We start from the raw sequence: 251,870 nt of genomic DNA, 5'->3' as shown, positions 1-251,870 counted from the left end.
GAGATAAAAGCAGGGAGGGGTGTTCGCTGGTAGACATCCCCTTTGAAGTAGAAGCTATTGCTATCGTCTGCCTGAAGCTGGCTCACGCTGCTATCTGCACTGCTAGATGCATGCCTCACTGGAAATACACAGAGTTCTATTAGCAGATACAGCTCAAGACGGACAGCTCCAGAAGTAACCTACTTCTCCTTCAAGGTCAGCACAAGGCCATAGAGACACCGTCTTGCTCAACCCACTGAACCAATGGGTGGACATTAGCTCCCAGGTAAACAAACCCTGACCCAAGGATGGGGCACTACAGAGTATTAGCAGGGTCATGTTACGACTTTCATAGGCTTAAGGCACTTGTGTCTTCATGGGCCTTTACTCTAAATATATATTTTAAATTTACATTCTACTCCACATTATATTCATATTTATTTTCCTCCAAAATAGTTTAATAAAAGGTGATACTCCATTTTTACCCGGTGGCTTCATTATTCCTGGAGTATTGGTCCCTTACTTGGAGAAAAGTGCATTAGGGAGAAGGCTTGAGGCTTTTTGTCAGGGACTAATGACACTGTAACAGTTAAGACTGAGAGTCTGCCGTCTTTCCTACCCTCTCTTGCCTCTGCCCATTTTCCAGATGGAGGAAGGCCTAGGGAAGCGTGTACATTTGCTCCATGTGTCGAGGCAAGAGGGGAAATGTCAGAATCGGGGCAGCACCAGGGCAAACCAGGCAATTCACCGAGTGTGTCTCCCAGGCTCGAGGCGTGACTGGGGGGCAGGGCAAGGCGAGAGAAGCAGGTTTTGCAGCTAAGATTTTCTGTGCAAATCCTCCTCACCTGTATATCTGAACAACAGAACCCAGTCCAGGCAGCTAAGGCCCATTTCACGTGACTTTGCATCCTTATCAAGCAGGTTCGATCTTTGAGAAAATAAACATTGACCCAGCTTCAAGTATGTCAGCCCTCCTGCTATTTATTTTTAGTTCTTTGGATGTGTGCAGATCATCAGCAACACAATAAAGAAAATGCAGATGCTTTCCATAATTACCTAGCTAATAAATCATGGTCGAAAGGCTGCTGGGGACAGTATGTTCTGATGATCTTTGCTGGGGAGGTAGCTGTCTCTGCAGAATACGTAAGGTGGGTCAGATGTGGGGGGTAGGTTAGGTACTCCTGGCCCGTCCATCCTGAGACAAGGCTTCAGTCAAAGAATGGGCTTACTCAGAGTGAGGTGTGTGTGTGTGTGTGTGTGTGTGTGTGTGGTGTGTGTGGTGTATGGGATATGTGTGGTATGTGTATAGTGTGTGGTACATATGAGATCTGTCTGAAAAAAGTCAAACTATTGTTAATATAACGAGAATGGTTTGAGCAACATCCATGTAACCTGGCAGCCAAGGAGAGTGGACTGGAATGCGCATGTGTGGACAATGACGACTTCACTGTACTAGTCAGTGGGGGCAGTAGACACCTTTGAGTTGAGCGTGTGTACTGTGTGGATGCTGCATTCAAAATGACTGAGCAAGTAGAGCAATGAATCTGCGTCAGATTTTGTGTTAAGCTGGAACATTCCCCTGCAGACACTATTCAGATGAGGCAGAAGGCTGCGGCTGTGGGCAACCGGTGACTGGCAGCTTCATCCCAACAGTGAGGCCACCCATGGATCACGTCTCATGCAGAATTTTGGGGGTGAAACATCAAATCACCCAGGTGAATCAGCCCCCTACAGCCCAGATTTGGTGCCCTGTGGCTTCTGGATTTTCCCAAAACTAAAATCACTTTTGAAAGGGAAGAGATTTCAGACTAATGAAATTCAGGAAAATACGATGGGATAACTAATGTGATTGGGAGAACTGTGTGAGGTCCCAAGGTGCCTACTTTGAAGGGGACTGAGGTGTCATTGTCCTTTGTACAATGTTTCTTGTGTCTTTTTCAGTAAAAGTCTCTATTTTTCACATTACATGGTGGGATAACTTCTGGACAGACCTCGTATGTGGTGTGTATTTGTGTGTGGTATGTGTGTGGCATGTGTGTTTGTGTAGGGGGATTACGTGTGTGTGTTTGAGGGTTTGGAGAATGAGAAAGAGACCGGGAAAGTCTAGTGATGGATTTAGAACCAGAGAGGGGAGACTCTGGTCGTGACAGGATCTATTCCAGGGGTTTAATGGGCAGCCAGTGTTTTTTTCCCCTGCCAAAAATCTATTTCTTCTTTTTCAGGTTGAAATACTTCTTGAATTTTTCTTTTTTTTAAGCCGGTTTGAGTTGGGTTTCAATCCCTGGCAAGTATGAGAGCCGTAAATAGGCCACAGACGAGTCCAGTGGAAAGAGCGTGGGACCGAGTGTCAGGAGACCTAGATTCCAGCTCTGGCTCTGGCGCAACCCAGCCTCCTGACCTCGGGCAAGTCACTCCTCCTGCTGGACTCAGTTTCCTCGTTTGTGAAAAGACCAGTGGGTTTGGGATTTTGGATTTCATGGGACCAGTTTAAGTCCTCATGAAGAACCACATCATTAACAACTATCTCCAACATTTTATAAAAGACAGTATGTTTTAACACCAAAAGTGTCAAGGACAAAATTGAGAATAGAACAAATTTAGATTTAAAAAAAATCCACCAGCTTATTTGTAATTTTCCCCCACATCGCCCTAGGCAGGAGAAAACAGCATCACAGACTGGTACTGCTCTGGTGCCCAAGTTCAGTGGCTATGGAACTTCACGCACTCCCGGGTCCATCTTCCAGCTCTGATGTGGTGGGATTCATCTTTCAGCTGTGCGCTCTTCCCAAAACTGTCCGTCTGTGCGTTGCCAGTAGCCCAGCCCTTGCCATCCTTTCTTCCTTCTGTAGCGGAGAGCAGGGAGCGTCCACCATAGGAAAGAGACGTTTCCCCTTGAAGGACAGATCCTGGTGAAAACCTCCTGCCCCCACGATGGCTACTGCACTTACTCAGATCGAACACAAGCCCATGCCTGACATTATTCTAAACACTTTACACGTTTAACGTTTAAAAAGCCAACTCAAGTTTCACACCAACCCCATGAGAAAGTCACAATTATTATTCACAGTTTACAGGAAAGGACACTGAGGCATGAAGACAAAATAGTGAAGTCACCAAATAGCACTCAGTTGACCTTGGACTTCTCCTCACTCTGCAGAGGTCAGGCCAAAATATATGTGTGTGTTTAAGGCTTGGAGCATGCAGGTCAAGGCTCATTGTCCTTGATCCTATAATTCCCACCTATTTTGGGAACTGGTGCTTGTCCGCTGTCCCCTGTGGAGGGCCTCCTTAAATGTCCAACAACCACCTAAAAGCATTAGTCACGGTCTCTCTTGACAGTCTGGGTGTGAGGCACTTGACCTCCGTAATCTGGTTTTCTCCTTACGTGACTCCCACAGGGAAGGTATCATTTCTCTTTCTCGGGTGGCATAACTGCAGCTGAGAGAGGTGACCTGCCCAAGGTCACACAGCCAGCTGGGCTTTGAACTGAGGGCTTTCTGACTCTAACGCCCCTATGTTCAACCACATAAAAAAAGGAGGGCTTGCTTTCCATTTTGCAGTCAGAAATAAGAGGGTCTCGGGGAAGAGCAGTAACAGGCCTGGACCAGGCAGGAGCAGAACACAGTCTCAGGCCCAGATCTCTGTGCTTCCTGGGTTCCTGCCCCATCCCAGGAGCACCCTACCTTCTGGATGCTGCCCCAGGAGAGGACACTGCAAAAGGCATTTTGAGAAAAGGAGGGAGGCTCAAGGGAGATGAGGGATGGGACGAGGTACCTTGGGGCAGAGCATCCTGTCCTGGGAGCTGCTGCCCAGATGGCTCACAGTGGCCTGGGTGAGACACTGGGCGGGGGCAGCTCATTGCAGGGCTGGGAAGCAGGGTGCTAGACTGGGAGCAGAAGACCCCGGATGCAGACGGGCTCCTTGCTGTTATCTCTCAGCCCTGACTCTTAACTCACTGTGCTCAACTTAGTTTCCCTAGCCGACGAAAAGGGAGAGTCTGGGAAGGAATGTGAGATCATGATTTCCTTGACTTTGGAGTCAGGACAAACCTGAAAACCTTGTCGTGTTCCCACCACCAGTCTCCCCACTGCAGTAAATGGCACCACCCGTGACCAGGCTGCTCAGGCTGGAGGTCAGAGATTCAGCCTCATTTCCTCTCTTTTGCTTGCTGCAGCCTATCAGCTGGTCCTCTAGGGCCAGCCTCCCAAATACATCTCCAATCCATGGCCTCTCTCCCGTGTCCCCTCTCACCTAGACACTGCAGAGGCTCCGGATCGCTCACCTGTCCCCCAGTCCTGTCCCGAAAGCCTGTTCCCACACCTACAGCCGCAGTGATGCCAGAACACTTACATCAGATCATGCCACTTGCTTAAAACCCTTCGACGACTTCCCACTGTACTCAGGCAACAGTCAGAATCCCTGAACTTGGCCTGACCGGCTTGGCCCCTGCCCATCCCTCCAATCACCTCAGGCCACAGGTCTTGCCCTCACTCACTGCACCCCATCCCCAGTGAGCTGGCAGTTCCTAGAACACCAGCTCTTTTTCTCCATAGGTGCTTCTGCACCTGCCGGTCCCTCAGCATAAAGCCCTGTCAACAGGTTCCGGCCACCCAGGCTAAGCTCCCAGAGGCCTTCCCTGACCACCTGATTTGAGGCAGAATTCCACTCACTTTCTATCCCAGCACTTGTTCATTTCCTTCCGATCACCCTTTACAATACAATTGTGTCATTTCATGACTTTTTTGCTTCCTTGTTTTGTTTGCGCCTCCCCCACTGGACTGAAATTGCCATGAGGGCAGGGCCTTGTCTGTCTGCCCGTCACTGTGGCTTCCCAGCATAGGCTGGGGCGTAGGACAGGCACTGCAGAAGGGCCATCCCACAAGTCACCACAGGACCCCAAGGGTCTACCCGGTGTCTCTTTTTGCCCTTCCAGCGTCTGCTCCTCTGCTCTCTGCCTCCAGAGGGCAGGTCACTGCATGGGAGGCTGGGAAAGCGTTGCGTCTGCTCTCTGGGCTGGTTCTGACCCTACGGGAAGGACTTGCAAAAGAGCCAAAGGTGGCGGTGGGATTATGGGGTGCGGGTGGAGGCCAGGAACACAGTAACAACTCCAAAGTGCCCCCCTGGTGTTCTGAGGGAACTCTTTCCTCTCCTCATGGAAAAGGGGCCCCTCTGCTGGGCCATGCAGGGCTCCCGAAAGCTGGCTACCACACAGAGGAAGCGGCTGTGAGACAACCAGGAAGGGGTGCGACCTGGCATTTCAGGGCCAGGAACAGATGTGCCAGTTTGAGAGAAGGCGTTTGTACTCTCCCTCAGGGCTGCAGAGCCACAAGACTGATGTCTTGGGCCTGTCGTTGGGCAAGGCCTGGCTGCCCCACTCCCCCCAGCTACCCTGTGGTGCAGAGTGGGCTGCCCTCCGGCACAGGCGCCTACTAGCCTGGCACCTTGGGCATTTGCCCAGCCTTCTTGGGGGAGGTTGACCAACCCTGACTAGACCATAGTGTCTTGTGACATCCACAGGTCCTGGCAAGGAGCCCCAAGGCTCTGGGCAACAGTGGGTCTGTAGGTTCCGGAACAGGGGTTTCTGTGGGAAGCAAGGCCAGGGAGGCACTTCCACGCCTCAGGGATCAGCCCGCAGGGCAGTGAGCCCTCTAGGACTCAGAGTCGCATTTGCAAACCACCCCATCAGACCTGTCTCCCTTCCTCACCCTGAAAAAAAGTACCCCACAGTGTCCAGCATGCTGCCTGCTGAACTCTCCCTCCACCGCCAATTTGGTGCAAAAATGTAAGGTCGGTGAAATGCCCGGATGAAAGGACATCTTCCCACACAGTGGCTCCAGCACCAGACATGGCCAAGGCCACAGTGGGGTGATGCTTAATGGGGTGCCAGGCCTAGAATCAAATCCAAGGCAAAAAGGCTCTATTGTCACCTGGGGACTGGGGGTCCAAGGGAGGGAAAGGGCAGGGGGTGACATCCAGGCAAGTGTGGCTTGAGGCAGGAATGCTGGACTCCCTTTGTGACATTCCTCCACAAGTGACATTTCTGGGGGTTTGACAAATAAACGAAAGCCCGTAGGACCACGATGGATTTTTAAAACCATCTACAGAATGAAATAGAACGTGTTGAACACCCGAGGACTTTGGCTACTGTCTCCCGTGGTGGCCTCTGGCCGTGGGCTCCAGTGTTCTCTCCACAGCCATCACTCTCCCTCCTCATTCCCACGCACGCCCAGGGTCTGTTGCTTGAAACGCAGTCTAGTCCTCCAGATGCTGCCACAGTCTGCAGTTGGCTTCCAGTTCAGTGGCTCTCAACCTCCAGCAGGAGGGAGCGTTTTCGGGCCGGCTTGGTGGGATGAGTATTCCCAGGCCCCCTCAGAGGCTCTGACCTGCCAGGTCTGACGTGTGGCCTAGGAGTCTGCATTTCTACAAGCTTCCTGGGTGATTCCTAAGAAACCCCCTTCCTTGAGAAACTTACTATTAAAGACTTACTATTAAAGACCTTATTTACTTATTCTTAGAGAGAGGGAAAGGGAGGATGAAAGAGAGGGAGGGAAACATCAACATGGGGGGAAACACCAATCGGTGCCTCCCACACATGCCCCAACAGAGGCTGGGCCTGCACCCCAGGCACGTGCCCCTGATAGGGAATCGAATCAGCGACCCCCTCACCCAATAGGATGACGCCCACCCTACTGAGCTACACCAGCCAGGACCGATTTTTCATTTTTTAAATAATACTGTAATAAAGACTTCTTAAAAATCATTTTTTTACATTATTTTCTTTACACATCTCCTTAAAAGTAGGATCACAGAATCAAAGGGTAGAAATTGCTTTGCAGCTCTCGCCAACTTCGTCTCCAGGGAATCTGAATAATTGAACATTAACTTTTAGCATTAAATTGATTTTTATAACAACATAAAAGTTGCTCAAATCGTAAATTCAAGATTTTCAGCAGGGCCGCTCGTTTTTCTATGTAAAGCTTTGGATGTAAAGTGTCCGCTCATTTTCTGTGGCCGCTTCTCAGAACAGGAGCGGGATACCGGCTTTTTATAGTCACATCAATTTCTTAGTTATTTTGGATAAAAAGCTTTATTTGCCACATGTACTTCTCCCTCCGCTATGGCTTTCATTTCTGTATTTGCTTTATTACCTTCTGTGGCACAAAAGGCTTTTAGAAACACATTTAGCTCCATCCACCCTGTCCTGGGTATCTGCTTCGTCAACAGACAAAATGTTTTCTCCTCCTCGCCGTCGAAACACACTGGCTTTTCCATTTCCTACTTTGGCTTTTTACGACCCATTTGAAATGTATTGTGGTGCACGGTGTGAAAAATATGGATGTAGGCTAATTTGGATCCCGGCGGATGTCCTGCTGTTTGGATGACGCTCACGAAATAGGGGCTCTCTCTGCGCTTCGTGCCGACGCTACCCATCTTACATCAGGTCCTTCAGCGAGCTGAGTCTGTTTCTACAGATCCATTCTGTTCCCCTGGCCGATTTCTCTTGTCTTCACCTCAAAATATAGCAATGGGTGTCTAGTTATTCCAAGTTCCTCCCAAACACTTTTTGGCATTTTGCCCACTCCATACTCCAAATGAGTTTTGCTGTTTATTTTTTAAACCCACGAAGCATCTCATTGTGTCTTTAACTTATGTTCCCTTGCAATGGTAACTCTGTTTAGATTTCACGATCAGAATCACGGGGTAGCTCTTCACTCATCCACGGTTTCCTTTACTCTCCCCACTTAAAAATTTTCTTTGAAAAAGTACCATTTATTCCAATTTAAATTAATCCCCCACTAGTTACTTGGTTGGGGGGTAGTCATTCTTAGGAATAAACCAGACTTTTTCCTTCCCTCAGGCCCGTTCTTACTCTCATGCTCACTAAAACACACGCATTTTGACCCAAAGCCACGTAGGTAGCGTGACACGCTCCCTGTCCCCAGGCCCGGCATGTGTTGCTCCTTGGCCTCGGCCAGCAGCGTCTGGGAACAACTCGGCAGAGACCTTTGTTCGCCTCGCTCCCTTCTCCTTTCCTTCCCTGTAAGGTGGGCAGTGCTGCTCCAGCACCACCCTTCTGGGTTAGGACACGGCTGGTTAAGGAGGGTGCGGAGTTTTCTAGAAGTGTCACCCCTGTTTATTAAACAAGACAGGACGCTATCATGTTCCTGAACAAGTATCCCCTCAAAACTCATGGCCACAGAGAACCTCAAGGGGTGACCCTAGTCAGAAACAGGGTCTTTGGAGATGTGACTAGTGAAAATGGGGTCCTACCTGGGTGAGAGCAGGCCCTGGACCCAACGACTGGCATCTTTACAAAAGAGAAAAAAGGGACGTGGGAGGCACGCACACACAGACACACAAGGGGTGGGTGGGGGGAAGAACGCCAAGGAGACAGGGAAGGCAGAGATGAATGTGAGGCTCCGACAGACCCCCAAACGCCCGGGATTGCCAGCCACCACCAGAACCCGGGAGCAGGGCCTGGAACAGACTTCCCCTTGGAGCCTCCAGAAGGAACCACACTTGCCAATGCCTTGATTTCCAACTCGGGCCTGCAGAACTGTGCGAGAGTAAGTGTCTGTTGATTTAAGCCACCCAGTCTGTGGTATTGTGTTTGGCAGCCCTCGGAGGCTCGCCCATGCAGGATCCCCGGTCTCGCTCGAAGGCTCCCCAGCACCGACTTTTAATTGTAAGGTTACCTTAAATACAGAGGAGAAGTACCCTTGTAAACAGGCCCCCAAGGGGAGAATGAACAGTCCCCTCTGGAATGTAAATAATCAAGAAATGATGAGAGTTTTCCTAGTTCCTGACCAACCACAAGTCTGTCTTTGCAGCAGGAGAACTATTTATAGCGTGCTCCGAGCTCTGAGAACCCAGGGCTCACTTGCGGAGGGAGGCAGCGGGGCGTAACTCGCAGGGCCTGGAAGCTGGGCTCCAGCCACCGGGGTCTCAATCTTGGCTCTGCCGTTTCCTGGAAGCGTCACCGAGGGCAGGTCACATCCTCACTTGGAGTTGGACTCCCCGTCTGTAAAAGGAGGCGATCAAGATCTCACCCCTAACATATTTTAGGGAGTTGTTGCTGGGATCCAATGAGATCATTTATGGGGAAGCATCGTTTGACTGTGGAGCCCTGGGCAGATGTGACCGTCAGCAGTGGTTGCCTGTGGGGCAGGAGGGGCAGGAGTCCCAGGGTGAAGGTGTGGGAGGGACACTTGTTTCTCACCGTGTATCTCTCCTTGTTCCATGTATTTGTTGGAAGTCGTGTGTTAGAGAACCATGTCTATGTGCAGTGAAGGGGAGACAGTAGATAATAAGCCTGCGTGCCCAACTCCGATGTCACCCAAACAGGACATCTGGAGTTGTGAGTGCCGAGGGTCCTCGAGTGGGAACCCGGGTCTCCCCGGGGTTTCCAGCATGGGGGCCTCTGGGACACCACCCAGCTCTCACCTCCTGAGCCAATTTCCCCCTTCCTTCTGTTAACCCAGAGTTTGGAAACTAGAACTGGGGGTCCGGGCCTGCCATGGATTTCACACCGTCTGATTTATCCTTCTGAAGCTAGAGAGAACAGGGACCCTCTTCCCTAGTGGCTGGCCCACTTGCAGCACTGTATGTAAAGACCAGGCGTGTCCGGGAAGACACTTTCCCAGAGCGCTCTGAGGCAAATCCCAGAGGCAAATCCCAAGGCAAAGCCAGAAGTGCCGGCTTTGATCAGAATCTCCACAGGCTCAGAAAGGGAAGCTGAGCTTTAAGGTCCTCGGAATAAGGCTCTTTGACCCACTCCCGCCAGGGGATGGGCAGGCTCTCCAGGGTCCAGAGGTCTCATGGGGTCTTTCCCCTTGATTCTATGTCCTGGGGCCACATCTGACACTTGCACCAGTCCCCTCACTGCCAAGACCCCACCTCCCCCCGTGTCACCATCAGCCTCTGGAGTTCTCTCCCCTTGGGGCCATCTACACCAGCTGGTCAACATGACCCCCTGCTCGGGTTGCCTCTGCCATCAGAGAAAGGCCCTGCTTCCTCCCCCATTGGGCTGGGGGGCTTACAGCAGTCCCTTGAGCCCCCAGTGGGAAGGCCCTTCCAGCTCTGCCAACGAGCCCTCTGCTGCGGAGCACACAGACGTTCCCGCCGGGCCCTGGGCACAGGGCCAGCGCAGGCTCCCACCAGAACCACAGCCGCTGTGGCTTTGTGTCTGAGCCGGAGCCACCAGGCCAGGACCCTTGCCCACCCCCAGCCCCTTCCCCTCCCGCTGCCCTCACATTATTCCCCGTAACCTCCCTTTCCCCAGCCCCGAGTGTACACTGACGCAAGCCAACTGTACCCAGGACTCAGGCTCCGTCCCCTGGGTCAGGTGGGGAGCTTCGTCGAGCACAAGCCGGAACGTGTGATCGCGGCCTGTCTCCGAGTGCCGTCGTGTCTGAGCCTTGGCTGCCGAGCTCGCTCTGCTCGGCGGGAGTTTAACAAGGACCCGTGATTCCTGTTACACTGTGATGGTTCAGGGCAGCAGCTGTGGAGTCAGAGAGGAGCCTGGGTTCAACCCCAGCTCCACAGACCCCAGGCCACGCCATCTTGAGCACATTACTCAATCTCCTGGAATCTCAGGGTTTTGTTTTGTTTTTTTTTGTTTTTTTTCATTCGTAAAATGAAGACAGAACCCAGCTGGGTTCCAGGGCTGTCTCAGGGAATGAATGAGATGATGCATATAAGAGGCTTAGTGTTGCTACCTGGCAGGTGTAATCGTAAGTGGCTGATAAATGTGAGGGAGCGCAGATGTTGCTGTAGTTAATAATGGAACGATCTAGTTTCTAGTCATGGCTCCAGCCCAGCTGAGCTTTGTGACCTTGAGTAAGTTATTTTCCCTCTGCAGGTTTTTCTTTTTTGATATAAAATGAGACGACGGGCCTTGAGCCATGATATTCCTTCAGACTTTACGATCCTGCAATCCCTTTTACCCTAATGGGGTAATTCCTGCCATTAGTGCCATCAGGCAGGGCGGCTACCTCTAGGGTGAGAAAAAAGAGGCTGCCAAAGTCCCCCTGGCTTCTCCAAACCCAAGGCTCTCTTGTCTGCAGAGCAGGGCAGTGGCGGGAGGGGCTGGGGGGAAGGGGCTGCAGGGAGCTTGTCTGTAGGAGGAGCCGAGTACACAACTAATACTAGAGGAAGGAATGCTGGGCCCGCAGGCCTACCTGGAAAAACAGAGATTCTGAGATTAGAAGGAAGGGGTCGTGCTAAGTAGGTCAAGAGTCTGCCTCCACTGAGTCCTAATGAGAAAGGAGGTTGTGAGGAGAGGCCAAGAATAGTCTCCCAAGCTCTCTGAAGAGGCAGCATGGGCACTGGGTAAAGCCTGGCTGCAGAGCCTCACACCTTGGGTTCGAATCTTGGCTCTTCCGTGTACCAGCTGCGTGACATTGGTCAAAGTATTGAACCTCTCTGGTTTTCTCAAATTTCTCATTTGGGAAACAGGGTAATAACAGCAGTTTCTCCTGCTGGTTGTTGTGAGGACTAAATGTATCTAAGTGCTCCGGAAAGTGCCAGGCGTATAAGTGTTATGTAAGTGCTGGCTGTGAAATGAATATTATAATAACCAAAGGGAACAAGACACTGCTTAGGGCTTTGTGTAGGGGAAAGCCAAGGTCCCCTCAGCAGTGCAGTAGGCACAGCCACAGGCATCTCCATGCCGACTGTGGAGTTCTGGGGTGTGGGTGGAGCTCTTGCATGACAGCTCTGGGAGGTCTCAGAAATGTGTGCAGGGGACTTTTGGATGGGTCCCCAACGATGGCAGCATAGGGCAGGAAAGTATGGTGTCTTCCTGTTACTATAAGCCCTCAATGCAGGGGCCTGAGGAAACTCAGGTTACACCACTATTATTAGTGATCAAATCCCTGGGATGGGCTAAATAGTGAATTTTCATCTGCCATTAGATCCTCGGTGCAAATGAGTTTCTCAGCTTAGCCAGTATTTGAGTAGAACCCAAGGGAATAAGAACTAAAATTGGATGAGGCAGGTCAGCGCTGGCCAGCTCTGTGGGACAGCAGGAGGGTGGAGCCCTGGGTGGCAGGCGGGAAGCTCTGTTTTGGGCGTAGTGAGCAGATTCCAGAGAGGAAGGAAGGAAGCACCCGACCAAGGCGGCCTGCTTCAGCTTTGCCTCGGGGCCACTGGGTCTGCCATTGGCAGAATATCTGTGGGCCACAGCCCCCCAGGTCTGTCTCCTCTCCTCCTGTCCTTGGTGGACCATGGACCTTACCAGGCCAGGGACCCTGTGGGCCATGTGGGACTTGGCTGCCCCCTAGTGGCCACCGTGCAAAAGTTCTTCCCTTAAAATCGGTGGAGACCAGATTTTATGATAGTATTTGGATAGTGCTTTACAGTCAGTTTTAAAACACTGTTGTAAATACTAGCTTTTTTTGTTTGAGGATGCTTACCACCTTGAGCATGTCTCCCCCCACTCTCCCCAGACACTTCTGACACCCCATCTTTCAGATTCTAATTGGCATATCTGATTTCTCCCAATGGGTGGAGGAAGGGGTCCCTTCAGGAGCCTGGAGAAGCCTGTGAAGGACTGGATGAGTTCTCACTCCAGCCAGAGGACCGGAAAGGGCACTGCAGAATGTGACAACTCCCCATGCCCAGCTTGCCCACACTCTATCTTCTCAGGGTGGTCCTGGCACCCTGGACACGCCTCAGGCCCAGGACTGCTCTGAGGTGTCTTTGCTTTGGAGCTCAAGCCCCAGGCATCTTCAGACTTTCCATTCCTTTTGCAACCAGACAGCACCCATACTATCCCCCCGAACCTGCACAAAATCTGCCCTTTCTCTGCTGCTGCTGAAGGTAGTCACACTTGACTGTGTGAGAGGCTGACCCTGCAGATAATGAAACCTCTAGCAGGGCGAGTCACAGAGGTTCCCGTGCTTCCCAAGGCCCCACAGCCATGGTGCCTGGCCCTGGCTTTCTAACTAACTCCTTTGCTGAGGTCACTGGAAACCCTCTTGCCTCCTCGGGAGCTCGGCAGAGATGCTATCAGCCTTAACAATGTCTTCCCTTGCATAGAGAATGTCCTAGAGCCTGTTGCTCTGATTGTCTTTCCATAGAAAGAGGTAATCTGAGAGTCATACTGAATATTTCAAATGTTTGGAGTTGGGTGTGTTTTGGGTTTTGGCGTGTCATTCTGAGAAACCACTTGGAGATGTTTTGTTGGGGGCAGTGTAAGCCAGTCACTAAGATGATTTCATTCCCAGAATTTAACTTTGTTTCCCCAGGCAAGACAAAGCAGCTGAGCCAGCTGGGATGGAGTCCTTCCTTTTGGGGTGGGACAGGAGAAGAGTTAAGGCAGTGAGAAGGGAGGAGGCAAGGCAGGGGAGCCGGGCTAGGACCATAAGGGAACCAGCTTCCAAGCACAGGGTGGGATCCCAGCAGAGGGCACGTCCTTCCTGACCGACGGCACCTCGAGAGCCAGCCCTGGCAGCTTTATCCCTCCCCCCAACCCACGGACGCCTCCTAAGGCAGGTCAGGGCCCAAGACTAGGGGGAATGCCGGATGCTGAGAATGGACAGGAGAGGGGAAACGGGGGTGGGTGGGGGACTGGTTCCACTTCCTTCTCTCCTTAACCACCCCTGGTTTTTTAGCTTCTCCCCCTCTACTTTAAAAAAAAAATGTCTGGTGTTGAGTATTCAGTTCCTTTGGACTATAAGATGTGAGAACAGGAGGTAGATTTAAAATCCTTTTGTTCCTCCAACTACATTGCAGGAGCTATCAGAAGTATCCACCCAAGGGCTCACTCTCACTGGAACGCTTGAGCAGGGTCACAGCCACCCATTTGCCCCTCTTGGGGAGGGAAACACACCACTGAGATGGCAGAGACACGTGGGATCAAAACGGAGCTGAATTGGCACAAACCTCAGCATCTACTCCCTTCTCCTTTTTGCATCTCTCTGCCGACTGTGCCAGTATTCACCACAACTGCCTCCTGTCTTTACTCAGACTCACCACTTCCCCTTTGCTGTGCGACAGCACCCTGATGCCCACTTTCCCAAGTTCCCCAGTCCTGGCGGTGGATGCAGCCCCTCCCCCTTCTGTGGCCCCTCTCACCTTCCTCTCTTGTCCCCCTGAAATTCTGCCCCCTCTGAAAGCACACAGCTGCCTGGCCTGTGCTACGGCCTGCTGAAGGAGATTCCCCAAACTCGGCCTCTGGCATAAAGAAGCTGGTTGGAGAGAGAGCAGATCGAGGCGGTCATAGTTAAAGAAATCACTGTGGAACCATGTCATGAGTACTACCTTAAGGGTCTTACCCAGGTTGCCACTTTATATTTTTAAATCATTCTTGCACACGAATAACCTCCCAATCCCTCTTTGTTTCTTTCTTTCCTGCTTGTGATACTGTTTGGGGAGAATGTAATGTTTGTTGCTGTGGCAACAAATGCATCGAGGATGACAAAGCAGAAAAATGGGGAAAGCCTGGTTTTTAAACGCAGCACCAAGCCATTGACTGTCCTCTGGAACCACCCACCTTCAGGTTTCTTGTTAATGAAATAAAAACATCACCCTAGAGCTTAAGTCACTGTTGGCTGACTTTTTGGTTACTTGCAGCCTAAAGCGTTGTGACTGATTTTCTTCTGTGCATGAGAGAAGGAAGTTAAGGGAGACTCAAAGACGGACAAATCACAGTTCTGGTGCTCAGTCTGGGCGAACCCAAGCTCTTTGTGGGAAGGGGCAGAAACTCCCAGGGTGGATGGAGACACTTCACCTTGATTCACTGAACTTATTCAGCCGATGTTTATGAAGCAGCACAGATGTGCCAGGCCTCATTGTGAGTTGCCGTAGCTAAAATCAAGAAAAACCACACATGGTCCCAGTTCTCATGAAGCTTGGAACCCAGTGAGGGAGTAAGATGTTAGCCAAACAGTAATTCTAACAAGTCAATAAGGAGAAGCTGAGCTAAGCACGTGCAGAAAAGGAACAGCGGCTGTGAGAACAGGTGGCACAATCCAGGCAATAGAAAGCCTGGGGGCCAGAAAGACCCCCTGGGAAAGGGGTCTCCCATCTGGGAGCTGAAGGAGGAAGAGAAGATGTAACCAGGCTGAAGCGAGGGAGGGCTGGGGGTACAGGGAGCAGCACATGCCAAGGCCATGGGGCAGGCGTGAGATTCCTGAGAAGAGTAGACTGCATGTAAATGGGTTGAAAGATTTACCTTCAGTCTCACCTCAGAGTCCGACCCACCAGCTTTCCCTGCCCCGTGCGTCCTTGCTCATCCCACACTGTCCTCCAGGAGCCCTGTGTCTGGGCTTGGACTCAAGTTTGCCCACCCTGGGGTTCCACGCAGATCTGCTCCTCCCTCTACCCCGCCCTTCAAATGACTTTCCAGGATCAAAACCTCCATTTCCTCCCTGTAAACCAAGATATCGTCTCCTGTATTTTCTTCCAAGGGGCAGGGAGAGAGAACCAGCCTGTGGTTGGTGGGATTCATACAGCAAGCAAAGGATTTTAGGTGTGAGGAGGGTTCTGGCATTGCCCCTCCCACAAAGCCATGTCTCCCTCCTGAAGACACCTGTGGGCTCTGCACGGGGGAGCCTGGGGAGCAGGCTGGGCTCTGTGGATGGGCCAGCCACTCCCTTCCTCCCAGTCTCTTTCAACAGCAGTGCCTGGGGCTTTGTGGGAGGGCTGGGGCACTTTCCGGATAAACTGCCTTAAAAGGTCTAAGGAAGGGTAGTGTGTCCCAGTGGGAGGAGCCCGGCTTGGCTCTAGGGGTGGTGCTGGGGGGGGCAAACCCTAGCTTTCTGTGGGAGCTGGCGCTGTCACTTAGCTCTCTGAGCCTCAGTTGCCTCACCTGCATAAAGGGTGTAATATGATCTTCCCTACAGAGTTGTTGTGAGGATTGGAAATAAAAATGTATAAAAGTAGGACAAAGGTGAGGTTTAAAAAATTTTTGTATCTTTATCCAAGGACATTTTTCTTTTTTTTAAGAGAAAGAGGAAGGAAAGGAAGGAGAGAGAGAGAAACAGTGATCGTTTGCTTCCCCTATGTGCCCCGACCAGGGATGGAACCAGCGTCCTGGGTATGTGCCCGGGCAGGGGACTGAACCTCAGCCTTCCAGTGTGTGGGATGACGCTCCTGCCAACTAAGTCATGGCAGCCAGGGCGAAGATGAGGCTTTTAAATTTGAGCTAGGGTGCAAGATCTAGCGTCCGGGAATGAGCAGTCTAGTCCCGGTTTCAAATAGTTTGCCCTACACTTCCGCTTCCACACATCAGGCCCCGGCTTCTGGGTTTCTACCCAGCAAGCATGCTGATCCCTGCAGTGGCTGTAGAAATCCTAACTGAAATGAAACAAAATTTAAATTTCAGCTCCTGACACCAGTCACATTTTAAGTACTCAGTAGTCGTTAGCGGTGTTGGCCGTAGCAGATACAGAATATTTCCGTCAGCAAAGAAAGCTTTATTGGACAACACTGGCTTAGAGAAAAGGGCTGCGCGTAAACAGGAGGTTGGTCTGTTTTCCTTGTCGGCTCACTCCTGGACCAAGACACTGATTGGGAGGAACTTGCTGTTAGAGACCCACCGAGAGGTTGGCGTGTGCGTGTGTGTGTGTGTGTGTGTGTGTGCGTGTGCATGGGTGTGCATGTGTGTATGGGTGGTAGATGGGCCAGGGGGCCAGCCTCCAGGCCTCTAGATGAGCTCATCGACACCACTTGCAGGGCTGGACCAGGGGTAAAATCACAGAAGGAGAGCCCACCCCCAGGGTCCCAAGCCTGCCCCACCTGTGAGACAGCCAGGCCGGGGCTAGCCCACAACCCTGGAATCCCATCCTGACCCTAGGCCCCAGGAGGAAGGGCCTCCTGGTACTGCTCCTGAAGCAGGAGGGGAAGACAGTTCACGTGCAGCTACAAGGTGCAAGAGTGAAGCCCTGACTGCTGCCTTGATTCAGAGCCTAAGACAAGGACTCGGTGGGTAAAACAAAAGCCTCGGCGGGTTTCCTGGGGCATCTGTTCCATGAAGTCACGTAAGAGAGGACTGGGCTGTTCCAGGGCCAGGCCTCCCCCCCCTGAGCTCCTCAGGGTCTCTTACAAATATCGCATTCTCTCAAGTCATTCCTGGTCACGAGGGAAATATAACAGTTCTCCATCAGGACTACTTCCCAGAGACCTTGGCATCATCGGTGACAAGCTTGCTACCCAAGTCCACTTCCAGGAACCAGCAATGTCCTGAGCAGGCTGTGATGACAAGGAGAAGCAGAGCATTTCAGCCCTGGAGGCCCAGGCAACTCCCTGGAGTTGTGCCAACAAGACGCCAGCCCTCCGGAATGCCTCCACCCCCGCATCTGTGCACGCACACACACATGCAGGCATTCGCTCATTCGCTCTGTTTGGAAGCCATTGCAGCGGCCTCTGTGCCGCTCTGCTCCTTGGCACATCTCCTCCGTGGGATGTGATACACGGCCAGTGCTCCTCTGAGGTTAGGAGCCCTGATTTTGGAGTCAGCCCTGTACAACCTGGGCAAGTCACTCCTGTTTCGACTGCAAATGCAAAGAACGATAGAAGCTACTCTTGCAGGGCTACTGGGCTTAATGGGCCCTTGGGGCTACCTGACTGGGCTGACACCCTGAGTCTTGCCCATCTCTCCCTTCCTCGGCCAGCCCTAAGACACCTTGAGGGGTAAGAGGGAGAGAGGGAGGGAAGAGGTGGCCATGATCTGTGCCCTGGTTTGGGGTGGACCGAAATCGGAGGGCTGGATAGCGCTCTATCCCATCTTCGTATCTCTAGCCAGAGTGAGCCCCTATGCCTGGGAAAGTGCACTTGGGGTCAATAGCAAAGCCCTGCCCTTAATATAAGCTGCCCAAGGGTGGCCTCCAGGAAGAGAAGGTACCCTGCCACTGGAGAGTGGCTCACCCTGACTGGTCACAGGAAGTGGAGAATAATGATGCAAATTTTTTAAACCTGCAATTTTTCTGTTACCTGTTTCCTACTCCTACAGAGGTAACTCATTCATCCAGAATGCAGTATCTGGCAACCTCACTCAGGCAAAACAAAGCATGGAATCAGAAGTCAGGTGGAAAAGACAAAGCTGGAGAAGATGAACTAGGTGTCGAGTGATGAAAGCATCAATGCTTTCAGGTGCCATTTATCCTTCTTTTCAGCACCACTGTAAATAGCCTGGGTTGTTTGTCCCAGTCTCATCAGAGTGCAAGCAGTTCAGAGAGCAGCTGCTGGAGAGGGCGCCCTGATGGCAATGAGAAGTGCCAACCGGCAGTGAGGAAAGAGACCGAGGAACTACAAGGGGCAGACCTAGAGCCCACAACACACAGCAGCTGGGGTCTGTCTCAGAGGCCAAGTGTTTGAGGCCTCTGCGGTCCCTGCAGAATTCCACGCTCCTGCCAATGGGCTCGGAACGCACATCTCTGGAGGCCCAACAGGTCTATGATCCTATGTTAGAACCGTGTTCGTACAGGGCCAGTTCTCACCAACTGAGACAGCATCGAACTCTCCACATTCCGCCCCCCCCCCACCCCCGCCCTGGCTCCCCTTTTTTTTCACCATTGGGAAGACAGCCAGGAAGGAAAAGCCCCAGCCTGGATGACTGGAGGCCTGAGTGGGACCCTCAACAAGTCGCCCCGTTCACCCAGCACTTACTCTTTGAGCTCCTGTGATCTTACTATGGGGATTTCCTCCTCTGTAAATGAAGGTTGGTGCGCAAGAGCTTGCAACCTGACCGATCGTGTGTTCGGGGAGAGGCTGCTGGGGCCGGACAGCCGTGATCGCTGCTGTTATTCAGGATTCACCACGCTCAGGGACAGGGTGCTTCCCATGGCTAAACTTCAATCCTCTCAGCAGCCCGACTGCAGCTCTGAGAGTGGCATGGGTCCCCGTGATTGTTTTAATGACTGCAGAAATTCTGAATTTGTTTGAACCAGGAGCCTGCCTTTTCATTTTGTACTGGGCCCTGCAAATTATGCAGCCAGTCCTGATCCAAGGTCTCCCCTTTAGAAGAGCTAAATACTTACTCCTGTGGTCCCTGACCAGTGGCATCTGCATCCTTTAAGAGTTGGTTAGAATGCAGAGTCCCAGGCCCGGCATAGCTGTCCGGAGTCAGACACATCCAGAGCCTGCGATCTCAGTCACTGCGCGTCTGCTCTTTCCTTCCACGTCTGCATTTACTGGAAACGTGTCCTTAATTAAGACCTCAATGCCTGATCTTCACGTGAGAGACTCACCCTGCTCGTGGGAGGTGGGCTTCTAGGTGTTCCAAATCCTAGAACTGTGTGGGCGGGCGCCCCACACAGGTTGTAAAAAGCGCCTGCTAATTCAGACGTTACACCTACGCTGAGTCGGGATTTTGCCGGGACTAGGGTGGGCCGGCAAAGCCCTGCGGCGCAAAATTTAAGGAGGCGCTAAATTTCTGGCACCGACCCTGCACCTGCGCGACTAAGTACGTGTTTCCTTAAACTTTGTGTCCTAGGCGCCTGCTCACCCCACCCTAGTCGGGCCGCGGGTGTTCTTGGGATTTCAGTTAGCCAGGGCTTGGGACCCCCGGGCTTTGCCTGCCTTCGCTGTTGTGCGCTAGGGGCGCTTTGAAGCGCCAGGTTTCGGTCCTGGGAATCTCTGGTCTGGGCAACCCCCAAAAGGGGTGTGATTGCTCAGCATCGGAATTCAATCCTCCCACCGTCTATTACCATTTTTAGCCCCAGGAAGCCCACAGCAACCCTTTACATTTCGCTCGTCTGTAAATTCTGCGTTTGAGATCGCCGGGGTTGGCTGGCTTCCCCCTCCTCTCAACTCCCCAGCAAACTGCTCCATCTAGCAACAGCTAGCTTCTCCCTGGGCGAGCTGAGGGCCTGGGGCCTGGGGATGCTTTTCTGCGGCCTCAGGGTGCAGGTGGAGGCCAGGCTGGGGATTGATTGGCCGCTCACCTGGGCTCAGCTCCATATTCACATCCCCTGGGAAAGACAGGCATCTAGCTGGGGCACCACCTCAGCAAGGGGGCTGATTTTGCCCCTGGCGCCTCAGGTTGTTGGGGTTGAGAGGGCCCTTCCCAGAGGAGGGCTGAGAAGCTCAGGGATTTTCCAGGGCCAAGATTCTCAGAGCCAGCTCAACCTCGAGAGTGTTTCCTTACTTGGTGAGATTTCTAAAACAAGCATTCCCCAACCCACGGAGCGGAATTTCCTGGGGGTGGACATGCCCCCTGCTACTTTTGTAGGCACTAGAAAACAGAGCCTTGCTCCAGGCAGAGGCAGTCCTGCTGGGATGTGCCTTGGCAAGTGGACAGAGGCTTTAGGTGAAGAAAAGTCTTTCCCCTTTGGGGCTGGCAGCCCCGCATGGGGGGCGTGCCGTGGACGGCGGGGCATGGCCTGCCACGTGCGCTCTTTGGGCAGTAGCAACCTGCAACCTGCGTTGTGGGAGCCTCGGCCGTGGGTGGAGCTGGTAAAGGCCCTGCAGGTGATTCTGGTGATCAGCTAGGTGGGAGCCTCGGAGGCCTGGAGAGTGGATGTGACCCGGTGTGTGCCACCATGGCCAGCACGTGGCACCGTGGCCACCACCTCCCTGCTGGGGTTCCTCAGACGTTCCCAGGCCAAGGTTCTGCCCTTTTCTTTTTTTACTCACACAAAATAAGCAAAAAGAGGGCCTAACCTCCAGGAGTAACATTTAGGGAATGGAGTGAAGGAAGAAAGGGGAGGGAAGGTGGAAGAGAAGGAGGGGAGGGCCCTTATCTATATTAAACAGGTCCGGCTCTGCCTGCTTGCACAGCTGAGTCATGCTGTGCATCCTGCCCCACCCCTCCTGGTCAGGAGACAGCTGCCAACCGGCATTTCTCCTTCAGGGCTGGGTCTGAGGGGCAGGCAGGGTTGACGGCACTGGCGGGGAAGCTGGGAGTCTAGGCTGGCCCCCACCAAAGGCCGGCTAAGGATCCTGGAGAGAGTGACAACCCTCTCAAGGTGTTCCAGCTTTTCCAGTGGAACAGGGAGGTGGGTTTCGGGGTGTTAACGAGAGGCCGCTGCACCCCTCCATGTCAGGGAGATGTTCCAAGCCACACAGTAGAGGTAGGATTCGAACCCATGCTTTGATTCCAGAACTCACGCTTTAGAGCAATGCTTTTCAAGAGTGGTTTGTTTGGTACTGCTCTGTGAGAAGATAAGAACAGACACTGAGAGTAAATTTGGGAACCGAAGGCAGCTGGGCCCTGCCATGGCATTCAAGTGCGTGGCTGAGGCCTCGTTTCAGTGAACAGAATGTCCCCCAGTCTGGGGGACATGCACGTCTCTGGGAGGGTGTGCATGGTGGAGGCTTGTTCTAGTTGTGCTCAGGAGGACCACACCACTGCCCCTGGTTAGGATAAATGGAAAAGGCTGGCCTTCACCACAGATGGCGTGAGGAGCACTGCTCCGGGACATGGCGCTGTGTGCTGGGGGGCCTGCCCTGTCGCGGAGACGGACCAGGGTGGCATAGTTGGCTCGCTGCAAGCTGTGGGTTCCGCATCTGCCATTTGACCAACCTCTGATCAAAAATATGTTTTAAAAAAGCCACACTGTTACTGATATATGCCAGTAGTTGGGCCTATGGTGGTGGTGTCCGTATTGAATGTGTACAGGCTTTTTTTTCCTCTCGTCATTGCCCCCTGAACAGTATGGTATTAATAACTATTTACAGAGTACTTACATTGCATCAGGTATTATAAGTAATCCGGAAATGGTTTTAAATATACCGGAGGATGTGCATAGGTTATGTGCAAACACTACTCCATTTTATGTAAGGGTCTTCGGCATCCCAGAGTTTGGTGTCCACGGAGTCCTGGAACCAGTTCCCCGGTGGGTACCGGAACATGACTGTGTTGGTGGTTAATCAGAGCGATGTCTTGCTTGCACTGGTGTGTGAGGCTGGGGGGCAAGTCTGTGCATTACTGCCATGGCCCTTGGTTTATGTTCTGTGCACAGGGCACAATACAAGTCTGCACCAGTGAATGAATGAATGAATTGACAGATGAACGAATGATATGGGTCTGCTTATAACAGGGTGGTGGCCTTGGGCAGAGCCATGAATTAGGAAACATTTCTCTTCCAGCTTTTCCTGCCGCCTCCCCCTTCTTGTCTCTGCTCAGGCTTCTAAGTGCCTTCAAAGTGTCCTCTGGCTGCCCAGGACCCCCACACCCTCCTTTGCCTGGGAGTAGTGTCTTGCCTTGGGCCTCTTACTGCCCTCTTCCACAGCAAGCCCTGGGGCTGTTTTAGGGGGTCCTCCTCCAGCTGGCTGACGCCTGGGAGTCCCCCAGGGCCCCGCGACAGAGATTACACAGAGTGTATACAATTGGGATGGTCTCTACTGATTCTGATAAAATCAACAAAGATTTCCAGAAATGCTACATTTGATGTTGGTATAAACACCTAAGACTGGTCTTATCATACACACCTGGTAAAACATTTCTAGGAAACCTGAGGATGTCATGTGGAACATTTCTGGGAAGCAGCATGGTGATATGTATCAAGAATTTTTAGAGCTTGTGCCCTTTGACATAAAATTATGCTGTAGGTATTTATATGAAATAAACGACAGCATGACAAAATGTTTGTGTGCAGAGTATACAGCAGAACACCATGAAACAGGAAATGCAATCTGAATGGAACTTATTAAGTACATTATGATACAGGCATGATAAAATATTATACAGCCATTAGAGATACATTTTTGTGTTGCTTTTAATGATTTGGTAAGATGCTTATTAGCTGTTATAAATGAAAAAGGCAGGGCACAAAATTTGTTTTCAAATTGAATAAAAACATTTGTGCATGTAAGAATAGTCACCATCTGTCTAGGTCAATGATTTTCAACCTGCGTGCCACAGGACCCTGGTGAGCCACAAGGATTCCCACAACAGGTACTACCTGACTGTTTAGTCAGGGGCACTGACCTCTTTTCCCTTAGACTGTCAAGTAAAAATAATAATGACAACACGACAAAAGCGGCCCAGTGTGAATAAATCAAATTTATACTTATTTTTGTCAGATCAGTAAAAATTATAATATACTATTTGGTGTGCCGCAGAATTTTCATTAATGTAGTTTACATGTGCCATGAAATGAAAAAGGCTGAAAAATGGGATTTGAATGACTTTATCCATTTTGGCATTTTCTAAATTTTCTATAACAAGTGCAAATTATGCTTATGGTTGGAAAATCATTGTGTCAAGTCTTTTCTGACTTTGCAGACAGCTCTTCCCGGCCTGAGCAGTCCCGTTCTCACTGCCATCTGCTCTGTCTCAGGCCACTGGGCCGCCTCCCCCCCCACCCCCCAGTTGCCCGCAGCAAGCTTTCGAGCACTCACACTTTTAGCCTACACATTGGTCCTGGCTTTGCCATTAACTGGCTGCAGGACTGTAGACAAATCATTTATTTTTCTGGGTTTTGGGGGTGCTCATTTATAACATGAAGTGCCTAGATTTGATGATTTAAGGGTTGTATTCTGACTCTGTGGTTCTGATAAACTCTCTGAGTCAAGGTATACATTGTGAAGAAGGCTCCATGATTACTGTAAGTATCTTAAACAGGGGATTCTTGTCTATAGCTAAAGGGGTGGCTCTCTAATGGTGGAATTTAACATCAGACTGAATCACCTATCCCCAAACCCTGGCTTTGTAGCTCTGTACAGTTCACACATTCTAGACGTTATCTAGCCCTTCTGAGAGAGTCAGGGTCCCTTCCACATCAGTCTCTGGCCCGAGAAGGAAAGGAGAGATATCTGCCTGGAAGAGCAAGACAAGTTCCTGGGCCAGGAGCCTCCTTCCCTTCCCTGCTCCCTTCCCCCAGTCTCAGCTGTTCGCTACTTTCCGTCTGCTTCCTCTGTCTCCATCCTCTTCCCTGTGGTTGAGTTGGGCTTATGTCAGTGTGGTTCCCTGGTTGACTGATGGCTCAGCTGCCACCCGGGGAAGAGGGGGTGTGACTCATGCCCTGGGTCCAGTGAGTCAGACTTGCAGTGGTGGGCTGGACCAGGGGCTATCCTAGGATGGGACGCAGGTTCTAAGTACACAGAGGCCTTAGCTCCTTCTGGCAGGGGCAGGAGAGAGAACCAGTCTTTCTCCTGTTCTCCACTTCTGTGAGCTCATTCAGGAACCCTTCTTGCCCAAGAAAATGCCACCTCTGCTGAGCCTCAGAAGGCTGTGTCTGAGTAAGGCCCAAACAACGTCTGTGCCAACAGCCTGTTCCCCTGGCATCTGGGAAGGAGAAGAAGAAGAGACCATAGTCAGAGCCACAGAGGATCGGAATTTCCCATTCCACCTTCTCACGTCCTGGGTTTCAGCCCAGCATGGCTTCAGAGCTCATGCTTTCCTCGGCTCCCTGCTCGAGAACTGAGGAGCGAGTGCCTTTGCACTACCCTGGAGGTAAACACGGGAGACCTTGGGCCAGTTACTCAATTGCTTCAAGTTTTCAGTTTCCTTGGCTAGAAAGAACGGGATAACGAATTCTCCTCCTGGGATTGCTGTGCATTCCATAAAACCTAGCGCCCTCTACAGGCGCGGCTTCTCAAGGTGCTGAGCACGATGTTCATTCTGAAGCCAAGCGGAAGCCCGGCTGCTTTGGGAATCGCTGGGAGACCTGAAAGGCAGTCCGTGCGGAAGGCAGAAGCGGGCCATTTCCAGGGCACGTCCCCCTCCCCCTCCCCAACCCCGGCGCCGTGAGATTTAGGGGTCAGCTTCAGGCTAGTTTTGAAAGGCGCAGCTGGCCTTCCACAGCCTGGGGCACCTTCTTCCAATCTAGAGCCTTCTCTTCCCTTTGAGGCATTTGGGGCCTTTCCTCTTCCTGGTGAATCATCCTAATATCCAGCTTCAGGCGGCAGCACAAATAATGAATAACATGACTGCGTCTTAGGCAGAATCAGTATTACCGAGGTTTCCTTTTGTCTCACGCCCCAGTACGGTCTGTTGTTGATTTAGTTGTCTTTCAAACCTGTGGTATTTTAAGCTCAACATGGGTTTTTGGCATTAATTTTCATTTTAAAAACATTGCGTTAAAGTGTTTGTTATTTACCTAGAGTCCTGAGCTCCGTGGCACCCCATTACATGTTGCCCCTAAGGGTGAACTCTTCCGCTGGAGCCCTTTCTGGGAAGGGTACTTGGAGGGCAGAAGACCCCTGCAGACCGTGCCTGCTCCCCTAAACCCGCGGCCTCGCTGAGGGGGCGTTTCTCTGCCCCCACCAGAGGCCAGGTGCCACCCACCCGCTCTCGCACCCCCTTTCCCACTGAACTTGAGGATGACTAAAATCAGCTATTTTCAACTGGCGTGCCCCCCAAAACTTTTAAAACAGGCACTACCTGATTATTTCATCAGGGGCACTGACCCCTTTTTTTCTCCGATTGTCAAACTAAAAAAAAAAATGAGAACAGCTAAGACAATAGCTGTCCAGTGTGAAAGTGCCCCGTCTGAACCCTAAATGCATAGGTCATGTCCTAGAGTTGCACCCTGTTGGCCACATGGCACAGTAAGGTTGTGTCCGCTTGGCTAATTCTTGGCACCAGAAATCCCCCTATACAAGAACAGGCACCTGATTTTTTTTTTTTTAATAAAATGTCACTTTGGAGCAAAAAGGGTAGGTAATTACTATTATTTGTTTAAATCAATGAAAATTGTGCCTACTTTTTTTGTCAGATTGGCAAAGTATTTATTTTTTGGTGCGCCCCAGAATTTTAGTAATTACTTTATATGTGCCATGAGATGAAAACGGTTGGAAAACCGCCGCTCAAAATCCTTGAAATCCTTCTATTTAATTCCATAACTATTATTCAAGGCAATACCCTAAGCGCCAGGCAGACACCTGGTTGAGGCTGTGGGAGAAGGAAGAAGGGGAGAAGGAAGAGACGGGCAAAGACCGGTGTGGTGAGAGGCACGGAGCTGGACGGGGGCGCCGGGGCGGGGCGCCCTGCCCAGGCGGAGAGAGCAGGGGCGGGAAGGCTCCAGGAGGCAATTCTAGTCGCCAGACTCCGTACTCTGAGGACACCCGAACTCCTTGGGGGCAGGGATGGGGGGACGTCAGAAATCCCAGCCTCATCTTACTTCCTCCCCGGGCCCCCGCCCGGCAGCCTAGGTTCTGGACTCGGGCCAGGGAGGCGGCACCGCGCCGGGTCTGGGGCGCTTCCTGCGCAGCAGCCAGGCGAGTCCTCCAAGGAGAGGAGCGCGCGGAGGAGCGTGTGGCGCTGTGACAGCGCACCTGGACGGCGCGGGTGGCGACATGGAGGACGGTGTGCTCAAGGAAGGCTTCCTCGTCAAGAGGGTGAGGACGCCGGAGCCTGTCCGGACCTTGGCCAGGGCGGCACGTGGCGGGCAGGCACCCGCTCACCTGAGCAGGGTCTGCAGCCCCAGCCGAAAGGCGGATCGGCCGCCGGGGGCTCTGCGGGGCAGGGATCACGGAGGTGGGGAGAGCTGGTGGACGGTGGTTGGAGGTCGGCTTTCTGTAGCAAAGGGGCCAAGGCACACGGGACAGTCCCAATCAGCTAGTGCAGATGGTGTGCGGGTGGTGGCTACAAAGTGGATATCTTCACCACAACAGCTTACTAAAATATGAAGAGTACAGCATTTAAATACGATGGATTAAAACAACGTAAGCGTGCCCTGTAGTTCACTGTGCCTGTCCATGTAATGCTCGCCTGTACGCTTCCCCCATGGGCAAGGAGGAAGCCTATGCTTCTTAAGCACTTACTGTGCACCATCTGTGGACAGCACCTCCTTTAATCCTCCCAACACCCCTGCAGGTGGTCGTGCCTTGTGGCCTCTCCTTTCTGGAAAACATAGCTCAAACAGGCTGCTAGCTGAGGAAGGAGCAGGATCAAACAACTCAGGTTGACCCCAAACATTTTCCTGTCCACCACAGGGTGGGTATTTTTTATTGCCTGGTCACAGATGAGGAAACCGAGGGACAGAAAGATGAAATCGTGGGCCCAGAACCCCAGGGCCAATAACAGCTAGGACTGGAGCCTCCACCCCCAGTGCTGCCCCATCAGCCCACCTGGCCTTTCCCACAGCCAGCAGCAGTGTAGACCAACATGGGCACGCAGGGGCAAGGTGGAGATGAACCAGGAGGAGGTGCAAAAGGAAGTTTGGTGTTTTAAAATTCTTTCAGCATTGATGGTCATGCTCAGCACTTATGCTAGCATGGTAGTGGAGCATAAAACCTGGGGAGGAGCTTTTGGCCCTTCAGTTGGGTGCACGGCTTTGGGAGGAGGCTCTCCCACTGCCTCCTCTGGTGGCCAGATCAGTCCTGAAGTCTCAAGTGGCAGTCCTTAGGTAACGCAGCCACGTTATGTTACACCTTGTTTGATATAGGAGGGAGGGTGTGCTGTTTGTTCAGAGCTGTAAGCAGAGGACTGCTGGGAGGTTAATACCAGATCAAGGGTCAGACTGGATACAAGCAGGTACAAAATTCCACGCCTGCTTCATGCCTCTGTGATTAAAATCATAGGCTGGTCCCGTACAGTTTTAGAGGCAGATGCACCTCAGAGAGACCACCTGTTGGGGAACTTCTGTGATCTCCTACTTTCCTGCAGCTTCTGAAGTTCGAGGGAAGGCATTGAGTTGGGCAGGGGCTTTTGGGGGGCCTTGTTGGTTGTTGGGGTAGTTGGGTCCTGGTAGGGGCCTGTGGATGGCAAACCACTTCAGATGGGCCCTTGTGGGCCCTTGTGGGCTGCCCCTGTTCCCAGGGGTTAATTTATAGGACTCCCCACCATTGCCACCACGCAGAGTCAAGGGACAATGAAAAGCAAGGAAGGATGTGAGCTGTCTTCTGCACAGGCTGCCAGTCCCGGGTCCAGCTTACACAGTCCAGGGTGCAGACAAGTGAGGGAAGTCAATAGGTCTGACCCAAAACTCCCACAATAGGGGCTTGGCCAAAATCCGTGCATAAAGCTCGTTGCAGCCAAACCCAAAGACAGGAGTGTGTAGCCTGACCCTGAGGGAGGCAGAAGCCACACCCTTTCCTGCAAGGTGGGGGATGTGGCTCCATGCCCCTGCACACGTGACCAATCTCAACTTACTCTCTCCCACATATCCCCTTTTCGGGCAGCCCCTGTGTCCACTGGGAAACTGTGGCCTGCGGCCTGTGGGGTCCCATAGATTTAGGAGGATTTCCAGTTTTTTGGGGGGGGCGGTGGGCAGGGCTCAAGCTGGAAGCCCAGCATACAGAAGAGTCATCACCAGTGAGGGTGAAGCAGGGGCAGGCAGGGGCATGAAGGATTTGGCTCCTAATCCTGCCCAGGCAAGAAAGAATTAGAGCTCCAGGCAAAATGCAGGGTGCTCACTGGGCCCAGCTGTAAAGGAGGAAGAGGGGGTAGGAAGCCGGGATCCGCGTGGGGAGGACTGCGTTTCCCTCCAGAAGAGCAGGACGTACTTCTGGCATGGCGGCCCCGCGCACACCTTGAATAGCGCCCTTAGAAAATGACATGGCAGTGACATGGCAACGGTACACATCGTGGCCTGGAAGTTTCCCTAGTGGGACTCCACCTCGAGGAAACCCCATCAAAGGTGTGTGGGCCAAGTGTCATTTAGGTAGTGAAACATTGGAAACTACCCGTATATCCCCCCAAATAGACAAATTATTGTGTAACTTATGGTTATGCTGATGTTTAAAATGTTCTCAGTACTGTAACTTAAGGAATAAAAATGTAAGAGAGAAAACATACAGAAGAGAAAAGCCTGGAAGGAGTTCTGGGGGCTGGAAGTCTGGGGCCAAGGGGTGGGCAGAGCCACGCTCCTCCTGAGGCCCGCAGGGTAGCATGATTCCTGGCTTCTTTTGCTCCTGGTCTTTGCAGGCTGTAAAGAAAAACCACAATTTTTCCTTCGTATGCAGAGAAAACCTAGTTCTTTCCTACTGTGCAAGTATATGTTTATCTTGTGAGTCTTTTTTACTTTTGCACAAAACACTTCACTTCGGACACTTCTGGTCCCTGAACGTGTGGAGATTTTTCCCCCGCACCAGGCAATTCTCTGCTACACCCGCTGGGTGTCCTACAACTGAACTCAGTTCTGACACTGTCTACCCAGAGGTGGTGTCAGATTCCACAGGCTGAGGGCTCGGTCCCACAAGACTGCCATCCCCAACACGCACACACTTCAGCTGCTGGTGTGACCAGACAGCTCTAGATGGGAGGTTCCAATGTCCCATCTGGATGGGGCTCCTTGCGTTTGATTAACCTGCTGGAGTGGCTCACAGAACGCAAGGAAACACTAACTCGTGTGCACCAGTTTGCTGAAGGATCCGATGAAGGACGCAGATGAGCGGCCGGAGGGAGGCGTCTCCAGGGCAGGGTATGCGGGGAGGGGCGTGGAGCTTCCAGGCCCTCCCCGAGCACACCGCTCTCCCAGTGTTCGCCAACCCAGAAGCCCCCCGAACCCCGTACTTTCGGGATTATATGGAGGCTTCATCCCATAGGCACGATGGATCATGAACTTCCTTTTCAGCCCCTCCCCTTTCTCAAGAGAACAGGGGTGCAAGGCTGAAAATTCCAAACTTCTAGTTATGGCCTGGACTTTCCAGAGATCGGCCTCCACGCAGGAGCCCACCCAGAGGTGCCCCGTTGGAACAGAAGACACTGCCATCACTGGGGACAGACCAAAGGTGTCCCGAGCTCTGCGCCAGAAACGGGGGCAGACACCAGTGTGTGTATTTCCTATTATCTCACGCGGGCAGGCAGCCCTCGGTGTTCCCTGGCTTGGAGAGGCATCTCCGCCATCCCTGTCTCCATTGTCACACGACCATCTCCGTGTGTGTCTCTCTGTGCAGATGTTCCTCTTATGAGGACACCAGTCAGATTGGTGTCGTTGGGGCCACCCTAATCCAGTGTGACTTCATCTTACTCTGATTACATCTGCAAAGACCGTGTTTCCAAATAAGGTCACGTTCAATGGCACCAGGTGTTTAGACTTCCATACCTGTTGGGGGACAGAATTCAACTCATAACAAGTAGCGTATCTGCTTCTTTGGGCTCGTAGGGTCTTGGGCAAGACCTTTTTGAGACTCAGTTTCCTCATCATCGCCATTAGGGAGTAGCCTAGGCTTATTCGAAGGGCCCCTCCAGCTGTGACATTCTGTGCCTCTTAAGCCCAGCCCAGAGTTGCCATCCCAGTTCAGGGACTCTCCTTCTTCCCCCTAAAGAAGCGTTAGGGGCTCTAAGACGCAGATGGCGGGGCTGGGTTATGGCCCCAGCCAGGCACTTGCAGACGGGGAGCCTGGAGAGGGAGGCAGCTGCCCAGGCAGAGGACCTCATTCAGCTCGCAGCACTGTGTTTTTGGCCTCTGACCCCCTTTGCCTGGTGACTTTGGACCAGCCCCTCATGCCCCCTGAGCATGGAGCGACTTCTCCGCAGAGCTGGGGCAATGCTGTTCCCTTCCCGTCTTGTGGATTATTATTGCGGCGGCAGCCCACTGAGCTGCCCGCTGCAGCCTGGCCTACTCCATCCAGCCACACTGCTGCAGTGAGGTCAGGCGGTCTTTTTAACAGGAGAGCTACCCTTGGCATCTGTCTGCTTAAAAGCCTTTGAAGACTCCCCTCTGGCCCCAGTGCAAAGATCAAACACCACAACACAGAACCTGAAGCCGCCGACGGGGCCCTTGCCCCTTCACCCATCTCTTCCTCACAGCCTCTGAACTCCACCCGTATAGGGCGGTTTGGAGTTTTCCGGGAGTTGCAGCAGTTTTCTGGCCTCTCTTCCTAACCTGGCCAACTCCTCCCAACCTGCCCGACTCAGCTCCAGCATCCACTCCTCAGGGAGCCTGTGGAACCCTCCCCCCCTCCTCCACTGCCTCGGAATGAGCTCCGTCCTCCATCTGGGCTCCTCGGTGGGTCTGCATCATGCCCTATATTAGTTATTTCTTGTGTAGCAGTTACCCCACAGCTTAATGTCCTAAGACGACAAACATTTAGTATCTCACAGTTTCTAAGGGCCAGGTAACCAGGAACAGCTCAGCTGTAAGATTCTGGCTCAGAGACTCTCATGTGGTTGTAGCCAAAACATGGCCCAGCGTGGCAGTGGCCTGCGGGCTTGACTGGCTGGAGGACCCATTTCCAAACTCACTTTCATGGGCAGTGGCTGGAGGCCGCAGCGCCTCACCTCTCCACTCTCCATAGGGGCTGCTACAATGTGGCAGCTAGCTTTTCCCTGGGGGGTTGGTGGGGGTGGAGAGAGAGAGTGAGAGAGAGAGAGAGAGAGAGAGAGAGAGAGAGGCGCTAAGTTACAGAGACTTTTACAACCTGATCTCAGAAGCGACAAACACTCTGCTGCAGTGTCTTGACCCCTCAGACCAGCCTCTGAACAGTGCGTGAACACCAGACGTTGGGGTGGTGAGGGGGCCCCGCCGATCACCTGTCCTGGAACCGGCACACTGAGTGGGGTGGTCATCTGTCTCCCCACTGTCTTGAGTCAGAATGTTGTTCATCTTTGCCTCCCTGCTGCCAGCACTGTGCGCGGTGCAGTAGAATTTAGTGGCTGATGGTTGAAGGAATAGAGGAATGAATGCTTTCCCCGATCATCTTATCAGGAGTTCTGTTTATTATTTGAGTTTAAATTCATTTCCCATTATAAAAACAATACACACATATTATTTTTAAAAACTAGGAAACTACTCAAGGGTGTAAAATGAGAAGTCAGTTTCCACTTTAACCCCAGAGGCGATGACTACTAACATTTCTGGGCTACCCTTCCAGAAATGTTCTAACATAACCGGTAGGGTTATTTCTAGGTATCAGGTATGAAGCAAGGCACATGAAAGTGCTTTGCTCATGTCAGAGACCAGGGCTGCTCCGATTCCTGGGGACGGCCCAGGGGTCTCTGCCTGTGCGGACTGCAACCCCTCTTCCACAGCCACACAGAAGCGTTATGCATTAGCGGATTTTGCACTGTTTTCCTTTATAAGTCACGATCCTGCAAGTGTCTCGGTGTGCAGCACAGATCCCTGTAAGTGCAATTGTTGGGTCAGAGAATCTGAACAATGTTCTGAGGGTCACCAGCTGCTTTGGGTTTTGCACCTACCCAGCAACTCCTTCCTCGCCAGCCTTTCTCCTCAGGCCCGTCTCCTTGGCTCTCTGCCAGGACTCCTGGCTGCTCATCACGCCTACCACTAGCAAGTTTGGACAGTAGGGGTTTCTTGGAGAAAAACCAAGGTTAAGGAACTCAGGGGTGGCTGGGAAGGCTAGAGAACCCAGCTGGGATGCTCCGCAGCCAGGACACCATAGCCAGACAGAAGTCCCCACCTGCAGGTCTCTGGTGAAAGCCACAGCTGACACTGTTTGCCACTTGTGCCTGATACCCCCGGGGCTGGTGTCAACAGAAGAACCTGTTTTTCCACAACGTCCTTGCCAAAAATTCCTGTTTCCTATGTTTGGTTGCTTCCAAACAGGCCTCCATGCTCCATGCAAGGAACTGGCAGCACCTTAGTTACCTACCTGTGCCCTTTGTGCCAGGGATTCCGGGAAATGTGGCATTTTGTTCAGGGAAGTGCAACATCTCCTTATTGGCTTGTTCTGCTCAATCTGTTAGTTACACTTCTCTCCGTAACATCTCCAGCCTCCTTTCTCCTTTCCCTGTTGATTTAATTTGCTGGGGCTGCTGTAACAAAATACCACAGGCAGAATGGCTTAAACAAAAGAGATTTATTTTCTCACGGTTCTGGAGGCTAGGGTCCAAGATCAAGGAGTCAGCAGGACTGGTTTCTTCCGAGGCCTCTCTCCCCGGCGTGCGCACGGCCCCTTCTCACGGTGTCCTCACATGGTCTGTCCTCTGTGCTCGGGTCTGTCTCCCCGACCTCTCTCTGTGTGTCCAAATCTCCAGCTTGGATAGGGTGTACCTCATGCCTTATTTTAACCTAATCACCTCTTAAAAGGCCTTAAATCTGAATAGAGTCACATTCTGAAGTAGTGGGGGTCAGGGTTGCAACATGTGAATATTGAGGGGGAAGAGATAATTCAGCCATAACACTGTTTTAAGATATAAGATTAGTGGCTCAGTGGATTGAGTGCAGGCCTGCAAACTGAAGGGACACTGGTTCGATTCCCAGTCAGGGCAAGTGCCTGGGTTGTGGGCCAGGTCCCCGTTTGGGGATGTGCAAGAGGCAACCGATCGCTGTATCTCTCATACATGGATATTTCTTTCCCTCTCTTTCTTCCTCCCTTCCCCCTTTCAAAAAATATTTTTTTTAAAAAGACTAAGATTATTTCACCCTTTTCACCCTCTCTCCTTCTCTACCTCACACCAGCACCCACAGCATCAGCTTAGATTGCGTTCCCCTCCCCTCACACCAGCCGCCATCTGGTGCGCCAGCATTTTCCTGCTCACTCTGCTCCGAGGGCCCTCCGCAGCCGGTCCCCGGACAGGCAACGTGGCTGGAGAGCAGCAGAGAACCCCAGCCGCTGAAGAATCGGAGCCAAATCTTTTCTGTTTCTTCAAGCATGTCCGCCCGTGTCCAGGAAAGCTGTCCACTGTCACATTCCACATGGACTGTGTGTACTGGGCGGAGTGAGGGGGGTGAAAATGTAAAAGCCTGCTCGGCTGCCTGAGCATTGTCATGTGACTGACCCGATCACTGTGCAGCGTGGTGCCCCTTAGATGTGGTAGTGACCTCTTGTCAGATATACTTTGTTACGAGCTTGATTTAGTTGCCACAGTGAATTCTGTTTGGGTGCAGGCCAATGCTGACGAGGTCAGCTCCCCAACGGTGCCCACCGAGTGGAATAGCCACGGCACCACCGATGTGGGACCTGCAGGGGCCTTTGAAACGAATACGTGCTGGGTAAGGAAATGAGTGGATCCAGGAAACGGTCTCTGGCTGAGATAAAATGCATCTCTCTGGGTTAGAACCTAGCCCGTATTGGGCTCTGCTCGGGAAATATGCCTAGAAAGTGGCTTCTGTGAGTGTGTTCTAAATCCATTCCTTTCTGATTCCTCAGCAGACATCCCCCCATGCTTTTCTCTGACCTAGGAACAGACTCTCTGCCTTCACCTGACTGTCCCATCCATTGGCTCTGTGGCCCACCTGAGAGCCCCCACACTACCCTGCCTTTCTGGCTTGCTGCGCTGGGCCTGGTGGGACTGGCTGATGGCATCCTCAGCACCGGCGGGCTGTGTGTGGCTTCCACTTTACAAATTGCCCACATCCTTTGACTAGTAATAGTCTTCTAGGAATGTGTCCAAAGGAAAAAAATGAGAGCTGAAGATCAAAATTTTTGTGCAAAGATATTTGTTGCAGAGTTGTTTCTAATACTGAGAAAAAGGAAACAACCTCAGTTACAAACACAGATTGACGAGCAAATAATGCCCCCACTTAGTGGTCATTTAAAAATGTTTTAAAGAAATTTGATGGTATGAGACAATGCTCAGCAAACTCAACAAAACAAAAACTAGAAAATAAAAGTATATGTAATGTGGTCCTGACTTTTAAAAAAAACTGGAAAGTAAATGCTAAAAGGCAAAAAGACTGGAAGGAAATATGGAATGTTAGCAATGGCTTTGTCCTGGACATAGGAGTTTCTCTTCTGTGTACTTTGCAGTGTCTTCCAAGGTTTGTGACCAGAAAAAGGGCCAAGTGGGAATGAGAAGGCCAAGGTCTTCGCTACATACTCCAGGGGAATTATGAACACATCTAGACAAAGACAGTGCTTTCTTCATGAAAGTGAAAAGAAAATATATGATATGGAATTAGAGCCCTTGGCTATTAAAGACATTATTGGGGCAATCGGTACAACTTGAGCTGGGTTTGTGGAATGCCTGAGAACAACATATTGATGCAAATTGCCCGATGTTAATGGTTGTGTTGTGGTTTTATCAGAAACTTCCTTTTTTTATAGGAGATACGCTATAAAATATTCAGAAGTGATGGAGCATCATCATGTTAAAAATTTACTCTTAAATGGTTCTGTAAAAAAAGTTCTTCATCTTCCTTCTGAATTGAAATTATTTCAAAATAAAAAAATACAATTAAACTAATAAAAGATAACGCCACCCCCCTTGCTGGAGAGTCGCTGCCACGGCATAGACTCGCCACGGGGCACCTCTCCCTGAACACAGTGCCGTCCCCTCGGCCGCCTCACCACCGGGCTCTGCTGTCTGTCTGTCCGCAGGGTCACATCGTCCACAACTGGAAGGTGCGATGGTTCGTCCTTCGGCAGAACACGCTGCTGTACTACAAGCTCGAGGGGGGTCGGAAGGTGACCCCTCCCAAGGGCCAGATCCTCCTGGATGGCTGCACCATCACCTGCCCCTGCCTGGAGTACGAAAACCGACCCGTAAGTGAAGGCCCCTGCTTCCCAGCTCCGCCCTGCCCTGGGCCCTTCCACCTCTGGCCCCTTTGGTAAAGGTGGGGTGGTAATGGGAAGAGCTGAGTTATCATTGAAAAACCTAGTTCAAATCCCGGCTCCGCCACATACTGGCTGTGTGACCTTGGGCAAGTAATGAACCTCTCAGGGCCTTAGCTCCTCATCTGTAAAATGGGATGAAAAATAAGCCCTGGCTGTCTCCCGAGACTGTGATGAGGATCTTGAAGGTAACATCCTGTCAAAACACTGCAGGCTAGGAGGCACTACACAAATGTGAGCAATTGCCGCTATCTTGGGGTTCCGTATGACCACTTTTGTCCCCAAGGGGTGCATGTTCCAAAAGTCAGGGGCAGCTTCCACCCTGTCATCGAAAAAGTATCTGCTTCCACCGTCTGCCCAAGGCCCAGTATGTGCCAAGAAGTCTGCTAGGCTTGGAGGAGTCAAGGAAGACAATTGTGAGATTGCTTCCTCCTGAGTTAGTAATCTTACTATGAAAGAAAGCATGTGGTTAACTGAAAAACACTCAGTGTTTCGAACGTTGGTTTAACAGAGATCTGGGCAAAGATCTGAAAGAGGAGAGAGGCAGGCGCTCCAGATGGGGAAGGGCTGGAGCAAAAGTAAGGGGGTGGGGAAGGATGGATTTGGAGATGCCAATGGCCATGGCCGGTGTGGTGGGGGCAAAGTGTTTGCTGAGGGAGCAGAGCAAGATAGTTGGGGCTGGGTGGAGGGACTGGGGAGCCACTGAGGGTTTTGAGTGACAGAAGGGACTGATGAAAACTCTCTGAAGAATAAAATTCAGTTCCCAATAAGACTGCTAGATTTATAAAGGTTGCTGGGTGTCTCTTCCCACAGTTCCTCATTAAGCTGAGGACGAGGACGTCCACAGAATACTTCCTGGAGGCCTGTTCTCGGGAAGACAGAGACGCCTGGGCCTTTGAGATCACAGGGGCTATTCACGCTGGGCAGCCGGGGAAGGTGCAGCAACTCCACATGCAGAGGAACTCCTTCAAGCTGCCCCCTCACATCAGCCTGCAGTGAGTGCCCGGCCCCACCCTCTGCCTGGCTTTGCCATGGTTTCTCCTGTCCGCATGCGTGGTGGGCAGGGGGATCCATTCTTGCTGCCCGGGCCTGGCTGGTGCCACCATTGTGCATCAGTGCGGGCAGGGGGATCCATTCTTGCTGCCCGGGCCTGGCTGGTGCCACCATTGTGCATCAGTGCCTTTCGCTGTCACTGTCCCTCTGTATCGTTTTCTCTGCCTGGAAATGGCCATGCCTACCCGCCCTGCTCCTATATAACCTGTTAGGGCCTCGGCTGCTTCAGCCCATCTCAGTGTGTTGAGAGCCTCCCTCCAGTTTCAGCCAGGGTGCGTAGGGCTGTGTCACAGCTCCCCAGGAATCTCCACTCACCAAGCATGGGGCTTGTTTGCAGCCTGGTGGCAAGAACGATGTGTTCTGGTAGCAGTTGCATTCTTGCCCCGTGGTGTTCCTCATTTATTCATTCATTAACTATCAAGAAATAGTTCTTGCCCTGGCTGGCGTAGCTCAGTGGATTGAGCACAGGCTGCGAACCAAAGCATCACAGGTTCGATTCCCAGTCAGGGCACATGCCTGGGTTGCAGGCCACGGCCCCCAGTAACTGCACATTGATGTTTCTCTCTCTCTCTCTCTTTCTCCTTCCCCTCCCTCTCTAAAAATAAATAAATAAAATCTTTAAAAAAAAGAAATAGTTCTTGAGTGCCTACTGCATGCTATACATGGCACTAGAGTCTCAGGTGATCAAATGGGGCTTTCCAGCCCAAGTACGTAAACAGAAAATGAAAAAGGATCTTCCATTGGTGGCAGGAATCATCCCACGGAACAGAAGGAAAGCAGGTCAGGGGTGGAGGTGATACTACAAAGTGGGGATGTATGAAAGGAGTTCCCATGATGGGTACTGTTACGACAGCCCACTTGCAGGAAACACCCCTAACCTCCCCAGCAGCAGAAGTGTTGTACCATCAAAGAAGCAGTGTGGGTCCATTCCCGGGCTCACCAAAACCTTCCGTGCCAGGCCCTGAAACCTTGACCTGTGTCCCTAGCCATGGTGAGTGCAGCGGGGATCAGCAGCAGATAAACATGGGTTCAAGTGATGGACGACTTCAAGAAGTAGTTGGCGGAGTTTGGCCTCTACACTGTAGATCATGGAGAATCATTGTCCATTCTTTTGTTTTTAAATTAAAAGTCAGAGCTCTTTAGTTTTGGTACAGAAGCAATACAAGTCTAGCAAAGAAATATTCGAACATTTCTATGAGCAAGAAGAAAAGAAATGATCTAAAAATCCTACCTCTCAAATGCTGACCTGTCTTTCTTTGTGATGTGTACCTCACTGTTTGTCACATGCTCACCACCCTTAGCAACGACCCTTGGACCCTTTCTCATGTCTGTCAGTGTGATGAGGGTCCCCTCTCCTTTGCCTCCCTTCCGTGTAGTCGCATCGTGGACAAGATGCATGACAGCAACAGTGGAATCCGGCCAAGCCCCAACATGGAGCAGGGGAGCACCTACAAAAAGACCTTCATAGGTGAGCCTTCCCCCTCAGGGCCCAGGCCGGGCAGTGGAACCCCGGGGCATGGGGATCTGGGACTTAGCTGTGCTTGAGCAGCTTGTGTTGAGGCCGGAGCTGTGAGCGTGGCCACAGCTCTGCGTAGCAGATATGGCCTTTGGGCTGCTCTTGTGTAGAGCCCCACAGCTGCCCAGGAGGTGGAAGTCACTGAGATCCACAGCCAGGCATGCTGGATGAAGCTGGCCTGTATCCTGTCATCTGACTGGCGCTGCCCTTGCCCCGATGATGCAGGCTCCTCCCTGGTGGACTGGCTCATCTCCAACAGCTTTGCAGCCAACCGCCTGGAGGCCGTGACCCTGGCCTCCGTGCTCATGGAGGAGAACTTCCTTAGGCCAGTGGGCGCCCGAAGCACGGGAGCCATTCGCTCTGGGGATCTGGCCGAGCAGTTCCTGGATGACTCCACGGCTCTGTACACGTTCGTAAGTTATGGAACATATTCCTCTTGCCACCAGGGCAGAGGGAAGGAAAGAGACACAGAGTGGAAGCCAGGGGGTCCACAGTCATGGGTGAGAAGCCCCTGGTTGGGGGTGCCCATTCACCCCCAGGTGGAGTGAGTTTCCCTATGGAGGATTTCCTTTTCCCCTGTGGGAGCCCCATGGCCTGCAACTGGGGCATTCTGTGACAGAGTCCTGGCTCTGAACTTCCCACTAGGCCGAGAGCTACAAGGAGAAGACAGGTCCCAAAGAAGAAATGAATCTCAGCACCATGGAGTTAAGTGGCACGGTGATAAAACAAGGCTATCTGGCCAAGCAGGTATGGCTGCCTCCGAGCAGGGATGAGATGGATGTTTCTCAGACTCAGGGGAGGCAGGAGGTCCCCCAAGGCCTGGGGAGGGCTGAGACTGCTGGATGGCACTAACTATCAGCAGAATCAGCTAAAGCAACCGCCTGGAGGCCGTGGCCCTGGCCTCCATGGCTCTGGCCTCTGTGGCCCTCTTGCATGTGACCCCCCCCCCCCCCGCCCCGCACACACACACAGTCCCAGACACCAGGGTATTCAGGGACAAGGTAAAAACAATGTCTGTGTCCCTGCCCAGTTCCCATATTTGTCTGGAAGGGCGCTGTCTCTGGGTTGGCATGTTGCATTTGCTGCTTTCCGCTCCCTGGGGCTTTCTGGGGTCTCTGCCTTCTTTTGTGGGACTCTGCACGCCCCCTGATACACTTTCTGAACAAAAAGTGTTTTCTCCACCTACTTCAGTAGGTTGAAGATGACATTTTACAGGGTAATTTCCATGTTTAAAAACCGACCTTGGCCACTACTCCTGGCCACGGTTGGGAGGGCAGCCCCGTTCAATGGGGGACAGCTTTGTCACAGTCACACCTACAGCCTTCCAACCTGTGCCTGACGAGAAGGCTGTTCTTACATTTGGATTTTAACACCCGACTGATCGTTTCTTGCATTTTCTGATGCAGAATGTTGAAGTGGTCCTTCCTGTGTACGTGTGCACATACCTTCATGCAGCTGTAGGTTCATCTGGGGACTAAGCTGACACTTAAGTTGGTGCTCTTGGGTTCAAGTTTGCTTGTGAGCTCTCAGTGCAGTTGACACCTGGTGCCCCCAACTTCCTTGTCCCTGGGTGATGTCCCGATAATGCTCCCCCGTTCCTTCAGTGCTGAGCCTCTTTGGCTTTGTCAACTCGACTAAATGTGGCAGCATTTTTGCTCAGTGTCACTGAGCAGGGAAGTGCATGACACATCGCTGCAATCCTCGAGTCTCCAGCAGGCTCTTGAAAGTAATCCCATTGGAGCAAACTGGCTCAGAGGTTTGGCATTCGATACAAGGAAGTGGGAGGAAGGGACTCAGAGCTGTCCCCAGTGAGCCCTGCACCCTTTGTCTACCTCAGGGCCACAAGAGGAAGAACTGGAAGGTGCGGCGCTTTGTTCTGAGGAAGGAGCCGGCTTTCCTGCATTACTACGACCCTTCCAAAGTGAGTACTGTGGGCTTACGTGGTACCTGTGTTAGACTTCCAGATACTTCTCTCCCAAGCATGGGAGGCAGCTGGCTCGACTTTCTCTCAGCATCCCTACTGTAGCTTCTGCCACAATATGCCTTTCCTTCCCCAGTCCAGGCTTCTCTTATAAAAAGTATAATCACTCTTTTCTTTCATCATGTCTTTGCCTGCTCAGGGGATCTTTATTGTTTTGTGAGGAAAAGCATCTTTTAGCTTCTTCAAAGCTTGCTGTGTGGCTGGGGAGGGTGAGGTGGGCTGGTAGACTCCAACCTGGTGCTTGCGGGGCCCTTCAGCCCTCTCCCTCCACAGGTTCCATGCATTCTGTCCTCTCAAACTCTTGTCCCCACCCATGTTTTGTAAACTTCCTTTTACTATATAATATTCAAGCCATAATTTACTAATTTCTAACCAACTGAAGAATTGCTATTCTGAGTTTCAGATAATAAGTATTTACTGCATGCTGAGTTGGTCCCATTCCAGTCCAAAGAAAGGAAAAATGGCCTTTTAATTGGCCTGTTCAACCTTGCCGTTGGTAGATGTATGGTTTTCATTCATGTTTTGAAAGAGTGAGGACTGCGCAGTTCCTTCCTCCCTGAGCTTTGGTCGGGAACGGCGGCCCTAAGCCCAGAATATGAAGGAGCCTGAAGGAGGCCCTGGGACCCTTCCTGATGCAGCGAGAGCCAAGGGCCAGGGAGGGATGAGGCATTGTGGCAGCTGGTGGGAAACGAGGAAGCCCACACTCCCTCACTGGTGCTTTTGACTCAACCACGTGATGTCCAGGTTCCGCCTCATCTCTGTTTTAAATGACTCACACTGGCCTCTCTGGCTAGCATGCCTGGGGGTAGTTACAGGCGAGAGTGCACCTCTTCCCTTCTGTCTGTTCACACAGTTCCTAATCAGGCCTCCTTTCCTCTGCAGGAAGAGAACCGGCCAGTGGGCGGGTTTTCTCTTCGTGGTTCACTCGTGTCTGCTCTGGAGGATAACGGCGTTCCCACTGGTAAGATGCAACTTCAGTCCCAGCCTGAAGATCTCAGGGGCCTCCCTCCTGCGCTCTCAATAATACTCTGCTGATGAAGGATTGAGCTATGGGAATTGAGTAGGGCTTTCTCAATGAGACGATGAATGTGTGAGTTTTAAAGCCAGTTGCAGAATTAAAGGGCATGCATTCTTAGTGTTTTAACACTACAGCTATATAATCCTTGCTGTTAATATTCTTTCCCTTCAGTTTCTTTGTTTACTTGCCCATAAGCTTCCACTTAATAAGAATAATATTAGGTTACACAGTGTTTAAGGGTTAGCAACACATTTTAATATCCATTATTACACTAATTTCACAATAGCCAGCTAAGGTAAGACGATAGTATTATTCCCATTTTAATGGATGTGGAAATTGAGGTTCAAAGAAGTTAAAGTCAAATCCCAAGTCTGTGCCTGCTTTTTCCATAAACATAGAATCTTTGATGTGAACGTAATTGTAGATCTAAGGTTAGTGTAGGGTACAGGCCAAGAGAGCTTCCAAGGATGTTCCGATACACCACTGGCAGGCCTTAAGACACAGGTGAGGGAGAGGGAATGGAAGGGAGGAAAAGGGCAAAGCATGCACCTGGTGGGATCCCTTAACCATATACATTGGTATTTAATAAGTACTTCATTTGTTTTCGTCTGTCTCACTTGATTTTCAGCTGGTTGCAGCAGAAAGCAGACATGGATACTCACTCACTGATTGTTTTTTCCTGCCTAGGTGTTAAAGGGAATGTCCAGGGAAATCTCTTCAAAATCATTACTAAAGACGACATACACTATTATATCCAGGCCAGCAGCAAGGCTGAGCGAGCTGAGTGGATTCAAGCTATCAAAAAGCTAACATGACAAGGACCCAAGGGAACAAAACCAGGATTCCTCCCACCTACCAGATGATACAGACAAGGTTTCCTGGAAAATGAGTGTGTTGAGACTTCATTTTGTGCTGTTTTAGAGTGAGACTAGTGAAGAGTTCCTTAGACCACAGTCAGTAATGGTGCTATTTCCTTCCTCACCTTTATGTTAACAGCCTGGAAATGCTAGAACAGCCATTAGGTGCCATCATCTTGACTTGTGCCAGTTATCACAGCCAGCCATTCTTTGGCTGCCAAAGTAGGTTTTCCTGGTAACACTAACCAGCCACATTATAGTACTAAATAAAATGCTAGTCTCATGGTGGCTCTCTCTGAAATGCTATTAGCAATTCTTTTTTTAAAAATATATTTTATTATATTACAATTGTCCCCTTACTACCCCCCCTTCATTCCCCTCCACCCTGCACACCCTCTCCCACCCACATTCCCCGCCTTTAGTTCATGTCCATGTGTCATAAGTTCTTTAGCTTCTACATTTCCCATACTATTCTTGCCTTCCCCCAATTTTCTACCTACCATCTATGCTACTTATTCTCTGTACCTTTTCCCCCCCTCTCCTTCTCCCACTCCCCTGTTGCTGTTAGCAATTCTTAACCCCTTCTTTCAGTTAATAAAAATTGACATTTGTTTCTGGCTATTAGAATTCCCTTACAGAGTTTCACAGTTTTCAAAGTTTTTCATGCTTGAGGATATACGAATTAAGCAAGGTGATTATGAAGACATCTCAAGTGATTTCTGTGATTAAGTTGTGCTTGCTTCATCTCAAAGTAGGGATGGTGGCAAAATTTTGCTGAACATTTAAAGAATATTGTTTTCTTTTGAAAGATAAGCTTGTGTGTTAAACATCACAGAAAAGTCATGGACTCTTGTTGAAGAGATTAGACACATACCCAAAGGAAAAGAAAGGTGAAATTATAGCTTCACTATGGAAAACAGCACTTAGAAAGACACAGAGCAGGAGCTCTCACAAGGACAGAGATGTAAACAGGAGAGTTAAATCAAGGCATGATACCGGAGTTTCAAGTGGACTTTGAGACAGATAGGTACCAAGAGGCTTCACCAGTTGGGAGGTTAATCTGAAGTAGTGAAAAGGCTGTGTCGTACAATACTTTTAAAAACATTTTTATTGCATTCAAGTGTATACAGTAACCTGGCACAAGCTACTGCCAGCATTCTTGCTAAGTACAAGTGCTTGGACTTCCTGTAATGAATGGTATGATGCGTAACTTACATTTAAGGGGAGTAGAGACTTCCGAAGTGTTCTAAGTAAAAATTTGTCCTCTTCCATAGTTTGAACTGTCTTCCCTTAATCTCTTCTAAAATACTTGACCTGAACAATCAAATTCCAAGCTAATGAGGTTTTCACTCATCCTTACATTGTACAAGACTGCCTTTTAAAGCCCTATTTTCTGTTTGGCATTTTACCAAGGTCTAATGTCCCTGGAATTAGTTTATTGCTTTTTGAATATCAACAGGTGTTTACCTGAATTCAACTGCATTTGGTTTGATGGCTTCCGGACCCTAATTTGGCACAACTGCACCACACTGTAGAGGAGATAGCAGAATCCTCACGCACTGAAAAGTAGATGACCATCATCTTGAGGCAAATCAGGGAACAACTCTTGTCAAGGTACTAGCATTTGAATTTTTAAAAATCCTGATCCAACTGAATTCAATGGTTTGATGTAAAAGTATCTAAATTGAGAATGTCTGAGAGGATGGCAGCTGAGTAGTAACTGTACTGCTTAGCATAATGTAGTGTTTTGCATGCCTCTGGGTTCCCACTGTTTGACCATTATCTAAAGTATTGGTTTGTCTTGTTTTGCTATATCAAAAATGGCTTGCTCGTATTTTTTTGTCAGCCATTTTCAATTAATTTCAGTTAATTATGCGTAAGACCCAAACTATTACTAATGTTCAGTTTTGAGTCAATAACCACTTGACCTCTGTCAAAAGCAGAACAGGAAGTAGATGAACTTGTGAATTTTTAATGAAGAGGTTTTTGAAGGAGAGATCCAAGATTTGGATAAACTGGTCAATTGTCTTGGTCAGTCTGTTCAAGTTATTTGAAGATGGGTATGTATCTTGTCCTCACATTTGAAAGTGATATTTTTAGGTTAGTAGCCTTAAGTTTAGTTAATTCTTTCTTTATATCACCGAGGTATTCATCTTTTCTCTGGCAAAGGTCATGAATTTGCAACAGTTATGAAACTGACCAAAAGGCCTGCAAGGGATAAATTCATTCACCACAAAGGCCACTGGTATTTCTCAATGGTTATGGCTTTTGAAGTATAAAAATATTCAGTAAACAAAAATTCAATTCCCCTGTCTATAGCAAACATTTAAGGAGCACCTCTTATATTTTGATGACATCTTAATGCTGTGAGCTTTATGGATGTATTTTCTCACTCCTCAAAAGATCAAGGTGAAACTTATGTGCTAGTTTTGAATACATCCAGACTCTCCTCTAAATACTCCCAGTATGGCATGCTAGTTGTCATGGTTTCCATGTGGAAATGGCTGCATGAAGCCAGCCTTCTGGATCTAAAAAGCTAGTAATAAAGGCTGCTGAATTAGACAAAGGGACAACCTTCACATTTGGCACAAACTATCTCACCAACACTTCTCTTTTCCAGTCCCTTTAATGTTGAGTCTGATATAGGATTGATGAAGGTGGGCATGGTTTAATCTAAGTATTTAAATGGCTATTCTTAATGATTAATAAAATTAGTATATCTAGTTTCTCAGGTATACTAAGAGAGATCTACAAAAACCAAAGTAACTCAAGACAGATACCCTGGCTATAACTTCAGTTATGTGTTATCTGTGGATTTATTTACCTTTAAAACAATTCGTTCTTAAAAGATAAAAATGATGAAAATGTAGAAAAATTGTTGTAATTATGTTCAAACAGATCTCTATTCTGTTATAAAAGAAAACTGAAGTTCTCTAGGTGGTGAATATTTTAATGGAAAAAAGTCAAAAGGTGGGTGATACTCAAAATACCTAAATTAAAGAAGCACCATCTAAAAAGAAAAGAAAAAAAAAAACCTTTACCACTTTGAATTACAAACTCAAGGCAAGCAGCTTAGTATACCAACCAGGACCAGTGTGGTAAATTCTCCCTCACACGTGTCATCAGTCTCAAACAGTGAGAGTCACACAAGTAATACAATCCTTTGCTTGTATTTTAAGGCTTTCCCTGCTAAGAGTCAACTCTCACTGTGGTTAAAATTAAAATTATTTCCTCTAAAACCTCCTAATAAAAACATCTGCTATATAAATTCTTTGAACACTTGTCCTTATATTTCCACATCTAGACTGAAAGGAATAGAATTATGGTCTTAGTAAGCATAATGCTTTTAACTGGTGACAAGAAGAAAGAAGCCTATTAATTAAATATCCCAGAAATTTATTTAATGTTTGCTTAATACATTTATATAGAAAGATTGGGACTATTTGCTTTGGGTGCCCCTGATAAATTACACGGAGGCACTGAACTACAAAGGCGTGTCAATCTGGAGACATCAGAAATGGAAAACCCAATTTTATCATTTCTTAGCTTAAAAATGCTCAATGTGTTGGGAGCTACTGTGTGAAAACAGCTGATATTTTAGGAGGGCATTTCACGTTTTGGTCTGTTAGAACATTTAAATACTTGGAAATAAAAAATATTCAACTTTGAAGTTTTCAATACTGGAAAACTTTTAAGTCTAGGGTTTATAGCCAGGAAGGGCTGTTCTGCGTTCCTTAAACTGGACTGTTTCCCACAACGTTAATCTTCAGCTTTGGCTTCCATTTCTTCTGCGTCATCGTCTCCATCCACTTCTGCATTTTCTCTCTCAAGCCTTTCCAGCTGCCTCGCAAGTTCAGTTTCATCTGTGTCTGTGACCACTTTGGGCTGTGGAAGCAGAGGCATAATTGCAAAGTGAAGTAGTTAAATTGTACACAAAATTCAATTTCAATACTATTATTATTGCCTAGTATTTTAACTCTTAAAGAAACACTTTTCTTTCTAATAACTCTACCGTATCTATTCACTTTTGCGTGTTGACATACTACTAATGAATTTTATTAGATCAACAATGGAAGAAATTTATGAGAATAATACAGAAAAAATATATGAACATTAAAATCAAATATTATTTCCTCTTATTTTTAGAAGCTAAAACTGAAAATATAAGAAAATACTCTGTGGCTATATATATTCTTCAAACCCAAAAGAGGTCCTATAAAAATGCATCTTCTAGGTTTAAAATAATTTACTATTCTTTTCCAGAGAAAGAATTGTTTTATATGTTACATATATATAAAAATATATGTAACATATACATGTGAAAATTAGGTTTTATTCTTGTTGAGATGAGAGAAATACAGGCAACTACTTGTTTCTAATTCTGAGATCAAATTTTAAGTATTTCATATTAAATTCTGACAATAATCAATCACTAATTTTAACTGTCTATTATTTCCTTGGTAAGGGGTAGGGGGCAAGGGATAAATGACACAATAGGACACCCAGCACCACCAGTGACCACAGTTCCCAGTAACCATCCCATGATCGTTCTTATTTACTTATAAGAAGTCCTTTTAGAAACTCTCTAAGTCAATAATTATTTTATGCTTAGCAGAGTTGTAACCCTAAATGTATCCCATTTTTTAAGGTTTTAGAATGTAGATCATTTATATGTTTCAAATTTCTTAAAGACCTCTAAGAACAAGGCAAAAACAAGCTTGGTCTCACCTCCATTTGAACATTGAAGACACCCCTCTTTTCTTCAATCTTTTCTTTAATAACAGCCATGGCTTGATTGAGGACGGAGAGGCCTTCTGTCCTCTCCAGGGTTGTTGTAGTCATCACATACCGAGGAGGAGCTATGAGATTAATCTAAGGGAAAAGATAATTTAATTAGGAGTATACCTATAGAAACACAACTATGAGGATGTTCAAGAATTGTTTTGCTAACCTGCCACCTTCACAAATCCACAAATCACCCCAAAACTTAACTCCCAATTTTATAATCAGCAGTTTGGGGTAGTTTGTTAATGCAGCAAAAGCTACCGACACTATAATCAAATCCACTGAAATACTGAATATGAAGAATTATGACTTCTGGGTGTCTTTGGTAGCTACACTAACTATAGTCATCATCAGCATAATGAATAATGTCTTTAAACAAACAAAAATTCCAATCTGGTTCTAAACTATACTGACAGAAGAAATTCTAAGAGATTCTAAATAATAACCATTCAGTTAATTTTCTTGCTAATGGAAGATTCAGAGCAAACCTCCTAAAAGTTGTGTGTGAATATGAGAGAATATGCTGCCTTTTTTCAAGACTGAGCATTATGGGTAGAAGTCTTTACTGTAAAGGAGCCCTCAGCATTAAGCACCGACTGGATTCTCTATCCACTGTGCAGGAACAGCAGCTACCACGAAAAGCCTATACGTTAATTGTCAACATCCCCTAGAGTATCACCAAGAACCACTTTTTGTAACACTTGTTATGAAACATGATCATTACAAAATCTGATTTGGCTCTGGCAGGGGTTTCCGCAGGGAGGGCGCAAACTGACCACTCACCTTGATGGGCATGGTCTCTGTAGAACAGTTCAAACCTGCTCGCAGGGCTTCTTTCACGGCGTCAATGCCTTCATAACCGTAGCATGCCACTTCAATATCTAGTTATAAAATGCAAGAGCTTACAACCAAAATACTGCAAAAAAATCTTTAAAGGCATAAAAGAAATCCTAGATGTGGCAGATGATATTCAAACACTCATGAAAGCATTTTCATCCTTTCAATTAGAAACCAATCCCAGCTATTAACTTCCCTAATTAAAGCTACCTGAAATTACATTCTCTCACCCACATCAAGTCCCTGAATGATGAAACTCTAAGACAGACACATTTAATAAACACCTTTAATTCTGGCTATGCATGGGTTAAAATCATGATTCCAACTTTTCGGCACCCTCAGTTTCCTATTTGTAAAATGGAAAAAAGGAGTGTTTTAAAAACTGAGTGAAATGGTAATTGCAAATTGTTGAGAACAGTTTGGAAACTGCATACACTTTGACCCAGCAATTCTACTTTTAGGAACGTGCCTCAGAGAACACTGTATAAATGGATAAATATATTTATAGTGCTTTTATGATAATAAAAATATTGGCACAACCTAAATGTCCTTCAAGAGTGCACGGGTTAAAGTTTATCAGTATATAGACTATTACCTAGCCATTAAAAAGAATGGAAAAGATTCCTATGTTCTACACAGAAGGGCAGCCATGATACGCTAAGTGGGAAAAGCTAGTTGGAGGAAATGGTACATAGTATGACCTCATCTTTGTAAAAGCAAAAAGTTATACCTGAATATAAACAGCAGACACTCCTATACAGCATATGAGCATAGGAAAAAAATGTGTAAGAGAATATACTCTAAATTATTAACAGTGGTTAATCCAGGGACATGAGAGTACATTACTGTACTGTTAAAGTACGCACTAAATGAAATAACCACCTCCTTAAAAATAGGGCTAACTTAAGGTTAACCTGTATTAACATATACATTTTATGATGATTCAGCAAAATACTTTTAAGTTCTTAAACTTTTCTTATGAAAAAATATGCCTTTAGAAATACTTACAGATGTTAATACAGTAACATATTCTTCAGTAAGACTCATATTTAACAGGTTTACTGATATATGCAAAATCTTTTAACATCATTTAAAAAACTAACCTGCTCGAATTTTGACAGCCTGTGGGGTCAAACGCCTATTAATATTGTTAATGAGCACTTCCCGTTCGTCTTCGTTCAAATCTAAACTATCCAAAATAGATGGGTCTCTGATTTTAAAAAAAGAAAAAACAGAGGTCAAGGTTACTTTACTGACAACTGAGATACCAAACACAATGCCAGAGAATACTGTGTGAGAACACAGGCTTTAGTGTCAGAATTAGAGTTCAAATTGTAGCTTTGCCATTGGATACCGATGTGTCTTTGGGCCTTTCCAAACCTCAGTTTCCAAATGTGTAAAATGAAGATGAAAACGGGGTATCACACTGAGTTATGGTATTAAATGAGATAATGCAGCAGTTAGTAATATATGACAAGTAGAAAACACCTAAGTAACTGTTATTAAAAGGCAAACTAGAGATCAGGCTAAAGCAAGACTTTCAAAATGTTTCTCAAGACACCTGACATCCCACTATAATTAAGCACTTTAATGTAATTAGCAGTCTCTGCTTCAAAGAGCTTACCATCTAACTTGAAAAGAACAAAAGCATAAAAAAAATTAAAAACTCAAATTGCATCTGTGGCAATTAGGAGAGAAAGGTATTACTTCCAGTGAGTGGGTCATCAAGGGCTTCATGGACAAAGTGGCATTTCACCTGACCTTCCTAATTGCCATAAGACAGGGACCAGGGTGTTAGTTAGTCAATGACATGCTGAACAAATGACAAATGAAAGAAAGGAAAAGACTAAAAGAATAACAGAATTTTAACATGCAAAAGCAGAACTGTTTTAAGAAAGGTATGATGTATTAACAAAGAAATGGCGTGGGCAAGCACCAGACTTATAAGCATAGGTTAAGGAATGAAAAGCAAAATAATTTGAGTCGAGAGAACTTTCATTCAACTAACACTACCTACACAGAAAAGACACATCAACAGACAATAGCAGATGAGAGAAACAGATGTTTCATAGAAGAGATATTAACACTCAATAAATACGAAAAGCTGTTAAGTTCACAATCAACAGAATGTAAATCAAAACAAGATACTACTATACATTCATCAGTTTGACGAGAGAGAAAAAAATCTGAGACATATACCAAATGTTGGTGAGGATGAAGAAAAATAGGGATGCTCATACAATTGCTAGAGGAAATATAAATATAGAAATGACTGGAGAGTATTTTGGCAAAAGTGAGTCAACTTAAAGATGCATATATTTAATCCTGTGATCAAACAATTTTATGCCTATCCCAGGTATAGAGAACTCCTGAATGTGCACACACACAGACACATACAGCAGTGTGCATCACAGCGCTGTTCAAAAAATGGGGGGAGAAGGGGTCAGGTGGGATCACCTAAACACCTCTTAATACTGGAACAGATAAAGCATATTCTTACAATAAAAAATACATAGAAACTAACATGAAGTAGGCATACATCTATCAATTTGGAGAACTTCTATTTAATAATAGGCTTATGAGTACATATTCAAGGTACAGAAACATAAATTGATATAATTTTTAAATATAAAATGATTCTATACGTACTTTCTGAATACCCATTATCTATTACAACCATAAAAACAGAAATTATGATGATACATACTAATTTGAGAATAGTGGTTACCACTGATGAGTGAGGTGAGTGGATTGGGAAGGATAAAACATTATTTCCAACTATCTTAGAAATTTTATTTCTTAATTAAAAGAAAAATATGAAGCATATGTGGCAAAGAATTAGTTATTACTCAACTCTGGACAGCTGCTATGTGACTGATGACATGAGAAGAATGTCAAAGGAAGGGGATAACACATGCCGAGGCTGAGCGGTAGGTGAGGGAGGGAGTGCTGGGGATGGAAGACAGAGGGTCAGCCGGGGCCAGATGATGACAGCAAGCCAAAGAAACCCACTGACTGAGGAGTGATGGACTGAAGTGAGGGAGGACAGAAATATGAAGCAGTGCTTAATGGTTAATAGCATAAACTTTGGATGAAACCAAAATGCCTGGGTTTGAATCCTGGCTCTACTGTTTGCTGTGTCAACTTGGACAAACTACTGACTCTTTGCCTCAATTTCCTCATGTATAAGATAGGGATTAATAGAACTTAGAAGTTGCTGTGAGAATTATATAAATATTAGCTACTATAATTACTACTATTTTCATTGCTCTGATAACATGATGTGAAAAAAGTTACATTGGGGGTAAACCAAAAGGAATTTGGAGAACCGAATGAGTCTGCTTTAACAGTCCCAGGTGCCACCCCCCAGGGCTGAGATGACCATTACCGCCTGGCAGCACAGAGGTTGGGAAAGTGTCCCCTGTGCAGTGTGAGGCTGCTGGTGGAGCGTTAACATTTGGGGAGGAGTGGGAGGTGCAGAAGTAGAGAGAGCTGAAGGAGTTCTCTCTATTAAGGCTATTAGGCTATTAAGAGGACACAGTGCTTGCTCAGGACAAAGTAGAGAGAAGATTGAGAAGTTTGTTCTTTGGTGTAAATGGGAGAAGTCAGAACATACTTCTTTAGTGTTATAGCAAAACTAATTAAGGAAAAGACTGAAGAGCCAAAAGATGGAATGGGAGACAGAGGGAAAGAGGTACCTGAGCAGTAGCTGGGCACAGGTGCCAGGACTGGGTTGAGAGCAGGAAGGGTGTGAACACCCCAGAGTGATGGGAGCACAGGAAGGAGGTAATGACGGCTGAGATAGTGGAAGGAAGTAGGGGAGAACATGCGCAGCACAGTGGCTTCTATTTTCTTTATAAAATAGGTAGTGAGTGTCCCAGGTAAAGGAAGAGTGTGGAGAAGCCCTGAAACAGCCACTCTGAGACTGGGAGGAAGAACTGGCCAGGAGCAGCGAGAATTCAGGGCAGCAGTGAAAGCGAGCTGAGGCCGAGACCATGAATATGCAGGGTACCAACCCTCAAGACTGGTTTTTCCTGGCAGCACCCAGCAGTCTACAAGTGCAGAGAAGGCAGGAACATTGCTCCAAGGCTGATGTAACACAAGGAAAAACAACAAGGCAAAAGCTCATGATACCAGCAAGAAAGCTGTTGAAATGATGGACCATGGTGTAGCTATGCTGAGTAAGAAAAAGAAGGCAGGCAGGAGTGAAAAGAGAGGGAGAAAAAAAAAGTTTGGAATCAGAGTCTGATATAAGAATTATGAAGACACAGAGTAGGACTAACTATAGGGGAGCTGGAAGGAGAGGAGGCTGTGGTGTAAAAATAAATAAATTAATTAGCAAATTAATGTATGAATTACAGGTTTTGGAGACAGAGCAAATCCTGGTGACAGTAGATCCAGGGTGAAGCCATCTGGGAGACTGGTTAAGGTAGCATGGGCTGAAGGGCTGAAGAATCGTGAGGAAAAGAAAACAAGAGGTCATAGTTTTAGATGAGACATCCATATTGGCCATAAAGTCATCTAGGACAATAAAAAAAGTAGGAGAAGGAAATGGACAAGGGAGTAGTATAAGATGAAACTATATAGTTTATGAAACTATGTAACTGATAGAAGAAATTATATAGGCTTGGCTATACAGAACTGGCCCATATGATGAGACTTTTATACTGAAACACTGTAATCTAAATTTGGCAGGGATTTAACACATGGATGTTGTACTAGTACATGTCAGGCTCTCAGTCTGCATGCTAGACCCAACCGGCAGCTGTGATATGAAGGCAGAAGCAGAGCCAACAAGATGTGCTTACGAGACTGCATGCTTAAATGCATCATAGGCACCGTATCCAGGTCTCTTGTACTTGTCATCGAAGACCCAAGCAGTCCTCTGGAACAGGCTTTCCAGCTGCTCATCCTTGGTGTACTCTAACACCTCAGCAACATGACGGAGAATGCTGTAAACCTAGAGACAAAATGAAGGGCTCAACAATCCAAAGGTAAGAGAGCTATTCAACAGCTATTTTTATACTTTACTCAACTGGGTATAACAGTAGAGATAGCACAGAAATAGTCCTAACACCCAGGTTAAGTCTTCACTCTGACACAAATTAACCTCTCTGATTTGTCTCCCTCATTTGGAAAAGAGAGATACTGTATCTCTCCTTTTACTGTCTAGAGCCCTTACACAGATCAAACGTATACAGATGCACCCACAAACGGAAAACATGATACAAATGCTTTATATGAATGTATAAAATTTGTATATTATACAAATCCTGTTAAACAAATGTAAGGTATTATTACTACCACTCCATATAAGAACATGGAACCAAGATTGAGATTTTAGTATTTCTTTTGCTCTGTTATAATTTAACAGTTATCCTTCAATCTCACCCACTGCTGCCAAACTTTTTCTAATCTCCAAAAAATAAAAGGGCTTAAAGGAGAGAAAGTATAAGAAGGAGGTTTTCATGTTAATATTGCACATGAAATTGAGTGAGAAAAGGTACTAACACTGGCTCTTCACTCTATCCTGGTCAAATCTACTGAGAGAGTCATCTTACACCCTGTTGACAAAACAAAATGGAAATTTCCAACAGCAGTGTCTCTCAAACGTGGACTCTCAAATTTGTTGGGACTTGAGATCCTGCATTTCTAATAAGCAATCAGGTGATGCCAATGCTGCTGGTCTACAGACTATACTCTGAGTGGCAAGGCCCCAAGTTTATTAAAAAAAAATTTAGTGACAGCGCTTTTGAATGTGTAAACCACAATGCAGTAATAGTAAACACATCAGTAAAACAAAGGGAAAATCTAGCAATGGTCTGATGGCATTTAGATTTTTATTCTCTCTGTTTCACTAGGGTTAAGCAAGATTAAAAAAAAAAAAACCTCTCCATTTAAACATTGTTTTCTTGGTATTTTAATCTTGAGGACAGAAACACACATGGCAGAAGAGAAAAGACACGAGAGAAGGGCAAACAAATGAGAAACAATGGAAACAGTGCCATCAAGAACCAAGGATCCAGGGCATGAAGGATAATCTAAACAGGACCAGAGAACAATCCAGACAGAAGATGAAAGCAGAAACGGCTGTCCTTGCTTTATTCATGCTTACTGCGGGGAAGTAGAAAATTAAAAGAAGAAAAAACAACTTTAACTAGGGAAAAAAAACCCCAAACAAACCCCAAACTAGTAACAGGCCCCTACCTTGGTTTCCTAGATTTACAAACATTTTACAAACCCTGCTCATTCTTAACGTACAACAGCTGGTTGACTCTGTGACCCTTATCCCAGAAGAGGGACGAAAGTCAACCAACTCCAACATGAGTCAACAAGAGTTGTTGCCATCACGGCATGTAATGACAAGCCAAATCAACTGAAACCACAGATAATTAATTTATTCTTAACATAGCTTAAAAACACTAACATTCAGTACTGCTTTGAGAATGTTAGATCATAGCAATACTTACTCTTTTGAAATTAAGTCTTTAAATCATTTTCTATGTAACACATAACCGGAAATGAAAATATATTTACAGAAATGTAAGTTTTTTAATTTTAATTTTTTGCCAGGAACATGACTTGCACATTAAATACTGGATTAATCTGACTCAAAAATCAACTTACAGCCCTGGCTGGGGTGGCTCAGTGGATTGAGCACCGGGCCTGTGAACCAAAGGGTCACTAGTTCAATTCTCAGTGAGGGCACATGCCTGGGTTGTGGGCCAGGTCCCTAGTTGGGGTCATGAGAGAGGCAATCACACACTGATGTTTCTGTCCTTTCCTCTCTCCCTTCCCCTTTAAAAATAAGTCAATAAAATCTTTAAAAAAAATCAACTTACAGTTTTGGATTTGGTGAATTTATCTTCACATTTGATTGCTTCCTCTGGAGAAACTCTTCTTTTTGACAATCAATGTATCCTGCACGAAAAATTTTTGGGAAAAAAAAAAATCATCTCTGTCCAGATGTCAGCATACCACTGTGGCAAATTTTCACAACCAGCTGTCTGGTTGGTATACCTGTACTTAACTCTCCACTAAACTCCCATCAACAAAATACTATGCAAGATGAGAAATTTTTTTTCAGAAATGTATCTTTATTATCATGTAATTGTATATTCTCTACTCCCTGTATATTTTCTATTACCCTCATTGGAGGGAACTAATAAGTTTTCAATTACTCAAATGAAAGCTGGTCAAAGATTCTGTGTGGCATCCATGTACCATAGGGTCAACTGTATAAACTATGTTTTCTATATTCTTTTTCTTCCCTGTACAATCCATTATTAGTACTTTGATCAGAGAAATTCAAAGTCGACCATATTGGAGAGGTTCTAAAATTCCAGGTTGTCTCTTAGACTGTAGGTTGCAAAGCCTCAGCTTGTCATACTGGATGAGGTATGCCCAGGTGACAGACCTACAGCCCCAGCAGCAAATACACTAAGAGAAGAACCTATTCTTCTAGCCGGGGCCTATGGGTGAGAGACTGGTACAGACAGTGGAAAGAAGAGTTGGATATTTCATCCTCATCAGGAAAACTTAAGTTCCATGATTTGGGCTATGTCACAGGTGTTAGAGTAAAAAGCAGGAACTGAAGCCACTAGCCTTTGTAACTGAGGAGCGTGCACTTGGACATCACTTGTGGGACTTTCAGCAATGAGACAGAGCCCCATGAGGTAGAATGTAACTACAGAAATCTGAAACATGCCAGAAAAAAAAAATAAGGACTGGTTGATATTGTGGGTGATGTGGGCATATTCTCAGCTGGAAGAATCTGGTTTGGCTGCTTTAGTGACAGCTGTTTTTGCTGCTGCTGCTTCTTCAGTTTGACTCACCAACTCCTAACAAGCCTTTACTGCTGACTCTGGTAGGCTGGCTTTCAAATCAAGTTCCTTCTGGAAATTTTTATCTGGAAACATGGTGTAAGAAAGCAGACCCTTCAATTGTTCATGCTGTGTGTGCATGCAAGAGGTGTTTTTGGTGTTTCTTCCACATTGTGGGACCTGCTGGATTCTGTGGCACCAAGCTCATGGTGGAATCATCCATGTGGATAAAGAGGTCTGGCTGGGTATTCTCTGGTGCCACTCCGATCATCAAGGATGCTGTCATCTGGGATGAGCAGATGTGATCAACTTTGTCCTATTGTAGCATGTCAATACTATAATCACACATGTGGACAAAGAGTGTGTCTGGGAAGTCCCAAAGGCTCTTCTGTTCATCTGAGCTACATTGGTGCATTGACACTTGTGCCCTGGCTGACCGGATAAGAAAAGCCCCTTCCCAGGGCTAGTCAATTCTTAGAGAGAGTACAGGGCTCATGTGGAGCAGCTTTTCACATGCAAACTAACCAATCCACCATCTCCTCATCAAAGCCTCAAACACCAAGTCAATAGTCCTCCTGCCCTAAATCAGCCCAGAGCCAAGGTACCAGGACCACCAGGAAACAGCTGTGGTGCCCCAAGGCCTGCCTAATTCAAACTAGCCAACCCTAACCGGTTTACCCCATTGGCCCTGTCCTTGGAAATCTTAATGAAGGCTCTGGTTTTCTCCTTGCTCCTTTTGCCTCTTGACCAAATCTGGTGCTTCCTCAAGTGGTTCTGCATGGCATGGGTATGTCCCCATACACCGGGAAACTTAATAAAACTCTTCTTTCAATGGCATTGGCCTCTCCATGTCATCAGTCACCTCCATAAATTAAAATCCTGCTGGTACAAAATGAATTGAGCAGTAAAATGTATTCTAAAGAATTTAGGAGGGAAAAACAGTCTTTAAAATTTACCTACATATTTTTTAATTTGAGTATCACATCTCTTTGGTCTGAACAACTTCTTTACCATTTTTGATGATGCAGGCCTATTTGATAAAAAAAATCCTCTTAATTTCTATTTACCCGAAAAGGTGTTATTTGATCTTTACTGTTAAATATTTTCTTTAGATACAGAATTCTGGTTTGACAGTTTTTTTTTTTCTTTGAGTGCTTCATGTCTTTCAATGGCGGACCTCCATAATTTCCAATAAGGATACCACAGTAATTTGTACTACTCTTCCTTTGTAAATAATGTGTCATTCTCCTTGGCTATTTTCAATATTTTCTCTTTACATTTTTCAAGTCTGGTGTGCCTAGATGCAATCTTGTTAGTATTTATCCTTGAGGTTTGCTGAGCTTCTCCAATGTATAAATTTACATATTTTCAGCAAATACGGGAAACTGTTGGCCACAATTTCTTCAAATATATTTTCTGCCCTTTCTCTCCTTTTCATCTGGAATAGGGCTTTTGATATTTGACTGCTTTTCTTCTCTCCCTCTGTTCTTCCGATTAATTCTTTTCAAAGTGAACTATCTTCAACTTTCACTGAGCTTCCTGTCATCTTCAATCTGTCAGCCATCCAGTAAATTTTTTTAGATATTACACTTTTGATTTGTAGAATTTATTATTTCTTTTTGGTGAGAGTTTCTAGTTTCTCTACAGAGATTTCATTTTGTTCATTATAAGCATATTTTCTTAATATCCTTGAGCAGTTATAATACCTGCTTTAAAATCCTTACCTGCTAATTCCAAAATAAGGGTCATCTCTGAGTCAGTCACCATTGATTGTCCTTTCTCTTCTGCATGGGTCAAATTTCCAGTTTCTTCAAATGTTTGGCAAATTTAGACTGTATCCTGAACCACTGTGAGTGATATGTGACAGTCTCTGAATTCCTTTATTGTTCCCCTTAAGTATGATACTGATTTCGTTTTAGCAGGCAGTTAATTTGTCTGGATTCAAACTATAAGCTCTGTCTCCCAGATGAAAAGCAAATTAAATCTGTTTAGAATTTTACCCTGTTGGGTTGCCTTGCAGTCCAACCTGTATATTAGTATTTCAGAGGTCAGCCAAAGATTTGAGTAGAATTTATATATGTTAATTCTTTTAGAAGATCTTATTTATTTTTAGAGAGAGGGGAAGGGAGGGAGAAAGAGAGAGAAACATCGATTGGTTGCCTCTCGTATGCACCTGGACCAAGGAACCCAGGCATGTGTCAAGACTGGGAATCAAGTGACGACCTTGATGCCCAACCAAGCAAGCCACAACAGTCAGGACATTATATATAAAGTTAAGGGTTCTCCCTGTGTCTCTCCTTTCTGTGATCTCTATAACTACGTGCCAACTGCTTTGGTTGTCCAGAACTTTCAGAACTTTCACCTCTGGTTCTCAAGTCATTAAGACTGTAGGTTCCACTATAATTTTAGCTGTCCTGCTTGAAGATACCTGTGACATGCATTCAGAGAAAAAGCTGCAATCTTACCTAACACAACTCCTTTCTTGTTTCAGTTTCATCCAGCTTTGATCATTCCCATTGTCTTTAGTTTTTTTTTTTTTTTAATATTTATTCAGGGTTTATAGCTGTTATTTTTAAAGGTTTATCCAGTGGACCTAATTTCCTAGTATCAGAATGGATTCTCTCCATAGGCTCTTCTGTACTTTCCTTTTTTTTCCTTATCTTACTCTGCTCATCCTTCCGCATCAGAATATTCAGATCTCATTCTATATAAAATTGCATTGCGGCCCTAGCTGGCGTAGCTCAGTGGATGGAGTGCGGGCTGCGAACCAAAGTGTTGCAGGTTCGATTCCCAGTCAGGGTACATGCCTGGGTTGCAGGCCATGACCCCAAGCAACTGCACATTGATGTCTCTCTCTCTCTCTCTTTCTCTCCCCCCCTCCCGTCCATCTCTGAAAATAAATAAAATTCTAAAAAAAAAAAAATTGCATTGCATGAATGTATCATGATTTGTTTTACCATGATTTTGATTATTTCCTGCTTTTAATACTATACCAACAGTATTAATATTGTTTAATACTGTACAAACAATGCAGCCATAGAAATTATTTTTACACATAAATATAACATTTTTCTGACTGCAAGTGGAAATTTGATTCCTTCTTGCTATACATAAGGAAGAAATACAAGATAAGACAGCAATCTAGGTTGTTCTGGGGCAGTGATATGAAGACTCACCAAGTTTAAGCAACATAGTAGCCCCCTCTCATCCACAGGGCATACATATGAAGACCCCCAGTGGATGTCTGAAAACTGCAGATAGTATCAAACCCTGTATATACTATTTCCCTCCTATATATACATACCTTTTCATTTAAAAGATGCACTTAATGGCTTCTCTTTGGCATGTCGGAATTGGCAGCATCACTACTTTGTACTTTGGGGCCATTATTAAGTAAAATATGGGTTACCTGAATACAAGCACTGCAATACCTTGACAATCAGTCTGATAACTGAGATGGCTACTAAGTAACTAATGGGCAGGTACTGTACACAGCGTGGATACGCTGGACAAAGGGATGACTCATGCCCTGGGCAGGATGGCTGGAGATTTCACCATGCTACCACTCAGACTGGTGTTTAAGGTAAAACTTATAAATTGTTACTACCAAGGCCTAAAAATATTAAATGGAAAATTCCTCTGGGAATTTAAGTTTTTGACCCATACAAATGAGCCTTGGGATGTACTAATTAAATTACTAACTTAAAGAGATTTTGCTTAGATGGCCAATTGGCATTCTTCTCTAATATGTAAAAATTTATATGTAAACTTGTATGTAAAAATTTATAAAAGGAGGTATTTTGTTTTTTTTTTACTAGAGTAGACAATTTACAAAAATACATTTTATAAAAAAACATTTTAAATCTGAAATTTATACAGGGTGGGGCAAAAGCAGGGAAGTAGCAGTTCGTATGGAAAAAAATGAAATAATACATACTAATGCAAGAATAAAGCCTGTCACATACAACTGTAAACCTACTTTTGCCCCATCCTGTATTTTAGATATTCTTCTCACTTACCTTTTTCTTTGTCCACTCTAATGACAACCACACATTCATTCCTGCCAATTCGGATGAGTTTGTTTATAGAACGAATACGCCTTCTGGACAACTCACTAAGAAGAATCATGCCTTCAATATTGTTGTATTCCAGCAGGCTGACGTAAGCCCCCATTTCAGCAATGGATCTTACATTCACCATCACTACATCTTCCACCTCGGGAAATTGTGTTGATAAAATCTACAACTTAGACCCGGCATTCTGCAATTTAAACAAAAGAACCAAGTAAGTTAAGGTGAAAAATAAAGAAATGTCAGTCAATTTTCCACATTTTGCCATTGGAAGAAGTTGTTAATCTTCTTAACTCTTTAAACTTCTTAAATGATATCAGAAAACAGATGATGTGTAGAAACCAAGCTTTAAGTTTTATTTTGTCCACATTTTTATAAGTCTTGGGTGATTCTCTGCCATCGGTTTCAGGGGAATCATATAAAATAATGACAATCTATAAAGTACTATGAGATCTAAGGATTAATGTACAAACACCTCAAGACTAAAATACTATTTTAATACTACCACTTCATAACAATGGCCCTGACTGGTGTGGCTCCATGAGTTGGGCATCATTGTGCAAAAACGGGTAGTCACGGGTTCGATCCCCAGGTCAGGGCACATTTCTGAGTTGCAGGCCAGGTTCCCAGTCGGGGATGTGCGAGAGGCAACCTATTGATGTTTCTTTCTCAAATCGATGTTCTCTCCCTCTCTTTCTCCCTTCCTTTCCCCCCTCTTTAAAATAAAATCTTAACAACAACAATAACAAATGATGGGAAGCATCACTACTATTATAAACCTATTAGCCAATTCTAAAGTTATTCTTTACCCAAATCAGCTAAGATTGTACGACTGTATATGCTACTACCCACTACATAAAAAAGGGAAGAATCTTATTAAACTCAAACCCAAACCCTAAACAAATAATATGCCCTATAATTTATTATAGCCAAAATTACAACATCACCTGCCAGGACACAACCTAAGTCTATAGTAAATCTATAATCACAAAAGATTAAATTTACTATCATGTAATGTCCTCTCCAATTTTTTTACTTTTAAAACAAACTTTAATTCACAATTTCCTTAATTTCTAGGTTCTACTTTTTCCAGCACTCCCAAATACTCCTCTCTTTTGTTGAATAGCTATACCCGATCTTGGGAATAGCTTTATAGATCTTCACTACCATAAAGTTCAAGTTTCTTTTAATCTCCAAGCATTAAATGCATTTAAAACTATTCCCTTTGATCTACCCAACTTACTTTCAGCACCATTCCTTTTATGACCCACGAGCCTGAAATCATACCATGAGTAGAAATATATTTTTTACATGGAAGCTCTCAAACTAATCATAGTTGATGATCTTCATATTTTTCTGCTAACTTAACCAGTTTACCCTTGTCAAAGTTCAGAAGACAAGCTGAACTTACAGGACCTAAGTGACTATGAAAAATATGTGAAAATCATTAACTTGACTGGGAAATAAACCTGCCATTGCTTGATCTTCCAGACCGAGCATTCACATCCAGCTCATAGAACACGGGAGTTCAGCTGCAGTGCAGTTGCAGAACTGCTCACTGCACCCACATGTATCTTCCCAGTAGCTTCCCATTGGTTGAAATACACCTTTCTACTACCTACAGGATCCTATACCATCTGGCCACTTCCTAGTTCCCTAAGGTACCACTTTCTCCCTAGTCCTCCCCTTTTTATAGATGAAGAAACTGAAGCACAGGTTAAGCAACTTTTTCTGTCATATACTACTAACAAGTGATAGTGTTGGAATTTGAACCTATGAAGTTTGGATCCATAGTCTCTGCTTATTCATCAGGCAATATTTTCTCTCAATATTATCGATAAATATATTATATTAGAAACATTTTAAACAGAGAGCAACATTAATATAAGTATTCAGTACTGAAGCATATACTACAGATTAATGAAAAATTCCAGTACTAAGCTATCCTGTTTAACAACAAAAAAGTAGCACACTGATAATAGCTGGAGAGATATAATTCTCTTGTAGCTTGACAAAACGGATTTAGCAAATAAAGGGGAGTAGACATTCAATGGCCAGAATTACCAAGAAAACAGCTGATCTAGTCATTTCAGTTTTAGGAGGGCTTTTTTTTGGGGGGGGGAACTGTTGTCAACTATCTGTATATAAATTACTAAAATTTCAGAGCTAAAAATGCTTCAAACTGGGTATCAAAACAAAATGTCATAAAACTGTAAAATAGTTTTAATAACATTTTAACATGTGCTAACCACATTTACTTATCAAGTTTCTTCAAATAGTAAAGCTGATAATTTTGGGAAAGCAAGGCTTAATTTCATGGTTAAAGAACGTAGGTAATAATGTGAAAAAATCCTGAAGGGACATATGAATGCTACAGCTTTAGGAGGTTCATGTCTCTCTGCAATATATAAGGAAAATACAGGAATATTGCTGATGGTAAATATATTACTCACAGTAAAAATAGAAAGTAGCATTTCTATTTCACAAAATGCACAAAAAGAGTGCATTTCACAAAGAACCTGCAATACTGGTTCATAGATCCGGAACATATCTCCACATTTATGCTGATAATTACACTAACTTTTAAAAGAATCAGCCAGGAAAATAGAGGCCACAAGTTACATATCTATCAGTCCTTTATTCAGGGGTTCCCAACCCCCAGGTCACAGACTGGTAGGGGTCAGTGGCCTGTTAGAAACCGGGTCCACACCATAGGAGAGGAGTGCCAGGGGAGCCAGCAAAGCTTCATCTGTATTTACAATGGCTCCCCAGGCTCACATTACTGCCTGAGCTCAGCTACCCTACCCCCAATCATGGAAAAATGGTGCCATAAAATTTATATAATTTTCAAAGCACTTTGCCTTATTTTATTTGGCCTTCAAATAAATCCTCAGGTCAGGTAAGTAGCCCAGTGAACTTCAGCAGCAGTTGTTAGATGTACCAGTCCTTACTATCTTACTTACTAGTAAGCAAGCAACTGTGGTTGCTTGGGAAACGTATTTTCCATTGAACTGTAGTTTCTAGTCTGGGCCACGCACCCCCCCAGATTTGTGGAGAGAATCAAATGAGATAAAATACATGTAAAAATGCCCCAGCTGGTGTGGCTCAGTGGATTGTGAGCAAGCCTGTGAACGAAAGGGTCACTGGTTTGACTCCCCATAAGGGCACAAGCCTGGGTTGCAGGCCAGGTCCCCAGTAGGGGGCGTGTGAGAGGCAACCACACATTGGTGTGTCTCTCCCTTCCCCTGTCTAAAATTAAATAAATAAAATCTTTAAAAAAATGTAAAAACATTTTTAAAGTGTAACATACTATACAAATATGACATTTGTATACAAATATAAAAAAGGCAAAAATATTTCCATTTTGTAACTTAATTTGATAATTACTTTTGCAGTATCTACTATGTAATGAGCACTGCCTATAAAACAGTTAAGGGTCTTAACTGAAGAGCTTCAGTTTGGAGTGGGAAACAAAGTAATAAGCAAATAATTGCAGTATAAAGTATTGTGAAAGGACATGGTGGTGCAATCAATTAACAGGGAACCAAGGAACAGAAACATTAAGTGACTTTTTTAAGTACGAATGCTTAATAAGTATTACAACACCAGCTAAAACCAAGTCCATGACATTAAATTCAGAGTGTCTTTAACCCACAGAACCTATGTCACAGCACTACAGTACCATATGTGCTCTTTGTTAAAGAACAATCTTTCAGAATATATTAACTGCACTCCAAACTAATTTCAGATGCCCTGCACTGTCAGTGATTTTGCCTGGTCAACTGGTAGGTAGGATTTCTTTCCTAAATCAGTGCAGGGTCGAGTCACCACAATGGATACAGGAAGTCCCCATTCCTTTTCAAAGGGAAATGTATTATGTGTAGAAACAACTCTCGTGGTAATTTTAACTAGACTCTAATATACGCTCTCTAAATGCGAGTTTTTAATACAGAAGTGCTACAGAAAATAAAGCTTTAAAGTATCTCACTGTAGTTGAAAAAGGAAGCACCAATATCCACCAATATCACCGTGCGTCTGAGAGCTTTTACGCATCAGTCATCCGGCATCAGATGAACTGAGAAGTGGCAGTACAGCTCTGTGAGTAGAAGTAATTCCCAAACTGTTCCAAGACAGAGACTCGCAAGTTTTTTCCTTCAATAACAACTTCAAAAGAGAGGACACAAGACTTCTCTGCTACATGTATTCTACAGGAAACAATGTTTCTTGTTTAATGAAAATTCAGGTACCTTAAGTTTGGGAGATAATAAAAGGGACCTCATGCTGCATACGTACGAATCCTAAAATTCCCTTACCTTATGTTTTAGTTTGACTTAACTGTAAGACCACAGCAAGTGCTTCTGTAATTCTGATCTCATCAGTGCTGAAATACGGCAAACCGACAGGAAGCCTATTAAACTCTTTAACAGCATGTTTTAACTCAAAAGGGTGATTCACTTTACAGAAATGCATATCTCGGACGATGAGGTAGCGAGAGCTTCAATTTTTAAAAATAAACGATCAAATGAATAAACTACTCATGGACCCTTTATAACCCAGCTCTCGCCAACACTGTGACCCATCCTACTAGTCCCTTGAGGTGTCGTCCTCTCCGGTTTCCACTGAGACAGTAAAGGGGCCGAAAGTAAAAAATAAGGCAGAATTCTCCAGCCCGGAAAGAGCAAAGTGCTGAGCGTCCTGGGACGGGGGTGTCACTGTGTTCTCCCGAGACGCCCCACCTCAAAGCATCCTCACTTTTAACTACTACACTGAAGAGGCTGTGGAGTCACTTGGCCCACTTTCCTTCACGAGATTCCTCCGCTCGTACAAAGGCACCGCCGCAACACGGAAAGACCGCCACGGAGGCCGCGGGTGGTGGCGGTGGTATCCAGACACTTCCCGCGCCGGGACGGGAGCGGAGTGAGCCCGGGGCCTACCGCCTCTTGACCACCCATGTACTGGACACGACGAGAGCGAGCTCTTCGAGAAACCGATCTAAAGGACTGTTCACCTGAGGTATCTGTGTGAATCCCGTAGTGGGGTCCCAGACCGCGCTCTTTAATCGAAGAGAGAGTAGTGACCCACTCGCAGCAGCCGTCGATTCTCAGCGTGCGCTTCGCTCAACCCCACCGCGCATGCGGAACTACTCAGCAGCACGCAAGCGCCAACAGAATAGAGGCCCCCTCTTCGTCACTGACCATAGAGTCCAGGTCCTCCGAGAACAAGGAAGAGCGTAGATGACAGGAGGACCTGAAAAGTACGCTTTCTCGGTCTCTTTAGTTTTTGATAAGCAACCGTCAAGGCGCGAGGAAGAGGTAGGACTCTGATTCTTTGTCCCTGAAGAATAAATCCTCTCTTAAGCCTTCGGTAAATCATGAGGTGGCGCTGTGACCAAAAATGACAGGCGGAAGAAGAGAGGGAGTGTACTCTTCTCTCCTTTAGCATCACTCTAGCTGAGTCTTGCGCAGCCGCCTGGAGCTGCAGCGGGAGGGGCTGGGGAGCGAACCGGAAGTGAGGGGCCGTCTCTTGGTGCGCGCGCCTCAACATCCGGGCACCGCCTTTTTCACATCCTCCCCTTCCTCCTCCCTCACCCTCGTATTCCCGGTACCAACAGGAAGCGGAACTGGAGGATGCGTAGCCCAGCGGCCTCTTAGCAACGCGAGATGGGGGTCAGGTGACAGAACCAGCTGGTTCTGGTAAAGGAAGACACTGGCCGGGGCAGTGGCAGCCCGGATTGCCCGGCTGGTAACTCGAGGCGAACAGTCGTCGTCAGAATGTCGAGCAAAGACCGAATTGAAATCTTTCCCTCACGAATGTAAGTAAAAGAATGGGACGAGCAGCCCTCGATGCGTTCAGGAACGTCTGGCGGGATTCTTGGTTCCTCCGTACCCTGGACTAGCAGCGAGGTTCCTGATTTTCTGGGTGGATCTTGAGCTCTCCCCGTCTCTGTTCGTGAGTCCAGGGCCAGGCTCCCTTACGATCCCCTCACACATTCCTGTGAGCGAACCGGACTGGTCGGAGCGATCCCGGTCTATAGGAACAGGCGCCGGGCCTGCTGGCTTCTGTGGGCGTTCGCTTACCTCACTCATTCATCGAGCCATTCATTCCACATTCCCATTGAAGCAGGCACCGGATTTATGTAACTGTGAATCGTCGCCACTCCTGCCCTGACAGGGCTCAGCTTGGCGGAGAGATGGACTGAGAAGGGAAGTTTACTGCGGTGGGAAGCATATAGAAGAGACTTCTACGCCAAACTGGGTGTTGTCGAATCGAAACGCCCTAGCGGGGATGTCCCTTCCGCCTTAGATTCCCCATAGTCATTTTCCAAGATGTCAGGAAATGTCACTCGCGGTGGGAAGATAGCCCTGAGTTCCTGACGCACTCCTCTTGCACTGTCACCATTGCACCTTGTTTAGACCTCTGCTAACATTGCCCATCACATTGTACAGTGGATCGGATTTGTGTGCACGTCTTTCCCGTGGGACTGTGAGCTCCCTCCAGGATGAGAAAGTGTCTCGGTTATCAGTCCGTAGACAGTCCGCAGAAAGTGTTCCTTGAATGAACCCATGGTGTGATCTGCTCGGTTGCGGGCCGCCTTTCTCTTTTTGCCTGACTTCTTTGGCAGGAGAAATAGCATATCGTCCTAGGTGTTCACTAGTCTGTAGGAAAATGTTGAGGTTTTTCTCAAACCTACCTTAACAATGTGTGGAAAGTCAAGATCTTATTTGCTCTCTCCTCCGTTTCCTTGTCCTCTTTTTTTTTTTTTTTTTCCTTCAGTGAGGAGCAGACAATTAGTTTTGGCTCTGACATTCAGATCTTTTTCATTGTGGTCGTATTTCTTTGGAGGTACTCTGTTGTTTTTCTTTACCTTGACTTTTTTCTCTGAGAATCAGGATTCTAAAAAGAGTTATTTTCAAACCCCAAACCTAGATTTCTGCCTCTGTCTGAGTGGCTGCAGCCCTTAGTGAAATGGAGTTACTGGCTTTTTGTTTATTTTTTTACTTTCACCTACTGACTTTCTAATAGCTGTTTGTACTAGATGGGAATCACGTCAGTTGTGGAGAAAGGCAGTGCCTGAGAAATGGATAAGGATCAGGACTATCCTGGGGTAGTGAAAACTGCCAAGTTCCCAGCACTTAATGACTGACTTTGTCCAAATCTCTGCACTGAGAAACGGCCAAAGTCCATTTAGCATGGCTGCTCGAAGCCTCAGGCTGTGTTCTAGGATGACACCAGCTCCCATTAAAATTTGTACGCCCGAGAAAGCTCAGTGCTGCCTGGAGAATTTGCTGTTTGTTCTAGCCAACACCCGACGATGGATCCCTGACCTTTCTTGGGACATTTTTTTTTACTGAAAAGGGCCTACAGTGATGAATCCATCATTTTCCCATTGAGATGTGTATGTCTCCCCTAGAAATTAGAGGTAGCTTTCTCAAGGACCGGAATACCATTTCTTTGAAATGTAATCTTTGGGAAGGATTGGAGGTCAGTGTGAATAGAATCCTAACTTCCATAATTGTCCACTGGCAGACACAGCTGGCCTAATTGCATTTCTCCTGACCAGCTAGCTCTCTCTAATTCATCACTTCCCCGACTCTGCTGGAGTCCCCTCTTCCTTCCCTCCCTCATTCTCCCTTTAAAATGTCCAGTCACCTCTGCACAAATCAGAATGGAGCTCAGCTCTTTCTCCTACTGGCTGTGATTACTGAATAAAATCTGTTTTCAGCTTTAGTTTTAAGACTTAGAGGGAAAAACAGACTTCCGTGGGCTTGGACAAGAAGAATGATAGGTTTGTGAAGGTGGAAATTACTATTTGAGAGCACTCAGCTTGCAGTTTGAGAGGAAAATCAGGTGCAGGAATTAACTGCTTTTCTAAATATTTTCCCAAAGGCCTAGTGTAGGTACTTGTCATGTAGTCAGATGCCTTTGATTCATCTGGAAACAAAGTTGTCATCCTAGCTCAAAGTCAGACACTTTTAAGAAGGGCTGAGCAGCTCTGAAACTTGTAAAAGAACAGTTTTTTTAAGAGCTAGGCTAGAAAATACAGTAGTGACTTCTGTTTTAAACAGCTCCAGCTTACAGTGTTAGCCTGTGAAATGGGGCTGACACCCACTTACATGCCAGAGAGAGAAAAACAAATTTAAGGTGGAATCAAAGGAGGCAAGAAGGATTTGGAATCAACAGAAGTCAGTAAATCCAGATTATAACTACAAGAGCTGTAAGCTCTTGGGCATGTCACTCTTTGAGTGTCAAGAGTAAAAATTTGTCTATTTTACATAGGTGCCATTACCTAAGGAGGAAATGAAAATTAGCAAGGTAAATTCATTTTTATCAACCAGTTTGCCTTTTTACCATGAACTTCCTGGAATCTGCTGTACCAGGATTTGACTTAAATTTGATCCAACTCTTGGAGCCCAAATTCTGGTGGTTAGTGTCAACAGTACAGTATGTTTAAATGTACACATTGGGTGGCTAGCTCCTGCTCAGTCAGGAACCTGAACCAGCTTCACTCGGTTGGACCTTCAGTCAGAGGGAGAGAGAACCGTTCTTTTGATGCAATTTATAACCTGTAGGAGAGGAAAGGTCCCACGTGGTTGGGATATAGTGGGCCTAGGTTTGAGCCTTAGTTTGGGCCTTTGGCAGGTCACTGGAATCAGAAAGCTGGTTCAAATCCTCCTCTGCCTTTTCTTCACTGAGTGGCTGTGGAAAAGGTGTTTCATTTTTCTGAGCCTCATTTTCTTAACTTTCAGGATAATGTCTAAAGTTCTCCCAACTCTAAGGATTGTCTCAGTAACCTTTGCCCTGTGGTAAAAGATTTCAATATAATCTAAACATTTAGCCAAAAGGTCCATTAATAGTCACTATTTTGCAGCTGGTTATAACACTATTCATATGAAATTATATCCCCTTATACCACTTTAAGTATCTAAGTTAGATAACCTGTTGTTAAAGCTTATTACCCACTTTTTTCCATTATTAAATTTTATCTGGCATATGGTGGCAAGAACAGAAATGTCAATTTTTGCTGTTGGTTTCTTGACTTTGGTATCAGTGTTTCTGATGGGAAAAGACTGAAATAGGAGGTAAGGAGGCTTCAGTAACTTGTCACTTCTCAGGAGTCTTTACTTACATATGTCATTTATCAGTTACTCAAAGTCATTTGTTACCTAATTTGTTACATTCATTTGTTACGTAAAGTCATTTACAAATTAATTGGTTGTAGACTCTTGATTGATGATATCAAAACACTTTAATGCCACACTTTTAATAGAAAAAGCAATACATGTTTGTGGAATAAAATGTAAAAGATAGAAAAATATAATAGTAAAAATAAATCAGTGTTTTTCATTCAGTCCCATTTCCCAAAAGAAACTGTTGCCAGTTTCTTTGAATCCTTTCTAGGCTGTTCTCTGTATAAGTATACTTATCCCTCCTTGCTTTGCAGAGCTCGAACAGTTTAATGTAAGGAGCACATGCAGACCTACCTTCATCTTTTTTTTAACGTCTGCATATCATTCCATTGTACAAAGAATCATAATTTATTAAGTATTTAACTTGTTTCCGCCCATTTGCTCTTACAAACAATGCTGGAGCACTCATTCTCAACCTGGGACGTATATTTTTTAAAGATTTTATTTCTTTTTAGAGAGAGGGGAAGGGAGAGAGAAAGAGGGAGAGAAACATCAATGTGTGGTTGCCTCTCTCTCCTACGTCCCCTACTGGGGGCCTGGCTCACAACCCAGCCATGTGCCTTGACTGGGAATCGAACTGGCGACCCTTTGCTTCGCAATAGGGAGCTCAATCCACTGAGCCACACCAGCCAGGGCTGGGACGTATTTTTTGTGTACACGTGGGAGTAACTTTGTGGGATAAAGTCCTCAAAGTGGAATCATTGGTCCTGGAGGCAAATGCATTTCAAATTGTGGTATAAATTAGTAGACAGATTCTTAAAAAAGAATCCTTAATACACTTGTAATGGAAACAGGTATACAAGTCAAATAAGTACTTAAACTCTGCTGGCATCATAAAATAGCACTCCTGAAAATTTTATCATGACTTAATAAATATTCTAGATATTAAAATATTGTTTTGGTTTTAAATAAATAAAACTTCATATATGGAACACCTGAGGGTGGAAATCTGCAGTGTTAGAAACCAGTTAAACCTGTCAGCTACAAATGCTATATATTACTTGGATGACATCAAAGAATAAAGCATAATTTGAACATTGTATGGGGGAGGTATTTTTCTTTCTTTTAAACAATGGGAACATCTTTACCTTTGTTTACACAGGGCACAGACCATCATGAAGGCTCGATTAAAAGGAGCACAGACAGGTCGAAACCTCCTGAAGAAAAAGTCTGATGCCTTAACTCTTCGATTTCGACAGATCCTAAAGAAGATCATAGAGGTAGAGTGAACTTTGCCTAGGACAGTATTTATTTTAGAAATATCTAAGGAGAATCCAGCATGGCCATTGACATTTTAGTTTTTCTTTGTTATTTTAATTCATTTTTTTCTTCCAAAAGTAAAAATATCACTATAAAGTAATGAGTTTTACCTAGTTCATTTAATAAAAATCCAAACTCCTTACACTTGCCCACTAGCCCCACTTGATCTAATTCGGCCCCTGCCTGCTTCTCTGACCTCCTTTGCTACAGTCTATCTGACACCCTCCTCCAGGGCCTTCGCATTAGCTGTTTTGTTTCTTTTGCCTGGAATGCTCTTTCTCTAGAACACCTTATGACTGGCTCCTCTGGCCATTATGGTCTCTTCAGAGGGGCCACCCCTGATTCCCCAATCTGAAGTGACTGCCATATTTACTTCTGTCACGTTGCCTTATTTTATTTTTATCATAGCGTGCACTACAGCATATTTTCTTGTTTGATTGTTTACCCCCACTAGAGAAGGTGAGTTCCATGAGAGGGGACTTTGTGTCTTTAGCAGTGTGTTTTCAGTGTCTAGAACAGTGCTGGCACATAGTACGTTTTAACTCAATGCTTTTTGGATAAATGATGTGTGAATACAGAAGCGTATAAAAAAAGTGAAGGTTCTGTCCCATATCCCCCTCCCCCAACCATCCTTCTTTCATTTCCCAAAGGAGTTCTTTGCGATATTGTGGTTTATATGCTTTCCATATTTCCGTTTCTCCCTCTCACCCCCCACCCGTCTTCTCCCTCCCTCCCTCCTCCCCTCCTCCCCCTGCTCAGTCTCTGTCTCACTCTTTGGTAGCACGTAGCAAAAATACTGCTTTTGTACAGCATATACCAAGAGTATCATGTATGGCCATATGTCCAGGACACACAGATGTTTTTAGTAAGAAACATGCAACTATTTTAAATTTACATCTATATCTATGTCTGTGTCTGTAACGTTTTCTGTTCCATTACCCCTTCCTTCGCTCCACGGCAGAATACGGCAGCTTTCCACGTCAATGCGTATAGATCGGTCTCGTTCTGTGTAATAGCTGCGTGGTGCTCCATCACATGGGTGGTGGAATTTAACCAAGTCTCTGCTGATGGATGTGTAGTGTTCCCATTTTGTGGGGGAGGGTAACGTAAATTCTCATGTGTATGTATGCTAGCCTTTCTCTGGAAAAGACTCTTAGAATTTCAGGAATCATTTAAGTGTTTGATAACTGCCAAATAGCCCTCCAGATTGTTATACTAATTTACATACAACCAACTGATCAGTAAGAGGACCTACTTCCTTAAATTGGCTATTTTTATTTTTTGCCAATCTATTGGGCTAAAATTGCTATCTTATTTTAGTTTGTACTACCTTTGATTATTTGTAAGATTGACCATCTCTTCATGTTTACTGGTAACTTGATTTTCTTGGTAAATTTCTCTCTCTCTTTTTTTTTTTTTGTAGAAGTTCTATATATATTCATGTTGGGGTACAAAATGCTAAAAATATTTTTTTCAAGTCTGACTTTCTTAAAAATATCTTTTTTCCTTTTTGTGGAATCTCTTAGTCCTTTCCTTTACATAGCTTACATCTGGGTTACATATTTAGAAAGCCCTACAAAGATTAGGAAGATATTTTATTATATTTTATTTTATAGTTTAAAAAATAAACCTTTATCTTTAATAATCTGTGGATTTGAGGGGACTGATATGAGAAGGCAGGGATTTAGATTTTTCATCTCATAAATGGATGGCCATTGAATGGTCTCTTCCCACAAGTAAATTCCGGTCCAGTCTGGGCTCTGCCGAATTCTGCTCCGTGTCGTTGACTTACCTGTGTCTGTACTGGATTTATTTTCTCACCGTGGCTGTGCATTTCTAGTACTTGGTAAGGTAACTCTCTACCCATCTGTCCCCGTTATTCTTCTCTCTCAAAAAAATGCTGGATATTCTCAAACATGAAATGTTCTGGACTTCAGAGTCACTGCCTGTGAGGACTGTGACTGCACTGCTGTGAGTTTAGGAGATTGATTCGAGCAGACTGCCACAGGCCACAGAAACAGCACAGTCCTGCAGTAAAGCTTCAGTTTTCTTTTTCTTAATGTCTTGATTTTGATTTTTAATTATCAAACTCATGGTTTCGCAACATTGTTAGTGACCATAACCAATGCTGTTCAAGCAAAATTGGAAATTTTTATCATTACCAAACAGTGTTGACCACATACACAGAATACTGAAGATTATTAAAGGAACATGATTACATGATTTTTCCTTGTGAAAAACTTTTTTGAACTGGCTGTGGATTCATGCTTTTCCAGACTAAAATGTTGATGGGGGAAGTGATGAGAGAAGCTGCCTTTTCACTTGCTGAGGCCAAGTTCACAGCAGGGGACTTCAGGTAAGAAGACTAACTGGGGTGTTTTGAAAAATCAGGGTTCTTTTATGTTCACAATTTTATTTAAAAGTCATTTTAAATTAAATATAAACATTCAGCCCTGGCTGGTGTGGGTCTGTGGATTAAGCACCGGCCTGCAAACCAAAGGGTCACTGGTTCGATTCCCAGTCAGGGCACATGCCTGGGTTGAGGGCCAGGTCCCCAGTTGGGGGCATGTGAGGGGCAACCACACATTGATGTTTCTCTCCCTCTTTCTCTTTCCCTTATCCTCTAAAAATAAATACAATCTTTAAAAAAATAAGCATTCATGACACCTGATATTACTAGTAATAATAAGGAAGGACAGTTTTAACCATATCACCTTAACACCATTTTCATTGCTACACACATGTATCTGTCACATAGCTGCAGGCATGGGGTACTTCATATTTCATAGTCCATTTTCATTTAACATTTTATCAACATTTTTCCTTGTTTTTACTTATGTAACTGCATAATCTTTCTGTAGATGTATCATAATTTAACCTTTTCTTCTAGTGGTGGAACTTTGGGTTAATTTCCAGAGTTCTAGAATATTAGAAAAATGCCATGAACATCTTCATGCATAAGTATTTTTTTTCTATTGAATTATTTCCTTAGGATAAACTTTTGAGGATGGAATTGGTTGTTTAAAGGGCATGAATTTATGCCTTTGTCATGTCAGTATAAGCTTTACAAAGCATACAAATAGTTTAGTTATTGCTTTACAAAGGGGCTTTGCCAACTTTTAAAACATTTTTTAAAGATTTTATTTTAGAGAGGAAGGGAGGGGAAAAGTGGAGAGAAATATCGATGTGTGAGAGATACATCAATCGGTTGAATCTCATACACCCCTAAGCAGGGACCTGGCCCGCAACCCGGGCATGTGCCCTTGACTGGGAATTGAACTGGTGGCCTTTAGGTTCACAGGCCGGCACTCAGTTCCCTGAGCTACACCAACCAGGGCAGGGTTTTGCAAATTTACACGTTATGTGATTCTCCAAGTAAGCCTGTGAAGTAGACCAGGTAAGCACTTATCTCAGTGTGAGTTCAGAGCTCTCCTGAGTCAAATGGCCGTTCAGGGGCAGAGGTGGACATTCTTTTCAGGGGTTTTTATTGTAGTCTTATTTATCCAATGACACGATTCCTTCCTTCTTAGTTATTATCTATCTAGGAGGATTACCTGGCTGGCAGGTCTTATAGCCTGAGAGGCAGGAGGCCTTTTGAGGGAGCAGGCTAGGTTGTGCCAGTGCGGGCGGGGAAACAGCTTGCACTGACTTTTCCAGCGGAGGGAGGGAATCAGTAGTGTGCATGCTTTGGGGTGGTTATGGGGAAAACACTATTTTATGGTGGTAATGAGGAGCCAGACAAAGCCAGAAGGAATTCAGGTAAGTTCTAGGATAAAGGAATAGTACTCCTGCTTAGCCAAACCTAGGTTTAACAACAAACCCAAAAGAAGGAAAGTTTTCTCTAAATTACATAAACAGAATGAAAATTCCACATGTATGACTGAAAACTTAAGCAATCTGCATACTGTAAAATAATTCTTTGTTGTTTTCTTACAACTAATTTTTGATTATTATTCATTCTTTGCTTTCTGAGGCCCGCCTCTGGAAGCAGTGAGTTTTTGCCTTTTCTGGAAAAAGACAATTGTCAAAACATACTTAATTGTGAAATCTCACTCTTGTTCAAGTTACCCAGTGGGTCCCTGTGGGTTTATTTCTCACTCTAAAACCTTAACTAAACCAAGGCCCTTTCCCCTGCAGCACTACGGTCATCCAGAACGTAAATAAAGCCCAAGTGAAGATTCGAGCAAAGAAAGATAATGTAGCAGGTAACTTTCCAACCCTTTTAGAACCCTCGGGGGAGAAAAGGTGACATTTTAAAATTAACCTGTTTATACAGCAAGATCTAGATATCCCAGTTAATCCTTTCTACTTAGAACGAGTTGATTGGCTTTACATGTTGAGCCAGTTGTAACTGGGGGTCTCGGGGGTGGGGGCGGGAAACTGGGGAGTTGTTCGGTGGGTATAAAGCGAGGGCAGTACAAGGTGAGTGCATTTTAGAGGTGCCTTGTACTGTGGAGCGCCAACAGGATAATACGGTGTCGCGCGCTGAGGAACTTGTGCACAGGAGGACCGGGTAGGTCTCATGTTGAGAGCTCTTGGCACACACATGCCAAGGAAAAGGGACACACAAAATCTGTTGGAGATGATGGATATGTTTATTACCATGGGTGCACCATGTATACAGTAAATATGTGCAGGGGTTTTTTTTTGGTATACTAAATACACATCAAGGCTGAAAGGAAAAAAAAAACCCATGGTAACAATCAGCTCCTTTATTGCCGAGGCTAATTTAATTTTAAGATAGGATTAAACACTTAAGAAGGCAGGTTCCTAAATTCGCTCTTGGAAAGCAGTGATGATTCTGGACAGTCTGCTGACTTTTTCTGTGTTGAACAGGTGTCACTTTGCCAGTGTTTGAACACTACCATGAAGGAACTGACAGTAAGTTTGTGTCTCTGGGCTCTCCTGACTCCTCTTTAAATGAGTTTTGTTCTGGGAATTACCTGACCCTTCCCTAATTTGACAACATTTTTGGAGTAGCAAAACATCTTTATTCAGTCTGTCCAAAGTAGGATTTCTTTTTAATAGAAGGAACAGTATTCTTTCCTTGCACTCACCTTTCACTGGTTCACGTGAAATGTTTTGTACAGCTTGCGTAAAGTAGAGCATTCCGGAGAGCCACCTGTTCACAGAGGGCGGCACTGCGCTGGGCACCAGGCCGTGCGGTCTGCAGAGGGGATGGGCGCACTGGTTAACCCAGCGGTCCAGTGCAGTGGGGGCTGGTTGGAAACCTCCGCTGTAGCTAGAATAGGATCCTTGTGCAAAACTACTCGGCATCATGTTCTTAATGTTTGGGGAGTGAGATGGGCACTTTGTGTCTGCATTTAACAGAGATATAGTGAATTTGTCTCTCTATTTTGTCATTGTTCTGACTTATCTCTTGGGGAATTTTAGGGGGAAGATTATTATTCTACAATTACAAATGTCATCTGACTGGTTCTTTCAGGTTATGAGCTGACCGGTTTAGCCCGAGGTGGGGAACAACTGGCTAAATTAAAGAGGAATTACGCCAAAGCGGTGGAACTACTGGTGGAACTGGCCTCGCTGCAGGTAGGCAGAGTGTTGCTGGAGCTCTCCTGTAGTTTGATTTTTGATATTCGAGTGTGAACTTCAGATCTTGACTAGCGCACACTGCACTTAATGCTTTAGACTGTTTCCATGGCCCTCTATGAAACAAGCCAAAGATGTTTTAATTTCTGAAATGGTGGCTTCTGCACCTTTGTCCCAATTTGTGCTACTAACAGAGGAGCAGTGGTATAGTTTCATTCTGCTACATGAGAACAGCAGCAGGCAGTGCTAGATTTCAATGGAAATACAACATGGTTCACACACGAAAGCCGTGGTTTTTTTTTTTCCCTCTGAGGCCAGAGAATGTATATCTAGGTCATTCATGCATGGTTCTCTCCTCTCGCCATTTTTGTAACTTAAGCCTGAAATAAATAAATTATGATAGCATGGAGATTAAGTGTTACCCCTATGGAAATCTCACAAGAATTTTTTTAACGTGTTAAAAAGCAGTAGTCTTGGTTTCCAAGTGTTCTCTACCAGTGCCGAGTGGAGCCGAGTGAACAGGGCGTGACTGGAAGACTTTGTACTTGGAGTGTTTGTCCTCTTGTTTCAGACTTCCTTTGTTACTTTGGACGAAGCCATTAAGATAACCAACAGGCGTGTAAATGCCATTGAACACGGTGAGTGCAAGCTACTATGAAGCCCTTTGTTCATCCACTGTCCCTGCCTCCACTTTCGTTACCCAGCTGCTAGGATCAGGCACGGACCACCAGGTGGGTAAGGCAGGCACTGCCCACAGCAGGGAGTGCAGTGAGTCTGCAGAGCAGCAAAGAGTAAGTGCTTTGGTAGAAGGAGCTGTATGATTGGGGGGTGGGGAGTTAGACACGAGTAGGGAGTTTGAAATTATGGAATATCTTACTCATTTCCAGTTATACATGAATAAAGGGTTAGAAACTATTTCGCAAGAGCCCTAGTGTTTTTAGTTCTTTCCAATCACTGAGTGTACAACTTTTTGAACACATTAAATATTTATTTGAAATCCCTCTTCTAGAAAGTGTCGTCCTTGATTTCTGAAAATAAGTCTTCCCATTTGATGCATATTTTCCATCTTTCTTATTTCATTATTTTAAAACTATGCTTAGTGTTGATATAATACTGTTTAAGAAACTCAGTTTTCATTTTTTCAATTTTAAGGTAAAAAAGGAGTAAAATTTGAATAGCAAAGAAGTGATTTTGCTTGGGCTCTATTAGTGTGAAACAGGAAGTTACTTCCTGACTGCTTGGTAGTGCCAGCCCTTGTACACAGAACTACCAGGAAATCAAAAGGGATGAGGTACTGTTGTAGCCCTCATGTGAGCACAGGTGAATTCTAGGTAAAACAGAACCTTATGACTGACACCTTACTGCATCCTCTCTGCCTCCACACTCGTTTTGACAGTGGATTACTGTGGATTTAAAGTAACACTTGTGGTTCAATGTCATATATTCATACAAATTCAGTGTCATATAATCGTGGTCTAATTTTATCTGTCTATAGAAAAGACACGAGAAGGGCATATACCAAAATATTTAAAACAATTACTCTAGGGTGGTTGGATTATAGTTTTGTTTTTATGTTTTTGTTTTCTAAATTTTGTGCATTAAATGTAAATTGGTTTTATAAATAGAAAAAATAAGTATCTGATATACAAGTGGGCACTGGCAATTTGAAAAAAGGTGGTTTGAAGTTCTTATGTGTGAATTTTTTTAAACCCTAGTCATCATCCCCCGGATCGAACGCACCCTCGCCTATATCGTCACAGAGCTGGATGAGAGAGAGCGAGAAGAGTTCTATCGGTTTGTTGAAACTGGCAGTTCCTGATCTTCTTCTGTTTTCCATATTCCAAAGTCTCTGTGCTCACATTCTTTAAAATCAGCACAGCTTGTATTTTATTCTGATATGTAAGAAGCAAGAAATAGTATTGCCAAAGGCTGTGAAGACAGTTTGCTGTTTAGTTTTACACATAACTAAAGCATGGCATCACCCAAAATTTTGGTCAAATACTTGAATATTTAAAAAAATGAAACAGTGATTTAGGTTGGGTGTCTCCCACATATAAAGAAACCAGAATTAATCAGTCACTCAGTATGGACTGCATGTTGAGTATGTTTCAGAAGGAGACATTACATTAGAGGGTTAGCACAGTCCTGGGAGAGAAATGACGCACGTACATAGTTGATCGTGAACACTGAAGCCAGCAGAGACGGTAAGGACTGAATAGTGTACAGGTCGGTGTGCCAGGGTCACGGAGGTGGGGGACAGGTGAAGGCAGGCCTACTCAGGGGAGACGTGCCATCTCGAGCCCTGAGTAGTGTGTGATTTATAATCCTAATGATCAGAGGTTAGTTTCTGCCCTTTAGTGACGTTCAGGGTTGTGGTGATCTAAATGAAGTGTTCCAAAGTTTTAATAAATGTCTGAATGCTCAAAACCCGGTCCATTATCAGGGAATGGATTTCAAAGTTTGGTCACCTTGGAATAGAAGCTTTTGAAATCCGTTATGAGCTTAAAATATGTGTATTTTACCTCCATCCTTTTTTTAATGGGCTATATAAAGATACTGAATTGAGATTAAAATTTTGTTGTAATTTGTGTTTATTATCCTTGTTACAAAACTAGAAGCAAATCTACTTTACTACTCAAACAGCATTGAGAGAATTCCTTTATTTTACAGGTTAAAGAAAATACAGGAGAAGAAAAAAATTCTCAAGGAAAAATCTGAGAAGAGCTTGGAACAACGGAGGGCAGCTGGAGAGGTGATGGAACCTGCCAATCTCCTGGCTGAAGAGAAGGATGAGGACCTTCTGTTTGAATAGTCGTCTTTCCTGCTCTGGTTCTTCCAGAAACCCTAACATGGCACCATTTTAGTTCACGGTGTATAGGTTTGGTTTGTGTAACTGTTTATTTTTCAGCCTAAGAATTTCACTGGTGGTAAAATTTCCCTGAACGTCTATTTATGGGAGTACCTTTGCAGAATCCTAATTTAGCAACCTTTATCACAGATGAGATTTTGATAAACAAGTGTACGCTGCAGAAGAGCACCGTACTCCACCTGCATCTGTGTTACATGTGATCGGCTTACCCAGCACATTAGGAAGTTCCCCTTAGGAACCAGCAGTGGTCTCAGGCCAGCTGCTGCAGGAGCACCCTTCCCACCCTCCCACTCACCAGCACTGTCGCCTGCGATCGCTGCAGCCCTCCTTGTGCCACTGTGGCACTGCTCTCCTCAAGCTTTCTGGAAGCCCACACTTATGTTGCTTTTCATGACAGGTCTCTGTTCTGCCTGTCATGGAGCAGTTTTGCCATGTGCCAGTTTTCAATGTGACTATGGTATAAACAGTAATATCATTTAAAATGAGTTGTTCCTTTTTTTTAAAGACAACAATTAAGGAAATAGGGCCTATATCTGTGCCAATAGAGGGCACTGCCTCATGGTGAAGAGTAAGTTAAAAGACATTTCACTGAGGTTCCAGTGGACTGACTTCTGGCAAAAACATGAAGCCAGGGTAGTCGTTAGATGTGCTGAAATCTTGAATGGCAGAGGATATAAATACAGCAAGAGAAAGTACTCAGTGGCTTTCTTTATTTGAAATATAATTTTATTTTTACAATACAGTGTGCAGTATGACATCTCAAAATAAGAGTGCAAGTACAGGATGAGAGTACAAAGGAGGATTAATGATAAATGTCAGAAAGGTTACCTTATTAAGGCTAAATCCCTGGTTCGTGTTTTCCACACACATTCAAGAAATTACATTCAAACTATTCCTTATCAATACTTACTCCTTAGACCACAAAAAATGGGGGGAAAATCCAGATACTAGATTTTCATAGAAAGCAAATCTGGATTAGTCTATAAATGCTCTTCTCCTTCCCATCTGTTCTGACTTAAGAAAATTTAGTAAAGGAAAATATTTCCCTGTTTGAACTAACATGTGCACTGTGTTAGCTACTGGTGTCATTCCTGTAAGTGGCTGAGACCTCCCTACGACGGTCTCCAGTCAGAACCAGAGGGACAGGACACGGACCTGGCCACTTGGCTCGACAAGTAGCTAGGTAACTGGCAAGAAGCCCACTTTGTATGAAGGCAGTCGGCAACTACTCGGTGTTCACTCTGTTTAGGGGCTGTGTGGTATCAGCGCAGCCGCATGGCTGTGGTTGACGTTCCTGTCCCTTTGCCGCACCTCTGCCGATCAGGCAAGAACCGTAAGACTTCGACCCCAAAGACATCTCGTCACCTCAGACTCCTTCAAGTGTATGATGGCACGGCCTGTGCCTTGGGAGGGGATTTGCTCCTTGAAGCTGTGTCTGAGTCCCATGGCACGGGGCCTAGTGTGGATCTACCTGCAGGCTAACTCAGGGGACAGCATGACAGCCACATAGTGACACTACTGGGAATCTCATTCTATCAGGACTCAAACTTCCAACAGTTTAGATCTTAGGGTCGAAAGCCGCTGTCAAAACTCCACTGTCTACCATAGACTACCTTTCATTCCTGAGGGGAAAGTAAACTGCAAGACTGAAAAGATGAAGTACTTATACTCCTTGGTTTTCAATGCTGAAAATTAGCGTGAGCTTCCCATTTCCTGCTATGAAATACCTGGAGTGTTTCAGACGTGAAGAGACGGCATGTAGAGCACTCCTTCTGCTAACTGAGGAATGTTATTTTCTTCCTAACGAATGGTATCTGTAAAGTACTTCCACATAAGACACTCTCTGCAGCCAACTTCAAAGGCCATGCAAGTTTGAACAGAAAAAGGCAACTTATAAACCATCTACATTTGTTCAAATAAAATTATGTATAAGAGGAAATCAAATATATACATGACACTGAGACAAACCACTAATTAGAAACAACTGCTTACATTAAATTATGTGACAACTCAATATTATTCCAGTGTTTAGCTTTGAGAACAGGAAATGCTGTAACTAAAGTCAAAAATACAACAAAGATATTCACATTTGAGGTTGTTCGTCACATCACACCATCCCTAAAGGCTTGAAGAAGCTACAAATTACCTTTCCGTGCCAGTGTGAAAATCCCACTAGCTTAAACCTTCAGGATTTAGCAAGCTGTTGCATTATGGTCACAAGGGGCAGACCCTGTTAGGATAAAAACCTCTTCATATATGCACAACCATCCTGCCCCTCTATGTTCTTTCCTAAAATGTTCAAATGACTTTCAGGTCATCCTTTCCTTCTGATCTCAAAGTCAACTCATATTATTTCCCTCAGATAAAATTTTAGTATAATGCTGAACAAGTGTTATCCATGACCATTTGTCAATCTATTAAATATTAGTTTACAGTACAGCAGCTATATTCATCACAGAATTCCAGTTTATTACCTATATACAGCACAGTCATCAAATTATACTGTGCTCACATATAAAAATGCGAAAACTCAGATGTGCTAGTCCTCTCAATGTATATAAAAAACTGCATCATGAGAAACTCGAACACTAAAACACAGTTTACACGAACACCTACCATTCATAAAAATGTAACATACAATCTATCGTACTATGCAGAGAAAGAAAGCATGGTTATCTAATTAGCCGTGACAATTTAAGGACAAAACTCATAAAATCATTAAAAGAGCAGCATGTTGTATATGCTTAACTAGATCAGAGTCTGTTGAGTGTGCAGTAAAGTCTGATCCACAAAGTTTGAGCTAAAAATCGGTGCTTCTAATGGAATGTTTAACAGTTAAAAGACATACAAATGAATTCAAGCCTAACAGAGTGGCTCCAGACCAAAGTGGCACCTTAAAATTTTTTTTAAAATCACTATAAACAACACAATGTATTTTTGTAGTAAGTTATTGAAATCTGATGTGTATATTATACTTGCAGCACATAAAAGAAATCTAAGCAAAGTATTTCTGATGACTAAACCAGTTTTCTTACAAATAAAGTCTTGCCCAGTACACGGAAGCACGGTCCCTAGTCCCCCTCCCCCCATTCCCATGAAATCATTTAAGTTAACTGTTAAATAACATCAATATTTGTAACTATGTGAGACATGGACTGCTGATATACACACACTTCATGGAAATATGACTAGGCAGAAAAGATTCAGTTAGGTGAAAACAAAGGTTTTTATGAGGATAAAATGGAACTGCTCTGTTGAAAGCATCCATTTAGAATCCCCAAGTGAGGCAAGAACATAAAGCCATAGAATAAAGGCTGCTGTGCACAAATTACTTATGGGGATTTTCTTCTCACTAGTTTGAGATGGGAAGAACAGGGCTACATTGCCTGCCACCTTACCCTTCGAGTCCTGCTGAAGTATCAGGTTTACCTTCATACTGGCAGTTTGTCAGATCAAGTCCGATCGTGCCACAGGAAGGGCTTCTTCACCTCAGCCAAGTGGACGGCACCCACTGAGGTTCAGTATCAAGTTTGTTAATTAACCTAAGCAATTCCTGATAGGCTTTATCAAGGTCTGAATTCACAATTGCCGTGTCAAAGTAGTGACCATTGTTCTGCTCCATCTCTCTAGTTTTCTCAATGATTTCTCTCAGCTCTTCTGGCTGTAAAGAGGAGATAAAAACTGAGGTTAACTCCATTCTTTACTGAAACATACACGTCAGATATGGTCAAAGAACAAGAAATAACCTTACACTGCTTTCCTTCTCTTAAAACACTCAGCCTCATGCTCCTTCCCAACCCTGTCATGGCCCCAGATGCTTTGGCATCTTTGAGACCCACAATGAATCACTTTGGACTCGACAGAATCTGTTTACACCGTGATTTAGGTGTTTAGGTTTCTTTATAGTTCTGTCTTATCTTCCCCACAAGACTAATGTATCAAGGGCACAGACTTTGAGTTCCCCACAGACATTCAGTTTTAAATATTTTAGGGCATCATAACCTCTTCCTAAAAGAATATCTTCTGGAACACAGAGTGAACCTTTCTGGATGGAGCAAGGGTGGCAGGACCCAAAGCGCCATCTATTCTTGGCTCTTACAGAGCCCCTGGTTCTTTATATTTATTGCAGAGTTAGGCAAGGGAAACATCACTGGGAAAGCAAAGGATCAGTAGAACAGGTATCTTTTTAATGAAAACACTGCTTGTCAAACCAAGGTTTAATCAAATATAGCTGACCCTTGAACAAAATGGGTTTGAACTACATGGGTCCACTTATATCTAGATTTTTCAATAAATATCTGTAACTTTTCAGTCTGTGGTTGGGAGTTCACAGGTGCAGAGGGCAGACTGCGTGCCTTGATCTATACTTACCTATTTTTTCTGTACTAAGCTAGAATGGATACCTCAGTAGCTCCTACGGCTAATACAATTCTATCACTACAATTACTTCAGTAAACCTGGTTCCCCTCACTTCTAAAACATTATGCAGAGTTAATGATCAAATCTGCACAATCTACACCATTTTATATCAGGAACTTAAACATCTGTGGGTTTTGGAATCCACAAGCCGTCCTGAAACCAATCCCCTGCAGATATCAGAGGTAGTTAAGTTTCTGGGGAGTCAAAACTTATGTGGGATTTTTTGACTGCACAGGGGCCAGTGCCCCTGACCCCACTGTTTAAGAGTTAACTGTGTGTGTGTGTGTGTGTGTGTGTGTGTGTGTTCTGGGACACACTCAGCTTAATGTGTTAAATTGCTGCTGTACACAAAGGCAGTCTTTAAGATGCAAAAAGTATCCTCAGAAGGGTTTGGGAAGTGATACAGAGCAGGCTATTTAAAATACTGGGCAAGGGCAACTGTTTCACACAAAGCGCAGGCGGCAAGGCTATGTGCTTCTGATTTATCAGCCGCAATTGTTCAAGGAAGTGGAACTGCCTCCAAGTCACCCCGTCAAACAGAGAGCCAGTTACACACTCAGGTCCAAACGTCTCAGGTGTGAAAGTCACATCTCAGTACCATAATGGACCCGCAAGACAAGACAAGTTTGTATCATTCAACTGCTTGAACTTCTGTGACAGCAGGAAAACATATTTAAAAATATGCGATCTCTGGCTTGTCCCGAGGCAGTTTCTGGGGTGGTTCTCTCTTTTTGCCTCTGGAATGCCGTGCATCTGGCTGCGGCACACAGAACCCTTTGTTCCCCAGCAAGGCGTCCCTAACAGGGACTCTGCTCCCCTACTGCAACCGAACACACTGACGTCTTACTAAAACTCAGTGTCTACTCAAAGCTCACAATTGTTGAAAGAACATTCCAGACTCAAAATAGAATCTAATCTTTGTGGTGCTAGAGTTCGCCCACATTTACATTAACATTTACATTGAAATGTAAATGTTAAGCCCCACATCTTACACAGATTCACATCAATATCCAATCCATCTGGTTTTTCTTGATCAAATTTAAGGTGTTATTTCACCTTTTCCCAACATGGCTTATATAATTTATTTTGTTTTAATTTATTTTTCAAATTGTAATTCATGATTAAAATGAAACAAAATGGTTTTGCTCAAAAAATTTGGGACTGACAAAATCAGCTTATAGGGAACAGTGACTGTATGAGTTCACGCATCAGTTTACCACTCTCAAGCCCTTTTAACAGAGCAGATTCCGAGTATAATCAGATGCCTGTTCACATTTTGCATCCAGAGAAACACCATTACTTTCCCGGTTAGGACAATTTCACTGACTTAAAACTGAGGATTTGTTTTTATTCAACACTTCTATTTTGTGAGTGATAATGCACTACTGGAAATATCGAAGGAGCTAAAACAGAAGTGAAATTAAAAGGCAACCAGACACATCACCCTCCACTCAACAACGACTGCAGAGTGTATGTTCTCACTGGTGTGCATGGGACACGCACCACGGCAGGACATACGCTGGGCCATAAAATACGGTTCAACAAATCTGAGGAACTGACACCTCAGCATGTTCTCTGACCACAATGGAATTATAAATCAATAAAATATTTTCAAAAATCTCCAAATATGTGTAAATTACACACTTCTAAATAACCCACGGGTTAAAGAAGAAAAAGACACAGAATTAGGAAGTACTTTAACAAAATAATAATGAAAACTATAACCCTAAAATCTACAGGATACAACTAAATAACCCCTTAGAGAGAAATCTGTAACTTCATATTAGAAAAGAAGATTTAAAACTCATCTAAGTCTCCTTCAGACAAGTACAAGTACAACTTAATGCCAAAGTAATCATAAAAAATAAAAATAACTCAATTAAAAGAAGCCAGACAAAAAATATAGAAAATTAACAAAGACAAAAGTCCTTTAACTTAGTTCTTTTTCTAAAGAGTTTGGTTATTCCTTTAACTTCCACGTAAACTTTAAAATCTTTTCAATTTCTACAATAAAGCCTGCTGAGATTTTTTTTAATGGTAACAGCTTTCTTCATATGTAATTCATTTACCATTCACTCATTTAAAATGTACAATTAAATGGGTATTAGTGTGGTCACAGAGCTGTGTAATCAACACAATTCAATTTCAGAACATTTCATCACTCCCTTGCACCCTCCAAACTATGCCTTAGCAGTCACTCCCCATTTTCTACCAGCCTCCAGCCCTAGGCAACCACCGATCTACTTAGTTCTCTGCAGAGCTGCCTCTCCCGGACAGTCCATACAATGAAATCACACAATAGTCGGTCTATGTTGTACTGTGTATCAGTACTTCATTCCTTTTTATGACTGTTTTTCATGACTGTAATAAAGCTACAGTAATCAAGATAGTGCAATATTAGCATAAATATAGATGAGTCTAGAAATAATTCAAAATCCACCCGCATTCCTCCCCAACATACCTGGTGGGGCCATTTTTAACAAAGGTGACAATGTAATTCAATGGGAGAAAGGGTAGTCTTTTTCAAGAAATGATTCTAGAGCAATGGGATACCCATATGTGATTTAAAAAAAAACCAAAAAAGTCTTAATCATAAGAAAAATGAAAAAGTATACTTCACTGAGATTAAACGTTTCTGATCTTCAAAAAAATCTTTAAAAAGATAAAGACTCTGAGAAAATATTTATATCCAGATATAAAAAAGGAAAAAAAAAAACAAAACGATTTGAGACATTTCACAAAAAAATACACCTAAATGACTACAAAAGAAGATGCTATGACCAGTCACCAGGAAAATACATGATGATAAATCAAACCCATTAGAACTAAAAAACTGTTCCAAACCAGCAACAGCAAAAGTTGGTCAAAATGTGGAGCAAACGAAACCAAGGTGGGAGAATATAGCAAACCTTTTCAAAAAGCATGGCAGTTTTTATAGTTGAACATGTACTTAGCAGTTGATCCAGCAATTGAAGAGGATGAAAACATATGCCCACCAAAACACTAAGAACGTTCAGGACAGTTCTGGTCACACTAGCTAAAAACTGGAATATGCAAATGGTTTTTAACTGGTGAATAAACAAATTGTGGTATATATAGATCATGATATATCAGGTCTGTCTGGAAAAAGTCCAGCCATTGTTAATATAACGAGAATGGTTTGTTCAGGTTTGCATGGCATCCATGTAACCTGGCAGCCAAGGAGAGTGGACTGGAACACACATGTGTGAACAATGACAACTTCACTGTACTAGTCAGTGGGGGTGGTAGATGCTGTTGAGTGAGCATGTGTACTGTATGGCCATTGCATTCAAAACAACTGAGCCAGTAGAGCCATGAATCTGCATCAAATTTTCCATCAAGCTTGAACGTTCCTCCACGGAAACTACTGGGATGATTTAGAAGGCCATAGCTATGGGCAGATGGTGCTTGGCAACTTTGTCACAATGAGCCCACTTGTGCAACACGTCTCATGCAGAGTTTTTTGGTGAAATATCAAGCCACCCAGGTGACTCAGTCCCCCTACAGCCCCGATTTGGCACCATGAGACTTCTCGGTTTTTCCAAAACTAAAATCACCTTTGAAAGGGAAGAGATTTCAGATCGTCATGAGGTTCAGGAAAATACCACAAAGCAGCTGACGGCAACTGGGAGAACTGTGTGAGGTCCCAAAGTGCTGACTTTGAAGGGGACTGAGGTGTCACTGTCCTATGTACAATGTGTCTTTATCTTCTTCAATAAATGCCTCTACTTTTCATAGTACATGGCTGGACAGACCTCACATACAGCACTTAGCAATAAGAAGCTGTAAACTTGTTTTCCTTATTATATGTTGTTATCTTCCTCAAGAACAGCAAGCGACCATGTCTTATACTTCTTTTATACTATCCCAAGGGGCCAAGGACAACAGATATTCTGGCTTCACTTATCTGTGAACTTATAATTGTGTTGCAAACAATAAAAAGGGGGTGAAACACTAGTGTACCCAGCCAGCCTATCTAGCCTAAACATTATGTCCAGCATGTGGGATGTGAAAGCCCCCGATGTCCGCAGCCTAAGACATTGGAAAGCACTACCTCCCCATATGCACGGTTTGAATAGGGAAGGCGAGTAGGTCCAGAGTGAAAAGAGACAGCCTAAGGCAGAAGAAGGGGAGTTAGTGGCTGTGGTAAACACACAAGAACCAAAGGAAAGGTGTGCTGCTGTGTTTTGAATGACTTTTAAAGAGATTTAGAGGCCTAGCAAATGAGATGAGACCTGAGTGATTCCTCTTAAATAGAAACATTTATAAAATCAGCAAAACCCAGGGAAGAGTGTTTGTTACTTTGACATAGCAATTCACATGAATTTTCATTTCTCACGTTTAAATAAAAAGCGAATGCTTTCTGATTATCAGTATGTTCTCACTGGATAATAATTAATAATGGTTAGGATAATATGGGCTACCTCAATCGTGTCCAGAGTCTAAAATATTTTTAAAAGTTTTCCATTTCAGATTATGTGAGAAGACCAAAGGAAGGAGACAAACAGAACATAACATTTCAATGAGAAAAGAGAGAAAAACAAAAGCAGTCAGTGCTGGCTCCCTGCACGTGCAGAACGTCTCTCCAGAGAACAGTGGGCCACCCCTAAGAATCCAAACAGTACTTTATTTGGGGGTGTGGGGGGTGTCACATAATCTCTGCTGGAAATAACATACACACACGTTAAGAATATTAAAGAAATGGTAAGGACTGCCAAAGCTACCATACATCTGGGGTCACAACAGGGAATGCTGTTGTGGGGAACAGCAACAGAAGCTGCCTTGTCTGGAGAACTGCCACCGTCCAGCCAGAGGCAACTGGCAGCCGTGGCCGTTTTGGAGAAAGTGGTATGGCAGAAAGAATAATCAGTTTGAAAGCTCAAGGTGATGTAGCTTTTACGCGTTCTGACAGATTAGGCCATGACTGTTCCACGTTTATTTTCAATGGAACAGAACAGTATAATAACTCTACCTTTGGATTCTTGCCCTCTTTTGCCAATAATGCCCGGAGCCTTTCTTGTGAAGGGGGTGCAATAAAAATAATATACGGTTTCAAGTCCGAATTCCGGAGAGCCTTCAATGACTGAAAAGAAAAGATATTTTGGATCTTTAAAAAAAATTTTCATCACTTAACTACTTCCCAATAATATAAGTACAATATAATGTCAATTAAAAATTACCTACCAGTGTCCCCAAACATCTTTGTAACAAAAAATTCACAGTATTTTTAAGATCCTACCATTCACTGTAAAAATATATTGTGTACTTATAAAATCACACACAAACACATGGTATTGGTTCGCTCTTTTCATGTAATGGAATGAAGTGAATGGCAATGAAAGATTACAACTATGTGATGCTAAAATACCCTGCTCATTAGATCACAAGCAGATGTTAATGACTACATTAAAAATCCATTTTAGAGGAATTAGAAGTGAGCAGACACCTTATAATATGCCAGGGTCTAAACGCAAGCACAATCAGAGAGAAAAACTGCATGTACACATACAAAAAAAAATTCTGGAGAAGTCCATCCAAGAAAAAGCAGACTCAGTTTGAATGAGGGGGTCGTGGCTTCCACTTTGCCTTTCCCACCGCATCACAGTGTGCCCACAAGCTGAAGCGCTCTATCACGGTGGGAATCGCAGGGACATGCCCTCTATTATTAAATCTAAAATCATTGTTCAGACAATATGCTTATTTTCTCTGTTTCTTTGGTACAACTGCTAGCCCAAATAATGTAAGAATTCTGAAGGAATTTAGTAAATACATTTATGCTTCTCTTAAATGTTTACAACGGAAATAGTAGAGACTAAACACTCTGTCCACTAAAATACAAAGAAAACCCACTCACTATTTTGAGAGAACCATTTCAGAGTCAGCTTCCTTCTTGTACATGTGTTTAATGACACTGCCTAGGTTTCCCGAGCTGACGCAGGCAGCAGATTCTGCCACATTAAGGAATGTTTTATGTTCAAGCTGCCTGGTTTAGAAAAACTTTTCCATAACAACACAATCTTAAAAATCCCAAATTTCTAAAATTATTTTATTTCTTAATGGAAATCAAAGCAATGTTAATTATTTTTAAGTTTTTGCTTAGTCTGTGAAATAATAGAAACCAGTGGAAGTTTCATTATTTAATACAACTAAGCATCTATTATGATACTTGCTACTTGAACTATGGTACTTAAAACCTCAAATATGACCTCTACTCTAATTTTTCTCAGATAAGAATCTGAAAAGGGAAATTCTTTTATAACCTCTAAAATCCTTAAAGCACTACCAGTATTACAGTTACTGTATTTTATGTTTTAGAAAATATGTTCATGAATATATGTAGGTATATATGTATTTTACTTGCTGAGGAAATTGAGATTTAGCAATCTGTCTGACTTCTCACAGGGAAGCAGTAGGAAAAGGCTGTGTAAGAACTTAATTAGTTCCTATGGACCAATTAATACTACCGCCCTAAATTACTTTGCAAAAAATGACCTCAAGTTCAATACCCTAAACCAAAAGAGATTTACCTGTGTATGTAGACTTAAAAGACATATTTTCCCAGAGTTGATCACTTGACGTACAGAGTCTATGCTGGTTCCATACAAGTTTTTCTCAAATTCGCCATGCTCAATGAACTTTCCAGCTGCTATGTCTGCCTCGAACGCTTGCCGAGAAACAAAGTGGTAATCTCTACCGGCTACTTCGTGGTCTCGCCTACTGCGAGTTGTGTCTAAGCAAATAAAATTAGATAAAAATAATTGGCACAGATCAGGGTAAGGGTGGGACATAATCTTGTTAATCAGAAAAGATTTTATTTTATAATACAGAAAACAAAATAATTGAGAAAATGTTAAGAGCCCATGTGTTTAACACTGGTTTAATTTCTAGATGGAGAAATGAAAATATGTTTTTAGTATCTTATTAATAGTTACATTTATAACTTTCTTATATTTTAAGTTACTGCATCTTGCATTTAAAACACTACTACTCACCTTTCCAGAAGTTTATTTCCATAAGATTAGGTACTATATAAGGTACCATTATAATTTTTAAGCAGAACTTCTGTGTTCAGAGATTATGTCTAAATTTCTATCTTCTGCATCAGTTTAAAAAAACAGAAGTTGACTTCTTATTGAACAGCGAACCATAAGAAGCACAAAATAAAATTCATTTAGAAAGTAATTAGTACCATATTCTTAGGAGAAATAGAAATTTCCCAGAAAGATTTGGTTAAAACAAGATTCCTCTTTTCTGGGCAACACTGTTCTGATGAAACAGACGAAAACTTTCCCTACAGTCAGGTTCTGAGGTGGTGAACTGAAAAGCACAGGAAAATGGGAAAGCATCCAAACTCACGAGGAACTGCAGATGCAAAGCGGTCTTTCTCTTTGTTCATGAGCCTCTGACGCAATTCATTCTGGCCACAGTTCTGTGGGCCAATCAAAATGATAGGTCTTTTCCTATTTGCTGGCTGATGATAAAGTGACATTTCCTCGTAAGTTAAGATTTCTTCATTGTCATAGTCTTTAAAAAAAGAAAAAGTTAAGACCTTCAGACAGAATTAGTGCTAGGTAATAAACATATATCCATAGGTCTTCTAAAAAAATTGGAAAAGAGCACAATTTCTTATTAAAAACACTAACTTTTTGGATCAAGATAGTAGCATGAGCATCTTCCCAGTCATTATATCCTTTCCAGGACACTATGAAAATAAATCAGACCATACAGTAATTGTTCTAAACATGCTTTTCTTGTTTCATACTGTGTTTTTGAATGTTTAATACAATATAACTACACTGGTTCTTATGTGAAATAGGTAATTTACAGCCAACATTTTGACAGAGGGTGAGGCACCAGGGGATAAACTAATGAGAATATCTATCATTCTTGTAAAATGGGGATACTAACACTTTACTTAGAGGGTTGGTTTAAGGACTAGACATAATGTATATGCTGAGTGTAATAATACACAGCACAAACATTCACAAGTAGTGGCTACAACTACTGGTATCAGAGAATGCTGAAATACTTTTCTGTGATTTGAGAACTTGAAGACAGGTGGTATCTGTCCCGTTTAAATTTCCTGCATCTATACTTACTTTATTCTGGAATACCTGAGGTCATGATTCAAAAAGAGGTATGAATTATGACAGGTGGGGTAACATTCCTAAAGCCAGTAATTCAGATGAAATCAGAGCTGTTAAGTGGTGAGAACAAAGGCAGACAGTAGCGGCCTGCTACCTTCTCACTCGTATGAATTCACCTGCGAAAGAGCGCCGTGTGTGGCCAGTGTGTGGTCAGACCCTCTCAGCTGTAAGCTCCATGGGGCAAGGGAACATCTTAGTCTCATGCGTGGTTGGCACAGCGCAGAGTAGGATGCAAACTGTATTTGTTTAAATTTCAGCTCAACTCTATCTTAGCTGTAAGAACCCAGGCAAGGCACTTCAACATCTGAATATGAATTTATCAATCTGGAATCTCATGTAATTTATTGAGAACTTAAATGGATGAAGGTTATCTAAAGCATATACAGTTAGCCTCCTGGAATAAAAGTTATTATGAAAACAGTTATCATTAATAAAAATATTAATTATGATGACACCATTATGAACAGAAATGAAATTCCTTCCCTCCCCAAAGCATTCCTTCAGATGCTTTTCACTCTGAAAAATCTAAGTTCCTTCTTCTAATATGTATAATCAGGCTGTGGCAGACTTGTGATTTACAGACTTAGTTTATAATCTGTAGACTTCAGATGTGCAAGTTTTCTAGACTGTAATAGCTATTACAGCTGAAAAGATTAATTTTGGCATGTTTGAAACAATGAAAAAAGATATTAGTCACTTCCCTGCGTTTAGAAAAAAGGATTAAAAATTTAGTAAATCTTAGTTACATACCAATTACCATTAAGGATGTTATTTTGGAAAAAATATTTTTTTATTAAAATAGATGGAATCTGAGATTTAGTTTTACATGTAGTTTTTCAATGATCTATAACATTTTATTTTCATTGCTTTAATTTATGCTGCCTGAAAAATATTTCAAGGTATTGAGAGAATATTTCAAGGTACTGAGAGAAAATATTTCAAGGTTAAGAAGTTCAAGATTGCCTTGACTTTATTATCTGCCTTGTTTCCAATGTGAACCAAAGCAGAGGTAATGAAGTCTAATGCCCAGAAGGACCAATGAAGAAGGTGATGAAAGCAGTCAGTCAGGTGGGTTTATAAAAAACTGGATGCTGTAGAAACTGTTGAACTAAGACAGCAGGTACCCAATGTAAACCCAACAGCCACTGCTCAGGTCCTGCAGAATGTTGTCACTTGGGAACCTGAGCCACATGTCACGAGAGTTTCTGACGCAGAGAGAAACTACTGGCCTCCGCGGTATGCCAGACCCTGCCAGCAGGAGGCAGGCCCTGTGGAATGGGCTGCCGCGGTGACAGGAGTTGCTATGGACAAAATATTCACTGTTCACTTAAAATACAGATAGAGTGTTAGAATTTGTTAGAAGCTGGTATTAATTTCACAAATAAAGAGTTTAAGTAGGAAAGAATTAAGAGGAATTTCAATTCGGTTTCTTCAAAATTAAAGAAATATCAACACTATATATGTTAATCATACTTTAATTTTTATACCAGTTTTTCTCAGAATTCAAAACACTGCATTACTCATAGGATTCCAAAAGAAAATAATTTTTGCTAACTTACTTTCTTAACACCTTGTGTCATATAGAGAGGCAAAACAGGATGAGAAACAAAACTGCCTGAAAATATCCATTTAATTTCTTTGAAGTGTTAAATATTGGGCCTCTTTCAGATACAAATCCAGCTACCTCTAAGAGTGGAACTTACCATCATTTTTATTGGCATTATATAAAACCTTTTTCCTCTTCTTCTTATTCTTCTTTGCACACCACAGCTTTCCTGTTGAATAATCATAAGTATAACTAAATATGGCATTTGCTTCCTTGAATAAAGCTACATATTTCAAATTGAAGAGCTCAGTTTTTCAATTGAAGAAGCTACAGTTTTTTTTAAATTGAATTTATTGGGGTGACACTGGTTTGCAAAACTACACAGGTTTCAAGAGTACAACTCAATAAATCACCTGCACACTGCACTGAGTGCCTATCGCCCCATCGTAATCCATCTCTGTCCCTGTTCCTCCCTTTGCCCACCTCCACCTAGCCCCCACCCCACTTTCCCTCCGGCTACCGCCACACTGTTGTCTGTGCCTATGTGTTATGTATATAAGTTTTTTTAAAATCCTCACTGGAGGACATACTTACTGATTTTAGAGAGAGGGGAAGGAAGGGAGAGAGAGAGAGAAACATTGATCGGTGGCCTCTTCTATGTATATGTCCCCTAAACAGGGACTGAACCCATAACCAAGGCATGTGCCCTGACCAGGAATCAAACCCGAGACCTTTTGGTTTACAGGGTGATGCACCAACCAAGTAAGCCACACCAGTCAGGGCTGCATGTAAGTTTTCTGGCTAATCCATTCACCTTCTTTCACCCAGCCCCTCAAGCCCCTCCCCTCTACAGCTGTCAGTCTGTTCCACGTGTCTCTGCCTGTTTGTTTTGTTCGTCAGTTTATTTGGTTCATTAGTTTTTAGTTTAAATTTATAAATACTTACTACATTCTTCATAGAAAAACTATTTTTCAGGGAAGTATTTATAATTTTCCATTAATCTCACATTACAGATCAACCACCTTTAATATTTAAACCTTGCCCTTTCTTTACAGTTTCTAAGATAATCAGTTTTGCCTCTCACATCACTCCTGCTGTGAATACATCTTTCTTGACAGCTCTGATATGTAAATTTAAATGTGGTTCCAGATGAAGACACAAGAAACCTTTCACTAATGTCAAATAGGAATCTCTAACCTGATTTTTCTGGCTCCTTATCTTCTTCTATGGTTTGCTTCATGGCTTCCCTTTGCTGCTGAAAGCTTTTCCCTTAATAGAAAAAAATAAAAAGAATAAAATATTTAAGACAAAAAAATAGAAGTAAAAAAAAAAAAACAAGGAAAAACATCAGAAGTAACCAGTCATTAATATTCCCTTCTAATTCCTTCTGCCACCTAAGAGTGTGTCAGCTGTGATTTTAAGCTTCCAAATGTTTAAAGCAGTAAGTTTTAACCTCACTCTCAACTGACCCTAAGGCATGTATTATTAGAATATAGCACATATTAGAAAAGATCAATAATAAACTCTAGTGTTAGAAAATTTAATAGTTCAATTTTTACAAACCTTTCATGGAGCATTATTAAGTGGAAAGCACCATGCTGGATCTTATAACAGTTCTGATCATTTAGAATTATCTGAGATCAAGCAAATTCATTCTAGAAGCTAACTTTCCAAAATAATATGTAAACATTCATCACTTTTTGATTCCAAGACACCACTAAACATATTCCTTTGTATTTATTATTCTCTATACCTTTCACGTTATATGCATATATGTACATATACGTTTTAATGATTTTTTTGTTATCACCTTTACTAATGGCACAGATAAATGAAAAACACACTGTTTTTCAGTTCAGGATTAAACTTTTAATATAGGAGGCTTTCAAGGTTTCTGACCTTCATCTTCTTTTAGACACTATCTTAAAACTAAAGGTATTTTTTCTGAAGGCTAAAAATAGTTTTACCTATAAAACTCTAGGTTCAAGTTCTACTTTTATATTTAATTTTTATCTCTAATTCTAGGCAATTTCCATCCATGGTGGAGTAATTTATAAAATGTAGTGTATTTCATAAAGCATAAACAAAAACACTTAGTTTGGCATGCATAAGCAGCCTTAAAGGAAACCAGGTCTTCTCCAGGTGCTATACCGGCTGCATTCCGAGTGAAACCAGTAACTACAACTAGAGGGAAAATTTTAAGAGCATTCATATTTAAAAATGAGTACTTGTCTTTAACAGATTAAAAAATAAGAAAATTTTAATCATTTACATATTAAAATGCTTAAAAACATTACAGAGTTACATTTCTACAGCACATTTTTACAGTATATACATGTGTAATTTTTTGAAATAGAGACAGACATTAATGGGACATAATGGACATTATGATCTCTTAAAAATCCTTCTAACAGAAAACCATTATCATGCTCAAGCTAAGGAGGGTCTATTTGTCCTATAGAAAGACCTGCAAATGACATCACTGAAATCTCCTTGCCTGATCTATGCACTAGTACTTTCAGAAAGTCAATGCAATCGACCTGTCAATAAACACCAGTTCTAAATATTTATGGGCTAAGGCCGACACAACAAGAAGATATCAAATTAGTATCTGGCAGAAGCACTGAGCAGAGAACCATGACGGCTGCTCAGTATTCCAGGATTCCAGAGGAATGCCCTGCAACTGGTGCTGTGAAGAATCAAGGGTGTAGCATCGCCCTCCACACTTGATATAAGCAGCTCATTCCTCCTTTCTTGAAATATGACCAAGTATAGACAAAATCTGTCTCCAGCTTTTGGATTTAAAAACTGATGACTTTTGGTTTTCTGTAACCTTATTATACACATAAAGGACAAATGTAAATATTATATTACATCATAATTTCATCTTAAAGCCCAACAAATTGGTCAAAATTATATTCAAGATACTTATGCTATAGCTATAACATAAAAACCCAACTACATGAAAAATAATTACATCATTTTTATTCATTATTGCTATTTTGATTTTATTTACTTATTTTTAGAGAGATGGGGAGGGAGGGAGAAAGAGGGAGAGAAACACTGATGTGCGAGACGTACATCAATCGGTTACCTCTCTCTCACACCCCGCCCCCCAGCTGCGGACTTGGCCTGCAATGCAGGCATGTGCGCTAACCAGGAATTGAACCAGTGACCCCTGAACTCACAGGCTGGCACTCAATCCACTGAGCCACATCAGCCAGGGCTAATTACATCATTTTAAAAAGGGGTGAAAAAGTTATTTTCCTCTATGAATGTTTGTTTTATAATTTTTTTTAACTCCGTACATTCTACTATATTATCCTTACCTGGAACAAGCCCAGCCAGAGGCTGATTATCTTCATCCCCTTCCCTGTAGGCCTGCCACCAATTTGGATCTTCTTGACTGATCACATGAAGTATATCGCCTTTTTGAAATGACAGCCCTAACTCTCGACATGGAACATAAGGGTCATCTGAAGGGTCATAGTCAAAATGAGCTTTTACATGGATCTAAAAGATAAAATGGGTAAAATGGAAAAAAAATAATGAAATGGGAACACAAAATAGTGCACATAAATACAATTAAAGTGTTACATTTTTTCATTAGTACAGAGAAATTAAGAGTTGAAAGCAGGGAGGTTTAGTTAAATAACAGCATTTGGGGGGCAATATTTTTCTCAGGCTCCTCAGTTTTCTTCAATCAAGTTCATCTCTCCGTTGACTGCAAACATGTGTAAGAGTACGCAAAACACTGTATGTCAGCCACTAACAAGCGGAGGTGCTGAAGAGCTTCCAAGGCTGAACATAGAAGCAGAAGGAATGTAATACAGACACCTGCCCCCATTTCGGACATGTAAAACAGAAACTCTACAATTCCCCCTCAGGTATCCCAAACCTGTGAAATGGGCCTCTTGATCTTTCTCCCCAAATCTGTTTCCTCCAGATTTCCCTTTATAAGCAGCACCACCATCCACCCACTTGCTCAAGCATCCTTGCTTCCTCCCTTTCCTTTACTCTCCACTTTCATTATAAGGTCCTGTCATTTTTACTTCCAGAACACAGCCTGATTAATTTTCTCCACTGCAACGCTACCATCCAAGTTTAAGCCATTATTATACTTCATAATGACTTCAGCGAGAGTTTCCTAGTTCCCCTTGCTTCCTTTTTTTAAAAATTGTTGGTTCAAGTACAGGTTTCTCCATCCCCCCCTTTCCCCTGCCCCACCCTCGATCCTACCCCCCCTTTGGTTTTATCTCTGTGTCCTTTATACATGTTCCTTGACGACTCTTCCCCTCATTGGGCTATACTGATCCAATTTCTACACAGAAGCCAGAGTGTTTTTTCAAATACAAATCAGATCATTTCTTGTCTTTGAAATCCGAACTCCCTGCCATGGCCAAGCAGGCCTACCTGACCTGGCCTCACCTACCTCTGTAGCATCTCTCAGAATCCCCTCCCCACCTTTCTCCACTCCTGCTTTGCTCCATGCCCTCAGGCCTTCCCAGCACAGTTCTTCAGAAATTCCACCTGAAAGCCCTGTGGCAATGAACAGGCCTGGTTGTCCATCCCACAGGTCTCGGCTTCATGTTGCCTTCTCCTTCCCCGAGGGACCTTTCCAGACCATTCCTCTTCTTTCTATTCTCAATGTTCACCTGCTGCTTATTCCTACCTTAACACTTACTGCAGGCTATAATTATTCTATGTCATGTTCATTATTATAAACCCAGTGCTTAGCTCAGTGTCTCGTACACAAAAGAGACCCAAGAGATACTCATTATAAGGAGAAAAATTACTTGGGATCCCTACGAAAATATTTCAGTAATTAACATCACTGGGCTAGTGGCTAATTCTGAGGTTTGGATCCCTACACTGTAATTTTAGCATCCTCCTATCCTGAGCCTTTAAGCTCCCCTTAAATGACTTCTCTCTATACTACCAAGCTAGACCCCACAAATCAAAAGATGTCATGAAGGCATGCTCCTAGTCTTATCAGAGGTAATTTCAAATACTGAAATCTCATAATATGTTTCTGTTCTTCTCAGAATCCAGATTATCACACACATAGTTACTAAGAGGTTGTTAATTCATCTATAGTTACAATTTTCTATCATGATATTCTAACTATTTTCTTTGGACTGATGATAAATAGTACGGCAGAAACAACCCAGTATTTAGTGGTTTTAAAGGACATTACCTGTTACACTACACAGCAGTTAAGAGCACAGACTCTGAAACGGGCGCAGGTTCTAGTCCTGACTCAGTCACTTACCAACAGTAGCCTTGTACAATTAACTTGACCCTTCTAAGTTCTAGTTTCAATGCCTGTTGAATGGGAATAATGAAGATATCTACCATATTTTTAGGACTATAAGACGCACCCAGGTTTTAGAGGAGGAAAATAGGGAAAAAATTTTTGAAGCAAACAAATGTGGTAAAATATTTAATAACCTGTGACCCTGCTCCCTCCTCCTCCCACAGCAAGCCAGGTAAGCTACATTTGGACTATAAGACACACCTCCATCCCCTGCAATGGGGGGGGGGGGTGCATCTTATAGTACAAAAAATAAGGTGTGTTTCATAGGGATGCTGTGAGGATGAAATGAGATAAAACATATAAAACAATTAATACCGTGCCTGGCACAGAGTAAGTAAACGTGATAGCTAATGTTTACTGGATAATTAATAATCTGAATTCACTAATACCCAATGTGATCATGCTACATTTCAAATTACCCCTGTTAGATTAGGGCATTAGACTAGATGAAAGATTTGTTTGGGAACTCTTTTTCTTTTTTTTAAAAGGCAATGTGGAGGGAAAGAAACTACACAGTTTAAGCAGTGCATGTTTCCTGGGATAAATGGGTCAGTCCCCCAGAAGTGAATTACAAAGGTATCAAAACTCTTGCCCTCTATGAATGACAAAGCAGCCACTTGTTGCTATGTGAGATGCATAAGGGAGTCCTTCTCCTGACACAGTTTACTCTCGCCATGAGTGATAATTCAGAAAATGATCACAGTGATGTTTCAGATAATACCTATTCTGTTTATTTTAAATACATGTTTCTAGTATCACAAAACATACATCAGAAAGATACTTTTGCTCTTACTAGATCCTGACCTGTACCACAATAATGCCTAACAAACTGGTTTTAATTTCTTAAAATCACTTATAATTACTCTGAATATGCCAAATATGACTTCCTATCACTGTTTTCTTTCTGGAATCTTTCAGAGAGAACTTTTATAACAGAAGTTCATTTTAAGCCAGTTAGGTTTCAGAAAAACTTTGGAAGAGGTAATGCAACTGCGAGTTCTTCACAATAAAAGGAGGAAATGAGGGCAAATAGAAACATTACCAACACTTTTTACTTTGAAAAGATCTCGACCAACAAATGCTGTATTTTAAAAGAGCATCCTTTTGTTTCTCTGTCTCCCCCCCTTTTTAAAGCCATGCAAGGAAGGACACATTCCAGCCCTTCTCTGTTGCGTGTTCTCCAAGTGCAGCCCTACTTGTGACGTTCAGGGCTTGTTCACAGGAGAGGTATGTGGAGAGGCGTAGGGCAGAGAATCAGGTTCCTGAAATTTAGATACAAACTATTTCCTCATTTCTCCCACTACAAAGAACTTTAAACAGAAGGAAGGTTGCAAATGCACTATCAAATTCGGTATGATCCATAAAGAATAGGGGAAAAACATGGAATGAGAGGCAAATGATAAGTATAACTGTGATGAAATATTAAGAAAAAAAACTGTGTTCTTTTTCAAACTGTCATGCTTTTATAAAAATGAAGAATAGTAACAGATGTAATATATCAGGATTCCATATTAATCCAGCACTTTAAAGTCTATCGTTTTTAATTGAGGTATAATTCATACACTATACGTCACCCATGTATACAGCTGGATGGTTTTTAGTGAATTCAGAGCTGTGCAACCACCAATTTTCGAGACACACTACTGGTCAGGAATCCCCACCCCCCACCAACTCCTACACTTAAGGAACTACTAAGCTGCTTTCCGTCGCTGTAGATTTACCTGTTCTGGACGGTTCATATAAATGAACCAACACATAGCCTCTTGTGACTGGCTTCATTCACTTAGCATAATTTTACCAAGGTTCATCCATGTTGAAGCATATTAATACATAAGTACTTTTATTCCTTTTTATTACCCAATAATATCCCATATATCATTTCCCATGAATTAGCAAGCAGACGCTTGGGCTGTTTCTACTTCCTGGTTATTATAAATAATGCTGCTGTGAACACTCACAAGTCTGCGTGAGACATGTGTTTTCAATTCTCTTGGAACACACCTAGGAATGGAACTGCTGGGTCATAAGGTAAGAAAGTCTGTCTTTTCATATAGCTAGTTAATGTAACATAAAGAGTAATACATGTTATAAGTGTTGTAGATACTTTGTAAAAGCACTTTTCTCCCCTACACTAAGTATATTTAAGTTACATAAACCCGTATATAATGTCAGAAAAAGAGAGTTCAATGTTGTAAATCATAAAAACTCTGAAAAAAAGTATATGAGTTTACTCAATTTGAAATACTGACATTTCATATTTACTTAAATAAAATCTACTGACTTTGTTTTTATTTGAGTGCCAGAAATACTTAGGGCAGCATTTCCGATACTCAAACAACAGCATTTATGGTACAAGTTTCTGTGTGGACTTAAGTTTAAAGAACTGAAAACACACATCCACACAAAAACTTGCACATGGATGTTTATAGGCAGTGTTATTTGTAATCACGAAAACCTGGAAGCAACCAAGATGTTCTTCAGTAGGTGAGTGGATAAACTTGTATATCTGGACAACAGAGTATTTTATTCAGTGTTAAAAAGAAGTGTGCTAGCCCTGGCTGGCGTAGCTCAGTGGATTGAGTGTGGGTTGTGAACCAAAAGTGTACACCACCAAAAGTGTACCCTAATATTCACTATGAACTGTGAATGATAATGGAACCATCAATTCACTGATGTAACAAATGTCGCACTCGGGTACAGGATTGGATAGTGGGGGAAATTATCCATGCGTTGCAGTTAAGAAGTATATGAAACTCTGGACTTTCTGCTCCAATTTGCTGTGAACCTAAAACTACTCTAAAAAATAAACTTCATTAATTTAGGAAAAAAAGTTAAAAGTAGCCATCAGATAGTAAGCAATGAACAAAAAAAATCACTTACTACAGTTTCCTTGGCAGGAGGAGGCTTGATCTGTTGACTGGGAATCAGAACAAATGTCAAAGTACCATGCATATCAGACTGTAACAGAGAGATTAGGTAATTTTTAAGATGCATACTTACGAAAATCATTTCATGATCTTATGATCAATATTCCCTAAACTGGATGGAACCATTAAGAGACTCAAGAAAATCAGTAAAGATTAATCCCATTTTATCAGGAGCACAAATTCTGCCTTTCATGGACTCCACTGTAGTAGAACTGTCCAGTAACATGACATTCTGTGATTCTGGCACACTGGGGAAGGCCATTTAGCACCTAAGTCTTGGGTTCTGGTCTTCTACTCAGTGTAGTTTAGGAAGATTCCACAGTGAAATACCACAGTGCTATAATAATTTTGGGTTATCTAGTCTGACACACATCAATTTTAATATAGAATTGGAAACAGTAATTGTGACCAGGATTAGAAAAGTGATGCAATTATACAAATATTCTTACTTCCCAGATGCCCTACTCTGTCATCCGTTCTATTTTTTAACTATGTAGAGCCTCACTGCTAGGTTCCCTATTACTTCCTAGCACATTGTTAAGTGGAGTGTTCAGATTTCTCCAACCTAGACAGCGATACAGTGATTGTAATTTCCGGTCCTGAGACAGGAAGCAGCGCTCTACCTAGAGAGAGTGGCCAATAAAACAAGGGCTAAAAACAATGGCCACTGGCAGGCACTTTGTTCTACCGAAGCAATGAATGAACAGACAGGGCATAGAGGATTTTTAGGGCAAATAAGGATATAATCATGTTTTAGATTAATTCTTCAACAGACATCAGCAGATAGGAGAGATTCTATTGTAACAACTAATGTTAAGTCAGTAGGAATATAAATCTGGTTTGTGGGTATACACGTAGTGATCATAAATTGCTGTCAAAAGTTGTCTACAAATGGCTTCCTGATTATACGAGCACTAATAGAACTTTCTACGATGATAGAAATGTCCTACATATACACCTTAACACGGGAGCCAACAGCTGCATACTGCTCTTGAGCACCCGTAATACAGCTTGCATGAACGAGAAACTCAATTTTAAATTTTACTCAACTTAAATTGGAATAATTACCACATGTAGCTACTGGTCAATATAGATGTATACCACTGCTATTACCTAATGTTAAGTAACATCAATCAACTGTGGATAACAAACAAAATGAATATAAAAATCATGAGGGTATGGACTTTGTTTTGTTATTCTTTCTCTAGCAGCTGGCACACAGGAGGCACTCATATAAATATATGTTGATGAATTAATGAGATACATTAGTGACTTCAGAGGTAAATAAATATATCTAATACAAGCTCAAAATAAAAACATATCAGTAGTACCCATCGTAAAATAATACTACTGATCAATATTGTAGAAATAATATGCAAAAATTAGGCTAGAAATGATCTCGTGTTCTTAATAATTATTTTAAAAATGCTTTAAAATATTTTACTCTGATGTCTCATAACTAAAAAACCCAGCTTTCAAGAACTTACCAATTATTATTCTACCTGTGTCAACTTACCAACAAGTCAAAAACCTCATTGACATCTTTCCCCCGAATTTCAATGCCATTAATCTCCAGAACTTCATCTCCTTCATGTAAAAGACCACTTTTCTCCGCAGCACCTCCTTTTACTATCCGACTGATGATGACAGAATCCATTTCATTACGAACTGTAGCACCCTAACAAAATTCAAAATTCAATTTTAAAATCAAAATGCAATTCTGGTTGAACATTTCTTCATTTTTAAATTTTTTTTTCTATTCAATAATACTAGCCTTCAGTTATCTTGAGGAAAAAAATGACTTACACAGCTAGAGTAATCATGATAATTAGGTTTGAAAGTTGACCATTTTCCTCACATATTCTGTTTTAGAAACATTCCATTCATTAAAATTCTAAAATCAAGCAAACTTTTGAAGTATACGACAGAAAAATGTACTTGCTTAACAACAGTGTGAAGACTATAATCAAATTTGTTCTCTATATTCTGGATACTATTCAAAATGATTATACTATATTTAGGTGTAATTAGTGAACATGACATAACTATAAAACTCCTTTTTTAAAATTAAATATATAAAGGAATGAATACTAATCTGGTTATTATTCAAATGTTAAATATTATAGCTACATCCAATGCACATTAAAATGTATTAAACATTAATATTTATTACACGAATTAGAAACGCAACTGAAATATATACATTCAGAAAATGGAAATATAAAATACAGAAAAAAGCCTGAAAGTAGACTGAGTTTGTAACATTTTCTCCCAAACTTTTGTCATAACTCCCAATTTCTTTTTTCTGGTGGGGAAGAACACTAAGTTACATAAACTGCCCATAACATACAGGTCCTAATTCATGTTATCACACTATTCAAAACACAATTTGAGATGAGGATTCAAGAATATCCTCTGAAAATTAAGGAAGGAAAATTAAGGCAGTAATAGCAGACTAAGAGGAGACTGAAAAAAGTTTTACATATAATAGCTATAGAACAAATATTAACATTAAGGAACATACACTTCTAAATACATGTGAAGTGTGTAAGTATTGTGTTTCAACAGATTTAACTGAATGAAAAAATCAGACTTTTTAATTATTTTTTAAAGCTGGGAGAATAAAAAATCACATTATTTGTCCCTTTGTTCCTCAAAAATTATTTCACAAGCTACCATTTTCATCAAATTATGGGTAAAAAGATGATGAATAAATTTTTCTCTGAATAAGAAGCATGAGGAAGAACATGAAAGAATTCCAAGCAACTGACCTCAAAGGAAAAAAAACTACTAGAAACATAAAGGAGCCTTCGCCTATCTGCCATACAAGACCCCCGTGTAGAAAGAATCGCACTCAGATCAGAGACGGGGAATGCTTACCAGTGGAATATCTCGAGCCTTCTCTATGCGAACTATTTTTACAGTTTCTCCTCCATAATGGCCAACGCTTTCATAAACTCTCTCATCTGTAATGGGCTCCAGTTGCATTTCCTGCTCAGCCACCTTGTCGTGGGCCAGTAGAAGCGCCTGTTTCAAAAAAATTCACAGGATTTAAAGTAACAGCATGACTCACTTCTCTAGAGATTTTAACTTAATCATATACAGAGTGTGGCGGAAGTAGGTTTACAGTTGTTTGTATGAAAATATTACAACAATAAAAGAATGAACTGTTTTGTGTACTCAAAACTGTAAGTTGACTTTTGTTCTACCCTGTAGTAGTCTCACCATTAAACCTTTACTTTTTAAAAAATATTTTATTTACTTATTTTTAGAGAGGGGAAAGGAGGGAGAAAGAAGGGGAGAGATACATCAACATGTAGTTGCCTCCCGAGTAACCCCACTGGGGGCCTAGCTTGCAACCCAGGCATGTGCCCCAACTGCGAATTGAACTGCCAACTCTTTGGTTTGCAGGACTGCACTCAATCCACTGAGCCACACCATCCAGGGCTGATCATTAAACCTTTAAAAGAAGTACTATAATTAATGACATACTCAGATGTGTTTCTAAATTTTCCAATTAAGTACAGATGTAACCCTGTATCTTTCATAGCTAATAATAAGTAAAGATGTGTTAGGTATAGCAGGGCATACTCTGGGATGGGTTATGAAGTCCAAAGTGATTATTATACTGCAAAAACCAAAATCTATTTAAAGGCCCAATGCCTTACATAATTTAAATTTATGAAAAACACGCTAAAAACGGAGAGGAATTTCTTTTAAATAAGATGTTGTTTCAAAAATAGTGTTCATTTTAAATATGAAAACATATAATCCAATAATCAAAACAGTCTATAGATAATGCTTGAGGTCTCTCCGAGCCCTAGTAGACTTTGATTTGAAGGGACTTTGAATGTTGGAAAAACCACACATATAATGCTCTGTCCATTTTCTACCTGAACATGCGGAGCATTCAGCAAAGCAGTTAATTCTTGTCCTTCCTTCTGGTGGATTGGCTTCAAAACAGTTTGTACCTAAGGAACAAATAGAAAGATGAATTCTTCCTAGGTTACGGAAAATATCACCAGCACCAGAACAGGTTTTTTTAAAAAAGATACAATTTAAAATCATAAAAACTGCTTATAAGACAGAAAGACACTAAAAATTCTCAGTTTTCAATCTTGTTATCATAGTTAACAACAACTCTTTACTTAAAAACAAAAAAAAAAAACACTAGACAGGATTTTGGTATTTATGCATATGAATGAACTATTTCCTTTTGCCCAACCTACTATAAAAGACTAACAATGATTTTATGCTTTTATTTTTTTTAAGATTTTATTTATTTATTTTTAGAGAGGGAAGGGAGGGAGAAAGAGAGAGAGAGAGAAACATCAATGTGCATTGCTGGGGACCATGGCCTACAACCCAAGCATGTGCCCTGACTGGGAATCGAACCTGCGGTGCTTTGGTTCACAGCCCTCGCTCAATCCACTGAGCTACGCCAGCCAGGGCTGATTTTATACTTTTTAATCATGTTTATGCAAGTATATTTTAAGTTGTAGACACTCATCAAGCATTGGAGACTAACAGGATAAGTTTATATAAGAGTAACAGAACCACCAACATATTATAGTGAGTTACATTAAAAACTTTCCCCATATGAAGCAGTTCTTACATTCCTAAGATAAATACCACTTGATAATGAATCTTTTAGCCTTTGTTTTCTCCTCTGTGTAACAGCAGCTACCATTTAAGATTCTCAAAAAATTGAGATAATCCATATAAACTGCTTAGCACAGTTCTTAGCACATAATTATCAATATTTTTCTAGATGTGAGTTATTAATATTTTAAGGTTTCTATATGAATGCACTTAAGTTGGATGGACCTCTATTTGGTGAGTGTGGTCAATGTACACTTGTTTACAAAACTATCTGGCTTTACTACCTAAGTCGTTATAGTGCAATGAATGGGAAAATAGTCAACATTTGTGTCAAAACAGCTTATTTACCATTAGAATTATATGATCCTGAATGTTTTGATAGACTTTGTACATAAAATCATCTGGGCCTAGTAGATATTTTTAGGGGTAGAATTCAGATGTTCAATTTTACCTGTAACTACTGGTTATCTTTTTTTAAGTCACTTTTGACAATATATATATTTACCAATTTCTTACTATAACCACACTTACTATAAGCACTTTCACACTTAGAAAGTGCTACTAAGTATGCTAGAAAGCTTTAACTGTATTATTATAATTTTTAATCTTTTGTGTCTGCATTCATGCTTTTTTTATTTCTTAATGTTACTTTTCTTCATCTAACTTGTCAAAGATTTCTCTACTTTCTTGTTTTGGGTGGGCCAAAAAGTTCATTTTGTTTTTTTCAAGGAAAATGGCTCTAGTAGCTCTTAGCTGTCTTTACTTTATTCAAAACAATTTTGTTAGATTGTGTTGTGACAGCTGTCATATCAGCATGCAGTTTAAAAAAAACCACAACTGGTGAATTTTGTGTAGCCACTTTAACATTGAAAATGGGAGAAAATACACGTTTTTGGCACATTATCCTTTATTATTTCAAGAAAGGTAAAAATGCAACTGAAATACAGAAAAAGATTTCTGCAATGCGTGGAGGTGCTATTACTGATGGAATGTGTTAAAAGTGGTTTGCTGGAGATTTTTGTGCAGGAGATTTCTCGCTGAACAATGTTCCACAGTTAGGTAGACAAGCTGAAGTTGATAGGGATCAAATAGAGACATTGAGAAGGAAGAGGGAACCAATGCAGGAGATAGCCAACATACTCAAAGTATCCAAATCAATAAAGTTATTAGTGAAAATGAAAACTGTCTTTTATTTAAAACAAACAAACAAACAAAAAACCATGAACTTTTTGGCCAACCCAATACTTTTCAAACAAACAGCTTCTAATGTTCAGTCTAGTGTTTTTTCCATTTAAACAATCTAATTCCTTTTTCTGCTTTAGTTTATTCTCCTTTTTAATTTCTAATCACTTAAGTTGTATGTTCAGTTCATTTGTTTTCAATCTTTTTTCTCCTACCATAAATATTTAAAGGTACAAATTTTGGTCTGTGGACTACTTGCCCCCAAAGATTACAGCATCCATGTTCTCAGTGTCAGTGCCTCTGATTTTTCTTCCCTTTTCTATTTACCAACTCAATTACACACCAAAAAGAGTACATAATGCAGATAAACCAAAATTATCACCACTAATAAAAACATATAGAAGTTAATTCATACACAGATTTTTTTACATAAGTAACTCATGATTAAAACAGGAATCCAGTAATTCTTTAATACATATTATGTCTATTTTAAATCACCTTTTAATAATTCCCCTATCAAACCTAAGAGATCATTTTGAGATTAACTAATTGGAGCACAAGTGGATTGATGTAATGACAGTAACAAAACCAGCCTGTCCTCTGGTTTTGGTACTGAGAAAAACATGCTTCTAATTGTTGAGTTCTGTATATATGAACAGCATGGCAGAGCAATGATCTTCTCCAAAAGTTCCAGCCCTGGCCAGGCAGCTCAGTTGGTTAGAATGTTGTCCCAATATGCCAAGGGACACATACAAGAATTAAGCATTGAGTACATGAATATGTAGAACAACAAATAGATGACTTCTCTCTCTCTCCCCCCCTCTACAAAATAAAGAAAGAAAGAAAGAAAGAAAGAAAGAAAGAAAGAAAGAAAGAAAGAAAGAAAGAAAGAAAGAAAGGAAGGAAGGAAGGAAGGAAGGAAGAACGAACTCCATTAAAGTCTTACTAATAGACAAATGCAATAATCCAAAACTGAGTAATACATCCTGATTTTTAAAATAGGGTGTCTTTCTTTTTAAAATACTGCAAATCTAAATTAATTTAAAATAAAATTCATAGTTCCTGATCACACATTTTCTAATAGCCAGAGAAAGTAATTCAGACAGAATAACGTCCCCAACATTTGATATGGCCAGACCTTTAAAAAAATTATCATCTTAGTCATTCTGGTGTCCATGCAGTAGTATCTCATTCTGTTTTAATTTGCATTTCTCCACTGGCTAATTATGCTGGACTTTTCAAACCTACTGTACACTTGGATCTCCTCTTCTTGTGAAGTGTCTGTTCAAGTGCTTTGCCCATTCTTTAAAAACTTGTAGTTTTTTTCTTATTTGTGAGAGTTCTTTTGAATATAAGTTTTTATCCCACATACTTAGACACACACGTATGTACCTCAATTATCTCAGAATCAAATAACCAAATACCATTTCCTAGTCTGTTTGGCTTGCATTTTTATTGGATAAGCAAAAGTTCATTAATTGAAACTTAACTTCTCAATCTTTTCTTGGTAAAATCACTTTAATGACCAAAAAGCTTGCTTTGTGCTTATTAATAAATATCCTAGGTTGTCAAAGATTTAATATAGATCTCCAAATCTGAAGTTTTCATAGTCAATATTATCTATTATATAATTTGTATTTAACTGATATTTTAAGTTATAAAAGCAAAGAACACTCCCTAATAAGACATTTGTTCACTAAATTCTTGTGTTGTTTTTTTCTTCCTCAAATTACATTTCCCTATTAAAAAACATAACTGAAACATAAGGTAATTTCTCTTCCATATTGCATACTAAACAGCTGGAATTATGAATGCTAAAAAGCAAGTCACTAGGCAAAGGGAACACAAGCAGCCTATTTAGTGTTATGCCAGTCACAAAACCTCACTTGGCCTCAATATTCAGAAATATGAAATAAAAAGGTTGAATTAGGTGACTGCCAGGTTTTTCCAACTGTAAAATAAAGACCATGAGTCCATTTAACCTTCAGTTTTGTTATCAGACTTAATACTCTTCTTTGATGAGCTCTGAGTGGGTACTTTTCTTAAGTGTTATGCACCGTCGTAAGTCAGGGCTGCCATACAACTGTGCATGCCCAACTCTGGGCGAAGTCGCTGACAGTGCAGCACAACCATATACCATGGCTGTCTAGGTTCACCACTCATTTTAAGTACTCATTTTAAGACCAAATTCAGCCCAAGGTCACTATCACACACATATCCCTCCACCACCAAAGCAATACGATTCTCAAGTATTATTTGAAGATATTTTAGGGATGTGAAAGCCAACCTTCAGAAAATCTCCTTGATATGACTTTTGAAATTGCAAACCATGTAATTATATTAACACCCTAAATTAATATTCAAAATTGATTTTTAAGTCCTTTTCAATCATTTCTTTCCCTCCCAAAGCTTTTACTCTTTTAGTCACTTCTAGTTCCTTGCTTCTCCCAATCCTAAAACCCTTTAAGCTATGTTGCAGTTTTTATCCTTTCTTTGGTCTCTGTCACATTCCTTAATTGGAGCAATTTTGACCTCTCTTGCTTATCTCATTTTCTTTTCCATCTATCGTTCTATTCAACAAAACAAAGGCCCAGTAGTTAGCTGGACAAAACTTCCTCCTAAAGATAGGGAAGAGAATTATAATTATTATGTGTTCCTTCCAACCGTATACAATAGAAGTTAGGCTATATTTGTGAATAAAATAAGATCAAAGTAATGTTGGTTATTCCAATCTCTATAAGGGAAATAATTTTGAGAAAAACCATATAAACTATCATAATAAAACTACAGGAGTAATTTCTGAATAAAAATTTTGCATATTTAATTTTAATAATAAAAGATGAACACAAAGAATAGGTTTCAACTAGCTCTCTTTTAAATTTTCCTTTCTGGGAACAGGCTCTTAGGTCCCACTTTCCTGTCACGGGCAACACTAGACGTCTCTCAGCCCTCTTACACGCCAGATCTCTGCCCACCACAGGCACCTAAATGAGGACCATACGTTTTCTGCTAATCTGAAAAGTTCCTCAACCTATTTCACAAGTCTGTAGCTTTGAGGTCCTTCCCTTCCCCTACCCCACTTTCTGTCCTGTGTCTGGATTCAATGAAATAGATTTACTTGACAGGCTTCCAGGATTATTCGTTTTTTATAATATCAAAATACTTTAAAATCCTACAATGACAACGAAATGCCCCCCCCCCCCCAAGATAGGGGATGGCTTGTATTTTTTAAAACCTTCAATTTAAAAGATGTGAAACATTTGACATTGATAAACAGCAGGGACTAGAACTCTCACTGTACATTAATATTTAATTATTTTTTATTTTCTACAGTGTTTATAGAGGAAAAACTTCAAAATGCAGTCATGCACCACTTGATGATGATACCTTAGGAGAAACGCGCCATCAGGTAATTTCATCATTCAAACATCTGAGTGTACTTGCATGAATCTAGATGGTCCATGGGGTAGCTAGCCTATTGCTCCTAAGCTACTGACATGTACAGCATGTTACTGTACTGAATACTGTAGGCAATCATAACATCATGGTATACTTCTAGAGGACGGGCAGTGCAGTGGATTTATTTACACCAGCATCGCCACAAACACATCAATAATGCCTTGCGGTACTGTGTTAGGAAAGCTGCAACATCATTAGGAGAAAGAAGCTTTTCAGCTCCATTATAATCTTATGGGACCACTGCCATGTATGTGGCTCACTGTTGACTGAAATGTCATTATGAAGTATATGAGTGTATTTACAAATAACAAATCTTGGAAGTTATATATTTATAATATCTGATAATCAGATATAATTTTTAACTCATCATTATTCATTTACTTTAGTTTATAATATATAATGCTTAAAATAAAACTAAAAAGTATTAAAAAACATTCCCCTATAGTAATTTAGACAAATCTTTCTTTTACCATGCAAATATATAAATTTTTTTAAAGCTGTATTTATTTATTTTTAGAGAGGGAAGGTGGGGGAGAGAGAGAGAGAGAAACATCAATGTACGGTTGCTGGGGGCTGTGACCTGCAACCCTGGCATGTGCCCTGGCTGGGAATCGAACCTGCCATACTTTGGTTTGCAGCCTGCGCTCAATCTACTGAGCTACGCCAGCCAGGTGCAAATATATAATTTTTTATGCAAAAATAACTCCTTTCATAAAACATAGTTCAGACTGAAATAAGTATATATTTTTTCAGGATAAAATGTATGTCATGAATTTTTCCTAATACTCTAAGTTATTATTATGATTAGTAGTACTTAATTCAAACAAGCCTTATATTCACACCAGTATTTTCCAATACTACTGCCAACAATTACCTTGTACAGGTCAACGAAACCTTTAGAATACATACCTCTTGTGCAAGATCTTGAGCACTGGAAGTAAGAGGAAATGGAGGACTGGCCTTGTTCATGTGCACTGTGACAGCATTGTGTATCTTAAATGCATTCTGGAAATCTTTATTTTGGACGAGTTGTAAGAGCAGTGAAATATCCTCCTGGCTCTGAGAATCGACCAACGTATGTTGGATATGTTTAAGAGAAGAAAACAAGTCTTCCACTTCTGGCGGGAGAAGAAAAAGGTATCAATAAATTAATTTTATGGCTTAACTTAGCATAAAAGATAAAATTATTTGAAGCACTAACAATTTACCTTTTCATAAAAAACGTATGTATGAGTGCCAAATTACTGGCATTTTACTGATTTTTAAGTAACTAAAAATTATACAACACAATATTTAAAAAAAAAGATGTTATTTATTTATTTTTAGAGAGGGGTTGAAGAGACAAAGAGAGGGAGAGAAACAGCAATGTGTGGTTGCCTCTCAAAGACCCCTTGGCTGAGGAACTGGCCTGCAACCCAGGCATGTGCCCTGACTGGGAATCGAACCAGTGGCCCTTTGGTTCACAGGCCTGCACTCAATTCACTGAGCTACACCAGCAAGGCAGAATAAATTTTCTAAAAGTGTTCTACACATAAAACTAATATATAATCATAAAAATAAATGAGGGGAGTAATACGGACATGAAAAAAGTAACTTAAAATCACCAATAGTCCCACCAACTAGAAACAACTTCAAACATCTCACAGCATCTCCTTTTTTCAGTACATTTAACAGTACATTTTAATTGTAATTAATTTTAATTGCTTTCTCAAATCAAAGTCTTTAAAAAACATTACATGTAATGGCTCTGTGATATTTTATTACATGGCTAAAACCATAATTTATCATAACCACTACACTAAAGCCGGGCACTCAGGTTGCTTCCAATTTTTGGCTATTAAGTAATAATAAGCATTTCAGTACACAGTGATCACTGCTGCATAAAAAATGTGAGATTCTGCTGTTTTCTTAAAATAATGTCTAGAAATAGAATTTTAAAGTAAGAGTCTGACATTTTAAAAGCCAAACGGCTTTCCAGGGAGATTTTGCTAATTTACATCTTATTAGCAGTATTTTCTCCAAAATTCAACAGCACCATTTAAAAAATCTTCAATTTCTTTAATAGGGAAGTTAAAGCTTATTCAAATTTACCAGGTACTTCTTTTGTGGTTCATTAAACTCTTATGAACATGAGTCTCCCAAAATTATACTGCAAGTTGTAGCGTATATAAGTGTGTGTGCACGTGCCTGTCAGTGTCCACATGTATGTAGCATATACATTTTTCTGGGAGGAATTCCAAATGATTAAGAACCAGAGGGTGCCTCTTCCCTGTCCCCCAACAGGTAGATACGTGTTTGTGCGTACACTTTGTCACATTCGTTAGAAATGGTTTTCTAATGTTTCCATTTGTCTTTTAATTGTATTTGTGGTAGCTTTTGTTACCGGACTTTTTATTATAGAAGTTTTCAACTCTTATTTATTGAGAATGATCCCTTCATCCACAGATTAATTAAGCAAAGAAAAAAGAGACTCATGGACATAGACAATAGTACGGTGGTTGCCGAAGGGAAGGGGGAGTAGGGGACAGGTAGAAAAGTTGGAGATAAAGGGTGATGGGAGGAGACTTGACTCGGTGGTAAACACACAATGCAATATACAGATGATGTATTGTAGAAGCATATATCTGAAACCTATATATTTTTATTAACCAATGTCACACCCAATAAATTCAGTAAGAAACTAAAATTTAAACAAAAAACAATTCACTGGCCGGGAAGCTCTGTGGGTTAGTGTCCTGATGCACCAAGGTTGCAGGTTTGATCCCAGGTCAGGGCACACACAAGCAGCAACCCATGAATGCATAAGTACGTGGAACAACAAAATTGATGTTTCTTTCTCTCTAAAATCAATAAATTAGAAAAAAATAACAGCCCGTCTTTTCCTGCATGATTTCTTTCACTGTTTCTGTGTTTATAACTCCTTTCCCTAGGTCATTAAATACTTACATTTTTTGTAGTTTCTCGTGTTTTCAATTTCATAAAAAAACTAGAATGTATCATGAAAGCAGATTTGCTTTACCTGTCTTTGCCTTCTCCTCTGCAGTGTCCCTGTTTCTGCCCTCCTTCCATCCTGCCTTGCCCTAGGTACCTCTCTGCCTCGATACCCGCCCTCACTGTCCACTCCCACAATGCACTTGTGTCAGTCTTTCTCACTAGCCCTACGATTCTCCATTTACCTGTCTTTTTCTCTGTCCATGTGGCTCTTTCTCCTTATGTCTGTTGTGTCCGTCTATGGGAGTGGAAAGGGAGTCTCTGTTCTCTCCGTGTCCTGTCCTGTCTTTGTTGTCTATCTTATCTTTATTACAGGAGAGGGCACCTACAACAGGACTGACTTGGTTGCATCTAACTGGATTTTTGAAACTCCCTCTGAAATTGTGCAGAACACTGGAAAACTTAGGTGGCTTTTTAAGTAACAACATAACTGCATCAGAATGAGGCATTTCTTTAAGTGTGTAGAAAATTAACTGTTCCTGAATAATAAATATTTGTAAAGTGCTTTTAAATATGTACCACATATGAAGAAAGTTTTTTTAAATTTGTAACTAAATATTCTGACCTTTGAAATTTAGAATTTTTATGAAATTAAAGCATGAATAAGAATGTCAAAATGAGAATCCTTGAATTGATACTACTAAAGATTATTTATTATATCATACTTAATATCAAAGAAAAGACCCTCTGTCAGAATTCCATTCAGAATTTTTGAACAAAAACTCAGGAAAGACAGTGAACTCATTTTATCATAATCAGCATTTTGAGACTAATGCTGTAGGTACTCGATGCTTTCTCTGTGATCTTAAAAGTGTTATTGCACAGAAGGAGCATCATCTTAGTGTTCTTCAAATTGATGAACTTGTAAATATATACTAATTTCATCTGAGGGTTTGCATTATTTGGTATTTCATATTTTCTCTTACATGTTCTTTTGTTTCAGCTGTATATGGTTTAGTCCCTATCTTCTTATTAAGCTACATATATTTCATAAAGTTTAAAAACTCTTATGAGTGTCTGGTAACCTGGTAACCTAATCTGTTTTGCTTATTCATTAAATATTTTTTAAAGGATTATTATTTTTTAACTTTTTTTTTAAAAGATTTTATTTATTTATTTTTAGAGAGGGAAGGGAGGGAGGGAGGGAGGGAGGGAGAGAGAGAGAGAGAGAGAAGAGAGAGAGAGAAACATCACTGTGCGGTTGCTGGGGGTTATGGCCTGCAACTCAGGAATGTACCCTGTCTGGGAATCGAACCTGGGACACTTTGGTTCCCAGCCCGTGCTCAATCCACTGAGCTACGCCAGCCAGGGCCTATTTTTTAACTTTTTAAAAAATAATTTATGTATTTATTTTTAGAGAGGGAAGGGAGGGTGAGAGGGCAGGGTGGAAGAGAGAGAGAGAGAGAGACATCAATGTGCAGTTGCTGGGGGTCATGGCCTGCAACCCAGACATGTACCCTGACTGGGAATCGAACCTGCAACATTTTGGTTCGCAGCCTGCACTCAATCCACTGAGATACGCCAGCTAGGGCTCATTAAACATTTTTAATGAAAACGTATTTGAACTCGAGGGATGAGAGAACTTGGGGCCGAGTTCCAGCCTAAAAATGCTATCTGGAAACTTTCCCAGCTAAATTGGTCATGAAAGCAGATATGGAATTTATTGGAAAACTGTCTGCGTAAATCAGTTACCAAATCTGCTTTACTGCTTTGCTACCTGGGTTAGTGCGACACCATCAAAAGTGCTTTACAACATTTCTGGGAAGATACATATAGCCTCTACATTCACAGAAATTGCAGTTTGGATTTCTTTTGCTCAACTTTTTCAATATACGAGGGGGGATGCCCCCCCAACCTGGAGTTATCTTTTGAAGGGCAGGTCCCTTGTAGTACAGGCCTTCCCTGATAGGTGAGTGTTCTAGGAACCCATCTTTAGCAGTGTACTAGCTGGCACTGCTGTGAAAGGCTGAATCAGCTTTAGGGAATTTTTTGGAAGACTCTTTCAACGCATTTGCCCATTTCATGAAGGGTGATTTATGAGTGCACCTGCCTGCACTGTGCTGAGTGGTCAGCAGTTTTTGACCAACAACAGCAAGATGCCCTGTGCCCCACCTCCCTATTCACCCGATCTCACCCTGAGGGACTTTTTTTTTGTTTCCCCGATGAAAAAAGTTCTCAAAGAGAAACATTTTGCCAAAGTGGAAGAGGTGAAACAAAAAACGACTGAAGCGCTAAAAGGCATCAAAAGTGAGGACTTCAAAAACTGTTTTGAGCAGTAGAAAAAATGTCTCAATAGGTGTAGTGCATCAAATGGAGAGAACTCTGAAGGTGACTGAAGTTGGTAAGACTAAATATACAATTTTTTATAAATAAATTTCAGTTTTCCGGGTCCCCTCTTCATACTACCTAGTACACTACTGTAATGTTGGAGTTGAAATAAAATACTCTAAGAAACTATTTAAAGCATAAAAAGCTTGCTTAAAATAGCATAAGTAAAATGCATCAGTATTATAAAAGTAGCAACAGGATTATAAAAAGTACATAAAAAATACATTCATCATACATAGTATATATGAAAACATGCACACACACAGTTAACTAAAGGAAATTTCTCTCACAGATTCATGGTAACATACCACATTTTTTCGGACTATAAGATGCCCCTCCCCCCCAATCTTATGGTGCAAACCCCAGACACACCTAGGATTTAGAGGAGAAAAGCAGGGGAAAAAATTTTGAAGCAAAAAATGTGGTATAAAAAAACAAAAAAGTGTGTCTTATAGTCTGAAAAATATGGTAACCAGGATGGGTAAGCTTCTCTAAATACTTGTTAGTGTACATTACATGATGCTGTACTGGGTGAAATGCTATATCTCAGGACTACTTTTCTACAACAGAAAAATAATGCTGCAATCAAGACCTAGAACCTGCAAAAAAATTTCTCTTTTATCATTTCCTTAGCGTGGCAGAAGAAGCACTGCCTTAGAAGTTCGAGAAATGAATCCTTCATCCAGGTGCCATTTTTGAGCACGACATCCTTTTCTCCACGTGTAGAGATATGATTGAATTTTGTGTGTCTCAGGTTTTGATGGGGGTTTTTGGTTTGTTTTTATTTTTACTGGGAAAAGTTTTTCAGGGTTTTTTAGATGGAGTACATAAAATAATATATGCATATACTATGGCATTGTTCTATATCTGAAATTCAGGACAAATAGACATTTGTAGTTTTTCAATAATGGTTGGAGATATTTCACTGTAAAACTGAGCTTCAGTGCAAGTGACTTTAGTCTGGCAACACTGATTGATGTAAATCTGGAGATAACTACTAAGAAAAGATAATTTCAGTGAAACAGTTTTTCTAAGAACAAAAGTGTAAACAGGATTTAATAGAGGTGCCTGAAGTTCTAAAGGATGATAATTAACACGTTTAAAATGTAATGCTAACCTAAAAAACTTCAATCTTAAGCCCAGTTAAATTTGTTCATGTTTCCCGCACTGGCACGGTCCCAGCATTCTCCCAGAACCCATACTATGTGCTGGGCCATGAGCATCTCTGGGGTTCAGCTGTGCTCTTCTGCTTTCCAGCCCTCGTGTGTCTATAGATCTTACTCCCCTTGACTTTTCCCTGGAGTGAAAGACATTTCCAGTTTGACCCTGAAGATTGTTTTCATGGATTTTAAACTGTCCTCTAGGTATTTGGTAGAAACTCTTTCAAGTTTCCAACATCTTTCTAACATTTCACACGACATTTAAAATCTTTATTATTTATGTTAAAAGAAAGGACATACCACCTAAAGATAAATCATTCATATTTGGCTTTGGGGTACAATTTACCAGATAACTACAAATGAAGTCCACAAATCTACCCCCTGAACTCTCTACTCCTCCTTGGGCCCTCTCCTGGCAGCCTAAAATATAAAAGAAAGGAGACTAAAATTGGCAACAGAAAGTAATCACCAACAGTTGCTCTGTCTGAAAATTCTATCTTCAAACAAGCAAGACTCTGGGCAGCCAGCCACATGGGAGAAGGTGTTAGCTGTAAGGGTAAACAGTAAAACTACCCAGGGAAGCTGAGGAATCTCCATCTCTTGAGATCTTTCAAAGCAATGGAGATAACCATCTATCCTGGATTAGCTTTGTTTAATTTTACTTATTGTTATCATTTACTCCACATGAAAATGCTAGTCTACCATTAAGAGTCTTCAATTTTGTTGTTTAAATAATATCAATTCTTTTAGCCTATGATCAGAAATTTCTAGTTTTCAACCAACTTCATGACTTTTTTCTGAAACATTTTAAGATTTCTTCTTTATCTCTAAACTTTAGAGCCAAATTGAACATTGAGATCAGGACTCCATATTATTGAAAATGAGAAAATTATATCAGTTTCCAGCATATCTTATCTGCTGAATTAAAATTAAAACTTTCATTCAGGAAACCTGTCCTTAAATATGAGCAGTCTCTTCTTTTTAAACTTAATATAAAATTTAGATCTCTGAACTTTGGGTTTCAGTAGACTAGGTCAAATTGAACTTACTAAAAATAAGCAGAAGCTCACAAAAGAGCCCAAACAGTAATTACTCATTAACAAACTGGGTTACAAATTACAAGCAAATACCAGTGCATAAGCAACAACAGATGAGTGAGACAGTAGAGCCAAAACCTTACCCCCAAGTATGATCAGACAACGGAAACTGTCATTGACGTGACTATAATTCAATCAAGCACAAAAGTTTCATGATTTTTCTCTGGATGAAACTGAAATGGGTTCGGTGTGAGGAAAAAACACTCCAAATATGGAGTCAGAATACTTGGGGCCTTCTCATGGCTTCACCATTTATTTAATTGCATTATATGTCACTGGACAACCCACTTCAAGTCTCTGAACCTTCTTATAAAATGAGGGGGTTTGACTAGGATAGTATTTCTCAAACTTTTGTTGGCGAGTCATTAAAAAAATATTTTTTAATTCACAACCCAGTATACACGTACCTCTTGAAATAAAAAACTAATGAATACTTATATGCAATATAATATGCTTGAATATTTCCTATTTTATCCTAGTTCTTAAGAAAATTACTGGTTGATAGGATAGCAAAAATTAAATGGCATGTAATAACAATAACAAGGATGTAGATAAACTGGAACCCTCACATGTTGCTGGTGAGAATGTAAATTAGTGCAGATACTGTGGAAGATACAGCAGTTAAATAAGAAGTTAAACACAGAATTACCATATGATTCAGCAATTCCCCTCCTAAGTATATATCCAAAAGAATTAAAAATAGGTCTTCAAACAAAAATTTACAGCCCTGGCCAGATGGCTCAGCTGCTTGGAGTGTTGTCCTATACACCAAAAGGTTATGGGTTCGATTCCCAGTCAAGGCACATACCTAGGTTGCAGGTTTGATTCCTAGTCAGGGTATGTATGTTTCTCTCTCCCTCTCTTTCCTCCTCTCTCTCTAAAATCAATAAACATATCCTCAAGTGAGGATTTAAAAATTTTTTACATGTTATATTCATAACACTACTATTCCCAATAGCCCTAAGGTGGAACGACCCAAATGTTCCATCAACAGATGAATGGATAAACAAAAAAGTGGTTTATCCATACAATGGACTATTATCCAGCTATAAAAAGGGATGAGGTACTGGTTCATGCTACAATACAGATGAACCTTGAAAACGTTATGCTATGTGAAAAAATCCTGTCACAAAAGGTCACATACTTTGTGATTCAGTTATATGAATGAAATGTCTCAAATAAAGAAACCCACTGACAGAAGGGTTGTCCGAAGTTAGGGGAGGGGAGAATATGAAGTGGTTGCTAACAGATACAGTTTGTCTTTTGGGGGTAATGAAAATACTCTGGAATTATATAGTGGTGATGGGTACAAAATCTTGTGAATATGCTAAAAACTCATGAACTGTACATTTTATAAGAGTGGATTTTATGATATGTGAATTACATCTTAATGAAGCTGCTATTTAAAAAAATAAAATTAAAAATTACTATTTAAGACCCACAAATTAGTTTCACGGGCTAGAAAATTAGATGATCTCTATGGTGGCTTCTGGTTCTTACACAAGTTAAACTTTAGTCAAACCTACATTGTGCCAAATGCTTATAAACATTTTCTCCCTTGGTCCTCAAGAGAACCCTAAAACGGAGGCTCAGAAAAGTGAAGTAACTTCTTCAAGTCAATAGCAACTAAGTATAGATAAAAAGTAAACTCTACATCTGATTCCAGACATCCCTGGCACCTTACAATATGCAACGATGTCATGCATTTCTGAACATAAAAAGTCAAGTCTTTGAAAGAGGGATAAAATTAAAATGTACTATTACTTATCAGGTGAAATTAAGTTTTGATGCACTGTGTTCAAAGATGGAATGGTGTAGCAATTAATCATTTTTTCAGTAGAATTATGTGTAGTTAACAACTAAGCATTACATGACTACACCTATATTCTAATGAATTTTTTAAATCTTTGCTCAAATGAGAAAAGTTTCAAATGATACCATCATTTTACACCTAATACCAATAGGCCTGTTCATTTCACCTCCAGAAAGAAAAAATAAAAAGTCCCTGAAAGAATGGCTAATAAAGTGTGAAAATATCTACTGTACCTACAGGAACTGAGCATAAATTTAATGGCAAGAATAATTAATTTCTCAGGAGTAGGCTGACCTTAAGGTTTACTGCCACAGGAATTTTGTTTGTTGGCTTTAAAGGAACTTTATTTTAAAGTCAATATTAAAAGAAGTTCATCACAATCCATCAATATTTCAGAATATGCCACAGTCAATCAAAAGTCAAATGTTGTCACAGAAATGAATGTGGAAGAAATATTTTACTTTACAATGTCAAATACAAAGTACCTTTGACCTAACAGTTTGAATATTCAGATCTATCTGGCAAAAAAATATGTAGACACTAATCAAGACTAAAACATGCTATTATTATTATAAAAATATTTTATTCATAGTTTTCTTCTCCTTGGTGTGTCTTTTTAAATGTTTTCTTCACACTAGTAGCATGCTCTTATGGTGTAAACAAGAAAGCTCCTAATCACAAATTTCAGGAGTCTCTTTATTAACCACAAAGCAGACAGCTCACCGTGTGTGTGTGTGTGTGTGTGTGTGTGTGTAGGGTGACTGAGTGCCTTGCCTAAGCTCTTTTCAGAGATACAATAATCATATAGTCATATACATGACAGACTGCAGCGTTTCTGAGTTTATTTCCTTTAAATATTGTTTATTGTATTTACTTGTCCACAACTGTGGCCCACAATTACTTACTTGTGGACACACAAACTAACACAGTGAAATCTATAGACATATCTGAAAATGATTCTCCTCTACTTTATCCCACTTTACCCTGCATTTTGTTCTTCTCTCAGGATTTCTCTCACAAGACAGTTTGCTTATGAACAAAACAAGACAATTTTATTTGTAGCAAGTTTTAATAACTCATGCCAATTTTACGGAATGCCTCCCCAATATATCAAAATTTTTTATAATTTATAACACTATTATTAATTATTCATTTGAATTAAGTTCCCACATCACTATTTTCTAATTCCCAATAAGGTTCTGAGTGCTTTTAAACAAGAAAATTCAATTTATCCTTTTTGAATATTTTCTATCAAATCCATCCCTAAACTTTTTTAACTTTTGTGTTTAGTGTATTTATTTAACAAATTTAGCATAGAGTTTCCTCTGTAACAGATGCTATTCTACGTGTGTTAGAAACTTATACCCACTTACTTGATGCACATTTCTACAGTCTGCAAGTTCAGGGCACACTCACACTCATTAGAAGAGCTATTATCAGTGCATTCTTGGTGGGAATGTGCAATGGTGCATCTGCTTTGGGAAACTGGAAGGTGGTTCCTCCATCCCTGCACTTTTGTTACTGCACAGTGCCCAATTTATAAATACTTCCATTCAACACCAACACCCAGCCAGTTAAAGTACCTAACCTTTCCAATCACATTTTCGGGTCTTGAAAGAATTATTTTCTCTACTCACAGATCAATGATGATGTGTCATCAGGAAACTGAAGGCTCCCCCTGAAAGAAATAAATCAGCCGCCCCGTTCTTTCCTCACTTAAAACAAGGCTGCTGCTGCTGGCTGTAAAAAGGGCTGGGAAGCTGTCTCCTGGCACGTGTGTTAATCAGAACACTGGCAGGGAGACACATGTGACTTTAAGGGAGTATGTCTGACGTAGTATGATGTGTTGGCAAATTAAGAACAGGAAAAGAGTGCTTGTTACAAAGCTATTAAACTTCATTTTAAAATAAAAACTTAAATATGAGTATATCCAAACACTAAAGCTTTGATCGACAGTAATGTTTTAACTTACATTAACTTTTCATATTTCCTACAATTAACACATTTGTGTTGAGTATATTAACATTAAATCTATCACTTATTTCTCCACATATTAATATTCTCCTATCCAAAAAATGAAGTACAGATACCTAGTACTACATTTTAAATTACTTTAAAATATGTAAAACAGCCTTAAGTTCAAGGACTGCACAAAGGTAGTTTTACAAACTACTGTGAACTGCAAGTTGGAAAAATATACAGCTGTCCTTTAATCTATACTTGTAGATTAGCTAGCCACCAACACACAAACAGAAAGAGAAAAAAGCAAAAAAAAATTTAAGAGAAATGGTCTCCAGTTTTCTTGCTTAGGCAAATAAACAAATTAATTAATTAATTAATTCCATAAGTGAATCTGGCTTAAGCTAAATTTGTTTCTTTACTGAGATTACATGAATATTAATTTATTAGAGGGACATTTATGCCTGATCTAAGTAGAGCAAATGGACAAACAATATAGTACTCTTAAGGTAATTCAAACAGAAAAACAAGAATCTTCCAGGCTTGGACTAGATGTATTACAAAGTAAGGTTTTTCCAAGTCACAGAGAATACTGACAGAATATTTTAATTTTAAAAAATGGGGTGGTGAGAAATGACAGCCATTTAGAAGTAACTGGGAAATATTTCTCCTCTAACAAAACTATCAAGAAAAAAAGGAACCTAAAATTCCTTCAGATAAATGTATTGGAAAATATGTAATCTTTTGCTTTCACTATTAACATCTGAAGGCATTTAGCAGATTTCACCATCACTGAACACGTCAATGATTTCTTCAAACACCAGAGAGGCATGTACACTGCTTTCTGTCAAGAACTGTGGATCCTTAATAAATTTACAGCAAAGAAAGGAAGCAGATGATGTGGTGGAGAAGAAACTGCTCAAGATTTAGAATATAGAGACTTAGTGAGGAGCAAATCTAGTACATAAGATACCTTCAGGAAAACCAAAAAAAGGTAGTCCTCTCGGTAGCCAGAGCCCTGGTCCAGTGAGTGAAGAACAGATAGGATGCCAGTCTCCACTCAAACCCGCTTTGCTCTGTATAATGTACCAACTACACATGCAGCACAGGGAAATTCAAATTTGGCTCTACCACTTAAAAGCTTGGAGTCTTAAACAGGTGATTTAACTGAGGTTCGATTTCTTTATCTCCAAAATGGCAACAAAGCCCTTTTAACAGGACTACTGTGGCTATGACATAGAATGGTGTTTGTTATAACATTTAAGGGCACATAAATTAACGTCCACTCTTAACACTAGATCAGTGATCCCTCGTGTGTGCAGGAAGGGAGGGCGGTAAGTTCGATAATCAAAAGCTCTTAGGTTTGGAAATTTACATTTGACAGCAATCTCTATTGTAGACTCATAATGCATGTTAGCATTCTCAAGTCTCTAAGAAGTCCTGTAATGAGAAGCTGTTTAACATATTTAACCCCCTCTTCTCAAAATTTGATCACAGAACATTTTTTTTGTATCTATTAAAATCTCATAGCACTAGCCTCCCCCACCCCCAGAATGGTATTAGAATAGATGGTATACGGGATTTTGAGCCATGTTTTATGTGTATAATGCCATATAAACAGCATCAGTTCTTTGTAAAGGTATTAATTAAAATCAAGTGTTTTAAGATACAGATATTAATTTTATTGCTATTTTACAAACTTTAATGAAATCAGAAGTTCAAAATCTGAAAATTGCTTTTGAGTAATTTTGATATAAAAGTTTGAGTTTGAAATAAAAGGTGAATTTCAAGGCTTTAAATTTAAATTTCAAGAACTTTATATTCTTTTATACTCCTCTGCCATCTTATACACATTTACATTAAGACAAGAGAAATAAAAGCAAAATATTTTCTATTATTGTTTTTACTTACCTAATATCTTCACAGCATAATGAGGACTTTCTAAGACAATTCCTTCCTCTGTATCAAATATAGGGTTATCTATTCCAGTCTTTGGAGGAATTTGAGCTAGTTTCTTAAGTCTCATGGAAGAATTAAGGTCAAGTTCTTGTTTTTTCCCTTCTTCCTCTCGCCTACGCCTCATGTCCTCCTGTTGTTGCCGAATACGCTCCAACTGTGCACTTCGACGTATAGGCATCATCCTGGAGCCCAAATCTCCAGGGCAGTCAACAGCCATCTCTCGGTGCTTCTGATGTTCCTCTGGTGATGCAAGATCAACATTTTTTACTTCGCTGTCTGATTCCTCAGTAACATGCCCATTCATATGGGATGTTGTCATGGTTATCTATAAAAACCTGTACCACTTTTATATATCAATTTTTCCTATAAAGCCAATCTCTTGATTCTGTAGTATAAAATCCATGTTACTTCAAAAAAAAAAAAACTTCTCCCATCACATAATAATGCTATGAAAATGTATCCATGAAGGAAATCTAAGAGGAAAGATGGGGGGAAAAAGTGTAAGAATTACAATATAAAAACTTTATATACAATATAGAAAATATCCCATAAGTATATAATATTAGATTAAGTGCTTTCTGTTGCCCTACAAAGTATTTTCCTTTCACTTACTAGATATTGTTGAGAAAATCAAGGTGCTACCCTCTGCCCCAAAGAAGTTCCCTCCCAAGAATCTGAAGCACATTGTTATTTTACAGCTGAGAAAAATGATATATTAGAAAGTGTAGCAAAATTAGAAGGTAAGGAAGTTTTGGGTACTGGTTTAGTAGAGAATAGGTTGCTTAAGGTATAAAGATGCTTTAACAATCTTTGTATAACTATCTCAACACAGTACTTTACACTCAATTAATACACACAAGATTAAAATAATCGCCTACTTAATTTCTAAAGAAACTGGCAGCATGTCATGTTGTGGCTCAAATGAGGTAAAGGCGGTATTCTAGCAGATCCACTTTTAGGAGTTAATAAAATGAAGACACCCAGTGAAAAAGAAACTTTAATTAGCAGCTAAGGCACCTACAGGATAAAACCACATTCAGTGAGAAAAAGACCACGTGGGTTATCAGTGTCTACAACTTGGTCACATTAACAAAAGAATTAGGATTAATTCTTTATGAAGTTCATTCAGAGAAAATCGGTACCTGTTACCACTGGGGAACATTTTAAAGCCATATATAAAGAAAGTAAGAACATACGGGACTCAGAGGCCAGAAAACTGAATTTTAATTCTGGCTCTGACACTTCCCCCAGAGAGCTTTATGATCTAAGACTAGTCAGTGTCTCTCTCTGAACCTCAGACTCCTCTGGAAAATTTATTCACAGGTTTGTTCTCAGTTTTAAATGATAATGTATGCAAGTTTTAAAGTTAAAAAATATATATTTATATTAATTCTTAGTATTTTAATTCTTATGTTTTAAAAATCCTTCAATATATTTTAGACAAGAAAAATATTTTGCTTCATGACACTGGCTTTTCATCAAGCCATTTCTTGAGCATAAAAAGGCAGATTGTTTATATATGTGAAAACCCACACATAAATCTAATTAGTTTTCTTTTTTCTCAAGACTTTAAAATATTTACAATAATAAACCTACTACCTCCTTGAGCTGAACATCATTTCAGTAAACAGGTTTGTTAGAGCACATGCCTACTAAGCAAAAGCTGAGTTTTCAGACAGAATTCCAAATGCCAGCCAAACTTCTGTCCAACATCTTGCCACAGACTGCTTAACACAAACCCACCTCAACAACTAGGAAAATCACTAGACCAACCACCAGGAAAAGACATAGAAACTACAAGAATCACCAGAATTACATTTCACAAGAATTTTGGGAGATTTTTCAGTCTTCTATTCAAATCTTAGCTTCTCTCTATATAACCATGTAATTTACACACAAATACCTTACTTATCATTAGATTGCCTTCTTTTTCATTAAAGTAACAGCCACTGGAATTACACTGGGAAATTCTTAATTTATGCAAATGCAAATTCAGCTTATTTGATGTTTTCCTTACAAGTAAACAGAAACTTGTGTAAGAGTTACTGTAGTTTTGTGCTTAATTTTAAAAACCTAGGAGTGTACATAATTCCAGAAAGTTAAAACTCTCAACTTTCTCTATTTACAATATTTACTGAATATTAAAAATCAAATTTAATAATGCATTTTTTACTTTATAAGACAGTCTACAAAAATTACTATCTGGAACTAAAATTGTCAACTTAAAAACTGTAAGACTATGTCCACAGTCACTATGCCAGATCATGGGGGGCAGATTATAGATCAGGTAACAAGAGACTGGGCCAGGTGGTCTGGGTAAGAGTTCTCATGCTTATCTATCTGGATCTCGCCTTTGACTCCCAGCAAAACTTCTGCAACCTGGTATTGATTCACTTAAAATCCCATTTTGGTCATCTCCCTTGGAGTGTTCATAGTCTACTGGGAGAGACAGCAAAGCAAACGAATGATTATTCTTCCCCAGTTGGCTTCTCTGCATTACATTCTAAACTTGTTCAAGACAGGCCTCATGTCTTATTTTTACATCTCCTGGAGCTTAACAATATAAATGTAACACAGGAAATGCACAATAAATATCTGCTCAACTAAACTTAGAAATGTCATAAATTCACAGAGGATGCACAGACAAAGGACTCTAAAACTTAGTCTGTGGTGAGGGATCACAGCAAACACTCAAAAGATAAGGATGTATTTGAGAGGTGTTTCAAAGAACTAAATTTAGCCAGGTAGAAGAGACTGTTCCAGGCAGAGGAAATCACAAGACCAACAGGAAGATGGGGTATGAGAGTATGGCACTTTCAAAAACCAGAACAGAATGCAATTAAGGCTGAATGGGACAATGGGAGCATGTCATGCATGAATAATGACAAAAGTGGAGAGGCACGCAGGGGTCCAGACTGAGAATGGTTTGAGAGCAAAAGACTTTGACCTTTATGCTGAAAGTAGTAAAACTTATTACAGGAATTAAAGCAGGAGATGGCAATGATCACATGCACTCTTAGAGAAATACCACTCTGGCAGAAGTGCACAGGATTGACTAAAGGGTGACAATGAGACCAGTTTGAAGGCAACTGTAAGAAATGTGGTCCTGAGCTAAGAGTGAAATTAAGGAAAGTTATATTAAAGAAATACGTAAGTTACAGAAGTACTAGAACTTGGTGTCTATTTCATATAGCAGGGCAAGAAGAAGAAAATGAAGAAAGAAATAGTGATAGTAGTAACCACAACTACAACACTTACTGAGCCCTTGAGTGCTGCACAATGTTGCAAATGCTATACAGTACTCACTCATTCAATCTTCATCACAACTATAAACATATGTACAAATATGCCTGTTTTGTAGATGAGGAATGAGAATGAAAGTGGGCCCTGAAGACAGGATGGAGAAATAACGAAGAGGCCACATGAGCCAAAGGCAGGAACAGAAAAGGTGTAAGAAAGTATAAATAAGGCTAGTTTAACTAAAGCCATCAGCTTGTACAACAGGATAGTGGGTAGAAATTTTGACTGGTTCAATTTAAGAACAGTCTTAAGTATAAGTCCTTAATACTCAGGACAGTAGAAAAGCCATTGAAGATTTAGAAAAGAGGTGTGATTTGCACACAACTTTAATTGAGCATTACCCTTGGCTAGGTCCTATGATTATAGAGACAAGATCCCTGCCTATTAGTTTACCTACCAAAATGTCCTACATTAATTTAGAAATTAATGTGTCCAGAATTGAACTCATATTTCCCTTTAATCCTCTCCTCCATTTCCTCCATTCTCAAGTGTAATTAATGCCACTATGCCCACCTAGTTCCCCAAGACAGCAGAATGCTTAGAACAGAACCAGATCAGACTGCCTAGGATCTAATCCCTGACTACTCTCCTTTCAAGTCTCAGCTCAAACACATCCTCCTCTGGATTTCCATGACTCCCCAGACTGGATATGTAACCCTTTTGGAACTCCAGAATCCCTGTCACATCTCTGATCAAACTGGATTGCAACTATTTGTATCGCTGTCTGCCTATCAAACTAGAAGCCCTTAGAGGTCAGAGCACAGGCTGATTCGTCTCTGGATCTGCAACACTGCCCCGCACAGGGCGAAGCAAACAGGAGGCTTCAGGATATGAACCCAGACAGTGTGACTCCAGGGCCACTACCTTTGGATCACCAGGTGGATGGCAATGTCATTAACCAAGCCTGAGTCTACAGGAGAGGGAGAATTAGAAGGGGTGAGAAATGAAAGGGTCACATGGGTTTAGCTTGGGACATTAATTGCACAGTGACACAGGTAAATGACCGAATTAGCAGGGACCTGTCTTAGTCTCTACAGGGATCTCCACAGCCAGGATGTCTAATAAGAGATAAATGCTTAATTAAGTATATGAGCAAATCATTACTGTTTAGAACCTCTCGTAGCTTTCATATTGCCTACAGAATAGAGTTTGAAATCACAAGGTAAACTCCAACTTTCTAACTGTATCTTTTACTATGTTCCTGCACAGGCCTTCTAAGTTAGCTTCCTCATCTGTGCCTATCCCGTTATCTTTTTTTTCTTCCTGCCTAAATGCCTTATGAACTACAAAATAGGAACTGATTCTCCTTTCCTCTTCTACCTTTGAGATCTACTACAAACCCTTATTCCTTGGGTAAGTTTTTCCAGACCACCTTGGTTATGATCTCACCATACAACACTCCACGTATAACTCCACTCACAAATTAATTCATGAAGGCCATGAAAGATTCAAAAAAGTTCTTCTACAATCAGAAACATTATGCTATGTGCTACAGTTTCAGAATTAAGATCATTACAATGTTTAAAGAGGCAAACCATGAATACTATAGCTTACTTGTGTAGGCAATACATATCAATAAACAGTGACAGAGTCCCAGTCCAAAAGAATTATATTTTCCCTCTCCAAAAGGAAGGAGGGAAGGCCTTTGTCTGACAATTTAGAAGTTGGTAATGACTGAACTAGAGAATTACCTCCTTTTATGTAAGTAAGAGACCACCTTACCCAGACAACACAGTTACAAGTTTCTATTCCTCTTTTCTGCCCTGGCTGGTGTGGCTCAGTGGACTGAGTGCCAGCCTGCGAACCAAAGGGCCGCGGGCTCCATTACCAGTCAGGACATCTGCCTGGGCCAGGTCCTGGGTTGCGGGCATGTGAGGCAAACACACATCGATGTTTCTCTCCCCTCTCTTCTTCCCTTCCCCCTCTCTAAAAATAAATAAATACAATATTTAAAAAAGTATTCCTCTCTTCTCAATCCTCTAATTATAAACAGTAAATTTCTTAAATGCCTTAAAAGCCCACATTTCAAATCCTCATCAGAGTCCCAGCTCATACCCCTCCCTCCATGGTGGAAGAAAGACTGAAGAAAAATTTTAAAAATCAATCAGAGGTCTTTACATAGTCCACAAGACAAGAAAATGAATTTTCAGGTTGGCAGGCCAAAACTGTTTCAACCCTAACTTCAAACTAGTGGGGAAGAAAGGGCTTTGCCTATGTGAATTGGCTACAGGAAAGGGGGAGGTAAAAAGATGCTAAATAAGCTTTGATAAATACAAATGACTGAAATTGGGGAGTGTGAAATAGGACGAGGAATAGTGGCTCACTGAAAAATCGACACCAAGAACCAGAACCATTTATGTGAGAGCTGGAAAACATGACAGCTTATAATGCAGGAAGGCAATTTCCTATATAATTGGTATCCTAATTTTTAGACAGTGGAAAATGTAAAACATACACTTCATATGCATAAACATGGTTGGTCGACACTAGAGTCCAGAACTCTAGATTATTTTTTCCTATTTAGCCTTCCTCCCCTTCTCCCACAAGTAATGCCCTTTGACCAGCAGCTGGGGAGTCTCATTAAGTGATCAGCATTCCTCTGACATTCTAAGAAGTTGGGCTATTTGTTTCCATAGAAACAGCTTTTTTCAACTAACATAAGATTCAGGCCAAGAATAGTGAAAAGAACTTACATTATGCAAATTGGGAAAACCTTGTCTACTATTCTTTTAGTTTCTCTTCTCTGGTTTTTCACAGAACTCAGGCTTTCTTACTCTGTAAAACAGAAAAGAGGCAATTAATCAAGTATAAAAGTCTGCAGTGTTTTTTAGAGAGAGGGAGTGGGAGGAAAAGGTTAATTCAATATGATATCCAATTCTGTTTGCAGGCGGCTAGGATTTCTTATCATGAAGTAGTAAAAATGCACCTCCTCCCAATCTCTAATGGACATACATCAAAATCACTATAAATCACCTGAAATCAGTGATGAGAAAGAGGTAAACACAACTAGTTTAAAAGTTCTTGCAGATTATTGTTTATTTATTTATTTATTTATTTTTAGAGCAAGAAGGGAGGGAGATAGAGAGAGAGAAACATCAATGTGTGGTTGCTGGGGGTTATGGCCTGCAACCCAGGAATGTACACTGGCTGGGAATCGAACCTGCGACACCTTGGTTTGCAGCCCGCCCTCAATCCACTGAGCTACGCCAGCCAGGGCTAGATTATTTTTCATGACATTTTTGACCTCTAGGTAAAGTCTCTAACAAAAATGCAGTTTTGTTCTTTGTTTTAACTGTAATTTCTGGATCAACTTGAAACATTATGAATAGATTATGATGCCAAGAAAGTAAGTTTAGAATGTGAGAATTTGACGGATGGGAACCACAGCTAATTCAGAGGGGAAATGTTGATGCTACACTGGAGACCAAGACAGGAGAGGATCCTGTCCTAATGGAGCTTACATTCCAGTAGGGCAGCAATTTCTCAACAGGAGTGCCACAAGAATTTTTATTGCAATATCTATTCTTTAAAGATTTTATTTATTTTTAGAGACAGGGGAAAGGAGAAAGGCAGGGAAAGAAACATTGACGCAAGAGAGAAACATCAATTGGGTTACCTTCCATACGCACCCAGGCCAGGGACCCAACCCGAAACCCAGGCATGTGCCCTGCCTGGGAATCAAACCAGTGACCTTTCACTTTTCGGGACCACGCCCAACCAACTGAGCCACACCAGTCAGGGTGCATTACCTGACTATTTAATCAGGTGCGCTGACCTCTTTTCCCTTAGATTGTCAGATTTTAAAAAATGATAACAGCCAATACAACAATAGTTGTCCAGTGGGAATGAAGCAAAATTACACCTTTATTTTTTTTTGTCAGATTGGCAAAAAAAATAATGTTTTGGAGTACTGCAGAATTGTAGTAATTAGTTTCTGTGTGCCATGAAATCAAAAAGGTTGAGAATCACTGCAGTAGAGTAACAGATAATAAGCAAATTCAGAGTAAGATGACTTCAGATAAAGGACTGTAGAGAAAGCAGAACAGGGTGATGCTGAGAGAGGGTACCTGGCAGAACAGCTACAATAGATAGAAGCTATAGAAACTATCAAGAAGGAAGACCACTCCCCATCTGATTTATGGCTTAAAACCACCACAGACCAGCTAGATACAACATGGCCACTAATTTCACCTACAACAACCTATAGCCTAATCATGCACTCATTGTAATACGTCAGCATGCTAAACAACACAACCCCGTGATTAAGCCAGGATCAGAAACAGAAAGCCCATATAAGGACACAAAATGACTAATAGAGCTCCTCTGAGAAATTTCCACCCCTTTTCCAGCGGATCCTGACTATTTCTCCTCCTCACTGAATACCCCAACCCCCAATTAAATGAACCCCAATAAAGGAAGCAGAGTCTGCTGAAGGGGGGTTGCTTGGTCTGTGGAGTAGCTCATTCTCTCACTGTTTCACTAATAAAGTCACTTTTACTTTAAACTCTATGCTGGCTTGCATTTGAATTCTTTCCCATGCCAAGCCAAGAACCCGCAGTGGGTGGCGGACTCTTGAGGCCCCCACACCTCTGGAATACCTGCATCAATATAATATAGGTAGTGATGCTTAGAAGGGGCAGCACTAGATAATATGGTCAGGGAAGCCTTATTTTAGGAGGTGTTATCTGAGACCTGAATGACAACAAAGTGAGTAAGCTCTGAGAACATCCAGAAATAAGTTTCCAGGTTGAGGGACAATAAAGTACATTTCTATCTGGATGTCACTAGGAATCTCAATTTCTATATACAGATGTTCCTCGACTTATAATGGAGTCACATCACGATAAACCTGTGATAAACTGAAAATATCCTAAGTCGAAAATGCATTTAATGCCGCACTGCAGTGTATCAGGTGTTCACCCTTGTGATCCCGTGGCTGCCTGGGAGCTACAGCTTACTGCCACTGCCCAGAAACATGAGGAAGTATAGCACCCCGTATATGGCTGGCCTGGGGAAAAAAAATCAAAATTCAAAATTTGAAGTATGGCTTCTACTAAATGCACACTGCTTTCATACCACCATAAAGTTGAAAAAGCATAATTCGAACCACCATTAGTCATAGTGGGACTGACAACCTCTTTCCTACTAGTAATTATATCACTACCTCCAAGATCTTGGTATTTCTCAAGCCCTATTTATCCAATCAGTTGCCAAACTGATTTCACGAGTCTTTTAGAATCCACGGAATGGTGGCAGAATATGCTACGAAAGAAACTGTTAAGAAAATGAAAAGGCAAAATAAAAAAAATGCAAAATATTTGCCTGCTATAACTACTCTTATGACTCAGTAAGTCAAATACCAACTTTTAAAAAACAGTGCAAGATATTTGACCACCTCAAGGCAGAGAGACAAATGGCAAAAAATAATCGCTTGGTAACGTATCTCAACATCATTAATCTTTAGAAAAATGCAAATTAAAACCATGAGATAGTGACATAAGGATAGAAAGAAATCACTGGACTAGAACTGGGTCCAGAAATAAACTCTCAAATTTATAAGCAACTGATTTTTTAACAAGGATGCCAAGACTATTCAATGGGGAAAAAACATTCTCTTCAACAAACAGTGCTAGGACAACTGAATATCCAAATAAAATGAGTAAGATTGGACTCCTACCTCACACCATATACAAAAATTAACTCAAAATGGATAAAAAATGCAAATGTATGAACTAAAACCATAAAACTCTTAGAAGAATATACAAATGTAAATCTTTATGACCCTGGATTAGGCAATCGTTTCTTAAGATAGGACACCAAAAGTGCCAGAAACAACAACAAAATAGATAAATTGCTCATCATCATCATTAAAAACTCTGTGCTTCAAAGGATATCATCAAAAAATGAAAATACAATCCACAGAACTAGAGAATACTTACACATCATGTATCTGACAGGGGACTTGTACTATATAACTCTAGTAAAAAGATGAGCCCGGGCTGGTGTAACTCAGTTGGATGGAGCGCCACCCTGTAAACTGAAAGGTATTGGGCTCGGTTCCCTGTCAGGGATGCGAGTTCAGTTCTTGGTCACAGCGCATGCAAAGAAGCAACTGATTGATGCTTTTCTCTCACATAGATGTTTCTCTCCCTGTCTCTAAAATTAGTAAATGTGTCTTTGGCTGAGGATTTAAAAAAAGAGAAATAGCCTGATTTACCCAAAGAAGATATCCAAATGGCTGTTAGTAAGCACAGGAAATGATACTCTACATTACTGGTCATCAGAGAAAAGCAAATGAAAACCGCAAGACCTGTCAGAAGGGCAGTATTAGTAGGACAAGGAATAACAAGTGCTAGCAAGGATGTAGAGAAAAATGAATCCTTGTGTGCTACTGGTGGGAATGTAAACTGGTGCAGCCACTATGGAAAACAGTATGGAAAATTCCTCGAAAATTCAAAAATAGAACTACCATATGATCTAGCAATTCTATTTCTGGGTATTTGTCCAAAGAAAATGAAAATATTCATTTGAACAGCTATATGCACTCCTACATTCACTGCATTTATTTACAATAACCAAGATTTGTTAATAACCTAAATATATGCCCATCAATGAATGAGTAAAGAAGATGTGATATAATAAACACTCACAAAATAGCACACTACTCAGACATTAAAAAAAAAATTTGCTATTTGCAACAACATGATGGGCCTGGAGGGAATTATGCTAAGTGAAATAAATCAGACAAAGAAAAATGCTGTATGATTTCACTCATATGCAATCTTAAAACAACAACAAACAAACAAACAAACAAAACTCATATGCAGACAACAGACTGGTGGATGCTGGGGATGGGGGCAGTGTTGGGGCTTAGGCAAAACTGGTGAAGGGGATCAAGAGGTACAAACTTTCAGACATAAAAATAAGTAAGTCATGGGGATGTTATGTTCAGCATGGTTACTATAATTAATATATTGCAAATCTGAAAGCTGCTAAGGAAGTTTTATAACTTTGTTTTGGAACAGATGGTAAGACCTATTGTGGTGATCATTTTGCAATGTACAAAAATGTCAAATCATTATGCTATACACCTAAAACTAATATAATATTGTATATCAATTATACTTGAATTAAATAAATGAGAAACCACTTAGCACCCACCAGAATGGCTAGGTACAAGAAGTGCTGATGAGGATGCAGAAGAACTGCGGAGCCCTCGTACAGAGCAGGCAGGCATGTCAAATCATGCAGCGTCACTAGAAAACAGCATGGCAAGCTTTTAAAAAGCTAAACACAGAGCTAGCAATATGCTCCAGCAACTCCACTCATAGGTATACACCCAAGAGAAATGAAAACATATTTATATACAAAAACCCTGCACAAAAATGTTCATAGCAGCATAATTCCTAACAGCCCAAAATTAGGGGAAAATCCCAAAGTCCATCAAGTAATGAATAAAATGTTGTATATCCATAATAAAATATTGAGCAATAAAAAGAAATAAAGTACTGATATGTGATACAACATATATGAACCCTGAAAACAGAAATGAAAGAGGCCAGTTACAAAGGTCTTGCACATACTGCACGGTTCTACTCGTGAAATGTCCAGAACAGACGAATGTATACAGATAAGACAGAAGATTCGTGGTTGCCTACAGCTGGGACTGTGTGGTTGGGGTGCACGGTTTTTCTTGGGGGGGTGGTGATGAAATGTTTAAAATTAATTGTGGTGATCACTGAGTAACTCTGAAATATATAAAGCCACTGTACACTTGAAATGGATGAACTGTATGGTATGTGAGTTGTTTCTCAATAAAGCTGTTAAAAAACAGAATAAAATACCATTACAAACACAATAAAATAGCTAAAATTGAAAAGACTGATAATACTAAGTACCGGAGAGGACACGGAGAACCACAATGCTCAAACAATACTGATGAGGAATTTGCAAAAGAGTAGTTAGGCAGTTTCTTAAAACATTAAACATACAAGATATAATCCAGTGATTCCACACAAGAAAAACAAAAACATATTTTTATTTGTAAAAAATCACAAAGATTTGTGTGGAATATTCAAAGAAGCCTTGTAGATAACTTAAAATTAGACACAATCCAAATATCCTTTAGCTGGTGAACAGATAAATAAAATACAGAATACTATCAGTAATAAAAAAGAATGAACTAGTGATGATATGCAACAACATGAATGGCCTGCAAAACATAATGCCACACACAAGAGTACACATTGCACGATTCCATCCATATATTTCCAGAAGAGGCGAAACTAGCACTGTCTGGTGGTTTCCTAGAACTGGGAGTGGGAGCAGAAACTGGCTACAAAAAGACAAGGGAATTTTTTTTTGGTGATTGAAGTGTAATAAAAATACATTTCAGTGATATCTGCATGATGATGTAAAATTACTAAAACTCAAACTGTATCCATAAAAGTTTTTAAAACTTATCAAACGGAACATTTAGGATTGGTGAATTTTTTTTTAAATATTTTTTTTAGATTTTATTTTTTAAATTTATTTTTGGAGAGGGAAGGGAGGAAGAGAGAGAGAGAGAGAGAGAAACATCAATGTGGGGTTGCTGGGGGTCATGGCCTGCAACCCAGGCATGTGCCCTGACTGGGAATCGAACCTGCGACACTTTGGTTAGCAGCCCGTGCTAAATCCACTGAGCTATGCCAGCCAGGGGAGTTGGTGAATTTTAACATAAGGATACCTACTGAGCTGATTTTAAATATACACTTAAATTTGCATCTTATCACAAGTAAATTATACCTCAACAAACCAATTTTTTTAAAAAGACCACTGTATATTCCAAAAACAAGTCATATACTGACATCACACAAGAAACCCGTTTACTCAATAAATGTTTAACTCAGTGCATACATCTGTTTCCAACAACGAACGGCACCCTCTTCACAGAGAACGAACTTAGCTATGCCTAAAAGTAAGTAAATACAAGTCAATACGCAAACACATTTGGGCTACTTGTGCAAAGAATTAGCTCAAAAGTTATTATTGACAACAATTTAAACAAAACCATATAGACTCAACCAATAGTTAACTGAGGAACTAATTTTTCAATTATTTGCATTGGAGAATGAAAAATATATATATATATTTTAGATTTTATTTATTTATTTTTAGAGAAGGAAGAGAGAGAGAAAGAGAGGGAGAGAGAGAGAAACATCAATGTGCAGTTGCTGGAGGCCATGGCCTGCAACCTAGGCATGTGCCCTGACTGGGAATTGAACCTGCGATGCCTGGTTTGCAGCCCACGTCCAATCCACTGAGCTACGCCAGCCAGGACAAAAGATATTTTAAAAATACTTATTTGAAGTAAACTGAACTTGTTTAACTCAATAGGTACAATGTAAAAAAAAAAAATAAGCTATTAACTGACAGACAAATCAAGCTCTTTACATTAACTAACTATTGTACATTTAGAATGTACCATGCCAGGTAAGTTTGTAAAGAATGGAAGTAATATCCCCTTAACTGAAAAAAATTTAAAAGTAAAAATCAAATAAGTAAATATTTCAGAGAGAAGTAGGAGTAACATACACTATAACTGACAACACACAAATCATCTGCCCTCACAGAGAGCGAAAGAAAATACACCACCTTCTCAGATGTAAACTTTCAGAGAAAGCAGCTTTGAACATTCCTGGCAAAAACTGTACATATTTAAAATACACCTGCAATAAAAAGATTTAGTCTACAAGTTCCTACTCTTACCCCATGATTCTAGGCCATAAAATTTCCTTGAAACAGACAGACAGACAACATGGAAAATACACTGGAAAAATACTGCTGCATTTATAATCTATTAAACACCTATATCCTAAAATCCTCATTTAAACAAAGTTTAGCAAAAATTTATTTACAATATCATCTCCTTGACTCTTAAACATTTGGATTCCAGTGGTTCTCAATCAAGGGTGACTCTTCCTTCCCCTCTCATCATCAGGAGAATTTTGACAACATCTGGACATACTTTTTACTGTCAGGACTGGGTTGAGTGCTACTGGTACCTGTTGAACTTGGCAGAGGTCAGGAACACTGCTAGATGTGCACAGGACAGCCCCCATAACAAGGAATTATCCAGTCAAAATGTCAATACCACCAGTATTGAGAAACCCTGAGTCAAGCCAAGCAAACACTGGAACATCAACTAATCCAAAACCGAGGCACTTACCCATGCAATGATATCCAGGAAGTTTTTCACACGTTCAAGACAAACTTTAAATAGCCAAGCTCCCTTGTTAACCACCTAGTGGTATTTTTGCTTATTGTGTTGTGCCTCTTTTTCACGTACTGTTGGTTTTAAATAATTAATAAATACTGAGCCTAGAAGATCCTTAAAATCATCTAGTCCAGTGTTTCTTAAAATATTCAGGAAGGGACTTCAAGGGTCCGCTTGGTGGTGGACAGGAAGATAAGAGCAGAAGCTCACTTTTTCTTTACCAGGTTCAAGGGAAGAATGTTCTACTAACTTAAATGTTTTAATAACAAAACAAACTTTGATTTATTTAATGAATTCTTATTTTACATATGACAAAGGAAGGATCAGAAAATTTAAGTCACTTGCCAAGGTTACAGAAATACTTAGTGGCAGAGATCACTAAACCCAGAAATTCAACAAAGCAATGACTGCCAATAGAATAGCAACAGTATAAACAGAATAAGGGCTATTGCCAAATAAATTGCTTTACACTGTATACTGGAACCTAAGTGGAAAAGCAAGGCCAATTTTAGTAATATATCCCACACATAATAAATCCCCGACCGTTAAATGCTTACCATCTAGCCAGAGAGACAAAACATGCATATAAAATAATAAATTAAGTAGCTACAGTGAGAGTGGCCCAGGCCCTGGCTGGTGTGGTTCAGTGGGTTGAGCACCAGCCTGCAAACTGAAAGGTTGCCGGTTCGATTCCCAATAAGGGCACATGCATGCCTGGGTTGCGGGCCAGGTACTGGGTTTGGGATGTGAGAGAGGCAACGGATCTATGTTTCTCTTCCACACTGTTGTTTCTCTTTTTCTCCCTCACTTCTCCTCTCTCTAAAAAATAAATAAAATATTACAAAAAAGAGTGGCCCAAACAAGAAAAGACCAAAAAAGTATAGACAAAACATATTTAATGACCATATTATTTACTGTATGCTAAACATAGCGCCACAAGATTTAATGTTGTTAATCCTCAAACAATCCTACAACTTTAAGTACTCTTGTTATCCCCAATGACAAAAAAGAAGACAGGGTTAAAGCAGCAAAGATTTTGCCCAAAGAGCACCTATAAATAAATATCCATCAGTTGTAACAGGTATTCTGTGTATACAGTTTCACACCCATTGTAACATGGTTTTTTACAACATCCTTGTATGGCATTTTCCAGAGGACAAAAGTAGAATAATTATGTAAATGCTTTGAGTCAGCGGTGACCGGTGACAGCGGTTAACAGCAGAAGTAAAACCAATGGCACTACTTGCCAGGCAGAGCGCCAAGAATTTCACATATCATCATCTCAGTCAATCCTTTCATCTCCTCACAGTTATCCTCAGTTTACAGATGTGGAAAACAAACATGGAGAGATTAAGTTGCTTCCCAAGGTCATAAATCTAAACGGTAGAGTGGAGACTCATACCAAGTCTTTGTGACTTCAGAACAGTAGCTCTTCCCTCTTGCCATTCTTTTTATTTAGTCTTATCCAATACTAAGAGAAGAAAAAGAAAAACTTCTATGGATTATGACAATTCTCAGTTCAGTGCTTTGAAGGGTACCTTTCTAAGCTTTTCCTTCACTTGTCCATAGATATTCTCTCTTTTAAACAATGAAATCCTATGAAAAACACATCTGCAAATTCAATACCTAACAGTTGCTTCTTGCTTTTTTTATACTTAAAATATAGCGTTGACCATAGGTACCCCCAGGCACCAATGGGACTGCATAATGAATCATCATTCACTGTTTTCTTTTACAAATTTGGATACTTCTGTGTACCCCCAGGCACCAATGGGACTGCATAATGAATCATCATTCACTGTTTTCTTTTACAAATTTGGATACTTCTGTATTAGAGTAGTACCAGTATACAGATGAGTTGGGAGAACAAGAAATTTTGAAAACCAGATACTTAAGCTTCCTATACGCTGTATGTAATATTCTCTGAAATGAAAGTATTATTTTTTTTAATTCAGTGGGAAAATTCTCCATTTGCTTACGTCGAACACAAAGTTGACCGTCTCTGGTGATATTCAAGACCACACACTCATAGTAGGAATTGGTTAAAAGCCAAAGAGTATCAAAGATATCAAATAGTTGGTTACTCGAACTGCCCCATTATCACCTCCAGCAACTTCGTAATAAAAGATTAAATGAATCCAAAAGGTTAGTAAAGGTTTTTTTTAAAGGCACTGGGACAAAAGGTAATTTATTACATTTCAAACTGACTGTGACATTTAAAAACTGGATTTTTAAATGTGTGTGGAATAAAGTTACTTGCAATATGGCTTTTCAGAATAGTGCTAACGATCAAGAATATATATGGCCTAGTTGCAGAACAAGAACAGTCTTGATAAGAACGGAGCCAATGTAAGAGATAGAAGATAAAGCCACGGTGGACTCTGAATGCTAAGCTAAATTGTTTGAATTTCTCCTACAGGCGATGGGAAACTATGGGTTTGAGTTTTTTAAAAATGGCTTGTTTAGAAAGATAAATTTACACTGTTACCAGAGTTAAGTAGGGGAAATATAAGTAGAGTAGCCAAGAGAGATAATAAAATGTTTTAATACTTTATGCATGGGAAGATAAAGGAAGTAGCAGAAGGAATGAAAAGGGATAATTTCAAACAATGGTTACTACAAAGGATGATGTGACAGGATTTAAGAGACCAGGAGCTAAATATAATTCTAAAATACCGTGCATGACAATCGAGCCTCAGAGAAATTATAGGACCTTAAAATAGTATAATTCGGAGAATATGGATTTTCTCCCTGGGAGGGAGAGAAGGGAGACGGGGAGAACTGTAAAGAAGATAAGCTCCACTTTTGAAGGACTGCATTTAAAGTGAGCACGTTGACAGGCTGTTAATTTCTAGACAGGGAAACCAAAGAGAATAGGCTAGAAATGAAAAATTTTAAGTAATTTACATATTCATATCTTACATTTGTAAAGTTTTGCAGTTTCTATAGTAAATTCAAACATCTCATTTGATCTCCACAATTGCCCTGAAATTTCGGTAAGCAGGTCAGACATCCCCATTTTCCACAAGATTTACAGGTACTACAAGTTAAGTTACAGAGCTAGACATTAATAGAACAGGAATTAAAACCTGCATCAGTGAACCCTTATGTGGACCCATAGTTCTATGTTAGTTACATCTCTCTAAAATAATAACATGCTGACTATACCCCCCTTTTCAAAAATCACATAATTACCGTCGACCCTTGAACAACATGGGCTTGAGCTTGAGCAGCTCCACTTACAGCAGAGTTTTTCAATAAATACCTGCACTGTTTTTGAGTTGCAGTTGGGAGTCCCTGGACATGGAGGGCAGACCGTACCTACCGATCTGTTTCTTCCATAAGGGACTTGAGTATCCAAGGATTTGGGCATCCACAGGGGTCCTGGAACCAATCCGCTGAAGATACTAAGGGACAACTTCAGTTTCTAGGGAGTCTAAAGTTACACAAGGATTTGACTGTGTGGCAGTCAGTGTCCCTAACTCCTGCATTGTTTAAGGATCAACTGTACATCATTCTTTTACCTTTAAAACATGATTAAATTAATCTTTTCCAACTCCCTGCTTCGTAAAAGAAACAAATGAACTCTGGTTCAGTTGCTTTTCACTGTGGTATACGGTACAGACTACAGTTACTACAGCACCAGCTTGCAGCAGCACGACAGACAGTGCTCCAAGTTTCTACATACTCAGCCAAGCAGCCATACCTACCCAACACATAAATTTGTAGTTAAGTGGAGAAATGGTAGAATGCATGTGAATTTTCCTACTCATCTGAAAGAAATCAAATTACCAACAATCCAGGATCCTGATAACATTTTTAGACTGTTACTCTCCACTCTGCAGTCCTCCAGTTTCGGTATGTGCTGTCAAAATGAGCCATGTGTCCTACCTTGACAAATAGTTTAATAAAATATTAATTTATACCCTAAAAAATTAATACCAGAAAATAGACTATCTCTCTGCAGTCAAATTTAAGTATTGAAAATCAAAACTATAATATCCCTAAATGTTACTAATCATATCAACTCCCATCAATTCTCCCTCCTTAATATCACACACCCACACACACCCACCCACCCACCCCAGTTTCTCCCTTTTCATACCGCTGCCTTAAATCACATACGCATTATCTCTTTCATGGATTTTTCTACAACTTGATAGTCACCCAACCTTGGTCTTTCTAGTTGTCAATCATTTTACATAGTACTGACAGATTATCTTTCCTGAAGCACAACCTACAGTGTCCTTTTTCAAAAGTTTCCTTTTTTGGTCTTTCCCCTACTGTTTACGAAGGGATTGCTATGCACCCCATTCATTCGCTGACCCTGGCATGCATTGTCTCATTAACCCTCACAACCATATTCCCCTTCAATTTTGTAACTTAGCTAAATAAAAACAAGTGACTTTTCCAATGTAAAAAGCTAAATGGCACAACTGGACCTCAAATTGAAGTCTGTTTCTTAGGACCTTGATTTACTTGGTACTAGAGCAGATCACATCCTCTTTAAGTTACTTGTTTGCATCCTTGTCCCAAAACTTAATTCCTCACAGCTTCTCATGACTTCTGACTCTGCCTCTTTTATTGTTCTCCCCAAGAAAATACAGTGGGAGTGACTCTTTTCTTCCAAATACAGTAGAAAGTAAAAATTAGCATAAATATGTAAAAATATTTACTTTGGTATGAGGTTTTTTTGTGTCTGTTTGAGTGACCAATCACATCCAAAAATTTAAAATAAACCTTCAATCAATTCCTTTTCTAAAAATTTATGCCACAGAGTATGTTTGGAACTATTTCGGTATGTTAGTCTACTTTTTCAACTGTAAATTTATTTTTGTATTTTTTAAAGATTTTATTTATTTTTAGAGAGGGGAAGGGAGGGAGAATGAGAGGGAAAGAAACATCAATGTGTGATTGCCTCTCACACGCCCTACTGAGGACCTGGCCAGCAACGCAGGCATATGCCCTGACTGGGAATTGAACTGGCGACTCTTTGGTTCACAGGCTGGTGCTCAATCCACTGAGCCATACCAGCCAGGGCTCAACTCTAAGTTTAATAAAATATAACTACAGATCAAGTATTCATAATGAAAACTTATCATTCTAACTGAGATGTGCCATCAATGTAAAATACACTGAATTTTGAAGAACCCAGTATGGAAAAAATGGATGTAAAACATTTTATTACCTATTTTTTTTTGTTATCAAGTACACGTGGACCTAATATTTTTTATACAGTGTGTGAAATAACATGCTGTTAAAGTGAATTCCATATATTTATTTAAAAAATATTAATGTGGCTACTAGAGTATGAAACAAAGGCATGTGAATAAAGCAAGCTTTGGAATGGTGTTTATATATCATCCTATTCTTACCAACACATGTAAAAGATATGTTTAAAGCTACTGACAAAAAAGGCGTTTTCATTTAACATCTATGAAAAGCGAGGATAACAAATCTTTCAGGTCTTATTTTTTACTTATACTTCTGTACTATTGGGTATCTCACAAAATATTGACCAAAAAATAGTTACTTTTATAATTTTGGGAGGGGGGGCACAAAGACATTACTCTTTTGAAAGAAAAAAATACAGAAACTTTAAATTACAACTACCTTCTAAGAGTCTGTAAAAATTAGCAACAGCAACAAAGCCCTTTTAAGAGTTCTGGAACCTTTCCAGGGGTGTCCAGCCTTTTGGCTTCTCTGGGCCACACTGGAAGAACAGTTGTCTTAGTCCACACATTAAATACACAGACACTAACAAAAACTAATAAGCGCAAAAAAAGGTTTTAGGTAAATGTACAATTTTGTGTTGGGCTGCATTCATAGCCATCCTGGGTTGTGTGCAGCCCATGGGCTGTGGAGTGGACACTCCTTCTAGAAAAAGCAGTCAAAATAGTATCCTTAAGATCCTAAACAATTTCAAATACATTGCAACAATAAACTAAAAATTTTTAAATAAAGCACTTATGCAATTATTAGAATGGTTCTTCAGTAGTGAGGACTTCCTCTACCACGAAAAATGAATATATTACATCTTTAAAAATGAGAGGAAACCAGTTTACTAAAGGAATAAAGGCATTAATTATAAGAAAAATTCCAAAAAAGTGTAGGGATCACCTACACTTTAAAATATAGTAACAAAACTGCTGCCTCTGAGCCCTTCCTGTAGCAGAAATTCCAGAGCCTTGTCATAAGTCTGATTGCATCTATTCTTTCATCATGTTAATAACGCACAATGACAACTCTCTTAGAATTCTAATTACCAAGTCACACAGTTATTGCTTTGCTTTCTAGATGCCTATTTTCACACTTATTCCATACAGATTTCCCCTATCCCCTTTAATCTCGGGTGTTGATCTTTTCGATTACTTATTACAAGTTTCTGGTCTCTAAAAAACATAAGAGATTCCAACTTTTTTTAAAATCCCCACCCAAGGGTGTTTATCAATTTTAGAGAGAGAGGAAGGAAGGGGGGAGGGGACAGAGAGACAGAAACACTGATTGGTTGGTTGCCTCCCATATGCACCCCAACCAGGGATGGAAACCGCAACCTAGGTATGTGCCCTGACTGGGAATCAAACCCATAACCTTTTGGTGTTCGGGACGAACTCCAACCAACTGACCCAGCCAGGGCAGAGATTCCAACTTTTGACCTCAAGGGATTTATAGTTTACTAAAGAAAACAACATGCTTCAAAGGTTGGCAAATAAGGAGGTGACTACCTCTACCTGGATGGCTTACTGGTATGCAATTCAACAACTGGCCATAAAAAGGGAGAGACAGTTGAAGAAATACCAAATAACCATTGCATAGTATAAGAACATTAAGCAGAATTGGTAATAAAGATTCACATCTACTGGTGAGGTTGTGTCAGGAAGGAAGACACTGAGAAGGAGGATGACTGCTGAGGATACAAACGTCACCGAGTTTGGAACCCACTGAACTTTGGTACAGTAGTACTGCTGACTGAGGGTATGAGCCATGTCCTGATCTTGAAGATAGTCTCAGAAGGCAGAAAAACACAAAGCGGTTATGTAACAAGAAAGAGAAACAAAAGGTCAATCTTGAAGATTAAACAGCAGATCCCTCTGATCCCTGGAGGACACTTCCAAGGCCCCCAGGGGATGGGGTGTCTGAAACGGCATACAGCACCCAGCCCTATCTGTACTATTTTCCCCCCTATGCACACATACCTACGGTAAAGCTGAATTTATTAATTAGATACAGTAAGAGATTAATGAGTAACAATAAAATAGGACGATTTTAACATTATACTCTATTAAAAATTATGTGAATGTGGTTTCTCTCACAAATTCTCTTATGGTACTATACGTACCTTTTCACTCACAGGAAGCACTGTATAGCTTCTCTTTGGCATATCTGAATTGCCAGCATCACCACTCTTGCACATTGGGGCCACTGTTAAGTAAGGTAAGGGTTACTTGAACACAAGCGCTGGTGATACCCCAACAGTTGATCGGATAACTGAAATGACTGCTAAGTGGCCAATGGGCAGGGAGCATATACAGTGTGGATACACTGGACAAAGGAATAATTCACATCCCAGATGGGGAAGGGAATCACACTACTCAGAACAATGCACAATTTAAAACTTATGAATTGTTTATTTCTGAAGTTTTCCATTTAATATTTTCAAACCACAGCTGACCACAGGTAACTGAGGCCACATAAAGTGAAACTGTGGATTAAGAGGGAACTACTATACTGCAAACTCTGCAGTTAAAAAAGGTTACTAAACTATACTTTAATTCAATAGTATAAGTACCAACTTGATACAAACACCTGGATAGTCACTGACAAGAAAAAGAAAGTTAAAATCCAGTATGGAAATTCAGTAAGTAAACAAGTAAACAAAATGCCTACACAACTGCCATGCTGTTTGGCAAGTGCTGTATTACAACTGCAGAAAATGCAACCAGAGTGACCAGCAGAGGAAGAGCATCCTAAGAAAACTTGTATAAATGGGAAATATAAGACCCAAGACAGATATGAAAGACATCTATTACACAGAAGGGAGGAAAGCAAGCAAAATATTAGCACAAGCACACTGACAGTAAAATTAAATGATTTATTGAAACAAGATCCTAAATTGCTGTAATGCAACTCAAGTCTGCAAATTATGCCAATTTTTAAAGCCTAATTAAACTTGTGTAGTACAAACAACCTAGTGGAAAAACACCCCAGAGTAATGTTTGAGAAGTCAATAAGAGAAACTGACAGAGCTGAGAACTTGATCTCACTACATATGCACACTGTTTATGAGTAGGGCTACAAAAATCGTTTCCTTCCACTGACTTTCTCTATTATTGCCACAGCATGCAATTACAGTGATTTGTCACTAACTCAGTCTGAAAACTGATTCACACAATTTCTGTAAAACTGCTTAATCAAATTATTGATAATCACATAATCTATTCAAAAATATATTTATCAAAACATAATGCAGTTTATTGCAATCCATGTCTCTGATTTGTGGAGTACAGATTTTTTTTTTTGAGTGGAAAGAGGAGTTAAAAATCTCGAATCCAGCTCTAGCTTACAAGAAACATAGAAAGGAAGAAAAACAACTTTCTGGAGCCTCACTTATATCCCAAACATTACACAAAAATAAGTACATATATAGGTGCTCTGTTAAGTACAACCAACCTACTTTGGTGTATGCACAGAAGGCAGTCAGTTATTTTAAATAAATGCAGTCTTAGAGGCACTTGTGAAGCACACAAGTAAAATATAGAAAGCGTACTTGTTAGGTCAAATTGAAGTACTGTAATACATTTTAAGTGTCATCATCAAACATTTCCCATGACAATGTAAAACCCTCAATATACGAAACACAAATTATCAGTGTTTTGATACTACTGTATTATGAAGCCAAACAGATACAACTTTTATCAAAGAAAGCGTAATTCAAGACAATTTAGCTATAAATATAAAGTTATAATTTCTAATATTTGGAATAACTAGATATACTAAAAATGAATCTCCTCAAATGAACCTCCTTAATTACTTCACATCTATTGATTTGTCGACAGCAAAGCGTTGTACAGCCATAGAACAAGAAGGGGGGAGCAAAGCAAATACTTATTATCTACCACGTGTCAAATTATTTTCATCAGTGCCTTCCGTGCCTTATTTTAACCTTTCTGATCTTACAAGGTGGCTACATGTTGTAGATGAGCAGAGTGAAGGCTTGACTGGGAATTACAGCGTAAGTAACTCCCCAACTCAGCTGACTCTAAGGCTCTTGCCACTACATTACTACAATTATTTTCATTTTCCCTGCTGACTTTTTGCCTAATGCAAAAGTAGGCAGACTAAGTCCACAGGCCAACTCAAGCACACCCAGTTTCTATAAAGTGTTATTGAACACAATCACATTTATTGCTTTGCACTTTGCACTATAACAGTGGAGTAGAGTCCTTGCAACAGAAATGATATGGCCTCAAAAGCTTAAAATATTGACTACCTAGCCCTTTACAGAGAGCTGCCATCCCCTGCCTTAAAGGATCAAAGACGTCAGGAACCTGCAAGGCCTCAAAACTTCATTGTTTAGGGTACTTGAGGTAACTACCAAAGGAAGAAGGAACTTTAAAATTGTAAGAGACACCCTGGTTGGGTGGTTCATTTGGTTGTAGCATCATCCCCGTATACCAAAAGGCTGCAGGTTCAATCCCAGGTCAGGGCACGTACCTAGGTTGCAGGTTCCACCCCTGGTTGGGGTGTGTATGGGAGGCAACCAACTGATGTTTCTTACATTGATGTTTCTCTCTCTGTTTCTAAAAATCAATAAATATATCCTTGGGTGACGATTAAAAAAATAAAATAGAGACAAAAAGCCACACTGCTTGGATCTGTAAAAGTTAAATCATGCCCTGGCTGGCATAGCTCAGTGGATTGAGCGCGGGCTGGGAACCAAAGTGTCCCAGGTTCGATTCCCAGCCAGGGTACAGTCCTGGGGTGCAGGCCATAACCCCCAGCAACCGCACATTGATGTTTCTCTCTGTCTCCCTCTCCCTCCCTCTCTCCCTCCCTCCCTTCCCTCTCTAAAAATAAATAAATAAAATCTTTAAAAAAAAAAAAGTTAAATCATGTAAGTCCAAATTTATAAAAATGATAAAATTAAACAGATTGTTTACAAGGTTACTGAACCCTTATTCTTCTTAATTAAACTGTCTTCTGTTGTCTGAATTGATGTAGGAAAAATCTCACAATTCAAAAATATTTAATAGATTTAACGAGCATGCATCTTTTTACCACACACCCACATTTTTCATGACGAAACATCTTCATTATAGAAAAACAGACTGGCTTTTTCTTACAAGTACTTTATTTCATATTTCACTTCATACATTTTTTTATTTAATACACTCAATGGATTCATTCTACTATGACCATGCCAAACATTTATCTGGTTACTCAAGGGTCTATAGTAGATTTTTCTGGTATTAGGAAAAAGCATGTTTTCTGTTGTTGTTGTTTTTTATAAATTCCCATTATTATTCCAAGTAAAAAATCTAATTATATCACTTCACCTTCATTCAAAATATACTTCACTCTCCAAATACATTTAAACAACTTGCCTAAATTAACCCAACACAAGGAATGTGTCATTACAGTGAAACAAGCAACATTTTCTATCTTTAGTAATTTTAAACAAGAGTTCGCCAGTTAGGTACAGTATGGTCCACTAACTCCAGTACAGATCAAGAAAACTTAAGTCCTACAACCGTGTAAAATTCATACAACTGTTAATGAGTACCTTGACTCCTTTTATTTCATAAACACTTTAGTTCACAAAATCTTACATTGTTTCCTTCATTTTTAAAAAGAAATGTTAATGTATATTAAAGAAAAATAATCCAAATTCCCAGAAACATTCAAGACTGGTTCAATATTTGAAAATTACCTCGTGTACTTCACCATATTAACAGATTAAAGCAAAAAATCCACATGATCACTTCAATAGATGCAGAAAAGACATTTGACAAAATTCAACATCCATTCATGATAAAAACCCTCAGGAACCTCAGAAAAGAAGGAAACTTCCTTAACCTGATTTAGAGAATATACAAAATGACCTACAGCTAACATTTTAAAGATGAAAGACTGAATGTGTTCCCTTTAAATTGGTGAACAAAGCAAGCATGTCCCCCTTCATCACTCCCATAAGTCAAGAAAAAGAAAAGGCATAAAGACTAGAAAGAAATAAACAGGTGTCTAATAGATTACATGACTGTCTACTTAGAAAATCCCAAGAAACCTACCCCCAAAAAAGGTCATAGAAGAGATGAGTAAAAACTCAGGATACAAAGTCAATATACAAAAAAAAATTGTACTATATCTTGTCAATGGTCAATTGGAAACCTAAGTCTTTTTAAATGACCATTTATAACAGGACCAAAAAACTGAAATACTTAGGTACAGATTTTAAAAATCTTTGCAGAATCTGTATGTTGAAAACTAAAAACACGCATAACAGAAATCAGAGACCTAAATAAATAGAGAGAACACGGTGTTCACAGATTGGAAATTTCAATTTGGTTAAGATGTCAATTACCCCCAAGTTGAACTATAAACACAATTCCAATAAAAATTCTAGCAGAAGTTTTCTGTGAACATTAAGAAGCAGATTCTAAAATTTACATGGAAAGACAAAAGAACTAAAATAGTGAAAACAATTTTGAAAAGGAATAAAGTTGGAGAACTCACATTACTTGATTTCAAGACTTATTTCTAACCTCTAGTAACCAAGACACTGTGATATTGTCAAAGGATAGACAAACAGAACAATGGAAGTCAAGGGCCTAGAAACTGACCTACACAAATGCAGTCAAATGATTTCTGACTAAGAGACAAAGGCAATCCAATGGAGAAAGGACAATCATTTCAACAAATGGTCACAGAACAATGTGACAAATAAATGAAACTCAACCCAAACCTTTCTTCATACAAATACGTACTCAAAACAGAACATAAACATAGATCTAAATGTAAAATATAAACCTTGTAGAAGAAAACAGGAGAAAATGTTTGTGACCTTGGGTTAAGCAGTGTTCCTAGACACAACACCAAAAGTAAAATCCATAAAAGAAAATACTGGTATTTTGGACTTTGCCAAAATTTAAAACTTCTGTACTTCAAAAGACACTTAAAAAAATAGAAAAGGCAAGCCAAAGACTGGGAGAAAAATCTTTGCAAATCATATATCTGACAAAGGATTATAGAGAGCCCTCAAAACTCAACAATGAGAAAGTTCTATTTTAAAATAGGCAGACTATTTGGACACTTCAATGAGGATATACAGATGGCAAATAGCACATGAAAAGATGCTTAATATCATAGGCATGAGAAAAATACAAATAAAAACCACAATGAGATGCTGCTACATACTTATTAGCATAATTAAAGTAAATGCATTTACCATACCAAGTGCTGATGAGGATATAAAGTAACAAACACTCATACATTGCTGAGGGAAATACAAACTGGTTTAGACTCTTTGAAAAATAGTTTTACAGCATATAGTTTTCTACAGTTTTGTTGTAACTATGGTTATAGTTTCCCATGCTGCTGTAACAAATAACCAGAAACTCAGTGGCTTAAAACAACACAAATTTATTAGTATTTTACATTTTGTTGGTTAGAAGTCTGATCAGGACTCTCTGGGCTAAAATCAAGACACTGGCAGAGCTGCATTCTTTTCTGGGGGCTCTAAAGGTTAATCCATTTCCTAGCTTTTTCTCCACACCACTATCTGGCCTTAGCTCATGGCTCCCCTCCCCCATCCTCAAAACCAAGTACTCCACACCTCTCCCGCCCTTCTTGTTACATCTTGTCTTCTGACTCTACTGCTTCTCTTTCCTTTTTAAGGACCTTTGTGATACACTGGGCCCACCTGGATAATTCAGGATAATCTTAATATTCTAAAGTCAGTTGATTAGCAATCTTAATTTCACCTGCAATTTTAACTCATCTTTGCCACATAACCTAATTTATTTCCAGGTTCCAGGGATTAGGACATCTTGGTGGGACATTATTCTGTTTACAACAGACAGCTTCAATAAAGTTAAACATATAGTTGTCATCCGACCCAGCAATTCCACTTCAAGGTGCTTACCCAAGAGAACAAAGACATTCACACAAAAACCTATTTGCAAAGATTTACAGGAGTTTTATTCATAGACCGCCCCCCTTGAAAATAACTGAAATGTCTTTCAACTAGTAGATGGATACACAAAATGTGGTACATCCATAAAAATGGAATACTATATTCAGCTATAAAGCAGAAGGAACTGCTGATACACTTAACAGCATGGGTGAACACTCAAATCTATTATGCCAAGTGAAAGAAACTAGACTCAACTGGCTAGATACAGCATGATTTCATTATTATGATAGTCTGGAAAAGACAAAGTACAGAGAGAGACAACAGATCATTAGCTGCCAGGAATTAAGGGTGGAGGAAGGGTTCATCACAAAAGGGCAGCTCAGAGGAATTTGGGTGCTGGGACTGTTCTGTACCTTCCTTGTAGTTGCACAGCTTTATGCATTTGTCAAAACAACTGTACAATGAAGAGAGCTAATTTCATTTCATGCAAATCAAAAATAAAGTTAAAGTCTTTTTCAAGGAAAGACTACAAATACATCATTTCTCACTCATTAGGTTGGCAGAAATTTAAAAATCTTACAATGCCAATCTGACAATTCCAAGTGTGGGCAAGAATGACTTACATACTGTTGGCAAGAATGTAAATTGTTAAAACTTCAGAGGATGATTTGGCTGCAGCTAGTGAAATTGAAAATGCACATCAATCTATGGCCCAGCAATTCGACTTACAGGTAAGTATACATTTTAGGGAAATCTTCACACATGTGCTCGAGCACACATGCAAACAGTCACTGAACACTGAAATAGTGAAAAATTGAAAACCACCCTTCAGTAGGCGAATGAATTAATTGTGGCTAGTAGTTATTCAGACAAGGAAAGGAAAAAATGCCTAAGAAAAAGAATCGACCCTGCTGGCTACACACGTGATTTTGTGAAAGGTAACTTAAAAGACCACCACACTTGGAATTTGCAGACAAACATTTTAGCAGTCAAGACTGTGGACTGCTTACTACATAAAGCTCACTTTACTCTTCCTGGAAAATGAAGAGGCAAGGCTATAAAAGTACTAAGAATATTTCCAACACAACAATTATATAATGATTTAGTAGGTGTGTATATAATCAAAAATTATATTCTAAAGCCCCTATGTGGAGAAACAATTTTCCCCAGACACCCTGAAATAACAGACTATCAGTGAAATAAAACGTCTTAGTATACTGATACATAAAATGGACCAAACTTCTTGGTCTGTCTTTTTAATCAATATCACAATTCAGAAGGAACACATAAACTGCTTACCCTCAGGTAAAACATACATATCCTCTCTCATTCTAACATTCTAAAACAATATTGAGCCTACCTTTACTGTCAAGTTCAGATCTGTCTAACCAAAAGTCATTCAAATACACGGTATGATTCACTTGCTTCTTTTTAGAAACAAAGATAAAATGAATTGCCTTTCGTATTTTTGTCTGTGTTATATACAAAGACCTTACACGATAATTTCATAGCTTCAGCCTGCTACAATAAAGAGCCTTTAAAAACCTGTAATATGTCATGACACAGGGATCTAGTAAAAAAGAAATCAGTACTTCATAATCCAAACAAGCGTATTTAACAATTTCATTACCACCAATACTTATACTTCAAAGTCACCAAATAACCAACATATCATTTGTTTCTATTGCAGAATTTAATAGGCTATTAACTTCTGGTGTAATCCAAAAGCATAATTAGAATACAATCATTAAAACATTTTTTAAAAGCAGAAATATTAACGCCTTTCACCTTGTCAGTAAAGCCAAAACTTCAAAATTCTTGTTCTACACTTTCCAAATTTAAATTCTTACGATTCTAAACGAGTACGGAGACAAAACGTAGACTATATACTACTTCTAAAAACCTCCTAGCTTTCAGATTTTAATTTTAGCGCCAAATGCCAAAAACAAAACAAAACAAAACAAAACCAAAAAACCTCTCGACCGAAACCTGAATTCCGTACACATTACTGTATGTATATCAAATAAGCATAAGGTGAGTTATTACTAGTAAGTTACATAATTTGGACCGAAGATTGTTTAAAGCGCCTTTCATTAAATGCAGCTTCCAACAATTTACAAGGCTTCAAAGTTCACCTTGCAAACTTAGAGTCAATTATCAGAAACTATTTACGAGAATAGGTTTTTCTTTAAGATTGGCCACAAGGAAGTAAGAATAGTTTATTTGTTTAAAGAATGCAACGAGCAGCTGAATACCAGGAGCTGAGTCAGGCAGAGGAACGCTGACTACATTCCGTGTTCTCAAGGAAAGTGTTCGCCCTGCCAGTTTCCCCGACCCGGCTTAGAGGGAGTCCCGGGAGTCCCGAACTCGGGACGGAGGTGCAGGGGACCGGCGACTCCCTGCCGCGCCTCCCGCAACTCGGGCTGAGAGGACAGCAGCGCCGCCAAGGTGGGTCCCTCGTCAAGACAGGAGGGACTGGGCACAGCCAGGCAGCGCTCCTCCAGGGACAAAGGTTGGGCTCACGCCCTCCGTGGCGAGCTGCCGCTCCCCGCGGCGTGGGGCAGTCCACAGTGCAGACCCAGGTCCCTCCGGAGCCCAGCGCCCGGCATGTGGGGGAGGGGACCAGCCCGACTGCCCCTCCCCCGCCGCGCTCCTGGGGACCTGTTGATTAAGACCTCCACACCGAGCTGCCGCCCGTCCGTCTCTTACCTCTGCGCCACAGGGGCCGCGGATCCTACTGCCCCAGCCGCCTCTAAATACTGCAGAAACGACAGCTCCCCAACGGCACTTAAGATACCGGATAAAGAATCCAGAAACTCCCGATTCCCCACCTCACAATCCTTAGTCCCCGCCCCCGCCTCCGTCGCCAGCCACCGCCGTCTCCGCCGCCGGCGACTCCACCTCTGCACCGCGCGAGACCGGCCCCCGCGGCCGCCGCAAGACCGCGCACGCGCCCCCGGGACTGTGGCGTAGCGGGAGCGCCTATCCCAGTCCCTCCTGGGCGCGCCCCGCCCTCCGCTAGGCAGAGGGGCTGGCGCGGTTCGCCCAATCCCGAGCCCGTGCGGAGAGCCGGCCCGCTCATTGGTCAGTTCTGTAGCTCCGGAGCGTCTGGTCGCGCGCACTGGCGCGCCTCCAAATATCAATGGCAAACTGCTTCGGGCTTGGAAGCATAGGAAATCGCTTTGGGCTTGAACTCGGGGGAAGTAGGTTGTGTGGGGCTGCGAGGTTTCCCTGGGACGTAGTCGGGAGTAGCTTACGGTTCTACAGCCCCTGACTCTTCTCGCTGTGGAAGACTGTCCGCTCCTAAAGAAAATCTGATTCCCTGTGAGGCCACTCCTCCTGTCCTATGAAAGACGTCACATGATCTAACTTTTGTGTTTTTTTTTAAACGTGACATACTTGAACACTACACATGTAGTGTCCCACAGAAGAATTCTCTGTTACCGCCGAAGACTCCAAAAAGCTAGCAGCTTGGATCGAGTTCTGGAAACCAGAAAGGAAGAATGCCAAGGGCCAGAGCTGTTTCACAAAACCTGAGTGAATGGGTTTAGAGTGTCCTGGGCCAACCCATACCCAGTGCAAGAAAATCCAGATAAACAATGTTTAGAATTCCCTAGGAACTGTTAGCCATATACAAAAAAGGGTGTCTATGTGTGTGACCTATTTCCTTTTCTAAGTTCTTAAATGCATAAAATAATTATTCAAGAAGCCTCCTCTAGTTCCTCTATGAATTTTTCTTCCTCTGTCTCAGGATTTCTCAACCTCAGGGCTATTGATATTAGGGCCACAGCATTCTTTGTTAGGGGGGACTTCCAGTGCATTGCAGGATGTTACAGCAGCATCCCTGGTTTCTACCCTCCAGATGCCAATAGCACCACTACCCCCATTATGACCATGAAAAGTGTCACTATACATTGCCAAAGGTCCCCCCTGGGCCTGAAATCACCTCAGTTTAAGAACCACTGATCTAGCTGTTCAAAGAAATGTACTCTTCAGAAAGAGTCTCTCATTACCCTTGCATTCCAATTGCCTGGCTCCAAGCAATTTTGCATAACAGGCTAAGCAAATGAGCTCCCCAGCTAGGCTCGCTTCCCCCGCCGCTGAGAGACCTCTGTCACAGGACTGCACACCAGTAAAAAGATGATCACTGTGTGAGAAAGCAGCTGGCATTCTCAAAACATGCGGAGACTCCTATGTAAAGTGCTATACAAACGTTACTCTTTACTTCTCAAAGATGTTTTCATTTTAAAAGAGGGTAGACCTTATGACAAATAAAAGTTTATTCTCTGGTGGATAAGCCATTTCCAGAATCCTGAAATCACTCAAATTACTGGCTTTGTGTGCAAAAAGTGAAGAATGTAAGAAATAGAATCTATAGGTAAGGTAATTGGATTTGAGATTTAGCTTCGATGCTGACTCCTTTGGTGACTTGCATGTGCGAAAAATTTCCTAAACTTTTCCTAACGTTTCCTAAATATACTTGCTTAAATGTTCTCCTCCGTAATATAACAGGTTATTTTATACTAGTTTTAAGATTCTAGTAGTTTTTTAAATATTTAATCTAGCATAGGGAGTTAAGAAAATGTGATTTCATCCCAAAATAGAATGTAATGGGTGATCCGTGGTTTAAAATCCCCTGTCAGAAGAGTTGTTCATCCTTGTCACATGGCAGGTTCACCCGCTGAGTCACCCTGGCAAATTTGTAACTAAGTATTTTGGGTGAGTAGTGAAAGACAAACTGGAAAAACAAGTGTATGGCAAAGGGTGACCATATCCTTCCTCCCTCCTCCTCTTGGCATCCTCTTAACCTATCATCTGGCAACAGCCTCTATTACATGTTTATGTAATAAAATGTTGTACCATTTTATTATGTTAAAGGCCTGGGGGAAATATATTCACAATGATGTTAGCCATTTGCAACAGATCTGAAATCTCAGTTTTCAAGATTCTACCACTCACTGTTACATGTGAAATCCTTAACTAAGGCTATTATATTCCTTTGGTTTTATCACTTCTATGTACTGGTGTAAGCCAAAGTTTTCATAACTGAATTAGTAGCCTAATCATTTACAATTGTATAAACCAGGTGGTCAGAAATTATGTCAATTGAAAGAAGAATACTCACTGATTGAGATATGAGAAGTTATGAAACAAGTTAGTAGGTACATTAATAATTAAATATCTAAAAAATTTTAAATAAAAAAAAAACAAAGAAGAAACCAAAAACCATTAGCTTTTGTAGCTTAATTGGGTTTAGTTATTATTATTTTGATGTTTAGTACTTCTTAACCTTTCGTAAATCTAGCTGAAATTACTATGTCCCTAAGCTAAGGACATCATGCAGTTGTTGCCATGTGGGATGGGAGGTCCCACTGTCTTTGGTTAGTGCAGCATCAGCATCATTCAGTACAGGTGGGGACCATTCAACTCACCTGACTTTAATAAATATTCACTCATTAACTCAAAAAATAGATACTGAGCACTTCTTACGTGCGAAGTACTATGCTGTAGGAAACTGAAACATAACAGTCCCTGTCCTGGAAGAAATATGTAAGGTGTGAAAAGGGACAGGACAAGTTCATCAAGGTCAAATAGAATATAGTGAGCGGAAACAAGTCTGCATGGCCTCAAAGAACAGTCAAGTCTCACACTAGGGGGAGCTTCGCTGTCTAATGAAGAGGGAGAGTGACAGGGGCAGAAAATAACCCACTATTAAAATACCCACAATAATAGGAAAATCAAGATCTTACACGTGGCTTTAAAAAGATAAAGCTTTCATCAATTCGAATGGGTGAAGCACACAGTGGAAAGCATGGGCTTATGGGAACATAAGTAGTCAACAGTAACTTCAGACTAGCATATTCAGTATTGAGAATGTTAGTCATTTATCAGACTTTTATCTGTACCCTTCTTGGGTGGTCCTGTGCTAGGCTGAGGATGTGTAGACAAATAAAACATGGTCCAAGAGAAATTTTTTTTAAAGATTTTATTTATTTATTTTTAGAGAGGGAAGGGAGGGAGATAGAGAGAGAGAGAGAAACATCAATGTGTGGTTGCTGGGGGTCATGGCCTGCAACCCAGGCATGTACCCTGACTGGGAATCGAACCTGTGACACTTCGGTTCGCAGCCCACGCTCAATCCACTGGAGAAATTTTATTTTGGAGAGAGAAGGCAGGCAAATTTGGAGCTTGGAAATTTTTCTAATAAAAGAAAGACGAAGCCTGAATGCCAAGAGAAAGGAAATCAGGTTTATTCTCCTAAAAAGGGACTATAAAATTATCCATACCTTTTCCTCACTAAACTCCCAATCAAATCTCTAGTTTGTTTATGTAACAAATGTCAGCTGCCACTTTAACTCATATCCATAAGTGAACACCTCTGACTGGGTCTGGGGTGGTATACCTGTGTGAGCTCCAGAAAGTCGGACTCTCGTGTCCCTTCTATCCTGTCTGGGACTCATTCTGATTGAGATTTAACTCCATCACTGCTTCAAAACAGCCTTTATATCAAGGTCACCTATTAGAGCCACTTTGCGAAATGCAAAGGTCAGTGTTCAGTCCTTGTCTTCCTCAATCTGCCAGCAAGCATTTGACGCCAGTGAGTGTTTTCCCCCTTTTGTCTCTGGGAGCCTGACCACTCTAGCCTCTCTTTCTACCCACCGGAACCTCCTTCTCAGTCTCCTTTGCTGGTTCTTCTTTGTCTCCTGATTGCGAAAAGTTGGGGTGTCCCAGGGCTCTAATATTTAATATTTTACTTCTCTCTGCCTGGGTTTGAAGCCCAGTTCTGCCACTTGCTAGCTGTTTGCTCAGAAGAAAGTCACTTAATTTCCTCAAGATTCAAATTCCTCATTTATAAATTGGTAATAGAAGTAGCTACCTCTCACAGTGGTTATGAAGATTCAATGAATCTATTTACGTAAAGTGCTCAGAACATGCCAGGCACTAGACGCATTAATTATTTGTCTTTATTCTTATCACCATGTTCTTTATCACTCACTACCTACATGACTGCATCAGGTCTCGGCGGCATTCAGTTTTATCTACACACTATCACCTTTAAATTTGTCTCTAGCCTAAACTTCTGCTGTGACCCCAGAATTGTATATTTAACTATTGGTTCAACATCTCCATTTAAATTTCTAATAATCATCAAAAATTTAACATGCCAGAACTTTTCATGTTTGTCTAGTTTTCGTTATTTCAGTGTATGGTAATCTTACTATTCCAGGCGTTCAGGCTCTGTTCCTACTGTAGGTCCAAGTCCATCAGGAAATCCTTCCATTTCTACATTCGTACCCAGAATCTAACCACTTGTCAACAAACCCACTGCTACCACCCTACTCCAGAGCATCACCATCTTTTGCCTGGATTACTGCAATAGGCTCTTTTCCACCAATATTTTCTCTTCTCAACACTGTAGCCACTGTGATAGCGTGCATATTATATTAGCTGTATGACTTTGAGCAAACAACTTCACCTCACTAAGCTTCCCTTTTACCATCTGTGTGTAAAACAGGAAAGTAATAAGACCCTCAGATTATTGTGAAGATTGAGAATGCATGCAAAGCACATTACAGAATGACTGGCAGCTTTTTGAGAATGAGTAAGTGGTGGCTTTTAAAAATCCAAACTATTTTTTGGATGGGGGCTGTCTGTAGTTTATTTTTTTAAATTAAAAAATATATATTTTACTTATTTTTGGAGAGAGGGGAAAGGAGAGAAAGAGGGAGAGAAACATCAGTGTGTTGTTGCCCCTCTCACACACCCCCTACTGGGGACCTGGCCTGCAACCCAGGCATGTGCCCTGACTGGGAATGGAACCAGCAACCCTTTGGTTCGCAGGCCGGTGCTCAGTCCACTCAGCCACACCAGCCAGGGCTAGTTTCTTTATTTTTAAAAGTATGGGGATTTAAAAACAAAACTGTCTGAAAATGCCATTCATTGATTCCATAAATACTGTCTTTCAGGCCAGGTGCTCAGCTAGAACACAAAGATGGAAGGAACATGACCCCACCTTCAAGGACACCACAGTGCCTGATAGAAATAACATAGTCCTGGGCTAATGTCCAGAAAAGAAAAGTAAAACCAAAGAGAATAACAAATTTTCCCACAACCTCCAAGAAAAGAAGTCTTACGGGTGAAAATTGAGTTTATGAATCAGAAACCTTATGGTTTTGTATACTTTTCTGCCTTCCTTTAAAATTGATATCCACAGTCGTTACAGATTTAAGAGACTAGATCGGCATACATGTGAATACTTAGTGATTGGTGTTAGCCTTTATTTCTACCACGTGGGAGACGCTGCTTGGTGTTTCCCGTGTGCTGACTGTCATTTCCTGAGCTGCGTTTGCTTTTTAGTTTAGTAGTTTCTACTTATCTGAAAAAACAAGATGGAGAAGTCAGTCCAATGAAGTAAAAAATCTGAAATACAGAATAAAGTTATTTCTCTTAAGTAAAAAACTTTAAAAACTATGCATAAAATAAGTGATTGAAATAAGTAAAATTACATTGATAATACAGCTTTTCTTCTTAATGCAATGATAAAGATCCTTGGGACAGAGAAGCACACATTTTTCAAAGGTAGAGGTTGAAGCAATGTAAAAGGAACTTCTAGATTTCTTAAAATTTTTGTTTTAAGCTATTTCTATCCAAGTAAGAACCTAATAAATCAAGACGTTAAGATTAAGGTGATGGGCTTTTATTCTTTAAGAGTTATAGACAGGCATAGCATTGAACTTTTTTGCAAGTTTTGAATCTGTGCTAAACTGAGCCCTAAAATAAGTCATAGGTATATGAGATTTACATGCATGTAATATATGCTTGTTGAAATAAGGGGCCAAATAACTTTCAAATTACTTCAGTGGGAATATGAAGTCTTTATTAGTAACAAACCTTTTTTCACCATTTAAAATAATTGTATGCCTTTGCCCATATACATAAGCAGTTCACAGCTTGAATAGCTGGGAGCCACTTTCTAAAATTCAGAAGTCAAGATTTAAACATGGTATATACATCATCACTTTTGCCCTCCTTTGCATCTGTAGTTCTTAATGAGGCCCCAATATTTGAAATGCCATTGTGATAGAATATAGCAATCAAAGGATGAAATCATTAGAACATATTGGGTTATCTTTAAAAGAATTTCTTTCTCTAAATTGTATAATATAAAGGATGGGACCAAAGTAGATTTACAGTTGTGAGGATGCAAAACAGAGAGTCTATTCTTGTGTTATTATTTATTAGCTATTGTATTATCTTCCATGTGAACGACTATACACCTTCTTTTGCCCCACCCTGCATTGAGAGCTAGCAGGGCTTGGGACTCTGTCTAGGTGGATGTAAGAACCGGCACCTGTCACCCTGAGTGCCACCGTGTCACTGTCCACCATGACCACAGAACAATATTAAGAATGTGCTTAAAAAGAAACAGAAGTGACAAAAGAATAGGCAAAGACTCAGGAGTATACATGGATGCCAGCGGATTATTTTGTGTGGACATTTGTTAATTTTTGGCCACACTGTTCTCCACTGGTGCATAACCTCTGGCCCATGGTGTGCATCTGGGTGGGGCCCTGTTAAACTAGGTGCTCGGTGCTAAACTAGCAGGCTTTGGTGGCAGAATGACAGAGGAGGGACAGAAGGGTGGGCACCTCCATTCCATCACCAGAGCCCTGAGGAGATGGGCATGTGGTTCCTGCCAAGGCCGTTCCTGGTTCTCTAACCTTCCCTTAAATTCTGTGAACTCAGCCCCTAAATGTGCACGTGTATGAACCCACACACGTTGGCTATGTTGGGAGAGGCTGCGGAGAGAAGTCCTACTCCTAAGTGGTTCACTGTCAGCTGGTGTCTCAAAGAAATGCAAATGCAGTAGGCTGGGGCCACCACACACAGCGATGCACATTTGCACTGAGCACAGAACGTGAATGGGGTCCCCGACACCATGCAGTCAGTGAACAGTTTGCATAGCCGTACAGGGCAGCCCGGTAGGTACTCTGTCAGTGTTCGTATAATATGGGTATGAAAGAGACAGGCCTTGGTTGTGCTGGCTAATCTAAGAAAGCACGTTCGTAAAGAGTATGATGAGGGAGGCAAAGGGGAAGAGTAGAAATGAGAATGAAGGGAATCTCTTGTAAAAGCAAAAGCAAGCAATTCTCTCCCAGTGCCTTATCTGAAGCTCCCTCTTTTCCTGTGCTGCTACATTTTGACCCATGATGGATGCAGGAGCAGAAACCCCAACCAGGCCTCTGCTTTCCAGTCTACCTCTATTGTTACTACAATAGAAGCAATGAAAGTCAATGTTAAAAGCTTCAATTTATCGACAACTTTCTGTGAAAGTGTCATGTCCACCCTTTTATCTATAGAGATTTATAATTGTAAAAAATTACCTTTAGGTTGTCTTACATGTTTTTTTTTTCCATTGGCCTTTTCTTTCTCTGTTTTCCTTCCCTTTCCTCACATCCATTCCCCTGAGAAAGAGGGAGACAGATGAGGCACAGGCTCGAGGAAATCAGAGGAGGATTCGGCATGGGGAAGAGAACCAGAGGGCAAAAAGAAAAATGGTGGGGAAAGAGGAAGAGAGGGAGTAAGGAAGAAAGGAAAAAGCCAAAAGCAGGAGAGAAAAAAAGGTACATAAGGAGAGGAATCTTATCCTTGGTCTTAAATTCAAATGGTGTTTTAGCCTCCTCATCAAAAATGTCTTTATTCTTTCCAATGGAGCCCATTGCTAAATTTCCCAAACAGGTTCTCGATTTCATCAAGGTAGAATAAACCTGGCTGCTTAGGATTCCAAGGAATTTGATTAGTCATCAAAGAAATGTGGGGAGGGGTGGGGAAAACATTCCCAGTATTTCATAAGTATTTTCCCCTCTTCTTTTCTTGAATCTCTATTATTTGTCTCTTTTCTTTTCACCTTGGAAAATAACATAGAATCATAGACAAGTCTATTGTTTGGGCTCCCTGGAAAGAAATCAGCAAAGGCAAGGAGAGCAAAGCCCAGGAAGACAAATGGAAAAATCAGGAAGGGAGACGGACCCACACCCGGGGAGACAGGTTTAACCCGGGCCCTGCCTTGTAGCCTTTTTGTAAAAGCACACTTGAAGTGCCACTTCACCAAAAATCTGATTCAGAAAAGAGAAAAAGGGTGATTGTTGTAAACTGCTGAGAGGTTTGAGAGATGAATTAGAGACTGTGGCCCCCCCAGCTAGCCATTGCCCAGAATGGGGTGAATGTGAATCTGACGAGGTTCACAGTTCCGGGGGTTTGCTTTACAGCAGTGGGAATGCAGTACTCGGGCTTCTGCCTAGAGGAGAAATCAGATGTACACACTCAGTTTTAGTCTACACTCAGTTTACATTCAATAGGACGAGGGCTGATGATTCTACTGATCTTTACTTTTCTTGGGGTAGAGTGTTAAGCATAAGGAAGAGAGTATGAAAGGGGAAAAAGAAGTGATTCAGAGTGTGAAGAAGGGGAAGGAAATGCAAATCAGAGGGAAAATTGCAAAACTATACAATCCTAAGTAAGGAAAAACGGGAAGATATAGAAGAGAAAAATGGAAAGAATGAGAAAGTATGTGAAAGAAAACAAACAGGGAAAATCATTAATACTTTTGTGAAAACTGCATGCCAGGTTTGCATCTTGCACCGTCCTTGTGATTGAACAAGCTTGGGGGGGAATTTTGCTGCACGTGGACTGCTCTTCACTTTGCTCCTCCTTTCCAGAGCCCCGTTTCAAGCTGCCCACTACGTTCACAAAGATGGGCCACCTCGACCACAAACACAGCAGCTTATAGAATCGTGACAGGTGAAAGGGCATTGAGACAGCCAATCACGCCCTCCTCATTCCCCCACCCATATGCACACACATTTGATAATTAAAATAACTGAGGCCCAGAGAGATTCAATATGGCATCCAGAAACAGAGGAAGTGTAGTTTCAGCTAGAGGTCAAATCCAAGGCTTTTGTTTCTCAGTTCTGTGTTTGATAGTAGACTTCTTCACGTACCCAAAGTCTTCCAGTTCCTCTCCCAGCCTGTTTCATGGACTCACTACTCTCTGGTCCTGTTGCCCCCAAACTCTGTTATCTTCAGTTTTTTTCTCTTGTCCCCACAGGTAATTAGTCAACAAATCTTTTGACTCTGTAATCATGTCCTTTTGTCTCACCGCTTCTTACCTGGCCCAAGGCTTTGGCACCCTTCATCAGGACTGTTATGCTGATTTCCTATCTCTAGTCTCTGCCAGCTTCTCTTAGAAATTTCAGTTGTCTTAAAACATAACCTTAATTTTGTCATTTCTCTCTCTTTCAGGGCCTTCTCCTTACGTACCAAACAGTACTATCCACACTCCGTAGCACAGCCCAAGACCTGCGTAGTCTGGCTCCCACCTCGCCTTCTGGCTGCATCTTTCATTATCCCTGCAAAGGAGCAGGCCCCGCACTATCCCCTGTGTTTGATTTTGTTCACACTCTTCTCTGTGCCCTCATGTTCTTGCTTCCCCCTCTCTAACCCATAGACCGCCTCCTTCGGAGGATCTTTCCTGATCTTCTCTCTTGAGCTAAAACTAGGTTCTCCATTTTTCTCTTAAAGTGCCTATACCATTATAATTTATGTTATTCGTGCACATATCTTGAGGCCAGGTAATATGTCCTGTTATTTATTTAGTTTTGATCTCTTCCAGAGCCTGCCAGTACCTCATCTATAATAGATAGGTATCGAATGTGTGTTCAGTTGAACAAAATTGAGTTTGTGCCAAGACAAGTGAAAGAATCAGTCACGTGTAGGATGAAGATAAAACTATTGATGTCCTACATTAAACATTGATGTCCTACATTTAAAGTTTCCATGGCTTACATAATGAGTGCTTCAGAGTATATGTAGTTATGTGCTAACGTGCTATGTGTTATTGATAAGGCTGCTGCTAGGTTGATCCTTTGCCTTTAGAGAATGAGGGGAAAATATTTGCCAGTTGGACATCCCTGGAATTTCTACAAATACACTTTGGTTTCTTTCTTTCTTTCTTTTTTGTTTTTTCGGCAGATGTAGTCCCCCACTCCATGCAGGCTGCCACAAAGACAGAGAGTGCAGGGATTTTTTTCTTTTGCATCCCAGTGCAAACCAAAAGAACAACACGAGATTGTTTAAGGTCTATTCCTGGATGCGATCACTTTGGTTTCTTTTTGAAATATCATTTGGGGTAGAAACTGACAGATGAAAATTTTATGTACGACAAAGGCGATTTTGCATTTTTCTTGTAAACCACAACAGCATTTCCCCACGATGTTTCCAGGTTCAGTACTGTGGGCTATAAAACAGGTGAAGTCACACTGCAGTGAAGTTGATCTGGCACTTTGGACGCGCAGCCCAGCAGGAATGGCCAGAGACAGGTCCCATCTGTACAAACACCTATCCTTTAATTATTTGCCTTTTTGAGGAGGACGCTTATAAATGTGACTAAAAATGCCTTTTAGTGTTGGTTTCTAAAGTGGAAGTATTTTTTTCCCCGCTCCACTTAAGTCCAGTGAAATGTGCCTCTGTGTTCCTTCCGTGACGTCCCTTGCGTGCATGACTGGAGCTGAGGTCTGCGCCACCCCCGGGTCAGACACGAACTTAGAAGTGAGTCAGCAGCAAGCAAGGGAAGCGGTCTCCACTGGTGCCTGGAGGACAACCCCCACATTAGAAGCTTGTGTTACAGTTTTAAAATCCTGAGACATGAGAATTTGTAAAGAAGAAACTGCCAAACAAAACGTTAAATGCTATCACCTGACAGCAAAGCAGAGGCCAAAGCTGACAGTAGGAAGAAAAGAGGGGCCAGATGATTTCAGATTTACCAAGAGATTTAGTGTGGACCCTCCCCTTCCAAATCAGCAAGGACAAGGGGCCCTATTGTTTGGGTTCTGCCTGCAGAGCTAGCCTGGGAGTGGTTCATGCCCAGAGAGTTAGATACTGGGAACTAGGAAACTGATCTCTACCAGACAGAAAAACGTGAAGAGATGCCTCCCACTTGACAGACAGCACGAGGACAGGCTTGCGAAGCGCTTCCGCAGTGGGAAACCCTCCGAAGGGAGCAAAGGCAGGGCAGGGGGCGCATCAAAACATCTTGTTCGATTCCTTTGCTCTCGACTACTCTGTTCCAGGACCCAGAGGTGACTCCCGGACACCAGGGATTTCAAAGATGTAGTGGAATTTGTTCCCTACCTGAAGTGTTTGCATCGGTTCTTGTGTTCCTGTAAAAATAAACAACACACTTCAAAATTTTTGCCAGTGTAACCACAAATATTTAGAAAATAATGACTGGGTGTGAGACGACTGACCACTCTCTAAATGCTTTGTAGATAGTCATGAGACATGATTGGCGCACCTAGGGCATTGGTGGTGATAATACATATTGAAGAAAAGTTACCTAAACTCCTGTAATATGCAAGCTATCTGACCTGTAACAGCCATCCAAGTAAATTGTGTGTAATGATATATAATGTATTTAAATTATGTGTAATAATATATAATGTATATTGTCTGTCACCTGTCACTCAGTGAGGTTGGGGTGTCCCCATCCTGTTTCGTCCCCAGGCCCTGAAAACTTATTTGGGGTCAAGAGTGAGAGAAGCTCAGGGGCTTACCTAAACAGTCAGCTGTGTTGGGGATATAAGCTTGCACAGAGGCTGGGGGGAGACTCAGGAGTGGGTGGGCGCCTGGGGCTGGAAGTTCTTTCTCACAGTCTCTAGTGGCCCTGGTGGGGGCACAGTGCCTGGGAATCTTACAGGTGAGGAGAAGCAGACTTTGTCAACCCCAAAATATGCCTTTTAGAAATGTTAATTATTTTAAGATGGTTATTTTTAAGAAAAGAAAGACCCAGAGAGAATCTTTGACCCTCCTCCTTACCTGCCTAAAGGAATTCAGATAGAAAACCCTGCTCTGCTCAGAGGAGGGGAGCTGTCAGCTCGGTGTCAGGCTGCGGTCTCAGTGTGACGATGGGGAGGAAGAGGCCGAGCCAAGCCGGTGTTTAGACGCCCCTCTGGGTCGCATCGTTTTTTGGGCGTCCTGGCCGGATCCGGTTCCCTAATATTCGCTCTCTCTCCTCTACCTGTGCACTGCCTCCTTTCCGTTGGTGGTCCAGGCCCCTGCCTCCCTCTTCCTGGTCTAGAACAGTGCCTGGACTTCAGCTGCCCAGTCTGTCCCAGAGCCCTACATTCTCAGGGAACCCGCGTATGTACATATGTAATGAGTTTGGTTATTTGCTCTTGTTAATCTGTCTCGTGTTAATTTGATTATTAGACCAGCCAGATGAACTTGAAGGGTAGAAGGAAATTTATTTTTCCTCCCCGACACAGGTGAAGTACTTGCCCAAGTGATTATATTTCTTATGGTTTAGTGGCTAGAATAGGAGAGAAGCTGTCAGTTTTTCAGACTATTTTACTTTCAGAAATGTCTTTGGATAAAGAAGTTTGTTTCCTGCACTCCTAATTTTAAAAGTTAATAACAATAATTACAATACTTATTCTCTTAACCTCACTGGTATGCTAAAACATAAACCTAATTCACTTAATTTTCACCAAATCTTTGTTTCTTTGTCACATGTTCAATAACTATTTTGGAACTGTTGCTGTTTGAGCAAAAGAAAATAATTACCCTTAGATAATACCTTCACAGATAAGTACAAAGACATAATTATGATCCATTTCAAGGGTTCTGGCAAATACATCCAGTTCCAGTTCTAATGGATCTTTCCAAAGTAAAGGTTAAACTAGTAATTTTCTGAGGAGTTTGCAAATAAAGGTTCATGTAGCCTTTACTAAATAGGTCTGGTGATTTAAATGAAGATTAACCTTAATGATCAAAGTTTTCAAGAGACTGAGAAGTATAAAACAAATGTACTTTAAATAGGTATAAATTAAAATAAAGCCTGCCATTACCCTCCATAAAGCAAAGGGAAGAGTCACACTAGCACTATTATCTCGGGGTGAAAAGGAATGTTAATGCTTTACAAAGTAAATCCTTCACCCCTAAAGCAACTACGGTGACATTACAGAGGGCTCTATAGTCTTTCACTCATCTAGATTTGAATTTCTGAATTTACGTTTTAAAGAAAAATGAATTTGTGGACAAAATAGCTAACAAGGTCATTGTTTAATTTTTTTCATTGTTCCAAAGTACATGGTTATAAAGTGTCACTGAAATTCATGGTCTTGAAGAAAAATATGTGGAACTTATTTACCACTCTCACAATGCCTGGCAAAGTCCTCCCGATCTTACAATATTTTACAAGGAATACTGTCCCGGAATAAAGCGCCAGTGAGTTCCACGCTATTCTTAGATCGCACCTGTCATTCACAATGAACATTTTCAAATTAGGCTCTAGCTACTAATTGTATTCCTGATGTACACTGGCAACGAAAAAGAATCCAGGCTTGATTAAATTGGGCTAAAGAGGATTACTTAGAACCAAAATTTGGTTTTTGCTTTGTGTTTTAAATTTTTACCTGTTTAACGTTCTCCTTAGTGAAGTCAGCAGATAGAAGACACAGGAAGGTAAGGCTGGCAGATGGGGCCTCAGAGAATTTGGGATTTACTCACCTCCAAGATCCCTTTTATCTTTAAAATTCTGTAATTTTTTTTCTATTTAAGGCACAATTTTTTCATTTTTAAAGTGATTATAATAGTGAAACTAACAAAACTTTGCACTTTCATTTTTCATTGTAAAACTTTTTTATCTCACAATTTTAATATTTTAAAAAGCCACTAAGAGCTAAGCTACTGCCCAGAGGATTTTTAGGATAGTGAGACTATTCTGTAATGGTAGATACATGTCACTGTGCATGTGTCAAAGCCCATAACAACCCCTTTTTTATATTTAAAAAGAATTTAGACAATTCATTGCATCCCTCCTTTTCATTTTTGGTAAAATAAGCATTTAGATCTACATTTTTCTCAGGTTTCTTTTTAGGTGTTACTCCAGAATGATGGATTAACTTTTCATCTTTATAATACTAGAGTGTTCTCTCCCATTCATCTTGCAATGGAATATTCAAACTGTGAAACCAGTTTCTTTCAGATGAAATTAGTTGGAAATGTTGAAAAGTATAAGGGATATGTAGAGGAGAAAGCATAGAGGAGTATAAAGAAGAAAAAGTACCCATCGTCATTCCAGAACTTGAGTCCCGGGACTCCAAAATGTGGACCCTGCGATTCTGGCCTGTTTCTTCAGCACAGCCAACCCCAGACAGCAGCCCAGAATGCCAAGTGCATGATGTGGGAAGTGGGCACGAAATTAGACGAGGTTGCACCAAATGTGGTTAGTTAAGAGGTGACCATGTCATTCGCTTGTATTGTATCTATATCTGAGAATGTTGGACAACAAACGGCTGCGTGGTGGGGACTTCCAAGCGTGAGTGTATTTAATTGCCTCCCGTCTTAGCATGCCCCGCATTTCCCTGTTTCTCATACCTGGATTCTTCAGCCTTGAGAGCTGTGCTTTTAAAACCAGTTGACGTTATTTCTGAGGTTTTATCACCCATCTCTTTGAATGTACTTGTCTCACTTTCTCCTGGGGTCAAGGTAGTATGAAAATATCTTTCGCCTTCAAAAGTCAGTGTTGCATTTGAGATGTTGATGTGCTCTGAGCACGCTTTGGACGCATTCTTACTTTCTATACCTCCTAGACAGTCAGGCTTCAGGATGTTTTCTATTTTTTCCTTTGAAAACAGTAAGCATGGGCAAGTCAGGAAACAGAAGAGCATTATACAAAAACAGACTATCTGTGGAGCCGTGTCTACAGCAGTAACCACCACTCCATCTGATTTACCGAGCGCCCTTAAGTGCGAGGGTGCAATAATGAGGTAACCAGGCCCAGGAGGCCCGGCAGGTGTTGGCGGCTGGCAGCGGGGGGTCCTGGCACAACACTCTGAAAAGCCCATGTGGGCATTCACCCCAAAGTCACCTCCCATGAGAGAATTAGTACTTAACTACAGTAACTTCTCTCCCTGAATTATCAAGGAAAGGAAGGTTTTCTAGAAATACCTTGCTACCTGCTCCCCAGTCCGAGGCTGTTCTTGATTTAAGAGCATCCAATAGGTGAGAGGGGTGGAAGGTTCATCATCTTACTAGATCTCGAAAGACTTAGGACTTCTGCCTAAAACTGAATACCCTAAATTCTGTCCTGTTCTCCTAACGTCCCGGTTTCTGTGGATGCACCGCCTCTTGAGAGGCTCACTGCCTTTTTCAGGGCCTCCCTCAGGCCTCGGAGCTGCGTCAGCCGTTTCTGCGCTGCGTCCCTCCAACAGCCCTCCCACCTGCGCCTCCCAGTCCATCAGCTCCGTGACCTTCCCTTGAAAATAGTGCAACAATTTCCTTCCTTAAAAACTTCATTCTGTGTGACAACAAAAGTCATATATATTTATCATAGAATAATTTTTAAAAACCAATAAGATATAAAGTGAAAGGAAGAATGTTATTGCTTGCTTGAGGCCACTGGCCAGAAATAACTACTCTTGTGGCACATTTCACTTGGTCTTTCTGTCCATTTATTTATTTGTATATGTATACTTTGTGCTTATATTTTCATTTTATATCCTACACTTTTTGCTTAACTATTCTGTTTAATGCTAATAAGCATTCTCTTTATTATACACTGAATTATTCTAGTTAAAAATTTGTTATTGTAGGAAACAGAACATCCAGAAAAGCGTGAAGAAAACACGAACCCCCCCTCCCAATGTGACTGTTCCCTCTCCCTATTGTCTTAACGTGTATAAAAGTATTTTTATACAGTAGGAATTATATTCTTAATTTTTCACTCTACTTTATATCATGAAGATTTCTCCAAGCAAAGGAAAACTCTTCAACAATTTTAATAGCTAAAGAGTATTCGTTCATTGAACAAATGTTTACTAAGGGTCTATGATCTAGCCAGATACGTACTATGGCCACTCCTGGGTAAGACAGATGCGGGGAGGCCCCTCCCGGATTCAAACCCACGTAGCCATTTCCCCTGGAGTGGACGTTTAGATTATGACCATATTTTCATTTTTTAAATAAACAGCACAGATGTGGTATGATTAACATCTTCATAGCTAAATCCTCATTCCTATTTCTGATTAATTCCTTTAGAAAGATTCTTAGAACTGGGATCAGTGAGCCAAAGGTTATAAACATTCTTAGGTTCTTGATTCGTGATGATTTCAAGCAAGTTTGTACCAATTCTCAACCCTCCCATAAATCTAACCAGAGCTTTACTAACACTGACCGTTTTTATTGTTTTAATGAACAGTTTTATAGGTTAGATTTTTAAAAAATTTGCATTTGTTTGCTTACTAGCCAGGTTAAACATTTTCCACTGTATTTACCTAGAATTTCTTCTCTGAACCTTCTTCCTTGCCCTTTGCAATTTTTTAAAACTTGTGGGCCCCATCGAGGTTTCCTGCAGTAGCCTTCAAACTGATTTCTTTACCTACAATCCATTTTACCTACAATTGATGCCATTAAACTAATCTTTTAAAAACACAGCTCCTTCACATCTTTTACAGGAAGGGGTATTGTGGCTAAACTTTGCCCAAAGACTGAAATCCACACTTCTTATTTTGGCATGCAAGGTTTGCAAGCAACTTACCATCCTGTATCCGAATATTCTCCACATATCTTACGCTCCAGCCAAACTGAACTAACCATGCTTGGATATGGCTCTGGGTTTTCTCACTGTCTGACCTTTCCCACAGCCACTCCTTTTGGTGTTTTAGTGTCCCATGTCCACCCTCACTTTTACCTACTGAAGTTTCACCCCATCCTTCAATGTACTGCAACCTTCTCCACATTTAAGCCTTAACACAGCCCTTACATGATTCTAATATCCTCGTTTAGAGATGAGACAGGCTCATGCAGGCTCAGTGACGTACCCACACTGCTCTACAGCGGGGCAAGATTCCAGCCCAGGCCTCTGACTCTGATCCCATGGCTCTTTCCGTCCCGCCACAGCTTCCTGGCACTGTGGTAAGTTTGGCGGTGAGGGTGGGCACTATTTCAGGAGACACCTGATGACAACTTTCCACCAGGGCTTGGGGCTCCGATGTCATTATTGGAATTAGGTGACTCAGAGCAAGTTCCGTAGCATTTTGATGATCCACACCAGGTAGCTAACCAGAATCTCAATGATCGCTCTTATCTTTGGTCATTAAAGACTTAGAAGTCTGCCGTGCCACATACCTTTTCCTTGGCCCTTAGTATGTCGTCATTTTCAAACACCACTTTGACCTCCGAACTGTTTGTGACATCATGAAGGTCTGTGACTTCTGTGACTTCTGTGAAAATTTTGATGTCTGGGGCCTCGGCGACCTCATTTTCTGGAACATCTGTCACGTCGGTGATGTCGGTGACGACGGTTAATTCCGAGAACTCGGGGCTGTCTACGGCGTGTGCTGGGTCTGGGCCTGGGTGCACGTGTGGGGCCTGTAGAGCCGTGAACCCTGCGATGTCCATGATGTCCACCGAGCCCGTGATGTCTGTGCTGTTTGTGATTTCCGAGAGGCTTGAGACTTCCGACACTCTGGAAGCTCTGCCTCTCTCCTGGTTCAGGAGGGAGATGAGCTGCTCCCACTGAGAAAACAAGGCGTCCTGCTTGTATGCAGGGGCGCAGAGCTGCAGGTAGTAGGCTCGGCCACTCACCAGCTTTACTTTGAGGCGCATCGTCTTTGCGTCATGTACAGACAGAGTCACGAACTGCAGGGGGAGGAACCTGCAAACAGACGCACAGGTCTTCTGGGGGCCCAGCTGGAAAGCTATCAGGGGCCTTTCCATTAACGTCTTATAGTGGTTTGAAGAGTGAGACTTGGGACAACAGGCTTTCCTCGCACACAGGCCTGGGCAGGGGCAGGCACAGGGCGGGCATGGGGCGGGGCGGTGCCTTCTTGTAGCTGCCACGTTCCCAGGTCTGGTCCTAGGGGGTCATCCTACCTGAATCCCATTCCTGGGGCTCTGATATACTAAAAAAAAATCAGAGTATCAGCTGTTTACCCCAAGGAGTCGTCCTATTTCATCCTGCAGACCTGAGCCTTAGAGAACTTAGGCAGTGTGCTCTAGGCCATACAGCAAGTCGGTGCCTCAAGACAAGACCAGAGATAATTTTGATGGAAGTTGGGATGCTGGGGGAGAGGGGCATGTTCTAGAGAGGCAGTCTGGGTCTTTAGTTCCTGCTACTTAAGTTTAATAAAAAAAAAGTTAACCTCCTGTTTGGCTGCTGCCAGGTTGCCACACACGATTTTCCCGGAATCTGAGGGAGAGACTCGACCTTTCACGCGTGGCACGAGTGCCGGTGAGCGGCTCCCTGGGCGCAGCTGCTTCCGTTTTCAGCTCCTCAGGGGCAAAGCGTATTTTCTGAAACATCTTTCACCTCTTCCTTTGTAACTCACCTGGTGAGCACCAGTTTCTCAGGAACATGAGACGTCAGGAGACTTTTAAACAGGGGTTCTGTATCTTTCCTGGCGGTGGGGGTCAGATGTGCGAGCAGCATCATGTTGGGGGTCTTGGGGCTGTGTCTGGAAGAGCAGATGCCTACTGTCACCCAGTTGGCTCGGTTATGCAGGTAGATGGACTCACCCCTCCTGTTGACCTGAGACAGACAGAGAACAGGAAGAGAGGTTTTCTGACAAAGTGCATGGTCCCGACAACCTTGCTGGCCTGAGCTGTGTAGGAAATGAAGGAGCAATGAGCCATAGGATGCACTGGTCACTCACATGTTCATGTGAATTTTTGGAGCTTTCACAGTGACAGGGCAGACACGGTCCCTGACCCAGGGAGGTCCACAAAGGGAGGCGAGCATTAAACAAGTCTGTCACTATTACTATTGGAAGAAGAGTTACCAAGTACAAGTTCAGGCTGCTGTGCTGTGGCACACACAACAGGGGACTTGACCTAGAAGGGGATGTGGGCAGGGGTGTGCTGGTGAACGTGTAACAACGGTCTCTTGGAGGGTACACACACGTATGTCTATTACACATTTTACTGATATAAATCATAAGAAGCACACGATTTACAAATAGTGATATGCAACACCCTTTGTTTTAAATTCCATTCAGCCAACTGATTTTCACAAAAGTCTTTATTGGCCTTTGCCAAACTCTTGTATCTGTAGCCTCAAGAACATAGATAATAGTAAAATGTAGTGAAATAATAGGAGTGATGAGTTTTGAGTATTTGTTGCCTTCGTTTTGAATATAAATTAATTTTAAAAGTTTTTATAATTTAAGTTTTAATAATGGCTGTGTTTAACAAGCACTTGCAAACTTCTTAAACACTTGTCAGCCGGCCAGACGTAGGGTCAGAGAAGTGCCCCCGAGGAAGGGCCTCTCACTGAGCCCCGGACGGCGGGACCAGAACACACTGGCTGTGTGGGCTGTCAGGCTGAGGGGCTGCATGTGTAGCACCCCCAAAGCCTAAGGCTCTCGGCCAGTAAAATCTCTGCTAGTCGGAAGAGGAGGAAATTGGGTGGACAGGGATGTTAAGGGAGCCACAGAGGCTTTAAGCAACACTTGGTTTCTCCGCTGTACAATAACTGGTTCAAAAATAAATAAATAAACCACTTAAAAACAAATATACTCTGAAAGATGTTATAGCCCACACTATTGATTGATCTACTTGACACCATCCCCTCTTTTTCCCAATGAACAGAATTCTGGTTTTGTCTCGTACCTACCCCTCAGGGATGGTGCCCCAACCCAGGGGTTAAACTATGACTGACCTAAACCAGTCACGGTGACCCATCCCCTTGTTAGTGATTGCTTGCAGCAGTGGCATGTGACCAGGCCTGGCCAATGAGACACTAGTGGGGGTCTGCTGGTGGCTCTGGTAACGGATTCTGAGCCCTCAGAAATGGCTGTAAAGATGAGAGGCATCCCTGTTGTTGCTGACAGCTGTCGCTGTCCTGTTTGCATGGGATGTGGGAGGGAGATGGCTTGAGGGTGACAGAGCAAAAAGAGAGGACCTGGGTCCCGGGTGGCTCCCTGAGGGTGAGCCGATGCCCTGAGGCTCTTGCATTCTATTCGAGGTAATAGTTGTTCTTTTTCCATTCAATCTTGTTGAGTCTGCAGAAGAGAATAACCTTCTCCAATTATGCCTGGTCTGGGGCGGTGGACGGACTGTAGAATGCTAACTGCCCCGCAGTGTTCATCAGAACATGCAATGGGTATTTGAAAAGTGTGCAAGAAGAAGTGCAAAAAATAAAATAAAAAGATTGTTAATAGGAAAGAAGCATATGGAAAGTAAAGTATATAAAATTATGACTTAATCATGTGTGTTCTGGGGTATCACTTAAACATTAGTGTCCATTGAGAAGTCACCTCCTGCCTATGGTTCTGGAGGTGAGGAGGTCGGCCCAGTTCCCAGGTGTTGGTGCAGAGATGATGCTGTGTCTGTGGTCGTGCCTGTCACCCCTCTGTGGCCTCCGCTGGGGTGCTGCTCAAATGGGTGTGTCTCATGTTAGACTTGGTTGTAGCATTTTAATGAAGTTTAGGGGTATGGTCCACACCATTGAACTCATTTATTTGTCTGAATGTTTTAATGTCAAGTGTTCAAAGGAAACTTAGAACTGCTCCCAAATGCACTGAAATGTAGTTTCATTCAGAATATGGGTAGGTTTTTATGAAAGGAAACTTTTCTCTCTGGCACAATTTGACAATTATATTTTATCTTCAGAACTAAGAGTGAAAATTCACTTTAAATCCTAGTTGTGTCGTAGATATTATTCTCTAAAATGTCTTCTAGGCCTAAGAAAGGTTGAATGCTTTCCCATGGCAGGACATCCTAAAAATGACCATTGTCCCTTTATGTAATTTTGGCAAGATTATGATAGACAGTTACAGGAAAGTTAGGACAGAATTCCTAAGTCAGAGTTGGGAAAATTTGAAATGAATTTGTCTTCAACAGTATAATTATTTTCAGTTGTTTAAAATCCCCAAACTGTTCCCTTCAATTGTATCACACACAACCTTATCACACTTAAAGCAATTCTCCTCCCAACCTGCTCAGTCATCGTTGAGTAAGTTAGTGACTGAAGTTAACTACAACATAATCCAGGGCTCAAATATTTACCTGGATAAAGTTGCCCTCTAACATGGGCGGAGTCACAAAAGGGGCGTACTCCCCGCCATCCAGCTTGTTCCGGAACCCTCCTGGACCCTGCAAGGGTGGGACGCGGAAGGCTTCCTGCTCACGGGTCCTCGCGGTAGACTTCCTGTTGTTCTTCTTCATGGTGTTCACGCACAGACCTCAGAAAGCTGACGAAGTGGACACACCATGAACAGACGCAGAGAAAATTTAATGTAACACATAAGGAGCCTCACTTATTCATTCATTTGTTCAACAAATTTCATCAACATCTACGATCTGCTAGGTGTGGTGCTGCGCCCTGGAGACACGTGTGAGCAGGACCCATAGGACCCTCCCCTCAGGCAGCCTGTGCTCTGTGGGGAACAGGAAGTGAGCAAGGAAAACAGTGATGTTGGATGATAAGGGTCCCAAAGACTCTGGAACGGATACGTGGAATCGGAAGCGCCTGGGGTGTGGTGCTGGCAATGCTAATTAATTAGGGTGGTAAGGGAAGGCCTCTGTAGGCGGCCTCGAAACACTTGCCCCGTGTCCCCCAAATCATGAATCCTGTCTTCCTAATTGATGTACCAGAATCACTTCCACCACTCAGGGTTCACAAGTCATTTTTTATAAGTAGGGTATAAAACTACACTAAACTGAGAACATTCCTTCCTGATCATTCACCCGTGATGGAGCTTAGTTCTTGGTTGGGAGGAGCCGGTACTGATTTAATCAACAACCATTATTCATCTCCCGCTCCCTCTCCGGAAACCGTGGCAACAGACACCAATGGCTCTGCCTCATTAGATCCCATCCTTAGCGCATCTCAAGCATGAACGCACTGGAAGCAAAATGAGTCAAGGAGAGCAAGAAAGTAAACTAATCCAGAGAAGCCAAGATGTAATAAGAATGAAACAAACAAACAAAAAAAGTACTCGATGAAATAAAGAAAAAAAGAGAGATAAAACAACTACCATCTAAAGCAGAGAGGAAGGGAAATAATAATCCACAGAATTTTAATTTGGTGCTTGTTTTGTGGGAGACAATAAAGACTTTATATGCCCTGCCTCATTTAATTCTGAGAAGACTATGAAACAGCATTATTAACATATTCATTTTATGTACTATGCAGTTGAGGCTTGGAGACAGAAAGTAATTTACCCAACGTCACACAGCCTGCGCGTGCCCCACACACCAGGAACAAGACCCGCATAGTCTGACCAGAGGAAGTTATGTTGTTGCTCAAGCTTCAGTCCTGCCTGGAGTGCTCGGAAAGATGGATGTGAGGACTGGCAAGGGTTAGAGGGGTCAGGATAGGTCGGGATAAATGGGAAAGAGAAAAAAGGAGGGAGAATTAAAGAATACAGAAGGTGTTCTTCTCCTTTCTGTTCCTGTTCCTTCTTTCTATTCCTGAACAATTTAGTTCTAAATCCACTAGCTAAACAAAGAGAGGCAGGAGTCTGTAGTGGGGAGAGTGGGGAACTACAGCCCAGAACACTCTCTCCCACTTAGATGCCCGCCTCACCCTGCTTGGGCTCTGATTCCTTACACTGGGTTGCACCTACCAGGAGAGGGGTGCAACCCAGTGTAAGGAATCAGAACCCAAGCAGGGTGAGGCGGGCATCCAAGTGGGAGAGAGGATGGTGGAAGGGACGGGTAACCAGTTACATCCAGGGGAACCGATCTAATGCAATAAGAGACCACGAGGCTTTATTCTGATATTAGTTAGTTAATTAAAAGATGGATGAGGAACAGAATATTTACATGGTTCAAACCAACATATTCATTCATTTCAAAGGGCAAAAAAAGGACTTTACAGTGAAGAAGACGGGCAGACACCTCATAATGAAGTGAGTTGTGAACACTGTCAGCAATGGGACAAATCAAAATAGTGCGCCACCATACAGGATGCAGCGAGCAGCACGCAGCATCCTTCTGGGATGTTCCTCCCAAAGATGCGTGGCCTGAACAGCATCATTAGGAAACATCAGGAAGACCCACATCAGGGAAAGTCTACAAGATAACTGACTTGTGATCCTAAAAAATGTCAATGTAATGAGAGACAAAGAAAGACTGTGGCACTGTTCCAGACTAAAGGGGACTAGAGAGATGTGACCACTCAATGCAGTGTGTGAGGTTCTAAACTGGGTCTTCTGGTGACGCAGGCCCTGACTGGGACATTCGGCGAAGTTCGAATGGGAAGTCAGGATTAGGGGGCGGTAACATGCAGTGTTCATGTCCTGATTTTGATGGTTACATTTTGCCTGTGTAGAAGGACATCTTTAATCATAGGCAACACCAACTGAAGTATTTGGGGATAATAGGACATTGAATTGGAGAACTGCCCTCAAAAGATTCAGGAAATAATATTCTGTAAGTCTGTGACAGTTTAAAGAAATTAATGGGAATAATAATACAAAGAAAAAGTAAAAAGGTGGAGAGGAGACAATGGGGGAGGGGAGATGGATGAGTACTGAGGTTCAGGCCGTGAGTGCTAAAGGCCGTATCAAACCATTCCAGGTTTCCAAGGCCAGAGCTTTGCAACAGCAATGGAAGACTTTGTGATGATTGAATGATTAGGAAAAAGCCCATTTGCGTATTCTCTCCTCCGAAACTTGTCCAGTAGGACAAGACATTTATTCCAGCATCGCTCAGGGGCTGAGAGGCAGTGAAGCTGCCTGGGAGAACCAGAGGACTCTGCACGTGCTCCACCTCTCACCTGGCTTCTCCGGGGGCCCAAATATATGCAGATCGCCTGGAATGTGGCAAGAAGTCATTAGAAAAGGACGCTCTTAAAGGAGAGCACGGTGTAATGGGGAAGAAAAGCCAAGATCAGCCGTCCTTCTGGTCGGGCTTATAAGCTGTTATCACAGTAACAGTTCACCCTCCATTTTCCAGGACGGCTGTGATTTCCTACACTTTTGTCCCTCTCCGCTCTGACTCTCCTATCAGCTCACGTGTCCCTTCTTGGCATCTAGGAAAATTGATCGTCATAAGCAGCATCTTTCTGGGAACACTGAATTCCCAGAAAAGAGAAAGAGGGAGAGAAAGCCTGGGAAGTGCAGCAGGAAAGGAAGGGAAAGGAAAAGAGAGTGTGGCTGGCATAGCTCAACACAGTCCCACCGGGATGCGCCTGCACGTCTTACCTCGGGTCAGGGCCCAGCCACAGCCCTCTCTCGGAGGCGATGTTTTTAACTCACTTCAGTCTGGGCTTCCTCCTTTTCATGATGAAGTCTTCCGGGAAAGAAACAAAAAACAGAAAATAAAGTTTATAGTTTAAGAAAATTTTGACACTTATTCTTACTCTTATTTCAAATGTGAGGTCTGTGGCTTAGAAAGCGTTCTTCCAGCTGAACTTGGTGGGTGAAGTGGTCTGAGGGCTGCTGTCTGTACCCGGGCTGAGCGGCCGTCAGTGACCTGGTCACTTTCTTTCGGGGAGTGCGGCCAGACAGTCGTGAGTCTGTAGCCCGCAGTGGGCCTGAACTGCTGAGCAGTGAAAAGCTGGGCTCCTAGAGCCAATGAGGATATTTGATAATGTGACAAAGGAAGTAATGTCAACTCCAGTAACCTTAGCGAAGGAGGGCAGTAAGAAGCCTGAGTCATCTTCCCGTGCATAAGCCGTAATAGCCTAAAAACTCTCTAACTTCCTAGCTCGTTGTTCTGGTATGTATGTATATGCTTATATATGCTTATGCTCACTATTTTGCCACTTGTGTATAGTTCTCACATCATACTATGATTACAGTCACTATAGACAATTCTATCTTGTCTCCGTAAAATTCCAACTTAAGTAACCCCTTCAGGAATACGTGGGCCAGGTGAACTGTAACTATAGTCGCTGTCAGAGCTTATGTGACATAAGGCCAGTATGGAAACTGGTCTGGTGGGAATATGATAATGTATTTGGGAGTTGAACACATCTGGGTTCATATTTGGGTTCTATCACCTACTACTTTTATGACCTTGCTCCACGTTACTCACATCTCAGAGCTCACTTTCTCATCTATAAAATGAGGATAAAACTACCTCAGTCAAGGCAGTGTTGGGATGATTGAACACACTGATGCATATAAAAACCCCGAACACTGTGACTCTCAAGCAGTGAGCACCTAAGTGGTGCTTGGATTGATCTATGAAAAGTATAATCCGCCCAGCACTTGCTGGGCTGGGTTCCCTCTTGAAAATGCTGGTTTCATATTTCCCAACTTTCCATTCTAAGACACATGTTTTTCCCCAGCTTGACAACAACTCTGAAATGGAGTCTATCTTGTGGCCAATGGGGGACAATGGCATGGTGGGTGTTATTTGGCTGCACATGCATGAACTTAATCATGGTTGTTTATATTAAATTATGTACATTGATTGTATGACACAGGTTGCATTTAATTACCAATTAGAATATGTTCTTCATGGGTAGTTGGGAACATTTTGTTGGTATCTTCTGGTAAGATTAAGAAAATTCCAGGACAAAACTTGCAGAATGCAAGCTGGAGGCTCGGAAGGTCCCAGAGACTAGAGTGAAGCATTCCTTTAAGGAATACACAGGGGAGGGGTGCAGAGGATGATGGGTATTGTGTGGAAGAAATCTAAGCAATAAGAAAGCATTGCACTATGTAATTAGCAGCATTTTTTTTCTCTCAGTCATCTGTAAAATAATGGTATATCTTATAATGTATGCATCTTAGATTTGATAAAATGCAGTAGTCAACTCTTGCTCATCTGGAAGTGGGTGGTAAAGCACACATTTTTGAAAAAAAGGAAAGTGACAACACCCACCTATTGAAGGGTGTGTCTAATGTTTACGAGCACACGCTAATCAGCAGACGCCCTGTGGTCGTGGGAATAGGGAATACCCGTGTCCAGTGCACTCATTTATGTGGCTGCCAGGATCCCTTGTATATGAGAACATTATCCCTCCAGAAAGCAAGCAGTGGATGATCTCCCAGGGGAGCTAGTGTGGCTGTGGATTCAGGGCCACAGAGAGGAAGGAGGAAATGACAGGAAGGTGAGGGCTTCGGCCGGTTTGCAGCCATGGCTGGGACTTGAACTGGACAGCCTTGGCTGTAACTGTGGCTGAACCTTGGAACAAATGGGATGTCGCTAAGGAGAAGAAAATGTAACAAAATCTTTCATTTTCTCTGGTGTGATTTTTCTTTCTTTTTAGTTGTTGTTTCTGAACCTTTGCTCTGGAATTATTTTGCCACCTTTGAATGATGTGTATGGATGGTATATGTGTGCTGAATTTTAACTAGTTTTAACTGTGGTTTGAGATGATCAATCTGTGCCTTGTAATTCCCTGTCCCCCACCCCACCACCTCCCCAGTTCTCTTGGTTAATTAGTCAAGAATGCACTGTTCCTAAGACATAGGATTTGCTCTGTGAATCACTCACACACACACACACACACACACACCAGATTTTGTCAATGGCCCAAAAGAAGGATCAGCTCGTAAATTAACTATTTATTTGATTTACTCTCAATACCTGGAGACAGTATTAAAGTTTTTATATACACATGTATGTATATATCCATATACACATAGGTATCTTTTTAGCATTTCAAATTTATATGTATATAAGTGTATATCATATATTGCATATCATAGATATTCATATTTTCCCATAACATTAAATCAATAGATACTAATCATGGTGTGGACTTATTTGGAACATCACAGTTTCTTGTAAGATGTGCCAAAGTGTATTGTGCCCAATGGTTAACAGATGTTTGAGAATGATTTTCTCCTAAAAAGCAGTAGGTGAGCCCAGGTTCCGCTCCAAGTTCCTGGGGATCTCCGGCCAGGAGACCACCAACAGTCAGCTCCCGCCCCCACCCTCTCACCCCATACTGAGATGTTGTTGCTAATTTTGCCAATTCAGAGTAGCTCAGATTTGTGTGGGCCAAACTTTTACAGGTAGTTTTGTTTTTCTCATCGTTTTATGCATGGATTAGCTTGTTTTTAAATTTTATTTTAATTATCGTTGAAGTACAATTTTCTATCTTTTACTCCCAATCCAGCCCACCCACCCAGCCCTCCCCACCTCCCTCCCATTTCCACCCACCCCTAGTTTTTGTCCATGTGTCCTTTATATTTGTTCCTGTAAACCTTTCCCCTTTTCCCCTGAAATTCCCCTGAAATTTCCCTGAAATTCCCTCCCCTCTCCCCTCTGAACACTGTCAGCCTGTTCTCTATTTCAGTGTCTTTTGTTATGTTTTGCTTGTTTCTTTGTTTTATTGATTAGGTTCCTGTTAAAGGTGAGATCATGTGGTATTTGTCTTTCACCCCCTGGCTTATTTCGATTAGCATAATGCTTTCCATCCATGCTGTCACAAAGGGTAGGAGCTCCTTCTTTCTTTCTGCTGCATAGAATTCAATACCCAAGTGTTGGAAGCAACCTAGGTGCCAATCAGTAAATGAATGGATCAAAAATCTATGGTACATTTACACAATGGATCAGTTTTTAATATAGCTTTTTTGAGATATAATTTATATATCATTAATTTCACTCATTTAAGGGTACAATTCAATGATTTTCAGTGTATTTCCAGAGTGGTGCAGCCAGTGCTATAATCTCACCTTAGAACATTTTCATCATTTCCATGGCAAACTTTTTAATAAGGATAAATGAAGGACCTGAATAGCACATTTATGTTTCCCTTTCGTCACCCTGTGACAGTCGCGTATCAGAGAATATGACCATAATCTTTAGGATTAAAAGTCAGAGTAGAGAGAAGATGCAAAAGAAATTTGCAATAATGTTATTCATATTAATAAGCTGGACATTTGTAAATTCTATATAAGTATCTTAAAAATAAGCAAGGCTTACTTATGCAAATTCCTTATGAAAGTCCATACTGTTTTGCTTCATTTATTACTACATAGGCAGTATAGGTCTATAATCTAAAAGTAATGAAAAAAATTTAGTATTAAAAATAGATTAATCACATAAAGGACCAATGAATGAGCATGCTGAGGAATTGCAAGACGTGTGTGTTGAGTGAATGCGTGAATTAAAGCAGAGAATTGAAGCAGGGTCGCTGCAGGCCAGCGTGGGACGCAAAGCTGGCTTCACTCAGGCACGCAGAATCTTGTTATGATTTGTTCTACCAGTATCATGTGTTAGTTCTCACAATCACAGTTTATATTTTCCCAATAATTTATACCTTTCACTAAGCCCATTAGATGTCCTATACACCTAATTAAGCAGGCAAGACATAAACTGATATTATAGGTAAGGGCTCTAACAGTTGCCCAGCAGAGAAGGCAGAGAGGAGCTGAGGCTATTGGAGGCGGACCCCAACTTCCCTTCTCGCTAGCAGAGTCTTTACAGTCTTTGTAATTTCTCTTAATACTGGTTTTCCTCCTCTCAGTCCTCCTTTTCCCCCCTTTTTGCAACTCTGAGTGGAGATTAATTCAGCAGATATTTACACCAGGTTGCACTTTTCTGCAGAATTATGGTATACTTTTCATTTGAGAAAAGCTCTGTTGGCTTTTAGTAAAAGGAAAGATAGAGAGATTCTTTGTTAAATCTGATCACGGCCCAGAAGCCAGTGCCTGTGGTTTAGCAGGGAAACGAAGGCCAGAGAACAATGAGCTGTATGCATCTCCGGGGTGGCACTGCTTCAGCTCCGCTCCACAGACTTCCCATGATGCTCCCAGGACGTCCCCACCTGGGTAACGCTCCAAAGGTGACCAAGGCCCCAGTAGAGCTGAGAAGAGTGTGGGCCTGAGGGACCACCCTGTGGTGGTTTGGTGGAGGGATGTCTCCACTTCTCTGGAATAAACACAGTCATTGGGAATTTTTTGGAAACCGGACAATTTGAGTTTTAATGGAAATTGGGAAGGGGAGGGAGTGGACGTCTGGGAGGCAGCTCTTGTGTTTCCATCAGCCAGAAGTGCTTCTGCCAGCTTTTCCGACCACCTAATTCAGGGGGGTGTCTAGAAATGCCCGTAAAGTGTTCTTCATAAGGATTTGCTATTTACCTTCCCCCATGTGGTCTTTTCTCCCAATATTTTACTATAAAAAAATTCAAACCTACAGCAAAGTTGAAAGAATTCTGTAGTGAACACTCATATACTAACCACCTACAATCTCTTGCCTTTTGCTTTTTGTACTATTTCTGTAATTACACGAAAGCTCTTAAATGATGGTGTTTACCCATCACTGGTTACAGCTGTTCCACGGACATGGGTGACAGCGTGGTGACTGCTGCGGGGAGGGAGGTGTAAGGGGACTGAAAGGTAATGGGGCAAAAGCTCTGCTCCGTGATACCTGGTGCGTTGAAGCTGGTTCTTCACAGCACTTTGCAGTATAGCATTGACTTAGGTGGTTTTTTCTCTAAGATTCTTAACACGCTAATCAACTAATTTAGTGTTAAGATTCTTAATACACTGATTTTTAGGATTGGTCCCTCACAATTCCAGGTTGCAACTCTGGTTACACCTTCGAAACAGTCTGAGTATTGCAGCCTCTTCTCTTCTGACAACAGGACCCCTCAACTAACCTTGAAGTTTTGGATAGAAAAACCCTGTGTTCAGGATCTTTTCTCCCATTTGAACAATTGGAAATGGCTGTCTTTCCACAAGTTCATTCAATCTCAGGCACTTATGGAAGAAAATTGGGGTAACAGTTTGAAAAATCAAAACTAGAAAAAAACCTGGAAAACTTGGTTTTATTTCCATCTCATACTCCCAGTGAAATTCTTTTTAAGACATCCAATAACTAGTGTTGTCTCTGAGTTTTCCTGCTTGTTCTGGTTATGGTAAAAGAAATGAAACTAGAAGGAAAAGAGGAAGAAAAAAAGGAAATAGACACGCTGTCCTTGAATTATCTGAAATTTGCACCACAGTTGCCATACCCAGAGTCACTTACATAGAGGCGCGGCTGCAATCGACTCCAGAGATCTCCCGGGTGTCTGCTAGGAGACCGCTCTCCAAATAGCACGGTTCCAACTCTGTTCACATTTCTTTGGCAGAAGGTGTTTGTGTCTACCTGGCAGGCGAGTAACCACTTAGTAAAAGAAGCACAGGGGGCCAGGCCGCTCAGGGCATTGTTCTGTGGCTCCTGCATCACAATGCGCTGACGGAGTCTGTGAAGGGAGAGAAGGGCCCTGGGAAGAAGCCACCCGCCAGCCGGCCTCTGAGATTCAGGGCAGCCAGCATCCCCGCGGAGCCCAGACAGCTCAGGGGGGGCAGTTCTGGTTGCAGTATCAAGTTTTCAGATGGAAAACTTGGGAGAGAACAGCCAGTTTAACAGTAGAATCACCATGGAAAAGATATGATACTGAGAAAGTTGAAAAGACCTTATATTACTTATCACTCAGCTGGTAATTTATCATTCAATCTCCCAATATTCCAGTTTTCAAAGACACACATATTTAAGTCGCCTTGAACTTCTGAGAGGAGAAACTTCTAAAGAATGCAGCATTCTTCCAGGGCAGAGGCCCCTTGGCCTTCGGACTCCACCACCGAGTGTGTTCTGGACACAGGCTGTCTGGGGCAATCAGTACTGTCGGTGAATGAATGAGTATAAATACACGGCATCATCTGGTGAGGCCGTGTGATTAGGTTGTGTTTGCTTTTCTGTGTGGTTAAGAGGTTCTCCCCTTCCCTGTGTGATCATCCTTCTTTGGATTTTGTGTTTCAGTCAAGTGCTGCAGATGCCCACCTGTGCAGTTGCTGCCTCACCTGCGCATGAGGATGGAAGGGCACAAGGGGTTACTCGTGGGCCATGGAGGCCTGGGGGTGGGGGGAGTTCCTTGGTGAATCCACTTCCTTTCAGTCACCACATTCTAGATTGAAACACATGGTTTTGACAGGGCCCGGAGAACATTCAGTCTCTCTGAATAAACACAAGCCAAGTCTTTTTGAGAGGATTATAGTTTTCCTATTTCCTCAAGAACTGTAGCTTCTATTTGGGACCAGGTGTTGGTGGCGGGGAGACCCGAAGATCCTCTCCCATAGGGTAAGAGCAGGCATCTTTCCCAGAAGCAGAGGCGAGGGTGGATGTACGGCTTGAGTTTTTCTTGGCATCAGGCTCTGGTGATAACAAACTCAGCCTGCAGGCAAGGGAAGTCGCTCCGTGTGCAGGCTCAAGGATTCCTCATTATTCTGGCCTCATCCACTCCCTTTCCCATCTTCTATCTGAATGCCCTCTCTCGGATGGTCAGATTCTTCCTCTAGTTGCCTGATTGCCGCAGACTAGATGTCTGGCCACCCATTTCTTCATCTAGCATATTTATTGCATGATCCACGTGCCAAGTACCTGTTCTTCCTGCCTCAGGGCCAGGAAACATTTTTACATAAATCTGATCTCATCTTTTCCAAGTTGATGCTATTAATTTAATGATGTACCTTGATGAAACTCTTTGATATTATCTCACTTCCATTTTTTTTTGAGGCTACTGGTATATTCAAAAGTGAAGAAATAGCAAAGGGAGGAAATAAAAATCATGGTATATTTTAAATATTTACCTTTGAAATATTAATGCTTTTTAACACACACAGAATATAAAACCTTATGTGTAACTTCATTTGGAGATGATGCCACGAGTCAGAATTTGAGGCTCGCTGTTGAAATGAGAGGCCATGACCAATCAGCCTCATGAGATCTGATCTCTGTGGATCCGATGTTCTAAGCTTGGGGTAGGAAGTTCTTGCAAGGTTCTTTCTCCAGTTCCTTGGTGAGTGTAATACAAGGTCAATTCTGTTGGTCAGTTCAGTAATACGTTACCTACAATTCACTGGCCTATAAGGGTAAAGAGTCTCTGCTTCAGGGAAGTCACTGTCAAGTGTGGGGGGGGGGGATCTTGTATGTATAGTATTCCAATGGGGTGTAGTGATGAGCAGGGGCAGACATAAGGGGCATGTAGTTCAAACTGGGGGTTGAGGGAAGGGCTCCTGGACGAGTTAATGCCCGAGCTAATCTTGAAAGATTAGCCAGCCTGAGCAAAGGTGCCGGGACATAAAAGGACGTGGTTTGAAACTGCAAATGGCCAGGTATTGCACAAAGCTGGAGGAGAGGAAGGCTAGATTGCAGAGGGCTGTGAATGCCCTACCTGGGGCTTGGAGCTCACCTGCTCCAGTAGTTTTCTAATGAAGAATTCTAGCACAGGGAGATTCACGTTCCGGATCCATCATTCTTGTAGCAGCACGAAAGATGGATTTGGGGAGGGCAATTTGGAGGTACAGGGACCACGGTGGTAGCAGTGGGAATAGAAAACAGAAGGTCGATTAGGAACAATTAGTAGAGTTGACAGAAATTGGTGACTAGCTGGATGTGGAGAGCGAGAAGAAAGAATGACTCAGAAGTTTCTGGTTTGGGAAGCTGGGTAAGTGGTGGTGTCATTAACCAGAAAACAAAATATAGGCAGAGGAGAGGTGTAGGAGGTAGAGAGAATGGGTTCTTTGTTTGCGGGAACCCTTGTTTAGCATGTTGCCTTATATTCATTGGGTGTTTAGTAAATAATATATTGTTTTTCTTAAACCTTCAGTGGCTCCCCAATGCTCTTAGAATATCTGGCGTACGTCATACGGTGTGCATGTGTGTATTTGGTGTTACACCGGAGGGCCTGTAAATGTGCGAGTGTGATCTGGCTCCGTCCGGCTTCAGTTTTGTTCAGGTCTATCCGAGACCCCTCCCCACCTCCCTCATTATACTTCTGTCTCCTTTCCGATGTATTGTTTAAGCCCCTTTTGGTCTGAAATGCTCTTCTCTCAATTCTTAGTTTCATTGTTCAGATCTGAGTTCAAATGTTACCTGTTTAGAGAGCCCTTCCTTGATCTCTTGACGAGCGATGGTCCTGCTGCTCCAAATCCGCCATTGCATTCTGCACCGTGGTGCTGGGGCCGGAACTCTGCAAACTACATTTCTTTTCCCAGATGACTTTCCTGTTAGGTTCAACAATAGGTTGTATTAGACCACAAGGAGCTTTGCAAGTGAAGAGAGGGAAGAAGGGACTTGTGTTCCTTCCTGTTTATTTTTGTTTCTGTCACTGTTACTCTGGCAACAGCAACTGGTTCTAGACTTTTTTTGTGTGCTTTCAGAATCAACACCTGGGCAGTGCCCTCTCCTTAGAGGGTTGAGTCCTCTCTCCAAAGGGTCCAACCTCTGAGCTTCTGGATTCTAATTATAGTACGCTGACTTCTTCTGCCTATCTCCCCAACCCTAGTTGTTGTAGCTACTTCCTGTAGTTGTTATGTCTGGCATCTTGATGTTTTCTTTGTGCTTTTCCAGGTATTCAACACCTATTTAACTTACTCCCACATCCAAGTCTCTTTGTGTGATTTCTGCCTTTTTCAATGGCTGGACCCCGACACAATAATAGAACATGATTTAGGCCTCCACCCACTTATTCTGCAACATATCATTGCAATTCTTCATAGACTTCTCAGAACCTGTATTTCCAAAAATATTTTGTTTTGCTTTCTCATAATTTGTCTTCTCCAGTTGGATATCAGTCTTTGTGTCATCACTGTATCCTCTGCCTTGCACGGAGACTGGCATACTTACCGTAGAACCTAATAAATGCTTGTCCAATAAATGGTTGAATTATTACAAAAGGCTACAGGAGAACTATTGGTAACTGACCATAAAATATTGGTCAGAATTGAGCAATTCTTTAACATTTTGGGTCTAGGCCAAGTTATTGGCGAACTCTGTAACAATGTACCTTTCTGTCATGGAGTCAGGCTTATTATTTTTTATAGGCATCTTAAAATACAGTGTATTATTTAACTTGAATTCATCATCACTGAAATAACAAGCTACATAGTTTATTTGCTTTGAATCCTGCACTTACATTCTGCACCTCTCCTTTCTATAATTGGGAATAATAGCGACTTACCTTGTTAGGGTTTCATGAAGATCAAGGGTTTGTTATGGGTTACAGCCACAAAGTTTTGTTGGCAAATAATTTTAAAAATGAAAGCCATCCAAAGAATCCACTTGCTATAATATGCAGTACCACTTAATAGCATTTACTTGGTAAACTCGATCCGTTTACATTTTTTTTTATTGTGTGATATGGTTTAAAACACCCCATACATAGAACCAAAAAAGCAGGTTAAAAAGAAACCACTTAACTTCAACACAGCTATAAGCAAGAATCTAAAATCATCTTCTACAGTCTTTTATTTTAGTATTATCTACTAAAAACAAAGAATATAATACATCATATATGTATAATTCTAAATTAATTTTGGTCAAATAAATGAAAATAGATTAGATGGCACTGAGACTTCCACTGTCAAGAAGAACCATTTCATTGAACCTTAACTTTTTTTTTAAATTTCTTTTTTTAAGAGTTTATTTATTTGGTTTTAGAGAGAGGGGAAGGGAAGGAGAGAGAGGGAGAGAAACATCAATATGTGGTTGCCTCTCATGTGCCCCCTGCTGGGGATTCTGGCCTGCAACTCAGGCATGTGTCCTGACTGGGAATTGAACCTTGACCCTTTGGTTTTGCAGGCCCACGCTCAATCCACTGAGCTACACCAGCCAGGGAAAACCTTAACTTTTAAATTAAATTTGAGAAAAAACATAAATTCAATGAGAGAATGTAGTTATCAATGATAAGGGGTTAATTTCTAAAATATATAAACTTATGCTACTCAATACCAAGAAGACAAACACCCAATTAAAAAATGAACAAGGACCTAAATAGACACTTCTCCAAAGAGGACATACAGATGGCCAATAGACATATGAAAAAATGCTCAACATCACTAATCATCAGAGAAAAATTAAAAATGGAACTGTCTTATGACCCAGTGATCCCACTTCAGGAAATATATTGGAAGAAACCTGAAATACTAATTTGAAAGAGTACTCATGTATGCACCCCTATGTTCATTTGCAGTGTTATTTACAATAGCCGAGATCTGGAAATAGCTCAAGGACCCATAAGTAGATAAGTGGGCAAAAAACTGTGGTACATTTACACAGTGGAATACTACTGGTCACAAAAAAGAAACTTTTACCTTTTGCAACAGCATGGATGGACCTAGAGATTATTATGCCAAGTGAAATAAGCCAGTCAGGGAAAGACAAATATATGATCTCATTTATATGTGGAATCTAATGAACAAAATAAACTGATGAGCAAAGTAGAAACAGAGGCATAGATACATGGAACAGACTGACAGCTGTCAGAAGGATGGGGGGTTGGATGAAAGAACATAAAGGGATTGAGCAAAAAAAAAAATGTGTGTGTGTATGTGTATGTCACACAGGCACAGACAGCAGTGTGGTGAAAGCCGGAGGGAAAGGAGGGGAAGGAGGGGAGGGGTGGAGGTGGAGGTGGGTGAAGGGTGGGAAGATGGGGATGGAGAGACTTTGCTTGGGGCGATGGGCCCAGGATGCAGTATGCAGGTGTTTTGTTGAGTTGTACAATGGAAACCTGTGTGGTTTTATGAACCGATGTCACCCCAATAAATTCAACTAAAAAATAAATAGCCTGACTGGTGTGGCTCAGTTGGTTGGCATCGTCCCAGAAACTGAAAGGTCACCAGCTCGATTCCTAGTCAGGGCACATGCCTGGGTTGTGGGTCTGGTCCCTGGTCGGGGAGCACATGAGCAGCAGCCGATCAATGTTTCTCTCCCTTTCTCCCTTGCTTCCCCCCTCTCTAAAAACTAACTAAAAAACATTAAAAATAATGTTGTATCTATTATAGATATGTTTATATTTTTCCCTTTTCTAACTCAGAAGAAAAAATGTTTCTTTTCCTCTTTTGGCACCAGGTTCCTTAAATCCAGCCTTTCCTTCCGCTCTTTCTCCATCTGGGGACTTACTCTTGCATTTTAATATGCCCGCTACTATTTCTTTTTTCACAAAGCCACAAACAAAAATGTTTCATCCATCTTGTTATCAGTTCAAACTATCATCTTGTGTCTATCTTTCTTATGCACAAGTTCCAAAGCATTTATATTCATGGTTTCTATTTTGCAATCTGGCTTTTGCCCTCAGCCCACTATTGAAATTGCCCTCTTGTAGCTCAGGAATGATTGCCGAATCAGTAAGTCTTCCTGAACCTTCATCTTTCTTGACATTTCTGTACATTTTCTGATTTCCTTTCCTTTTGGAAGCTCTCCTTGGTTTTGGAACACTGCTCTACCTGGTTTTTTCTCTTCTGCAGAATGCTCCTCCTTTCATTCCACTCATGGACTTTTCCCTCCAACACTCCAAACTAAGATGCTCCCACTGGCCCTGACCTCTTCTCTGCGAGTTTTCTGTTGCTATCGCTTAGTGTTTGAGTGTGGACTCTGAAGCCAGATTGCTAAGTTTGAATCTTGGCTCCTCCTCTTGCTAGCTGTGTGACCATGGACAAGTTGCTTAACTTCTCTTCCTGTGCCTTAATTTCCTCATCTGTAATATAGAAATAATAATCCTTACAGGGTTGTTGTGAAAATCAAACAGATGAAAAGTGCTGGGCATAGAGTAAGCTCTATATAATGTATTTCACTGGACAAATATTTACTGATGCCTACATTTAGATACCAAGAAATCTAAGGACTAGTGAATAATATACGTGAATAAAGTAAACAAAAATTCTTATGTTCATTGAGCTTACATTTTGTAATAAAAGTAATTATTATTAACTGTCCATAGTTCTCTATTTCTGGAATGCCCTTCTTCCTGCATCATCTTTAAAACTGCACACTTCCTTTAAGGCCCACTAAAATGTCATCTTGTCCCTTGAAATCTTACCTTGTAGAAGGTTATCATCTGAACTCTTCCAACTCTTTACATCTGAATTTTGTAATTTATCACATTCTACACACTGTACTATGAATTTTCAAGTATCAAACATCAAATATTATGGTTACTTGCACATGTTTTTATCATCTCCCTCAACGGAGTTTAATGTTAGCTACTGGCTCTATCCATCTTTGTAAACAGTAGCACGATATGCCTTGTACCCAAACGCATATTAGATGATCAATAAATATTTTTTGAATGAATGTGGGTAAAGCGCTGTTCATGACCTTTCATTTGACCTCTGTTAACTAACCTTATCTTCTTTAATTGCAAATATAAAAACACTTAAAATACAGAACATTTTATTTTTCAACTCTGGAAATATTGAGTATTAGTATCGAGCATTTGTTGTTTACAACTTGGCTTTATTCACCATCGTCACCTGGCGCCGTGTTCACTAGGAGTCCGGTGTCTGTCGCTCGCTTCACTCCGCGTGCCCTGCAGCGGAGTCAGTGCCCCTGCCGTCACCATTTGAAAAGCGCTCCTGAATTTTTATTAAGGGAGCCCTAGGGACGGAGTGTGTTTCACTGGTTGCGTTTTCTGTGATCAGCACAGAGTTCTCCCATTTCTCACTTCCCTTCTAACATGATCAAGACATTTCTAGGTACTCATCTGAAATTTTCTGGTTCAGAGATGTTTGAAATTTGTTTTTATGACATCTAAAATAAGATTTTAGTTTCATCCTCCTAAATTATCAACTATCTTTCCTCTAAATTTGCTTGTGATTCCCCAGCTATGACTGGAAAGCGCAGACCAACTGCAGGTTCTCGACCGTTTTCTGATCTGTGTTGCCGCAGTTCCCCAGAGCACGATCCTGCAGTAGAATACAGTTCTACCGCATTAGCGATCCCCTTCATGCCACCTGACTTTGCTAAGTCATCTTAAATATGCCTTCTTCCCAGGCAGAACCTGGCCAGGACGAGTGACAACGTTCTCTTTTTTAATAACAAGGCCAACACCATGGATTTTTATATAATGATCAAGGATTTTTTTATTCATTAAGTTTCAGTATCATTACAGAAAATGTTATAGTACAGAGTTGTTTAACATTATTTTTTCTTTGCTCTTGATTTCCACATGAATGCTGGTAACACTAATATCTGTACAAGATCAGTCTTTGATTTTATTTTTTTGTTCTGTACAATTTTAAATGTATTAGTTAAAAAGGCTGTCAGCACTTAAGGAAGCATTTTTCCCCCAGTTTGTTTGTTCAAATAAAAGGTATCCAGTTACTGCCCAAGAGGACTGTGCCATGAGGCTGCTGGGGCGAGAAACTTCCCCGGAAGCTCTGTGAGGGGTGGTGCTCCTGGAGGCAGGGCGGCCGCCCCCGTCACTCTTCTTTTGGCACTGTGCACATAAACACGAGATACATGATAAAGAACAAGCAAAAGCTCTCTGTAAAGCGGTTATGAAGCATACTAAGAAGGGAAATCCAAGTGTTGCCTACGCTAGTATAAATAAGCAGACAGCCTTGATTTAAGAGCATAAGTAGTTGTTTAAAGATGAGAAAAACACAAGTTCTGCAGGCACCTACTGCTGTCTACTAAAAGCTATTGCTATCAGACCTAGCATTGAACACACAAAGCGATTGCGAGAAAGGAAAAATCTGCTTTGATATAATCAGAATAGAGTTGTCTGTTAAGATTTATTTTTAGGTGTTTTTTCTTTAAAAGGTATTTAAATTCTTTTGAAATATAGTTCAAGATGTTGACTATACAGATCAACTTTTATCCAAATCAGAAAAACTAGCTGTGCCGTTGCATATTACAGGGTACAGTCAATGATATGTGGGCATGCATCGAAGCTTCTCCGCGGCGGCCATCATAGCCGTCCGATGACCATGACGTCCACCACCTCGCCCTTGTGGAGCTCCACGTACTGCTCTGTCTTTGGAGGTAGCATCAACAGTCCATTGGCGCTGCGCATGCTCATCAGACGGCTGCTCATCTGATTACCTAGAAAGAAATACTCTCATTACAGCAGCCTCTGCATCACAGTGGATACATCTGGAGCCCTTGTTGTTCTTTCCAAAGTAAGAACCCATGAACAGACACACAGGTCTTTGAGGGGAAGAGAGATGGTCAGACTTCCCAGAACCTTTTTTATGTAGCCTTGCTGCTCTATCCTACAACCTCCCCACTAAACTCTAAAAATAACAGTAGAAATTACTGCTTATAAGAATAAAACCAGGATTTTGTAGCATTATGCAAATGCCACAGACTTTCTCTCTTCAGGCTGAAATGTTATGTGTGTCTGAAAACAGAGGCTTTTAAAAACCTATTAAAATAATGATGATAATAGCAGCAACTACCATTTCCTTCGTAGTGTTTACTAAGTGGCAGACAAGGTGGTAGGCAAGTTACTTAACCATCTTATTTAATTCTTATTCTCACAAGACTCAAAAGAGCTGAAGTAACTTGCTTAGGGTCCTACTAACTACTTGGTGGTGAATTTGAATTCAAGTCCCCAAGACGGCAAGGCCCATGCACTTAGTCAGGTGTTAGCTGATATCTGCACTTGAGAGGACGCTTGTTTAAGGGGCAACACGGTTTTACTAGAGTCACATAGAAGTTAGGTAAAATATGACTAGGGAAGCTGGGGATAAAAGTGTAAAGGTTTGAGGAGGTAACTGTGGCACTCCAAATTATCAATACTGACTTCTCACTCCTTAAATCTTATCAACATTTAGGGTATACTAGTGGCTACAGAGAATCATATAATCAGGCTTTGATCTCCCATTTCAGGGTGGCTTATCCACAATCCCTTGTTTTCCTACAAAGTTATACTCAGAAGTTACTGGCTGAACAAACAGATAAAAATCTTTAGTAATTCTAGATTTGTATTTCAAATGCTTATCTAGAAAGGCTGGCTCCATGGAATAACAAAACCTTTATCATTATTATTACTTTTTTTGTCCGTTTATGCTATATTGTTTAGGAAAATTTCAGTCATTTAATCTTTCTAAAAGGAAAATGTATAATGATTCCAAATTAGCTTTACCTTAGGGAGGAGGTTACATACAAGGTCTGTCTGGAAAAAGTCTGCATGACATCCATGTAACCTGGCAGCCAAGGAGAGTGGACTAGAAGGCGCATGTGTGAACAATGACCACTTCACTGTACTACTCAGTGGGGGTGGTAGATGCTGTTGAGTGAGCATGTGTACTGTGTGGCTGTTGCATTCAAAATGCCTGAGCCAGTAGAGCAATGAATCTGCATCAAACTATGTGTCAAGCTTAAACATTCCTTCATGGAAACTATTCGGATGATTCAGAAGGCCACAGTTATAGGCAACTGGTGATTGGCAGCTTCATCACGACAATGTACCTGCTCATGCATCATGTGACGTGCAGAGTTTTTTTTTTTTGGCAAAACATCAAATTTCTCAGGTGACTCAGCCCCTTTACAGCCCAGATTTGGCGCCCTATGACTTCTGTCTTTTCCCAAAATTAAAATCACCTTTGAAAGGGAAGAGATTTCAGACCATTGATGAGATTCAGGAAAATATGAAAGGGCAGCTGATGGCAATTAGAAGAACTGTGTGAGGTCCCAAGGTGCCTACTTTCAATGGGACTGAGGCATCATTGTCCTATGCACAGTGTTTCTTATATCTTGTATCTTCTTCAGTGAATATCTCTATTTTTCATATTACATGGCTGGACACCTTCTGGACAGACCTCTTATATAAATGAGTGTTTCAGCAGGATTGGTACACAGACATACCTGCAAGTTGTGAATGACTAACCTGTACTCTGTGCCCAAGGCAGTGGTTCTTGGTGATGCCAAGTCAGTATACACCGATGGTATTCTGGGCGAGGATCCAGTTTTACGTCACATGATAACTATAGAATAAAAGGGAAGATAAAACAAGTTTGATCAGTTGACCATTTTTTAAAACTACAGGGTGGGGGAGGTTGTGCAAAGAATACAGTGGACATGGAAAACAGTGAATATCTGTCTCCACCGCTGCCACCTTATCTTCTTAACACAGGAGTCCAGAGTTGCTCTGATGAAAAGAGCCCAGAAGCTGGTTCTCACAGTGGTGGAAAAGGCAGACGAAAAAGATGAGGTCTATTTTTGACATGTAATACTATGGGTTGTGAGGACAGGTACTTCTGACCTCTGAATTCAAAAATTTTAACAATTGAAAATAAAGGAAGCAGATCTAAACAAACAAAAAAACCAACCAAGATCTGTATCCATTTATCTGTATGCCCATCTATCTGTCCATCCCTCCATATATCCAGTAAGTATTTACTGAGGTGCTGCTCAGCTACCCATTCATACACCTATCCCTGACGTAAATGGGAGAGCTGCTTTCTCTTTCTCTTGAATACTTCCCTAATGTCCCAACACTGGTATATAAGCTCATTAAGGCAACTAAAAGTAGTCCCTACTAAAAGTTTTGGTTTAGCCACATCACTGGTAATAAAAGAATTCCTCTGAATGAGTCTTTGCTATGAAATTACATCTTTTGTATTCTCCTAACAAGGATAAAGTCCTTTCTATCATAGCAACTTCAGTGCACACACATGACATAGAATGGCCAATCAACCTTTAACCTGGAGCCATAGTCTTTTAAATCTGTTACTAAATTCACACTGAAATCTGACAAGTTAATGTGTTAATTTGTTAGTAGTAGGTGCCTAAAAGGTAATCTTTCAACAAGTTTATACAATATATAATTATGGACAATTACTCTACCTTAAAATGATCTAGAAAGGTTTTATTCAACTAACACAGATATTGCTTAGATCAAATGATACAGTTAAAACTGGAACTTTTACACTGAAATAGGGGATAGTCTCACAGTGGCCAGAGGGGAGAGAAGAGGGAATTTCAGGGGGGAATGGGTAGGGATTACAGGAACAAATTTGGAGGACACATGGACAAAAACTAGGGGTGGGGGGTAATGGGGGGAAGGGGGGAGGGTTGGGTGGAGGGGCTGGAACGGGAGTAGGGGGGAGAAAACTGTACTTGAACAATGATTGAAATAAAAAAAAATGTTTACAAAACTGGAACTTTTGATTCAAGTAAGTCTGTCTTCAATCTACTTTGTTTATTATGTTTTTAAGCATTCTAATCATTCACTCTGACAATTCATGCTTTTCCTCTGGAATCCAGAATAAAATTTAATTCTAGGGTGTTTTCTTTGATTAAATCACAGTCTACTCTCACTTAATCTTGCTTATGTTTATATTCTATTTCATATGTATTGGAGGTTAATTTTACATTATTCCTAAATTATTTTGTGCTTACCTGAGGGAAAAATCTCTTTCAATCTGTGTGTGTGTGTGTGTGTGTGTGTGTGTTCTCCAGTGCTGAACTCCAAGAGCTAGTCACATGGCTGTGTGACTTGCTAAGTGTGTAAGCAAGGTTTCCCCGAACAATGTGCTGATTGGCTGGTGGTAGTACAGTGGACCAAATGTTGGAATGAGATGATATCTGACACCAAGGTTCTACTTCCAGGTTTACTGCTAACTGGTGGCTGTATTAGCTGGTTATTTAGTTTCCCTATGCAGGTTTGTTTATCCACAAAAGGGGTTGATTGTTTCAAAGGAGGTATTTAAATTAACTTAAGGAACAAGAATCACTTGCATCAAATTGAAGTGAATTAATTTTTTTCACAGCTTCACAAACAGCTGTTCCTTTTGCAGCAAGAGATAAATTGATTAGATTTTATGGTATTTCATTGAAATGCAGGATGCTTTATTAACCAATATGTTTAGTCATACTGACATTATTGTGCTGGTATATTACTTACACCACTTAAGCTTAAGAAAGCACCTATTCACTATGAGCTTCAACGCTTGCAAGAATGATGTACCATGAATAAACACAACTTCTGGAGAAAAAGCATTGTGAGTGGTTGGTGTTTCACTTCTGATGACGTCTTCTACTCATTCGAAATGGGCAGTGGGCTGTGGCCTAGGACTGTTTCCTCTGTTTCCTTGGCATCTTTTCCTGACGCACAGTAGTCATTCAAGGCATGAAATTTATCATTTAGTGTAGTATTATATGATATGTTGTAAGTATAAATGTCTAAGGGAAAGAATTGGGAAAAAAAGGTCAAAAGAATCAGAAGATAAGCCACAGGCTGGGAAAAAATATTTGCAAAAGGCCTTTCTGATAAAGGCCTGTGATCTAAAATATACAAAGAATTCATAAAACTCAAGCAGAAAAGGAACAACACAATTAAAAAATGGGCAAAAGAACCTGAACAGATTCCTCACCAAAGAAGATATATGCATAGGTAGATAAGCATATGAAAAGGCGTTCACCATCATATGTCATTAGGAAATTGCAAATTAAAACAACAATGAGATATCACTACACACCTACTAGAAAGACCAAAATCCAAAACACTGGCCACACCAAACCCTGTGAAGAATGTGGAGGGACAGGAGCTCTGTCACTCCTGGTAGCAGTGGAAAATGGTACAGCCACTTTGGAGAACAGTTTGGCACTTTCTTATGACAAAAAACATACTTTTACCATACAGTCCAGTAATTGTGCTCCTTGGTGTTTAGCCAATGAACCAAACATTTCTGTCTAAACATATACACTAATGTTTGTAACAGCTTTACTCATACCTGCCAAAAGTTGGAAGCAACCAAGATGTCCTTCAGTAAGTGAATGGATAAAGAAATGGTGATACATCTAGACGATGGCATATTATTTAGCATGAAAAGAAATGAGCTACCAAGTCATTCAAAGACATGAAGAATCTCAAATGCGTATCATCACTAAGTGAAAGAAGCCAATGTGAAAAGGCTACATACTGTATGATTCCAACTATATCACATTCTGGAAAAGGTAAAACTGGGGAGACAGAAGACCAAGGGTTAGTGGGGAGGGAGGGATGAATAGGCAAAACATAGAAGGCTTTTAGGACAGTGAGACTATGCCGTAGGATACTATAAAGACAGATACATGTAATCATACATTTATCAAGACCTATAGAATACAGTACACCGACATGAACTCTAAAGTAAACTACGGACTTGGGTGGGAAAACAGGTTTATCTATCGTAATAAATGTACTGATCTGGTGCAGGACATCAGGAGCAGGGGAGGCTGCATGTGTGTGAGGACAGGAGGTCTATGGGAACACCGCACTTTCTGTAATTTTGCTATAAGCCTAAATGTGCTCTAAAACCAGCATTTTTAGTGAAAGAAGTAGATGTATTTTATCCTTCCTTTTCCTCCTGCCCATCTTATAGAGAAGTGATCTCAAAGAATACTCAGAGTCAATAATTAATTGCAAATAGAGTATAATAGTGTTATCACAGAGCGGTGTGAGTGGTAGGAAAGGGCACGAAGAAGTAAGTGATCAACCCTTCTTTGGGACGCTGAGAAGGGCTTCCAGGGGATGCGGTGCCTGAGTCTTGTGACTAAGGAATTTCCTAAGCTGAGAAAGGAGATGGTGGTGGTGAGGGGAGAACCTTTGAGGAAGGAGAATAAACACAGGCACAGGCAGGGGCTCTCATGTCCCCTGTGGAAGAAGCAGTAATTAGTTCTGTACGGTCACAGTGCAGAATAGGAAGCAGATGAAGCTGGAGAGGAAAACAGGCCTGCGGACGGAAGGCCTTCCACGCTCACTTGAGCAGTTTGTATTTAACCCTGCGGTCATGGGAAGCACTGAAGGTTACTAAGTGGTGATACTGCTAGGATTAAAGTTAGACAAAAAAGATTTAAGAGGAAGCAAGGTTAGTAGAAGGGAAACAATGAAATATGCCAAGGGTTATAATCTAGTAAACGTTGGAGCCATCATTCAAATCAGGGCTTATGTGCCTACAAGACTCAGGGGATGTGGACGTGGAGGGGCTTTAGGAGGATGGTGAAGTGAGATAAGACCAGTAAGGAATGCAGCAGCTGATCTGTGGGATGCATAAGAATCACCAAAGAAAATTTTGGCCCCTGCTGAGATTTGTGAACAGAAAATGTTAACTGCAACAGCTGTTTACTCTTTGTTAGCTGTACTTAGTGGCCTGGAATAAAAACAGTGAAGGGCAAAGAAGTTTGTAGATTTTTAGAGTGGGTCGTAGCGCAGGGAAGAAGAGGCAAAATAAGTTGAAGGTGCTGGACAAATGTTGAAGTGATACACCACAGGATTTAGATGGGATGAGGAAAGTGGTAAAGCCAGGAGGAGCTTATGGACTGAGGGAAAAGTGTGAGGGTTATAGGGTTGTTTATACTTTTTAATATGTACTGATTGGTAACTTGACATTGTTGCTTATTTGTACATTAGAGTTGGGGATTTTTTAAAAAGGTTTTACTTATTTATTTTTAGAGAGAGGGGCTAAGGGAGGGAGAAAGAGAGGGAGAGAAATATCAGTGTGTGGTTGCTTCTTGCACACCCTCTACTGGGGTCCTGTATCACAACCCAGGCGTGTGCCCTGACTGGGAATCAAACCAGTTACCCTTTAGTTTGCAGGCCAACACTCAACCCACTGAACCACGCCAGCCAGGGGTCAGAGTTGGTGATTTCTGAACTGGAGCAGTTCTGGGTATTAAAAAGGATGCGTGCGTGAGTTACGAAGTAGAAATAAAAGTATTTAGAATTACAGAAATAAAGCAAGTGATGGTGAGAGGTAAGGTAGCGAAAAGAAGATGACAATTAGACAATTGCCAAAGACCTGACTGTCTTTGGAGGGTTTGATGGTGGTAATGAGAAGGTGAAAGCTCTAAAAGATTCGGGGGAACAGGTTGGGACTAAGAGGTGCAGAGGTTGGAGAAGAAAGCTTGTGAGGAAACAAATGACCAAAGGGGATTCCATTTGGGTGAAGGCCAAAGACGACATTCTCGAGGACCTGGGGAGGGGGGCTGGGGGCTTGGCCTCTACTTGGCCAAAGCTTCCAGAGGGTGGTGAAAGGATTTTACATTACATTTTTTAATAAGTGCTATAGAAGTTATGAGGCACTAATTTCATCAGTCTATACCAGAGAGGACCTTGAGGTTTTCACGCTATAAATCATCTATCTAAAATTTATCATGTATCTTTAAAATCCTTGCACATGCACGTATGGATCAGTTTTAAATTCATTTTTGCCAAAATTTCTATAACCTAGGTATCTTTTTCATTTCCTAATAATAAACTAAAACTGATTTATATATTTCTTATAAATCATGGACAGTTCTATCATTTTCAATATCTGTTTTTGATCCATAGGCTACAATATACTCATATAACTGGCATTCAATGATATCTTTTCATGATCAATGACTGATTTTGTCACAATGAACAGGCAGATTTCTCTTGACAACTGCAAACACCTTAGCAATTTTCAAACAATATAAACATTTTGTTGAAATGTTTTGCATTTTATTGTCTATGACATTAGTCAGAAAGCGTTAAGTTGTTACAGCAAGCTGGACACTAATGCTGAAGAGAAGAGGGAGGGCAGACAAGTCAGAACTGTCAAACGGGCTTCCAACAGGCTTGTTCTCTCCTGGGACACGCTGACCTGGTCCCATGGGAGATGAAAGTATTTTCCCTTCTCCTTCTCTTAATCAATGCTTGTGGTGAGCTGTTACACTAATGCGCGTTACCTCAGGGATGTTCCTAGTGAAAAGAGTTGAGAACGAGGGACAGTGTTGGTGCTTTGATGGGATAATAAGGAAACACATGGCAGGGTGTCCTTCTGTGGAAACATCAGGTCAATAATTCTATTGGATGAATTGCTAGGATTATGTTTCTGATTGCCTATTAAAATCAGAAGTATTTCAATCTCAACCATACCTGACCAAGGAAACAGGGAAAATGTTTATTCCAAACTGATGCTCTTCAGAATGTGTTGATATAAAAAGGTGACATTTTTTTGTGCTGACCTTTTAATACAGTACAGCATTGCCCTACCCATAGGACAGCTACATCCCAGTCCAGCAGTGGGAGTTCCTGACACCTGCAGTTAACATCCACCCCACCGCCCCAAAGCAGCAGGAATTGGGAGAGGCCGTGACTATGGCAAACGTTTTGGAGAACAGTAATAAGAGGTGTGTGTAAGCTGCGTCTCAGATGATCAGAAAGTAGAGACCACAAGCTTTAACCATGTTTCGAGTAAGTGAACAGGATTTATGTTTTAAAGTGGCGGTTAAGTCAGTAAAGGTGTGGGATGATTTGGGAAGTTAAAACAAAAGAGGCAAGCAGCCGAGTATACTGATGACTCATTCTGAGCCCCAGTGACACTGCTCTGTGGGAGGAAGGGGTCTGTCTGATTCTTCGGCCAGTTCTTGATTGCATGGGCTGACAGGAACGAGCGGCATCGTGAACAATGAATGCACTAAGCTTCAGTTTGATTACAGGGCACTCTGTTGTCAGAACAAATCACTGCCACAATGTCAGTTTTAAAGAAGAGACGGTGGATGTCAAAAGTGAGAAATAAATAAGAAGATTCATAGTAGCTCTGCAAAGTTAAAGAGAAGCCTTCCTTCTTTCTCTTATAACAGTATGGGTTTTCCTTATTTCCTAAATTTAGCAAATAGGAAAACAGTGGAAAAATTCAGAATTGCTGATTTAAATGATTAAATCTAAGTTTCATGGCTCTGACCTTTTTTTAAATTAAGTTGGAATCACTAATGGCTTTTTATCTTCTTTTCCAGTTAATTTAAAATAAGACTACCACTGTGAAAAAACTAAAGAAAGTCTGATTTCAGAAATGTCTAATTGAACTTCTACTAAAAATTTAAGGAGAATATCTCCTTTATATACTAGTCTACAAACCTCAATATTTAGGAGGTCAATATTAAAACATTTGAAGCTTAGATTTTCTTAATGTTTTTTTATCCTATATATTCTCAGAGTAATATTTTTTTAACATTTCCTTTTACTCTTTTATATTTTATATTCTTCCTGTGAACCAATCATAGCATTCTGTCATATCTGAATTTATTAAGAGCTCTTGAAAAGAGCTCTTAACAGTTTGGGTATTGGGAGAACTATATTTGAATATTTAAAAGAAAAAATTAAACTCTTATACAATGCACAAAAATTAACTCAAAAATGGATTAAACACTTAAATGTAAGATCTGAAACTATAAAACTCCCAAAAGGAAACATAGGAGAAAATTTTCTTGACATCGGTCTTAGCAATGACTTCTTGGATTTGACACCAAAAGCATAGGCAACAAAATCCAAAAGTCACCAAGTGTGACTACGTTAAATTTAACAACTTCTGCACAGCCAAGGAAACAACTGACAGAGTGACAAGGCAACCTATTAAATGGGAGAAAATATTTGCAAACCATCCATCTGGTAAGCGGTTAATATCCCAAATATATAAGAATCTCTTAAAACTCAATAGCAAAAACGAAATAATTTGATTAGAAATGGGCAAAGGATTTCAGCCCTGGCTGGTATAGCTCAGTGGACTGAGCATATGCCTGTGAACCAAAGCATTGCTGGTTCAATTCCCAGTCAGGGCACATGCCTGGGTTGTAGGCCAGGCCCCCAGGAGGGGGTGCACAAGAGGCAACCACACAGTGATGTTTCTCTCCCTCTCTTTTTCCTTCCCTTCCCCTCTCTATAAAAATAAATACATAAAATCTTTAAAAAAATGGGCAAAGGACTTCAGTAGATATTTCCCCAAAAAAGATATACAAATGGCCACCACATGTATGAAAGGGTGCTCAATATCACCAATTGATAGAAAAATTCAGGTCAATACTACAATTAAATATTGCCTCAAACCTGTTGGGATAGCTATTGTTAAAAAAACAAACCAAAGACAATAAGTAATAATGAGGATGTGGAGAAACTGGAACCCCTACAAACTGTTTGTGAGAATGCAGAATGGTACAATCACTATGAAAAGCAGCATGAAGACTCCTCAAAAAATTAAAAGTAGAGCTACCATATGACCCAGCGATTCCACTTCTGGGTATATATCCAAAAAAAAAAAAAAGGAATGAAAGGGACATCTGTATCCCCATGTTCACTGTAGCATTATTCATGATAACCAAGATATGGAAACAACCCAGATGTACTCAACAGAGGAAAGGATAAGGAACATGTGGTGTATACATACAATGAAACATTATTCAGCTTAAAAAAAAAGGAAACCTACCATTTTTGGCAACATGCATAAACCTGGAGTACATTATTCTATGTGAAATAGGTTAGTCACAAAAAGACAAGTGCTCCATGATTCTGCTTCTATGTGGTATCTAAAATAGTCAACCTCACAGAAGCAGAGGACAGAATGTTGGTTACCAGGGCCTAAGGGGATAAGGAAATGGGAAATATTTGCTCAATGGATATAAAGTTTCTGTTATACAAGGTAAATGAATTCTAGAGACTTGCTGTATAACATATAGTTAGTAATGTGATATTGTGTACTTTAAAATGTAGAGGACAGTTCTCTTGTTAAATGTTCTTACCATGAAATAAACAAACAAACCAAATCAGTAGTAACACAAGGAAGTTTTTGGAGGTGCTAGATATGTTCAGTACCTGATGGTGGTGATGATATCATGGGTGTATGCACATGTCCAAACACATGAAAATGTATATTAAATATGTGTAATTCTTGTATATAAATTATACCTCAATAAAGCTTAAAAAAAGTCATGGTTTGGTATTTTGGTTTATATTTCCAGTAACATTGTTCATTGTTTTACAGTGTGTGTTACATAATTAGTTGTATAGTAGTAAAATCAAATTGAAGTTAGTGGTGGTAGAGAAGGGGACTCTAATTTCCAGGTAACTTGTGCTGTACATATAATTCCTCAGCCTTAGTAGTCCTTTTCCAAACAAAACGGTCCCCCTTTGCTTCTGATTCACTAGAGTCTTTTTTTAGTCCTTTGTCTTTTTCTTAAAATTTATCAGTGAAGTTACAGAAAAAGTAAGTGGGCAGATTGCTGTCCTCTGTGACTTTACACAGGGGCAAGAGAATTCTTGTCCCTCCTTCCGCATAGGTTTAGCGTTAGGTTAGTGCCCGCCACGCCTATTGACGGTTTTGTCATTATATCTCCACTCCCATCCCGACCTCGTGCTGAAGAAAATTATTCACGTTAGGCTCATGGAGTAATTTGGGCAGGGGATAAAAGGGACTCTTTCCTCTTTATTTTCAAAACTAATGTAAAATTCTAGATATTTCTGGATCTAGATCACATCCTTATATGTTATTAGGCTTCAACTTCAGTTCCTGGTCATTAGAAAACATTACCCTGGCTTTGATGATGGTTGGCCGAGGATCCAAGATGCCCTGCATCTTTCTCAGTGCAGGCACGACGAAGAGATTGCAGGTGACCACGGCCGACACAGGATTCCCTGGAAGCCAACCAAGCAGTTATTTACAGTGTACACATAACAAACTGCCCAATACTTCTGACCGCCTATACCTTCAGGTGTCACAGAGGAGTGAAGTGACTACTTGTCTTTCTCTTCGGAATCACCTTAAACCCAAAAGGATGTCAGAATAGAACTGTAGCCAACCAAATGCCACAGACGGTGCGGACTTTGGGGTTTAGCAGTGAAACTTCTGATGTTTAGAAGCTATTTAACACTACTTATTTCTACTTTTCTGGAGCTATACTTTGAAAGCCATTACTAGTCTTAGTAAGTTTAAAGCCATTTCTACTTGTTGTTTTTAAAATTTCCATAGTAATACATGCTCAGTACAAAAAAATATTAGGATGTAGGATGAGCATAAATAAATTTATCCATAATCCCTTCTACCCAGACATTTCTTTGAATTAAAAAATAAAACTGAGTGATTCAAATGTGAAGGACTTGAAGATAAATACTACATGGACTGAACTGTGTTTTTTTCCCTCCCATTCATTTTTTGATGTCTTAACAGCCCAATGTGACTTTATTTGGAGATGGAACCTTTAGAGAGGTATGAACATTAAATGAGGTCATCAGGGTGAGGCCCTAATTCAGTAGAACCAGTGTCCGTATGAGAAGAGAAAGATCAGGAGTGTAGTGCACAGAGGAATGGCCACGTGAGGGCACAGTGGGAGGCGGCCGTCTGTGAGCCAGGAAGAAAAACCTCAACAGAAGGTAACCTTGCCTGCATCTGGCCTGTAGATGCCCAGTTTCTGAAACTGGGAGGAAATAAATTTCTGTTATCTGTCATCTAGTCATCTAGCCTGTGATATTCTATTATGTCAGCCTGAGCAGATTAATATAAACGCCAAGTTCTTTTGGAGTTATAAACAAAACTTGAGACATTCAATTGTACCTTTCCAAGAAGAAATCTGGGGGTGTCATGTACGTTAAAGAGGGGAAAAGGTGGGTTGTGAAATAAATGGCCGGGCAGAGAATAACCAACTTAGTTTCTTGTGTGGCATGTTAACTAACCAAGCTGTGCGACCCTAGTCAGTTCCAAACCTTTCTGAGTTTAATGAACTCATTCACAAAACGAAAGGGTGGACTACATGATTCTCAGTAGCCCTTCTGGTTCTAAAATTTGAATTTTATTAATACTTTGATACAGTTGTATGTGAACATATACGCGTATACTGGGGATAGATGATGGGCTATTAGATTTTGAGGTTCCCTTGGCCTGGCTATGTGCTGCTAATTGTATTGTTAAAGGAAAAGGCAATGGTGAATTTAGCCTATTATTAGCTAAAACCATACCTTTAATTTTCTTCTACCTACAAAAGTAGCTAAGAATAGATTTTTTAAGTTGTAAAAAGTCACAAATGATACTTATTATTTCAACAGAAAAATGAGTTGTCCAATAGAATAGCAGACTCTTAATAAGAATAAATTGCTTTTCCCTTGCCTCCAAATACAAATAGATGGAAATTTTTCTGAAAACAAAAAACACCCCCCAAAAACAACAAACTGCCCCCCTCAAAACCTCCTGCTACTGTTCATTTAACAATGATTATAGAATTCCTGTAATTGCTATTGCTTTATACAATTACTCTATAAAAATAGGACTGGAAAGGCTGATATAAAAATTGGAAACAGTGGTTATTTAAAAAAAAAAGGAGATTATGGATAACATTTCTTAATGCTTACCAGTATTTCTAATGTTTCCATAGTGAACATGTGCTATACAGTAATTTTAAGAAGTTACATAAATAGCAGGTAGATACACAAAACTTTTGATCTGCGTTAAAACTTACCAAGATTAGTAATGGCTTTAGATGCATGGCCCTTGGGACAGCAGAAATACAATTCTGAATTTTAAACTCCTTGTACGGGGACCCATCTTTGCTGCTTCTACAATCTGAATGATCTGTTGCTGTCCTCTTTTGGTTTATTCGGGCTAAGCAGAGAAAATCTCAAATTAAAGTATCAATTTGAATATAGATTATTTAAAAACTCCTTTGGTAGATCAACAACACTTCCTTGGTAATGGTGAATGAGGCGTCCACTCTAACAGTCTCTTCCATGCGCGCCACAGATGGTCTGCAGTGTCTTCCCAGTAAATTAAAGCTGGAAGGAGGCTCATTTTTCCTATGTAATGGTTTTCAGACTATCTAAGGATACATTAAAAGCCCTAAGGAGTTCCATACTACAGGCAAATTTTGAAGACTACTTAACTTACATGTCTTCTCTCCCAAATCCCTATATGATAGAAATCTAATCTCTTTTATGCTTATATGTTGGAGCTTTAAAAATGATTCTAAAGTTCTACATTTTTTTCCTGCCTGCTTTCTTTTCTTTATATCTCTATTTTGAGACTTACTTTTTGTTCTGGCATTTGCATGGGTGATTCTGGGCCCTCTGGCCCCTTGAGTGCACTACTTCGAGCTGTGGGACGTGGTCAGATTGCTAACTTGGACCACTCTCCCACAGGGAAAAGCAGGTGCCCCAGAAAGACCCAGGGACAGCCAGCACTTGGAATGTGCTCTGGAAGAGACTATCTCATCTGACTTCCGCGCCAACCCTGTGAGTCAGTACCAGCCCCAATGAGAAATGAAGAAACACCTTCAGTGAGGTTAAGTGATTTTTCCAAGTAAGGAAAGCTGGGACTTGAGCCCGGGTCTTTCAGACCCAAAGCAAGTGCTCTGACAGGATACTGGTCACCTAAGATTCAAAAAATTTTGGTCATTTTTTTTTTAACAGAAAAAGCAAGATAAAATATTTCAATTATTCTTACCTGGTAGTGCAAAAATTATTTTTCTTACACCATCAATATCCAAAGTTGCAAATGTTGTTGGCAGTCTGGAGTAAAAAAGAGGTGGTTAGTGACCGCAAAGCAGTACGACGAGTAAGTTCAGTGCTCCGGCTTTCTTGTCATGGGGCCCTCCATACAGAAGGCATACCGTATAAAAGTACTTTCCTGTTGATCTTTCAGCCTTTATACCCTGCCGTGTTCCCAGAGCATTTAAATTAACTCATCTTTAGCATCTACTGTTTCTAAGCAACCAAACCCCTTCCTTTCCTGTAGCTTATGTCCCCCCTTCCCGCCAGTGTCATGCATGAGTATACCAGGTCGTGGAGCTTCTCCACCCATGTGGCTAATGGCGTATTTATTGTTGTTGCTGGAGATTCCAAACAATCATTCTTATTATAAGGAGACTACTTAGTAATACATGCCTATCAGATAACTGCCTATTGCTCAAATGAGGGTTTCTCAACCCTTTAAAACGGTACTTAGCAATAAACATAAGAATCTCCCTCCTATGAAAGGAGTGTTTTGAAATGTCAAAATAGATAAAATACCACGACTGGAACAAAATTAAAACACCAGCCATTTAAAAAATATTCAAATTTTGCTTCCTCAAGATTCCGACAGGAATCCTTAGCATGAGGGGTATGGAGAGGAGTGGGTGTGAGAGGCGTGGAGGAGGTGGGCAGTTAAGAAGAGTGATTTTTTTCTATTGATTACCCTTTATACAGAATTTCAGCTACAACTGTCAATATATTAATGAAACTTGAGTGATATAGAATCCTTGGGGAATGTTGAAATTTCCATTTAGTTGAAAAAATTTTTAAGCACCCAAATTATTTTTATTTTTACTACTTTTTGCAGGTTGGTCATTCAAAATGGGTCATTCACTCATTATCTTTGGCAATAATAATTTTTGATGATTTATAGCCATATTATGAACTTATTCTACTCTCCTTTTCACTTAAAAACCATAACTCCACACCAGACACTGCTGTGTTTCTACAGTTGCTGTTTCTGACTTTTTCTTTTACCAGTATTTTTCTGTGACTCCCCTTAATGCTAGACTGCCATCATCTCAACCCTTAAAGCTTGATTTAGGTTTGGGAATCAGACAGTAGTAGTAACAGTTATATTGTTGGAATGATAATACTAAATAGCAATAACAAAAGTCAAAAGAAACATCTATGCATGACATCCATTATTTCATTTAATTTTCAAGCAATCTCATGGGGTGACAATTGTGGGATACTGTCACCTCATGAGACTGCTTGAAAATTAAATGGAATTATTCATCCCATTTTATAGATGAGGAAATTAGGACTCAGGGAGATTAAGCAATTTGCCCCAAATCACTTAGCAACTAAAGGAAGAAACAAAGATTTGAAAGAAGGTTTGTCTAAGTGTGTGGCTCCTACTTTGACAAGGCTCTCCTCTCGAAGGGCATGCTGTATGTGGACTTTGTGACATCTATTTTTAGCTACTCTGAGGGCTTTTTTGCTTACTTTTTGATTCTTTGCTATATCTAGAAAAATGAGATTAGATTGTCATATTGATTTACGTATAGGTTACTTGGCAATGATTGTTGCTGTGTGATGAAAATAATTTCCAAGGTACATTCTCAAAAACAGCTTTGTTCACTGCAGATGACCCATAAAAGCTGTGATTGGTAGATCTGCTTGAGAATACTCCAGAGGCTTTTGTTTTTTTAGTATCTCTGTGTCTAAAATGAAAGAAGTTAATTACATTCTGAATGCACTGTATGTGGGAAGAGCAAGGCTAAATTGTTCTTGAGCTTTTATATTTGTTCTTGTTCTACTAAGCAGCAATTACTTTTCAAATCTTATCTTTAGACAAGTATAAAATTCTGGCCAAGTAAAGGAAGCCCATTAAAACTTCCAAACCACTTTATTACAGCAAACTAACACACATAATAAGAGAGGGGAGGGAATGTATAACACTTTCCTTCTACTGTACTTAGAGGCAATTTAAATCATCTTTTGCACCTTGCAGACAGGTACTGTGATTTCCCTAAAGGCACTCACTTAAAAAAGATTGCACTACAAGAAAACATTCTGTTTTCATGCATTACTATCACAAGTGTCCTATTGCCAGACTGTGAAGTTTTTTTTCTAAGCTCCGGGAAGCCATTTCCTTGGAACTCAGCACTTACTGTTCAATTGTCTTGAGATATGACTACAACAGAATTTCTATAGTGACTGCAGTCACAAAGGGCTATGACTAAGTGAGTAGAATAAGCATTAGGATCTGATGAACTCCTAAAGTTGAGGCAAGTGATAAATAAAAGACTGAAAATAAAGAGTACCAAAATTATACATCATAGGTGCCGAGAGTAATTTAAATGATATATATTGCACAAATAATTCTCTTCTAGCAGTGAGGGCAAGTAGTCTCAGCTTCTGTCTCACTGCAAGGGGAATAATCAATGTAATTTTAGGGATTAGTTAGAAGCACACTGACATGCTTTTGGGATGTCCTCTGTATTCTATCAAATTAGTACTGCTCATAGAGAGGGAAATAAAAAAGCCTGTGCACCCGTACCATAGCAGTATTTGCTTAAGATAAAATATTCTTAGTAAGAATGATCCAAATCTGATATTTCAATGATAAAAGAACATTGTCAATGGCAGCCATACTGGGGCAACTACAGAAATAAAACACCAAGAATTCTAGTCTATCAAGTTGTGAAGACAGCTTTAGGGATAATATTAACCTCATACTTAAATGGCAAAATCACGGAGGTAAAGCCTGATCTCGATCCCAGAACTGACATGAGTAAGTAGTAAGTCAGGGGGATTTATGAGGGCTAGACTGACACTTAAGAAAAGCTTCTGGAATATGCTAATAGTTCCCATAGCTCATAACAACTGGTAAGTCTCACCTCTCCTCTCTCAGGGTTCCTATGAGCACCTATCGGAGTATATTTCTGAACTAGAGCATCACTACTGCTGTCCCTGACAGCATGAAGGTGTGCTGGAAAGCCCATCCATGCACTGAGCCTTTGAATAGGGAATGAAAGTGGTCTGAGTAGCCAGACTATTGCTCGAAGACATGTCCACAAAGATTTCATCAACACCAACATTTGGCATTCTTTGAGGATTTACAATTGATTACAGAACCTCTATCAGTCATTCCTTAAAGAGTTATTAGTTTTTAGGATATGTGAAAGACCTTGGTATGTGGTTATTTTTCTTCCCTCCTGGGAGGCAGTAAGAAGCAGTATGTAATCCTACTTACAAAGTACTCAGAAAAAAGGAAAAAAAGGTGAATCTGAATCTCATCGAGGCTTTAGACCTAACTTCCAGTCTATAGAATATCCTGGAAAGAGTGGAACAAATTAAACACCGCCACAAGGAAACAATCAGCTAAATCCATTCTTTTAGGACAAATGATTCGGTTTCCTCACCAAGTTGCCTGACAAAAAAAAGAGGGGGCAATAAATATACTTTAACAGTCAGTTCACTGAATACCATGAGTGAACTAACTTGAATTCTAATTTAAACAAAACAATTATGAGAAGGCATTCTTTTTCCTGACATGCAGGAGAATTTTGAATATGATGAGGGTATTAGATATTAACGTATTCTTACTTATTTTGTTAGGTGAGGTAATACCATTGTGATTACACAGGAGAACACTGCTGTTGTTGCTGTTATTATTTGAGATGTATATGAAAATGAAATTTCTAGAATTTGCTTTAAAATAATCCAGCCCCCTGTCCTCCCAAAAAGGTGAGGGATGAGGCTGATAAAACAATTATGAAAAAATGTTGATAGTTACAGAATCTGGGTGTGGGTTCATGGGGGTTCGCTGTACTCCCTACTTTTGTGTATGTTTGAGTTTTTTCATATTAAAAGAGTTTTTAAAGAGAGACAAAGAATTAGTATGGAGAGGGAGAAAAAGAGAAAGAGAGAAACAGACATGGAAATTAAAAAGAAAAAGGTTGGGAAAGTTGCTTTGCTTTATTTATAGCAAACTCAGTGATTCATAAGGAAGATGAATTCCCATTTCAGATAGGAGCTACACTTGTGCAAAGACTTTTACTGCTCTAATATTTTTTATTAGAATATATAATCCATAATAGAATAAAAAAAAAGAAAGCATTTACAGCTTTGTTAGTCAAAGCAAACCAAGCCAACCCCATAGATGAGATAATAAGATTATTTTCATACCCTGGTTTCATAAAAACCCTGCCAAAATGGATCTGTGCGTGAAGATCGATGTCCAGCACCTGCTTGAGATAGTCCTGCAAATATAAAAATAATCACTTTACTTTACACATTCCAATACCAGACTTTCAAAACTTCAAATGAAGATAAAATGAATTTATAAGATTAAAATAAAAAAAATCTTATTTTAGTGAAGTTGACTTGCTTAAGACAAATATCCCTTCATTCCTCAGTCCTTCATTAATTCATTCAATATGTATTTATTGAGCACTTGTTGTATGCTGAGTACCAACCTAGGTACAGGGGATATAGCCTTGAACAAAAGAGACAATGTTCCCGTCCTCATAAAAAGTACATCCTAGTAGCAGTACTTAGATAATAAACCAAATAAGTACATTAACATGTAAAGCATTACTTGATAGGTTATTGTCTCTTTTTTTTCTCACAAAGAATTTTTATTGTATTTTTCCCATTACCATTTAATCTCCTTCTACCCTCTTCTACCTCTCTCTTAAGACAGAATTTTATGCCCGAGAAAGGATGTTAAGGAATATGGCTTAAGAAGTTGTGCCTGGAAGGGAAGTGACTTGTATGCATCCTATACTAATCCGCTTAACGGATTTAAAATAATGTACATTCCTTCAGGAGAGTCCTGGATGTTACCTACAGATGGTCAATTCTAATTAAACCAACACAAATGAAAAACAGGATGGTGCTTTAAACAGAAAGCAAAGGGCGTTTAACTGTCAGCACAACTGCTAATGAAAACAAACCAACCTAAGGTTATGGACAACCCAAAGTTAACTGACAGAACCTGATCTTTGGAAATGCAGGCAACACTGCCCTGCAGCTTGCTCTGCAGACAGAAAGAAAACAAAGCTGCAGTCCTTAAAATTTCTCAACCTCTTGATCAGTTGTTGAATTTCTTGTTCAATAATCCAAGGGTGAGTCTATTTATCTAGTAAAATTTTAAATATTTCACAAGCTATTGGTCACTATATTTTTAAAATTAGTTCCCTTCTCTCCATCTGTACAGCTTCAGCCAACATCTCACCTGGAGTATTGAAGCAGATCTCTCTGCCAGCAGTACTGCCCTCCTCCATCCCCCCCCCCCCCCAGCAGTAAGAGGTATCCCCTGAAAACAATTCTCATCAGGTCACTACATAATTCTTCAAGTTACTTAAAGAACAAGTATAAATGACCCATGGACATGGGGCAACAGGGTGGGGACTGACTGGGAGAGGGGGTGGGGAGGTTGGGGGAGTGGGCAGAGCAGGGGAGAGCAACGGGACAATCGGGACAACTCTAATAGAACAACAATAAAAAAAGAACTTCCTGGTTTCCAGGAAGAAGCCTCATCTTTTAAATACCATCTGTGATTCTTGTATTTTCCAGCTCTCATTCACCAATCATTGCGCTCATCTGGCAATCCTCTGCCCACCCAGTCCCATTCCTCAGTCAATCCATCCATCCATGAATCTCAATCTACCCCCCTCTTTCCCTCCCAGCAACACTATAAAGTTTTCAGTTTTTAAAGCTTTCTTGCCTCCAGTTTTTCAAAATATTCTTCCTTCTGTCTGGAATACTTTTTTGTATCATCCCCTTTCCTCCACCCCACCCTCATCTGAGTGTCAGTCATCTCAGCCTCCCCTCACTTTCTGGGTTGGATGATAGGTTATTGACTTTATTTTTGAGGCTATCTTATTAGATGCAATAAATTTAGAAATGTTCTATTTTCCTGATGGACTGATCAATTTACATATATGGAATGTCCCTCCTAATACCTAATAATCTTTTTTATCCCCCTTTTCTATGATATCAATATAGCCGCATCAACTTTCATTGTAATTTTTCCTTTCAACTAGCTGTGTTCTTAAATTAAAGATGTGTTTGTAAGTATCACACAATTCATTGCTTATTTAAATGCAGAATGCTGAATTACTGCTATATTTGGGTTTAAAACTATCACCCTACTATTTTTTTTCTATTTGTCACTTTTGTTTTTATTTCCTTTTCTTCTTCTTTCATTCCTTCTTTTGGATTTACCAATTTTTTTGTTATTTTAATTTATTTCTCTTCTATTAGCTTGTTAGTTACACAATCTTTTATTGTTATTTTAGAGATTACAATATGTATTTTTGACTTATCGCAGCCTACCATAATTTGGTATTTTTATCACTTCCCAGACAACACAAGAAATTTAAAACATGTTAACTCCACTTATTCCTCTCTGCTTTTTGCACTATAATGTACCACAAATTCTGTATACATTTTAAATATCATATATATCTTTTCTGTATATACTATACGGATGATATATACTCCATATTTGTTTTATATTTAAAACCTCACAAGGCATTATTATTTTATACGATCAGTACTCATTTATGTTTATCTATATATTAACCCTTTCTTTTTTTTCTTTTGTTCTCCAGTCTTTTCTGAATTTCCATGCTTCCATATCTTTCTGCCTAAAAAACTTGCTAGTGTAGGTCTGCTCAGTGTTTGTTTGACTAAAAGTGTTTTTATCTTAATTTTTGAAGGAAACTTTTGTGGATACACAGTTCCACACAGGCAGTTATTTTTCTGTAGCACTTTACAAGTGTTTTCTGAGTTCTATCCTTTCTGTTTAAATCACTTCTGCTAGTTTCATTGTTGGTCATTTGAAGGAAATGTTCCCTTTGTTAAGATTTTCTCTGTCCTTGGCTTTCAGTAGTTTTGGTATAATCCCTTAAGTACGGTTTCTCCGTATTTATCCTACTTGAGATTAGCAGAGCTCCTTGAATTTCTGGCTTGATAGCTTTTGTTGGTTTTGGAAAACTCTGCCAATATCTCATAAATATTGCTTCTGCTTACTCTCCTTTCCTTCTGGGACTCCTATTGCAGATATGTTAGACCTTTCTCCATACCCCATAAGTCTTTTATGTTTCTTTGGTCTGTTTTCTAAAATTTTCATTTAATTGTTATGAGTAGATTCCAGTTTTCTACTGAAATTCTTCACTTTGTCATTTCTTTTTATTAAACATTAATTGCAGTGATTCAAAGTCCATGTTTTTTTAAGGTTTTTCTCTTTTTTCTTTCTTAGTTGTTGGTCATTTTGGCTGGTAATTTAAAAAACTGAAGTCCAAACATTAGATATGGAAAAAAATTGAAGAGGCTCTGGATGATGATACATTCCTCCAGGAAGGGTTTAATTTCTTCTGCCAGTTAGGTAAGGTAAACTAAGATTACCTTGATATAATCAGAGATCCAGGTAATTTGAGGGAGGATTTTAGTCTTTTTGAAAGTTTGCCCCTATTCATAGAGCACAGTCCTCAGGGTTTAACATGAAAGCCTGAGATATTTGCCAAGGCCCTGCCTGCATGGCAGGCTCAGAACCTCTATGACAGTGAAAAATTCTGTTTACTTTATTAATTTATTAGCTACTCTTTTATGCTTGGCTTCTTGGCTCTCTGCACCATTATACCTCCCCTGTCTCCCTGGCTTAGGAATTAGTAGTGGGCTGACCAAGTAGTTAATTTAGTTTTTTCCATGTGATGGCTCTAGGAATGCTTGGTTTGCTTTAACTTCATTTGAAATAATTTTGTTAAGATTGTATTGTGATAGCTCTCATATCAGTGTGTTAAAAAGCTTATCAAAACTGAATTTTTGTGGAGCCATTTTAATATTGAAGATGGAAGAAAATATGCAACATTTTCAGTGTATTATGCTTTATTATTTCAAGAAAGGTAAAAAAGCAACTGAAATGCAAAAAAAAGATGTATGCAGTGTTTGGAGAAGGTGCTGTGACTGGTTGAACAAGTCAAAAGTGGTTTGTGAAGCTTCGTGGCACCATTGACATTTAGTCAGATAATATGATGTTTAGTAACACCCTTGGCCTCCACCCACTAGGAGCCAATAGTGTGTGATAGCTGACATACTCAAAATATCCAAATCAATAAAGTTATTGGTGAGAATGAGAAACGTGCCTTTTATTTTATGGGAAAACCTAAGTGGTCTTTTTGGTCAACCCAGTGCCTTGAAGAAAACCGTGGTGAAGAGTTTCAGTATTAATTCTCCGGTTTATTTTTTTTCTGATATCTTTTCCTTTACCTTTTCCTCTTTAAAAATATTAAAAAATAGGCCCTGGCTGGCGTAGCTCAGTGGATTGAGTGCAGGCTGCGAACCAAAGTGTCGCAGGTTCGATTCCCAGTCAGGGCACATGCCTTGGTTGTAGGCCACGGCCCCCAGCAACCACACATTGATGTTTCTCTCTCTCTCTCTCTTTCTCCCTCCCTTCCCTCTCTGAAAAAATAAATAAATAAAATATTTAAAAAATATATTAAAAATATTTATTTTTAATAGACTTATTTATTTTTAGAGAGAGGGAGGCAGAGAGGGACAGAGAGAGAAATATCAATTGGTTGTCTCTTGTATGCTCCTGACTGGGGACCAAATGCACAACCCAGCATGTGCCCTGACGGAGTTGAACTGGCAACCTTTTGCATTGTGGGATGACACCCAAGCAACTGAGCCACACAGGTTAAGGCTAAAAAATTTTTAATATAGCTTTTATAGTCGTTCTTGGTGGGAGAACTGATCCAAATAAGCCACTCCACAGAGCAAGAGCAGAAATGTGTTCCTGTACTACTCATGTGTTCTCATGCACCCTGTCCTTCAGGCACCCCACACTTAGGTTATACTATAATTCCCTGATAACTGACAGATATCCTTTATTGGAATAGAATCTGAGAAGAGGAACCTTGCACATTATATCTCCAATGAAACCCTAGTGAGTAGCACATGACTTTCATTCATTCACTTGTTAGTTCTACAAATATTTTTGAATATCCATTATGTATCATGAATTCTATATGTGCTAGAGATTTAATGATGAACAAGAGAGACATGGTCACTGACACAAAGATGTTGTGTTATATTTTACTGAGGGAGACAGCTTACAATAAGTAAACCAATAAATAAGATAATTAATATAGTGTGGTACGTGCTATAAAGGAAATGAGAAGGTACTGGGATAGAGAATAATGGGGTGGGGTGGAGAATAAGAAAAGGCCATTTTAAAAGAGGTTGTTAGGATGAGTAGGATTCAGTCATGTGAAGTGTGGAGGAATGAGAATTCCATGCAGAGGGAAGTACATCCAAAGCTTCTAAAGCAGTGAAGAGTGCCTACAACGGAAAAGACAAGGGAAGGTAGTAAATGAGGAGAAAAGCAAAGGGTGAGTCTGGATTGACAGAAAGTGGTCATGTCTGTGGGGTCTTAAAGGTTATGAGACAGTTTGGAAAAGAGATATGCTCATTACATATTTGCTAAATAAATGAAAAGTGTTTTGTTGTTCTTAAAAACATTTTTTAAATTCTTTTTGAACATGAAGGAATGCTTCATATTTCTTCTGACAGAGGGAAAGCTTGTGACAGACATAGCAATTAAGGCTGAGAATCATCATTGTTCATACGTTTTTATCTACCTATAGAAGCAACAAGAATCTCCGATATTCTGAAAGCCAGAGTTAGATAGGAAGAAGAAAAATGAATGAATGAAGAAACAAGGTCTTTTCCTTAACCCAAGTAAGAACGTCAGAAAAACTGTAAAAGACTTTGAAAAGGGCAAAAAGATGACTGGATGTTCAGTGTATCACAACATTCTGGGTTATCTGTGTCTTTTCTTATCTTTGAGCTATTTTACAAAAAATAAGCTGTAGAAAACTGATAGTGAACATGATTATTATCCAAAGAAATGAAAATTAGTTCTGATTATTCACCAGTAGATACAGAATAGTTTTGCATCTATTAGCAAATTTATTTCATCATTCCTGACTATGTTTGTGTTCTCTGAATTTTCCATGAATCGGCTATAACATCTTACTGGTTTTATATGTGTGTGTGTGTGTGTATATATATATATGGGATATATGATTTTATCTTTAAAAATTGTACTTTAATAAATTATGGAGCCCTGGCTGATGTAGCTCAGGGGATTGAGCGTGGGACTGCGAACCAAAGGGTTGCTGGTTTGATTCCCAGTCAGGGCACATACCTGGGTGGTGGACCAGGTTTCCAGTAGAGGGCGTGTGAGAAGCAACCACACATTGATGTTTCTCTCCCTCTTTTTCTCTCTCCCTTACCCTCTCTCTAAAAATAAATAAATAAAATCTAAAAAAAACATTCTGGAGATGCCACTGAGAGGCTCCATTGATTTACCTGGCAGAACCAAGTAAACTTGATTGTCAAAGTACACTTCATGGGTGGCTTAAACCTGGGCACATCTTTCCTTGGTTCCTGGAGTAAATGCCAAGCAGTAATAAAACTTGAACTCTACTAACTTTTGGTTTCTCTAATTTTGCTGCTCTATTGATTTTAGTATTATTTTTATTTCTGTGCATGGTCAGTAAGATGTTCCCACTTGTGGTAACAGTGATTGGAAATATGGTATAAATGGTCTGACCATTTGGTGATTCCCATAAATGTGAGATAAAAATCAATTTTATTACGTAAGAGAAGACAAAGAATCTAGCTTATTAGTTCTTCTTGTTTGTTTTACTGTCATCTTAAGCCAAAATCAATTAAGGAGTGTGTGACGTCTAGGAAGAAAAATAGTTCCATAATTGAGAATGATGTGTGTTCTTGTTTCTGTTTACTCTTGGCCTGCGGTTGAAGTTTTGGAGCTGACACTGTATGTTCTTTATGTGTCTGTGTCTGTGAGACCACCTCGTAGACTGGGCCTTCCTTGGAGTGGGCTGCAGATTCAAGGTAACCCCCACTGAGACCCTCTCCATCTGAATCTAAAGGTGATGGAGTCGTTGGGGAGGGGAAGTGGGGCAACACAAGAGTGCCTCACCACTGCCTCTCTGGTTTCTGCAGGACCTAAGGAGAAGAGCCTGATCTCAGGGCCACAATTAAGTTTGCTTTGCCAAAGGGGGAAAATACAAACACCAAAAGAATTTTATTGTCTCTTAAAGGTACTCTGTTCTGGTTGACTTAGAGAGACAATTAAGTGCTTACATATGTAGAATATTCCTACAATTCTCAGATAATAAGCAAATTTAACTTATTTTAAGTGTGCTATACTGGTGTATCCTTCTTATAATTTTAAGAATCAAAGTTCACATAATTAAGGTAAATCTTTGGGAAATAAGACTAACTATTATTTTGGTTAGTAAGAAAACCCAGACATGTTCTTTCTATTATTTATCAGTGTTAAGTGTAAGTATAATTAGGCAAATATATTTTATTTCACTTGGGTTTGTTTTTCTTAAAGTTATATGGGTTTTCCATCAAATAAGCTAACATTATTCCTGCATTATAATTAAGATTGTGAAAAATGTAAAATTGGGTTCAACAAAATCAAAGATTATTCTGACAAACCTTAAAAATATCTTTTATTATATAATTTGACATCTGTATACATTATAAAGTGATTACTGCTTCAAGTCTAGTTACCACCCATCATGATATAACTGACCCTTCACCCATTTTGCCTATGCCCCAACCTTCTTCCACTTTGGTAACCACCAATCTGTTCTCTGTATCTATGAGTTTATTTTGTTTAGCTTGTTCATTTGCTTTGCTTCTTTTAGATTCCATGTATTAGTGAAATAATGCAGTATTTGTCTTTCTCCAATTTCACTGCCTTGAGTGTAATAATACCCTCAAGGTCCATCCACATTGTTGCCAATGGCAAGATTCCATTCTTTTTTTTCTATCGCTGAGTAGTATTCCAGCATGTGTGCACGTATATAAATACAAATAAATAAATGCACACGCATACCACATCTTCTTTGTCCATTCATCCATCAATGAATGCTTAGGTTTGTTTCCATATCTTGGCTATTGTGAATAATGCTGTGACAAAAATATCTTTTTGAATTAGTTTTTATATTCTTCAGTTAGACACCCAAATGGAAAACTGAGTTGCATTGTAGTTCTTTTTCAAAAATTTTTGAGGAATCTCCATAGTGTTTTCCATAGTGGCTATACCAATTTACATTCCCATCAACAGTGAATAATGGTTCCCTTTTCTCCACATCCTCTCTAGCACTTGTTATTTCTTGTCTTTTGATAATTGCCATTATAACAGGTGTGAGGTGATATCTCATTGTAGTTTTGATTTGCATTTCCCTAATAATTAGTGATACTGAATGTTTTTTCATGTGCTTGCTGACCATCTGTATGCCTTCTTCGGAGGAATGTCTCTTCAAATTCTCTGCCCATTTTAAAGTCGGGTTTTGTTGTTGTTGACTTGTATGAGTTCTTATATATATTTGGATATTAACCCCTTATTGGATATGTGGGGGGTTGTCAATATCTCCTCATGTTCATTAGGTTGCCTTTCACTTAGATGATGGTTTCCTTTGTTGTATAGAAGCTTTTTAGTCTGATGTACTGCCAGTTGTCTATTTCTGCTTCTGCAGCCCTTGTCTTTGAAGAAAGATCCACAAAGACATCACTAAGACTGGTGTCAAAGAGCTCACTGCCTTTGTTTTCTTCTAGGAATTTTATGGTTCCAGGTCTTACATTAAAGTCTTAATCTATTAATTTTTGTATATGGTGTAAAACTGTTCTAGTTTCATTCTTTTGCATGTGGTTGTCTGGTTTTCCAGCCCTATTTATTGAAAGACTGTCCTTTCTCATTGCATGCTGTTGGCTCCTTTGTCATAGGTTATTGTCAACACCTGTGTTGATTTATTTTTGGGATCTCAATTGTTTCATTGATGTGTGTTTGTTTTTATGCCAATATCATACTGCTTTGATTACTATAGCTTTGTAGCATAGTTTTAAGTCAGGATGGTGATACCTCCAGCTTTGGTTTTCTTTCTAAGAACTGCTTTTCCTATTTGGGCTCTTTTGTGGTTCCATACAAATTTAGAATTGTTAGAGTTCTGTTAGAGTTCTGTGAGTTCTGTGAGGTATACCAATTGTTAGAGTTCTGTGAGGAATTTTGATAGGGATTGCATTGAATCCATAGATTGCTTTGGGTATGATAAACTTTTTTGTGAAATATTTTATTTATTTATTTTTAGAGAGAGGGGAAGGGAAGGAAAAGGAGAGGGAGAGAAACATCGATGTGTGGTTGCCTCTTGTGTCCCTCCAGCTGGGGACCTGGCTCACAAACCAGGCATGTGCCCTCACTGGGAATCAAACAGGTGACCCTTTGGTTCACAGGCTTGCACTCAATCACTGAGCCACACCAGCCAGGCTGGGTATGATAAACTTTTAAGTTCAAAAGTAATTATGTTTGTTGTATGTCATCTTAAAAATTACTTAAAATCTTGAACTGATTTTAAATTAGTTAACTAATAAATAATCATCATATATATCTTGAGGATTTCTAAGTAAAACAGAACACTGGATCACTGATTACTAATTATGGTTTTAAGTTAACATACTTTTGTTTTTTAGTTAATATATTCTGCTTTTTAAAAAAATATGCTATAGATAGGCTGTATCTTTGGGTCATGAATGTGTTCTTTCATCTTTGCTATATTAAGAAGGTGCAATAGGAATGTATGTAGCTGTAGAAAGTTGTATTCTGTGTGTTTATGAACCTGCTCATCTGCTAAAATGCTTGCACATGATTTCTCAATGAACTGCATCTCCAGTTTTTGATGTGAAGTAGGAAGTAATTTTCCTTAAACACTATAATAAATATGTGTGATTGTAATTATGTTACAAGCAATAATAACAAAATGTATAATTATGTATGTTCTTCCATTTTCAAGGAAAAATAATATTGCTAAAAAATCCAGTTATCGAAGTATTTGTTCTTAGGATTCTTTATATACTCATAAATTAAAATTTATTAAAGATCCCTAGGCTTTTGTTTATATGGGTTATATCTACTGTATTAGAAAATAAAACTAAGAAATTAAAAAATACTTACTGTGGGTTAATTTATTATAGAAATAGCAATGATGAAGCCATTTTATGTTAACATAAACAACTTATTTTTTATGCATTTTTATACAATTTTGAAAATCTCTTTACTATTTGAGTTAACAGGAGTCAGTTGGATTTTCTTACTTGCTTCTGCAGTCATTCATTCTGATGATGGTGAATGAAACTCACTGTACACTCATGAGATGAGAACAAAAAGGCCATATAAAGTCTTAGTTTTATTATGGAAATAGTTGTAACCCACTTACAGCAGTGATTTTCAACCAGTGTGCCATGGTATACTGGTGTATAACAAGAATTTTAAAAACATGAATACCTGATTATTTAGTTAGGGGCACCGATCACATTTCCCTTAGATTGTCAAGTAAAAAATGACAACAGCCAACACAATGATAGCATCTGGTGTGATGAATAAAAATTATACCCATTTTTCTGTCAGATCAGCAAAAAATATAATTTTTGGTGTGCCACAGAATTTTAGTAATTAGTTTATGTGTGCCATGAAATGAAAAAGGTTGAAAATCACTCACTTACTGGATTTCAGGAACCCTGGTAGGTCTGGGGACCACTTTGTTTTAAAGCAAAGAGCAAGTTTGTTAAAAAAATATAAGAGTATAATAAAGGACAAAACTTTGAGACTGATTTGCCTTGGTTTATAACCAATGTCTGAAATGAAGCTGGGAAATATATCAGAATTATAGTAAGCTCACTAAGGTTTGATGGGCTTATTTCTTTTGTTTACTACTGATTAATGCCTTCCTTTGAACACGAAAGTTTGTTGTTTTTGTGTAATCTACTTTTTTGTATATATTGTTTGCTTTATTTTGCCTTTGATTAAGACGATAAAAAAGCAAAGAACTAATTTTACTCATTTATGAACAGGCCAAGGTTATTTTACAGTCTCGGTACACTGTATATTTATTTTCCAATATTTTTTATTGTTTGAAAGCTAGGTAACCAACTACTATTTCTCAGATACCCATGATCCGATGTTAATTAAATAACCAATTCTTTTTTGACAGCTCTTTCGATTTTTCCTTCTAGAGATCAGACCAAAATTTAGAACAAAAAATAAAATAAATTTCAGACTATCTTTTACACCTGAAATTATCTTTGAAATTTCCTAGAGGGTCTCTAGGAAATCAAAATGATTTGTTCTTTCATCTTATTAAAAAATGTTAGAAATAGATTTGGTTGATATGTTACCATTTTAAGAGTTTCATGGGAGGAGAATTGCTGTCATATATGAGAAGAGAGGCTGACCTAAGGTTAGGATTTGTATAGGTAAAATGTTATTAATAAAACTGCTTCAGAAATGATATGCTTTATGGGAAATGCCTAGAGATTTGACAATGCCCTTGCTGTCCATTATGTATTTACCCTCAGGGAAAACACTGATAAAAACTTTTATGAGATAGGTAGATACTGTATCACAACAGAAAATTTTACTTATCTTCTATTCTAATATTATGGATTACAGCAACAACAACAAAAAAAGATGTACAGGCATTCAGTATCTGTCATTCATGGAAAGTTTTTGTTTTATTCTGATGCTTGCATATAGCTCCGCTACGAGCTACAGTGAATAGTTTGTATCTGCAAAAAAGGCAGATTCAGAGCACTAGGGAGAAGGGCTGTTATAGGTATTTTAAAATATGGGCATTTCGAAGAATAGTCTCTTGGTACAGGCTTCTGAGGTGACGTAGTTTAGGTAAATTTTATTTGGTGCCAGTGGACTGAGCCAGGAATCCCAGGACTCTTTAGAGTGGAAGCAGGTGGGTTCATGAAAGCAGACTACTAACCTAACATCTAGTAGAACAAGAATGACACAGGGCTGAATGAAACGATAAGGAAAATTTTATTGTATTTATTTGTTTGGAGTATGATTGATTAGTTTTAATATTGTAATGCTGTATAACTCTAAATTTGCAAAACAAACTTGAGAAGGCCTACATGGTTAATTAACACTCTTGCCGTCAACTAATCAGGGAAGCCTATGAGACTAGTCTTTTTTGTGATCAGTAATAATCTTTGTGATTATTTGGATCATATGAGGTAAGGGAGACACTCAGGAAAAATTAAGAAGCTCTTAAGTAGGCAGTCTGAGTGTTATTTTTCTTGGTTATCTGCACCATTCATTGTTAGGGAGCTATTTTATAATTCTGCAGGTTGTATAGTAATAAATATAATTCTTTAGTTTTCAGGGCAAAAAGCAGATCCTGTTTTCCTGAAACTTTCAGTGTTTTATAAAAATCAAAACTCTTTGAAAAGTCTATGTGGAGCAGGGTGGGGTACAGGTGGGGAGAGATTCTGAGAGAAGCAGCTGTGAAAGGGTCGTTTTTCTCTGGCTGAGAAGAAGATAGAGGTCTGTGGGTTCCAAAAGCATCAGGGGCCCTTTGGTAAAGAAAACCAGTGTGTATTACTGTATTGGCTCTGTTTACCTGTGAGCAAACCACTAGGATGAATGACATCTTTTGTTAGTTACACGCTTGTTGCCTCTTCAGAAGTACTAGAAAAGACCGACACTAGGTCTGACAGATAGGTATTGTCCCATAATTAACTTCATTAGTAACTAAGATAATTTATATGTGACACAGTCCCTGGGAATAACAAATTTAATGTTTAAGTACTCGACTTCAGGATTGCTCTTGTGGCACCATAGGCAGTTTGATGATAATAAAAACAGACATTTGCCAATAATTTCTTATAGATCTGCTGCAATGCAGACTTCAGCCCTTAGCCTTTGTAATCTCAGGGGGTCCGCAGCAATCCGCTTTACCTAAAACTAAAAACTTCTAGGGGACTTGAGGGAAGACTAACCCAGCAAACTGTCTGCGATAAGGAGACTTCCTACCTACACTTTAATAGTTTTACTCTTGGGTGTAATTTGAGATGGTAGTCTTGGATTGAGATTCTTTTTCTTCTATGGTTTCAGCATCTGAAATGCTATCCTTAAATATTCTAAAACTAAAGCTGTGAATGGAAGGCAGGCATTCTCTGTGCAGGTTACTGAATTCTGACATTTGTTCCCAGAGCTGATAGAGTTCACTGTGCAAAGAGCCAGGTTATCGGCAGTTTTATAGCTAGTGAATGCAGACACCAATAACACTCATATCTATATAAGATCTAGTTAAAGAAAAATCAAACTCCTGAAAAATATGAATTTTAGTAAAAGCTGTTATAAAAATCATTTCAAAATTTTCAGTTCAATCATTAATGAGATAAAAGAAACATGGAAAGGGATTATAGGATGGTAAAATATTTTGTAATCTGAAATGTTATTGTACGAGAACAAAGTTGGTTATTATAATAAAGAATATTTCACTTGCATCACATTATTCAATGGACCCAATAAACATCATGAACCAACACATTTCAATAAGATATATAAACTTAATGATGCTGAGATACTCAAATTGTAATTTTATAGGACTAAGCATATATCATATGCAAATATACTGTCTTATAAAAGCCTGTATGCTTATATCTATGTTTGTATTTTATATTCATTATTATTATGATTATTATTATTTGTCATAAGGGGCAAAGGACTACCTAATCTTTCCATTCTTCTCTGTGAGGAACTAAGGATTCTTTACCAGGTTTACAGTATGTGGTGGGGGAGGTCATCTTTAATTTAAATTTAAGTAGAAGGAAGGATCTTGGAACTTTAACTTAGCAGTAAATATTACATATAAAAGAAGTCCTAATGTACAGTGGACAAAAAGCCAGACATCTCCAGGGGGAGATAAAAACCATTATGTGCTGTGGGATTTTCTGTGCTGCTCCGGTGCTTACTTCTTTCTGATCTATATTGCAACCCTTTTAGAATGCCCAGAAATTTCTGAAGCCTCATGGATTTTAGCTTTGTGGGAGTCTGGTTATGTACCAGATATTTACCAGATCACATACAGCTAGTAAACTGTATGCAAGGATATTACAGTGGATAAATTTCCACCAGACCCATTTTTCATACCTTTTCCCCCATGGATACACCCCCTGATGTGATGATGACATCAGCACGACTGATACCCTCATTCAAGGCATTGAGTAAGTCATCTGGGCTGGAAAAAAATAAAGATGAATATATTAACATACGAGGAAAATATTTCAGACATAATGCCTACTTAAAACTAAACTACATTTTTCATTGAGTAGGCATTAACCTGAGTGCAGCTGCATATTCTGTGTGAAGTGGGAATCAAAAGGGTCTCTGCCTAACGACAGCGTAACTTTACTGTGGAGAACAAACTGTGAGTACGGAAGGTAGTGGCTACTGGTACTTTCACAGGCACCATCCCCCACCCCCACTGTTTAACAAGGCAACATATTAGATGAAAACATGAGGTGTTTGTAGGCTTTCTAACCATCCCCGATTGCCTAGAAATATCCCAAATTTTATATTGAAAGTCACATGTCCTAGGAAATCCCAGGCAAACCAGGACAGTTGTTTACCCTACTGTTGGAGAGATCACATAAGACTCTTGATGGGCAGGCAATATGACTTAATAGGTTTTGAAAAATGGGCTGGATTTTTATAGATGGAAAGGAATGGGGAAGATGATCAGCCTGTGGTGAAGCCCATGGAGCTCCTACATCAGTGGGGAAAATGAATTATGTAGAATGAAGGACTTGAGTTGAAATGACTGGGGTAATCTTACAACAAGATTTTGCAGGGCCCTCAAGCTCAATAATTCGGACTTCATCTAATGGGAAAAGGGTGCAGGGGTTCACTAAAAATAAGAGGAGCCAGTAGGTATTTCCTGGGGGAAAGAAGGATAGAAAAAAAGGGCAAGGAAAGCAGAGACCATATGAAACATGCTGAGAGGATAAAAGGACAGGAAGATTATGAGGGACTGAAATAGGCAGATTCCTGATAGTCGACTAATAAGACAAGTGCACTAGCCCCTTCGGTTGCACAGGTCAAAGGCCTGGGATGAAAAGGTGGAGTGAAATCAAGGGTCTTTTCATTCGGATGTTAGAGGGATGCAAACGCCTAACTTCAGATTAAATCAAGTGAGAAAAAAATAAAATGCCAGGTGTTGGGGCTTATGGAGGGACAGGAAGGCAGTAGCTGAAAAAGAATGTTTAGTTACTATCTTTAATCCATACAGCAGCTGGGCAATGTGCACTGCACCTGCATTGTCCTTCAAGTGGTGGAATACAGAAAAGAAGTCTTTTGAGGAATATTTGTCCAGACTACACCTTTGTTTTCTGAAAACTTCTTACTCTGTGGGGACATTTAACATATACATCTAAAAAGGGAGCAATCCTAGTTTCTGATTTTTTTTTTTAGTTCTTGCTTTTAGTCCCTTTTGAGGCCTATTTTTGCTCTTGGGTTCCATGAGATAAAACTACATCTTTCCATAAATCCCTTCTTAGTTTAAGCTAGCTTCAGTAGGCTTTTGTTAACTTGGTATTAAATATCTCAATGAGATAGCACATGTTTTCTCAAATCTTTCATGGTAATGAAGTTTGTTCAAGCAGAAGGAAGAAGAGCAGCAGAAGAAAAAAATTGTAACTAGGACATCACTTAATTTTTTACAAAGGGGTGACACAGGTAAAGAGAGGAGCCTGAGATTTACCCAAGAGGCTACACTTCACAGGCTCTACAAGAGATAAGCAAGTTGGGAGGTGACATAACACAGAGATTACGAGTGTGAACTTGAGTCAGGCTGCCGAGTTTAAATTCTGCTGTTACTACTTGCTAGATATAGAACCTTGGACAAGTTGCTTAACTTCCCTGTCTTAGCTTTCCATCTATAAAGTAGGGATAATAGAGGGTTGTTATGAAGATTAAGTGACATAGTACATATAAAGTTTATGGATACAAACTAAGTTTTAAGAAAGGTAGTTGTTATTGCTGTGCTATTGACAGACACTCATAATAAAAACACACTTAACAACCTGGCAAAGTTCAATGCTAGCATGCTTGGTAGTTTTTATTCAGGAGAATGTTTGTGACTAACACAGGAGAAAATCATAAACTGGGCCTCAAATGCTTTCACACAACTATATGTGTAAAACCTAAGTTCCCCTTCTCCTTAAGCCAGTGTCTGTCCATGTGTGTAGTGGGGGTTGCTTGGCTCTGAAGAGTGAGATCCCAAGGAGGAGAGATAAAAGTAAAGGTTTGAAAAATGGCTTTCATGAAGTTCAACCTACCAACATAGGGACCCTTCAAATAAAGTCATCCAGTAAATGCCTTATGCAGCCAAAAAGGTACCCAGCCATTCAACAAAGGTAAGATCTATGTGTAAACATAAAAAACTTTGAAAAGATACCAATTTATTCTTTTCTGTTGAAATACCGTAAGATATGCATGTGATGGGTTCCTGATCACTGCATGCCTTGTTGGATCTCATTATCATTAAGCTGAACCAAATGGTAGGTCTAAGGAGTAAATGGGAAAAAACATTACAAACGCAGGATGATGTGGAATGTGGGTCAGGTGAGCGGACAATGGATATTATCAACAAAATACAAATTTGTGTTAGTATAAATATTAGCTAATTTCACCAGTCTTACTATATAATTGATAACACGCTGACTCCACAAAGCAGCAGTGACATATCCATTATCATGTTATTAATCTTTGTAGGTGGATAAAGCTCTTGGGACAGGCTAGTCGATAACTGCAAATAAACATACTTTTCAGTGATTTGTTTCCTTATTCATTGCTTTCATATTATCTGGGACATATATTTTTCTTGTTTTTTAAAACTGCAGAGTCATTAACTCTGCACATAAAAATTTTTAATTTGCAGAAACAACTAAAAGGGATTTAATACTAAATCATTATTGTGCCCATGTTTCAAAGAATATGCTCAATGCTGCTTTCTGCTCTGTGGCTGCTGGGTTCACAAAATCACTGAATGTCAAAGTTGGAAAGATCTTTAGGGGTCATTATGTTCAGTATCACAGCTAGGCACATCTGTTGGGTCCTATCCTTCTCTGTCTCCCTTGCCCTCTCTTCGACTCCACTCTGTTGCATGGTTCTGGTGTCTGAGTTGTAGTCAGAGATTTTGGCTTAGAAAAGGCACAACTACCAATATATGACAGTAGTCAGAGGATCTATTGTAAACGTCACTTATGCTGCTATTATAATTCCACTTGTTCTCTCACAACCTGTGAGGCAGACTGAACAGGTATTATTATGCCCATTTACAGAAAAGGAAAGTGATATCCAGAGAGGTAATGCAGTAAATTAAAGGCAAGTAGAGTAGTAAGTGGCAGAGCTAGGGATAGGACCTCTGGCTCTTCCTTAAGTGTTTGTTCCATCCCACTACCTAATCAGAGTGATTGTCTAGTTTTTTCAGAAATATGACATGTTATACAGGGAAAATTCTCATCATAATGAACACTTGTTCAAAAGCATCAAACAGAGGTGCTAAGGCAGCAGGTGGGGATCTGTCTGGGTGACCAGGAGAGGGAATGTGTGGACATGTTGGCATAGTTCTGGGGACTGAAACCAACATGACTATGATTCCTATATTCGGATGGAAACTAAAAATTTTTGATTAAATGTAACTTTAGGGGTTGTTTACAGGTCACAAATTTGCTCTTTTTGTAATTCATATTATATTGTAAATAGTGAAATATTTCCAACATAAGATAATAGTATAATAAACACCCAAGTATCCTTCTCTCAGATTTGACAAACATTAATATTTTCTTGTATTTACTTTATATTCCCTCTCTCTCATTTTCTTACTTTTAAGAAATAAAAACTGAGTTAGCTTTCTAAGACTAAGAGATTATAATGAATAATGATAAGAGGAATAGGTAATAAGAATTATAAATCATGGATATTATAGGAGGATAAAAACAATTCATGATTTTCTCAGTTTTGTTAAATAAAGAGATCATAGCATATTAATTTCCTCAAAGGTAGGAGAATAAAACTATAAAACATTATAATCTGATTTTGTGTAATATAATGTGAGCTCACACAATATGACTTTATGTACCTTATAAATGATATTACTTCTTATATCTAAGATCAGTTAATATTTAAGAATAAAATTAATGACAACCACACTCATGTTTTAAAAGAACAATACAATTTAATACCTATGTGTTAATTTTACAATTTTATGAGGTAGGCAGGGCAAGAGAGGGTACTAAGGGTCACAGGAGGTAGTAACAGGTTCAAGGTCACCTACCCTCATTCTTCTATTCTTTTAAACTATAGTAATATTCACATTGTGAAAGACACTTTGTTATACACAGTATACCTTCAGATAAAAGCTATCACTATCTAAATATATAAATTACGCTAAACCTTGATTATTAAAAAACAACTTGTACTTTTAAAATCAGAAATATCTTCTCACCATTTCCACTAGAGGGGATGTAAGATAAAAGCTTTCTAGGTATATAAGAGTAGCATCTATTTTCTCAAAGAGCAGTAGATCTTGTAATATCATTTACTTCTGCCTTCATTAACAGCCACAGTTTTAATTAGATTTGGATGTTGATTAGCCATTTATTTAAAGATAAATCAATACTAGCATTAATATTGATTTACTAACACTTTCTATCCATTTTCACTTAAGTTATTAAGTACCTATCCATTGTTCTCTTAGAGTGCCAGATATAGGAAAGCATTCTATAAAAGAATTGATTTAGCACTAAATGCTAAAAATTTAAGTACTGGGTGACAGAAAATAAAACTGTTAACTGAAGGCCTAAGTGTCACAAAGTCTACAATCCAATTTTGTCTCTATTGCCGAGATGACTCTGAAAAACTAATATCATTTTCGGGGGTCTCATTATCCTTACTGTAACATGAGAACATTTAGACTAGCCCCTTCCATCTCTAACATTCACTGATTTAAAGCACTTGAAGGTAACTGGGATCCAGGTTAGTAAGGTATCATTTTTAAACTGACCTAGAAGTCTACCTAAAAAATGCTAAGAATGCCCTATCCTGAAAGGCTGGGAAGGTCCAAACCTTTACAACTGAATGTCCAGGAAGCTTTTTTCCTTTCTTTGTATTTCAACAGAAGACTGGTAGCTTGCCTTTGGTGCTTTGCCAATTCAGGAGATGTGACTTCCATGACTTTTACCACTTGTGGTCCTCTTTTCTCCTATAACTCCACTCCCATCAGGTCCACGGTACCCTAGCAGCTAGCTTTCTTTTTTAAAAAAAATTATTAATATATTTTTTAAAGATTTTATTTATTTATTTTTAGAGAGGAAAGAGAGGGAGATGGAGAGAGAGAGAAACATCAATGTGCGGTTGCTGGGGGTCATGGCCTGCAACCCAGGCATGTACCCTGACTGGGAATGGAACCTGCGACACTTTGGTTTGCAGCCCGAGCTCAATCCACTGAGCTACGCCAGCCAGGGCTGCAGCTAGCTTTCTGAGGACAGAGGGAAAATGGAACTCTCAGTAGGCAAGGAAAATATCAGTAGTTTAAGATAGTGGGTGGAATAATAAGCATAATATTTAGGACAACTCATAGTGAAATAAAACTGCTGGGGGAAGTATATAATTTTAACAACAACAATAACAACAAATAATAAAACACTAATGGAGATTCACTTACAACATTAAAAGGATTTTCTGGAACAAAAACCATAATTTTTGAATTTTAAAATTTAGTAGTGAGTGTATTAAAAAATTTAGAAGGTGACTACATCCCTGATGAAAACTCAATTAGTGGCCTGGAAGACCAAGTGGTAGAAATATCTCAGAGGAATGAACAAAAATACAAACTGATGGGAGTCATGCAGGAAATAATAAGAAACTTGAAGGATAGAGCAAGACACTGACATATTATCATTAGAAATTCCATAAAGATTAAAAATGAACTGATGGAAGGGGAAAACAGAAGAATATTTTATTTAATCAAAAAGACCAGGGCTTCAAGATTGAAAACTTTACTGAGTTCCAGGCAAGGAACTATATATATATATATCCAAAAAGTATCTAGCCATGTAGTATGAAAAACAGAGAGATTTATTGAAGAAGCATTGCATATAGGACAATGACACTTCAGTCCCCTTCAAAGTAGGCACCTTGGGACCTCACACAGTTCTCCCAGTTGCCATCAGCGGCCCCATCATGTTTTCCTGAATCTTATCAATGGTGTGAAATATCTTCCCTTTCAAAGGTGATTTTAATTTTGGGAAAAGCCAGAAGTCACAGGGAACCAAATCTGGGCTGTAGAGGGGCTGAGTCATTTGGGTGATTTGATGTTTCACCAAAAACCTCTACACAAGATGTGACACATGAGTGAGTGTATTGTTGTGATGAAGTTGCCAATCACCAGTTATCCATAGCCATGGCCTTTTGAATCATCCAAATAGTTTCCATGAAGGAATGTTCAAGCTTAATGTGAAATCTGATGTGGATTTGTTGCTTTATTTGCTTAGTCATTTTGAATGCAACCGCTGCATAATACACATGCTCACTAAATGGCGCCTACCACCCCCCACTGACTAGTACAGTGAAGTCGCCATTGTTCATGCACCTGCATTCCAGTCCACTCTCATTGGCTGCCAGGTCACATCCATGTTGTGTAAACCACTCTCATATTAAAAATGGCTGGATTTTTTTAAGGGCATATATATAAATGTTCTGGTAAGATTGTGTAATTTCAAGGATAAAGAGAAAATTTTACAAGCTGTCAGAGCTACCAAGAAAAAAGAATATTGAATTTGGACTTCTTACTTTACCTATAATACCAAAAATTATAAAACAGTAGATTGACCTGAACACATTCTAAAAAGAAAAGCCTGCCACTATCAAATTTTATACCCAGTCAGACAGCACTCACTAATCAGGACAGAAGAGTGATATTTGTGAAAATGCAAAAGTTCAGAGAATAATCAATAAATAAGGTTCTGGAAAAATGAATCAGATTTTAAGAAAAGGGAAGTGAAGCAGAAACCTAGTGAAACACACACCTTTATATAACTATATATAGCTAAATCAAATATATATGTATGTATATATATAATGATCAAATAAACTGAAGAACTGTATGTACTATATATGAATTTCCCCAGAAGTTGTAGAGACATACTGCAAAAGAAAACTTAAAAATAACCTATAATTAAGAGCATGATCACAGCAATACTACCTAAAAGTTGAGGGGGTGGGAGGAGATGTAGGAAGTAAAAGTATTCTAAAGGTCTTGCTGGTGTAAGGGATGAATAAAAGAAATGGGAATGCCTTGTAGGAATGATACAGTTAACATCTTCATAAAACACAATAGTGTAGAAATGAATATCTGATTATGAGTATCAGACACTGGAAGGAAAGCATGAGGGTGAGACTATAGAATAACTTCAAAAATAATAAAGGGATAAGAGGAAACAAATAGTATCTGGATTAAACCAACAAGAGGAAAAAAGGACAAGAAAGAAATAACAAAGCTGTATAAATAGAAAACATCAAATGCAACATAAACATAAACATAAAGGAAAAGAAAACATCAAGGAATGCTGTTCATAGCAAACTTCATGGTAAAGCAAAATAAACATCATGCCAGGCACAGGGTTACATAAACTTAAGATAGATGCAAGATTGAGTTTTTTTTCTCTTTAGCTCAAATCCCACTGAAATGCTATTTACAAGGGATACACTTAAAAATGACAGACTGAAAGTAAGGGTAGGGCAAAAAGGCACCAAGAAGCAAATGTAAATAAACAAAAAAGCAGGAGTGGCATATTAATGTCAGAGTGGAATTTCAAGTTTAAAGAACTAAAAAGGATAAAGAGAAGCAATAAATTGTGACTAAAGCCAAATTTATAAAGATGATATCACAATGTATGACTGTTTCACAGGACAGGGTCTCATGTTACCTAAGCTTCTTCACTGCCCTGCCAGATCCCTGCACATTGTAGGAACTCAATAAATGAACTGAACAAACCCCGGTCTCTACTCACTCTTCCCACAGTAGATTTGGGAATGAATGGTGTGCAATTATCACAACTATAACAACATTACACTGCCTGTGGATGGAAGAGAAGATACTATTTAACATTTATATAATCATAAATAGTACTTTCTTTGAATGGTTGTCATATATAAGAGGGAGTCAATTTATTTGGTGTTATGCCAGAGGGCAGAATTAGGATGAATGAATGGAAGAATAAGTGATACAAACTTTAGCTCTATGAAATGGAAAAAGCATCCTTTTCATAACAGTCATCCGACAATAAACTATGCTGCCTTATGAGGCAAATAAGATTTTTCTTACTGAAGTATCAAACAAAAACCTAATGGCTAGTTAGAAATTTTTTCTTATACTTCCAATGGTGAAAGATTTCACTAAGCTAACATCAGAAGTTCCTTTCAATTCTAATATACCGTGATCCTGTGGAAATAATGAAATTTATATGAATAAAACGACCATTTTCTCTCCCCACACAGACAAGAGCATGGAGGGAGAAAGTGACTCAAGCACTGCAATATAATAACCATCTTGTAGCTCATACTTTTCTCCCTCTCACTTTTTAAAAAAAAATTTTTTTAAAGACTTTATTTATTCATTTTTAGAGAGGGAAGGGAGGGAGAAAGAGAGAGAGAAACATCAAAGTGTGATTGCTGGGGGGTATGGCCTGCAACCCAGGCATGTACCCTGACTGGGTATCGAACCTGCGACACTCCCTCTCACTTTTGAACATCAAGAACATTTGACTATTTGCCTTGCATAAAAAAAAAAAATAACATCTTTTCTTTCCAAAGCTGTTCACCTTCAACCTGGGAGATGGCTACCCATAATAAGACCAACAGTCTCCCTAGAGTTCTACCTAAATTAGATGTCAAAGAAGCTTAAACTTAAAAGAAAGCTAGATAAAAGAGAAAAAAAAGTATATCTCAAAATACATCTATCAGAGAATAAAAGTGGCTTTCTCAAACTTTATGTATGAATCAGTTTCTGGGATGTAAGAATACGTCAATGACATCTTTTGACTGTTCGATCTTTTCAGATTTCATGGGGCTTTCAAGACCTAGTTTTATTTCAGAATTTTTTGTTTTCTTTTTAAAAAAGATTTTATTTACTTATTTATTTACTTTTAGAGAGAGGATAAAGGAGGGAGAAGGAGAGGAGGAGAAACATGGACTGGCTGCCTCTTGGCACAAGCCCTAACCAGGGACCAAACAACCCAGGCATGTGCCCTGACCAACAGTCAAACCGAAGACCTTTTGCTTTGCAGCACGACACCCAGCCAACCGAGTCACATCAGTCAGGGCAGGAGTTTTTGCTTTTTGAAATTTGTATATGTCCTAAGTTACCATAATCCTGATTCTACCCCCACCTTTTTTTTTTTTTTGCTTTACCATGAAGTCTACAATAAAATTCAAAACCAAGACAGAGCTTTTACTGAAGCTGATTTTATGGATTTCAGATAGAGCATTCAGAATGCAAATGCAGTTTTATTTTAAAATATTTAATATAAACACACAGATGGACAACACTTGCTAATTAGTTTCCCGTTTCATCTGTTACACCAACTGTGAGCTGCATCATTTTAAGACGAGTGAAGATGACAGCGAAAGTGAGAAAAAATTCTGGGGTTGGAGATTAAGGATAATGGCAGTTGATCATACCAAGATAACAAAAAAATAGTTAAGGACATAACTTAATTTCCTCAGAGGTCAAAGATAAATTCCTTAACTACAAATATTTTCTGGTTCCTACCTCATGTGTGGAATAAAACTACATACTACATGTAGCCATCATTTAGTCCTTGTTCAGTCCCACGGGGTGATTCGGCATGGTGGAGTTAGATAAAGACAGAAGAAAGCACAGTCTCTGACTTGAAGTTCACAAGGTAGTGCGGAAAACATACAGCAAAAATTTAGGAAAGTGAATGAAATTAATATCACTGATTGAATTCAAATATGTTAATTAAAATTAAAGTAAAAATGCATAAAGGAGAAATGATTTAAATGTTGAGTGGGACAAAATAATTAATATTGATTTGGGATAATTAGGAAAGGCTTTTTGGAGGATATTTCTTTTTATGGGGGTCAGTAAGAAAACACTTTCTAAAAGTCCAGTAAAACCTGGAGGATATTCTTAGGAGAATTAGTAACATCAACTCTTAAAAATTAAGAAAGTCAACAGTAATAGTCACTAAAGGAGTCTGTCACTGAGAGTAGGAAGAATATTTTTGTTATCAAACACATGCTTGTTAAAATAGAATGAATATGTTTGGTTAATCACTAAAAATTGGAGACCTCTGCTGATTACTGGTCAGAAAAGAAATCTATTATGTTGATTCAGAAATTAATTCTTTGCATCTTGTGCAGAAAAGGGAAGCAGGCAGTTTATAAAGGTGACAAGAACAAATTGAATTCAGATCAAATTCTCCCTGATAATTAGAGATTTCCATTTTTAGAACATTAGGTAAGTACTAGGAAGTTAGCATATGTTTCATTCACAAACTGGAAGACGTAAGGCACTGGGCTTTGCCCAAGTAATCACTGTACTGTTAAGTCTATTTTGCTAATTCCTGCTAAATGTGCCAGTTTATAAAAATCCTATTTGCTATCTCAGTGCTTATTCCCCTTCTGTTCATGCTTTAATGTGGAGAGGCAGCCTCACAAATTGGCAGCAGCAGGAGCAGGCAATTCAGACCCAAAACACCATCTATGACAGAGCCAAGCAAGCCCAGCACGACTAGAGTGGGGCTGCCTTCTGTGATTTGCAGTTTTCCAGAATGGGGAACCCTTTTCTTAATCATGGGCATTTCCCAGGCCCTTAGGCCTTGAAAGGATAGAAGGCCCAAATCAATAGTTTGGAAGCTACATCACCAAGCTGTTTTATAGCTGAAGTGGAAGTATAAACAGCTTAAAAGTGAAAATCAGTTTCAGGAATAAATTCAATTAATGTTAAACTTTATCTGAAAAGATTACCCCAAGCAGATTCTGTGTATCTGGATCATGATTACTGCTTGTTATATTTTAGAGGTAAATGTGTAACATCATCTATTTAAGTCTGAGGGAGCAGCTCCTTAACTTTTTAAATTAGAAGCTTCCTAAATCCATTTGGAATTCCGCCCTTACCCCCATTTTATGCTTCTTGTTCTTCAGAAATATAAAATGAATTGCCCCGGTTGCAAAAAATTTACATTGCACCTTTTATGAGGAGGTATCTTAGTCACTCATGCAGTTCTGTTGTCAGTGCCGGGCTTTCTGGTCCGCTCCTATGGCTAAGATTTTCGGACTCACTTTAAGGGACCCTGTAAGATTCTGCTGGGTAGTTACACAGTTGGAAATCTGTAAGTTCCATCGAAAGACAGGGTGGTATATGAAAAGATGGCAGGACTGTCTAATACAGGAGATGTACTCCTCGCAAGTTCTGTGGATGTAGAGTTACCCAAACACACCTTGTCCTAGGCATCGTGGAGCTGATAATCTGGTGGGAAAGAAAGCGCCCTGGCTCAATAAGAGCAAACCCCTTTTCCACTGTGTTTAGGCCACAACAGGTAGCAATTTCTTTACTAAATTTTATCAGGAAATCGAGGGAAAAGGAAAAAAAGTAAAAACAGAGAAGTGCGTATGTGCCCAAATGACCAACATTTTAACCAAGTCTGGCCATGGCTGTCTTTGTTAGCACATGTAGTAACTGCACTTATTCACCTACACAAACACCCTCATTTGTCTTGGACTCTTCCCCCACGGTAGGGAAACAGTAGCTCATGCTTCCTTGGGAGGCCCGGTTACTGAGCCAGCCATGGGGAAAAGAAAACTAGGGCATCTACTGATCCACATTCTCTCTAGCTAGTGTTCAGCTGGTTATTCAGGATGATTTTTCTGTAATTTAGTTGTAATTCCAGTTTGATTCTGGCTGGAGGTTAGTGTAGCTTACACCTACTCTGCTGCCATCTTGGACCCCCTGCCACTGACCTACATTCAATGTAGAAATAGGATGGAGCTTAGAAATAGTCTATCCTATACATGAGTGAAACTAGATGGTTCTTAGCTTTTATATGTTCTTACATATGGTTCTTACATATATACTCTCTCTATAAAAAAAGGAGTCTATAAACTCACACTAATTTTTACCAATTAGGTAGAAATCTCTAGGCTTGACTAGTTTCATATTCAGGCCATTTTTGGTGTTCCTCTCTTTCCTTTTCCTCTGCTTCCTGACATTTACTGAGTAACTAGCTACTATGTGCTGCCACTGTTGTAACTGCTGAGAGTAAAGCCACGAACAACTGGTTTTGTACGCCTACCAGCAGTTGAGGACAGCAGTCGTTTTATTTATCACTCTACTGGTGCTATTAACATAGCTTTGCATATGGAATATATTCAACAATTATCATAACATTAATAAAATAAAATTTTAAAAACACTCTCAAATAGTTGTGTTATATGCCAAGATTTAGTTATAAACATGCTCGTCATTTACTTGCAGTTGAGAAAGATTAGAAACAACCTATCATCTGACAACAAGGGATTATATAAATAGATCATATTATACTTTATAGTAGAGAATAATATGTAGGCGTGGCATTAAAATAATATAGCAAGTACTATGTAATGATATGGACAGATGTTTATAATATATTGAGTAAAAAAGAAGGTTAAATAAAAATACTATTTCTTTGTTTTCATACACACACACACATATATAGTATACATGCATAGAATTAAGGAATGGAAGAAGAGTAATACTGGGAAATAGAATTATGGGTTAATTTCCTTTCTTTTTTAATCTATGTTTTCTAAATTTTCTTCAATGAACATTTATTTATTTGGTTGTAAGATTAAAAAGTTACATTACAAATATATATCTAGGACAATGGTCTGAGGTATACATAATAAAACTGAACCAGGAATAAAAGATGATCATGTTATCCCCAGTTTAAACTCTTTCAATGTCTTAGTGGTATTAAAAGATATCACACAGTCACTACAAAACTGACTCCTTCAGGAGAGTCTTTTTAGTATAGGTAGTCCCTAACTCACAGGTTATGTTTCCAGAGTGTATATAAAAACAGTAATATAGATAGTGGGAAAGAGTCAAGCGTAGTTAAAACAAAACCCAAGCAAACCTTAATTTAGCTCACAATGTTACTAATAGATTGTTGAATTACCAGCCTGAACTGGGAACAAGGTGGAAGACAAATATAAGGCATTTGTTTATGGTATCTTGCCACCGACCTTGCTCTACAGTTCTTTCTTCTTGCCAAACGCACTTCTTATCAGGCCTCCTGTATCTGGCTATACTGAAGTTCTGATGTGGTCTTGACCAGGGTTTGCCCTGTGCCTCAGAGAACTCCAAGTTCTAAATGATTTGCTCATGTTCATTTAGGACAGATTTACTGAGATGTGGATGTCTGATCTGAACAAATTCACATTAATATGTGAAGAACTCTTGCAGGTAGAATGTTTAGCACAAATGGATCTCTAAATATTAGCTTATCAGAAGGTATAGCAAAATAAACAGAACACATTTAGCTAGTGTGGAGGATTTTTGGGCTAAAATAATAACACTTCTCCTCAATAGGCTGGGTCTTGAGGGTCAGGGGACAAGGGGATTAACTGTCCACTAAACTGTTCTTGCTGTTCATTCATTGCTTTTTCAACTCTTTCACATTTCCAAAGGCTTTTTCTCCCTGACCTTCTCTTAAAGTAGTGACAGAGGAGCTTAGATAGTGAGTAGGGGAGGAGAAGAACAGGGGTAGCCTTTTGTGAACCTGGGTCCTTCATAAATTGAACAAGTGTAGGTCTGACTGCCAAATTACCATATATTCACATTGTGTGCACTCTCTCTTCTTGCTCTCTTCCCCTCTCTCCTTTCCTCACTCCCTCTCCTCCCTACAGAAGATAGTATGAACTTGATATAACGGGTTAGCCAAAGTAATAAATGCTGCAAAAGTAGCCCCACCAGTTTTGGAAGGGAAGGAAAAAGGGAAGAGATTAAAAAAGAAAGGGGCTTTTCTCTCTATGGAAGGGAGAGTAGTCTATTTCACTGTGTATAAGAAGCGTTATTTAGAAATCTGGAGAGTAAACCTGAACTACTGTATTAAGCCTTCCTGCCATTGTCTCCACTTCTGTATCACCTAGAGATCTCAAATTTTGCAATTCAGTTTCTTATAATTTATTTATACACAGTCAACATTTAATTTAAAAATTAAACTAAATTTCCCTCTTTGCCTTTTGAAATATTCACAGCTACTATTTACTTATGAGTTTTATTCATGAAAATGGATATAGCCTATTTAGAGTATTGACCTTAATGAATTGTGGGTGTCAACCCCAGTTCAAAGGGAAGCATGGTAGTACAAAAAGAGAAAGGACCTTGGGGTTAGACAGGCCTGGATTGGACTCCTTACTCTGCCTTTTGCTAGCTGCATTAATCTGAACAGGCTATTTTTTTTGAGCTTCAGTATTATCTATAAAATGTGGATAAAAGATACGAGGCTCTGATGTTTCATGAGGCTTAAATAAGAGAAGCAAGTAAAAGAATGTAGTATAGTTTTATGCAGGGGTTGGCAAAAGTAGGCTTACAGTTGTTTGTATGGAAAAATATATAATACAAGGATAAATAATGATACAAGAATAAATTGTGTTTCAGTACTTAAAACTGTAAACCTACATTTGGTTACACCCTATACATATAGTAGGTACTCAGTAAAGATTAGTAAAGACTGACATATTTGGGGTGACAAGCCTGGAGAAAGTGGGTGTGGACTGGGTAGAGAGGAAAGAGAGGAGTGGAATAGAATTGAAAGCTTCTTTGTATTAATAATTCTTACTAATAGCTGTTTCATTAATCTCTGTAGTAACAAGGTTGGCACAATGCCTGACATAGCATAATTATGTATAAAAGTTTCTTGAATTATTACAGTATGCTTATCCATATATAATAAAACCTCGATTCTGCCACAGGCATGTATTTTGCACTTTAGAAAGATCATATTGGTAGCAGAATAGATGGTGAGTTAGCAGGCAACAAAACTTGACTCAGGGAGCCCAGTTACGAGGCTAGTCTCGTATGTCTGGACAAAAATAAATGGGGCCCCAAACTAACCCAGGATGGTACGGATGAAGAGATTGGAATGTAGAGAAGACTGAGGAGGGAAAAATCTCTAGGCCTTACATACAGGTGTGAATATGAGAGAGGAGCTATAATAACTTCCATTCAGGCTTCTTTTGGGTTGGGTGACTGTGTGGATGGTGGCAGCTGTCACTGAAATAGAAGAACTACAGGAAATGGAACAAGATGCTAGTGGGGAGGGTATTGAAAAAGGAGGGGATAATGAATTTAGTTTTTTTTTTAAGATTTTATTTATTTATTTTTAGGGAGGGAATGGGGGGAGGGGAGAGAGAGAGGGGGGGGGAGAGAGAGAGAGAGAGAGAGACATCAATGTGCGGTTGCTGGGGGTTATGGCCTGCACCCCAGGAATGTACCCTAGCTGGGAATCGAACCTGGGACACTTTGGTTCCCAGCCCGTGCTCAATCCACTGAGCTACGCCAGCCAGGGCTATTAATTTAGTTTTGAATATGGTGAGTTTGCAATGGATATTGAACTTAAAGATGTATCTAGTAAGCAGGTGAATCTAGGCATGGAACTGAAGACTGAGATAAGATTTGTGATCCATTAGCATAAGAAATTAGGACAGAAAGCCAAGAGTGAGCCATGTTGTCACCTACATTTAGGGAATGAGCATAGGAAGAGGAACTATGAAAACCAAGAAAGGGCCCTGGCTGGTGTAGCTCAGTGGATTGAGTGTGGACTGTGAACCAAAAGGTCGCCAGTTTGATTCCCAGTCAGGGTACATGCCTGGGTTGTGGGCCAGGTCCCCAGTGGGGGCCACGTGAGAGGCAGCCACACATTGATGTTTCTCTCCCTCTCTTTCTCCCTCCCTTCCCCTCTCCAGGAATAAATAAATAAAATCTTAAAAAGAAGAAGAAGAAAGCATAAACTACAAATGAAGCAAGAAGTGGAAATGGTATATTGCTAGAGAGAAATGTATAGTTGTGTTGAGAGAACTACAGCTGGGGTCTGCAAGCATTTTATTTGTGTTCACAGACACACACAATTTAAACAAAGCTTTAGAATCCAGATGAAGGTTCATCAACACTGATACTCTGCTATGTATCACAATGACTTCTATGACTTCACAATGCATTTTAATTTAATCTTTCTTCTTTTTCTTGTTTAATGATTTTGTTTATTCATTTTCAGAGAGAGGAAAAGGGAAGCAGAAAGAAACATTCATGTATGAGAAATATCAATCCGTTGCCTCTTGCACATGCCCCATCTGGGGACCTAGCCTGTAACCCAGGCATGTGCCCTCATAGGGAATCGAACCAGTGACCCTTTGGTTTGCAGGCTGGTGCTCAATCCACTGAGCCATACCAGCCAGGGGTGATTTAATCTTTCTTTTTAACTCTACTTCCAAATTTGAGTTTTGGAACATTCTAAAAACACTTTTATTATGTTACTAAGGTATAATTTATAGTACACTTCCAATACATGTAATTTCAAGGGCAAAATCTATGTCTGTTTCAGCTTTGTATCTTCAATTGCCTTAAAATTTCTAATAGATGCATGGTGGAATTTACTACATCATACTTACTTTCTATGATTCATAGAACAGCAGCTTGGTATCCTTGGGAACTTGTTAGAAATGTAAAGTCTGAGCCCACCCCTGATTTGCTGAGTAAGAATAATTATTTTTAATAAGATCTCCAGGTGGTTTGTATGGGTACACAATCAATCCATCCTAACTGACTTACTGAACAATGAATAAACAAACTGTATTGTTCTTATTTCTAGTTCACCTCTAATTTTAGCCCATGTGATACAACACCTTGGCCAAATTATCTTTCTAAAATAATGATTTGTTATGTCAGTTCTGCTTTAAAGGGCTCCAAATTTAACTAAACAGCAGTTTTGCCTGGAATGCAAAGTCTTTCAAAGTTTCTACTAAATTTACCTCCATTATCTTCCTTACCTGAATCTCTTCCTAATCAGTCTGGTCTGACTAGAGTGGCTGTTTATTTCTGCTTCTCTCTTTTTGTTGTTTCCATGTTTCCTAGTCAACACACTTTCTTCTTCTAACTATATAAATCCTATTCATCCTTCATGTTCTAGCTAAAGCTTCGTTTTTTATAAAACAGACCACTCTCCCATAGTGATGCTTCTCTTCTGACACATTTGTGTTTATTATTAGCAGGGAATTGTGATTATTAATCTCAAAAAAATTTGATTCCATTCACACCTCTGCTACTACCTTGTATAATCCTAAGCAAATTCACTGAACATACTTGGGTTTCAAAATCTGTCTTTTTAGAGAAAAACAGTGGGAACCCCAACAGTATTGTTTGACACAATGTGACAAAATATACCTCAAGGAATGTATTTTAACATACACATAATACTTAAATACAAATGCTCTTAAAATATAGCTGTTAACTCTCAGGTATTTGAAGCATCCATTCCCATAATCTTCACTGTACCTTCTTTTTAAAATAAAATGTGCAATAAGTAAAGGCAAAATTAAGCCCAATTCAATCCAAATATGTTACACAGTCTTATTCTACAATTTCAATATTGATTGTTAAAATTGGGTATGTGATAAGAATGAGTTGAGAAGTAGAATCACATATCAATAGAATTTCAAAACCAGACTCAAATCTGTTTTTAAATACAAGAACAGAGCTCTTACTCCCTCCTCTTATCTGTCATAGCTGAGTAAGGGTTGTGTCCTGGCTGACATTCTTGAGCTATTTCTTTCTCTGCTTTAAACACAGGGCAGTTTCTGTCATGATCCTTCTTGTTGCCTTGGAGAGTTCAGGTAGAGATCTGTATAACAACGTTTACTTTCTTCAGTAAATGGTTACATAGGAAAGAAAAGAATGAAGAGGGAGGCAACCTTCACAGAATATCAACAGGCTGCAGATTAATTGTCCTTGTTTCTTTTGCTAAACTCCCAGCACAGATTTCCATTAGAACAGTTATAAAGTCTTTCCTCCCACATTCCACCTCTGCATTCCCAACCATTTCCTTTGGGCCCTTTCAATACAGCATTCTAGACTGAGGAGGTCTAGATTTGTATCAATCATATATATTTTTTTAAAGTTCTATTTTATGAAAGTATTTTAATCTTGGAAAAGGATATACACTGGAGATTTGTATATCCTCAGAAGTGCTTATAGTTCTGTTGTTCTTCATCTACTGTTTTCAAGATGCATTTGGAGTTATATATAATACGAACATTAGGAAATGTCTACCCACAGTGTGGGCTCCAGACAATTAAATATTAGCCTCTAAATATTAGACAAATATATGAACATTTCAGTGGTGTTTTGGCTTTTACAGTAAGGTAGTGGCAGCATATAAAGTATATCAAGTAACTTTTTTTTGTATACAAGAGTACCAAAATAAAAGAAAATGGACAGCATTATAGTCCAGAACAGATTAAGATGAAAATGACACACACTCCCCAAACCCCCTTTGCCTTATACTATTTCTTAGAGCTCATTAATGCTCTTGGAGGGAGGGCCGGAGCCAGTGGGAGATAGGAAATAAAACCTAAACAACCGGGTGAGTGTGTTCTATGGTTTCAGGCCTGTTTTGTGTTTTTGAAACTCTTCGTGTTGTCCTATCTCTCCTCAGAAGTTAACTTTTGCCTTTTTAAAAGATGTACCTGCATCAGGATAAGTTTTAGGTGTTTGAAGTGTATATGGAAGGAGAGGTTACTAGTCAGGTGCAAATTCCAATACCTACCCTTACCCACCCCGCCCCCTTTGTTTCACTGGTTTCTCTACTGGGCTGGCGAGCGTGGATCAGGGCCACATTAGGTAATCCCTGAGACTGGCTTCACCAGCATGAGTTCTCTGGGGGCCGGTGCTTAGCTATGGGCTTCTCTATGGACATCCAGCAAAGATAAGTCATGAAGAATCTGAAAAGAATAACATTTGAAAATATGTCTCACAGCCCTCAAAGAAAAATAAAATCAGGAGGAAAGAAGAGATCTTTAAAAGGTGAGATGATAACCTACTGCTTCTCAGGTTACTGAGGAGATGTGATGTGCTGTGCCCAGTCTGAGCCCAGGCTGGGGTTTAGAGGTGTGAGAGCTTGCATTGTGAAGTGGTAGGGCAGGGCCTCTTTAGAAGCCCATTTGATCCCTGAGAAAGCACTCATCTCAAGGGATGAAGGATCAAGGTATAATGAGCCTTACTCAGTGACAAGGTGGTAATGAGAGAGAAGGGTGATTGTGGGTGACAGATACATTGTGGTATCCACCACACAGATTTGTCTTCTAGCTTTGCCTCCACCTGGCTGATATTTTAGAGTTACTGAAAGCAGGCGTATCTCTGGAGACCTGGAAATAGTGCCTGGTGAAAGACGGCTGAGGAGCAGTGTTGCATGGTGGTGGGATGCTCAGAAAGAGCAGACGTGCTTTTGATCACATGTAAGACATAGCTGGAGATTCACAGAGACACTTGGGGAATTTAGCGGAGGGATGAGTTAATTTAGTAACTATGCTGTTAGAGCTGGACATTATAGTCAATGTACTTCCCTTTGAACTTATAAATGGGAGAAGCCTGGAGAAACTCAGATTACATAAGGATACAAAAGTAAATATAGAAACCCTAGAAAGCAACTGTACTTAAAGTTCAAAGAATCAGTTAATGCTAATTTTGACATTCTCTCTTACTCTTCTCACCCATGTCTTCCCTGTCTTTCTTGAAACAGTAAAAGTATGAATAGGAATAAAACACTATCACCATTAGTTCCGCTACGATAAAGACAACACTATCAAAAGAGATTCCTGTAAACTTAATATACTCATAGGGTAGCAAAATATTTCTCTTTTGGTAATAGACATTCTAGGAAAACATCTGTCCCTAACAGACACAGCAGTTCCATAATTCTTTGGCTTCTGAAGAATGAAGATAAATGAAAATTATGGTATTTAATTTTGGTCTCTTTAGCAAAAATCCCACCTAGCTAGTACTCCCAAAATCCATATTTGTACGAGAACAACTTAAAAATAAATCCAGTACTTACTTGTCTCCTACAATTCCCAAGTTGATTGTGGGGTAACCATGTTCCTGAATTGTGGCTAAGAGGGTTGAACGGTTGCTGTCTCGAATCTTTCCTGGTAAGAGGTCATCTTCAGGATTTAGCAGCTACAAAGCCAAAAAAAAAAAAGCCCGCCACAAATTATTCTCTCAGGATAATGTTGCCTATTGTTAGTGGAAAAAATATACTAGTAAACAGAGGTTAGTTTGTCTAGCATCTATGACAGTATTTGGCCTGTAGAAGATATATGCTCAAAGGATCTTGAATAAATATTGAACGTCTAGGAAAATGAAAAAATGGTGTTGCAAAAATTTAAATGGTGACTAAACAGAAGGACAAATATCATCCCAGCTCTGGCTTATTCGATATTAGTGCCCTGGAGATGCTGGTCTTCCCAGGGGTTGCTTACTAGGGCAAACTAAATAAAAGAACTTTGACTTTAACTGCCAATAGTATTTTCCAATTTGTCTTTCATTGAGACCATCTGAGGTAGACTGTGTGATGTGATAGTCTTGAGTTTGAAGAGAATGGTCATTTATCTTTTCTTTCAAGCTTTTGATCTCTTTTCTGAAGTGGAATAAATAATACCTAAGAAGTTAAGCTTATTTGAAGGAGAAAGAGACAGATGTCTTATCTCTTTATTAGCAAACTTGAACAAATAATACTTACATTTACACAGTGCCATGACTCTGAATTGAATCACCCTTTAGAGATTAATATCTAATGTCATAAGTCTATAAGGAAAATATAAGAAGCTTCTTCTACATTCCAGTGAGACAGCTGTAGTAGAGTAGGAGGATTCTGATAAGGTTCAAGTTCAAGTTGTGCAAACATGTTATGCCTTAATTTCCTCATTTATAATACATATGGGTGAACAAAAGTAGGTTTATAGTAATAATACAAATAAATAGTACAATAATTAATAAATAATAATACAAGAATAAATTGTCTCATGTACTCACATTGTAAACCTACTTTTGCCTACCACTGTATAGTAATAATAACTACCTTACTATAGTAGTTGTTAGAATTAACTGAGATAATGAATACTCCGTTAATATAGGTAAATATATCACAGATGATATTCTCTCGTTTCTTTCTGATATGATACTGAAAGAGCACCTTTTCCCCCCCTAATTGTTCTCATATTGTTATTCCTAGATGCTCGTATAGATTAAATTAGTTTCTAATATGAATGTGGATTTAGCTTTACTAGATTATAAAATACTTAAGAGTAGGGAGTCCTTACATACATGCATGCACACACAGAATACATAACTTCAGTTTTATATATTAATTTTAAGATGCACTTTGATTTCAGAAATATACAATGAAAAAACTGTACACATTTGAAGTGAGAAAAATCTGGAATATTACCTAAGGAGGTTGATGTAAGCCTGCACATTTAGATGTTCAGGCTGTTCATACAGCCAATCACAGGGCTCCATATCTCACTTCTCCCAAACAATAACCTCTAGCTCCTTCATTCGTCCTTTCAACTCATGTGGCCGGACTTTTGGCTTTACGTTGGAAAGTAGTAGCTTTGCAACAAACTGTCCCCTTGTAATAGCTGGAGAAAAACTCTGATTGTCTTACTTGGTGTCACCTGGGAGTCTTTTCGTCATATACTGCACCAATTTAACTTAACCAGATGCCATGTGACATTGCAAACCACTTTCATTATTAGTCACTGGCTGAGCTTGAAAAGTTGTTATTGCAGTGCTAGTATAGATTAATTTTCTGATCTCAATTAACACACTGTTAATGAAGTCATTATAATTTTATAAAGGCCAGGACTTGCAGCTCTTTAACTCCATTAATGAAATAACTTGTTTCAAATAGAAAACTGTGTGCTTATATAATTTTTTTCCACAACATGGTACAGACCACCAACTAAGTAAGATTCCTCTGTTATTAGTGTGTTTTCTTTACCATTCCTGCTCCTCTCTGCTATTTTGCTGTGAACAGTTCCAGAAATAACAGAACAATTAGAGATCACTGGAAAATCAGTTATGGTCTGTAAAATTGACATAATGAAATAATAGCTAGTTAAATGAGGGGATGGAATTTATAGTGTACTTTAAGTATTTTCAAAGAAAGCACAAGGAATTGAATGGAAAATTATAAGGCTGAATATGCTACAATGGAGAAAAGTTGCAATATTCCCCTTTAAAACTGAATCTTAATTTCTGGTATTATACTTCTGGTCATCTCTGGAATGATGTCTGAAACTTATTACAGTTAAAATACAAAAGAAATAAAATACAAAGTAGTTGTAGGGACAGTGCACCAGCCACAAGGAACAATATTTCACAGACAAGTTAAATTGGCTTTGAAGAGCAAGGCTCCTGGCTTTGGGTTCAGGATGTTGGACTAGGGAGAGCCTGAGTTCTCTTTCTCTCATTGACACCAACACTATAACTATATAATAGTTACTACCTCTGAGAACTACCTGAAGACTAGCAGAAAAGATTTTTTACAACTATGGATATTTAAAAAAAAAAAGCCACACTGAGACGGGTAGGAGGGGCAGAGTCTCAGTCTAGTTAGACCCACCTCACCCCCTACTCTCTGTGCAGTGGCTCGCAATTGGGAGGGGTATCACAATGGCAGAGGTCTGTCCCTGAAGATCAAGGGGTCAGAATCTCAGCCTGGGGTTCCTGTACCAGGAAGATGATCCCCTATAACATCTGGCTTTGAAAACCAGCAGGGGTTAGGTCTGGGAGAGCCAAAGGGCTGCAGGAAACTAAGGTTGCACTCTTTCCAACTCCCAGCACAGAGGCAGCACTTTGAAAAGCACCTGGGTCATACGTAAAGGTGACACACTGACTAATTTTAGGGCATCTGCTGGAGGGACAGGGATCTGTTGAAACTTTGTCCAGAGTCTGAAGTGCTGGTGGGCACTATTTATTTCCCCCTTTTACTCTCCTTCCATCTACCTGGTCTGATGCTGGCAGGTGCTATTTCTGACGCTTTCCATTAACTTTGCTAACACAGGTCCCCTTACCTTGGTGTTTCCCTGAGGACCCACACAGGACCCAAAGTGGTTCCTGACCTGCCACACCTGGTTGGTGGCTTCAGTCAGCACCAGCACACAACAGAGTGTCTGAGGCAAGCTGAGGCTGAGCCTTGTGGCCAGCCACACCGAAGGCCTGCCCTTCACACTGCTGTGCCTACAACAGGTGCAGCCAGGCTTCACAGACAGCCGGGCGACACCAGCCTCTCCTGACAGTGTGTTCAGAGCAGCTGTGGCCCAACCACAGTGGAAGACCTATCAATAATAACTTTAAATGTAAATGGACGAAGTGCTCCATTCAAAAGACATAGGGTGGCTGAATGGGTAAAATAACAAGACCCTTACATATGCTGCCTACATGAGACTCACTTCAGACCAAAAGACATGCAGAGACTGAAAATAAAAGGATGGAAAAAGATATTACGTATGGGAATAAAAGACAGAAAACTGTGCTTGAACAATTAAAAATAAAAAAAATAAAAAAATTAAAAAAAGAAAAAGATATTACATAAAAATGGAAATAAAAGCTGAGATAGCAATATTTTTACCAGACAAAATAGACTTTAAAACAAAAGCCAAAAGAAGAGACAAAGAAGAACCCAGAAATTCTACTCTGGGCACTTATTCAAAGAAAACAAAGCAGTAATTTGAAAAAGTTACATGTACTCATGTGTTCATCATGACATTATTTACAATAGCCATGATATGGAAGCATCCTAGGTGTCCATCAATAGGTAAATGGATATACAGGAAGTTACACACACACACACACACACACACACACACTGGAGTATTACTCATTCTTAAAAAAGAATAAAACCTTGCCATTTGCGACAACATGGATGGACCTAGAGGGTATTATGCTAAGTGAAGTAAGTCAAAGAGAAACAAACACTGTATTATTTCACTTATATGTGGACTCTAAAAAAACTAAACAAATGAACAAACAAAACAAACAGGCTCATAGACAGATACAGAGAACAAACTAATGGTTGCTGAGGATTGGGAGGTGGAACAATTGGCAAAAAGGTGAAGGGGGTTAAGAAGTACAAAATTGTAACACAAATACGTCACGAGGATGTAAAGTACAGCACAGGGAATACAGTCAATAATATCACAGTAACTTTTATGGTGACAGGTGGTTACTTCTCATGGTGATCACTCTACAAGGTATGTAAATGTCAAATCACTGTCGCACACCTGAAACTAATATAATATCATATGTCAACTAAACTTTAATTAAAAATAGCTTTACATTCTAGAATGAACAAGAAAAAGTAAATAAAACATAACCCACTGTCTCCATACCTTGTTACTGTCCTAGCTACATGTTAAATTTTGATTCCTGTTTCTGTTATTGTCAATGGTACCACTGTCTTCTCAGCTTTCAAACATTTAACTTTGATTCTTTTTTTCTCCTTTGCAGCTCACTATCTTTCCAAATATCTCAATCATTAAGAACATCCTAATCAATATCCTCCTTGACCCAATGTTTTCATTCACTCTTTTATCAATACTGCCCATCCCCCAATTTCAGGCATTCACTATGTCTGAGTTTCTGTGAAGGGCTTATAATTCACTATCTTGCTTATAAATTCCTTCCTTCTGAGAAATAAAACAGAAACATCAACTTGCAAGATAAACTGTATCAAACCATGACATATAACTCAAGCTATCTTAAGTCAAATTGTTTTAACAGAAGTTTGTTTAGACCTATATGCTCTATGATAAGACTGGACAAATTGAGACCCGGGTTAAGTCTACATGGACTCATATGCTGTAAAGATAAGACTATTTCAGCAACTCACTTATTTTATAAAATCTGACTAGCTTCTGCCTAGACCTTACAAACTTTTACCTTAAGCCCACCCCGTGACAAACTCTCAAAATCCTGTAAGAATCCTTCTGTAACTTCCCCTTTTTGAGATATCACTGAGCCTTTGTCAAGGTGGCGCTCTCCCTCGCTCAGAAACTCTCATATATCTAGTTTTGGATGATCAGCGAGTTTCCTTGGTCGCCCTTGTATCAGGACTTTGAGGGTCACTGAGCTCCCACCAAGACTTGGGCAGGACCCCTTGCCCTCAGTAGTTTCATATTGGTTACACTGCACTTCACTGAGGTCTCTTGAGCCTCTTTGGTTGGGGGATTCTTCATCTGTGGTAATACGTCTAGCACTTATGCCAAAGCGAGCCATATTTATTTTGTTTGTTTTAAGAATGCTATTCACAGGACTTTTTGGTTATCTGATTCAATTTGTTCTAATTTTCCTTTTCAGATTGTGGGAAAGGCAGCTCAAGGAATGGGGAACATTTTGAGGTAAAGGGAAGGCAAAATGAGGGAACCCTCATCTAGTCCAGTTTGACAAGTACTTTTTAGCTTTCTTTTTTCCATAAAGGTCACCAGTGAGGCGATCTACCAGGAGTGAGAAAGCAGGGCTGCTGCTGAGGTTTAAAGGAGGTGTCGAAGGCATAAACAAACTATCTGCTGCAGGGATGTACCAGGAAGTCAACCAGACAGTTATATCAGAATTACTGAGCAACTCTTCAGTGCCAGGTTGATATTAAATAGTAGAAATCTGCAGTGGTAATTTCAGTTTTATGATTTTTTTTTCGGTAATGTTTTTCTGCTTGGGAGCAAAATTGTAGGTGGAGGATGGAGTCATCCAACTTTGGTATTAACATAGTAAGCAAGGAATAGATTAAAGAAGTGAAGTTATGTGAAGTGTTAGCGAGGCAACTTTAAAATAGTGAGCCATGGTCTTCAATCTAGACAAGAAGTATAATATAGCTTGAAGAAAGTAATACACAATCTAACCTGATAGATTTCAGAGACTTCTATTGAAATGTTAGAGAAATGAAATTTAAGAAAGCTCTAGTGGGAAGCATTGTGGCATAGTGGGAAGAAGTTATGGCAGCGAGACGACTTAGCTATGAAACAAGGCTATAGCACTTACACAAAATATTTTAGGAAAATTGCTTTGTTTTTGACTGTCAATTTTCTGGGTAATTATACTAACCTCATAGTGTTACTTTAGTTATAAAGCACATAGCAGCTCTGGGTTTAGTACGTACTCCACTTCTTATTCTTTCTCTTATTAGTGGGGAAAAGGATTTTAAAGAGTCTAGCTTTAAAACAGCAGTTGCTTGTGGAAGGCCCCAAACAACATTACATAAAGGTTTTAGACAGTCTGTATATATTTAAAGTTCAAACTTGTTTGCGCAGGCCTCTGCTATTGATAGCGGCCAAGAAAACTATAAAAAAAAAATGGAAGAGAGAGAGAAAGAGAACTTGAATGAAGGAATGAGTTACAAGATATGGCTGTACATAACTGAAACAGTACCTTAAAAACTAGAAGACCAGCATCTACTAAAGGAATAATTATTGCTACTACTGTAGGTAAGTAGATAACAAGCATGCAATTTGACTTCTTGAAGATACGGGCAGCTGGCCAACTGCTGTCCAGTCTAGATACCTGTAGATCGCTATCTAAAGTTTAATGAGGATAAGAATGTATTTTATGAATGAAGAGATGCTGTCATCAAGAGTCAAAATCAGAGAATACAATTGGGAAATATAAAGGTTGGTAAAGAGGAGGAAGAAACACGTACAACTGCCTCCTGAGAGTAAACGTGCATCTCTTGCCTTCTATTTATATGTACTTCCTATGTGACTTTAGTCTCATGATTTTAAATACTATGTATATCCTAAAAAAAAGAAAAAAAGAAAAAACCCCACTATGTATATGCTGGTAACTTCCAAATATACATTTTTTAGCTCTGATCTTTTTCTTAAGCTCCAGACTACATATGTTAATTGCCTACTCAATATTTCTACTAGGATTTCTGATAAGTATCTCAAATTTAACATGTCCAAAATAGAATCTCTGATTTCTACTGCCTAAATCTTTCTCATTTGGGTAGATGATAACTGTCTCTAGAATTGCTTGGGCCAGAAAGTTTGGCGTTCATCTTGACACCTCACTTTCTCTTATATACTGCTTTGAATTCACTAACAAAACTTATTGGCTTTATCTTCAAAATATATCCTGGATCTGATTATTTCTCACCATCTCCACTGTTACCACTCTGGCCCGAATCTCTTGCTGGAGTATTGCAGATCCTTCTAACCAGTCTCTCTGCTTCCTTCCTATGTAGCATACCACATAGAAGCCAGAGTTAACATTTAAAAATTTAAGACATGTTATACTTCACATTATGTTTTCCTTCCTCAAAATGGGCTATTTAGGAAAAATGATATTGTTTCCATTACCTCTCCAACCATATCTCCTTTTACCTTGCTGCTTTCCCTTTACACTTCAGCCACATTGACCTATTTCCTGTTCCTCCAACAGAACAAGCATGCATCTTACTTACCTCAGGGCTTTTCTGTTTGTTGTTCCTGCTGTTTGGAACACAACTCCCTTCACAAGACATGTGCCCTCAATGCCTTCTGAGTTCCACTTTAACTTTACCTTATCAGTGAGGCCTGATTACCCTATATAGAATAGAAGACTCTATCACAGGTCAAGACAGGAAAACCAAAACTCCTCTAGGTATTTCAAATGGAAGGGGGTGGGAGAAAGGAGGATTTAACACAGAGAACCGGTTATGTATTGGTTACTAAAGATCAGTAACTGCAGGGAGTCACCATAATCCCCAAGGCTGCTGGTGGAAAGTGGTATTACTTAGAATTATATTCTAAGGAGATTATATTTCTGGGAATTTCTTCCCACCTTCAAATATGTTAATGCACCCCAATGGCAAAACCTAACTGTACCACAGCTGGAAATATAGCCTGGGAAATAGCATTTTCAGGCTTCCAGCCTTATTGTTTAGGGGAGAGTATAAAAGGGCTAATGTGGGATAAATTTCAACACATAATATTTGGCATATACCTCTTTCAGTACCACTCTTTATCATCTGATTCTTTCTTTTTCTTCATTTCATTTACTATGCATTTTTTTTATTGCATATCAACCTTCCAATTTCACCCACCAGAATATAAATTTTGTAAGAGTAGGGAATGTGTCTACTTTACATGCTGCTATATCCCCATTAGTCAGAACAGTGCCTCGTATCAATATAGCAGCCTACTAAGGGGAAAGGATGGTGGGAGTGGTCTGCCTTGGCAGAGAGGAACATTTTATTACTGGTATTGTTTAAAACTGC

General features: G+C 40.6%; 6 protein-coding genes, 2 long non-coding RNA genes and 2 other non-coding genes across 20 annotated transcripts in view; 3 read left to right on the top strand and 7 right to left on the bottom strand.

The window, feature by feature from the left end:
• The first annotated feature begins 25,950 nt into the window (after window positions 1–25,950).
• Window positions 25,951–41,979, top strand: PLEK2 (pleckstrin 2). The gene is made up of 9 exons (XM_028507196.2): window positions 25,951–26,208; window positions 35,038–35,202; window positions 36,085–36,266; window positions 37,701–37,792; window positions 38,066–38,253; window positions 38,486–38,587; window positions 39,678–39,761; window positions 40,704–40,782; window positions 41,527–41,979. The coding sequence occupies exons 1-9, from the start codon at window positions 26,167–26,169 to the stop codon at window positions 41,652–41,654; spliced, it is 1,062 nt and encodes a 353-aa protein (XP_028362997.1). The 5' UTR covers window positions 25,951–26,166; the 3' UTR covers window positions 41,655–41,979.
• Window positions 41,980–42,944: 965 nt separating this feature from the next.
• On the bottom strand, window positions 42,945–59,400 carry EIF2S1 (eukaryotic translation initiation factor 2 subunit alpha). The gene is given in 8 exon segments (XM_028506450.2): window positions 42,945–45,581; window positions 46,425–46,568; window positions 47,265–47,362; window positions 48,422–48,528; window positions 52,127–52,278; window positions 54,161–54,239; window positions 59,157–59,367; window positions 59,370–59,400. Coding segments are annotated over 8 exon segments (948 nt in total). The 3' UTR covers window positions 42,945–45,455.
• Window positions 52,225–53,476, top strand: LOC118497271. Its single transcript, XR_004899794.1, has 2 exons — window positions 52,225–52,312; window positions 53,255–53,476. It is a non-coding gene; the product is annotated as an uncharacterized LOC118497271 (long non-coding RNA).
• Window positions 59,401–64,406: 5,006 nt separating the features above from the next.
• On the top strand, window positions 64,407–78,160 carry ATP6V1D (ATPase H+ transporting V1 subunit D). 2 transcript variants are annotated; one of them, XM_028506451.2, is made up of 10 exons: window positions 64,407–64,523; window positions 64,823–65,023; window positions 69,502–69,619; window positions 71,936–72,015; window positions 73,797–73,864; window positions 74,496–74,540; window positions 75,106–75,209; window positions 75,781–75,847; window positions 76,925–77,003; window positions 77,880–78,160. In XM_028506451.2, the coding sequence occupies exons 2-10, from the start codon at window positions 64,983–64,985 to the stop codon at window positions 78,019–78,021; spliced, it is 744 nt and encodes a 247-aa protein (XP_028362252.1). In that variant the 5' UTR covers window positions 64,407–64,523; window positions 64,823–64,982; the 3' UTR covers window positions 78,022–78,160. The 2 variants fall into 2 exon arrangements, with proteins under 2 accessions (XP_028362252.1, XP_035867011.1); XM_036011118.1 differs by lacking the exon at window positions 64,407–64,523 and having other exon boundaries at window positions 64,751–65,023.
• A 420-nt stretch (window positions 78,161–78,580) lies between these two features.
• MPP5 (membrane palmitoylated protein 5) lies at window positions 78,581–152,628 on the bottom strand. 5 transcript variants are annotated; one of them, XM_028505961.2, is made up of 15 exons: window positions 152,405–152,628; window positions 128,999–129,080; window positions 122,958–123,478; window positions 110,608–110,816; window positions 104,349–104,426; window positions 103,336–103,482; window positions 101,972–102,133; window positions 100,409–100,486; window positions 95,541–95,724; window positions 93,409–93,480; window positions 92,369–92,440; window positions 89,875–90,042; window positions 89,046–89,248; window positions 87,491–87,601; window positions 78,581–81,739 (listed from the first exon to the last, which is right to left on the bottom strand). In XM_028505961.2, exons 3-15 carry the CDS (start codon window positions 123,322–123,324, stop codon window positions 81,563–81,565), a joined length of 2,028 nt encoding a protein of 675 aa, XP_028361762.1. In that variant the 5' UTR covers window positions 123,325–123,478; window positions 128,999–129,080; window positions 152,405–152,628; the 3' UTR covers window positions 78,581–81,562. The 5 variants fall into 5 exon arrangements, with proteins under 5 accessions (XP_028361762.1, XP_028361764.1, XP_028361763.1 ...); XM_028505963.2 differs by having other exon boundaries at window positions 122,958–123,245; XM_028505962.2 differs by lacking the exon at window positions 128,999–129,080 and having other exon boundaries at window positions 152,405–152,579.
• LOC114493638 lies at window positions 82,457–82,588 on the bottom strand. Its single transcript, XR_003684259.1, has one exon. It is a non-coding gene; the product is annotated as a small nucleolar RNA SNORA66 (small nucleolar RNA).
• A 9,555-nt stretch (window positions 152,629–162,183) lies between the features above and the next one.
• On the bottom strand, window positions 162,184–174,718 carry FAM71D (family with sequence similarity 71 member D). Its single transcript, XM_028508252.2, has 5 exons — window positions 173,762–174,718; window positions 171,085–171,284; window positions 169,883–170,411; window positions 167,132–167,379; window positions 162,184–163,914 (listed from the first exon to the last, which is right to left on the bottom strand). The coding sequence occupies exons 1-5, from the start codon at window positions 173,918–173,920 to the stop codon at window positions 163,857–163,859; spliced, it is 1,194 nt and encodes a 397-aa protein (XP_028364053.2). The 5' UTR covers window positions 173,921–174,718; the 3' UTR covers window positions 162,184–163,856.
• LOC114493662 lies at window positions 162,726–162,851 on the bottom strand. Its single transcript, XR_003684275.1, has one exon. It is a non-coding gene; the product is annotated as a small nucleolar RNA SNORA31 (small nucleolar RNA).
• Window positions 174,719–186,183: 11,465 nt separating the features above from the next.
• LOC118501615 lies at window positions 186,184–187,364 on the bottom strand. Its single transcript, XR_004904256.1, has 2 exons — window positions 187,267–187,364; window positions 186,184–187,031 (listed from the first exon to the last, which is right to left on the bottom strand). It is a non-coding gene; the product is annotated as an uncharacterized LOC118501615 (long non-coding RNA).
• Window positions 187,365–190,480: 3,116 nt separating this feature from the next.
• GPHN (gephyrin) overlaps window positions 190,481–251,870 on the bottom strand; it is a 456,579-nt gene continuing 395,189 nt past the window's right edge. For all 6 annotated transcript variants that reach the window (XM_036011094.1, XM_036011095.1, XM_036011096.1 and 3 more), the window contains 7 exons: window positions 243,672–243,793; window positions 223,648–223,735; window positions 209,784–209,857; window positions 205,579–205,643; window positions 202,681–202,784; window positions 193,260–193,356; window positions 190,481–191,470 (listed from right to left, as the gene is read on the bottom strand). In XM_036011094.1, coding sequence (XP_035866987.1) covers window positions 191,337–191,470; window positions 193,260–193,356; window positions 202,681–202,784; window positions 205,579–205,643; window positions 209,784–209,857; window positions 223,648–223,735; window positions 243,672–243,793 — 684 coding nt within the window. In that variant the 3' untranslated portion in view covers window positions 190,481–191,336. The remainder of the gene's footprint in view (window positions 191,471–193,259; window positions 193,357–202,680; window positions 202,785–205,578; window positions 205,644–209,783; window positions 209,858–223,647; window positions 223,736–243,671; window positions 243,794–251,870) is intronic.

The sequence above is a fragment of the Phyllostomus discolor genome, chromosome 1 (genome assembly GCF_004126475.2).
Source record: "Phyllostomus discolor isolate MPI-MPIP mPhyDis1 chromosome 1, mPhyDis1.pri.v3, whole genome shotgun sequence".
Lineage (NCBI taxonomy): Eukaryota > Metazoa > Chordata > Mammalia > Chiroptera > Phyllostomidae > Phyllostomus > Phyllostomus discolor.
The sequence above is the reverse complement of the archived record's forward strand: the minus strand, read 5'-3'. Positions and strand labels throughout refer to the sequence as shown.

Coding starts and splice junctions, on each gene's coding strand:
- MPP5 (XM_028505961.2), bottom strand. CDS start 123,324: ATGACAACATCCCATATGAATGGGCATGTTACTGAGGAATCAGACAGC. Junction 103,483..104,348: donor TGAATGCTCCGCATGTTCAG/GTAGAAAATGGA, acceptor TTTTTGAAACAG/GCGCTTCTACTGGCCCACGA. Junction 95,725..100,408: donor CTCCTGCCAAGGAAACTGTA/GTAAGTGATTTT, acceptor TTTATCTTTTAG/ATCCATGTAAAAGCTCATTT.
- ATP6V1D (XM_028506451.2), top strand. CDS start 64,983: ATGTCGAGCAAAGACCGAATTGAAATCTTTCCCTCACGAAT. Junction 72,016..73,796: donor TTCACAGCAGGGGACTTCAG/GTAAGAAGACTA, acceptor TTTCCCCTGCAG/CACTACGGTCATCCAGAACG. Junction 73,865..74,495: donor AAAGAAAGATAATGTAGCAG/GTAACTTTCCAA, acceptor TGTGTTGAACAG/GTGTCACTTTGCCAGTGTTT.
- FAM71D (XM_028508252.2), bottom strand. CDS start 173,920: ATGAAGAAGAACAACAGGAAGTCTACCGCGAGGACCCGTGAGCAGGAA. Junction 167,380..169,882: donor TACTAAGGGCCAAGGAAAAG/GTATGTGGCACG, acceptor CTGTTTTCAAAG/GAAAAAATAGAAAACATCCT. Junction 163,915..167,131: donor CTCAAGGCTGAAGAATCCAG/GTATGAGAAACA, acceptor TTATTTTTACAG/GAACACAAGAACCGATGCAA.
- PLEK2 (XM_028507196.2), top strand. CDS start 26,167: ATGGAGGACGGTGTGCTCAAGGAAGGCTTCCTCGTCAAGAGG. Junction 37,793..38,065: donor CTACAAAAAGACCTTCATAG/GTGAGCCTTCCC, acceptor CCGATGATGCAG/GCTCCTCCCTGGTGGACTGG. Junction 38,254..38,485: donor CCACGGCTCTGTACACGTTC/GTAAGTTATGGA, acceptor ACTTCCCACTAG/GCCGAGAGCTACAAGGAGAA.